General features: G+C 41.2%; 3 protein-coding genes and 3 long non-coding RNA genes across 15 annotated transcripts in view; 1 reads left to right on the forward strand and 5 right to left on the reverse strand.

The window, feature by feature from the left end:
- Window positions 1–79,800: 79,800 nt before the first annotated feature.
- LOC310676074 lies at window positions 79,801–82,557 on the reverse strand. Its single transcript, XR_014510386.1, has 3 exons — window positions 82,458–82,557; window positions 80,527–80,619; window positions 79,801–79,909 (listed from the first exon to the last, which is right to left on the reverse strand). It is a non-coding gene; the product is annotated as an uncharacterized lncRNA (long non-coding RNA).
- An 11,414-nt stretch (window positions 82,558–93,971) lies between these two features.
- Window positions 93,972–100,775, reverse strand: LOC310676081. Its single transcript, XR_014510395.1, has 3 exons — window positions 100,339–100,775; window positions 97,315–97,560; window positions 93,972–96,257 (listed from the first exon to the last, which is right to left on the reverse strand). It is a non-coding gene; the product is annotated as an uncharacterized lncRNA (long non-coding RNA).
- Window positions 100,776–113,776: 13,001 nt separating this feature from the next.
- On the reverse strand, window positions 113,777–210,186 carry LOC310676070 (uncharacterized protein). Of its 6 annotated transcripts, none has more exons than XR_014510379.1 (5): window positions 209,112–209,801; window positions 207,328–207,381; window positions 201,242–201,385; window positions 115,855–115,905; window positions 113,777–115,772 (listed from the first exon to the last, which is right to left on the reverse strand). XR_014510379.1 is itself a non-coding variant. In XM_083437412.1 (5 exons), the coding sequence occupies exons 3-5, from the start codon at window positions 206,444–206,446 to the stop codon at window positions 182,826–182,828; spliced, it is 315 nt and encodes a 104-aa protein (XP_083293538.1). In that variant the 5' UTR covers window positions 206,447–206,544; window positions 209,112–209,231; window positions 210,082–210,186; the 3' UTR covers window positions 181,450–182,825. The 6 variants fall into 6 exon arrangements, 1 of the variants encoding a protein (XP_083293538.1); XR_014510382.1 differs by lacking the exons at window positions 113,777–115,772; window positions 115,855–115,905 and adding exons at window positions 179,459–179,489; window positions 190,901–191,067; XM_083437412.1 differs by lacking the exons at window positions 113,777–115,772; window positions 115,855–115,905; window positions 207,328–207,381 and adding exons at window positions 181,450–182,938; window positions 206,389–206,544; window positions 210,082–210,186 and having other exon boundaries at window positions 209,112–209,231.
- LOC310676894 lies at window positions 165,130–170,066 on the reverse strand. The gene is made up of 2 exons (XR_014510778.1): window positions 169,924–170,066; window positions 165,130–166,409 (listed from the first exon to the last, which is right to left on the reverse strand). It is a non-coding gene; the product is annotated as an uncharacterized lncRNA (long non-coding RNA).
- On the forward strand, window positions 195,129–243,211 carry DIPK2B (divergent protein kinase domain 2B). Of its 2 annotated transcripts, XM_083437375.1 has the most exons (6): window positions 195,129–195,344; window positions 219,466–219,568; window positions 228,410–228,674; window positions 236,805–236,978; window positions 239,829–240,117; window positions 241,774–243,211. In XM_083437375.1, the coding sequence occupies exons 2-6, from the start codon at window positions 219,495–219,497 to the stop codon at window positions 242,112–242,114; spliced, it is 1,143 nt and encodes a 380-aa protein (XP_083293501.1). In that variant the 5' UTR covers window positions 195,129–195,344; window positions 219,466–219,494; the 3' UTR covers window positions 242,115–243,211. The 2 variants fall into 2 exon arrangements, with proteins under 2 accessions (XP_083293501.1, XP_083293500.1); XM_083437374.1 differs by lacking the exons at window positions 195,129–195,344; window positions 219,466–219,568 and adding an exon at window positions 219,647–220,010.
- A 5,079-nt stretch (window positions 243,212–248,290) lies between these two features.
- The window catches only part of KDM6A (lysine demethylase 6A), a 103,520-nt gene continuing 72,695 nt past the window's right edge, over window positions 248,291–279,115 (reverse strand). For 2 of the 4 annotated variants that reach the window (XM_083437277.1, XM_083437276.1), the window contains 12 exons: window positions 272,407–272,536; window positions 270,870–270,975; window positions 269,504–269,709; window positions 267,090–267,154; window positions 266,101–266,175; window positions 264,330–264,478; window positions 260,167–260,281; window positions 258,637–258,824; window positions 257,188–257,329; window positions 252,869–252,995; window positions 250,689–250,859; window positions 248,291–249,175 (listed from right to left, as the gene is read on the reverse strand). In XM_083437277.1, the coding sequence (XP_083293403.1) occupies window positions 249,146–249,175; window positions 250,689–250,859; window positions 252,869–252,995; window positions 257,188–257,329; window positions 258,637–258,824; window positions 260,167–260,281; window positions 264,330–264,478; window positions 266,101–266,175; window positions 267,090–267,154; window positions 269,504–269,709; window positions 270,870–270,975; window positions 272,407–272,536 (1,504 nt within the window). In that variant the 3' untranslated portion in view covers window positions 248,291–249,145. Of the gene's footprint in view, window positions 249,176–250,688; window positions 250,860–252,868; window positions 252,996–257,187; window positions 257,330–258,636; window positions 258,825–260,166; window positions 260,282–264,329; window positions 264,479–266,100; window positions 266,176–267,089; window positions 267,155–267,205; window positions 268,408–269,503; window positions 269,710–270,869; window positions 270,976–272,406; window positions 272,537–279,115 lie in introns of those variants that run through there. The other 2 variants (XM_083437279.1, XM_083437278.1) reach the window with 2 other exon arrangements.

Below are 279,115 nucleotides of genomic sequence, written 5' to 3' on the forward strand. Positions count from 1 at the left end.
GGTGGGGGAGGAAAACTGGTACAATTCACATTTAAAAGTGAACCTACCAAATACAAATTTTCTGAAACAATGCATGAACCAAAATACAGCCATCTTTCAAAATTCACACTTCTCAGAAGACATATATATGAGGCGAAAATGTGCAAATAACACACATGCATTATATTAGGGGGAAATGCTTTGCAATTTTGTGTATAGTAAATACAATTCTGTAGAAAAAAATATATGTACTGGGGGAAATTGGCCCTGAAATGCTGATTGATTTTCATGAGGACTTTTAAAAAAAATTGCAAACTGATGTGGAAACATGGAGAAGTGAATTGAAGACTGGGAAAAGAGAAAGGAAAACCCAGCCCAGCCCACTTGTCCTTTCAAGAAACCTACAAGAGATTTACTCTATTAAGTTCCCCCTTCGTCCCTTTTATTATTGTGCCAACCACTGTAAAGAAGCTGCAGAGATGCATGCTGGGGAAAATAGCTGTAATAGAGTTGGCTTTGCATCTGTACATCTCATGGAGCGTCTTTCTAAAGCTTGAAAAGAATGTGTGCAAAGTTCCTAAATGATTAGATATTGAATCAAACCCATCTCTTTTTATAAATAAGGAAAAGAAGGAGGAAATATTGTCAACAATGAAGATCTCTCTCTCTCTCTCCCTCTGTGTGTGCGTGTGTGCGCACGTGTGTGTTCCTATAGTATGGTTCAGAACGTTTTGAATATTTTCAGGCTTAAGTGCATCGGTGCTAAAGCACTCTAGTGGGAGCAAAGTACTAAAGCACAGCTATGATTCATAATGATCAAGTCCAGTAACTTATGTTCTAGCACAGATAGCTCTGCACAATGTAAGTAATCTGTTTAATGGACGTGTTTTTGGTTTTTGTTTTAATTCTAATTTAGCTGTTGGAAACAATTGTTCTGGCTGTGACTCTTTCATTAGTGCTTTGCACTGTGGGCACAAGTAATTGTGAGTGCAACTTAGATCACTGAGATATGCGTGTAAAATTATTGAGCTAGCCTGATAGCCTCCACTGTAACAGCGGAGATAATTATAGCTGAACAATTACTCCTTGCCCACAGTTTTCATTGGGTGAAAAATAAAAAAGACTCCCTGGAATTGTTCGATCCTCCCCCCCCCCAAAAAAAATACAAAATGGGGGGAAACCCAACAACACCCCAAACTTCTACCCTTGTTTTTAAGCCCAAACAAAATATCGTATCCCTTCCAACGCACAGGAAATATGACATCATGCAGAAAGTAGACCCAGGAAATCTGGGCAGAAGAGCAATCCATTGAGGCATTGCCCATCCTAAGTGCATGGGGAAATGTCTGCAGTGCGGAGGGATTTAATGGGTACCTGCCTCTTAGTAGTCTTGTTACTGAAAAGTAGTTAAATGACGGCAACCCATGTGCAGCACCTGAACGATGGGAAGCCTAAGGGAGAAAGGTATAGGAGTTTATTTGTATCATTTTCTTCAGCAACTTGGGTTGCAAAAGGGGCTCCACAGTTACCCCAAACTCCACCCCATTTACTGAGCTCTGAGCTCTTTCTACAATCCTGCACAGATACACACACATAAACATCAAATTAAGTGGGACACATCCAGTAAGTGGATGAATGTATGGCTAACATGTCCCTCCCCCCCATAAGTGATTGTTTGCAGGGACTAGAGAACATGCCTATCAGGGCAGGGGGCCACACATATTTTTCTAAGTGCCCTCCTTCTCAGAAGCTAATGAATTTAGGGGAAATTAAGTAAAATATTAATTGGGGGAAATAAATTAATTTAAGATGACTTCATATAAAGAAGGGGAGTTGAATTCATTTGGAGCAGGATGCCAGGAAATTCATTGGGAAAATGAATTGAAAGGGAATTGATTTGGAGTGATCCGTGGTAAGGTGCAAATTAATTAAATAATTCATCTGGGGCGATTTGGTAAATATTTTGTAAAATTCTAAATATTCCGAGAAAATTTTCAGATTTGTCCAGTGTATACTATCCTAATATTTTATGCAACTAATTAAATTCTAAGCTATTTGTAGAATTTAGAAATGGATGCAGAAGGAAGTTTGGATGTCAAAGTTCTGCTATGGTAACTGTGAGAAGAGTAGGAGGACCCAAAGGTATTTGCAAATATGGTCATTACAGTTTAGTATATTTTTCGTACTTGACTGCTTGGTTTTTTGTTATTTTGTTTGCTGCAGGATATATTACAGTCCTGCTTTCAAAGGGCAAGACAAAGGTGAAGGTGTTATTGTTTCGATGGCAAGATGATTATCAGAGATGTTTCTGAAGATGTAGTGGTGGAACATAGATCTCGGTATGTCCCTTCAGTAGTTATGTTTAGGTAGCAATAAAAATGACAGATGGTTATTGATTATAAAAACAAGGTGCAGATTGGGGTCTGAACGGCTAGTAATCTGAAGTATGTAGACAATGTGACGCTCATCTTTGGTAAAGAGCATGGGCTGCACATTTTTATAGAGGGAATAATGACAAGTAGCACCCTTCCTGGCTTTTCTCAGACTGACTTGCCACCAGGCAGCACAAGGTTGGGTAATTTGTTTAGCGTGGAGGGTCGGCCTGAATATATATCACCAGACAGGAAAAAGCTGCCTTAGACTGATCGGACCATTGGTCCATCTCGTAGCTCAGTCTTGCCAGGATTTCAGACAGGGAGTCTTTTCCAGGTCTAGCAGGAGATGCCAGGGGCTGAATCTGAGACCTTCAGCACGCAAAGCACATGATCTACTACTGCGCTATGGAGAACTGAAGCTAATTTAAATACTTAAGTTTGTTGTGATCAATATAATCTGCATATGAGTTGTCATAGATATCAGTGTCCAGGTGACCAACCGAAGGCAACAGTGCTGTAGCACTTCTGAAGTAGCGTTAGTGTATTTCCAGTGTAGAGTTAGACGTTACGGCTCTTGAGGGTTTTCTTTTTTAAAGGTGGCTGTAAAGTAAAGGATCTTTCAATTTATGTTTATTAAGGTTTGAATCTCTCCCCTGCCACCCAGCTACAAGGAATACTACCACCAATAAGAGGACTGTTGACTGTTGGATTTAAGGGGCAGATGTTCAAAAATGCAAAGAAAGACTGGTGGATATTGACAATCACTTAAATGCTGCTCTCTGGAAAAGGGAGAAGCGTTTATTTTTGAACATTTACAAGCTGTCTCTGAGGCATAGCTGTCAACGTTTCCCTTTTTTAAAGGGAAATTCCCTTATTCCAAATAGGATTCCTCTCAAGAAAAGGGAAAAGTTGACAGCTATGATCTGAGGTGGTCTAAAAAAATGGAAAATGAATGTTGATTCGTTCCTTTCAGGCATTCTTAACATCGCTGGAGGGGAACTTCTGGTCCCTGGGCCTTTTTAGGCCCACCAGGCATCAGAGCAGCATTTTGGGCAAACCATACCTGCCCATCTCATATGGGCAAATTCAGAAAGTGTCTAATTCAAGCCAGGGATGCAAATTAAGAATCTTTCTTTGCGTCTACATTTAGAATATAAACCATCTGACCTCATGTGATACAATTCCTCACCCCTTCTCTACATGCATATCAAAATTTTTGTTTTGTTTTGCAGCACAACTATTAATCTGAGTTTGTCCAAAGTCTTGACAAATTACAGGTGCAGATATTATTATTTGTTCAGTTGTGTCTTATTCCATCAATTTGCAGTGGAATCCTGCCTAAGGAAAGCAGCTGTGGAGAACAATTGCAGGGGAAACCTGGCAAGAAGTAAGACTTGCTCTAGCTGGAATAACAGGCATATAAGTAATATTTCACAAGCTGTGGGGAATCCATAGTAAAGGCAATAGCATGTCAGGAATCATATGTCAGAATTTATTTTATCTTTTGTTCTGTTTTTATTTGTAATTAAGCATAATGTTTCAAAATAAAAGCGTTTGTTGTTGTTTTTTAAAAAAGTTTAAAATGGCAAGCAGCCTAGTGGCCGAAAAGGATAAACAAGGCTGGACAAAACAGTATACTGTATTTTGATTATTTGTAATATATTTTAATGCTGCTGCTTCATCTTTTTGCTCTGTAAGAGCTTCTGTTACAAGGCACTACAGTGGTACCTCAGGTTACATATGCTTCAGGTTACAGACTCCGCTAACCCAGAAATAGTTCCTTGGGTTAAGAACTTTTTTTCAGGATGAGAACAGAAATCGCACGGTGGTGGCGCGGTGGCAGCGGGAGGCCCCATTAGTTAAAGTGTTAAGATCAGGTTAAGAACAGATCAGGTTAAGAACAGTTTCAGGTTTAGAACGGACCTCCAGAACAAATTAAGTTCTTAACCTGAGGTACCACCTGAGGTATATACAGTATATACCACTGTATATACATGTAGTAATTTTTTTAAAAAAGGTGCTTCTGAAAGAGCATACGATCCCAGTTAATGACACTGGTGTGACTTCAAGTGTAACCACATTGATTCTGTTTCAGCTGGACCACAGGATTATCCAGCTCGGAAAGAAGTTATTGAGGCAGCATTCACAGGTGGTGTTTGTTGCCTTGGTTTCTGCCCCATTTTCTAATGTTCCTTTCACACTGCACATGCTTGTGTCACCACATCTTAACTGATATACTGCCATGTTCTGGAAAATGTTCCGGAAATCCACCCACCATGTATGTGTATGTGCACTGTTGTTCTCTTTCTGGAATCAAATAACATGGAACTAATCACCAATCGTGTGCTATATTGGAAATGGCTTTTATTTCATGTGAAAGCTCTAATATAATGCACAAAATTAACAGTTAGAGAAACAGAATAAAGCACTGTGTGACTGCAGCCTGAGTTGGTCACAGCAGCAGCTTTGAACAGGCTTAGGCTAACTTCACAATATCTGAGTGTGAAGCTGAGGCTCCAGTACTTTGGCCACCTCACAAGAAGAGAAGACCCCCTGGAAAAGACCCTGATGTTGGGGAAAGATGGAGGGCACAAGAAGAAGAGGATGACAGAGGACGAGACGGTTGGACAGTGTTCTTGAAACAACCAGCATGAGTTTGACCAAACTGTGGGAGGCAGTGGAAGACAGGAGTGCCTGGCGTGCTCTGGTCTATGGGGTCATGAAGAGTCGGACACGACTAAACGACTAAACAAGAACAACAACAAGCTTCATAGAATTCAGTAGTGTTTACTTCTGAGCAAATAACGTTAGGATTGTGGTGTTGGGGAAATTCAGTCAGTGTTAGCTTTGATAGTGGGTTGCATGTGATGTTAGAAATCATCAGAGCAGACCCCCCCAAAATGAATATGACTAACTAAAGTCTACTCTGAGTAGACCGAGTTGGATACCACCTATTATCTCTGTGTGCAGAAGCAGAGCCACTGTCTATCTTATTCTGGAGACAAACTACGTGAAATGGATATCTCCAACATGGAGCTTGCCACAGAAACTAGGTTGGCACCAGTGAAGGTTCTGTGTTGGGCTAGATGGATCTGGAGTCTGACTAAGAGTGGCAATTCTTACATTTTAGAATGGCATCTGATACTTTCTCTTTTGTGAAGACCCATAGAAAACAATAAAATACATTTTTTGTGGGTTTCTGTAACTTTTGGGTGAAAGGAAGTAAAAAATTGAATTCCCTCTGTGCCTTTCACACAGTGCGATTTTTTTGAGTGCAAGCTATTCCACAATTGAAAGAAAGTTTCTAAAGTTGCAATATTTTAAATAATAAAACCTTGATCTGAAGTGCAACTAAGCATACTCAAATTATAGCATGCGAGATCTGGCAAATTGCCAATCTTTTTTACCTCTTTCAGAAAGGTACGCTATGAGACTTTTAACTAACTGGCAATAATTGCTGCTTAACATCTTTGACAATGTGAAAAATGTCTTTCGGTTTTTGCCTTGGGGAGGCTTCTGTTTTCCTGTTTCATCAATTACATGTTTTCACAAAAACACAACACTATTGTAACTGCAAATACAATAATAAATGGGAACACCAAAGGGTTGTTGGAACAAGTTCAGATTGATCTCTATTATTTTCAGTTAGAAAGCTTTGGGATATATATGAGGAAGCAGGTGAGACAACAGAGGGGAATTTCCACCTCATTTTCTGTGGAGATTATGTACAGAACAGAGTTTAGACAAGACAAAAAGATCACATAAGTTATGGCAATGTGGCTGTCTTACTCGCAGTACCACCACATCATCTACTCAGAGCAGCTAAATACACTGTTGCACAATACCCCAATCTCTGAGCAGTGCAACAGGGGTTCCAGATGCTTACCCAGGTCCATGTTTCCTTTTGGAAACGAGGAACAGCATAAACTGCTGTGTATTTATTTACACATATATCTGAGCTTATGATGAAGGGGGTCACAGCAGTAGCACCTCAAAAGTGTCCTGTTTCTCCCATAGCCACAACCTTGGATTCAAATAGACATCAAACATCATGTTCTGCCTCTCTGGCTTACCAGCATACTGCTTTACTCCTCTAGCATCTAGCTCACACAGCTCCTAATTCCTCTAACTTCTCTACTCTAAACTCTGGTTTATCTGTTGCACGAGTCCTTTGCTCCTTTGTTCTGTTAGTGGCTCATCACTCCAGGCGATCACCTCAGCACTGGAAGCTAGTCTAGCTTCATTCGCTTTTAACACTTACTCAATCTAGGGATTAGAAGTGTCTGGCCCTTCTTGATTAAGCCTCGATGAAATTATAACACTTACTGGATCTATGAAGTTAGAGAGATCTAGCACTCCCAAACTCATAACAATATGTTTGAGGCTGTATTTTAAATTGCTGAGAGAATGAGCTAATGTGTGTGATTGTATCAGGGAAATATAATGCAAATTCACAAGTAATTAGTGCCTGGTGGGGTTACAGATTCACGCTCCTCTTCTGAGTTTGATTGTGGGGAAGTAAATTTGTTGAAGGGTTCTGTCCAAATGTTGAAGAGACATTGTGGAAAGCACAATTTCCAGTCAGGGCTGGCCTTACCAATAGGCAGAGATGACTGTCTGCCTCAAACTTCACTTTGTAGCATGGGAGCATTGTGGCATGTCTCACCCCATGCTGCTTCAGTAATGCTAGTAAAGAAGCACTATCTGGCTGGGTGGGATGATATACATACAAAATGGTCAAGGGCCTGGAAACGATGCCTTATGAGGAACGGCTAAGGGAGCTGGGCATGTTTAGCCTGGAGAAGAGGAGGTCAAGGGGTGATATGATAGCCATGTTCAAATATATAAAAGGATGTCACATAGAGGTTGTTTTCTGCTGCTCCAGAGAAGCGGACACGGAGCAATGGATCCAAACTACAAGAAAGAAGATTCCACCTAAACATTAGGAAGAACTTCCTGACAGTAAGAGCTGTTTGACAGTGGAATTTGCTGCCAAGGAGTGTGGTGGAGTCTCCTTCTTTGGAGGTCTTTAAGCAGAGGCTTGACAACCATATGTCAGGAGTGCTCTGATGGTGTTTCCTGCTTAGCAGGGGGTTGGACTCGATGGCCCTTGTGGTCTCTTCCAACTCTATGATTCTATGATTCTATGATTCTATGATTCTACATTCTCCCCACACCACCATGGCCATTAGTCTCTGGGACAGGCAGAAGTGTTGCAGACACTAGACAGTAACCATCTTTACAGCTGTTACAGGAACCAGGTCATCACACCACAGCTCCCATGGTACAAAAGTAACCTTTGAATCATCCTTTAATGATTCCTTTACCTTCAATTCCTACTGCTGCTCTATTACTGAAATCAAATCAGCTTTAATGGACTTGGCTTTGGCTGGGTTCTGCTCACCTTTCCCTTTTAAGTAGATGTGGCATAAAGGAGTGGAGGTATTCCTTTGCTGATCAGTTTCTTCTGTTTTATACCAGTGGAGGTGTCTCTTATGAATGTGTGAATAGGCATCTTGCTGCTGTTGGTTTGTTGGGTTAATGAGAGTGCTCCCTAACCTTGCTTATGGCTTTGTAACCTAATTGTGCTATAAGGAACAGACAAAGCTTTCATTTAAACTGGCCATTAAGCATTAGGTTGCCATAGGAGTGCAGAAGAAATAGTTCATTATCATTCAAGGTAGCGTGAGTAATGCAATGAATAATCCTATTGTCTTCACAGCATTGCTTCAGGTCTTCATTAGAAAAACTATATAATGTATCTGCATGATTCTGAGTAACAGCCCTTGTTTTTCTTAACTTATGATTAATACTTTTAAATTAATTAATAAATGAAGGAGCAAAGTTAAATGTGGACTCCACACATACAGTAAATGTGCCATTTCCCCCCAGCTGATAGCCCTTAGATTCCTAGAAATGAGTGAAACAGGCAGCCTAATCAAGAACAGATCAAATTTGTCCAATGTGTTCGGCTTGCGGCACAAACACCTTCAAGGAACTAAAAAAACCCCAGAAAGTGATCGGTTCTACCGTATTGCTCTTGGGGGCTAAATACTCTCCATGAGTAATGCTTTACAAATTGCACGCACATCAGATGTGTGGTTTTCAGATAATTGCCTCTTCAGTGAAGGGTTTTGGTTTCATTTACAAAAACTGTCTGGGGAAGTTTGCGCCATCAACCTCAAATACTGTTCTGTTGGCACAACATTCTTGATTTGTAGAATAGCCGATCAACTGGGGCCACTTACACCATAACCCTCTTTAGCAGCTCAGTGAAGGGAGGGGTGGGATTGCATTCACTCTCAGTGCCACCCACTCTCACCCCAAGTACAGTGAAGAGTGCAAAGAGCCCTATATGTGTGCAGCTGTCTGCATGACTAGGGAAACTAGCAAAAGGCATGGTCCTTCGTAACATGGAAAGAGCCTCTCTACATTTATGGCTTCATGTCCACCCATCTGCACATGTGGAATCTGGGGCCTCTTCAGCACAGCTCATATGGATACAGTGCATGTTATGAGCACAGCTCATATGGATACAGGGGAAAGGTCAATGATGGGCTTACAAGTGCTTAACTTGTGCTGGAACTGGCTGTGAGTGACATTGTTTAAAGGATTAGCCATCGTTGCAGCAAAATGGTTTCCCCTTTGGCTGCTGTGTATGTTTGCCCTATAGGCTATGCTCTACTGCAGCTCTTACAGATAGTGGCAAAAGGTCTGGTGAATCCAGTTCAACCCAGAGCATGAATCATTCTCTTGCTTGCTGTGACAAGTTTGATGTGTTCCTTGATGCTTAGGTTTGTTTGAGGACTCAGTTTGAGGACTGGCATCTTAAATACTGGTTTATTTGGATCAGTTTCTGTTAATAACATTTTGTGAGTCATCTTTGAGAGAGGTGGGTGACCGTATTTGAACTGAACCCCTGAGTATGCTCCTAGCTGAGGAAGGTAAGCTAGAAGAAATGGGATCCTCTGCTGAAGGTGTGGGAGACCTTTGGCCCCCTCTAGATGTTGTTCAGTTGCAAGACCCAGCATCTCTGGCTATTGGCCATGCTGTCTGGGGCTGATTGATGCCACAGTTCAGTAACATCTGGAGACTAAAGGTTCCGCACACCTGCTCTACTGGCTGGGGTACCAGTATATCCTCTAATGAAGGCAAAATGCCAGGCAACCTGAACCTCATGGCCATTGAACACCTGCTCAGATGATTACATTTGGAAGCAGCTTCAGCACACCTGGATTCTATCATTTCTGGATTCTGGCCAGGATGGTTTTTTTTTCTGGGTCAGACATGAAAACTGCATTTTGAACTCTGGTAGATGATCTTCACATAGAGATTTATGAGACGCTTGCATCTTATTGAACCTATTAGATTTTTCTGTGGCTTTGTATACCATTGACTAGACATCATCGATAGTAGCCATTGATAGCCTTATTCTCCATGAATTTGTCTAAACACCTTTTAAAGCTGTTCATGTTGGCAGCCATTACCGTAATCATGTATGAACATTTTACTAGCCATTTGTACACATAGATATGTGGAGGGTTCATGCTTGGTGTGCCCAGACACACCCTAATGTTTCAAACCCCCCCCCCCCACAAAAAACGGGTCAAAGGAAGCAGAGAGAGAGAGAGAGAGATGCAGGCAGAATGAAAAGGCTAGAATGGAGCTGCTGCTTCTGCCTGTGCTTGTTTTTGGAAGCTGCAAATGCTGCAGATCCATTCCAGCCTTTTTCTGCTGCCTGCACCTGTCTTTGTCTCATGGCTCTGTCTCTATCCAAACTCCTCTGCCACCTTCTGTGGAGAGAGATCTGTGGAGTGAGAAGCTCCTTTTGTGGTGCACAAGTAAGGAGGAGGAGGAGCCATCCCACCCTTGATCCTCCTGCCTCTTGTCTGCTTGGCACATGTCTTTTTCTCTGCAGGGGCAAAAATTCCCCGTTTCTGCTTCTTGACCACTCTTGTTGTGGTTGTTTTGTAAGCTTTTTGCCTATTTACCTTTTTCTTGTCCTTATTTGTTTGTCTTGACATTCGCCTCCTCCTTCCTTTCCTGAAATCAACCAACCAACCCCTGGGTGCACACCATAATGGAATGTGCTGGGAAAACATTGCAGTGGCCATGTAGCAAGGATTGCTGGAACTCTGGCACTGATGTGAAGAGCTTCTTTCCAATCAAGCTAGCCCCAATCCAGCAAGTAATTTTGTTCTGATGCTTTCTGCTTTGGTATTTATGCAAAACCCTCCTCTCTTTCTCTGTTTGCATGCACACAAGCACATGCACGCACGCATGCACACACAGAGAACAAGAGAGAGAGAGAGAGAGAGAGAGAGAGAGCTTTTTTCTTTTTACACTGCTCTTAAGGACAAAACTCACATTAGAGATCATGAAAAGCTGGCAGCTTCTGCAACACACTGCTTCATTTCAGAATGTACAACTACAGCTCTCTCTTTCTCCCACCTCCATAGTTTTTGCTTATTTTCTGTTTCAGTAACATTAACAGAAGAGACATGATTTAGTATTTTCTTCTAAATGCTCTTCAGGCCTCGTGCGCCTTCCTTTAAAAGAAATAATCACACTTGATTTTAAAGCAGCATATGTTTTCCAGCACTTGCATTTTCCTGGGATAATAGCTAACACCACTATGCAGTCCATCTTCACTGAAATGTTTTGCTACAGGACATGTGGAGTACATTTTCCAAATGTTCAATACAATCGCTTATTTCTACAGTCTAAAATTTGTTGCCTTTCCTGGGGATAGTACAGTTCACAATTTCTCCAAGAGGCCAACAGCCCAAAGAGAAGGCGGGAGAGCTGGCTGCTATTGACTGGTTCTTGCATGCTTTCCTTTTTACACTGGACATTTAATAAGATTCCCTTAATAAGCATATAGCTTACACAGGTCCCATCTGCACTATACATTTAAAGCAGGAGTATACCACTTTAAAGAGTCACAGCTTCCCTCCCTCAAAGAATCCTGGGACCTGTAGTTTGTTAAGGGTTCATAGGAGACCCCCCTATTCCTCTCTCAGAACTACAATTCCCTGGGAAGATAGATAGATTGTTAAACCACTCTGGGGATTATAACTCTGTGAGGGGTATAGGAGTCTCCTAACAATTCTTAGCACCCATAACAAACAAATGTAAACATGATTTTTTCATACAGGTGCCATCTAGAACTGCTCCCCTCACTCAGTGATTCACTTTAGTTCCTGCTATCTGCCATTATTCCTACACTACTTATCTAGAAAACAAAATTCCACAGTAATAGTGCACTCTACAGTGGAAGGGTTGGGGAAGCAAAAAAAAAAAAAAAAAAGAACCATTCTGTGAAGAATTTGAAATATGCTGAAACAGTCATTTGGTTATCACCTGTCCAGCTCGTAACTTAACTCACACTGACTCCATATGTCACAGCTACACAAGCCCACTCTAGCTGCTTTCTGGTGGCATGGTAACTGTGGCCTGAGTAATGCGTCATGTGGCTGATGAAACAATCACACATAATTGATTCACCGCGTATTGAACTCTGTTGACACCTGTCCAACCCCATTTTCAACATATTATCTGTGGCTACATATCAGCTGGGGCATGTGTGATGGCTTGAAATTGGTGTAATCTTGAAGTGGTAAATTGTTTGAGATAGTTTCACTATATCTGTGGCATAAACAAAAACTTGATTCACAGGGAACAGTGTAGTTAATTATGCACAACTCCTATCAGAATCAACGGAAGCTTTTTTTTTTTATTGACTTCAGTCTGTTGTGACAAAAGCCTTATGTTTAGACAAATGTAATTTAGGTATATGTCAGCTTTTACTGTAATTCACAGGGGAAAGAATTGGGAAGTCCCACTGTTTATATGCACCACAAAACGTATTCAGTTTATAGTAAAACACATCCAGACCTGTGGCTTTTGGAACTACTTACTACAGAAGAATGTGCCACAATCTGTGCTGCATTCTGCGACATATCACTGCAGAATATTCTAATATCTGGGTTTTCTTGCAAGAAAGTGTGTAGTGAATTTAAAATGTAGTCTTCTTCTGCAAATTGGTGAAGTCAGAAGAGTAATATAGCTCCACTCTTCTGCCACTGTTTTGCTCATCTTCCCTTATAAAGGAAAGGCTCTTTGAAAAGTAATGGTGGATTTTTGCCACTTGGATCCACAGAAGAATAAAATCTGTACTTTGTACAGCAGGGGAAGAAAGGCTTTTTAAATAGTATAACTGTGGATGAAATGAGTGTGACACAGTAACATATCTGAAAGTATGTTCAGTTGTCACTGCATTATATTGTTTACTGCTTCCCACTGCCTGAGATACAGAAAGTTCTGAAGCAGTCATTTGCAGTTTTTAAAGTACTGGGTATGATATGTTTGGGTGGATGGTGATGGTGGAGTAAAACTTATTGCAAGTAGACAAGTGCATACATGGAAGACAAACAAATGTGCAGGCAGATTAGTTCCCAATCAACATCTTTTCAGCTCCTTGATATCCTAGATGTTACCTCTGCCAGCTAGAAACTTCTTGGCAACCTTCTCAGACAGCTGTAAACTGTAAATCCTCTCTACCCAATCTTCTGCTCACATCATGCTTTCAGTTCCCACCTGGGCAGGTGAGGTACATCACAAATTCTTGTGTTCTGGACTAGGTACTTCCCATCAAAGGCCAACAATTAGGTCACAATGCTTTGTGTCAAGGGCCTGAACACTCTAGGGCAAGAATAGGCTATTTTGGCAAAGCGAAGGAGCAATCTCTTCTAAGAAACCTTTCACAGATCTTATAAATATACCTGTTCTATCCAACCCAGGTTGTAACCCTGCATGCTCATTGGATGCAAACACTGTGGAGCATGCAAATGAGTGGGTGCAAAGGGTCCCACCTTATTGTTGCAGGTCTCCTGGTGGGCTCACAATCTACATGAAAGCAATCTAGAAATGAACAAAAGATGTGAAGCTGTGGGTCATGTATTAGTCTGTACATGTTGTGCTGTGCCTGATTTAACAAGAGGGTACCACTGTTAAAGAAATAAACATTTCTCATAACTGCTACTATTATACAGTGTTTTCTTCCCTGTAATGTTCTCTTGTTAGATCCAGCACAGTCTGTACAGATTACAACTGTACTGAATCCCATCATTTTCTTGTGTAGACATTTTCCTGCTTCCTTTCAGAAAGTGATATGTATTCCAAAGTCATGCTGTACATTTTGAATGATGAGGCTTGTGGTAAAACTAAGACTGTGATAGAGGTGGTGAAACCCATCTTTTCCCTGTAAAAACTTGCCAAAGCCAAAGCCTTTAGGATGCAGTTAAGTTTTCAGATGCATATTTTAAAGGTTTCTCAGTGTTTGCAAACTCAGAATTCTAATTTTCATAAATCATTTCAGGTTTAGTATTTAACTGTAGGCCCCTAAATGTCGACAGCGCTTCCATTTTTATTTTGTTGTGAATGGAAGGGATTGACCTATAATTAGCTATGTAAGCAGTATTCAGATTTTTATAACTAGATTGTTCTTTTTGCCTGTTCTTAGAATGTAATCAAAACCCTTTCAATATTCTATAGATATCTATGCATCAATAATTATTATAATATTAAAAGTATGTTCCTAATCTTGAGTTTTCTTTCCATATAAAATAATCAGAAAGCTTGTTCACATGACAATAATATGCAACAAGAGCAGCCAATGAATATTCAGATTTATTTATGAAGACCACTTACATCCCAATTTATAGTTCTGAGAGGCTCTCACACCACATTAAGAGAAATACGTATTTATCCACTTTCAGAAAATGTCTCTGTACATGTAAAACTCAGCACCCAATACAGAACCCCAGAGTGCATGAATATGTCTATGTGAGCACCACTTAATTCCTTTAGTAGGTGTGAGCTTTTCTCTTTTTAAGCATCTCTTGTTGCCTCCTAACGTTTCTAGCCCCTAAGTGTGTGAGATGTAGGGTTGGTGAGAGCATGCTTTAGCTTTGGAAGGCCTTCTTTCATTCCTGTTCCTCTACGCTGTGCTTTTACTGCCTTACATTGTTTGATTGAGAATATATTATATTTTATTGTATACTGGCAGCTTTGAACGCCACATTGCTCAGGCATTCCAATAAAGCAAAAAAAAAAAAAAAGCACAATCTTGAAATCAGTGCAGTTTTGAAAGGGTCATTCTGCCATCTTGATTCAAAATGGGATCCAATTGTATCCAAACATAAACAAAAACTCGCCCTTTTTGGAATAAGTCACTCTACAGAACTCCTGTTAAAAGGGTGGTGTCAGATTTTTGCACAGTCCTTGGGCAGAGTGTAGCCTCCAGAAAAGGGTTGTTTAATAATGGTATGGGAGTAATCAAAGTACTGGCGCCTGTTCATATTCATGGTCACCATTTCCAGGATAGGGTAGCAACAAATGCAAGGAAGAGGTTGCAGCTTTTGGATGCCTGACTTGCCAGAATATTGTGTCATGCTGGCATGACTTGAAGGGTGTTGTGGGAGGCTGTAGCCAGGTGTGGTTGCTTCATGCCTCCTGTGGAACTCCCGCTGCAGTGTGAACTTGGTACACTGCCCAGTTTCAAGGCTTAGCTCAGTGTCCTGATTTTGCAATGACATATGGAATTACAGAAGCCATCCCAGTTTCTGATTTGACCCCTATGTCCCACTTGTCCTTTTAGGACACCCCACTTTTCATTGGAGAAATGTTGGCGAGGATGGAATAGGATGCCCCCATTTTAATTGGATAAATGTTGGAGGGTATGTATGCTGTTGCCCTGTATTTGTGACTGTTGATTAACAAGACAGATGTGTGAGACGCTGCTACCAAGTCTTCAAGGCAGATATAGTTTATAGCTTATCAGAGCCCTGAATGGGGCAGCTCCCTTTGGGAAATGCTGGGACAGTAATGGAACCAATAATGGAATAAACAACCTTGTTATTATTTGATTTGATCTTTCTCCCTCATGTGAATACATGTCAATGGAAAACTTAGGGACAGGGGACATTCCCTGGAGATGCCAGGGATTATACCTGGGACCTTTGGCATTACAAGCATGCGCTCTACCACTGAGTCACAACCCTTTCCTATGTTGTAGTGCAGAACAGCTAGATGTCATCAGGTTGGGGAAGGCTGGTCTATGGACTGTGTTCATTGCCCCGCCTCTGGGCGCTCCGCCCCAGGCACCTAAGTAGCTTCCTCCGCTGCTGGCTTCACCACAACTGTTCTGATCAAATTAGCAGCACCTTCCGGCAATATTTTGTCTTTAAACAAAACACTGAGAGATCTAATCATGGGTTTCCTGTGTATCATATAGTTTGGTCTTCTATGAAGGATGCAGTTAGAGACTCTGAAACAGTGGGTTATCTCATTTCCCATCTTAGGTAGGCAATTTGAAGTTCATTTTGCTTGGCTGATGTACAGCAGATGGCAACCTGACCTCCTCTGCCTTGTGAACAAAACCTGTAACATCAGGGCAAGAAACCTATAAGTGAAAAAATAAAGCATAACAGCACTTGGATCTTAGACATTCAGACTATAGGGTAATTGGCTTTTAAATTTTAACTACATTGTTCTGATTCTAGTTTCCCAGGGCAACAGTTTCACTTCAGCTTTAGCAAGTATTTGTTTTAAATTGCCATGTATTTTTGAAAATAATAATCAGATATTCATACTATCTTTTGTCTTGATTCCTAATGGACTGAAGTGCTGGTTCCTAAAGTTAATAGCAATTACGAGATAGCCACCCTAATTCAAGCACGGCAGCCATGTTGGTAGGTGTCTAGGCTAACCTCTGTTGGTGTGAGCAGGTGATGTGGGGCAGTGGGCTTATAGGACCCCAAAATGTGTTTTTCGTTATATGGAATATTCAGATTTGTTATTGCCCTCCACCCCCATGATATTTAAGCATTTTCTAAGCTTCCTGTCTAGGACACATGGGGCAAATGTAGTCACACACCACAATTCTTATCCCACAATTGGCTTGGGCTCCCAAGGGATCAGTATATGATCAACAAAGTCATCTTGTAAAGTTGACAGAGCACCAAAGTCACACACCTTTGCTGGTATGGAGCAATCTTACTGCTTCTGCCTTTTCTCTCTCACCCTATCCATGTCCTTGAGAGAGGGCAAATGGACCACCTCAAACCAAATATAAGACATTGTTGGCTTGAACCACTAGACCAGATACCAGTTCCCTGTTTCTTGTGCCAGCCTGCTGATTGGAGGAGGGAACAATAGGCCTAGCAATATATGCTGCTAGCCACTAACAGTGCACAGCCCAAGGTTTCCTTTATTCTTGGCTCCTCTTTTTTTCAACCCCTTATCACCATCTGTGTTGCATTTTCTTTGGCCTCCTGGCTGTTGATCCGCTTACCCAACATTCACATAGCAAGCAAGTCCCCCTGGCTTTAAGTCCTTTGAGATTTCTTCAGGGCCATAATTCTGATCACCCCCTTCTGACTTTAGTTCCCTGATTCCACTGTCCTTCCCATTAAGCCTGTTTTTCCACCGATCCCTCCTTGTTCCTCTTTCTCATACCATTGCTTGCTCTGTATCATTCTTTCACTGTCCTTGCCTTTGGGCTCTCTGCAGTTCTTGTTCTTCCCCCGTGTGATTTTTTTAATAGCGGCCAAATGAACACAGAAGCTGGAGTGTAAACCACTGAGGTTCCTGAGCAGCTGAACATTTCATGTCACCACCCCAACCAATCAGTATCATAGGCGGCACAATACAATATAGATAATCTAGGCTCACGATACATGGGATGCACTTTTTTATTATGTGTAATCATTCTGACGCCAATAGAAATACAACCATGTTCATGTTCAGCACCCCCCCTCAGAGATAGGTTCTGACTTCACAGTTATCCAATTTCAGATGGATACATTTTTGTGATGAGAGATGATTATATATGTTCACACTCCCCTGCCAACAAAACTGACAGAGCTGCACCAGATTTTCTTCTCTCCCTCACTGTCACTTTACAAGCCAAAATAATAGATAGCATATTGCTTCCTCACACAAACGATTTGTGATTACCACACCTGCAATAATGGCCAATTCAATTTGGATGCAGAATTTCACCAGAAGGAAATCTTGTTGCCCAAAACAAATCCCTGATGGTGCAGTCCTTCACACACTTGCCAGTGAATTCTATGGGGCATATTTCTGAGTAGATGTGTACAGGATTGTGCCAAAGAAGTGTTATAACCTTTGAATAGGCAAGAAACCTGCAGTCAAACTGTTGATGTTCTATTGGTTTATATAAAAACATTTTGACCCCGGGTCATTTCCCCCTGTCATTTTGTTATACAAATTCATGGTGGCACTTCATTATTCAGATTTCTTTTCAGGGTGTTATCGGCAGTGATTCCAAGATGCTGTTTTTGCAGGCTAGTGCATACTTCATAAGATAATAAGTATATCAAGACGTGGCACTATTTAGTTCGCCTTTCATGTGATAACTCACTAGACTTCAGTTAACCATTCTGGTAGTTCAGAGATTTGTTTCTTTGAAAAGGGCACTTGTATGTGACCAAATACACCTCCAGACAACCTTGTATTGAACATTCAACCTGATTTGCCTGCACAAAGCTTACACAGAGGTTAGGCTATAAAAAGGTAAAGGGACCCCTGACCATTAAGTCCAGTCATGGCTGACTCTGGGGTTGCGGCGCTCATCTCGCTTTATTGGCTGAGGGAACCGGCATACAGCTTCTGGGTCATGTGGCCTGCATGACTAAGCCGCTTCTGGCGAACCAGCACACGGAAATGCTGTTTACCTTCCCGCCGGAGTGGTACCTATTTATCTACTTGCACTTTGACATGCTTTCGAACTGCTAGGTTGGCAGGAGCAGGGACCAAGCAACGGGAGCTCACCCCATTGTGGGGATTTCAATCTCTGACCTTCTGCTCGGCAAGTCCTAGGCTCTGTTGTTTAACCCACAGTGCCGGTATTTATTGAGCATTTCTCCTGATTTGTTCACATGGGGGTTATAGGACAATGCACATTCATCCATATTTGCGAATTCAGTGTTCACACATTTCCTGTTAATCATTAGTTCGTGTCCCACTTTTCAGTGGATTTCCCCCATCTCTCTCCTGACCACAAAAGTCTCTAGCTGCATACACACCATACATTTGAAGCACTTCTAAAGCAGATTTAAAGTACATGGCTTCCCCCTCAAAATCCTGGGAATGGTAGTTTGTCCCTCACATAGCTACAATTCAGCACCCTACAGTTCCCAGGATGCTTTTGGGGGAAGTCATGTGGTTTAAATATACTCTAAATGGATAGTGTGTCCAAAACCTGTGACAGAGAGCTTTAATTCACGTTAACTGTGAAAAGTTGATGTTCCAGTATGCACCTGAAACCCTCCTGCAAAATATTGACAGTCTGCAGGGGGCCCAAGACACTGAGTCAAAACAATGCCTTGTAAGTACTCTAGTTTTACTTAAATGTTATGGCATCCAAAGCAGGGCCATTCACCAAGACTTCTTTCTTGCTTGGACCTGTCTGCGTTTCCTAGAGCTTTCCATGCAGAGCTGACTGTTACCATGGCTGCAGCAAGTACCCTGAACTTTCTGCACAGCAGAGTTTGAGGTAGACAATATAATCACGCAATCATTCGAAGTTTCACTTTAGACGGTGCTAATTTTACTTTTTCATCAACTGCCTTGATTCTTACTTTCCTGCTGAAAGGCCATTAAGATGTTGAAAACAACTTCTGGAAGCTGGTTAACAAAAAACAACAACAGCAAAAAGCCTCATGAAGTTCCCAAACATGTACCTCAGAGCTTGGGTTTGGAATTTGGAAAGTGCTGAACTGTTCCAGGCATGATTAAGCAGTGACAGAAATAAACAAGACCCACCACATGCGCTATCAGGCCACAAATCATGCTTGGGTGATCTTGGTGATAGCTTTCCCACAGGCCATTTCAGACTGGCGATCTATCAGTCCTGGGGTTTCATCCAGTGCTCCTACTGCATCAGTTAAATAGATTTCCATTTGTGCAATGGGATCTCCACTTCTTCTCTTTCCCCCTGCATCCCTGCCCCCTCACACAGCTTCAAAATTTGATCCAGAGATTCAGGGGCATGGGATGGGTGCACAACAGGAAATTTGTTTTCTTCATGGAAAAGCAGCCTGGGACACAACTCTGTATGGAGTATGAGGCTGTGTGTGTACCTCTACCTACATGCTGCACATGACTGCTGTGGCTTGATCAACAGGACCCAGAAGGAGTCAAGTCCCATGTGCCTCTTCATGTTTTATACAAGGCTCTTGGAGGGGGGCCTGCCAGATAACCAGAAAGCAAGGGAATTTTTAAAAGAAAAACCAAAACTTGTGGGCATTGTCCAAAGATTATTTACTCAGGATGTCTTTTGTTCCCTCTGGGGCCATCCCTACCATTAGGCAGAATGAAGCAGCCACCTAGACAGCAGGTCTGATGGGTGGGTAGGCAGAGTTGTGTGTGCACCATGTACCTTGCCATGCATTCCCTGTGCTAGCCTGCTGCCTTCAGGTGATGTGGAGGATGCTGTCCCATTGCCAGTCTTGCAGTAACAAGCAACTGCCAATTCTGGTCAGCTTCTGCTTATGGAATTGGGGCAGGGGGCTGCCATATAGTTCTCAGACAACAAGATGTCTTGAACAAGTCCTGGATGACTCTTCCTTTTCCCTTCAAGGGACATCCATCTTCCTCTGCCTGACACAACTTTGTCTTCCCACATCTCCCTAATGTGGCTTCTGGAGATCTTCCCCTGCAGCAGCCCCACCTTTCCCTGTTTACTCTAGAGCAGTGTTGGCCAAACTTGGCTCTCCAGCTGTTTTTTGGACTACAACTCCCACCATCCCTAGCTAACAGGACCAGTGGTCAGGGATGATGGGAATTGTAGCCCCAAAACAACTGGAGACCCAAGTTTGGCCAATACTGCTCTAGAGGGACAGGTTCTGCCCATCAAGGTGCATTCATGGGTTCTAAATCACAGTGGGAACCTACATGACTGAGTAGGTTGAGTGGGGATTTGAATTCAGATCTCCTCAGTCCTAGTTTGAGAATGGTTGGATCCAGAGGTTGGATGGCCATCTGCCATGGGTGCTTTAGTTGAGATTCCTGCATTGCAGAGATTAGGACTAGATGACCCTTGTGGTCCCTTCCAACTCTATGATTCTATGCTTCTAGTCTGTCACTATAACTACTACCCTGTATTGTATCCCATGAATAGCAAATGTGGTATCCTGATGTAGTTGGACTACAGCTCCCACCAGCCCTAGCTAGTACAGCCAATGGTCAGGGGTGATGGGAGCTGTAGTTGTACTCCACCCCATTGGCTACTCTTCTTGTGTCCTATATTAGGGAGGACATGATATAATTCAGTACCCATCCAGGTAAAAAGCGAGACTTTGCACTCCTAATCAAAAGTGCCCATGGTAATATTTGCTGCAGTTAGCAACAGACCTATGGAGGAAAGCTGTTGGAGCAGTGAAAAGCGTGTTTCTAACCACAGCAAGCACAGTACTGCCTTGAATCTAATGGGTGGAATGAAGATTATACAATTCTTCAGCTAAGCGTGGGAGGGAAAACTGTCTTTGTTCTATACAAGCTTTGCATTAGTGCTTCCACATTCATGTGAATAGCTCTCAGGAAGGTGTAGAGACCTTAAAAGGAAGGTGAAATAAAACTTGTAGACAAACTTTAAGAAAGCAGTGCAAGCGGAAAAAGAAGGTTTATCCCTCCCTCACAACAGTTTGTGGAATATTCTAATCATATTTTAGTTAGCAGCTCTGCTGTAATTAGGTTAAAACATGATAAATTAAGGATGCAAATTCAGCTTTGATTTCCTCCTTCTGTTTGGTGGTTTGTTTTCCTTGTCACGAGCGTTTAAATGAGTACAAATCTTTAAAGTGTCCTCTTTAAGTGCATTTGTTTAAGCTTATGAAAATATGTTTAAATAAACATATAAGGCTGTTAAAGTGTAGGTGGATGCCCCCTCCCCCACAAGGAAAGCACTGCTGTAAAGCAGGGCTTTCTCACCAAGAGCTGCAGTGAAGCTTATTCCAAGTCTAGGGCCACAGGTCATTTGCACATATGCACGCACACAAGCATATACACACAACAAATGCACACACTACCAGCACACACAAGCCCATACATGCAGACATCCCCTTACCCACAAACAAACACACAGCCCGTGCTTGTTCATTTTCTGAATCGGGGTCCATTGGTGGGTCAGTTCCGTCACAGTACATACACCATGAGGCAACTCCAAAGGAGTGTTCTCAAAGCAACAGAATGTGCGTCCAAGACCTTTCAGTACACAATGCAAGTGGCTGTGCTTCTTCTGGGTCCCAAAGGCCACATTCCTTGACTAGGTGGTCACTTTGCAATGTCGCCACAGCAAACCTCCAGAAAATATGTATTCCTTCTTTGTCAAGCAATAATTTCTGTACTTCTGGCACCTGTCTATGTATACCATCCTTGTCTCTCCCCTAACATTGAATTGGTTGCTTTCAAGGGGCTAGCTGAATCCTTCCTGACAATAATAGAAAGGTGGCGGAGGGAGGGGTGAAACATAAGGTACAATACCTAAACAAATGAATATTGAGGTTTTGCTTGTTAGGTTTCACCCCCCCCTCTCCTTCTATCATTGCCAGAGAGGATTCAGCCAACCCCCTAGTACTATGTATTTGGAGGGAGCATTGAGGCAGAGTGGTGTAAGATGGTGGGGAAATGTTATGGGGAAAGAGATGGGAGGGCAGATGGGGCTACACAGGAATAACCATGTCATTGTTTTGTGTTTTGTTGGTACATGACTGAACATTTTAATGAACTGTGAATGCAAGACTTAATTCAATGAAGATGCTCTCCATAGGATAGCCTAACTAGTGTGGGGTACCTTCTTTGAGGCAAATGATGAATTGCATCTACCAAATATTAAATAAGTACCGTATTTTTTGCTCTATAAGGCTTACTTTTTCCCTCCTAAAAAGTAAGGGGAAATGTGTGTGCGTCTTATGGAGCGAATGCAGGCTGCACAGCTATCCCAGAAGCCAGAACAGCAAGGTACAACCTCCAAGGTACAATCCTCCAAAACCTAGGTACAATTTATGGTCTGGTGCATCTTATAGAGTGAAAAATATGGTATATGTTTGTTTCCAGGAATGCTTTTTTGTGCATATATATATCTATAAAAATGAATAAGGAATCAATGATGTATGTTCCTTGGAGATAAAAACCCCTAGTAAGGGATTTTCCCCATCATAAAATGATATATTATACACAAACAAGGATTCACTAAGATTGGAAAGAGTAAAATAACTCCCCAGTTGTATAGCAATTATATCAAATTACTTTCTGGGTTCCCATTCAATGAAAGTCGTCATCTCCCCATTCGCCTTTATCCCAAAGTATTCCATGTGCACTGCTCTGAATTTTGTTGGAAATATCTCATAAGGGCTATAGGAAAGAAGTGATTAGCAAAATCAACCTGTAGCTCTCAGCAGGAGGCTTAGAGTGGGATGCTGCTCAATTGCATTCTTAGTAATCAGTTATTTTCAGTCAAATAAGTTATGTAAATAAATGTGAGTTTAAGAGGGTTCTTCATTGAGCTGTTACTACTGTATAACTTACAACTCTGCCTAAGATCAGCATGAGTCTTTACAGGTCTCAAATACACCCTGGACAAATGACTTTTCATTTCCATTCTACGGTCAGAGCTGAAGGGGTGGAGCACAGCACCCCCACATAAAGGGCAACAAGAGGCTGTTTGCACAGAATAATTAGGAATCATGACTCTGCATGCATGAGATTTAAATGATGCCTTAGTGAAAACAGAGACGTGGCTATAAAAGTGCAGCTGGGGTCTTTGGGCACTTCTAGACTACAGCATTTTTGTGCAACTGAATCATCATACTTTGGAGCAAAAGGTGGGATTGCAACAAGGTTGCTACATTGCACCTCATATAGCTATCATAGTTCCAATATAGCAATACTCAATTTCAAAGTTAGCAAAATGATACATATTACTATCTAAATCCACCCCCTCCAATAAGACCATTAAATCCAGAGTCTAAAATTACATAACTGCACCACTGAACATATTGTTGTTGTTTAGTCGTTTAGTCGTGTCCGACTCTTCGTGACCCCATGGACCAGAGCATGCCAGGCACTCCTTGTCTTCCACTGTCTCCCGCAGTTTGGTCAGACTCAAGTTTGTAGCTTCGAGAATACTGTCCAACCATCTCGTCATCTGTTGTCCCCTTCTCCTTGTGCTCTCAATCTTTCCCAACATCAGGGTCTTTTCCAGGGAGTCTTCTCTTCTCATGAGGTGGCCAAAGTATTGGAGCCTCAGCTTCACGATCTGTCCTTCCAGTGAGCACTCAGGGCTGATTTCCTGAAGAATGGATACGTTTGATCTACTTGCAGTCCATGGGACTCTCAAGAGTCTCCTCCAGCACCATAATTCAAAAGCATCAATTTTTCGGCGATCAGCCTACTTTATGGTCCAGCTCTCACTTCCATACATCACTACTGGGAAAACCATGGCTTTAACTATACGAACCTTTGTTGGCAAGGTGATGTCTCTGCTTTTTAAGATACTGTCTAAGTTTGCCATCGCCTTTCTCCCAAGGAGCAGGCATCTTTTAATTTCGTGACTGCTGTCACCATCTGCAGTGATCACGGAGCCCAAGAAAGTAAAATCTCTCACTACCTCCATTTCTTCCCCTTCTATTTGCCAGGAGGTGATGGGACCAGTGGCCATGATCTTCGTTTTTTTGATGTTGAGCTTCAGACAATATTTTGCGCTCTCCTCTTTCACCCTCATTAAAAGGTTCTTTAATTCCTCCTCACTGAACATATTACAAGCACATATATACACAAGGCACAACATCTGATCCAAATGCTGTGTTAGATATAAACAATTGTTTTGTGCATCTGGAGTTTCTGAGGTATGGGAGATTGGTGCTGCTCTGGGCCTGGTCCAGCTTTCATACCTTCTATTGCAGGCATAGGCAAACTTGGCCCTTCAGATATTTTGAGACTACAATTCCCATCATCCTGACCACTGGTCCTGTTAGCTAGGGATGATGGGAGTTGTAGTCCCTAAACATCTGGAGGGCCGAGTTTGTCTATGCCTGTTCTATTGTTTACAAACTGGATTATGCCATGCTTAATCTTGGGCATATCACAATGGGAAATCAATGTATTCTGTCAGGCATTACGAAGAATGAAGCAATTGGTGTTCAAGGGAATAAAATAGTAAGACTGGCTAAAAAATGATAGACACTTTAGAAAGAAAACTAGAAAAACCCCGGAGTAATTCCATTTGTTTCTACAATCGTGGTTGGAAAAATAAATTAATTGAAAATCTGCCTTTCATTAAGAAAGTACTGTACATGTGACACAACTATGTTTTTTCTTCACTTGAATGAAAAAGGAAAGCAACAGTGCTTTGCAGTCCTATGTTCAATGGGGCTTAGTCCCCAAGTGTGTTTAGAATTGTGGTCTTAACATGTTACCAGATCTTTCAATAGTGAAACAGTTCACACATAAGTCGAAGACAAACCATGGTTTAGCAGCATGAACACGTGAGCATGCAGACTCCCAGAAAAGATATCAGGGTCGCGGTCTTCTTTTCTTAGTTAGTCTGTCTGGAAGACACAAACCATGAGCCCAGATTTGGATGACATTCTAAGGCAAACCACGGTTTAGAGTACAGCAGCACAGCAGCAGCAGGACATGGGGAGGAGCCAAGCAACCAGAGTTTCCTGTCTGGGAGCCTGCGCACTTGCATATCCATGCTAAACCATCAGCCCCTTGTCAACATGTGCTGGCTACAGCTCATGGGAGTTGTAGGCCCAAATGTCTGGAAGGCACCTGGATGGTGAAGGCTACTGTAGACACATTTCTTTGATGTCACTGACACCTATGGTCAAACAAGATTTTCAGGTTTTTGCAACAACAGAAAACCTGAAATACTATTTTCTGCTTCAGTTTATGTACTGCTTTCTCAGATTCCATAAAACATTGAACTTTGCCATGGAATATTGACCATTCACATAAACCTATTCAGGAGTGTTTCTGTAAAACATTTTTTAAAAAGGAATCCACGTAAAGCAAAGCAAATTTGGACCTTCAGGCTGTTGGCCTTTGTGACGGGTAATATTGGGAACGAAGCATCTTATTTTCCTGGAACAATAAGCTTAATAATTAAGGAATGTGTAGTCTTGCTTTCCTCCTTGGCTAAGATTCTGATAAGGATGATTCACTTAATTGGGGAGGGGGAAATGTTGATAACTAGGGGCTTATCCACACTTGTCCTGTATAGCGGAAAAGTTTGTTTTACTGCCTAGACCAGGTTAATCTGAACTGATCTCTAAAACAGCTTGGGCATGATACATTAAAAACAATAGAGTTGTGGTCATCATCATTATTAAAAAATCTTGCAAAAATTGTTGAATGAAGTAAGAGTTAAATAAATTGAGCAATAACGTTCTTTCTTCTTTCCATCATCCACTTTTCCACAGGAAAGGAAATCAGTAATATTCCTGATAAAAAGCCGTTTCTTTAGAAACAATGAATGGTAGGTGGAGCATATTTCCTGATGTTTTGTGGTTTGTCTAAGCTCACCACAAAGACCAAATGAAAATGTTGCATAGTGTGTAATTCTAGATTCATAAGCCCATGGGGTATTAGATTCCCTCTAAGCTGCCATTTGAACATTCCTGGAAAGGAATTACACAGAAGCCGTCATTTGCGTAGAACCATGATAAGTGACACTGTGGGGAGATGTTTTAAAAACGTGTTCTTTAATGTGCTACTTCAACAGAAGAAGGTAGTATGAGAATAGTATATCTGAGGTTAAAGCTAATAAAAATATAGTAAGTCCTAGTCAAAGAAGACACATCAAAATTAGTGGGCATGACTGATTTAGGTCTAATAATATCAGTGGCTCTACTCCAAGCAGAATTTATTTGAATATAACCCATAGTATTTAAGGAGTTTGCAGATGAGAATGACTACTTTTGTTCTGAAGCGATGCACATGATGCATCAGTCGCAAGTTAATGTTTAAGCATAGTTGTTTTATCTCTCTCTCAAACAAACATTAGCAGACCACTCATGCCTGTTTTATCCAAAGTAAAATCTACCCTATTCTAAGTCTCAAGCAGAGGTCCTCTTCGGTGTGTTCACCTCCTGGCATGTGAGATGGACAACCACAAGAGAGAGGGTTTTTTCTGTGGTGCCTCCACACTTTTGGAACTCCCTCCCAGTACAGCTGTGGTGGATGGCTATACTTCAGGCTTTTTAGAAGGCCTCTCATGCTGTTACATTCCACCCACAATCTCCAAGCACAGCACCATCGTTGCTTTGTGCCCTGCAGCTTGCCTTGCTTCATAGGTCACATTCCAGTTTATGCCCCTTGCTAACCTAAGCGTTGGCCTCTTTTAACACAGGCAGGTGCCCCACACTATTTGGCCCTCTTGTTGTGTGAATGACCCCTCACCGCAGGCTAACACCTCAAAGGGAAATTAGTCTGACGCAATTGCTTTCTAACACATGTTAATTTCAAGGGATTAGCAAAGTGTCTAATACACAGTTTAGGAACTTAATTAGTCTTTCAAACATGCTAATTAAAGGATTAGAAACATCTAGTATACGGCTCAAATGCACACATGGATCTATCCTAAATACATAGGAATCTAGCTATTTCCTGGTTTTAAAATTCCAAGCCTTAATTAAATTCTAGAACCCACAAACCTATAACAATACTTATTTGTTTGTATTGGCCTTTCCTGTAAAAATTTATTGCTCATATTCACTAGATAGAGGTTGGAATATTATTATGTTGGTGGCGGTCTGTATATGTTTTATCATTGTCAATCTGTATTTTTTCTGTTTTTAGTAATATTTTTTCCTGTTGTTGTTGTTGTAAGATGCTTTGGAAAGGCTTTGCCCAGAAAAATGGCATAGCAATATTTTAAAATAATGAAAGCAAAATAATAATAGTAGGTAGTGTGCTGGAAATGCCCATCCATGGCTTCCAAAGGTGGAAGAACTCCAAGGAGAGCCTCAGAAGAAGACCTCAGGTGTAGGGCCAGCATGTCTCATTTTGCCTGCACCTCCTCCTCCACCGCATTGTGCTGTGAGGCATGCTGATGCCATGCGTGCATGCCACGGGGAGTGCACACACGACATGGTGATGTTGCACAGTCCTGGGGCCCCTCAGTCGTGGGGGCAAGGCAGCCACCCTGTGGGTGGGCCAGGCCTACTCAGGAGATGGGCAGGTTCATGTGGGAGAAGGCAGTCCTTTTGATACCATGGGTCCAAGCTCTTTATACCTTTATAGGTAAAAGCAAAACAAAGCAGCACTTTGAATTGTGCCCAGAAACAAATCAGTACTCGCTGACAACTCAAGAATGCAAATGAAGGGTGTAACATTGCAGCAAACTCTCTTTCTCTCTCACACACAACTCCTGCCAACCCTTTTATTTTCCTTATGAGAGAAACTCTCACCTGGTTTCAAAATGGTTAGCAGCAGGTGAAAATTGTTTTGTATGCTGAATCACCTACAGACCCCTAGTTTTAAGCCATGATTCACAGCTCTATAGCATGCTTTGAGACCAGCTTGATGGGGATAAGCTCCCTATGGGAATTTTTGGAAAGGGGCAATAGTGCAATAATGAAGCGGGGGGGGGGGGGGCCTCTGGAGAGGTGGGGGAGGGGAGGGTCCATCAGCATAGCTCGAGCTCACCTGCCTTTGCAGAGTGGTTGCCTAGCACCATCTATTTCAGCTGCAATGCAAGAGAGCGACAGTGGAGGTTCGTGGGGCTGGGCTACATGGTGGTATAGCCATCCCCAAATACCATCTTCTGCTCTTGGTTTCCTTGCCCCCAGGAATTACTAAACTAACTTTGGCTGGTAAGCCTGTATTGGAAGCTCCATGAAATTAATGAGATGACCTCCAGCCAATCACTGTCTCTCAGCTTAGCCTACCTCATCAGTTGTTGTGGGCGCAGTACGGAGAGGGCAGTTGTCGACTTACAGAGGCATGTGTGTGTTTCAATTTATGTGCTTTCTTTTCATTGATTTGAAGAATGCAACATACATATGCACTGCAGATACAACACACAGCACTGCACTACCAAATAACAGTCTTTCTGCCTGAATAGGGCTCCCTCAGCTTAATACTTAATTACAGAGCTGGTAAACCTGGGAAGACTGAAGGCGGGTGGAACATAAGCCTCAGAACATCAGGGGCTGATAGGCCTTTGTTGAGAGCATTGTGCTGAGGTGTGCGATGTGGGTGGGTTCCTGTGGGAAGCTGACAGTTTGTGGGAAATGCATGTGGGAGGAACTGGGTTAGTAAGACCAGACTTTATAAGCATACGTATGTATAATACTCGTTTTGAACTCACATTTCCCTCTCCATTTTCAAAAAGCAGTTAGTTTAAGGAAAGTATTACAAGGCAAGTCATATTTAGTTTTGCAAGATTACATATTAACTTTGAACAATTATTTTTTAAAGAATGTCATGGGTGGGAGAGGCTTAGCTCTGAAGGTATGTTGAAGTGTCCAAACACTACAAAGAGAATATTACTCTTATTTATTGTACCGAAGAATGGTTTTTGCAACATTTTAGTGCAGAAAGTACTTCAGATTTATCCAATAAGACTCAGCAAAGTACAATAGACCACAGCTGAGTGAAGTGAGCTGGCCAAGGCCGCTCTTTAACGTTTTCTCTGTTGTAAGAAACGTGCTTGTTATGTTAAGAAAATAAGTTCTCACAGGAAATGGAGACTAGAAAAGGAACATGGAGTTGCATATTTGCACACAATCAACAGACACATGGGGCTAGTGCTACTGTTAGGTAAAGTGAGGCAGCTACCTTGGGTGACAGATAACTGGGTGTCCAGTTTCATGGGCCCTTCAGGCTTGAAAGCAAAGCAGGCAGTGCCAAGTTGCAAATTCAAGTTGGGCAGAGTGTACAGAACCTTGGACAGCTCCATGGAGCCCTGTGAAGGCAATAAGAAGAGAGGTTGTCTCTGCAGGGAGTGAGAGCCAACTTATGTTGGCTAACCAAACTTGAAGTGTGGCGCACACACCAGCTGTTTCCATTCTCCTGAGTTGCATACACCAGTTGCCTTTGCCCAATACAGTGGTACCTCTAGTTCCGAAGCCCCGTTCGCCCCTTTCCAAACCTTTCCCCAGCTGTCTTATATCCTTTTTGTTTCACCCCAGTCAAGTTGTACAGCACCCAAGACTGGCTATGTTATTAGGGCACCTGAGGCAATGTCTCCCTGGGATGAAAACACCATATGGATAAATTAAATTGCTTAGCAATTTGCTGCCTTTTCACAAAATCCCAAATGGGCTACCTGAGGCAACTGCCTCATTCTGCCTAATAGCAGAGCTATCCCTGCCTAAGGTCATCCTATGACCTTGAAATTTTAACCCAGTTTTCCAACCAAAGTCCAACATTCAGCCAGCTGCATTGCACACCCTGCAATGTAATATTTTGTGCTCTGAATATACTTTCCTTTAACATCTATAAGTTCCTATTGTTGCAGATTTAAAAAAGCCACCACAATCTCTTCTTTTGTTTTACCCCTCTCTGCTGGTTGCTTGCTGTTTCTTTTGGGTGCTTAATATCAGTATAGACCACTGGTCCATCTAGCCCAGAATTGTTCGTTTGCAAGCTTCTCTCCAAGCTCAGAGGTAGAGATCATTTCCAGCCAGTGCTGCCCAAGATCTCTTTAACTGGAGATATCAGTGACTGAACCTGGGGTATTCAGCATGCAAAGCATGTGCTCTACCTTATGCTGATGCTACTTCTATTTTTAACATTCTTATTACCAACTCCAAGCCAGTTGCAGGTTAGAAATCTAAATAAAAAAGTAGGACCTGCAACAAAATGTTGACATGCATCCTCCCTCTAGCCAGCCACTCCTTCTGAGCATCTTATTCCACACACTCCATTCACGTTCTCTTTCCTAATTTCTGAAGCTACTGCTCGGTTCTTACTGGGTTAAAAAACAACAACTACAAACCTTGATTTTCTCCTAAGCATGTGGGAACCTATCTCTTGTTTCCCTGTGGTCTCATCTTGGCTACAATTCTGGCAGCCCTCACCGCCTGAGTTTGGTATTAGGAGGAGTGGGGCATCCTTCAATATTACACTTTTTAAAACAACAACAACAACAACAACAACAACAACAGGTATGCAATATTCCCATGTACAGTTTGACATTTGAGCAGCATACACAGAATGCCCTCTGCTGTTGCATTAAATTTTTATTGACACATATTCAGAAAGCCCTAACAGGCCATGCATAGCTTCATCTAATAAAAACTGCATATAGTGCAACTTTCTTTGTCCTAATTGCTTGGAAGACATACAGACTGATTAGCAAAATGGAAATATAGAAAAACAGAAGGACTGTTGTGCTGAAGTTCAAAAGTGGCTTAGTGGGTGGGGTGGAGATGCTACATTAGCTTCTTGGCAGGTGGGCTGCTGCTGCTTGCCATGGAGAAAGAGGTGAAGGAACAAGGTGGCATGGAGGTCTGCGCTGTGCAAACACACCAGTTTGCCTCTGCTGATGCGTTTGCACTGTGCCAACTTTCCCTCCACCTCTCCCCACCTCTTCTCTCTCCTGGTAAATGTGTAGCTAGCATAGTAGCTCCATGCCACTCAGGAAGCCATTTCCACCTTCTGTTGCCTCAGGCAGCAGATGATGGAGTAGCTGCAATAGCAGCCCCACAGCTATTTCTCCAAGGACCCCCTACCACCATTCCCCTACATTGGAGGACACAGCTCTGCCCGCTACACTGCATGTCCTGGACCCCCTAATCTGGCCTGGTGCCTCAATGTATTGGAGGATGCTATGCCATCGTCAATGTCAAAATAAGATTCCACTGCTGGTCCAGTCGGCTTTTGTAATGTACAAAATGGGAGGGAGCAGCATATTGTCCTTTACCTCGAGCAGCAAAATGTCTTGGACTAGCCCTAGTGTTAATGACAGGGCACTAAAATAAACAGGTGGGAGGAGTTGTGGAGGAACTCTTGACACCTCATCACCACCACCTCTGATGTCAAAGGTATATTTATACAGCAACATCCAGGGTGGGAGTCAAAGCAAATTTTAGTCAGAGTAGACCCATCAAACTGAATGAAAATGGCTAAGTTAGAGCCATTAATTTCAATAGGTCTACTTTGAGTAACTGACTATCACCCAAAGTGTCTGGGGTGGGGAGTAAATTCTACCCATATATCTGAGACAAAATGCTCCTAGAGTACAGGCTTTCATGTTAGCTATTAGAAAAATTGCAAATGTGTGGATACAGTGAATTGCTGGCTGTTCCTTCAGTATCTAATTTTAATACATATGTGCTTATTGGTTCTTACACAATATTTCCCACCATCTGGGCAGCATCTGGAAAATCCCCAAAGAGGTAACAAATATTTATTTATCCTCATTTGGAAGTTATTTGCTTGGATTGCTACTCATTTAACCTGGGCTGTTCCAAAGATTCTGTAAATTATTTGTGATTTCTAATTAGCAGATTGCTGTAAAAAGACAGCCCTTGAGCCATATAAATAAAATATCAAACACGAACCACTCTAGTGTAAATGAAAGCTGAATTCTGAACTGAACTTCAAGATGTTTGCTACTCAATTGTGTTTTATATGCTTAGCAAGAGGGCGTCCTTGGTTTTTTGTGTCACTGGAGAGCCATAGCTTCCATGGTAATGGCAAGTCTTTGCTCCAGGAGCTGCTTAGATCCTTCCCTAATCTACAAAGCATTTAAAAGCATATCTAATTTTAGATGGATGTCCAGTGCTTAATTTGTAAAGTGAGAAGTGCTATGGTCCAGATAACTGTTTTGACAAACTAACTACGTTTATAGACCAATTTTTGCTCTGAAGTTCAACTTTGTTGGTTCCACCATCCTTGTTCCATAATGAAGTAGGGAGGCCCCCCCCCCCTTATAAAATGCCAGGATGACATTCAGGGCTCCTTTTGGAGAAAGGGTGGTATATAAAATGAAATAAACACAACCGTTCAGTGGCCCAAATATGCAAAATGTCTGTTGGGGTGTGTGGCAGGTTTGGAATGGAGACATGACTGTCTGACTGTATGGAACACTGAACAGAAACATTCCATGCTACAACATTTAACAGATCTCACTTGTACTGGTAAAATTTGGTGACAACACCAGTTCCCTGGCTTTCCCACACATCTAAACTGGAGGCTGGGAAAGTGCATTAGACCATAGCCTGGACTTAATTAACAGCCAAGAGTAGAATTTTTTAAATTCCTTGGATTTCAAGATAAAGGAGGAAGGTGCTCCTAGCAGTGCCAGAACACAGTGCCAAATAAATCACGAGAACTTTTATTTTTCCCATTTGTTAGGATGTAGAGAGAGGTCAAAGGCATCTTTTGGAATTGGAAGTAGGGGGTGATCAATTTCAGAAGCAGAGGTTTAAACACAGCAAATGATAAATCTGTTCCTTTTCGATGAAGCTCATCTTTCTCAGTGCCAGTCTAAAAGGATGACTGAGTAGATAGGACTTCCGGGGCAGGGGAGTCATTCTGACCTGGGAATTATATTATTGCACTTTAAAACAGCCAGCTATTCTCTTGCTTATGATTGGGAAAAGTTCCCTTGCTCAGTGCTTTGAGAGTGGCTAGATGCTCCTTGCCATTTTCCAGCCCAATGCATTTGCTGCCACAACAGGTACTGGATGTGAATCAGTGCTGCTTCTGCTGGTGAACAAAAAGAGTCGGTGGCACAGTCTAATCACAGGGCTCTTCCAGGTTGCCTGTTTATTGAGCATTCATCTTGATTTAATTGCATAGTAGTTATACATCTTGCTGTCAAACAATAGTGCTTTTTTGAAACAACAACACATCACACAAAAATTTTGCTTATCGTGTGATCTCAATGACTCCCACCTTAATGTGGGAACAGCCTCTGTTGAACAGCATTGTGTAGGTATAGTGAAAAGGTAAATGAATGATATAAAATCTCTTGCCTATTCTGTGTCATATGCAATAGCCGCTTGAAACATGCAAGACATCATTTGATGTTGCTTTCCTTGAGTTACATGTGTGTGACTTTCTCTAGAGCCCTATAAGTGTCTGTCACCTTGAAGGAATGGTACTTCTTTTATACTGCCCTTCATCGGAGGATCGCAGGGCGGTTTCATAGGGCCACCTATGAAATTTCTGTGAAAATTCTGTGATTCTTCCTTATTACCACCTTGATAATGACATCTGAAAAGCTTTTTACTTCATAGGACCAAATGGGAAATCTGTCAATAGAATAAAGAATGCAATGTTCTGAATTGAGAGGCCAACCACCTGACTGTTCTTCTTACAAATCAAAGGATAATGTGAGAGAGTGGCAAAATTATGAATACTCCAGATGGCCTTTTTAAAACCCAGATAAGGAGGTTTGCCCTGGAACTTCTCCATGCTCAGAGAAGTCAGGTGAGTGTGTACACATGCACACATTCCTCACAAATTGTTTTTTACAACATGATATGAATTTATTTTTAAATAACACATAGTCATATCAATCAGTCAATGTAAAGGGCAAAAAGAAGAAAGAATCTACTTGGTCCTTTAAAGCAGCAGAATCTTATGGACCATTCCTGCCCTGGAATTATGGCTGCAGGGAGGAATACACTCCCTCAAGTCTGCTCATGTCAGGAGAATTTTGGCACTCTAGCAAAGGAGAGGAAGGTTGGTTCTCAGAAACCAAATGTCCTCCAGCCTTTCTGCAGGTGTGATGACAAAGCCAATGGTCAGGCTACCTTGGAGCAGAGACTGAGAACCAGGTGCACTAGGTATATAACCAAGAGATGCAGGCAGCTGTTCAACCCCGACTGCTAATTAAGATTGGCAACAAATTATGTTTTGCAAGGCCTTTGAGGGTTACTAGCATATTCTGTACTGTATTTATATTTTATATTTGTTGTCAAGCCACTTTTTGGAGAAAGTTCTCCAAACGCAGAATATAAATCCCCAAAGTAAATATGAAAAAAATGATGCTGTATTATTAATAATAATAAAAATCACAAGCAGCATTGTTAATATTTGGAAAAATAAAATATTCTGTGGAAAGCTGGATCCCCCCTTATCACATTTCAGCAACTGGCTGATAACAAGCTGTAAATTAGCTGTTGCTGAATAAATCTCTAGCCCTCCATGTCCTCCCTTGGTTGTTAGCACTATTAGGACCTCAACCCACTTTAGGGGAGATTATATGTCCAACCTAAAATCCAGCATTTATTGTCATAAAATCTTTAGGAGTTTTTGCCTCTTATATTATGGTTCTTCCCCCCATCCCCCTAAAGCAACTGTGTACATTTGAAAACAAAGGAAAGACCTACTTCTGAGAATAATTGGGACACATCTACCTTCCCCTCAGAACTTTCTGACGAGTTTCCAGAGAGTTGGACAAATCTGCGCTTTTCCCTGCCATGAAAAGTTAATCGCACTTGTACAAATTGTTAGGGAAGTTTCTGCTCTCGGATCATGGTGGTCTGGCTTGCATAGCCCAACTAGGGGTGTGGAATAAGGGATGGAGGCTCCTGCCTTTTGGCTCTTGAATCCCAAACATTTTTTTGTTTGGAGTTACAGAAGGACTACTAATGCCCTTAGATGTAGAAACCCAGTCCAGTGACAGCTAAGCAAACATATCTCTTTGAAATCCATGGGCTTTAGACATTAACTGAGTACTTCGTTTCTGTTGATTTCAGTAAGATTTAATGACAGCTAATTTCAACTGGGTTGTACCCTGGATGTGTTAGCATTTTCTTTGATTGTGTTGGACTTACACTGCAAATCTACACATGTATGTTCAGAAGTAAGTCCCGTTGAGTTCACATATACTTCTAGATGAACGTTTATATGACTGCAGGATTAGTTTCTAAAATTTCAAATGATCAGACAAGAAGTCTCACTTGATGAGTGGTTAAAATGTAAATTATTTTAATGCTTTGAATCATTTTGATTTTCCACAAATGAACTTCATTATTCCAGGCAAATTATTCCAAGTTTTAAACTTAATTTGGGGGCACTGTTCTAGTTAATGTAGAACAAAAAGCCAATATCTAAGTCTAACAAATGAATAGCACCAGCTGACAAAATATTTTCTGTGCCCAAATTTCATATCATTTTCAGAATGCTTTCATAGATCAAGCAAAAGGAAGGATGCAGCAGAATATCTCACAGAGTGTTAATTAGGTTCTTATTAGTGAAAAACCCATCCTGCTCTTAAACCACAATTACTCTGAAGTAACCTACATCCACGTAGATATGTTGAGGATTGCATAGCTAGTAAAACCATTCTCCCAATTAGCAAGATTTGTATCTTGAGTGTGGATACTCAGGGCAGCCAAATGTAGCAGAATGAGTAAAATTGTAATTGGCAGGTAGCAACATAGTTGCCAGGGACTCTGTGGGAGCTGCTAGCATTGTTGCTATGTTGGCTCTTTTTCTGCTGCTATTATTTGTGCTTTTGATTTCTGATGCCGAGGAGCACAGAATCCTAACTACATTTCACCAGCATTAGTCCTGGCATGAGGGCGGCCATCTTAGCTGCACCATAGGAACAACCTGTGCATGTGACTTTTATCCTCAGGCATGAAAAGATAGTGGCAAGTTACATAGTTGCAGAACACTGCGTATAATTGCATCACAATAGAGCAAATGTATTATATGGATCCTATTCTCCTGGAATTTGTCATTCCAGAATGTAATCAGCAATGTCCCTCATTCTTAGCAACTATTTGTTTCTTCATTAGCTGCTCTTCCACTGTGCAATAGGTTAGTCATATCCCATATTTTTTATCCCATAGTGTTGACATATCCCATATTTTTTCAAACCATCTGAGACTAGGAGTGCTGCCACCCCCACTCCCATGCTTTAGCTATGTTTGCTTTTACAGTGGAAAGGATCAATCATCTTTTTTTTTTCACGACTTCTTGTTCCAGTTCAAAATTCTGCCCAGATTTAATTTTAATTTTCAACAAGCATTTCTGGAAAAGCACCTATGGGAACTTTCAGGATCTTATTGAGCAGTACCAGGAAACCAAATCAGGCAAACTTTCTCCATTCTATTCCAACAGCCAGAAAAACAGGTGAGTTTTGACTGGAGGGAAAGTCGTGGTCTTTATGAAAATCCGTGTGTGTAGGGAGTTGTGCGATTAGCCATAGATCTGTGTTTCAGGAGACTTTCAGTGAATGAAAGAAGGTTCAGATGCAGCATGAGAAAATGTCACCGCTAGTCCAAAGATCTGTGCTGAGTGAGGCTGTAGGGAAATAAAGGATGCCAGCAGAGCATGCTGGTCACCGGTGGATGACATTCCTCCATACTTTGAGGTCCTAGACAAGCAGCCAAGTCTTTGAAGAATCTGAAGCATTCCTACCACCAGGAAGAATGACAAGAAAATATACCCCACTTTGCCCAAGTCAATGTGGACACACTGGCTCCACCTGCCACTTCCACACTGTTATGTACTGAGTTGAATAGGATCCAAAATGCAGCAGTCTGATTGGTCCTAGAACAATAGGATCTAAAATGCAGCAGTCTGATTGGTCCTAGAACAATAGGATTCAGAATGCAGCAGTCTGATTGGTCCTAGAACAATGCAGCAGTATGATTGGTTCGCAGGAGCCACCCAATCCAGCTCCAGGTGGAAGTGAATCCACAACCTGATTGGCCTACAAGAGAATCCTGGAATTAGCCAATCACGTGCAGCCCATTGTGTAAATAATGTATATAAAGTAGATATTGTGGGGCAACTTCCATTCCTCCTCACCACTATGAGCGGAATAAAGAGCATGAAATCCACTCTCGACTCCGAGTATATTTCACACACTTAACTTAAGCTGTGGAAGAAAGGCTAAGGAAGGAAAGGAAAATCTGTACACTACAAACATGAAACATAAGTGACACTGGACAAACTTAAGATAGAGAAGAAAAAAAACATTGTTACAGAACTCAATACTATATTCATAGCCTCTTGTAGCTCTGCTTTTTTAAATAAAATGCTCATTTTTGAACCGCTTGTTAGTTAATAACAAAAATTATTTGAAAGAAACAGAGAGAACAGAAATTGAAGGTATTTTAATGGTTATTTGGCAGATGGAAGAGAGACGTGTTGAAATGGACAAGCAAAAGGAACATGCGGACCACGATGTGTCTTCCATTTTGACTGCCCATGCTGTATTGCTTCTTAATAGCCCATAGCAGATGGCATGGCAGGGGACAGTGAAGGCTGTGCCACTCACCTGACTTTCCTCCAGCTAAGTTGATGGTGCATAGCACGTTGGAGAACAGGAAGTACAAGATGGTGGCAAAGTCTGTTACAAATGGACCAGCAGGAGTGCTTGGACTGACTCTGCCAGTGCATTTGCACTGCACCGATCTCACTACCTTCTTGCCCCCCGCCTCCCTTCACCAGGGACTCAGTCAGAGGTAGTTCAGGTGACAGGCACAGCCCTGCCGCACCATCTGATTCTGTTCAGAGCAGATAAATTAGTTGTATTTAATGTTGGGTTGTTTACTTCCTCTGATCACTAGTCATGAGGTTCCCACATCTCCTGACTTCTACCAAAAAAAAAGGGGGGGGGAGAGGAGTAATGTCTGTACTCAACACAAGGAAACTAACATCAAATCAACTGAGGGCTTTTTTGCATGCTGTTTATAGTCTGTTTTGTTTAGTTTTCTATGAGCACTTATTTATCCATATATTAATGAGTGTTTGTCTTTAAAGATGATGCTGTAATTGAAGTGCGCCATAAAGCTATGCAGCAGAACTTCATTATGTCTAGTGTGATCTATTATTAAGCAGTAAAATAAAACTAATCAGTAAATGGGTGTTTACACAACTCCTCACTTAAACTCACAATGGAAAATAATGTAAATAAAAATGCTTCTGACAGTGAATGGGTGCCTTGGGGACAAATACTGGTTATGTTTGTTTATGTTTTTAGTGCCTAAGACTGCGAACTATTTATTCTAGTGGACTGAAGTAAGTGTGACTATTCTGGAGACAAAGGGATGAAGATTACTGTTTAATTATAATGTACAATATTTTAGTGATAGCAATGAAGATACAAACTTCTAGAACATTTCCTGGGAATTAATTAATGACCTAAGAGATGTTAATGGCTGAAAGTAAAACTGAGGGGCATTAACTTCAACTAGGCCATTAAGTCCCCAGAAAATACTTTGTGCAATTTGGAATTTCTTGTCACAGTCTTGGTATTAATGGTATACATCACAATTAAAGCAGTGAGAGCAATTTCCATGGGCTTTCTGAGAAGCAAGATTTTAACTGTTTCCCACCTGTGTTAGTATTTCTGGAAATATTGCAGCTTGCAAGTGTCTTGGAGGCCACAATGCACCAGGGTGTTGGTAATAAAAAGAGAAGTAGATAATAAATCTGAACCTCATCTAAGGGGATCAATAACTGAGAAATTATCTGAGAAAATGACATCTGAGAAACTGACATATTAGCTCAGTTTTTACAATCTACAAAGCTAGGACCTACTTTTAATCGAAAGCTTTTTATATGCTAGTTTTTCTGTTTTCTCTTTAGGGTGACCCAAATTAGGGTGAAAATGAAGGCACTGGGTTTGGTTTTTGTTTATGCAGTTGCGGGGGAGAAAAACCACACTTATCAATGGTGTATCTGCAGTACCTTCAACATCATTCTTAAAGGTAAAGGAATTCTGTCCTCATTTCCCTATGATCACTCTTTGATCTGTCTGATTCTCTTCTTTTCTTTGAGCCCCTCCAGATTGGCATTGTATTGTGAGCGTATTCTGCAACATTTTTTGTCACAAAAATAGTGTGTTACTGGTGAATTGGTTCTGCTTTGCTTTGTTCAGCTATGTTTCCCTAATGATACCACATTATTGCTGGGCTTATAGTGCAACAAATTCAAAAGAAAACAAATCACAACATTAATGTTATGAAAAGTTATGGGGTTTCAGCAGGAAGTTACAGGATATGCACTGAATGGAAATAAAGCAGTATAATCACCCCACATGTTCTCGAGGTGCAAGTAGTATTGAAAGCATCATGAGCACAAATTAGCATGAATGTGAAATAACACAACTGGGAGAGCCCATTAATAACAAGCCCAAACATTCAAACAAAAAGTAAAGGCAATGCTGGTGCAATCCACATTAGGCCAGTGCAAGTCCAACTGCCAAGTAGGTGTCAGCCTACCAGCTAAAGACCAATGGCCCTACTAATGAGAGGGCTGTGCAGCCAAGACGGAAAAACATATGAGGAAGAGATGTTCATTTCTATATGGGCTGGATCTTTAAACAAAATTAAGACATTAAGTTCTACACCAGTTTGAGGAAGGTGGAACACTTCTAGGAGTATGAACTATGAAGCCAGTCTAAATAAATATTAGGAAAGAGAGTCCAGCTACATAAGTCTGGTCTTGGACAGTGTGTGGGAAAGGGTTATTCATCAAGATGAGTAAACAGCGCTCCTTGTACCAGACTGATCTCCTTCCTAGATTTCTTGGAAAATCACACATTAATGTGTTGTCTACACTGCAGCTTGCCAGAGCTGACCTGTTTAATGTTAACTTGTAGAGCTCCCCCCAATTTGGCATCTGATGTTCACTTCGGTCAAATGAGAAGTGAACCCCATTTTTGCACAGCTGTAGATTTATCACCTGCTTAAATGGCTGACATGACTTTCTCCATGCTCTTTACAGTGCCTTTGCTGCTCGTACAGCTTTCTCGGATTTAAGAAAATGTAGGGTAATTTTTAATGTCATAGAGGACCGAACTGTCACAAATGCACAGAGGTGTTGTTGCAGGTAATATGCACAATTGTGCCAAGAACATGCACCAAGCAAGGTAACTTCAGAGCTAAACAAGTTAAATGGATACCCGATCAACCATTGTGTCAAGTGGAATGGACAAAGCCAAGAAGGAAGCAAAAGCAGCCTGGGCTGTACAATGGCAACCACAGTTGCTGGATGACAATCTGCCTTCATCCCCACATAATCTTGTATCACATCACATTTTAGTGCAGGAGTGGATAGGGCTGTTTTCCCTTATGGGGCTGCAGGTGTAGCCAGAGGCAAAGTTGTGTGAAGTAATGAGTGTCAGTCTTTTCTTTGTCCAGTACGCTACATACCAGCTTACACAAAACCCAAAGGTTTACACATGCACGTCTCTCCTTCAAGGCAAGCAAGATGCATTTCCTCAGCTCAAGGAAACATTTCCGCCAGGCAGAAGCACTCAAGGATGGCACAGACTGGGGCCAGTGAGGGGCATGGCCTGGAGAAGTGTACTAAGGGCTGAATATGGACTCTCAGGTGTTTTTCCGTTCCACATCAGCTGTGGCATGAATAAACTCCCAAAGTACCTGTTCCTGTGGTGAATCTATAGCATAGATAAGCCTGAGAATGAAAAAGGCTGTTGTTGTTTTTCCAAAAAGCTGAATTATGTGGAAGACCAAACAAGCACTTGAAGAGTCTGCCGATTCATTATCTGGAAATATGAAAGTTCTCAAGGGCAGAGAAACTGAACAGTATCACTACAAGTTCTGATGACACAGATAGAGGCACCAAACATACACAAAGTGTTTGTCTCCTTTTGAGCGTTTCTTACCCACTTTCCCCTAGACTTAATGGGGTTTGGGGACATCTTTCTGAAACTTTGTTATGAATCGCCAACAGGCTTCATTTGTTTAAATATAGTAAAAAGAAATGGCTCATTGTGTGTTCAGAGGTAATTTCTTCCCAGAAATATACAACAGCTTTTGTATTCTGATATTCTTTTATTTTGACAGCCACAATTAAAATGAAATAACCGGAAATTGCTTGGAAAGAAGGTGTAATCTTTGGCACTGGACACAATTCCTCCAAACACAACAATATCTATCTATCTATCTATCTATCTATCTATCTATCTATCTACACATACATCTTTGGTAATATTTGCGAAAATCAAGGTTGCTTCAGACTTCTTGAAAAAAAGGAAGGGTAGCATTTCTAGAACATTAGTAATGTTTTCATACTTTGAGTTTTATTTAAAAAAACAACAGGTTAAAGACCAATATATACTTATGAATGCCGGTAAATTGTCTATATGAATTCATGTCTGAAATATTCTAACAGGAGCTTCTAGTTTTTAATAATTTGCAGCTAAATTCACCCTCAAATAAGTAACATTTTAATATTGGAATCTAAAGCATGTTTACACAATTATTGTCATTGATGTTGGTGATGTATGTTATATATACAAGAATATGGGGGCAACGTACCCAGTGAGCTGCTAGTGAATTGTGTAGCTTATTTTCTAGTGTGAAACCTTGACTGCAAGACTTTCTGGCCACAGAAAGTGATGTGATAAAATTAGCTGAAGGATAACCACAATGCTCACAAGAAACTGAGTTTGCACAGCAGAGTTGGAGTTATTCAGATATGTTGAAAGCCAAGATGCAATGAAAATGAAGTTAGAGGATGCCATTGTGTGCTATTGTTTTACATGTTTTACACAGATGAAATTTAACCTGGAGAAACAAAGACCAGTCCCTTTTATTTCCTATGTTCAGGCTGTGAGGCTGTGTACTTACTGTACTGTAAAGTGCCCTCACCCAAGAATCCTGGGAAATGTATTTTTTTAAGTGTGTTGGGAACTATAGTTCTGTGAAGGGTAAACTGCAATTCTCAGGAGTTTTTCAGGGAAATTATGTACTTGATTGTGCTTTAAATGTATGGTATGTATGCAGCCAAGGGAGGCGGGTGGTGCTGTGGGTTAAACCACAGAGCCTAGGACTTGCTGATCAGAAGGTCGGCAGTTTGAATCCCTGCGACGGGGTGAGCTCCTGTTGCTCAGTCCCTGCTCCTGCCAACCTAGCAGTTCGAAAGCATGTCAAAGTGCAAGTAGATAAATAGGTACCACTCCGGCGGGAAGGTAAACAGTGTTTCCGTGCGCTGCTCTGGTTCGCCAGAAGCGGCTTAGTCATGCTGGCTACATGACCTGGAAGCTGTATGCCGGCTCCTTCGGCCAATAAAGTGAGATGAGAGCTGCAACCCCAGAGTCGGCCACGACTGGACCTAATGGTGAGGGCTCCCCTTTACCCCCTTTTATGTATGCAGCCACAGAGTTACTGCTTAATGTAGCATGAATGATGCCATCTATACAAAGGAGGGATGCATCAGCAAGCTTAAGGAAACTGCAAGGTGCAGAAGTACAGAAACTAGGGGAAATTCTCCAAAGTATGTGTGCAGAGGGGGACTGTCAAAGAAAACCAAGGAGGACTGAGCATGAAGGAAAATGGAATGGAATGGCTGAAATTCTCAACAGCAGCAGGACTTGCTTCGTAAAGAGACATTCTATTGAGGGTCCACTTGTTTGTTTCTTTAAAAAAGGTTATAGACAGAATTTCATTTTGTAAATTGAAATTTACTTTACCAGATATGGATTGCACACTTTAGTGCAAAATACTGGAGGAAAACACCAGAGTCCCAACAATACAGTATTTTTTCTCTATATGTGTGTGTTTATAGTTTTTACTTACTCAAGGCAAGCAGGAATACCTTGCCTATTTTTATGCTGTGAGAAGCTTCATACTTTGAGTTTTTTTTAAAAATCACAAGTTAGCTAGATCTGATTTCCTCTCCTCCTCCACTGTTTAAAAGCTACTGTCCCCAAACTGTGTAGCCTCAGTGAAGTGCTGTAGAATAGTTTGCAGCTTCAACAGAAAACTTTGGTTTCACCAAAATTAATAGCCCAAATGACCAGTTGTTGTTGTTTTTATGCCAGCCTGGATTTAATTCATTTGATGTTCCTTAAATTCAAATATGCATTCTCAGATCAAGCATCCTCTATAAGCACAATTAATTTCACTGTGGACTAAGTTTTGTATATCTCCAAGACTGGAAAGATTAGATGAACAATTAGAGGAACTTGCTTAAAAGAGCCCCTTTGCCTGCTGCACCAGTAACCAGGATGTATAGGACTGTAATGGAGAAAGTATGTACTTTTTTTTAGAGTTAGCCCTATTCATGGCTATATTGCTAACCACACTTGTCAGGACTCAAGGAAGCAATTCTGTGCACACTTACTTTGGGTGTGCGTGTGTGTGTGGAGAAGACCCCACTGGGCACAGCGCAGACATTACTTCTCTCAGTAGATATGCATCAGATTGTGCTGCAAATCCACTGAAATCACTGGAATTCACTCCGGTGTACACATGCTCTGAGCAGAAGGCCGGTCCCAGTGCCTTCAGCGGACTAAAACAGTTAAGACCCCAGTTCCAATCACAAACCCCTCTGACGTGGGCAGGTGCTGTGATTCACTCCCACCAGGTGAGGGGGAGTGATGGTCATTTTATCCGCACCCTGATCCTGTGCTACGGGAGACAAAAGGGACACCTTTCAAGGTAAGTAAGTTTCGATTCTGACGTAGGCAGGCAAAACTATTTAAAATCCAAGCACTTCCGCTCATTGCACTCCTCCTTGTAGACCTAGACGCGCCTGCCTCGGCTGTGCAACGGATTTGTGACCGCAGCAAAGGAGAGCGCGCTCTTATCTCCTAGCGCGCGGCTCGACTTCCCGTCGCCTCCTCTCTCCTTTCTTCCACGGTGGGGGCAAGCTTGAAGTTTACCCGCCGGCGGCCCTTTCGGGGGCAGCGGGAAAGTGTGCAGGCGCGTGTGCGCGTCCGCAGTGGAAGGCGAGGGGGCTCCGCGTGGCCTCCCTCTCTCTCTCTGTGTGTGTCTTTCTCCCCCTCACCCCGGCCCGCCCGCCCGCCTCCCCCGCTTCCTCCCTCCGAGAGGCCGCGTGGGTGGGTGGTTAGCTGGCAGGGAGAGCTGGGTGGGTGGCTGCTTAGGAGGGGGCGCAGACAGGTGGGCTGGCCCAGTGTTTCAGGCGAGCGTGGTCGGCGACGGGAGGAAAAGGAAGGGGGCGGCCGGCAGAGCAGCGGAGTCAGGTGACTTGACTGACGGACTGACTCTCTCCGCGAGTGTGTGTGTGCGCGCGCTGTGCGCCTCAGTCAGGTTGTGGTGCAGGCGGGCGGAGGGGGCGGCCTGGCTGTGTGTAGGCAGCAGGCAGGCTGGCGAGAGAGCTGCGCGCACCGAGCGGCGCCAGAGGCGCCTGGAGACTCGGGCATGTGATAAAAAGCAAAGAGGGGAGGAGGAGGAGGAGGGCGAGGAAAGAGGGGAGGGCGCCGGCTATAGATGCGCCGGGACTTCGCAAGCGAGGGCAGCCGGCGGGAGAAACGTGCCTGGGAGAGAGCACGCGCTCTCTAGCTCGCTCGCGCGCTCCTCCTTCCCTCACGCGCTCCCTCCCGGGGAGGGAGTAGCGGCTCGTGGACCTACGAGGCGAGGCGAGGCGGGGAGCTCGCTCTCTCTCTCCCTCCCTCCCTAGGAATCCCAAGCGGCGAAGGAGCGGCACCCGCAGTGCGAGGCTCCCCCTGGCTGTTTGGAGCGGGCTGAGCGAGCAGGGGCGGGCGAAGGGGGAAGCCCAGGGAGCTGCAAGGAGCCGCCGCCGCCGCCACTTCATCCTGCGGCACCAGGAGGCAGCGAGCGCGAGAGGAGAAGCAGCCCATGTGCGCAGGTGGGCAACACCCGTTTCCACCGCATTGTCAGCCCCGGGTGGCTGCAGCCATGCGGGCGGCGGCGGAGGGGGGCGAGCAGGGCGGCGAGCCAATCGGGAGACCGGCTGCTGCCTCGGTGGGGTCTGTTTGTGTGTCTGAGGGAGAGATGTAGCGCACAACTTGCTGCCTTGCTTTTGCTGGATGGAGGTGCAGGGCTGCAAGAGTGAGTGGTTATTCGCGGTGGTGGGGGTGGTGGCAATCGGTTGTTTTGCTCCTCACCCCCCCCTTCCATTGGCTGTCTAAAAATACATATGCATGTAACCGTACCTATAGCTCTGTGTGCGTGTTGTGTGGCTAATGGCAACGGAGAGGGTTTTTTTTTTCCTTTTAGCGTGGCTTGCTTATGTTTTGTTTTGTTTTTTTACTTGGGGTTTTGGACCGAAGAAATACCGAAGCGAGGGGCAAGAGAGTAAGAGCAGCGTGTGTGCCTCTTGACAAGTGGCTCGGCGTCGTCGAGCGGGCAGGGAGCCTGGCCATGTGCAGAACACAGCAGTTCTAGAGTAGTAATTTCCAGGGAGACGGAGACGAGTCTGCTGCTGCATGTGCTGTGCAAGATATACAGTGAAGCAGTACAGTCTGGTGTTAGATAAAATTGCTGCTGTCCATGCGTGTTCAGATTTTGGGTTAAACGCATCTAACACAACAATTCTGATGATTGGCAGGAAAGTCGTGCATGTGGGAAAAACAAAACCTCTTATAGGAGACAGCTTGTCTCGCTTTTCTGACTAGCAGAGTTTGAGAATAATATTACCCTGGCAGGGGAATCAGGGCTGAGGGTATTTGTTGGAGGACAGTGTGTTAAATTGGTTGCATAAAACACTCTTGATTCTAACACAGAAGTACTCTTTAGAAAATGGACAACGCGGCAACATGTATGTTGCAACATAAATAGAATGGAGAAAACTTCTATCACAGAAGTACGCTAGGCTTCTGCTGCAATCTTGTATGCCCTTGGAATTAACGTGGCTTACTTTTGAGTAGACACCGATAGGGTTGCGGTGGAAACCTCTGTTTACATTTTTAGCATACATGGTTTGTGTACTAGCTTCTGATATGTACATGGGTTGTCTTTATAGAAAAACCATATCATTTAAATAGTTGCTTATTGCACATTTTTGTGTGTATGTGTATTTCATACAAAGCTAATCAGGGACGTTTTAATGTTGCTGTATATGTTATTGCCCCCCCCCCCGAAAGCTGTAAAGTATTAAATATTAAGACAACAAATGCATCTTATTTTTCCTAACCTTTACATGGTCTTGAGTTAATATAGAAGAAATACTTCAAGGATGCAATCCTGTACTTAAATTGCCTGGGATTAAGCCCTACTGAATGCACTGGGACTTTCTTTTGAGTAGACGTGCATAGAATTGTGCTGCAAAAGAAACTGTAGCTATCTTTATGCCTATATTATTACTGGAAATGATTGAGTCTCTTTAACACAATCTAGGCTAGAGTTTGGATGTGACATTAGACTACCAAGAGATTTAATAGATGTCTAATTTCTTCTATTGACTATAGATGGCAGTGTGGAAGCCAAATACAAACATTGGCAGAAGTTATTTTCTCTCTCTCTGAGAAAATGAAGAGAGTGTACACATGACTAGGCTTGGGAACTTGAGAAACCACAGGTATGTAAATTGATTAATCTAACTGCCTATAGTGCTCCCAGTATTTACCAAATTTTGACAGTTGGCCATTTTTAAACAGAATTTAACTTAAAATATCAGAAGCATTTGAGCTCGTTTCAAAAGCCAAAAGGTACAGAAAAAACATAGTAGCTTGAAAGTAGAATACTAGTTTGAAAGAATCAAGGAGGGTTGGTATGCATGGACGAGATCCCTTGAAAGCTATGCTCTAAGGTTTTTCTTCAATATCATGCTCAATAAGTCCAATGTCGTCTTCTTCTACTACTGCTAAAATCATGTTTCAGTTCCGCAAAACAATGATTTCTGGCACAAATAAGCTAATTAAGGCTGGCATTTCCCTTTTAAAACTGCCTAATTTACTTATTTCCTGAGCCTCAATACATTCAAAAGCAAGTTAAATTAAAATCAATGTGATTTTAATTTATATAAAAGTGTTTACAATAGGGGTGGCAGCCAATGGCGGTTTCAGAATTACTGTGGAATCAAATCTCTGTATAGATAAGGGAAGTCAAGATGTTTTACTGAAAATAGATAAGGGAAGTCAAGATGTTTTACTGAAAATATGTGGACAAGAAATATATTTTCTGGGGATCCGCAATGCACTGAACAGTGATGAGCATGTCTTTTAGACTAGCAAGAAACAGGTGGTGTCTCTGATCTCCGGTTTCTGGAGATCGGAGTCATAGGCTTTTGGAAAAATGAGTGCTTATAAAAGCCATAATGGCATCAGGAATGAGCTGCCACCCTTCTGCTGGCTCAGAAGAAAAGAGGATCCTCTGAATCTCAGCATGAGGTATGGTGGAGCCCAAACCCTTATTTGAGGCTGTTGCTGCTTTGAACTGCCTCTGAAGCTCAGCATGGCATCAGAGGAAAGGTCTCAACCTACTCTAAGCTCAGGCGAAGGGTGCGCGCGCGCACACACACACACACACTGATGTTTCGGTGGGATTTGGAAGCAGTACGTTTGAATGCTTCCATTGCTCAGTTTGATGCAATGGCTGAGAACTCACTACTCTCCTGATCCAGGACAGGGGCAGGGTTGGTAGTTCCCATAAATTTTGGCTGGCTGCCAAGGCTAGCAAAAGTTTTCAGCTGCTGATTGTAGTCTGCAGATTACACTGTCATAGGAGAGAGGCTGTGTTTGGTTAAATCTCACATTTGATATTCTTATGTCTGATTTGCTTGTTGTATGGTACCAGTGTGTTTAACCATGGCAACTGCATGCACTGAAATGGATTTTTACAGTGTGAATGTACTGATTATTCTTTATAAAACTCTGGTAATTTACAGTGTTTTTAAATAAATATATAAACAGCAAACACTGTTTAATGTGGTTATATACGCACACAGTATGAGAGAATAGTGAAAATGTGGATGCAGAATTAAAGTAATTAACAATATATTTTCATTAGCTGATAAAATTTCAATTAGCTATATAGAGATGTCTTTAAAAATGAATATAGACATTTCCAAGAGCTTTCAAAGAATATAATTCCGAGGCATTTACAGCAAATAAGTTGCAAAAACCAGGACTTTGAATGTTACTTCAATATAAGTACCTTTACAGTATATCATGCTAATGCCAATATATATCTGTTTTGCTTTATTCCTTTTTCATGTGTCAAAAGGAGTTTTTAAACCAATCTCTCATTAGAGAGAGAACTGAACTAAGTAAAGTAAAAATAAACATTTTTGCCCTGTTTCTTTAAATACCTTGCAGTATTCAAACACATGCATACTTGTACCTCTATCCTTAAAGTACTCATTGGGAGATCAGAGATCGATAGGATTTATAACATGTGGCATAATTGATATATAAAGGTAAACAGAACTTGCCTGCTATGCAGCATTTGGGATTATGAACATATGAATTTGAAAGCTTATTGGATTAATTGTATTACTGGCAGGTGTACATCAGAATGAAAGCATAAATTCATAGCCATACATATAAAAATGTGGTAGTATGTCGTCGTATTACAGTAAGCAGTCATAAAATATTAACAGTAATGTCTAATGTAAGCGAAGCAGTAGGCAGAGTGCTCTACTGAGGGTTCTTATTACAGAGACTTCACTAGTCTACAAGTACCATTACTGTACATTGTGATGAATTGCCATAAATAATTGAAATAAACTGTCATCGCGTTCAGAGTGCCTGATCTGTTTTTTTGGCGTGTTCACAAAGTAATTGGGAGAAAAACTCTTCCATTCAGAGAGATTCCACAGCTGCTTTGTGTAAGTTGATGAGGGTATACTATACGAGCGTCAAATTGCATGTATTCATTATCAAAAATCTCGGGGAAAAGTTTCTGTTGCAGACAGGTTTCTTCTTTTCCCCGGTTCTCTTTGGGGCTCCACTTTCCGCAGTTCAGCCATCTCGGCAGCTTGCATTCCTGCTGTTTTGAGTGCTACACAACATGGATCCTTGCATTCTTTTTTGTGTGAGTCAAACCACGCAGATAATGATCAGACACTGGATTCCAGCCAAAAGGCAGATGCTGATGGTTCTTCTTCCAGACAAACTCCAAGGATGGAGAGCCTGTGAGCACAGATAGCATCCTGAAGCACTTACCTGCGTTGGAAGAATTCATTGTAACAGCAAATGCTTTCAAGCTCCAGCTGGTCTCCTGAGGACAGTATTAACAGAGCATGGGTCAGGCTCAATCGGCTGACTTCGAAAATTAGGAAGCCTCTGTAGCCCAATGCAAGAGCACCTGCTTTGCAGAAGGTCCCAGATTCAGTCCCTGGGCCATTTCCAAGTAGAAATGGAAAAAGGTTTCCTGCTTGAAACCTTGGAGAGAAACTGCCAGTCAGTGGAGGCAGTACTGAACTGTGTGGCCAATGGACTGACTGAATATAAGGCACCTTCCCATGTTTCTAGGAAAGTGGAAAGCATAGGGCAGAGTTTACTCCCCATTTGTAAACCAGAAAAAGTCCTGTTATGAGAGGAAAGGCAATGGATATTTTTGTCTAAATGGATTTGCTATGGTGGGGCTCAAGTCCTGGAACCTTTATGCAGGTGCAAAGAGTTGAGGAATTGTTTGTTTATAGCAGGGTACTAGTTTCAATGCAAAGGTCAGTAAATAATAGGGAGGTAAGCTGAAATATAAATAACATCCCTGATTTACTTGAAATCCTTGTGTCCATTGTAAGAATAGTCGTAGCTAGTATGGGGTAACATTTGCTTCCTTTGCTGTGCAACAAACAGAAATCTTCCTAAAGGCTTAATCAGGTGGTAGAAACTTTGGTGTCTTTTTCATTCTAGGCTAGCTCCAGATCCAAGCTATATTTTATTACTGGGGGAGCAGGGCAAATAGTTGTTCTTCAAAACAACCACATGGGGAATCTGATGTTTGCAGATGGGGCTCTCCTATCCTTGCATAGCTGTCAATGTTTCCCTTTTTTTGCAAGGAATCCTATTCGGAATAAGGGAATTTCCCTTAAAAAAAGGGAAACATTGACAGCTATGTATCCTTGCAGCACAGCTTGTAAGGAAGGGGGTGGTTACAGGGTTGAAGGACAGCTTTGACCTTGTAAAAAGCATGAGTGCAGGGCAAGAAGGTTGGGATGTGGATTGAGAATGTGAAATCTCACAGGAGCTGAGTGGTGAGAAGAGTCCTATATATGACATGTCTTATGTCTTGGGGTATAGGCACATAGTGCAGGGACGACAATAGCAACATTCATGATTGCTCATGGTGGGAACAAGCCCCCAAAGTCTTGCACACGGTTTAACAAACCATGTTTATGTTTTACGACAGTAAAGGGTTTGGGTTTTCTTTAAGAAAAATTATTATTATTGAATTGCTTCCTATGAAACATCTCAAAGTGATTTTACAATTTCAGAAATACATATAAAGCAATTCCATATATAAACACAGTGCTACTTAATGCTACGCTATGGCTAACCTACAGTGAAAGCTTCCCATCTCTTTGCAGCAGTACTAGAGAAGGAGAGTGATAAGGGAGCATGTGCTCTTGGGGGGAAGCAGTCACTGAGGCCTGGTGCATCAGTATCACCAGACATGTGTTTCCAGGAGTCCATTGTGCTTGGGTAGAAATTCTGCCCAGTGGCCATAGAAGAAGCATGGAGAAAAGTCGTTCTGGAGCTTGGTAAGGTTTTCAGTCTGCAGAGGGGAATAGTTGTATATCGGCTAGGCACCTATCAGGTGATGATATGTATATGGAAGATTCCATGCACCTCTCAAATGCTTTTCTTGGCAATTTGAGGAATGGTATTGTGTTTGTGAATAAGTTTGTGGGGCAGTGAAGGGTGTCGACACAGGTGGCTGCTTCTCATGGCAGCAGACCATGGAGAAAGGGTCCCCTAGTCTGAAGAGCATTGGAGCAGGTGAATGCAAAGTTTTATCCCTGCAAAGCAGCTGAGCAGGTCATTTACAGGGTTGAAGGAACTTGCTAGCTGGTGAAGTAGGCAGCTCTCAGCAGCACCTTGCTGCTGATGGCTGTTAAATGATTTTTGTTAAGGAGCTTACAAGGATTCCCTTGTGTTCGTTTTTGTATCTGTTGGGAACTTGGTTGTGCCAGGAGATTGGGTGAGTGGACTTTCAGGGAGTGGACATCATACAGCTTTTTTTCTTCTAGGATGGTCTTGAGTTAAACGTTTCCTGTGTTTAAGAACTCTGGTAAATGTGTGGCCTAGTTAAATCCCAAACTGGTGTCTCCTTAAACAGGTGATCCCTGCTTGCTTTGATCTAAAATCAGTCCCATTTGATTCCAGTATCTTTTTCTTTGGTTTCCTGCATTAGATCAGGCCTGTACATGCCTATGAAAGTTTTCTACTTGGCATCATTCCAGGAAACAGTACTCTGTCTCCGTCTTTGGCATTGTTTGTGGTGAGTTGTGGCATTCACGCAATGTTCCCACAGCTAGTGGCTAGCTAGTAAAATGCTGTTGCTGGAAGTCATGTTGGGCAGAAAAGGAATTTGGCAAGAAAATGTTGCCTTTTAAAATTTAGTGAAAGGGATAGAAGCCAGAAGGAATATTAGATAAGAGAATCATAGACGCTTCTGCTTCATTTTTCTCTGGTCACAGAGCATTGGGAGTAGGTTGTTGATATATAGATATATAGTGTATATACTGAAATTGGCTTTTGGTAGCATATAAGGCACTTAAGTAAGGCACTGGATACAGAAGAAGAGTTTTGATCAAGCCTTTATCTCATTCACATGATGGTTTGTACTTGGTTAACCTAGTTAAGTAGCCATACCCAGTATACTTGGTAGTGTTTTGGCTGGTAACTTATGAATTATGAATGCGGAGTTGAGTGTGTCAAGGAAAATAGAAGCAGCATTAGTGGCATGTCTGGCAACCTGCAAACAAGGGGAAGGGTTCAAGGGAGCAGGACTTTCCAGCACCCCTTCCCCTGCTCTCCCTCATGAAGTTGTAAACATGTGCAGACAGAGAACACCTGACAGTGCTGGATTTAGGGTGGAGTGGGCACTCCCTCCCCCGCAGGGCGCCTAGCTGAGGGGGTGCAAAACTGAGAAGATCCATAATTGACAAGATCCATTTGGGCATGCCAAATTTTGCTCTAGCACAGGGCACCATATTACAAAAGATTACAAAAGTCTGCCTCTGCATCTGAATAGGTTTACTTTCAAAAGAGCAAATTTGGTTCAATACGGCTCAGCAACACGGCTCAGGACTGCAATACCTCAAGGACTGCCTCATTCCATATGAACCTACCCGGACCCTGAGATCATCTTCTGAGGCCTTTCTTCATGTGCCTCTTCCTCGAGAGGTCCGGAGGGTGGCAACACAAGAACGGGCCTTCTCTGCAGTGGCTCCCCATCTGTGGAACGCTCTCCCCAGGGAAGATTGCCTGGCACCTTCATTATACACCTTTAGGCACCAGGCAAAAATGTTCCTTTTTAACCTTAAGGGTGCATCTTTTCATATGTTTTCATGGACAATATTAGCAATATAATAGCATACTTTTATTTTACAATATTGGGGAAATTCCAGTGGGTCACTGGGTATAATATTTTTTAAATACAGGGAACAGTATAATATAACTTGCTTATATATCCAAAATAAAGTATTTTCTGTTCAACAAGACCTTTCTAATAACATGTATTAGTCTGGTCCTCTCAGTTTTAAAATTTGTGTTTTAACCTTGGAGGTTATTATGCGTCTTCTAGCTGCATTTATCTTGCTTTTGATTTTATGTTTATATGTTCTATTTTGCATTTGTGTTGTTTTTGTGTTTATTATTCTAAGCCTTCCAGAGAATTTTAGGTTATTGGACAGCATTGTTGTTGTTGTTTAGTCATTTAGTCGTGTCCGACTCTTCGTGACCCCATGGACCAGAGCACACCAGGCACTTCTGTCCTCCACTGCCTCCCGCAGTTTGATCAAACTCATGCTGGTAGCTTCAAGAACACCATCCATCCATCTCACCCTCTGTCGTCCCCTTCTCCTTGTGCCCTCCATCTTTCCCAACATCAGGGTCTTTTCCAGGGAGTCTTCTCTTCTCATGAGGTGGCCAAAGTTTTGGAGCCTCAGCTTCACGATCTGTCCTTCCAGTGAGCACTCAGGGCTAATTTCCTTAAGAATGGATGCGTTTGATCTTCTTGCAGACCATGGGACTCTCAAGAGTCTCCTCCAGCACCATAATTCAAAAGCATCAATTCTTCGGCAATCAGCCTTCTTTATGGTCCAGCTCTCACTTCCATACATCACTACTGGGAAAACCATAGCTTTTACTATACGGACCTTTGTTGGCAAGGTGATGTCTCTACTTTTTAAGATGCTGTCTAGGTTTGTCATTGCTTTTATCCCAAGAAGCAGGCGTCTTTTAATTTCGTGGCTGCTGTCACCATCTGCAGTGATCATGGAGCCCAAGAAAGTAAAATCTCTTACTGCCTCCATTTCTTCCCCTTCTATTTGCCAGGAGGTGATGGGACCAGTGGCCATGATCTTCGTTTTTTTGATGTTGAGCTTCAGACCATATTTTGCGCTCTCCTCTTTCACCCTCAATAAAAGGTTCTTTAATTCCTCCTCACTTTCTGCCATCAAGGTTGTGTCATCAACCTTGACTGGACAGCATACAACTGTTAATAAATTAGAGAAATACATTGTGGTGTGATTTTCCCCCATACAGAAATAAAGGAAATGCTATGTTCTCTTAAGGATTGGGGGGGGGGGAATACTTGGGGAGCTTACTAATGAACTGTCACAGAGGTTTCTTTTTGTTTTGTTTTTAAAGAGAATTGCCTTTTCAGTTAAGGAGAGGTTGTGAGATTACGCAGGTTGCATAAAATCCATAAATTTCAGCAGAAATCCCAGATCTAGAATATGATCATATAAATACTGTATATACAAACTATAAAAATACATAGGGGGGGGGGATGGCATGTAAGAAAAACAATGGGTAACAAAGACACTAGCTGATTTGTGTGTGTGTGTCCATTTGTCTATCAAACAGTTGATATTTAATTGAATGATTGGCCAAGGTGATTTGATAATCAAATGTCAACCTAGAACTACATGCAGTAATTAATGAGAGTTGCAGAATGTTGTCAAGCAGTGAAGACAAATATGTATGCAGGTGCTTATCCTGCTGTGAGTGAAGGAGTGTCTTTTTATGAAACTTGTAAGTACTTTCTTAAACTGTGGCAATCAAGGTTGTGAGGTGTATTATGGCATATGGAATATTTCTTAAAATGGGACAACTGGCATTCTACGAATGGGATCTGTCCCCTGAGGCAATTTTATCTGCATGTGTTTAAATTTGCAGTTTTTGTTTATGCAAAATGCATGCATCTATAGATGTGAATGAGATCATTCTCTTCCCCTGGTTTCCATTTATCTGCAGTCTTAGATAAAAACGTCAGTTTATATACATATAAGCTGTTTATAGTGTTCTTGTGCACATGGGTTTTGAAAGATGTGATTGCCGAGTATGAAATGGAATGTGTGACACATACATGTATGGCATGTTGCAGCAAAATTAGGCTATTGGATGTGTAACAGTAGATAAACAGCTTGTTACTTTGAAAGTTGTATTTTACCCAATGGATTAAAGAAAACCATGTCTATATCTTTTAAAGACTCTTATTATCTGATCCTTTAATGATTCCTTTCCACTTCCATCTTTGTATTCAGCTTTAATCTTTGTATTTGTTTATACATCAAAAGTCTGAAGTGTAATTAAAATGTGGCAAAAGTCCCACGCTAACCAGGTACTTTTCCTCACTTACTTTGGCAGTATCCAAAATAAAGAGAAGGTGGGCAATATATATGCTTTCACAATCTTCAGTTGCATATCTTGTGAGGTAGTTTGGGAGTAACACCTCAAAATAAACAGCCTTGATGTCTCTTGGCTTGTAAAACTCAATATTTAGTGAAGTGCCAAGCAACTAGAACAGCCCCCCCCCCTTTAGAATAAAATGTTTAGCAATTCAACTCTGAAGGAAACATGTCCAGAATTGCACTGTAAGATGCTTACTCGGGCTAGTATTTCCCCCCCTCTTGCATAAGACTCATTGAAGTGAATGGGGCATACTCATGAATAATTTCAGGTGAATAATATAGGTATCTTTCTAATGTAACATATGAAGGACTCCACTGAGCAGCCTCAGAGCAGTGACGTTCCTTCTGCCAATTATATATGGAACTAAGACAAGTTTATATCTAAAGATTAATGGTAAAGGTAAAGGACCCCTGACTGTTAGGTCCAGTCGCAAACAACTCTGGGGTTGCAGTGCTTATCTCGCTTTACTGGCCGAGAGAGCCGATGTTTGTCCGCAGACAGTTTTTCCGAGTCATGTGGCCAGCATGACTAAGCTGCTTCTCGTGAAACCAGAGCAGTGCATGGAAATGCCATTTACCTTCCTGCTCGAGCAGTACCTATTTATCTACTTGCACTTTGATGTGCTTTCGAACTGCTAGGTTGGCAGGAGCTGGGACTGAGCAATGGGAGCTCACCCAGATTTGAACCACTGACCTTCCGATCAGCAAGCCCTAGGCTCAGTGGTTTAGACCACAGCGCCACCCACGTCCCCATCTAAAGATTAAGCACTCATCAAAAGACACTGCTCTTGTAGTTAAGATGCTGCTTCAGATAAGGGAAAGACCAGTCAAATGACGTACACTTGGTGGGATCTTTTAAAGGGGACAAGTGGAAGGTTAGCCTTGAAAAAGGATTCAGACAAATATTCATAGCATTTTATGAGGGCCCTAGAAGATAAGAGATGCCATTGCCCACAGGTTGGGAATCACTGCTTTATGCTGTTCCATGAAGTGGGACTGAACCTCAACAGGAGGGGAAGAACAAAGTATGTTGAGGTTTTGGCGTTTTCTGTCTCCAAGGTGTAGGGGCAGCTACACAACCTGCCCAGAGACCACTTCACATGATGTTTATGGTAAGAACAGCTGTTCCTTCCCTGAGCTTCCCTCGCATTAAAGTGTTTGCCAGCAAGACTATCTAAGTTGTTGGAGCTCATGGCTGGATTCCTGTTCTTGCACTTCTGGATCCCTGTTTTCTCCCAGTAGCTTCCAAGAATCCTAAATTCTGCTGTGTGTGCTTATGTACCAAGTTTATGCAAATGCTGCAAAGCCAATGGAAACTTCCACTGGCTCCATTGCCATTACACACATCACACATTCACACTTCTTTGACCACATTGTCTTAAATCAAAACAACCATTGAAAGAAAAGGAGGGGACGGAATCAAGCTCCAGAGTGAAACTTTAATGACTTGGATCTCTCAGAAACTTCTCCCTTTGGTTCATTTCTCTTTGTTAATTTAATTAGCATCTTAGCAGATTGTGAGAAAATGTGCCAGGTAAAGAGCCAGGAGGGATGTTAAACATTAGGGAAGCTAGAAATTACAATATGATTATGATACTTTGAACAAATTCTCTAAATTCAAGAGTAAGAAATTCCTTAAACAGAAGCATAAGGTTGTTCATGAGGGGAGTAATCAGATTAACATAAATGCTCAGTAATTGGCAAAGTGTTATTCCTGCGGATTTAAAACTACAGGCTAAACTGTGTACGGGATAAGCAGCAAATATGTTTTGAACTGTAATTTACTTTTTCTTGTGATCATTGCTCTATCATAATAGCCTTTGTTTAAGATTCAAGACTTGGAAGACTGTTTTCTGTCCACACTGCAGAGAAGACATGAAGATAATTAGAGTCAGTGGGAGAGGGGGAAAAAGACAGCAGAACCAAAATTATTCAAAATTATTTTTCTTATGAGACCCTTAGCTTCAAGGGACTAATGGCGCGTTACACTGTGGGAAGCCATGAAAGGGTTTACCAGGGTTCCACCAACATGACCCAAGGCTTAGATAAAACTACATTCTGTGTAGAAGCATAGCAAAGTAAACATCAGATTAAAAACTTGTGTTTACATTCTTCTAAAGTCCCAAATTTCACTCTTGATCACTGGCTCCATTTGACTGAAATGGAAGCTTGCTAATAAAGAACAGTATGTCAGCACATATGTGTTCCCCTCCTTAGTGAATGTTACATTTGGTGTAGCCTCTCCTATTAAAGGCATTCTGGAAAAGAAACTGTCAGAATATAATTTTTCACTCTCATCAGTTATTAAACTTCACTAATTCCTTTGGGTTGTAAAGAACACAGAATGCGTAGCTTACCTTTTTATTCCAAAACTAACTGAATCTGTGTCCCACTCTGTTAGCTGGTACTTCTGATTTTGTATTTATTATTATTATTTATTATTACTGCAGACCCCCATGGACAATGTAACTTGTTTTAGAATACAAAAAAGTACTGAAATCTTACAAATATTGTGCTTCATTTTTGAAGTGCGCAGCTATGTAACTTCTAAACTGCAGAATTGCATCAAAAGCATAATCCACTTTGCTATGGCCCATTGCTCTGCCTGGTTAAGCCCTTCCAGGGCATACTGAACCCCCTTGGAAACCAGCTGACTGCTGAATGAGACACTAGTCAGCTACGTTCATCACAACAGGAATGGAAGGTGGATGAGCTTTGCACCTTGGGAAGCATATACATTGGTAATTCCGTTTGTACAAGGGGAGCGGAAAAAACTAGAAAGACATGCTTTCCTCATTATTTTCACAATGCAGCACTTTATGGTTAAAAACACTGGCAATTGTCTTTGGGAAAAGAACTAGTATCTCTTACTACTTGTCACATTTCTAGATTTTAATATTCCTTATGATAATCTTACTAACATGAGTTTGAACCAAACTGCGGGAGGCAGTGGAAGACAGGAGTGCCTGGCGTGCTCTGGTCCATGGGGTCACGAAGAGTCGGACACGACTAAACAACAACAATGAATCTTACAGCCTTCAAATTTTATTTACATATTAAGTGAGTTCGAGACCCAGCTACACCACACTCTTGTTTCCAGTAATTCATATTTTAACACCTTACAATTGACTAATAGTATCAAAGGGGAGATCCAGTGTGTAGATAAGCAGTAAGGATAGTTAGTGGGAGACTTATCAGTTGAAATGGGGCTCTGTTTGAAAACTGGTAACCTGGAATTTGTAGAATAAAATACAGTAGTTAATAGGTTTTGAAGGCTGTGTATTTGTAAGAAGAAAAAAGTTAGCTCGTGTATCCGTAAAAGGAATCTTGATCTGTGAACAGCTAATTCCCCAGCTAACCATTCTTAGCCTAGATATGTTTTTTTCTGCAAAGGGGCCTGCTGTGAAGCGAGAGAGCAGCACAACTGCTTTAACATCCCCTTTTAAGTTTGGGCAGGAGAGGAATGGAGGAATTCTGGGTTCCGTTATTGCCTCCTTTGTTGCCTCAACAGCCTTGTGACCAATGAGAATTATCAGGGCCAATCATAAGAAAAGAAGCAACAGCACATCTACATGCTTACTTTTTTGAAAAAAGTACAATTATGTACCACATTTTTCTTCATGGAGCTCAATGTGATGCGTGTGGTTCTTTGCTCCTCTTCTAATCCCCACAACAACTCTGTAAGGTAGATTAGCCTTAGAGAGCATGGCTGGCCCAAGGTGGCTCACCGGGTGCAGTGAGCTTCTTGCCTGAGTGGGGATTTGAACTATTGCAACTCCCTAATCATTACTCTCAGTTTCCCTGAAGAAGGACCAGTTGGGTCCAAAACGCATTGCAATAAAAGCATCTCTTTTGGCCATTGTTTTTTTGCTCCTACTTCCAGTGCCCTTTTTTGGGGGGGGGGGGAGTTCCCATTTTTGTTGCAAATATGTAAGTTGACCAGAATGCTCACCCACACCACAAATGCTTCCCCTCCACTTCTTCATCTGTGTGAATCATGATCAGATGCATAAATAGCACAAGAGAGGTTCAAAGGGAATTTTAACCTTGTGTAAAAAAGTCCTAAATGCAAAACAATTTCTGATGTTCTTTAAACAGTTCCACCCACCACCACTCTGTCTGTTCCAGGAATTACATTTTACAGGTTGTGTTTTAACTTGTAACTTTCAAGTTGTAAGTTAATTATTCTCCATAACTGTATCTGCAACATTTTAAAACGTCCACATTACATTTTCATCAGTGGTAAAGGCCCATTTTAATAAAGTGATTTGTTTTCCCCTGCTTCTCCAAAACCAAGTGTTTGGAACCTCTAGACTGGTGTGTGGAATTTCACTAAACTAAAATATGTGTAATAAATTCTATTGTCGCATGTGTGGGGATTTCTGCATCCTCCTGAAATGACTTACTTTCTTTCTTTCTTTCTTTCTTTCTTTCTTTCTTTCTTTTTTAAATTTTTACAGATTTTGGCTCACATAGTAATGATTACATGAAGTAATTTACCATGGGGATTTTACCTACCCAACCACAGGCTACTGGTAATCTTTGCAATCTGAAATGAGAACTTGTTTCTTGATGGGAATGTGAAGGGATTTTTTGTATATATGATCATGTATATATGATCATATTAACATTTTACATAAGATTCTCTAAATATAGAATCAATGCAAATGATTTCATGTAATATGAAGGAGGGGGATATGTTTAGCTTATGATTCTGTGTTTTTCCTTTGCTCAGTTCTAAAAAACACCTTTTAATTTCCCCACTTTTGTTAAGTGAGCAATGAAACTGAAGTTCTCTGCAACCTTTTGACTTGTATAAATGATTTTATGAGCATAAAAAGATGGAAAAATCAGGCTGGTGTGTTGTTTATATTAAAATTTTATATCAAACGTGTATAGTGCAATTGAATGTCTGAATAATTAGAACTATAGTCTTCTTTCTACATTTTAAAATAATAAAATCCTGCAAGCTTTCTACACATTACACATAAGCTAATCAGTTGATGAAGTTTCTCAGCACCATCCCATGCAGCATGGCAAATAATTTTTGAAACCTAGTTGCAATCTTACCAGTTCTGTGATAATAAAATGTATTTTCTGCAACTTTGAATATTTCCCAGAAACTATCTTATGGATGCAAATATATATTATGTGCAAGCCAAAGCATGTTTACTCAGAAGTAAGCCCTACTGAGCCCAATTGAGCTCACTCACTAGTAGGCATACTAAATATTGAGGCATTAGCTGAAAATAAAAAGGACATCTACAAGAAATGGAATGATGGACAGGTTGCCAAGGTCTAATAGCCCAGATTTGTAGGGATAGTGTCAAAGAAAAAGCTTTAGGAGAAAGCTTTAGCCATAGGAAACTTAAAGCCTGAAACAAGTTCAGGTTGATGGAAGTTATGAGCAAGAAAAGGGAATTACTCAGGTATGTTCAAAGGAAGGAAGAGGAAATGATAGCCACACTGCCTAGCAAGGGTGTTAAGGAAGGGTGGTAAGGAATTCACTTCCTATTTTGATTCACCTCACATAAGTGGCATAACTAGTGAAGGATCAGGATTGCAGTTCAAGACTGATATAGAATTGGGTATGCAAAATGGACAACCAACTGTTCTATATTCTAGCTCTGGATATCTTGCATTGAACAAGGAGTTAGACAGGACTTCTTCCAACTCTCTGATTCTAAGGTTCATGGTGGATTTTCCTAATATTAATACTACTTCATACATAAAGGCTAGCATAGAAAAAGAAAAGGGGGAAGAGCTTGGATTAAAATGCTCTTAACCTATGGTTTTCATTTACTGTTTTTTTTTAAAGTCTGGAGTAAATAATACGAAAGAATTAAGAAGTCACTAAGAGAAGTGGCTATATGACAGGACATAATGGCAGAATTTTGGACATTTGGTCCCATATTTCTGTTTTTAAAATCCTGCTTTTTCTGCCTAGTTGTCTTTTGGGGCTAGTTTTTCTCCTCCCACAAGGAAAGTCTGGCTTCGACAGCAGTCCTAGACTTCAGCTGTAAGGTCATGTGCAATACTATCATCACACAAAGCCGATCATGGCTGCTGCAGAGGAAACTGCTGCAGTTCTAACTACAAAGAACTTTCCAGGAACTCGACTGCTGTTTGCGGAAATCTGTTCTGGATATCTACAGGTCAGATGTAAATTACTACAGCCTGTTAAGAACTAGAAGAAAAAGCGATTGCATGAATTCCATCGGTGGAGAAAAGGGAATTTCTCTGCACAGGCCTTTCAGTAAAGAATAAGTGAGCTGCAAAGGGAAAAAAATTAGTCATATTAAAGTCATGTAGGACAAAGTGAAGTAAGCATATGTCAGCCCTTCAGTTGAAATTCCCCAGAGAGGAATGGAAAATCTTGCTTGGTTATGCTCATGAGCAGGACAAAGCATATGGAAATCAGGTTCCTAAGTGGCAGCTGTTGATCAACTCATTCCCCACCTAAGCAATTCCTCAGGATATGCAGGCAGGATGTTGTAAGTATTTTGCACTTGGAAAATTTGGAAAATGATAATCGATAGATCATATCACATTGGTATGGATTCCTGGACTGAAATGTTTATTAAATTAAGCACTATAGAACTGGGAAATTAACAAATTAATGAAAATGGGAAACAGGCAAATGTAATACTGAAACTGGCAATAAAACTCACAAAGTAATCTTGATGTGTAAAAGTAATAGGAAATTGACGATAGCAAAAACATAATATATCAAGTGTATGAGAACAGCCTTATACTGAATCAAACCATTCATAGTTCTGAACACTCAATGTAGTTGCATGTTGGCATCTGTCTGTCTCAGGAGTTAATGGAAAAGAGTGCCTTCTGGGGGGGGGGTTAATGTCAACCATTGGAGAATTACAGCAACTGCTGTGGCTGTAGTGACCGATGTGGGACAGACATGTTTTGTTTCACCTGGGGCAGATGAAGGCATCTAGTTTTGCTGCTACAGGTGCACCATGGTGTTCCTTCTCTCTGTGCTCCTCCCAGCGATCATTCCTCCTCTGGTCACTGCTGTGGGTACACAACCTGTCTGTCTCCAGGCACTGTGATCGTCTGCAAGGGGTTCCCAGACTGCTGGGTTAATGTTGACAGCCTTCATGCCACATTTGCAGACATCTTTGTAACACAGAGGTGGTCTGCCAAATAGACCTAGTGTCTGAAGACAGCTCCCTGTAGAGGATGTCCTTGGGGATCCTGCCATCTTCCATTCTGTGTACGTGACCAAACCAGCATAGATGTTGCTGAGACAGGAGTGCGAACATGCTGGGAATGTGGGCTTTGTTTGAGACTCCAAACAAAGTCTCAAAATGTGATGCCCAAAATCTTCCTGATGCAGCTCATATGGAAGGCATTGAGGCATCGCTCCTGGTGAGTGTAAGTTGCCCACGACTCACTTCTATAAAGCGGCATGTGCTTCTAATGTAAATAGAAAGTATAAAAATCAAAGTGATTTGAACTTGTAGACCCTCCTGTAACAGAGCATGAATGCTGTTTCATTAGCATCCATGCTAAGGTTTTAATTTGCGTTCGTGGGTCCGCTAATTTCTCTTCTCCCCACCCCAGAATAGAGACTTTAGAGGTTCAACTGTAGATAATTATGAGACATTTATAAAGGAAATAAAGAAGTATTTCACTAGCATTCTCAGGCAAATAAAAAGCTCTTACATGTTTGTAAAGTTCAATTTCTGCAAATCTTTAATAAAATGAAAGAAAAAATGTTAAAGCCACATGAGTAGCTTTTGAGGAAAATTCTACATTAGTTAAGAGCATTGGGGGATAGAGTTTGTGAAAAACTTTTCCTGCGTTGCATTCAGCTGAATTTATGAATGCTGTTGCTAGTAGCTGAAGGAAAATGTTCCCTAAACTTGTTTTTGATATTATATGGCATCTAACCTTCCCCTTTCTTTTCTCCTCTCCTCTCCTCTCTAATGCATCTCACCTCTATCCTCACATTATAAACCTGGAGATAGGGCCAGTGTAGTTCCTAAAAATTAATAATGAATGTTGACTTGTGAACAGTCAGAAAGCGTTTGCTGGAGTGGAATGTTTCCTTCTAAAACTGTTTTTAAATAAATTCCTTGCATTTAGTATTAGCATACATAACAAGGGTGCATTTGTTCAATAATGTGTATGATATCTAAGAGACTAAAGTGTATAATATAATACAGTTACTGTTATATATGGATTTTATAGGAAACTATTAAAATGTGTGCACAATCCCAGAAAGCTTGGTTGCAGCTGGATTTATACAGCATATTTAAGTAGAACAAATAGCTTGAACTATCGTATTTTAGACGAGAGGTGAGTGATTCTGATTTTTGACTGAACTCTGTAGAACAGGGAGAGAGATGGGCAACAATCTTTGCCTTTGGGGTGCCCTCCTCCCAGGATTTCTAGAATGCTTTGTGTTATAGCATAGTGGGACTAGCGATCTCCTACTTTCTCCTTTGTATGTTAGATAAAGTGTCCTTCAGTTTCTCAGATCACTTGTCTAAGGGTGAAGTTGTCTGCCTCCCAACTTTTTTTTTTAAACAGAACAACAGCAGTAGAAACTGCAAATCCAGCCAGAAAGGGAAAGAAGGTGCTTAAGCCTTTTCCCCATGGGACATTTCCGCAGTCAATATAGCATTATCCCACCTTCTTCTCCATTTATGGAGGAAAATATATGGAGCTCTTGTCTCTTATCCTTGTGGCTGAAATGCTGCTTGAGAAGAGAAACTTTGCATTACAGACTTGGGGGCCTTTAGATAAATTCAGAGGAGCAGGTGGTTTGTGGAATGTGGGTTGTTTTGCAGCTGAAAACAGTGAACTATCTGGCGGTGAAAAGTGTTGATAGTTCTCAGGGCATGATGGTGCTGGAAAATCTGGGCTACTAAAAATATTTATTCCATTTGTGCTGCTGGGTTAGACTGAACTTGAAATTCTAAGTTCTTGGAATCCTGAACAAGACAAGAGTGAGAGAGGAAATGACATTAAATGTAAACTTTTGGACCCTCTAAAATAAATGTAATGATAATGTATTGATCTACAAATTTCAGTATTTGGAATCCATCACCTTTAACAAAATATGGGATAGAGTCTTGTAGGAAGCCACATGGATATGAAAAAGATAAAAACAGGTGTAACATATTTTTTGAAACATCAAATTTTATAATATAAATGCTGAGATCATTTTCGATATAGGTTGCTTATTACATTTGTTTGAAAGCATAAAGCTGGGAATGCAGTGTTTATAGATAAGAATTATTTTGTTAAAGAGCTTCCATATGTTGGAGATATTAGCAGTTTAGAACAAGGGCTGCTGTGGTTGCTAAGTGCAAAAATCTAGCACAAGCAGTGGGAAATAATATTAGGGTGGGGAAATATTGCTATGGTTACAAAATACTTTCTTTTGAAGGAGAGAGTGATAACACAGCAAGGATCATTGAAAAATACCTAGTGGTGGATTTTGCAGAAAGCAACGATGACTAAGGGCAGTAGTATACATTATGAGTGCTGTAGGAAATGTTGCATGATTGCTGTGGAAATCACTGGTATAAAGTGTGAAAGTTAAATATGCATCTGGGGAACCTGACAGTTAGAGCATAACTCTCGGCAGCAGCACGTTTGCTTTTACTTATTACACAAAAACAATGTCAAAAGGTTTTCTAATTGTAATTGAGAAATAGGAGTGCATTCTGTTTCCAAGAACCACGATCATATCTAAATTTATTTGTTGTTATTATTAAAATTATTGTCATTAAAAACTACAAACATTACTTGTAAGATGAGTTTTGGCTATGGGGGACAGCTCAGTGGCTATCCCTGTCGGGATACGAGAGGAGGGCAGTGGCTTTCAGAGTAACTAATTCTGTGCTTCTCACACCAATGCAGCATCTAGGAGGTTGCCAACTTTTGCCCTTGCCTACATGTTGGGTGCTGGGACGCGGGTGGCGCTGTGGGTTAAAGCCTCAGCGCCTAGGGCTTGCCGATCGAAAGGTCGGCGGTTCGAATCCCCGCGGCGGGGTGCGCTCCCGCTGTTCGGTCCCAGCGCCTGTCAACCTAGCAGTTCGAAAGCACTCTCGGGTGCAAGTAGATAAATAGGGACCGCTTACTAGCGGGAAGGTAAACGGCGTTTCCGTGTGCGGCTCTGGCTTGCCAGAGCAGCGATGTCATGCTGGCCACGTGACCTGGAAGTGTCTTCAGACAGCGCTGGCCCTCGGCCTCTTTGAGTGAGATGGGCGCACAACCCTAGAGTTTGTCAAGACTGGCCCGTACGGGCAGGGGTACCTTTACCTTTACCTTACATGTTGGGTACTTACATTTGTTTTCTGATATCGAGGCAACATTGTCCTTAAGATGTAATGATGTAAGGCTATGAAGGACGTGATCACAAATTTATTGACAGCTGCACGAGTTATTATAGTTAGGAAGTGGGAGGGGCAAGGTGAATATAAAATGGAAGAGTGGTATAAAGAGGTGTGGGATATAGCTATTAATGATAAATTAACACGTACTATTATACTAAGGTGGGGAATATGCAGGAGAAATGATTTTGAGAAGATATGGAAGGTGTTTGTAGAATTTGTACAGTACTGTCAAAACAGAAAGGGGTCAAACCATTGCAAGAGGCATGGAAATTTTGGGAGGTTGGATAGTTACAATGGACTGGTCTCGGGGGTGGGGTGCACATTTTTATTTATATTTATTATTATTACAAAAAAGATGTAGTGATAGCCATTCACTAGGATGGCTTTATAAGGCGGTTAGACAAATTTATGCGGACACTGTTATTTAACAGTGAATGGTTACTATCTAGGATGGCTATATTATCTCCCATACCAGAGGCAGCATGCCTATGAATACCAAATACAGTGGTAACTTGGTTTAAGAACTTAATTTGTTCTGGAGGTCTGTTTTAACCTGAAACTGTTCTTAACCTGAGGTACCACTTTAGCTAATGGGGCCTCCCGCTGCTGCCGTGCCGCCGCTGTGCGATTTCTGTTCTCATCCTGAAGCAAAGTTCTTAACCTGAAGCACTATTTCTGTGTTAGCGGAGTCTGTAACCTGAAGTGTCTGTAACCCGAGGTACCACTGTACTGGGGAGCACAGGTAGGGAGAGTGTTGTTAGGCTCATGTCATACTTTGGGCAGAAGTGACTCGCCTAGAATTTTTGTTTAGATGAAATTCAGAACAGGGAGTTACTGTAATCAATCAAGGTATTCTAAGAAAACAAAAGCAAGTGTTTAAAAAGCCCAGTAACATTTTAGTGGAAGGAGGGTTTCAGTTCATCCGGTGTTACCCTCTGGTGGGCAAAACAAATAGAAATGGTGTCACCTGAACCTGAACAACTTGAAAAATGCAGTTCTAAAAGCTGAAAGGTAGATGGGATATAATAGTGCAAGTCTGATTTACACTGGTGTCACAATCAGATGAAATCCTGACAGGTAGTTAGTTAGTAGTGTGAACGTTCACACTGCTTTTAAATAAAGAACGTGGACAGAACTCAACTGAGCCAATATGGTTTGCTCTTAGAGAAGGTGCTGAAAAATTATCATTCCAAATAAATTATAGGAAGTTGGGAATCTCTCATGTGGAAGTTGTTGACTCCCCACTCCCCAAAAAATGTCTGGAGTTTTTATTATTTATTATATTGCTATTCAGTATTTAGGTCACATTAGACCATGCACACTTTGACAAGAAACATTTGTCTAGGGGAGGCAAATACCCTGCATTTTCTGTATTAAAGAGAAGTAGTAGTACTTTGCTTCTCTGCCATCTGCTCTTAAGAATTTATTTGATCTATAGAGCTTGGGTGGTTTTTACAGTTTACTCTCAATTGTCTCTAGCCCAGCAGCAGATACTTGGAAGCTGAATGGGTTTCACATTCCTGTTCAGGTAGTGTTGGTCAACACAGCTACTAAAGCTCTCAAATTTAAGATTGAAGACTAACCTTAGGCCATAGATCTGGGAAGATAACTGTAGGCATTTATAACATTGAAAGGTGAAGAGATGAATGAGTTGATCCCTGATGTTGTGAATGATATTTTTTAGCTCCTATAATGGTGCTTCCGGAGTAGAAATGGAACACAGTTGGCATCTGAGTCTGTCACAGGATGAGTCCTATGTCTGTATATCTATTATGTAGCATAATAGCTGTTTTAATATTGTGGCATTCCTCCTATTTCAGTTGCAAAGTTTAGATGAGCAAAGCATTGTACTGGTTAGGGATTCCATGTATGGAGCCTTGGCCATGGCAACTGCAGTTCCTGTCTTCTACTTTTACTTCCCATTCTTTCAAATATTGCTCAAGGAATGCTAGTATCATACAAAATGATCCAAAATGTTTTCCCATCGTACTCAGTCTGCATGACTTCAGTGTTCCACTTAAATATTTAGCGGAATTGGGGAGTGAAAGATCCGTTTTATCTATTGCCATTTAATGCTAGGGTACTTCCTTGCTCCATGAATTATTCATCAGGCTGCTTTTATTATAATGCTGACATTATTCAGTACCAGAGCTGCTTCTGCAATAGCTTTCCTTTGCTAAAAAGCTACATAGCAGCAGCTACTACTGGTTTTGGAAGTAAATAAAGATGCTAGTTTTTCCTGATTGCTGGAGAATCACACTATTCTAACCCCCTGTCCTTGATTCTTTGTTAGGAAAATAAATTAGCAAAACAAAGAGTTATTGCTATGATCAGCCAAATGAGTAGCTCTAGACTGCAATCCTATATCCATTTACCTGGCACTAAATCCCATTGAACTTAGTAGGTCTTACTTCAAAGTAGACGTGTACAGGATTTCACCCTGTCATCGCTTTACTTCTCTGGGGTACATTTAAGAAAACCAGTTTCTGTCTTTTGCCAGTTGTGAGTGCTTACATTATCAAGGCACTGGTGTATGAAACTATGTGATATAGAAATGTGGAAAATATTTATATTCATATCTCATTTGCTTTTTTCATTTTTAAAAAATTTGCTTGCAGAAACCTTACCTGTTGTAAGCATGCAGAAATGAGAAAAAAAGTTTCTTTCTTATGCTTGGTATCAGGTTTTCGGTCCTAAAAACCTGTGCTTTCTTAAGAAAAGAAAAGAAAAATCCTAGTGCAAATGGAACTTTCCGCCTCCTCCTCCTCATTTTTAAAAAGCCAGTGACAGTAACTGAGTCCACTAGGGACAGTCCCCGTGCAGAACGGGGATGCCAAGTCTGGGCTGTGTGCAAGTATTTCTCTAACAGACAACTGCATGTGCTTGGTTTTCTCCCCAAGAGTGTGATTTTCAAAGTGGCATTTGATTTCCTTCTGAACTGGTATGCATAGCGCTAACTTGCCTTCAGGCAACAGATAAGGGGAAGCAAGAGGAGGGGGGCAAAGCAGAGAGCAGATGGATGAACGATTAGATCATTTGGATCAGGAATGTTGCATTTTCTTTTCATTTTTCTGCTTTATACTGAAGTCTCTCTTCTGGTCAGAGTTTCTGAAGGGGTGGGGAGAGAACTTGTCTCAGAAATCCCAGAAAACGTCATAAATGTTTTTAGATGTGCGCATATATATATATATATAGTGTTATGGATACAAGTTAACAAGGCAAAGAATAGTACTGAAAATATATGCGGTTTTGGAAAATCTGAACCACGTAGCATTACTTCCACTTTTGTTTCCTCGTCTTCCTAAAGTACGAAACATCGGGGAGATAGGAGTTCTGATTTAGATAATGTCTTGCAGTCTTCGGAACAATACATTCTGCTTGTTGGGGGGGGGGGTGTTTACGTAAAGGACGTGACATCTGAATAGGGCGGCTGAGACGTCTCAACATTAAGCAGATGCGTTTACAGTGGACTCCAGCTGTTGCCTTTTTCTGCTGAATGTCTTTTTCCTAAACAGGGAAATGTAGGTAAAATGACAAGGGCACAGGAAGCTGCTCCCCCCTCTCCCCCCCCCAATAGCTTAGCTCAGACCACTCTCTGAGCGCATGGTAGTGGTACAAAGTGTGTGGTCTTTCAGCTCTGACTAATGCATTTTGTACTGTGTGACTGAAAATGCCTCATAGCTTGCCAGGGCTGACTGAGAGTTGTGGAATGTGGTGCCTTTTCGCCTTTTCTCTGATTTCCTGGTGGCAGTGGTGCTGGTGTGTGTGTGTGTGTGTGTGTGTGTGTGTAGAAACCTGAAGATGCAGAGAAATGCTTGTATGTTGTGGAATTCGGCTGAGAAAGAGAGAGAGACCCCAGCCATGCAAGCTGTGAACGAGTGAAAAGTTGGAAGAATGGATCAGGGAATGAGGATGGGGGCGGGGTAGGAGAAAGAGAGAAGGAGGAGGAAGAGGGTGGGAACAGAGGGGCCCATTTCCCCCCCTTCCCCCCCTCCCAAGCAGTGACAGCTGGTTCTGTCCTGACTCACATGACAAAGTACTATGAAGTATTAAAGCTTAAGACAGCCTGAAAAGATGGTCAGCTGACTTCCTTCCCTCAAACTACAGTCAGGTGATCAACTGATATCATCCAGCTCATGGGAGGAAAATACCTTAGATCACAGGTAAGTGAAATTGCCTTCCTTTACAGTATGTTGCATAAAAGACTTTCATCAGTGATTTAGGAATTATTATTATTATTATTATTATTATTATTATTATTAATCTGTAGTCGGTGCCATGTGACAACTGTATGAAGCATCTTCTTCAAACACTGTTGCATGTTCCACTTGTACCTTGTTTTGGTAGACTAGAAAACACCTTGTATTTTTCTAAATCTGTTTTTGTCTGTCGTGTTTGTAAATGATTTATTGGAAGAGTTCTGTTTATAAATATAGGTTTGAGGTTTTCATGGGTGGTGTTGAATGCTTCTTTCGTTTGTCATAAAATTATTTGTCGTGCTGCAACTGTTTCAAAAATTAATGTTTGAAGGGGAATTCCCAGGAATGAAAGTATGAGTCAAAGAAATAGGACACCTTAAAAAAAAAATCCCAAGCCAGAGCTGTGACTCATTTTAGCAAGATGCTTTTATCAATTGTGTTTTCAGGACCAGTTGCCTGTGCTGAGGGTGAAAATATTCCAAACTGGAAAATTAAAAACTTGTAACAATGCTATTTATTTATTCTAATTTTTCTTACCCCTTTTTCAAAGAGAAGTTGGGTGGTGAAGTAGGTTATCTTGTCACTTATTACTATGTTTATTTTAAGTTTGAGAATAAAGTAATAAATGCAGGTGCCCACTGTACTTTGCTTTTGTCACATCAAAAGATGAACATACAAAGTGACTTTCCTTGCTGCAGCACAGTGCTGAATATTTTTCAGGGAATACTCCCTGATTTTACTCAGCAGAGCTCTTCCTCACCCTTCTGCAACTCCACTGTGTGGAGACACTAAGTGCAAGTTGATGAAGCTTGCCCTATGTTTGTGAACCTCAGAGGACTATTATTTAGGTAGAAAAAAATGAAATAAGCTTTTGCTGTAGAGTCTGCCTCAAAAACAAATGAGGTGCCAGTACCCATATTTTGATAAAAGTGTCATGAGTGTCAGCACAAAATGGTTGCCGTGGGCAGTGTAAGGAGGGGAGAAATAAAGAGGGACATGCACATGGGAATGTGCAGTTAGTTCAGCCATGTGTAATTAAGTTTATATTCGGTAGGGGTTGAGTACTAGAAGATTGCGCCAAAGGCTTAATGTAGAAGATGGGTTTTGAGGAACAATCTGAAGGCAAGATTCCACACAGATGTTCTACAAGAAATTTCTAATCATAAAGAGGCATTTAATCTATTTTCTTAAAAGTGTTATGTATTTTGGCCTGTTTTGAAAGGTGTTCCTAAAAAACAAGGGACAACATTAGGAATTCTCTGATTGCCTGTTTTTTAGTCTGTAAACTAAATTTCCATCCTAGTGGCCACATTCCCTTCTGAGCAATCTTGGAAGGGTCATGTGACAGTGTGTGGAGTGAAATGAAAAAGTGGATGGAGCAACAAAGACAAATTTTGCCTTCATACAGTAGGCTAGTTTGTACATCCCCCCTCTCTATCCTCTCCAGACAAGCAAGCATCATTATTATCAGAGTGGAAATACACATTCCAGCCACACTTAAGGAGGATGCTGAACAAGGGCAGAGGTAGAGGCTTGGAGGGCCACATTTAGTGCCTAGAAACTAGGCTTCCTAGCCTAATCTGTGTAAGGACTGTTGAGGCATTTGGTATAGATTACTGATTCTACTGCACACTGTAGTCAAATGATACTTCATGCCTGTTAAAATTGATTGTTATGGTGGTTGCAGAGATCAGTGCAGGGTCCCATGCCCCCTTCCCGTTTTCCCAAGGTCATGTTCCATGTAGTCACCCTTCATAGGAAGAAAGCTGTTTGAAGGGGAAAGTGAGGTGTGTTTCAGGTAAGTTGCCTGCCTCTATCAAGAAATGGTTGTAGCTGTTTTAATGATGTGGTGGTGATTTCCCAAATGGTAAGTCAACATCCTCTCATGAGTCAATCACCAGACTTCCAGCACTGGATGCTAGAGACAAAGAACACCATCTGAGTCAGAGGGTGGGACCAGGACAGAGGATTGGCCCTCAACAAAGATTACATTCTGCTTGTGGATTTCCACAGTAAAAGCTTGGGGAGCCACTGTCATGTAGTCTAGTGTGGCATAGGAAGTGAAAAAAGGGATTTGCAACTTGAGGTTACAGGTTTTGCTACTGGAGGTTATGTATTTTAGACGTTCATCTGAGCCTGACCTATTCTAAGGTATGTCTACATGATTCTTGTTTTAATAATCAACCTTCAAAGTATGTTGAATTGTAAGGTGTGGATATTCTGCACTGGAAAACTAGATGCAAACTAGTTAGAATACCCAAGTATTTTGTATGGTACATGTCATTTTCAAGTGGTGGTTCAATTTATCAAGTTATCTCCATGGACCCATTGATTATGTTGGGTGTTTTGCCTAAGGAATAGTTCATCAGAGAAATCGGAAAGTGTAGCTCAGCTTTGAGGGACAGGGTTATCATCTCCTTCTGTAGTTGAAGAGAAGGAAGAGGAAACAAGCTGCTGTTTATAGGGCTCTGGGACTGGAAGCATGTTTGATTCCCCCTCCCGCCATATGCAATATATAGAACATGTTGCTACCTTTGGGAATATATTGCCCATACTATATTTTAGGTCACCATCTGCTGGTGGCAATGACAAAGGCTAGCACCCACAAAGATGGACATTGGGTAAGTGCATGCTAAAGGTATAATTTAAAAATAGATTCACAGTTCATTTGGAGCTTCCCAATGTATTGTGCCTTGTTTTATCTATATTAAATACCAAGGAAGGGAATGAAAAGCATGTGTGTGTCTATGTGTGCATCCGTGTAAACCACGATTGCTTCCCTAATTAAGAGGTTCTGCTACCTCAAAGGAGTGATTAAGGCCTTTTGAAAAAGTTTTTGAGGATTTGGGGGGAAATGTTATAAATTTTGAAACCATAACACATGTTTGGGAGCAAGTAAAGTTCAGGTGGTTGATTTTACGTAAGAGAGCAAAAATTGGTCTTCTGTCAAACACAGTAAGTTTCTCTCTGTTTGCCCCCTCCCCACCTCACTTTATGCCTTTTTAGGGAAAATTCCTGGCAGGTTGGTGCATATCAGGGATATCTGCAGGATTCATTCAGTTATAGCACAAGTATAAACAGGAAATTTCATGTTTATGTACTTGAGCTGTGCTAGTAATAGGTGAGAGGGGGACAGAAATCTAACAATGAAAATAGGGGATGATTAAGCCTTTTCTACTTGGCTAACAAACTTGTTGCAGCAACAATGTTTTACCTTCAGAATCTATACAAATGTGTTCACACACTTTAATCTCTGAGGTTCTGTTTCTATAAGAATGATACAATATATAAGGAGGTTTGGGGAGTAATTTATAGTTACACTAAATATATTGCTTATATTCACAGTTTTGTACCAAAGGTTAGAAAGTAATGGTGTAGTGATTAGTAAAATTAAATATATGCTGTTTAGGTTAAGCTGCTTTGCAGTTCCAGCAAAGCCTGGTAGGGGATTTTTTTTTTAAATACTAGTGGTGAATATTCAAGCATGAGAGTGAAAGTTAGACAAATGTCATTTAAAAGGAGATTGCAGTACAGTGGTACCTCGGGTTAAGAACTTAATTCATTCTCGGGTTAAGTACTTAATTCGTAACCTGAAACTGTTCTTAACGTGAGGCACCACTTTAGGTAATGGGGCCTCCCGCTGCCGCTGCGCCGCCAGAGCACGATTTCTGTTCTCATCCTGAAGCAAAGTTCTTAACCCAAGGTGCTATTTCTGGGTTAGCGAAGTCTGTAACCTGAAGCGTATGTAACCCGAGGTACCACTGTAGTTAACTATGTTGTGGTGTTGATAAATTGAGTAAACCCCTGAGTTTGACACCTTCTTATCAAGTTATTTGAAAGCACAGTGTATCTTCAAGCAGGTGGATATAAATAATTGATTTAAATAATTAAATTGTGTTAACCAAAGAACCTGTATAAACTCATGTGAATTCAACATTGGTATATTTATATAAATCCGAATAGTTCTGCCTCTTTCATGCTGCTATGCAATGACCTGTTTTAAACAGATGTCGTAAGAGTTGCTTGATACAAAAGAAAATCAATTTATGCATTTAGTGATAATTTGATGTGGCTGCATTATATGTAGTGCCACCTAGTGGTGTACTTAGTGTACTGTAAGGTTTTGGTATTTAATAAACATTGATTAAGATTTGCCGTTTTACTGTTTATATGGGAAGCTTTTAAAACACTTTAAACATTTTTTTCAACCGAAAGCATAACATAATTCATACATAGCATAATTTATACATGCTAATTGAAAGTGTGAAAGTGTTCATTTTTAAAGCATGAATTGTGTGCTTTTAACTGTGAAAAAAGACAGAATTTAAAACAGGCATTTAAGTCAGCTTTAGTGAGAAGAGGGTAAACAGTAGAAAAGGGGAAGAATATGGGGAGGAAGAGCATAAACAAAACATTTAAGATTCCATTAATGCTGCTGTGGTGCTTGAAAAGTGCCACATAGTTCTATGCAAACGGGAAGGTAGAATATGAAAGAGATTGTTGGAAAGGAACAGCTCAGGGATTCTTACCATATTCTTTTTGGAAAACAAATGAACACACATGTGTATTAAGATGCAGATGTTATAAGTGTAAGGCTCTCGTGCTATCCTGACTTCATGGGATGTTTTAAGGCATTCACTTACAGCAGAGTAAAATTTCATACATTGCTTAGAAGTTTCTACATCTCTCAGAAATGCTAATCTTTCCATGATCTCCTTAGGATTTGATTGTGTGTTTCTGTGCCTTCTGGAGTTAATGTGGGAAGTGCTTATACATTCTTTGGTAGCAAATCATGAGCCAAGGGAACAACTAATGTGTGTCTTTACTTGCTGATGTTGGAGACTTCTTCCTTCTGTTTAAAAAGCTCTCGGGGAATGTACAGGAATAGTATGCATGCATAACATCCTGAATAGTTGCAAGCTGATGTTTATTACCACCTTTTCAGGAATGATTCCAAGCTCCATATGAAGAAAGGAAATATGGTTACCTAAGATGCAAAATGTTTGTGCAATTAATAGCCAAAGAAAAGCCAAACAAACAAAAGAACCCTAAGAAAACCACAGGGCAGAGCCTGCCATATATTATACTAGACTCTCAGACAAGCTAGTGAACTAGTGACGTTTTCTTGCATTAAATCATTGCCTGTGACAACCAGGTATTCAGAATCAAAAGTCTGGTTCCTGCCACAACAGGCATCATATTGTAACACACAATCTGCCCATCAGTTACATAATCTGAATGTATGTGTATAGGAATGTGGAGAGAGGCTTAATTTACTGTTCCTTCCTCTGGATTGTTGCCACTGGATTACTCCAGACAAGAAAGGTTTTCTATATAGTGTCCTTATTTATAACACAAACTGAAGCAGTCTGCTATTTGGCACCGGTTACAGTGGTTAAAATGCTTTAAAACAGTGCTACATAACAGCATTCCTTAAAGTGCAATAAGGCCTAATCGTACATGCATCATATATATACTGTGTGTGTGTGTGTGTGTGTGTGTGATGCATGTAAGATTATATATATAATGTGTTGAGTTGCTGGTAACAGTGTGCTCTGGCTTCTGTCACAAGTGTCTCATTGCGCCAGAAGCGGTTTAGTCATGCTGGCCACATGACCTGGAAAGCAGGTTCTGTGCACCAATTGGGAGCATAAGCACACAGATACTTATTTATTTATTAAATTTCTATAACACCCTCCCTCTGAGGAATAAAGGGCGGTTCACAATATAGAAACACAAAAATACGTAGCAAAGAAACTAGCCAAAGGCCTTGGGAGAAGAGGAATATTTTTGACTGACGCCTAAGCATCTAGTCTCATTGATTTCACTGAGACTATATTTTAGCCCAGGAATTGGGAACCCTCTCCCCTCCAGATGTTGAAGAAGAGTTTAGATTTGATATCCCGCTTTATCGCTACCCGAAGGAGTCTCAAAGCGGCTAACATTCTCATTTCCCTTCCTCCCCTACAACAAACACTCTATTGAGGTGTGTGGGGCTGAGAGACTTCAAAGAAGTGTGACTGGCCCAAGGTCACCCAGTAGCTGCATGTGGAGGAGCAGAGGTGTGAACCCGGTTCACCAGATTACCAGTCTACCGCTCTTAACAACTACACCACACTACACCCATCAACTCTAGCCAGCCAGGCCAATGGTCAGGGATGACAGCAGTTGTTGTCCAACAGGCCACAGGTCCCCTGTTCCCATTTCAATCTCCAATAACAAATATGTCCAAGAATTCATATTGCAAAGAAGAAACGTGCATTTACGATAAAAAAAATAAGTAAATGATAGTGTGTGCTTAGAGTAAAAGCTGGAGTAATTCTTAACGGACCTGATATATGGTCATATTACCTGAATTATAAACAGATGCCTGGTCTACTCAAGCAACTAAATTAGGTGGTAGAATCCTGTGTTTTTAAGCATGGACCATACTGCTTCAGACTTATAGGTAATATATTACTTTTTAAATATGATCCCAAGGATAAACATTCCTTTCAAACAAAAACAAAAAGCCTAGTACATCAGAGAGACACAGGTTCCTGCCCAGTGTGTTCCCTGCTGAGCTAGTTTTCTACCTCCATGAAGTATTTTATTTGAACAAAGCTTTCAATAATGTGCTTTCCCAACCTATAGTGGGAATCTGAAGTGATTCAATGTACTAAGGACTTCACTACCACATTCTGCTGCCTATGCCGACCTGCTCAAAGTGAATTTTAATAGACTCTAGGAAGACAGAATGCTGGGGTTGGTGAGTTTATAGCAGAACTGAAATTTGAACCTGATTGGCCTTGGGTGTGTTGCTAGCTTTCAGCCTCAGTTCCTATTCTTCAAAAGAGATGCCACAATGCTTCGCCTCACTGTGTTAACTTAAGGGGTAAGCATCTCATTCAGCACTTGAAGACCACACAGAAATGCTATTGACATCTTATAGTCAGCTTGGCTTTTTGTAGTTATCAGGGTAAGAAGTTTTCATTCTAACAGATGGATAGATAGATAGATAGATAGATAGATAGATAGATATCTCACTGCCTGGTACATCAACACAAGAGAATGATAAGCCACTGAGTTTACAGAGTAATACAAGTTGTTGGATGGAATATAAATATGAAGAGGGAATATAAATATGAAGGAGGGAAAACTTTACTTCTGAGTTTCATTTTTCATTGTAGTTGGAGTTGTTGCCCAGGCTGTTTTAGGCACTGTAATTTTAATACTGTAATTATAATATAGTGGTGTGTCGTCTACATTGTAGAACTGGTAAACCATAATAGATCAAATGGACTTTGCCACATGACATATTGGTGGCTTTGTTTACTGATTCGTACTCATATCCCTGATCTCTCTTACAAATGGGAAAACTTGAAAACAAAAACCTATAACTTGAAACCTTTGCGAAATGGGTAGCTGTTTACCAGCATGAATGCGGGCAGATCCACACAATACATTTGAAGCACATTAAATACATATTTAAAGCACATTAACTCCCCCAAAGAATCTTGGGAAGTGTTGTTTGTTGAGAGTGCTGGGATATATAGCCCTGTGAGGGGGAAAGTGCAGTTCCAAGGATTCTTTGAGGTGCTCATTTGCGTTGAATGTGCTTTACCTGTATTGTGTCTGCCATTAACATATGAGAAACTAGCTGTTACCTCCTGCTGAAGTGTCATTTGTTTTCTTTCTTATTGGTACTCCTTTGGGAATATCCCAATAGTCATTTGATGCCATGAAACACTGCTGGTATTAGTCTGAAAACAGTAGTGCAGTGAAAGCCTTGCTGATTTTTTTCTCTCTGTATAAATGTTACAAAACCATTATTTTTATTGTTTTACATACAATGTAAACAACACAAGGAATAATACAATAACATGGGGGTTGAAAATGAGGGAAAGAAGAAGCAAGGGGGGTAATGATAAATATAGCAAGGGACTAACAGTAGTCTAATCAGCCACCATTGCACACTTACCTACCGTATTTTTCGCTCTATAAGACGCACCAGACCAGTTTTTGGAGGAGGAAAACAAGAAAAAAAATATTCTGAATCTCAGAAGCCAGAACAGCAAAGAGGGATTGCTGCGCAGTCAAAGCAGCAATCCCTCTTGCTGTTCTGGCTTCTGTGATAGCTGCACAGCCTGCATTCGCTCCATAAGACACACACACATTTCCCCTTACTTTTTAGTGAGTCTTATAGAGCAAAAAATACGGTAATCATTATTACTGATAAGTGTATTAATTCTTTAACAGAGAACTTCAGGGGTATAAGTAAAATATGTTTTCTATAGCTGCAGTTCAGAAGTGAGAAGGTGTAAAGAACTACTCGAGACCCCAGGCATACAGTTTTAAAAGCACTAAATAGCTAAAGAAAGGTGTCAGGAGTTGGGAGCGTGGTATTGAAAGACCCGGTGTTTGGAAGGGAAGGGGAGCAGGAAACATTGTTGGTGTTAGAGAAGAATGGAATGTTTAAAAGACCAGGGCTTGTTATTTCCAGGAGAAGGGCGGCTGCTGCAGTCTGCAAGAGCTGTGGGAAGCACTGACTCAATTAGACAGCCCACTCACAGGATATAAGAGGGAAGCATGATCAAGTGGGCAGAGGTCACAAAAATGCCGTGTGTTAGCCTTTCTAGAGATGACTTAGGAGGTACTGCGGTTGCATATCCTGAATTTCCATCACCTAATGCACTGGGTTTATAAAGGAGGGTGGGTTTCAGGATGCAGGGTGTGTGGTGTGTGTAGGCAGCCGTTCTTATACGACAGTGGGTGGAGATTGTAGCATTTCTTGTGCTTTTCCTGTGACACTTTTCCTTAAAGAAACAGGCTGCATTTTATTAGGGCCGGTTAGCTTCTGTTTCCCACCCCTCCCTTCCCCTGCTCTAGTATAGAGGGTTTGAGGTTATATTTAAAGCCCCAGTATTAAATACCAGTTAGAAAAAGCATTCCTCACACAGTAGTTGTGAAGATGGCAGGTTATAAATTAGCTTGCAGAGAGTTTTAGAGTGATTGTAGTAAGTTTAAACCTATAGCAAGCCAGACTTTGCAACAGTACACACATGTGCATGCACACAACACAGAAATAAATGATTGGTGTTGTGTGTTTTAGGTGTCGTCTCCAGAAATACAAAAGCAATCATCCATTTTGCTCCAAGCTCTTCATATTTGCACATGAATACTTTTTGCAAACCAGTATTTCAAATGCATTCCCCCCCCCCCCTTTGGGTGGTATGACATTAATTTATCTCTTTAAAAAAGGCTTTTCAAAATGTATTTTGTTGTTGTAACTCTTAAGTCTGGTGTAGTTTTGAATGGGTAATCTGTGTCATATATAATTCCCAAATTTTTGGCTCTAAAATAGTGAACAGCTTGTCTGTACTAGTGCTTCTCCCCCTCCTAAGCACATAACATTTCTCCATTTAAAGGCATAATAAGACTGTCAAGAGTTTGATTTTCTTATATGTTTCAGTTTGTAGACGGATCTTTGCCAACTCTCTAAACTTTTCTGTGTTGTATGAACCTTTTCAGGTCTATGGGTGTCCCAACATTCCTTTTAACACAATTTATACAATTAAGTCTTTCTCATACACTTCTTTCCAAGTTCCTTACAATTATATCGTCCCTATTCTTAGAATATGCCCTACCATAATTGTTCACTCTTTTACATTTGGCACTGCTCAGTCACATCCAGTATTTCTTATCAGCTTGCCACTCAATATTAGGATATTAGATCTCACTTTTGAGCTTCATAGGAAAATAATTTCCCTTAAGCTATATGGTTATCAGACAATGAGTTGTGGGTTTTTGTGGGGGGTTTGGGGCTCTAAATTTATATGTCAAAGTTCTTGTTAAAAATTCAAGCAGTTGAATATTCTATTCATACTAACTTGGAAGTAATGGAACCCAAATTTAGGCATTCTTGTGTTAGAAAGAAATATCTAAAAGGTTCAGGAAAGGAGGAGGAAACGGATGGCAAATGTTGATGACCTAGGTACTAATCAGACCATGTGAATGCCTCTCCCCTCACATATTAACTGATCATAACTATCCAGGAATATGCAGTAGTAGATAAAGTCATGCTCTTTCATCTTTGTTCAAAGTATGCATTAGCTTGACTCTTTTAAATTTGTAAGCTTCAGATCATGGTTTAGACGCTAATCTAAATAATGGTTAGAGGAGAGCCTAGTGTGGATCTGGTATCTGAATTTAATGTAAGTATATACATGAAGACTGTTGTGTGGGAAAGGCAGGAAAGCTGTTATATTCTCTAACCTTTCCTTCTATTTTTGCATTTCTCTGCAATGTAACAGTTGTCACAGGACTTAAATACCTGTGTGATTTTGTTGTTGCATACATTATTTTTTCTTGAGTCCTGAATGATACAATCTCATATTCTTGATTATAACAAATGTTAAAATTCTAAGCCAGGTGGGATTCTTTTTCAAGTCTGAAAGAAATGAAAGTATGTCATAATTCACACTGTTACTATTTGTTACTATTGGTTACAGAAAATCTGCACATTCGACATGCCGATATATTGTTTTTGTGAATGTTTTAGATACCAAATGAAAGTTTAGTGCCATGTTACACACATTCTACAACATTTCATAAACATAAGTTCCAATTCTTTTGATCTGGCCATATCTCCACTGTTATCTGTAGTACAGTAGTACTTATATTGCCATATTTTATTTTATTTTATAAATTGCTTGCTGGTCATTGACCGTATTAAAGATATTTGATTTGATTCTACAACATTTCTGTTTTTCTCGCATGTAAAATAAATGTACTATTAAACGGTGTGAGCATACTCGTGTAGCATAAGGCAGCAGTGTACAGTGCACTTAAATTCCTGTAACTGGCATCTCAGACAGTAGTCTTTTTAGCCTCAGTAACTCTTGCAGTGCCATCTTCTTTCTCTTTCTCTATGGCCCATCTGCTACTTCAGCATTGCATGAAATGATAACTTTCCCATCCATCCCCAGTTGCATTATGACACCATCATGTGGTGCGCTTCCCTGCGTCTGAGCAACATCACTGGCAACTGGAGGCAAGGTAACTTACCTGTGCAGAGCATCCTCTGAGGAAAGAAGGGCAGAGGAAGTGAATATTGCCCCATGACTCACTGTGCGGCAGTGCTGGGATCAGTTCCCGCACCTTTCAATAACATTTAAAAGCAGAAATTGAGCAGGTGAAGACTTCTTTGTAATATTATCGTCATGCCATAAAAAAGCATCACCTGATTTCTGTTGTCAGGCCCTGCTTGGGGAAAAGGTGGTGATCTTAGGTATATCTGCTGCACAAAATACATGGAAATGCTAGCCCATCAGCCTGATGTAGTGTAATGAAACATGTGTCTGTCATAGTTCAATGTGGGGGCCCAAACTAGACATGACCACAGTTATGTAAATCTTTATCCTGTGTCCATTAAAAAACAAACAAACAAAGGCAGAATACAAAGTGCTTAAGAAGAGGGATAGAGGGGAATGGTAGAGTAACTTCATCAGTCTTCCTCCTCAAAATTGCCTCCCCCAGCTGCTGTTTTTTCATTGTAGATGAAAATATGTCCTATTTTCATACAGGTGGAAAAGCGTAAGAGGTAGCGTGTGACTTCAGTTTTAAAGGGTGTCAGGAGAACCACCAATTACTGGTGTAGACCAAGCCAGACCATGAGTCCATCAGCTCTGCTCAGTGTTGTCACTGTCAGCACCTCTCCAGGGTTTCAGAAAGGGGTCCTTCCTAGTCCTCCCTGGAAGGATTGAATCTGGGCCCTTTTTGAATGCAGAGTACATGCTCTACCACTGAGTCATGGTTTTTCCCCATAAACAGAAAGATACACATGACTGCATGCCACATATAGTTTAAGTCTGAGTTGCTCTCCAAAATATGCAAGGAAAATAAGTTCCTGCAGTACAATAGAAAGTTGGCAGTCCTTCAGTTTCATCTAGTGGCATCTAGAGCACTGTCATCAATACTGTCGTCTGAATATTTTCACTTCTTTGAAAAAGAATCGTCTCATTGCTGTACAAGACAGTTCTGTACAATTCTTTTTAGAACCCGCTTATAGAGGCTGCACAGATGATTCAGATCCCTGATTACGTATAGCTTTATGTTGAGTGAGAAGCTTTCACAAGTACCCTATTGCAGGCATGAGCCCTGTTAAGATGTCAGAAGCAGCAGAGATGGGACAGGGGCACTGCAGAGGTGGCAGGGCTAGCCAAGGTTGCTGCTCTCCCTCATATGATTTTAATCACATCGAGGAACTGAACACCCAAATAGGGCTTGTGGTGTTCATGTGTGTCCCACAGAGCTTTCCTTGAATGAAGCACACACACACACATGTACATAGGATTAACAGCTGTAAACTGTGTTTATTTTTCTAAGAGATATTCTTTTAAAGTGATAACTGATTAACTAGTTCAAGAAATATAGACTTTTTTTTAGTTTTAGTTTTGATATCCTTGCTAAAAGCTTTGTGATGGTTAGCACACTACATAAACAGAATACAAACATTATCTTTTTTTCCTCTCTACTCACAGTGGTACTGCATACTTGTGGTCTGACTTTTGCCCAATGCCTCCATGCAAAGCCACAGATTCAGACTGGGTGGCATAAACAAAAATAAGGGTTTTCTGTTTCTGTGTTGACTTGTTTTATAAACTGAGGGCATTACTTTTAAGTAGAGCTGTTGTGTGAGGTGTATGCCTTTCTGTAAGTAAATGCCCTCTGTAACCACTCAAGAATATAAAGTGCATCACATCAGCATGCAGAAAAAGTCATGTGAGTATTGAACTCGCCCATATTACTAGAGACGGGAAGACAGGCAAGGAAAAGAGTTCTCTTTCTTTCTTTGTTTCTTTCTTTCTTTCATCCATCACTAACTGGATTAGGCTCTCCACCTATAAACATGTTTTTGAAGGGTGAAAACATATTCTCTACCCTTCCTTAACTTACGTTTGCAAAAGACCACTCAATGTAAGAAGTCATATACTCACTCTGTTCCTTCTCCCCCACCTCAAGAGAGATGAATCTGGAAAATCCTATATATTGTCCCTCACTGGGATACTGAAAGGCTGTCTGATTGCATTCGCTCTCCTTCTCTTTCTAGCTGGAGGTGGGGTGGGGGGCAGGGGAGAGTGGATGGGTTGGGGGTGGAGGACAGAATTTGAGTTCATTAAACCCTACTTCATTCACCCACCTAAGTAAATACAGAAAGGATTGCTGGCTGCCTTTTTTTTTTTGGCCTCTCTGTCTCTTTCTCTCTATCAAGGAGAGCTAGGTGGGGAGGGCGGGGGGAAAGCAAGCCATCACAGACACCATGGCACCACTATGTCCATGACCTGTCTACCAGGTACAATTCCATTATGAAAAGTGTGTCTGCCAGTTCTTAGTTAGGTACCTAATAATTTATTCTATGTTGGGGGGGGGGGGACTTAGCACACATTGTGAATAAGTAGTTTATAGTGCTAAGAGATGCCCCTGCGCTGCAATTCTACATCCAGTGATGGTGGCTGTTGCTGGCATAGCACTGCCAGTCTGTAAGGTCGGTGGTAAAGTATCTACTTCACCTGCAAATCCCTGGCATCTCAAATTGGGCAGGGGAAAAGCTTGTCTGAAATCCTGGAGAGTTTCTGCCAGTCCGTGTAGACAGTACTGAGCTAGATCTTACTCCATATAAGGCAGCCTCAGCTGTTCCTGTGTTTATCTGCTTCTGTGTGAACTCTTTGGGTTTGTTTTTGATGCTTGCAGAGTACCATGTGGTTCATTAAAAAGGTAAAGGTACCCCTGCCTGTACGGTCCAGTCTTGACAGACTCTAGGGTTGTGCGCCCATCTCACTCAAGAGGCTGTGGGCCAGCGCTGTCCGAAGACACTTCCGGGTCACATGGCCAGTGTGACATCGCTGCTCTGGCAAGCCAGAGCCGCACACGGAAACGCCGTTTACCTTCCCGCTAGTAAGCGGTCCCTATTTATCTACTTGCACCCAGGGGTGCTTTCGAACTGCTAGGTTGGCAGGCGCTGGGACCGAACAGCGGGAGCGCACCTCGCCGCGGGGATTCGAACCGCCGACCTTTCGATCGGCAAGCCCTAGGCACTGAGGCTTTAACTCACAGCGCCACCCGCGTCCCTACTGGTGTCTAAATTTCTGTTTTATCGCATGTGTGTTTTTATCCTGCCCTTCCTCATATGGTTTCGCCCTCATAACAAACCTCTGAGGTCAGTTAGATTGACAGATTAGGACCAGCCCAAGTGGAGCTTCGCATTTGGGGGTGGGATGGATTTGGGCATTGCTGCCATTTCTTCTCTCTCTCTCTCTCTCTCTCTCTGTTTGCTATTGCAGTGTCTCATTTGGTCTGAGCACATTCCAACTGGTATTTCAGGACTTTTTCACCCCAGTGGGAGAGATTTTAAGCATGTGCTCAGCCATCCCAGTAAAATCAAGGAGACATCAATATACTGAACTTGGGTTGGATTGTGCCAAGTATGTTTTGGCAAGATTGCTGCATTATTTGTTGTATTGGTTCTATTCAGTGTAATTTACTGTGATTTGGATTCTGGAAGTTTGTCTGTGAGGTACAGATGTGAGGTGACCTTGTGCTTTCGCAGGTCTTTCAGTTCCGGTGAGTTTTATGAGAATGAGTTCCCCACTGCTACTAAAGAAATAATTATTTCTCCTTTTGAAGCATACAATTTTAATTGCATTACAAATGAAAAACAAGTTGTTATCCTTTCAGACTATTAAAGGCTGTTTTAAAACAAACCGCAAAAGTCCCAAGAATCAACTAGAGAGGGGGGAAAACAAGTCAAAGTCAAACTGAACGTTTTATTTTTTGTGTACGTCATTTTAAAAGATCATTGATAGAATGATAATTTTATTCCTCTAAGCATTGCCAAATCTGTACTTGCCGTAGTTTGACTTTAAAATCCATTTCAGAGCTGGACAAATTTCAAACTGCTGTAGGCAGAATGACATTCAGCCCTATAATTTACTCTTCATTACCACAGCGACCAGGCAGAAGGGCATCCCAGTACAGTAAGATATTCTGGAGGCTAAAATGCATTAGTGATAACATTCAATAAGAGGAGGAGAATATAAAAGGAGTGGGAAAACTTCAGTCTTGATAGATCTACCAATGAGAGTCAGGTGCAAAAGGTATACAGTTAGAATTAAAAAACAAGAGTGCCTCTGAGCATGTTCTGTTTTCAGTAGGGGGGCCTAAACTTAGCTCACAGTTCTTCACACAAAAGTCAATTCCTGAAAAGTCAATTCATTTCAGCAGTCTGATTTAGGTGGGAAAAGTCATTTTGTTGTTGTTTTGGTTGAACAGCTGGAAGCTAGAGAACCTTGTCAATCTGCTACAAATCAACCAGAGACCAGTATATTCTACCTTCTGTCCATTCCTGTTATAGGGAATCTTGGAAACTGAAAACTATCATTTCTGTTGATAAGCAAAATTCTGACTTCTTAGGATAGGCAGTTTGAGACGAAAGGCAGCAACTATAATTGAGCTGTCTTTGCCACATATTTGATCATCTTTCTGATTCATAGTATTATATTCTCCTTTCCTTCACCCACAGCAAAACAAACTTAACTTGATTCATACCCTTTAAAAGGGGGGGGGGGTTAACCATCCCCAAACCTGAATTACTCACGTGGTTATGATTAAGTTATTGGCACAGAACCTTGCCCCCTTCAGCTCCTCCTTCTCATACCCTGATGACTCCTCTGTCTCAGTCATTGAATATTTACACAACTTCATTTCAGAACTCTCATTGAGTAGCTTTTTAAAATGGAGGATTAAAAAACAACAGTGTTTCCAATGAGTTATGTTACTTAAGTCTACAGACGTTAAAAAGTGTTAAACACGCAGTATAATGATACAAACAAAAAAATTATTTCAGTGAGATGAAAGAAGGAATCTTTGTATTTCTCAAGTAATGCAGTTTTTCAGTGAATAATCTGCCAATGATTCTTTCATAATGAAAATCCGTGTGTGTGTGTGTGTGTGTGTAAAAACATTTTGTGGAGGAAGAAAAATTTTACATCCCATAATGGAAATTTCAAGGTTCCTAACAACATGCATGAAAATAGAAATCTCAGTAAAATAGCATGAAAAACAATAAACAAGAATCTATTTGTTACAGTAAGTAAATCACATAGATAAAAAGGATGCAAGTCAGCTGTGGACTTGCTTGCGCAAATCAGGGTGGGTGGGGAAGAGAAAACAAATTCAATTCTTACTGCTTTCATTGGTTTTCCTGTGGGTGGTGGTGTTATTGGTTTGGTTTGTTCTTGTTTTTATTATGTATTTTGTGTTTTTCTATTGTATTTTTATGCTGTGAACTGCCCTGAGATCTATGGCTGAAGGGTGGAATACAAATATTAAAAATGAAATAACATAAAATAATATTTGAAGTGTTAAAATTTTGTTTTAAAGTTTTGAAAGTTGTGTTTTGTTTATACTATCCTTTCTGAGCCACTTTGGGGGGGCCTCCTCCGGCTGAAAGGTAGCATAAAAATAAACTTAAATGTATATACAGTCATACCTTCGGTTGCAAACGTGATCCATGCGGGAGGCACGTTTGCAGCCCGCAGCATTCGTAGCCTGAAGCACCGCTTCTGCGCATGCTTGTGATGTTATTTTGTGTTTCTGTGCATGCGCGAGCGCTGAAACCCGGAAGTAACCCATTCTGGCACTTCCAGGTTAGGCACGGTCCACAACCCGAAAACGCATAACCTGCAACGTTCGTAACCCGAGATACGTCTGTAACATAATATAAAAGACTAGCTAACTCTATAACTACAGCTGCCTGACATGTTGTTCAAAAGCTGCCTATTACTATTGGAAATCCTACTTGGCTTTTGGAAAAGTTCACTATGTGTCTGTTGTCAGCATTGTCTTTTTAAGGTGCATTTTCACAGAAACCTGTTTGGTTTTAGGATGAATGTTGAGATTCTTTGCTTGGTGCAGCCCAGCTGGTGCTGCCCTGTGATGGGGGCTTCTTCACAGCAGTGCCCAGCTTATGGAGTCCACTCCTCTCTGGTGAACTGCATCTGTCCCCCTTACTATTAGCATTGAGGCAAAAGGTTAAAACGTTCCTGTTTACCCAAGCATTGTCAAAAGACATTGCTTCTAGCAACTTTGGAATTTTTAGTTGTGGCTTGTCTGAAACATTTTTCAAAATTTTGGATTTTTTTTTATTGCCTTGTTCCCTGCTGCCTATGGCTCATTTGGGAGGAAGGATGATGATGATGATGATGATGATATTCTGTTCCCAATGCTAAATGTGGTGTTCTTGTATTTTTTGTAAACATACAGTAAATAAATATGTGATGATACAGATATGCATAGCTCCTACTATAGTCACCCTAATAATGAATCTTAAATAACTTTTTGCTACATGAAGAATATATCAGTTTATCATTTTAGATTTCTGACCTTTTAAATCCAATTTGGTTCATGTGAGGAGTTATAGGTATATAATACCTATTGATTTGCCAAATGCAGGTTATTAGAATTTGGATCGCCCTTTTTTTTTTTTTTTTTAAAGGAAAGCCACAGTACTCACAGTAAAGCCACAATGGACAAGCCCTCCCAGAGGGGTCCCATCAGCCACACAACTTGAAATTTACTGGATGCAAGGTGCAGAACATAGAGGAGGTAGCTTCCCTTTGCAGCTCCTTTACAAAGATATGAAGGAAGAAGAGACTGCGGGAAGAAGTAAAGAGGGTGCTTGCTTTTTCTTCTCCCACCCTCCTCACCTTGCAGGTGTTGGGTTCTCCAAAGATGAAAGACAGGTACCAGGTTGTTTTTTTTAATGGTTCCTAATTGGGTAGGGCTAAGAATTCACAATCACTACAAGAGACAGGAATGTGATACATATTAAGAAACATCTCTCTTAGTACTTTTAAGAGAACAAGGAAGGAGCCAAACACCTGCAGGGAGTGAGGGAAGCAAAACCCCTTGGGGTTGCATGCAGGCATTTTGTATACAAATTTAGGCAAATATAAACTTCTCTTCTATCTTCCATATATTCGTTGGATGCTGGTCTCTACTTGCAGAGCCCCAGCCCCAGAATGTTATTGAAAATGTAATTCACCTAGGAGGGGACTTAGGTTTTGAATGTTGCTAATATGTTTCCTGGTTACTCTAGTTATACTTCTTTGCTTGCCTAGAGTGTAAGTCTGTTGTGGCATAAGCTTCCATGGGTCACATGCATCAAGTAGCCCGACAAATGCATTTTTACTCCATGAAAGCTAATGTCACAGTAAATATGTTAAGTCTTTCTGACCAAAATTTGGCAAAGCCTTGACATGATAATAGAAATGGAAAGCATTTAGTGCAACATGTTTTAGCAAGACGCCTTCTTCAGAGGCGCCTCAAGATAACAAATTATATTTCAGGATACTTAATCTAAAAGTACCCACTAACTCAATTTGAACAAAGCACCCACAAGCATAACAAGAAAAAATGGAAGTATTTAAAATCAATGTAATTGCATAATATAAGCCTTGAAATGTTTTTGAAAGTTTAAAATATGTTAATAAAAAATTACTGGTGACTAATAACCAGAGCATGAATCATATAAAATATTTACAAGTTATTCAGCAGCAAAAAGGTATATAAAACACAATGTGTGTTTGTAGTGTGTAAATATTTGGTTTATATATTTACATAAAAAGACAGTCTGTAACCCTGTGCTCAATTAGCTGAATTCAGTGGGGCTCAACTTTGAATAGACCAGTTTTTGCCATCCTGGTACTCTCCAAATGTCTTGGGCTGCAAATCCCATCGGCCCAGTCCGGATTTGTGGTCCAAAACATCTGGAGTACTTCATTTATAGGATTGCACTATAGGAGTAAATAAAAGGAGGGGGGAAGAACAAACGAACGAACAAAATTGTCTGCTCTACCTTGTCGCTACTTGATTAGTAATTTAGTCTATAATCTTAATGCCACTTACTGGGAGAAAGCCCTATTGAATTCAGTAAGACTTCTGAGTTAACATGGTTAGGATTACATTGTTAATGTTTTGAGCAATTTCCTTGTTTAATAGGGATGGAGGGGTGGTGATAGGTGCTTCCGCCTGATACTTCTTCCCATTGAGCTCGCTCCTATGCGTGGTACTAATGGATGCTCTGCCACTGTTCCCAACTGTCTGGTGGTTCTATTGCTAATTGCCAGTTCAGTCTGTAATAAAACCATGCTGATGCATGATGTGATTGTTGATGAGCATGCAGATCTGATCTGTATCACCAAGACCTGGGTGGGGGAGCTGGGTGGACCAGATCTGACTCAGCTCTGCCTACCCTGGTACTCCATATGACATCAGCCCAGACGGGAGTGGTGGAGGAAAGTGTGAATGTAGTCCATAGGAGTTCACTTCCCATCCCCAGGAAACCCATCTCTCTTTGAGCAGGGCTGTAGGGCCTGCATCTGGTGTTGAGCCAAAGAGACAGGTTAGGGATGCTGTTGGTGCACAACCCACCCTGCTTCTCATCCCTGAGTAAACTAGCTGAGGTTGTCTCGGGTGTGATGTTGGAGGAGCACATAACTGTGGTTTTGGGTGACTTCAACATTCATTCTGAAAATGTCTAAGGTTCTACTCAATAGTTCATGGCCTCCATGCCAACCATGGACCAGGCATGGGCTAGAGTGTAAGTGGCATAAATCGTGCTCAGAAGCAGACCAGTCATGTGTCTGGGCTCATAATTGGTCTTACCACATGATGGTGAGCTCAGTGCTTGAGGAGCTGTCCAGCAGAGTTGTTCCATATGGTCTGAAGGCTGCTTACTCTTGACCAGGGGTGAATCAGGAGAGGCTGTGAAAGTTCTGGATTGGTGTCTGAGCACAGCGATGGTCTGGATGAAGGTCAATAAACTACATGAATCCTGGGGGAATTGAGCTGCTTCAGGTGGATTCCTGTTTCTAGGAGATAGGTAGATTGCCTGTTCTGGATGGCGTTGCACACCTTCTGAAGGAACAAGTCTGTAGTTTGGGGGTACTCCTTGCTACATTTGCCACTAGAGACCCAAGTGTCCTCTGTGGCTACAAGTGCCTCTTACCAGCTTTGTCTGGTTTGCCAGCTATAGCTATTCTTGGACAGGGATACCCTGATCATTGTAGCCCATGTGTTAGTAACCTTGAGGTTGTGTTACTTTGGAACACTCTGCTGATAGAGATTCAGCAGAAACTTCTGTTTCACCTTTTAAATGCCTGTTGAAAAGTTTTCTATTCGATCATGCTAATGCAGGCAATTATGAATATATCTTCCCACAGTAGTTATCTGATTTCGGATTTTAAATTTTTATATGATTTTTACTGAATGGCTGTATAGATAATATTTTTAATGAATTAGTGGTGTATAAATGTTTTTTTATAAATAGCTAAATGCCCATCCAACCTCTTTCTTCCTGATAACGTGTACCAAAACATTATGTATCATGAGGGAAATGGTTGAGGTTGAGAATGGGCAAGTGTGCAAGTTAAAGAAACCTAGTTTCTCAAAGCACTGGAGATAAAAGATTCTGACAGCTTATCTTGTGCATGTCTATTCAGAGGGAAGACACTTTGCTTACTAGTGTTTTTGTCGAAGTAGATGTACACAGAGTTGGAGCCAGAGTTGCCTAAATATTGTGAAGAAAGGAGCTAGGAAAGGAAAGGACAAATCTTGATTCTGAGAAAGTCAAATGGGATGGGATGGTGTACTGCACAATGTGATCTTGGTCTTCTGCTCCTAACAAGATACAGAGTTTTCTTGGAGCAGGGTGCACACGTAGACATGGGTCTTTCTTGGTTGTAAGATACCAATGTACTTGGATCTGAAATATTGATTTTTATCACAACCAAATCTTCGTTTATAACAGTGTGTTATGTCATGCAGCAAATTGCTGATCCCCCTAGCTTTGCAGCCGGTTCTCTCTGTGACATAGAATCACAGCTGCTGGCTGAGTACCACTGAAGTTGCAGTGAGATACAGTTCCTTGTTATAGCTTGGTGCACGATCCTTATATTTCTGTATTTGGGCCACTAGGGTGTTAATATAGATGGGCTTCAAGATACTCATCTGGAGTATGATTTATAGAATTCTATTAACACATTAGTTAAGAACATCATATAATTTGCATCATTCTTTTGAAGCAAGAGAAGGCTTTAGGTTGCAAAATTCTAATTTGGTTTAGTGTTCCCAAAGAATCTTACTTGGTTGGAAATTCTGTAAAAAGGAGACACGTTTTATAAAAGCAGCACTCCATTAAAAAATCGATGTCCTTTTTCTTTGGGATTGTCCACATTTGAGAATTATTTCACCATTAATCTACTCCCACCCACCCCCATTCAAATTAGACCAGAGTAGTCCACACCTATTTATGTATTTATGCATTTAAATTTATATATGAGGAGAAACTTAGGTCTTTCTTTGCATGTTTAATAAATTCTTCTTGCAAATTCTACTTAGTGTAAAAGGGGGGGGGGCATCCTATTTACTGGATTCTAGCAATCTTGAGACCAAAATTGTGCTGTAATCCCTAAATTTATTGTGTGCCTTGGGCACCTGCCTAATTGTTGTGTTTGTTGCTGTTTACAATTTGCTGGATGAAGTACTCTTTCCTGTGATAGAGGTTATATGGGTGCAAGACAAAGATGGTTGTTTACATCATTATATATTTATTAAAATGTATAAACTAATGTAAAGTCTAGTGGGGTTAATTTAAGGGGGATTTGTTTGTATTTCTTTAATTCTTGTTTTACTGTGTTTTTACCTTTTCATTCTGATGTGTTAAGAATTTACCTGGAGTAGTTATTGTAGATGGATTTGTGTATGTGTGTAGAATCTCAGTAAGAAAGTGAGAGCAATGTGTCTTACAAGACAATAGCTCTTTTATGGTGCATATGTTTTAAATAAATACACAGTCCTCAGAACTTGTAAGCAGATTCTGTTAAAAGTTGTTGTGAGTTCAGTTTCATACAGATTATCCTTAGAATTGTAAGAAAACACTATTCAAATTTAAATTACCTTGAATTTCTTCTTAAGTGTATTGGATAAGATTTAAAAGAAGCTTTAAAATAACTTTCAAAGCTTTTGTTTGATGTAAAGACTTAGCTTGATATTTATTTATATGCTATACTGTGGGTATTACCAAGAACCACCAAGTACTAACATGCCTTAAATCAATTCCATATCATCATTTATGAAAGGCATTTGCTGGTTCTAATATGAAATGTATTTATTATAAGGTGTTTATTATAAGGGTCTTCTGTCATAATAACTTTATGACAAAGGCATTAAATAATGCCTTTATTTCCAGAAATTATTTTCCCCAAAAGCAATAAAATATAAACAAGAAAGGGTAGCCTATAAAAGGGTGATGTGTTAAAATATTTTAACAAACAAACAAACAAACAAACATACATTTTCTTGGCTGTAAAGTATGCCTTGTATATTTCATTCTACTGCAACCATGTGACACAACTAAGTAGTAATGCATCTGTAACATGCAGATGCAGGTTGCAGCAAAGTGAAATCACAGATAATATATTTAGAATTTGACAGTCCAGAGTTGGTTGATTGGAAATATATCCTGAAATATATAAATAGGTGTTTCTCTCGGAGCATTAATTTTTTTTCATGTAATTTGTATAAAGCTGAGTTTTAATAGGATCTACAACTAGGTAATTAGACTGGTTCATATGTATGCATTAATTTATTTGCCTTCTAAGTCTGGCTCCTGCTCTAGTCAGGCAGGTACCAACATGGCTGTCTAGAGTGATCCAAGATTGTAATGCGATGTTTGCACACATTATAGCTTATTCAAACAGAATATTTTTCTCTGTGGCATGTTGTGCTCTGGAGATAATTCTGGTGTAAAAAGAAGTTACTCCAGGACAAGCTGTTCTGATTTAGTCTGGGATATCAAATTCCTGCATTGCTATCCCAGGATATGAAAGCACTCTAGAGTAATTTTAATGCATTTTCTGAATATAGCATAAGGCTTTTTGAGTCATACCTATAAGGGGTTGTTCTTTCCCCTGCTAAAGAGGGCTGTTGTACTGTGGGGGCGAGGCAACTTGAGTCATCTCTTATGGTTTGTCCTGGCATATGGTTCGTGCCCATAAATTGGGATTGGCCAACTATAACAGGAGGACGAAACATTACAAGGTACTCCAGTTTTTACAGCAGCTGCAGTAACCATATGATGTTTTTAACCATATGCAAATCTTCAGGTTCAGAACTAAATTACATATCTTATATATTTTGACTTTATTAGAGCAATACTGAAATAGCTATTTTACAGCATCAATGTTTTGTGAAAATTTGGAGTAGCAGTACTGAAAAAGTGATTTCATTCTATTACTGTTTGAGGCTAGTAAATAATAGAATTAAATGCATGGAATGAAATTCAGAGTAGCATGAATTAAGGGTAACTGTTTTTCTAAACATGAGAATATACTTGACTGTCACCAATCTGCATTTAAAATAATTGTTCAAGTTGATATTCAGGCTAATACACACACACACACACACACATCTAATTACGTTCATGAAGAGTAAATAATGTGGTTTGTGGTGGTGCAAGTTTCTTTCCTTAAGATCATAATGCTGTTAATCGTACCTGATTGCTTGTTTCTATGAAATGGATCAGTTTTAAGTGATCACTAATTAAGTGAAAGCAGGAAAATTGGCAGGGCAGTGGGCAGCATAAATAGGTGTAATGTATTTATAAAACAAGATTTGAGGGGTCCTGACTAATTTTCATGTGTAGTAGACATTGTTCTGAATTTGTGTGTCTGCATGAAGCGAGGGAGTTTCCTGCTTTAAAGCACTTAACAGCAGTCAGCCTGGGCGTTTTCATTTTGTACTCACTGCTTCCCCCTCCCAATGAGTGTCCTTTGTGTAACCCCAACTAATTCAGAAATCTCTCTGCTGTAGTGAGGACTGCCCTGTCATGTGACTGAGGCAACTAGTTGCAGCCTGTGATTGGGCAAGAGCTAATTGGCGGCTGTGTATAAGAACTCCCTGCCTTCGAGTTAGTAGAAGCTTTCCTCGCTCGCATTGCTTAGTTACATGTAGTTTGTAATGATGAGACTAGGCGGTGATTCAGCAACATGTGATAAAGTTTAACACTCATGTGGGCTTGACCAAGCCAAATGGTAGACAATAAAGCCAGCTGCAGCCAATTTGGATTAATGAGCGTCACCTTGGAGTTTGGTAACTGTCACTTTAAGATTGCTTACTATTTTCAGAAGACTGCAGTTAAGAATCTTTGACAGGAACTTGTCTGAGCCTCTCTTCCTTTGTCCTTACCTTGTTTTTATCACAGGAATGGAGTGCTGATGACTCTTTACTCTGGAGCATAACTGTAGGGGGAGAAACTTTCACGCTGCCTTCTGACAAAAGCATTTTGTAATCTGTCTTGCCTAGCTGTAGTGCTGAACGCTTTTTAGTTAACGGAAGCTGTAAAATCTTTTCACCAGGAAGTATTATTTGCTCGGAATGGGTAAGTGAGAAGTGGTGCTACCTTCTGCAACAGATAGTCTGTTATTTTGTGTTTAAAATTACGTCCAGATTTTCAGGTTTCTAACTAATAACTGAATTGAAATGGAGAATAGAAATGATTTGTTTAATCTGTTTTGGTGTAGCATGTTTAAAAAAAACGTTGAAATGTTTCTGTGGTGATGTTTTAGGGAAGAGGCATGCAACTGATTGAAAAGGTAAATGTTTTCAGGATTTTTTGTGGGGAGGCAGGAAATTGTTAATTGGAAATTGAATAGTATGTTCTCCCTCCAATGCAGAACTATTTTGTACCGTCTGTCTAAATTCATAATAAGCTGTCTTTAGAAATGAAAGAGACTCTAGTTAAACTGCTAGTTTTTCTTTCCACTGACTACTTGCAACATACATACTGACAGGAAGACATCCTGAAATATCAGTCTGTCATGTTCTAATACAAAAAAGTTAGCACAAATTGGCACCCCATTTCAATAACTGTTATTTTATTTTATTTTTTATAAAGTGGAACTTGTTGAATATGTTGACACTAATGCTGCAGAGAAAAGCAAGTACATAGTACAGGACATAACAAACCTGAAAGAGTGTTCATAAGTTTTGAATGAAGTTTCCAGTATAATAAAAATGTCATGAGCTAACAGAAAAATATTTTTCTCTGTTAGTCATACTTCCTTCAATTAGCTCATTTTCAGAGTTTTCTTAGAACATGTTGTGTTGAAACAAATAGAGGAAACAATTACCTTTTAGTCAATAACATTAAGTTTACTTAAATTGCGGGGTGGGAGAATCCAGTAGACTTCTGTGTAGTAATGTCTCACCTTTATTTTTCAGTTTATTTTAATGATACTTTTGAAGGAAATGACTTAATTGAGGCTGGTCTAGGTAAAGACTGTGTAAAATGTTCTGTCTCTAGTCTTAAACAGTTCTTTTCTCTCCCCCCCCCCTTGTTTGTATAGCCAGGGTTAATTGTTTTAGTGATGTTTTCAGTACTCCATTGTTTGAGACACATGGCAAAAGGTAGAAAGGACCTGCTTTTGTTCTGTATTTTTCTAACACTTTTCAGAATAGTTCCTTCTTTTTTCCTACTAAATGCTCACAGATAAAGAGTCCTTTCAGTAAAAATATAGATTGCTGTCTAAAAGGTAAAAAATAAGCAGGAAATTCTTAATACGAGGAGCAATAAAAAAAAGGACTTTCAGATAAGCATGCATTTTAACAGCCTTGTTCCCTAGTAAATCAGGAAGAATGAGAACCCCACCTTGGCAATCATTCTTGTTCTAGTTAAGGTGTGTCCAATGAACACCTGGAAAAGGCTTGCTAGTCTTAAGCAAACTGTTTGGAAGGCTTCACAATGTATTTGCCACTCATAAAAGATAGCATAATAAGTGAAAACTTCCTATGTTGGCAATCTAAGAAACAGGTAATTTTATCCACTCTCCTTCCACATTCTTGCACTTAAAGGAAGCAAGATATGTTGTCACTCAAAATTACCTTGTTATCACTGCACTTTGAAAAGTCTCTCCGTGTGATGTACCTGTTTTGAAGTACTAAAAGTGAAGACAGAGTTAAATGCTCTCCAAAAGTGGCCTTCTCTGATCCCTAATTTTTCTTTGAAGCATTGTATTTCTGTAGAGAATTTCAAATCCCACTTTGACCTCTGATGTAGTTGACAATGAGGAAGACTTAAAATGTGATTTTAATTAATGAACAGCAGTGCTTTCATATTCCGCTTGCCAGGAAGACCCTCTGAAAATCTGGATGCTGGAGAGAATGAGTGAAAAGGAACTTATAAAAGAGCCATTCTTTTAAAAATTGACTGGTTGGTGGTTGCTAGAAAAAGTGCCGCTAGAATTACAGTAATTGTAGTCATAAATAGATTGCCCAGTTTATTTGACCCACATATGTGTGTTCTGGGAACAGCTGAGAATCTATTATGTGAACAAAGTCAGATAACATTATTTGAGTACCTCTGTGGAAGTTCTGAACTCAAATGTTGTTTGAATCTGTCCTCATTCACAAGAGCAATTAACTCACCCCTCCCTCCCTAATAATAATATGAATGTTTCAAGCAATATAGATTCTTCTCTTGCATCTTTTCACTGCTGGGGAAACCACTGCAATATAACTTGAAAGGATCTCTTTAGAAAATGAAGATAGTTGGTGTATGGTGCTCATCTTCTACCAATGTCCTTATCATGAGTACCTTCATGTGGATTTGGTGCCACTGGATTGCCAGTTGATTTTGAAAGATTCCTTGTAAATTCAGATTACCTGATCTGCATTTACACCTATATGAATGAAATAGCATAACAATTTTTCATAATATTTGGATCAGGATTTTAGAATATCACTTCAAAATATCGCATTCTTTTTATATCTGCTTTACAACACACAAAATACACTATACTGTGTAGGACTGTATAGTAAGACAAAGTTGGTGGCTCATTTGTAATCACCAAAGGATCATAAGAACCAATTTAGTGTCAATAAATTAACAGGGCAGGCCAAAGTGAGTCATGGCCTTAGCTGTACTAGGATAGGCGATGGTTGTCTTATCAGTAGGCAAAATCTGTCTTATAACAATCAATAAATAGATATAGAGCTCAGAGGTCTACCAGCAATGTGCCTACTTTTCACCCGTTCCTTAATGGGCAATTTTGTATGCAATGAAAAAAATTAAATGTTTCTGGCTGTCATCTTCCATAATTCCACGTGCCATTCCAATTAATATACCATATCTATTTTCTGCCCATAAACGTCCCTCCTCCCAACTGTTGGCCATGACTACTATGAGCAAGTTTCCATTTCTTCCTTCTGCAGGAGAAATGTAGACCCTATTTAATGTAGACCTCACCTCTGCACTATGATGTACAAAATTAATGGAGCACCAAGCACCCTTGGGAATGCATTCATCTAACATGGTATGGCGGGAGCATACAAAGCAGGTGGAGCAAGCTGTTAGAAGTGGCTACAGACTTGCTGATTCTGTAAGCAAGTCATGTATTCCTAAAGTTGTAAAGTTACTGGTTTAGCAATATATTTTTCATTTTCTGTAAGCTGCCTTAAAGATTTTACTTTTATACAACCTAGTGGTGTATAATTTTTTTGAAACAAAGTATTATAGAATGCATATTGCGGTAGGGGAAAATAATAATAATAATAATAATAACAATAATAATAACAACAAATTTTATTTATATTCCGCCCTCCCCAGCCAAAGCCGGGCTCAGGGCGGCTAACAACAATAAAACAAAATGGCTAATGGTTTTGCTCTTCTGAGTTGCGTGACATTTGCAAATTTTGAAACAAGCCACACATTAATTACACATTTATCTTCTTAACTACCTGAGCAGACAGGATCCATCTTCCTTAAGCTTTCTGGGATAATTCTTTGAAAAGTGATAAATATATAAGTATTGTGGTTGTAGTAGTTCAGCAATTGTCCTTCCTGATTAAATTCTAATAGGTAAAGACTTCACAGTAGTTAAGCATTTCTAATATGGTGCTGGTTGTTCCTTTTTAAAGAATGAGTTATTCTCAAGTGCTGACATAGTCCAAGATAGTTCACTTTCATCCTGTTGGTTGATTGAACTGAAATAAAAATAGATGCCATCAGCTGTAAACTAGGCTACAGTCCTATTTACACTTATCTGCCTTGTACTGTACCTTATACAGAATGGGCCTTACTTCTGAGTAAATCCAAGCCTAAGATTAGTCATAAACATGCATCCCTGTAAGTTCTATCAGAATACTCTTATTCTATTTTGGTTTAAAAGCACAGGGTTTTAAGGCTTAGTGTTACAATTTCCCAAGTAATTCAGATAATCTTCAAATATGTTAAGGTGGAGTTCTCCATATGGCAAGACCCTCAGGACTGTGTACAGTCCTGGCACAGCTGCAGGAACCATTGTGCCCACATGCATTTTTTAGAAGTCGGCCGGCAAAATAACGTTCCTTTAAGCACTTTCTGCACTAACTTTGTCCTCTCTCTCTCAAAAGCATTTGCTAAGATTTAGACCCAACAACATGTGCAAGGCTAAATATCTTGTGCCCCAATTAAATCAAGTTACCGTACGTCAACTAGATTAATGTTTCTATTTGCTTCTTAAAATTATTTCATTTATGAATCACTTCCTGTGAAGCATCTCATAGTGACCCCCCCCCAATTCCCTTATAGTCAGAAATGCTTAACCACTTTCCATTATGACATTGCATTTCCCTACGATGAATGGAACACCATATGCATTATCTTGCCTTTTGCTTTTTACAAGTTTAAAGACAGAGGACAGAGGCTAAGTGATGTGAGGAAATGCATCCCTACTACAAGATTCCCCTTCCCTGCTATAGTCTGAGTGGTAGCAAGGGCATTCATGCCCTCGGCCTTTCCAAAGTTAGGTTAGTGACCTGGCATGACAGAAGTGATCATGCCAAAGTTCCACATTAAAAGGAGGGGAATTTTGAGAGAGGCATTGGTGCTGCTGTTTGTCTGTGGGTGTGTGGAAAAACACCAGGGACTACCTATGTGCTTTCTGTTGAAGTTAGGAGTGCCCAAGCTCATTGATTTTACTGGGCTTGCATGTTGATAATTGTGTATTGGTTTTGACCATTAAGTATCCTATATCTTACTTAGGATGAGTTCACATGTTACATATTTAGGTCCTGATCCATAGCTTTGCTGTGCTGCACAAGATGTCTCTGTGCTGCTACACTTGTAGACCCAGCAAATATCAGTTATGTGTGGGTTCTAGGGATCACAGAGTTGTGTAGCAGTAATGCTGCTGTGGCTCCAATAATTCATTTATAGCTCTTGCAGGAAATGCAGATCATAGCACCTTATTTTATCCAGCTAGGAATTGAGAAGCTCTGGTTCTGTGGTGGCAGATTTAGCTCTTAGGTATGCTAGCAGGGGTAAGATGTATGGCAGCATGGAAAAATCGTTTTACTTATATTGGTATGGTTCTCTCTTTTTATGTCCAGTAAAAGTAACTATACTTATCTGCAATAACTTTTTGCATAAGATGTATCTCTATTTAAAGAATTCATGATGCATCTGTAACAAGTATCTGCAAAAAGTGTAGTGTGTGCCCCTTAATTAAGTAGCAATTCTATTAAAAATATTTGGAATAACTGACTAAACAAATAAACTATCCAGTAAATATAATTTATCAAAACTTACCTGAGCTAGACCTTCCCTAACCCAGATGTAGTTTGTGTTGTTTTGATTAGAGATGTATTATATATGAGAAAGTTACTCTAATAGACCATAGGATTCAATCCTAAATATGTTTATTAAGAATTAAGACACACTGGACTTAGTGAGAATTACTTCTGAGTAAGCACACATTCAGTTGGCATGCTAAAATAACTGTATTACTAGTATTTACTGCAAGTGAAATGGATTCCATGCTGATGATCCTTTTTAAATGCCAGTTATTTGCTATACTGTATATTTTATAATCTTTTATCCAGTGGGAATTACAACAATAATTTAGTGTGTTTCTGGGATCTTTTATTGCCAGATTACATTTTGTACAGTGACAATTATTCTGTATTCCTAATGCCAGTCTCAGTAGCCCCAGGCAAGTGCTAGTCACATATTAAGTTTGACAAGCAAGTTGTGTTGCTTTTAATTTCCTCTGGTTTTCGTGTCATTTTTCCTGAACTGTAATAAGGACAAATTCATCTCAGGATATGTAGCTTTTTGATATGGGGCTATCATACTTTGAAGATGCCTACTAAAGAAGGGGTAAAGAACATTCAATGGGCATTGGTTGTCACTGTGTTTTTAAAACAAAAGCAGTTTAAAGCTGTGTTTCCGCTGGTTTCAAACACAGCCAGGATCTCAGTTCTAGCATAGATGTGTGTATAGCTCCACTTTAGAACACTGTTTGAGTTTTAAAGATATTATAGTAGTCTGGCTGTTTATGGCAGTCACCATTGTCTATCACTTATAGCTGAGTTTTTCAGAAGCTCTTGCACTGCCTGGAAAATTTTAAAAAAAAAATTCTTAAGGATGCAGAAAAGACATTATGTTCTAGTGAACATGAAAAAATATTGGTTCAATGGGCTTGACAAACAGCACACTTGCTGTATAGTGGTGATTTTTTTCAGAGGAATTATTCAGTATAGCTAATACCAAACACGACAGTTGTAAATTGATGCTCAATTAAGACATGAGGGGTGAAGTCAAAAGCTTCACATAAGAAATGAGTTTTTAAGGAAGGTTTACAGAGATGGCACAACATGGGTATTCTGGGAGGATAGTGCAGGTGTGAGGTGCATCAAGGATGAATTCATTTTTAATAGTCCTACATTTATCATCTTACTTTCTAATATTGCTGCTTATATTTGGAATCCAAGATGCTTTACCTTGGGAATGGTTACAGTATAGGTGTCTCCAGCAGCTTAGTGCTTTTTCATTTTCTGAATCCTCCAAAAAATGTTGATTCTATCAACATTTCCTCAGATTTGTTCCCATTTTCCTTTCAGGTCTGCCCATCCACTTGTACATAAGCAATGAACTTTCTGCTGTTTTTGAGATTCCCTTTCTGTGTAGCATTCCTGTGAAGACGTCCTTCTTAAGGAACAAGAGATAGGAAGCCTTTGACTCCTCAGATTCTAGTTCTGAATATACCGTACTTGCTGTTCTCTCTTTCTTTGGAATGCTCAGATCTGCTTGCCTGGAGGTTCTTGGTGGTCTCTACCATAGAAAGGTGGAGCAGACTTCTGTCTTCTTTCTCACATGGGCTGTAATGTAGGCTCTATCCTGAATGTAGGATGTGCTCTTTCTCCTCATTTCTCTCTCTCTCTCTCTCTCTCTCTCTCTCTCTCCCCTTCCTTTGAACATGGTGAATGTGAGGATTGGTAGTTTGAAAGCATCCCCACATGATGATTTGTCTATGTGTGCAAAGCTACCACATTGAAGAGGACTACACCACATACCTGTTTTCTGTGTTTTAATTGACTCTTTCCACCTTCCATTTTTTGAGTCTATAGGCCATCTGCTTGTAATTTCTACCACTTGTGCCTTCAAATAGTGACGTGTTTTTCCTTCTACATCCTTTTCTGTTTATTTATTGTTAGGTGATGTAGCATTCAGGAGTGGTTTACCGGTGTTTGTGTGTTGTGTATTAGAAGGTACACGTGCAGTTAACTGTGTAATAATAAATCTGGGGTGGCTTGTGTGCAGTTTGGTTTTGCACCGCTTTCGGCCATCTTTCTTGCACTTAAATTTCAGTGGCATGTGTGCCAGTTTTAAGTGGTAAGTGGGTCTCCTACTTTGACTCCTCACGATTCCTGTCTGTAACTTTGGCCAAAAATCTCTAAACTGATTACATGTTGAACAGGCATTGTAAAATGAGTCAGTTCCTGTTCTTTTGGCTGGAGCTTCGTTGGGAGTTCTCAAAAATGGTATTTCAGAATGTGGATGTGGTCAGCCGAGTCACTTTCAAAGCATCTTAAAGGAAACCAACATCAACTGTGAAAAGTGAACTTTGTAACGGTACTGGTATACTCTAGAACACGGGTGTCAAACACAAGGCCCGCGGGCCAAATCCGGCCCGCCAGACCTCGTCATGTGGCCCGTGTAGCCGCCGCCGGCCGCCAGCCTTCACCTTTTATTTTCACTTCTTTTTTTTTTACACAAGAAAGCCGCCTCTTCAGCACATGCGCGGCCTGAAAAGCAGGCAGGCGGGTGGGCGGAGCCTCTGGAGACGAAGCAACGCCCCCACTCCCGCTTTCCCTCAGCGGGGAAAGAAATGACGAGCCCAGCTTTTTATCTGCTCCAGTAAGGCCCGCAAGCGGAGCTCATGCGCGCGGCGCCCCTGCGACCCCTGCCGCACGTAGGCCGCGTCACGAGCCTCTCGCTGGCCACGAAGTTCTCCGTATTCATGGCGGAGGAAAGTGAGGGAATGATTTTTATTGATTTAGAGACGGGCAGCTACCCCTCTGCCCCCCTTGGCTACACCCATGATGCTAAGGTTTTCCATTCCCTCCCCCCATTTTAATTATTAGTTTTGTGCATCCCCTTCCTGTTTTGCTATATTTTTAACGACTGGACATTAAAATTGTTTTAAAGTTGCCCTAACCTTGTTTTCTTGCATGGGATCAAAGTTTTGTTTTTAGAATTTGAAGATCTGTGGCCATTATAATAATTTGACAATATATCATGTAGAATTAATGTGCTCAGAATTTAGTGATGTAAATATATTTGTTTTCAAACAGGAAATATTTTTGCTTCATGATGCTGTTTATTATTATCAATAATTGAATGCAGTGACAATAATTTATGATAATAAAGAGTGGACACATAGTCCTACAGATACAACCGGCCCTTTGAGGGTGATCAAACTGCTGATGCGGCCCCCGATGAATTTGAGTTTGACACCCCTGCTCTAGAATGCCTTCTCAATCACAAGATGCACTGCAAGTCTGTCTTGCTTGGGCTAAGCCTTCCATAGTATGAAACAGGTTGCTTCTCAGTCCTAATCATTTCAAAGTTGTCGGCAAAAACAGGTAAGAATAAGATAAGAGCCAATGTGGTGTAGTGGTTAAAATGTTGGACTAGGAGCAGGGAGACAAGGGTTCAAATCCCCTAATCAGGGCTGCCAGGCATCCCCATTTGGCTCACCATGCCATTCTTGCCAAACCACAGCCACCTGCCCAGACCCTTTTACAGTAGGGGTTGGATTGTATTTACACCTGCAGAAGGTACATTTCCTGCACATAACTAAGAAGTTTTTTCTAGTTCCCGGAAAGGAGTCTGTCTACTAAGTGAAAGCAAAGAATTAGATGTCAAAGCATACAGCAAATGTACAAGTACATTCCTGTAAGAATGTAAACAGATGTACATTACTCACGAAGAAGTAAAAGTTCCTAAGCAGATGGCAGGAAGTCGTTATGATGGCAAAGTTCTTTCTTGGTAAAGTGAATGCTTAGATCCACCAATGGAAACTACTGCACTCATTCACTGAAGAAAACATGTTCAAATGTAAGTGGAGGTGCCAGCAACAATGACCAAAATGTGATCCCTCAAAACAAGTTCTTATTTGCCCTTTCTGGGCTAGCTCTAGTACATTTGAAGAGCCCATTTAATTGCAGCACAGGAGAAGTAGAAGATTTCCTGCATACTGTGAAGTAGTCTCCCTTAAAAGGGAGCACAAGACACCTGAACAAAAACCACCAGGTTCCATAGAGAGAGAAGTTCCTGTAGCAGGTAAAGCCACTGTACACTGAGCAGAAACAGTTTTGTGCTGCAGCTACCAAAACTTACACTAACTGTGGAGATTGCAGAAGCAGAAGCCATTTGGGTCCTTCTGACCACAGCAGTTCCTTCTCTCCCTTGTCTCTTCCTTTTGTGAGCTATCTTTATAGGGAGGCTGAGATGTAGTGCTGTCTTCTAATGCCAAGGTTAGAGAGGTGTCCCAGATCCTAACACTCACCTGTGCGCTCACCTGCCAAAAGATGGCTACTGGTGGATTTGAAGGCAGAGTAAGTTAAGGAGGCCCAGTTCGAAAAGTTTTGAGTACACTGATAATATCCCTTTAGACAAAGCATGCTAAGTTTTACTACAGTTTTACATAAGAGGAATCCAGAGTGCTTTGATTTCCAATATAATCTATGCTGGTTTCTATAGCCCACTCTCTTGCAGGCTGCTATTAGAGTGTGAACTGCTCTTGTGTTCCTATTGGTCAGTGTGTTTGTTAGTGGAGAGCTCGGGAAAATACTAATTCCACACATTGATTCTAACCTCTTTATTACTGCAACCGTGCTGCTGAGCTTGGCTTGAGGAAAGGTTGAAATTGGGACATCACCATTGGCTATGAATTCATGTTCTCAAGCCTCTTTGATGCTGCAGCCAACTGTCAACTCAATGTTTTTGCTTCCCCCCTTTATCTCCTTCTACCTTTTATTATTCCTATTCTTGGGTTAGTCTTCTTCCTTCTGCTTCATTCACTTCAAATGCCATTTTCCCAGTAATTTCTTTGTAGCTGTTTTTTTAATCACTGTTTTTTCAATCCTTGCAATGCTCCATCTCTAGGCATCTTCTTCCCTCCTCCATCCCCATACTGTGTGGGCTTGCTGAAATTTCTTACACCTACCAGGTCATCTTTCAGCAAATACTGTTTCTACCATCTTTGAAAATTATTCTTAACAGTATTAGGAAAATTTCACTGCTCGTGCCAAAAGCCTCAACATTGTCTTCTAAATTCAACCCACATATGGAACTTATCCCGTGATACATTCTGCCTCTGTCAATATCTCTACACCTTTCCACATGCCCCCCATGTGTTCTGTTTATGTGGTGAATCTATTTGAGCTTTATGTCCTCCATTGTTCCTGTCTTCAGGATTTCTCATTGGCTTGAGCTCCTTTTGTTTTCCATGACTATAGAGAGCAAACATACAGATTGTAATGGCTATTGGAAATGTTATTCTCCTGTTTCTGCATCCCCGTATAATTACATGAATTATTATTTTTTCCTTTCATCAATAATTTCCTAGCCATAGAATAATGAGAAGTTAATGGGAAAAAGTCTAAACTTTTTTACCATCCGCCTGAGAGGGAAATATTCAATAGGCAGCGAGTGTTTTGTATATTTCAATAAAATACAAAATGTGCATGACTTTTCATCATTTGAGTTTGCTTTGCTTAGTGGCTGCTAATTTGGGGGCTTGGCATTAATATTGCCTTGCTACTGTACACTACTTCTTTACTATATCTCTGTAGACTTTATTGATAGTTTCATGGTAGCAGCCACCAAAATTGATACAGACTCAGTGCTGTGCAGGATGCAGTTGCTGGTCATCTTTAGAAATGAAGTTAGCCCTTTTCAGATAACAAATTGAGGATATCCATTCACATAGGCGGAAGGGAGTGGGATCACAAGTTTTGTCCCTGACCCTGTTCATTCAAGATCATCATCATTTATTTATATGCTGTCTTTCCACAGTAAACCATGCTCAAGGTGTCTCACAGTATCAAAATGTTTCGCATAAATCAGTAGCTTTTACAGTACATAAAAATCAAATAGTCATATAAGCAATGAACTAATGAAAACATTTCATATTAACAAATATACAATAAAATCAAACAATTCAAGAGTAACCCAGATTAGCAGCAAAAACAAACCAATCTTTTGGTGACTCTTCTTTCCTGTGGCTATCTCTTACTGCTTTGATTGGTCACTGTTTATGAAAATTAATAAAAAATATTTAGAAAAACCAGAATGAAATCCAAAATGAAAACTTGCCCTAGCAAGAATTCTAGAGCAGTAGCCCACCCCAATGGTCTGTAGATATCATGAGCAACAGAAGCAGACCTTGTAACTGGGGGCAGTCAAAGCCCCACGTGGAGATGGGCCAGAGGAGCAAGGAGCCAGTCTTGCAGGACTCACAGTGAGGTATCTCCTATGCATGTACGAGAATGCATGTATGATCTCCAGATGATTGGGAATGCTGAAAAACAGAATCTAATCAGAACTTGAACAAATGTGCATAGGTCATGGTTGGAGCCTACCACCATTATGCTGCTCTCAGCATTCTCTTTCCACCTGTGTATGATCATATCCCTAGCTTGTTGTTAGAAAAGGGCTCCTGTATCACACTAATGAACAGCTTTTATTGACCCCTCCTGCTGGAAAACCTAAACAGTTAAAAACCCTCAGGTCTCTGGTTCATCCTTGTATTTATTTGACTCTAGTTTTATTAATCATAGCTGGAAACCAGTCTCTAGTAATACACAAAGAAAGTCTCCTAGGCAAGCTTTGAGATAAAACTATCTACCTCAAACCTGCACTTTTCCCACAGTTGCATCAAATCTACAGATTTCCTTTTAGCAGTGAGAGGCATTTAGATATTGATATTGCTGTATACTCTAGTCAGCTTTTAAAATGCCTGCAGCAAATGAGGATTACCTTGTCAATATACGTATTCTGTTGCCATTGGAAAATTGATAGGCTGAGAGCTAAATATTTATTTAGGTAACCTTAACAAGATTAGAATATTTATCAACAATCTTCTTAAAAACTGACAGTCTTTATTTATCTAGCTTACAAAATTTTTGGAACCTGTCGCTTACTGCCTTTATGCATTGGGGTTATTAAGAAATAAACTATTACACAACTTTCCAAAGACATCTGAAGGCTGTCCTGTATCAGGAAGTTTTTTTAATGTATGATCTTTTGCTGTGTTACGTTGGAAACTGCCCAGAGCGGCTGGGGCAACCCAGTCAGATAAGTGGGGTATAAGTAATAAATTATTGTATTACTATTATTCTGAATCCAGGAAGCAGAATGCTAAAGGGAAAAAGGCAGGTGAGGTTTAAGAGGAGGGTAGGGAAGTGGAGTTTTTGATGATACCATGCCTGCTAAATTCTGCAAGGGGGGAAATTTAGCTTACAGTAAACTGAAAGCTAAGGAGCATCGCAAGGAAATTTCTCAAGTTTTTAGATGTGAGAAATGGACTGTACTCACAAGATGCTTTAGGAATTCTCAAAGTACTCCCTGATCTGTTGTAATGATAAATTACTGTGCTTGCTAATGTTATTAAACTGGGTGCATCTTGGAATGATCCTGACTCTGAGATGGCTTCTAGGAGGATTGTGGTTGGTTGCTTAACCTTTTCAAGCTACCCATCAATTGCAAGTATTGGATAAATCTGTGGGAATGTTAGCTCCTCTCCCACAAGGAATCTTGATGTGACTCTAAGATCCTGTGAAGGAAATGTTGCCCAGGTTGGTAAGTTTGGCAGAGATGTTAAAGGTTTGCCTGGGGCTCATAAAGTCATTGGCAATTGTGATTTGGAGTTACTGCTGCTCAACCATGTTCTCACACTGGACCACACCTTTATGTCATCACTCCTGTTTTATTTACTATGTTTTATTTACTGTTGTAATCTTTTCTGGAGTCAGCACCTTTCTCTTGTCTATCAAGAAGCTTTCACCAGTTTAAAAAGCAAGATTTTCTTTTTCTTTTTTTGGCAGAATACTAGATTAAGTTCCTCAGTGACATTCCTATCTATTCAGCTCACAGAGCTTTAAATGAACCCATAGTTTCAGAGGATCAAGCATATAATGCCCTTACTTGGCTTATCTTTGCACGTTAGCAATGTACTCTGGGTGGAGGAGCAGTAGTAAAATGATGAATGACTTGCTTCTCTCTCTCTCTCTCTCTCTCTCTCTCTCTCTCTCTCTCTCTCTCTCTCTGCTTCTTTACGATATAACACACCTACTCCAAGAGAAGATACCTGTGTCCCAGATGTGGGGAGCAGGGGTACCAACTTGGATAGCCCCATCCCGCATAAGCACAAGACACAGCACATGCATACCATTGGAATGGCAATGCCCCTCAACTTGGGGGTGGGGGTGGTGAAGGGACCTTGGTCCCTAGAAGTTGGCACCTATCGTGGGGACATTTCACACAAATGTCCATTCTGATTAAGGTTGGCTGCATACATTACAGCCTGGAGGAGAATGGAGGAACAGGGCATATGAGCACCTTCTGTTTCTTGCATTTTCAGCGGAAATACAATGTGCAGAAGAACTATGGAGAGACATGGGATGTAAGCCATTTTTTTGTAAACAGCTTTGTGCTTTTTTGTTCTACAGCCAAGCAGTATATAAATATTATGAAATTATATCTTACCTGATAGACTGTGGTACTGAAGTCTTGAAAATCTTGTCTGTGGAATGGACTCATAAGATGTAGGGTGATTTTTATGAAATTGGTCATCTCTCAGAAATGCTCAGTGCCTTGAGCTCTTACAGTCTAATGCATACTTTCCAAACTAGGCAAGCAGCTGCTTCTGGTACATGCTTTATATATTTTCAGCCACCCATAGCCAATGAGCTGCAAGGATGAGTTGGAAAAATAAGTATCCAAATTTGGCGCCTTCATCTTTTCTGCAGCTCTCACAGCAACATACCTGGCTCTTAGAGATGTAGTGCTGATATCTAGCATTAAAGCAGCAATGTCACACATATATACCCTAGGAATAAGCCTCACTGAGCACATGCAATAGAAAATGGAAATACATTGAGACAGAAAGGTTTGTCTATCCCTAGACTGTGGCCCATGGATTTTCAGGATATTGGATATATTGGGGGTGGGAAGTGGTGAGCCACAGCATGTGGACCACAGCTATATATTATATATTGTATTTACAGTGTTCAACTGATGTAATAGGTCATATTGGTTAAGGCTGCTGCTGTTTGTCCACTACTGCCAGACAAAATGAGTTTTCATCAACAGAAAAAAGTAGCATGTTGCACGGTCTCGACGTATTTGTGATCTGCTGTGGAGCTGGAAGAAGCCCAGACACCTGATGCCCAGGAATTTGATGCCATGTTGAGTTCTCTGTAAAGTTAATTCCTAAAAATTTTATGTTGGTGCCTAAGGAATCTGAAATATTTTGTCAAGCTTGCTTGTAAGTATCATTTACAAACCTCCAGGGAGCCTCCTATTGATAACCAAGGATAAAGGTAGCTACTTAATTACATTTATCAGCAATTAAAACTAGTTTGAGTCTGTCTTTATGGGCATGCCAGTGGTTTTGCCTTTGGGAACTCGCTCTAGAGCGTTGTGCCAGCCACCCACCTCTTCAGGCCTGCTCATACTAGTATTATCTGGCAGAGTGATTAAAAGTGCCTTGGACAGGAATTTCCCTGGCTACATTTAGTTCAATCTGAAACTTAATTTATGGAGCACTTTATTAATTAGGGTGAGTCAAGTGACCATCAGCTGTTAGGAGTGTGTATGACCAATACAGTCACAGGGTTTCAGCTATTCAAGAGCTGGAATCATTACAAAAATCATAGATCCTTTCTTAAGGTATGCAGGCTCTTAGTTCAGTATGTAACAGTAGCAAATCAAGTTTGAAAGAATGTGCTTTAATTAGGCACCCAGGTTTCAACTGGTAGCTCACTTCTGTGATAACACAAAGTTGTACAAAAATGTCATCTTGTTTTGGAGGGGTGGGGGGAAAGCTACATCTATGATTCATGCAATCGGCACCCTCCTACTGGTCTAGATGAGTGTTGTGTTGTGCATTTTCCACACAGTAATCTGTTTAGCTGAATTCCTGAACTAAGAAGCAAAATTTCCTAAATATTGCATAATGCAAGTATAAAAGGAGTTAATGCTTCATGTGTGCTTCTTCATCTAAGTAGCATACCCTTACTCCTGCCAAGTGCATGGAGAGGAACAAGGTGTGGAGTTTGCACATGTGCCTGGCTGTGCACAATGAAAGCAAAGAGTGGGTGGGTTCATGTCCCCCTCCCTCAGCTGCAGGGTAAGCACGTAGCTGCAATACCTGGCGTGGGAAGGGGGAAACCTCCATGTCCCCAATCGGCAGCAGGACCCCAGGGTTTCCTGGCCACTGTGGATGTTGCAGCCTTCCATTTTACAATTTCCCCCGTCAACATTACCTTCTTCCTTACAACAATAAAATCATTACTGAAGCCAAGATGATGAATAAACAAAGAATAGAGAGGTGGGCAGAATGTTACAGAGATTTGATGCATTTCTTGCCTTTAGAGTATCTCTGGGACACTGTGAATCCAGCTGTCTTTCAGGGAAGAGAAAAAAGCCACAGTTTATTTGTATATATTTCTTTTTAATGTTTGCAAAACCTATTATTACCCTTTGCTTCACACACTTGAGGCTGAATTACAAATAAAATCTGGGTGGCAGCTTGTTTGAAATCTGGCAGGTGGCAACCATATACTTTTGCTTAGCTGACCTACGTAATGAAAGCTCGTGTAACGTAGTGGCTAAGGGCACAGCTGGATATAATGATGGGAGTGCAGTAATAACCAGGGTCATATCTAGTTGGGACTAGAGGGTAATGGGGGTGCTGATCATTTCTTCCTAGGGGAGATTTTATTTGGAAAACCCTTATGTGGCAAAACATACAGGTGCCCTTGGGACAAAGAGCAGCTTGGGAAGCGGTGGGGAATAAATGCCCCCCATCCACCCAGCACTGTAGTTCCCCTGGATGCTGTTCAACTTACTTTCTTAAAAAACAGGTGACTTAATTATCACTTGCTCAATACCACATTTAGCTCCAGATGTGAGCTGAGAGGTTCCCATTTCAAATGTTACTCCAGCCACAAACTCACTAACTGCCCTTGGGCTCACTTTTCTTTTTGCCTCTGGTCCCAGTCTATATAATATGTGGGCAGTAAGTGACCTGCTTCACAGGGTTGTTGTAATGTATGTGAAGTTCTGTAAGACTTCTAAGGTGTTTGCCATTCATAGTGATCGCAAGCTTTGCTAGAGGTCCAAAGTATATAAGTACAGTTCATATACAAGCAGTGGCTTGTCCACTTCATAGTTTGGGGGGGGGGGGGGAGCTTTGCTCATGCAATAGGGTTGCATAGAGAGCTGGCAGTGAGAAGTGGTAGGAATCTGGTGGGTTGGCAGACACTTCAGGTGCAACAGTTTTATTCATTCAAGAAGCCAGTACTGTAAAGTAGTTTTTGGAGCCATCATAATTACAATTAATTGCAGCAGATTGCCCTTCCAAATGAACTTAAAATTTAATTCCAAAGTTTAAGTGTGTCTGTTTGCTGTATTTACTTAAGGCAGTTCAAGCAGGAAACTGTGTTCTCCCTGTTTTTCTTTATGTGTGTGTACATAATTCATACATTTTAATTGTTTCCACCACCACCCCAGATTTATTTAAAAAAAACCACCTGATGTGTGCATCAGTCTAATGTACATGTGATTGATCAGTTTTAAGAACGTTAAATCATACCAGGCAAACTTGTGCTTTGATTCAGGCTAGAACAGGCCTGAGTGTGTTGGGATGTGACTCACAAGCCCTTGAGTCAGCTGCCTTTGTGTTGTTGCACAATAATGATGTTGTATTTTGCTTAATATTTATTTGACCTTCTCTTGGGTGCAGTCTCCTTCTTCTGTTTGTTAATGAGACATCTTATTAGCTTAAAAAGGAGCCTATTAAGGGGTGCTCTGGATTTGATTCCCCCCCTCATTTAAGCTATGCACATGTTTTCTGACTTTGAATAGTGTTTTTCAGCTCTTGTTAGAATAGCAGCAGGAAATATTTGCTTGAATCTCAACTATTTAGCCAGGTTTGAGGATTTTGTGTATCATGATGTAGTGAATCTTAAACACTTGCTCTGTTAGGCCTGACCAGGCACACAGTCATGTTCATTTATTACAGTGGAGACTTATATACAGGAAAACGAGTACTAGTGTGTGTGTGGGAGGAGTGTCTCTTAAAATAATTTTATTTGCTGACCTATTTTTTATTCCATTGGATGCTCTTATTGGTTCAACAAAATGAATTACTCTATGGCTATAGCTTTGCTAAGTAACTACTTAGTGAAACTGACTAGCTTCACTAAGTAACTCCTCAAATCTGACTAGTGCAAATTATAATGTAGACCCAAAGCATCGTAAAGCCATTGTGAGGACAAGCTGCTGGACTAGTTGTTGGTACGTTCTTCTTACACAGAGATTAGACATTAAGGGTTTCAGAACAAACACATTATGGGCACAATCCAGTCAAACTTAAGCACTTGCAAAACTCCCCATCTTAAACCAATGACTGAAACAGAGAATGAGTATCCACTCTTTAGTTGTCTTGTTTTTAATTTAGCTGGTTCATCAGTTGCTAAAAGTTAGAACAGTAGCAACATCCATTATAAAAACAAATACTGCCATATTCAATCTTAGATTTCTGAATCTGAAAATGTGGAAGCGGCAAATGATAGGAAAGAAATCTGTAAGATTAGAATTTGTTAGTTTGTGTAGGGAATCCCCTTGGGTGAATAATTGTAGGTTAGATTATAGGATGTAGATAATAGTTCAAATCTCTTAAAATTATTACTGATTTTGAAAGTTTCTACAACACAAGTAATTGCAAGTGCTAAATTGCATAACTTTATTGAATATCTTTTAAAAACTGAGTACGATCTGCCTTAGCAAGTGCTTGGAAATTACTTCAGGTGATGTGTACACAGTTGATTACTATGTAGTATATTCAATGAGTGGTTTGTTTAAAAAGAAATGTATCTTAATCTTAAAGTAGCTGCCCTCTTTCACCCCTTCCCTTTCCATTGCCTTGTTTATATTGTATTGAGATTTTGGTCTAATATGGTGCCATGTTGAGATTACCCTTGAACAATTGTAAGAACAAGTACTAGGATTTGTATCTTGTGAAACAGGTAACATATATATATATATATATATGCTTTCGTAGATTTTCACGGGTACAGGAATGCAGGTTTTGGTGTCCTCGGGTGTCTTCCCGTGTAAAAGTTGGGGTGTCTAGGCGACGTTTCGACGAGGTCTCACTCGTCATCTTCAGGCTGGTGCTTTCGGCTTCTTGTTACTGGAACAGAGCAGGATCTCAGTGTTTGAGTTCCTATAAATACTGTTGAGGAGGTGTGGTGTATAGCCTCCAATGTTCTGGGCAGAGAGGAGGTTCCCAGGCTAGTGTGCCTTTTCTTCTTTTGTTCCTTAATTACTTGAGGGATATCTTGAGTGATTTCTTGAGTGATTTCCTGAATCCCACTTAGGTGGGTCATTAGGTGTGGATTAGTTGCTAAAGCCTTCGTGTCTTGAACTCTTGAACTTTGTGAAGAGTTTTTCTGAGAAGATGGCTGTACTGCACTTGGTTGTGCTCTGGCTTGGCTTCGTGTATAGGGGCGAGCTGTGGTTTTGTGGCCTGTGCCAGCCAGATCTGTGTAGGGATTGCAGGGGGGTGCAGCATCCGGAGGTGCCACCCTGGTTTGGCTACTGGATGGTGTCTGTAATTTATCTGTGGAGAGGGTCTGGGTTTGGGTCTGGTGTGGTTGATTGGTGATGGCGTTCTGTGTGCCTCTGGATCTGGTGTCAGATTTTGTGGGGAGGGCTAATTTCCAGATGTCTGGCAAGCGGGATGTGTCGTCACGCTTGTTCATGTTGTGAGGGTGTTTCTCTATCTCGATGGCTTCCATGATTATTCTCTTGTGGTGATGTTCCATGTTAAAGAGCAATTTGGAATCTGCAAAATTAATTTCGTGTCCTGTTTCTTTCATGTGTTGGAAAAGAGAGGAAGTTTTTTCTTCTTTTTTGACGGCATTCTTGTGTTCTGCGATCCGTGCATTTATTCGTCTGTTTGTTTGTCCAATGTACGTGGCTGGGCAGACTTTGCAGGGTATTTCATAGACCCCTTGGTTTTCCAACTGAAGAAATCACTCAAGATATCCCTCAAGTAATTAAGGAACAAAAGAAGAAAAGGCACACTAGCCTGGGAACCTCCTCTCTGCCCAGAACATTGGAGGCTATACACCACACCTCCTCAACAGTATTTATAGGAACTCAAACACTGAGATCCTGCTCTGTTCCAGTAACAAGAAGCCGAAAGCACCAGCCTGAAGATGACGAGTGAGACCTCGTCGAAACGTCGCCTAGACACCCCAACTTTTACACGGGAAGACACCCGAGGACACCAAAACCTGCATATATATATATATATATATATCTGGCTGGTAGGTTTCTGATGAGATTTCCTTTCTATACATCACTGAAACATGATAATTTGGTATAAGAACTATTTCTTACTATGATGTGTTACAGATTTCCTTATATGGAGGAGATGTTAAGACTTTCAAATGTGCTTCCTAAAGGATCTAGTCAAAGTTACCTAACTTAGCAAGCCTTATTGCAATGCCTGAGTGTGAGGGAATGTGTAATTCTTTAAAAACGTGTGGAGTGGTGGGTTTGAGGTTTGTGTTTAGTTTTTGTTTCTTTTACCAAGATACAAAATCTAGATAATTACTTCTTATTCTTTTTCCACAGGTTTGGCGTAATGGTGGAGGTGCTGTTTGTCCAGAAATTTTAGTTGCTCCTCATTCGCTCAGTAGTCAGTGTAGATTCTGTTTTCTCAATCAGCAGCTACATCTGGCTACTGGGTCTCTGAAGACATCTTGTGGCATCTCTTCACTGATGACTATTTGGATACCTTGAACTGCTGTTACTTTTCCATGATACAAAATAAAATTATTCAGTAGTGTCCAGAGCTATGTCTAGAAATGGTTTTCAATAAAATGATCCCACTTTCCAGTGAAATGCTTTTATGTTTCTGATTGAATTTAAGGAGGCCTTTCATGTAGAGGCCTATAATTTTATTATAGAAACGATCACGATTTACAATAAACAGTAGCTAATTCTAGGCAAAATGCACAGCAACCAGCTGCTGTCTCTAACAATAATCGCAGTCTGTTGTTCAAATATCAGACAGTCAAGCAGGAATTCTTTGTAACAATATGTTTCCCCAAATGAACTTCGATACGACTTTGCAACTGTGTTGTTTTTATTCAGTTCAGAAGCAAAATGTATATTTGTTTGAGACATGTAATAATGTAATCTGGCTCACACTTATATTGGGCACACTTGCTAAAATGTGGCATTTGAACCTGTGCACAGCAGCTTCTGGGGGTTCCCAGCAGGGCGCTGTTTAATGGAAAGTCGGGGGGCATTGAATGGGAAGCCACAGTAGACTGGATTGTGAGCATAGTGATCTCCACTATTTTTAGTAGTAGTTCACTGATCCCCTCCATATGCTATTTGGATGGGCACCATCAATTTTAGTATTGATTTAGTAACATATCAAAGAAGAGCAGCCAGTCTTGGGGCCTGAACCTGGCATACAATGTAGAATTCTGTGTTTGTTAATCAACAGCTACATTGTCTGCTGGGTTTCAGGCTGCTTGGAAATTGCAGAGCAAATTTGTACCTGACACCTTCATTCTGCATCCTTCTGCCTATTTTTCATTGTGAAATAAAGTTGAGTTGTATATGAAAAATGTCATGTTGCGATTACTTCTCCTGTGAAATGGTTTAAAGCCTTTCATTCATTGGTGTTCTTTTAATCTTAGTAACTTTCTCTTTTGAAGAATAAATTGAACGTTTCAAGCTATGTAGTGTATTTTAAAAGATAATTTTTTTGCGTTAGTGTTGTTACATTTTCTGGATAAAAAGAAGAGCAAACTATAAAGGGGCATTTAACATACTTAGTCCAGTGAGATCAGTTTTTTTATACTGAGAACATATCAAAATGCCCTTTAACTCTACGCATGTAAGACACTGTTATAACACAGTCTTCCATGATTTCTTTTATTGCTTTAGAGTGCAAGTGGAACAGCTTCATAACTCAATGCTTTTCTGCATCAGAACTAATGCATCTGCAAGGAGGCAAAGTTAGAATGCAAGGCTACATTTCTTAAGAAAGGGAGTCTTTGGCATGGAGAAATACTCAGTAAAGTCATTTCCCCCACCTGCATTCTGAAGTGGTGCAGTCTGTCTAGGGCTACATCTCATGATTCTTATGAATGTGTAGGTCTGCTCTTGGAATCAAATTTCAGAATCAATATAAAACTCTTGTGCTCCACTGTGTTCCCAAGACCTATATTCTAACAGTATATCATTGCGTGTAGTGGATTTCTGTTTTGACATTTTGCTTCTTGCCCTTCAGAAAGTGTAAGCTAAAAATCCACAATTATATGACAAGCAATAGCTTGATTCTGTGAGCCACACTGCCATGGAAAATGTGTTCCAAGTGGGTATCTCAAGAAGTGTGGAGGGCAAACAGTCACAGAAACATGAATTGTTGTTATGCTGATGATAGACACAATAGTTTGATGATGCTGTGCAGTTATGCCATATAATCACCCAGATGATCATGGTAGGGGTGGTGAAACTTGGGTAATCTCAGAGAGATTGCAGAGTGGCATCTAACATGCCACAGAATTGACTTACCATCACATAACTTCATATGCCTCATATTCATAGCAGCCTGTTAATAAAAGAATAATGAATATGCAACATGACAGCAAAACATTCTCAATTGGCCAAGCACAAAATGTTGCAGTAGTTACCTGGGTGGAAGCCATACAGCATGCCATCTCAGCAGACCATATTGATAGAACCTAGGTGTAAACATATTTAGGTAGTTATTACTATTTGTGCATTTTGTTGTCATTGGAAAACTGCATTGCAAAATTCAGAGAAGCACAGGGTTTGAAGGAGGGTTGTGTTTCAGTCTGTGTATTGATTAACATATGAACAGAACAAATCTCTCCATCCCTAAATTTTGCATTATACTGTAGCCATGTGTAACATTCCTGCAACCACCCTTCACTGTTGCAAAGTGCCCAAAAGCAGTGAAGAAAGGCTACTACATTTCTTTCTGTAGTAGCTACTTTCCAACAGAAGCTTCCCTAGCTGCAATCCTCCTACCAATGTTCTGGAGATTGGTGTATTTAGCAGATCTAGAACCCTGTTTTGGTTCTGTGGTTTGCCGTATAGTTTGCCATAGAGCAAAGACAATTAGACTAACAGCTGAGAATTAGAGAGGGTTGGTGATCATGGGCCCTTGGGAGCAGCTACTGTCCAGCAACCCTACTTTGCCCCATTCATAGTGATGAACACTACATAAGTTCATGTCAGTGCTACTGTTAGCAATGAGTCACCTCCCTCAGCAGTTTCACTTCCCCACCACATTTCAGTTGCACAAATGGTGTTGAAATATCCATTGTTGGCATGCGGTTCAGGTTCCTGAATTGTCCTTAAATCATGCTGCTTGCATTTGTCAAGAATGATGCCATAAGAGTTGCTACTGCTAATTGTTCTTCAGGTGATAGGTTTTGTCAGCCAGTGGCAAAGAGATTCCTGGGTGATGGGAAGTCACCACTTAATTTATTATACACAACACACTGTCGTGCCCTGCTGGTGGTGTTTCTAGGGCAACCGGCTTGTCACTATTGAATACAGTGCAGGCCAATGGCCCATCTAGTCCAGTATCCTGTTCTCATAGTAGGCAACCAAATGCTAACAAGCAACCTGCACACAGGACCAAAGCGCAAGAGCACTCTCTCTCTCCTGTAGTTTTCAGCAACTGGTATTCAGAAGCATGCTGCCTCCAACTGTAAAGGCAGAGCATAGCCATTGATAGATGAATTCATGGATCCAAAGATTAATTCTTTTAAAGCCACCCAAGTTTGTGGCAATCACTGTGGAGCCAATTCCATAGTTTAATTATGCATTGCATGAAGAAGTCCTTTATTTTGCTCATCCTGAATCCTCTGACGTTCAGCTTCATTGGACGTCAGTGAGTTCTAGTGTTATGCACAATTTTATACACTTCTATCATGTCACCTTTTACTCACCTTTTCTCTGAACCCCAAAAGTTCCAAATGCTGCAACCTTTCCTCACAGAGGAATTGCTCCTTAATTATTCCCTTTGCCCTTTTCTGAACGATTTCCAACTCTACAATATCCCTTTTGAACTGAGGCTACCAAAACTCTAAGAAAGTATTCCAAATGCTGTCACACTGTAGCTTAGTGTAATGGTATGATATTGGCAGTATATTTTCAAATCCTTTCCAAATTATCCCTAGCACAGGGATCATTTGCCTTTCTCACAGCTCCCACACATTGGGTCGGCATATTATTTCAGCTATCCACTATGACATCAAGGTCTTGTTCCTGGTCAGTTATCACCAGTTCAGACCCCATGAGCATATATGTGAAGAAAGTGTATCATCTGGCATTTTACTGCCCATTCACTCAGTTTGGAGAGGTCCTTTTGGAGCTCTTCACAATCTCTTTGTTTTAATGACCCTGAGCAAGCTTGGCCTCGTCACTGCTCACCCCTAGCTCCAGATCATTTATAAACAAGTTAAAAAACACAGCACACCAATACTGATCCTTGGGTGTCTTCACTTTCTACATCTGTCCATTAGGAGAAATGTCCCTTTACTCCCATCCTCTGCTTTCTATTACATAACCAGTTCCTGATCCACAAGAGGACCTCTCTTCTTATCTCATGACTGCTTAGTTTACTCACGACTGGTGAGGTAGTTACAGGTAGGTAGCCATGTTGGTCTGCCATAGTCGAAACAAAATAAAAAATAAAAAAATTCCTTCCAGTAGCACCTTAGAGACCAGCTAAGTTTGTTATTGGTATGAGCTTTCGTGTGCATGCACACTTTTAAAGTTCAAGTATACAATGCCAACCAGATCATATTGTATCTACAGTGGTACCTCCGGTTACAGACGCTTCAGGTTACAGACTCCGCTAACCCAGAAATAGTACTTTGGGTTAAGAACTTTACCTCAGGATGAGAACAGAAATTGTATGGCAGCGACAGTGGGAGGCCCCATTAGCTAAAGTGGTACCTCAGGTTAAGAACAGTTTCAGGTTAAGAACAGATCTCCAGAACGAATTAAGTTCTTAACCTGAGGTACCACTGTATACGCTTGCTGACACTTGTAAATAATTTTAGTGGGTTAGTGAAGCAGAGCTTGCATTTGCTGGTTCTGCTTCAGGAAGACTTGGCCTTTTAAAAAAATCTTGAACAATACTTTCCACCAGCTTTCCTCAGACAGATTTCTGTATTTCATTGATGCATGCCACAAAGGGAAGAGAAGGGCACAGTAAGTGGGCAAAAGGTTCGTGCATATTGCTGCTTATAAAACCATTTGCCAATAGTTGCATGGTCATGATTCAGTTTTAATACAGAAATAAAGATTTTCATTTATATCAAATATGGGTTTCTTCTTAAATCAGATTATTTTTAAAGAAATGCTTATTATGATTGAATTGGGTTTTTTAATTTACATTTTCAAATTAAAATATATGACTGAAAATAAAATGTTAAAAGGGTTAATTTATAATCTCTTTTTTAACCACCCTGGTTAGGTGTCTGATATCATGCTCCATTGAATTAGAGTACTTTAAGACTATAGGATGACTTAAGGTAAAGGTAAATGTACCCCTGAGCATTAGGTCCAGCTGCGGACAACACTGGGGTTGTGCGCTCATCTCACTCTGTAGCCCGAGGGATCCGGCATTTGTCCGCAGACAGCTTCCAGGTCATGTGGCCAGCATGACTAAGCTGCTTCTGGTGAAACCAGAGCAGCGCACGGAAACTCCGTTTACCTTCCCGCCAGAGCGGTACCTATTTATCTACTTGCACTTCATGCTTTTGAACTGCTAGGTGGGCAGGAGCAGGGACTGAACAACGGGAGCTCACCCCGTCTTGAGGATTCAAACTGCCGACCTTCCAGTTGGCAAGCCCTAGGCTCAGTGTTTTAGACCACTGCGCCACCTGCGTCCTATAGGATGACTTACTATTGGTTTTTAAAAAATCACTATGTTTCATAGCCTATTTTATCAAAATCTAGGCAGGGCATCTTGATTTACCAGTTTTAGCTTGTGAATTTACATATAAAGGCATAGTGAAGGCAATTTCTCTCACTTGGGGAAAGAGAAGCACTTGCATGAGTAATACAATTAGAACAAGTATTTTATCTTCACTAAATAGAAAGTTTTATGTAGAATCATGTATCCTTTGTTCTTTCTGTTGCTTAGTAACACTTGCAAATGCCAGGCTCTTCTCAGTCAAGGCAAAAAGGAGTTTGGCTGTTAGCTCCAGTCATCAATTGAAAATACTGTTCTAGAATTAAGGTCTGTCAAGGTAATGTTGCTACTTTTCAGATCAATCACTCTGCATATGACAACTATGCGTTCCCACGTGGAATAACAAATTTTGTTTGTCTGTTTTTGCTGTTCTTCATTTATGGATTCCACATTTAATCATGCACTGGACTTAATGGATCATTTGCTTCATATAGCAGAGATTGCTATAGCTTAAAAAAAAAAAAAGTTCCTTTAAATAGGAAAACTAACCATATGCACATTTTCCTCCTACGTTTCCATAGTCCAGCCTGCTCAGCTATAACTGCTACCAATGCAGCATCAGCAGCTGTAAAGGGTATCGTCTGTGCTGAGACCAGGAAATATGAGCCGCTGTTCCCTTAAGTGCAGCTTCTCTGTTGCCTGAAATTCTCTTAAGCAATCTGTGTTTGAGTCCTTCTTTTGGTTTGGTTTTCTTCTTGAATCATATAGGAAGACAACTCTATTTACAGTATGATCCACACTCACAAATGTGACCCTGTGCACATAGCTTATAGCTGATTTTTAGTCCCATTAGTTTAAATGCAAGAACACCAGCTCAATTGTCTAGTGGATCACAGTCGTCGTTGTGATTTTGCCAAGTGTCCTCTGAATTATGGCTTGTTTACATAGACATAGTGACTCTACTTGCCAATAGTTGTCTGATGCTAAGAAGCCAGTTTCATTTTGTAAGGGCGTGAATACTGAACACAGCTAGGTCAAAAGGCAAATGACACTAAAATGATTTAAACTGCCCACAGCATCACTAGTTTTACCAAAATGACTAGCCAGTGGAAACCCTGTGATCTAACTCTCCAGTTGTAAAATTCTTATTGAACCATAAGCAGCTTTATCTACAACCTATAGGCAAAGATCAAAGTGAAATGATTTCTTGCTGGGGTTGAGCATGGCTAGAAAAAAGGACCAAGTACTTTAAGTAAACTTCTCACTAATAAGCTTACCTAATTGCCCCCCCCCCCCCCCAGGGGAGGGCTAGCAATTACAACCCTGTTTTAAGAAATTGAACACTTTACTTAACTCCTTGCTTGCTTACTTTTCTTCTAAAAAAAATAGCTATTGGATTTTGGTTGTGTTTTTAAAGTCAAGTCATCTTTATATTGGTACGATCATGCTGCTCTTTGGCACAATTAACATTCATGAGATAATTAAGTCCTCGTGCATTTTCACTGAAGGGCCACCTGCCTGGACTCACCAACTTTACGGTTTCCTGCATTGCCAAGGGTTGGGTTAAATGACCTTGAGGTTCCTTCCAACTCAGTGTTTCCGCATGGGCAGATTACTGGTACAGTGGTATCTTGGTTCTTGGACTTAATCTGTTCCAGGAGTCCATTTGACTCCTGAAATGGTTCGAAAACCAAGGCACGGCTTCTGATCAGCTGCAGGAGCTTCCTGCACTCAAGCGGAAGCTGCGTCAGACATTTGGCTTCTGAAAAACTGTTTGTGGCATTCAGGAGCTGATTTGTTTGGCAACTAAGTTACTTGAGGACCAAGGTACCACTCTGTTCTGTTTTGAGTCTTGGTCTACCCCAACACAAAAGAAGCATACACAATACTTTGTTTTATTATCTTCCCAATTCTGCTCACCACCATATAAACATTCAACACTCTCTTGACTATGTGAACAGGTTCAGAAGTGATAAATGGGGGGCGGGGAGAGAAGTAAGAGATGGTTGTTTCCATTAAAAGATGTTTCCTACCTTTGCCAAAAATGCTGAAAGGTGGAAGGGATTGCTTTGGTTGACAGCACAGCTCAACCTGAGGAGCCATTGGGCAGCAACTGAGCCACAGGGACTAACCTCAAGAGCTGTCTCTATGGGTTCATCCAGACTTACTTTTAGGCGCAGATCCATGCTTTAAAGCTCTGTGTCTGAGTGGCAAAAATTTGAATGCCATTTGTTTCATTTCAGTGGTAGAACATGGGTTTTCCCGGGGAAAGCGCTGGGAAAAGAAAAATGCTCTGACACAGAGTTTTAAATCCCAGACCTGTGCCTAGAACACAACACAAAAGGAAGTCTAGATGAGCCCTCTATGTGGCATGTGTTGGAAGTGTTGGGAGGCCACATAGCTTGTATTGAAGTATGGGAGAAGGGAGTAGAGAGAGGAGAAACACTCTTGATTCCTAGTCTTCCTGCTTCCTTCTCTTCTTCATCCCTCATTGGGAGAGGCTATATCTTTCCTTCGTCTCTCTCCTGCAGAGATGAAAGACCAAGCATGGCTCTTTGCATCTCCACCTTAGTTACCTAGATGTAGAATATATTCAATATGTATTTCCTATTATCAACTTAGATTTCTTATTTCCCATACTCAAAAGTCTCAGTGTGATTGCATAAAAAGTAAAGCATGCTCCTCCAAGCAGGTATTCCAGTGCACAGTTCAATTTCTGCTGATGCATTTCAACTAGAGATACCAGCAGCATCGCCAAAATCCCTTTCTACCCCACCTCAAAGTTGAGGAAAATTAATTTCACTTCTCTCTCTTCCATACCTCTTTCCCTCCCCATCTGAAGTCCTCATAGGTCTGCCACTTTCTAATACCCAACACCATTCCTTTCCTTTTCCCTTTCCTCCTTTACAACAGATACAATGCCCATGCAGTTCAAGGACCTCATAGTCAACCTGCTTTATTCTTTTCCATCAACTATTAAGCTGCCTGATTTGCAGATCTGGTGCAAACACAGCTCTGTCACTTCCCTTACCTTCATTCCCTTTTCCTCTGCAGCCTTGCCTCTCAATGTATTTGAAAATGGATGTGCCCTCAAATAAGAGCTGTTGGCCTTGTTAGAGAAGCTGAGGCTAACACATCTAAGTGTATAAGGATATCATGATGGTGATGGTGATTGTTCAGATGCAAAACTGGAATGCATGTCTTCCTTCTACTTTAGCTCATCATCTGTTATTTTGATTTATGGAGATGGATCCACAGAAACTACATGCCCTGTGATGTGAAAACTTAAGAGTTGAGGAGAGCGTATCACAGGACTTCCTTGCAGAGCACCTGCTGCAGCTGAAATGTTTGGATGTTCTTGTTAAGTACACAGAGTTCTCAACTGGATACTCTGTAAACAAGAGCAGGTGGAAGGTTTTCACCAGTTTCTGCATTATTCCTGTTCTAAGCAAATCATTTGGAGGGGGAGGAGATGCATTTTGTGTATACTTGTGAAAGCTGTAATTTTCCAAGATGAATTGGAGGAGGATGCTGGAAACAATAATTTCATTCTGTGCCCCTACATAAAATATGGTGTGCCTACCCAAAAAGAAGGAATGAATTAAGAAGCCTCTTTGCTTTTGTGCATCTCAAAGCAGACTTAAAGCAGGACTGCCTGGGAAACCTTTGTGCCTCCAGAAGTTTTTAGACTTCAACTCCCGTTGGTAGCAATGTGCATGGCTGATGGTCAGGGGTGATTTAGCTGGAGACCCGGGGGGGGGGGAGGTGAAGAATATAAGAGTAGAATTTAAATGTATTTTTTAATAAAACAATATGTACTTTTAACAAGCCAGGAAAATAAAAAAGCTTAAAATAAATACCAGCAGCATTTTAACTTTATGGTGGATTGTGACCAAGAGAGGCAGCTAAAAATGTAAGCAGCTATTTTAACATAAAAGTCTAATTCTGCTTATTAAATAAGATGATCTGGCAACTTCGTGAAGCAGGCTTTATGCTTTAGTACTGGCACCACTTAATTTACAGCCTGTCTCATCCTGCATATCTGTTCTCTTCCATCTGTTAATGTTCTGCAGCTTTCCTTGTGATAAATACTTGCCTATTAACACCCGTTCCCTCCTCCTAGCTTCCTTCAATTCTTTTCTGAATGCCCTTTGCCCTACCTGCAATTTCCCCTCTTCCACAACCAAGCTGCTTCTCTGAAGAAAGCTGTCTAGGTGTGAAGAGAAGGCCATGGGAAGGGACAAAGCTGGCATGAGTAAGAATAAGTGGGCTGTAGCCAGAATCAAACGGCTTCAATAGCGTGGTTGCACAAATGGCAACTACATCACTAACAACAGTTGTGCAAGTTGTTGTGCTACCGTGCACTCATAAACTGCATACAAGTTGCTATATGTGATCTATTTTTACATCTTACTTACTTTTGACATAAAGCTTGCTTCATATGGTAAAAATAGATAAAAAGTAGACAGGGGTGGCTCCAACAGAGTCTGCCTGTACTGCAGTATGTATTGTTTGCACACACGAAGTTAGACTGGCATTACAAAATCAATTATTTAACAAGCTGGAGTTAACATGAAAACAATAGGATGGAGCAATTAGAGCTACATGTTGCCTGTAAGAACTGAAGCAGGAACCATTAGTATCCACTTGCTCATTAAAGACCAGTTGTGTCGTAAATGCTGCTTAATAAGCAAAACAAAGTAGCCAAGAGTTGTATTCATAGCATTTTGAACAAGCCACATATATAAACAATTTCAAGAGGCTCTAAAAGTGAAATCCCTTGAGACCAGCATTCCGTGGCCTGATTTTCACATGTAAGATTCAGGTTCAAATCTCTGCTTATTCACTGAACTCACAGTCTGGGTCAAATTGTGTCGTGTCCCAGGGTTCTTCCAGATAAGTGCTTATTATGGGATTGCTGCTCCTCATGCATGCAAATGTTTTGCTGCAGCCACATGACATGGTTGGCATCAAAATGCCAGCCTCTATTTCTCTTCCCCTTTTATTCCCCATTTATACTTTCAGGGGGGAATCCAGGAAATAATAACTAAAAATGCCATCTGCCTCTTTGCGATATCTCAACTACCCATTTACAAATTAAGGCCCTATCTGGAAGCACCCAAACCCTAACTTTCATGTCTTTAAACCCTGAGATTAGAATGGTATTTCTGTATTGACCAGAAAAGTGTGAAATTGACAGGAAGGATATTCACCACTGTTGTATGACTGCATGGGTGATTCCAGTGTCTGAGCTTTCTCTGCAAGTTAGGAAAATGCACTGGAGCAGAGGAGTACAAGATAAAAACTAGCATCATATATTGGGATGTTGGGTAAAAAACAAACAACTGTTGAAAAATAGCTGATACAGTTTTTGGAAGACTTTCTGTAAAGAGGTATCATCTGTACAACTAATTACATTTTTAAGAAGCCAAAATATAGCAGATTTGATAAGCCAAACACTTCAAGCAGTGATAGACCTTGAGGTTTCAAATTTCAGTACAGTAGTGCACTGTGCAACACCAAAATTTGGTACTTCCCCACCTCTTGCACTCCATTCTAAGTAATAGTTGTGGCACCCTCAATGTTCCACAACCAGTACGACCAAACCAGTCGCGCTCCCCTAAATCTGCCTCTGCTTCAAGCATTTTGCCTTGGGTAATAACAGAAATTAATCCCACAAAAGCAGACCAAAGAGGGGCTCTGGATACATTACAAATAAAACATTAGTTTTATGATACGGAGATCAGAGATGCTGGCAGACATGTATTCTAAATGGAAAGATGGGGAAACTTCACACAACAGGCATTAAACAGAAGATAATTGTCTCCAAGCACAGTATACATGGGCCAGAAATACATAGCCAATCATGGTTGCCTAGAACATGTTCTCTAAAGCTTGGAGATGCATAGATCCCTTTCATGGTCCGTGCATTTAACACAGAAAACAGCATTGTAGTTGCAGCAAAGATGGTTGCTGCTCAATTGGATTAAGGGTTTGTCTCCTTTATCCTAGCTGCATTAGACTGATATTGATGAATTGTTGTGTTTGATTGAGGTTTAGCATTAGAACTTTTAGATCTCACACTGAAACCTGGAAATTATTTTCCTGGTAATGATTTTCCGTATACGGTATATGCCTCTTAAGTTCAGAACATACTGTGTCTCTGTTTAACCTATAAACCTCACTTAAACAGTGTGTGTTTACAGTTATTTATAAACACTGTATCATGTGAGCTGTCATAAAGCACAAATGCGTTCCTGAGCTGGGCCTCTTGCTGAATCAGGTCACTGACTTAATATTGAGTGTCGCCATCTCAAAGAGTAGAATCTGAACTCATTTGACTAGTGTTGATCAGAATACTTTCTCTAAATTCACATGCAACACCTTAAGAGAACAGCTAAACATTGTTAGCCAAGGGCTATCATTGCATGATGAAAGATCTGACTATATCCAAGACTAGTGATGCTCCTGGCTTACTTGATCAAGATGTGTAGTTCTAAATTGTTAGGTTTGTGCACTTTGCTTCAGAGATTAACAAATCAAATAAAGCTGTACATGGTGCAGGCCTCCTTGCTTTAATGATGATCTTTTCAAACCATATTCTGAAAATCAAGCTGGAGGGCCCTGTTGTTAGCCAGGGTGAAGCAATCACCTTGGGCAGCAGAGTTTGGGTATCACGAAATGACAGCAACTTGTGGTGTAGTGGTTAGGAGCGGTGGACTTGTAATCTGGTGAACTAGGTTCGCTTCCCTGCTCCTCCACATGCTGCTGCTGGGTGACCTTGGGCTAGTCACACTTCTCTGAAGTCTCTCAGCCCCACTCACATCACAAAGTGTTGTGGGGGAGGAAGGGAAAGGAGATTGTTAGCCGCTTTGAGACTCCTTCGGGTAGTGATAAAGCGGGATATCAAATCCAAACTCCTCCTACTCCTCCTCTTCTTCTTCCTGATCTGATTCATTACTGTTGTGTTTTTATTGCCAGAAACAGGTGCCTGTGGTGGTTTAGGGAAGAAATGTAGCTCTGTGGCACAGCATCTGTTTTGCATGCAGAAGATTTAGGCTCAGTCCCTGGCATCTCCAGGTAGGATTGAGCATGTCCTCTGTCTGAAACCTTGGTGAACCACTGCCAGTCAGTGGAGATGCTACTGAGCAAAATGGTCTAACTCATTGTAAGGCAGCATCCTGTGTTCCGTCTCAGAAATAAAATAACTTGACCAGCCTTATACGTGTTGCATCACGATCTGCGGACACTGCGGGTGGAATGCATTATTTGCTGCACCACCTCAGGGAACAAAGTGTCTGGTGCTCACCCTATTTAAAGAAAAGGGGAGAAGTGACAAGAAGGAACCATATAATGAACCAAACTGGGACATTTGAGTGCTTAACCTCCACCAGTGAATATGGGTAAGTAGGGAAAAACATTTAATCACACATCGGGGGTGGGGGCGAATCCATCCTAGTAGGGCCATGGGTTTTCATAGCACAAATTGGTTAATATTGTTTGCATTTGGCAGTCAGGAGAGTATGCCAACATGGAATGAGCTGTGTCAGGGTGACTGAATACAATAATCCCATTAGTTGTTTTTTTAAAAAATTCTGATGTTCCTGTTATTTTAAAAAACAACAAATCAAAGTGGCATCTTTTTACAAGAAACTCAACCACCACATTCAATACGTTGACGAAATGCAGCATCTCTGCTTCCAGACTCTCATCTGTATCTTGTGTGAAATGATCAATAGGGAACTTTAGCTTCAGGAAATTATTTCAAAAGGGGGGGGGGAGAGACTGAATGCTTATATTTAACAGCTTGCTTATTACCACAAAACCCCAAATGATTTTATTTATTTGTAGAAGATCCAGAATATGCTAGAGTCCCTATGACTAAGGGATTTTTCCTCCAGTGTAATTAAGACTTCCTTGCTCACTCGTAACCATAACCACAAGGTTAAACTGTCCCCTCTGTTCTTGAGAATTTCATCTTTGAAAAATGCACTGAACTTCAGCCGCTGCCAAAATGCAGGGATGTGTCCTCCACAGGCATTTTCAGTCCAATGCAGAGCCACAGCCCAGGTATGTGACTAAGCCTTAGTCATATAAACAGAAAGTGCTCATGTTATATTAGTAATTGTCATCCCTTCTCAAGCTGGCACTATATAGTTTCCTTTTTTAAATGAGCACCCACAGTGTTTCATAGCTGGTACACAAACCCGCAGACTATGAGTGCTAAAGACTGAAAGTACACAAGCTCTTGGGGCAGAAGCATGTGGTTCTGAAACCCACAAGACCCCAGGAAGCCATTATTAGAGAGGGGATACAAATTTCAGGAGGCAGGGAAATGCTAATGGTCCTTACAGAAATGTATCCTCAAGAAATATATTCTCTCAGCCATTTGAGAGTTTTATCTTAACTTGCACCAAGCAGTAATGAATAATAGCATTGTGTGAAATTTGGAAACAGGTGAAAAACGTGTAGAGGGGACTGTTTTGAGATTTCCATTGAACAATGGAAAAGCCTACTGCTTTTTTAAAAATTGTCATTTCTCACTGTCACTCAGCTGTATCTAATGAAGAAGTTTGCTGCCTACAAAAACAAGCTCACACTAGAGTAAACCCATTTGTATGGCACTTCTGCTACAGGCTTACTATTTTGATTCTTCCAGAATTTGTTTCCAACAGATTCCATATATATATATATATATATATAGAGAGAGAGAGAGAGAGAGAGAGAGAGAGAGAGAGAGAGAGAGCCAACAGGCCGACAAGTATATTTGAAGGGCCATTTGGAAGAGGGAGTGGGAAGCTGGCTAAAACCTAATTCCATCACACACCTGCACATTTTTCACAGTACCCTAATGGAAAAATCCCTCCCTCCTCACCATCCCTGCATATTCCCCTCCTTATTCCATATAGTTTGGGATGCAGTAAGATAATGCGAAAGGCTGTTGCCCAGCAACAGTCCCACATTTCTGGAGTTCTACTTCTGTCCTTGCTTGCCAAAAATGGTAAAAGACGTGCAACATTTTAAGTGTGTTGGAAATGGTTTAAACACACATTCACCTACCTACTCATTTTGGCACTTTCTTCCCTCCTCCACCCTCCTCCCTCACCCAGCCCATGGATATCTCTTAAGCACTTACATTTTCCCAGCTGCTTCTTGAAACAAGAACTGAGATGTGGTGAACATCACTCCTCTTCTTGCCTATTTAAAGAATAATTTATATTAACTTGACTGGTATGAGCCACACAGCCACACAGAACTAGTTCCCACGCTCCTCAGGTAATGTAAGAGAGTTACTTGAATTCAACATTGATAGGGCATATGACACCTGTCAAAGGGTCAAATATACCCAGGAAGTTATCAACTGTGACTTATTGTGCTTACATGTAATGTAGATGGATGCTTGCTGTAAAAGAAAACTAGTTGAGTATTTTGTGTATGTGAAAACTGTAACATTTCAACCCCACCCTGAAGAGAGAAGCCCTGAATTTGAACAAGTGTATATGTGGGACGCGGGTGGCGCTGTGGGTAAAACCTCAGTGCCTAGGACTTGCTGATCGTATGGTCAGCGGTTTGAATCCCCGCGGCGGGGTGAGCTCCCGTCGTTCGGTCCCAGCTCCTGCCCACCAAGCAGTTCGAAAGCACCCCTAAGTGCAAGTAGATAAATAGGTACCGCTGTATAGCGGGAAGGTAAACGGCGTTTCCGTGTGCTGCTCTGGTGCCAGTTCACTGGAGCAGCTTCGTCACGCTGGCCACGTGACCCGGAAGTGTCTTCGGACGGCGCCGGCTCATGGCCTCTAGAGCGAGATGAGCACACAACCCTAGAGTCGGACACGACTGGCCCGTACGGGCAGGGGTACCTTTACCTTTATATTTTGGGTGAAAAGTGAGTATAAAAGAAATGCCTGTTTCAGTTTGAAAGAAACCTAAATCAATAGGAAGCAGAACCCAACATTTTCAGTTTATATTTCCTAGAAATTTATAAGGAGATACTTAGTAAAAGGGCTGTAGTCCTTATGAACTTGGAACATTCCAGTTCCGGCATTGAGAGAAGCTATTAAGTAAGAGCATCACAGAAAAAGCTACTTCCAGTCTGATTTTCATATTAGCTAAGGCACATTTAACAGTAAGAAAGGGTCTCTTAATGCATTTCCTTTGCAGAATAGGCCAAAAGACTCTGGAATTAGACAGGGAGAAGTTATGTTCACTGCAGCAAGCTGCTTCTGTTAAAAGTATTTTATTTTATTTTTTGCCTCAAATGAAAAGAAAACAAACAAGTGTGTGTTTGGGTTTATGAAGCTGAGCTCATCACCAGAAAATACACTCCCTCCACCACATGATGGAGCAGAAGGAACATGTCTAGACATGAAGCCTGTGTAATACCTGGGGCAATAGGTGTCTTTGCCAGAATTAACCAAGGTACTGGAGGAAGATGGCCAAGAAAGAGGAAAGGAAAGGTTTGGAATCCTTGACACTGAATCAAAACTAAATATTTTTGTGGGGAACAGACTGCCTCAGCATTGCACACATGTACTTATAGTTGCCAGAAGCAAAATATTTAAGACTCTTTACATCAGTTACCTACAATATTCTTAAGATCTGTCTAGTTGTGATCTCTGTCTCTCTCTCTCTCCTTCTCTCTCTCTGCATTCACCCATCTACACTTCTCTGAATAGACTGACAGACATAAATCGAAGCCCAAGCAAAATGTCGCAGTCACATAATCTCCCCCACCCCTGGCTAAGATGTGGAGAAATGAACAGTTTCCCAAGCCTCAACATAGTTGGTGCCAGCACATGACAAGATCAGGCAGGTGCTTAGGGACAATAATCACCTCTTCTAACAGTGAACACAGATGGTGAGTGCTGAAACAAAACAAAAAGAAAGAAAGAACACTTTTTTAAAAAATGAAAGAGGCAAAAAAGGGGGAGAATGGGGTGAAAACAGCCCACCAATGCTTATGTATCCACCATGACGATTCATTTATTTCTTAAAATTTATACACCACTTGATTGTAAAACGAAAACCCTCAAAGCAGTTTTAAAAAAGATAAAACAATAAGACTGAGAAAAAATTGCAACCATACTTTAAAAACATACAGAAGTTAAATCTGCTCATAGGATAACGGCCGTCTGGATTCACACAATGGTCATAGATTTTTATATTTCTGTTTTCTATTGCATGCAAATTTTATTTCTCTGGCAAATAAGTTAGAGCTGGTGTATAGCTTTCCTGAATCCTACGAGAGCACAGACTGAAAGATGAGAGTGGTCATTTTGGAGGAAACCTTGAACAGATTCCCTCCCTCCATCATTTTCTATTATGGCTGCTAAGTAGTCAGGCAATACCTGGCCTAACTTACTCTAGAGCTTTTAAAAGCTGGTTGATATGCAGAACTCCAAGGGTGAAGCTTATCAGGCCTAGCAATAATTGCTGCAGGACAAGTGGCTGTTAAAGGCACAGATGGAGGGCCCAATTCAACATTTGTCAACCTTTTTCTCATGTAAATTTATTTGAGGCCTTGAAGTAATTTTTCTTTTCTTTTTTGCCTTGAAGTAATTTTAAGATAAATTTGTCAGCTTGCATTTTCTTCCTAATCAAAAAAGAAAATCTAATTCAGTAATTATTAGTAGCAGATTCTGACAAATAAATTAAAGATGCACTGATCCCTATGTTTCGTTAATACAGTGGTACCTCGGGTTAAGAACTTAATTCGTTCTGGAGGTCTGTTCTTAATCTGAAACTGTTCTTAACCTGAGGCACCACTTTAGCTAATGGGGCCTCCTGCTGCCACTGCACCGCCACTGCATGATTTCTGTTCTCATCCTGAAACAAAGTTCTTAACCCGAGGTATTGTTTCTGGGTTAGCGGAGTGTGTAACCTGAAGCGTCTGTAACCCAAGGTACCACTGTAGTCATTTTATGAACAAGACCTGCGTTGAAAAAAAAAATCTGGTTCATTTTAGCATGTATTTGCTATGGGCTCTTTGGTAAAGGGGGGGGGGGAATCAATATATTGTTGTGTGCTACCTCAGTCTCCCAGCAGTGTAAGGTTCTAGGAATTTCAGGTCCTTACTCAGGGTTCGGTTTTCTTGGAATGAGGGACAGCAGAGACTGTGGCGTCTTTAGGATACCGTATATGGTTTATTTACATGTACAGCCTGAGCTTGCAGTGGAGGTGCTCACAGCATTAACCCCCCCAATAAGTTCTTGCTTCTCTCATGTCCACAGCCTTGGATTCCAGTAGAAATCAAGCATGGCTCTGTCTCTCAACTGCCCAGTCAGCTGCCTGCTTCTATCTCATACACAAAACTCTGACCTTTGTCTTTTGTCCTTCACACTAATAGCCCAGTGAGGAGAGGGACCTACCCATTTGTTTTTTGCCACAAGAGTCACTTCCTTTGTTACCTTAATGACCCATGCTTCAGGGCCATTACCAAGAAACTTGCCTGGCTATACAAGCAACTGAATCCTTGTTGAATCCTGGAATTAGAAGGGACTCAGGCATACAGCCTACCCTCCCAAACTCTAGTGTTTAGCAAGTCCTATGAGCTAGCAGGCCAATAAGGAAAACAAATCCAGCTTCCTATTTAAAAGAAGAGACTAGCAGTATGTCTGTTGCTAAACCTTGTTTCCATAGTGATTGCTAATAGATCCAAATTGTGTAACATGTTGCATTGTGTGAACTGTGTAGATGTTCTGTGTTCATGGTCACAAGCATTCTGATTTGCTAAAAATGGGCATCTGAATCTGGTCCCAAGTTTGCCTTTGTGAAGCTGATACAGGATGAAATGGTTAAAGGTTAAAGAGGAGTAGAATCTGCAGTGCATTAAAGAAATACGCTACCACATCGCCTAAAAAGGATAATGTGAGCAAACCTGAGAAAGTGTTAAGACTGTGCCATTGTTTTTTCTTCTTCTGTCTTGCTCTCTGATAAAGTCTGATTCAGACAGTATAACCTGTCAATTTAGGAAGCAACACTTGCTTCACAACAATACACAGGTCAATGCATTTGTGAAGCATTGCCGGATCTTATGCATGCAACAGAAACACCCAATTATTTTTCTGTTTTCCTGCGGTGGATGAGATCAGTAGTAGTCTGGTAGTCTGAGCTACCAAACTGAGACTTTACATGCCAAATTGCAGTCTTGTAACATCTACTCAGAAGTGGGGCGAGCTGAGCTCAATGGGGCTTACCCCAGGATGGTGGGTATATCAGATAGTATCCTTAGGCTGTTCCTATGGTAGCTGTTTAGCCCAGAATTACCATTCTTTGTTTGTTCACTTCTTATGGAGCAGCCATACGACAGGTGCTTGCAGATGGGTGTTTATTGTGGGGTTGGTGTTCTCCATGCATGCAAGTCCCGTCCCCCCAGTATTACTCTACATAATTGGCATAAAAATGTGAACCCACATTCCCCACCTCAATTTAATCTGGATTTACCCTTTCTAGGGAAAATTGAATAAGTTAAAAAACAACAACACAACACAACCCACTGTCCATGACACATTTGTCATATCTCAAAGACCCATTTACATATTAAACCCCCATCCAGAGATTTATAGGCACCCCACATAAGCAAACTGGTTTGTTTGTTTGGTTCCCCCAACTTTTCCTGTGTTCTTTTTTCCCTTTGGGGAGCTAATTTGATCTGACTCTTTTTTTGTTTTGTTTTACACAGTAGAAGAGCAGTACAATCCCATCAAGGTGTACTTGGAAGCTGACAGCAGCCAATGAAGCCTATTCTGAATCTTGTGGTGATTGTGTCTAATAAAAAGGTTCAATCTCCCATACATGTGTTCTTCAGTTTGCATTTATGACTGCAGCTAAAGGATGATGATATTTCAACACCTATGATTCACAATGATGGCTGATAAAAATTAAAGGAGGAGTCTTTTTCATGGAACTGTTAGCTGCCCTAAATACAAATGAACTTCAGTTCAACACAGGTCTTGGTGCAATACTTTAATTTCAGGTGACAGTGAGATGCCATATTGTTTCTAGAGTAGTCTAATCATGCTGTAGGTTAGCTAACAGTTTACTACGAACTTTGTTTTACCATCCTTTGTCCTTAAAGGAAACCATCTAATTCAGCTTTCCAAGGTACCTAGAAGAATTGACTGAAAGTAACTCCTGTGGCTAATTATTAATCTCAGAGACACCACAACTATAGGACTAAGAGTCCTGCTGTGCCTCTTTGCCTTTTCCTTTTAAAGAAATCCTTCTTATTAGTTGGGTTCCAGGCAGTGACTGTGGTTTGGGTAGTGCTGCCATACATCCTGATTTTCCAGGACATGTCCTGGAACTTGCCTCCTTGGATTATTTTTTGGAAATCGGACAAATGTCCTGGAAAACCCTCAACAACTGTGGGGTCTCAAGAACTTTCAGGGTGTCCTGGTTTTTATTTTTTGAAATATGGCAACCCTAGGTTTGGATACTGCTCAGAAGCTGTTTTGTAGTATTGTGAACAGAAAATAAAAGCACTAAACTTTAAATTACAAAAAGGATGCAGATCCTCATTGAGGGAAACCTGAAAAATAATGTCCAAACTGTGCTTTGCAATTGCATCTTTCTATCCTGCTTCTACTGGTGAGACTTTACTGCTGAACCAGTTCAGATGTTCTAAATCTATCATGACGGTGATGGTTGCCAAGGACAATACAGTTTTTATTTGCATTTTCCTGCCTTTTTATATTTAAATTGCTCGTACTGTATGTCTTACCTTTGTACTTACAGAGTCTCTAGTAGCATATTGATGATAAAAATTATAATAATTTGACAGAGTGTTTGTGAACAATGAAGGTGATGAGGTGAAGTTAGAATGGTTCGTAGGGTCTAGGAGAATAAAGAGTTCCAGACCATAATAGCGACAGAGCAATTTCACATCAGTGATTCAGTAAAAACTTGTTTACATTTATGCTTCCTTCCTTCCAGAAGGATTAAAAGACAAAATCTTCAGAGAAGGGCATTTCATGATTTATGTGTATTTAAATCTCTAGCGTGAAACACATAGAATCTCTCTGTGTATTGGAGAAGTGGGAGTCCATTGCTACAGCAGTGAAAGAGTTAAAAATTTCTGCACACTTACACACACAAAATGCTACTTGAAATTCCCATATGATGTAAATGATTATTTCCCATATGGTTAGATATTTATCCCAAATACCTGATGTTCAGTAAATGGCATGGCAATTAACAAAGGAAAACGTGTCGCAAATAGAAAAATATGTCCATGCATTGCTGGTGTCGCAAATTAGTATGGAACACTTTGTATAATTTTATTTTTTGCACTGCTGTCCCCTAATAAATATAATATTTCTGTAGAAAAATAACAGATGCTGGTCTCTCTCTTTAAAACCATTTCTCATTCTTATAAATAATATACAGTAAGAAACTGACAACTCACCTATGTGTCTTCATTTAAAAAAAAAAAAAGGTATTTGAACCTTCATTGTGTTTGGACCATTTATCTAGAGACAATCTGGTTCCATAAGGGATAAGAAACCTGAAACATTTTTTTCATCGTCTATTTTGTACACTGCAACTGCTTTGGTAATTCAGTGACACAATAGTAATAAGCAAAAGGAATATATGCGCTGAGAACCAGTGCGGTGCAGCGGCTAGAGTGTCAGACTAGGCTTACATACACACATTTACCTGGGAGTTAGTCCTACTGAACTCTGTCGGGCTTCTAATTAGACATATATAAGACTGCACTATCATGTTCAAATTCCACCCTTGCTTGGACTAATCACTATCCCTCAGCCTAATCTACCTCACAAGGGTGTTGTAAAAATAAAATGGTGAACTGTGTGCATTAGCTTGAACTTCCTGGAGGAATAACAACAACAACAACAACAATTATATTATTTATACCTCCCCCACCTGACTGGGTTTCTCCAGTCACTCTGGGCAGCTTCCAGCACATATAAAAACATAATAAAACATCAAATATTTTAAAATTCCCGATACGTCTGCCTTCAGATGTCTTCTAAAAGTTCTTTATCTCCTTGACATCCACAGGAAGGATGCCACTGCTGAGAAGGCCGTCTGTAGGGTTAGTTGTAAATGAAATAACTAAATGGTCACCAATGCCACTATTTTTAGCTCAGAAAATGCTCTCTGGAACAGCTCTCTCTCTCTCTCTCTCTCTCTCTCTCTCTCTCTCCCTCCTCGGAGCTGACCAATGAGGCATTTATCCAATATACACACTTACTTTCCACCTCAAGAGGGCTTTAGGTAATTGTTGTTTGTCATTTAGCTCTGCGCCTGGTACTAATTTTCAGCTTGTCATCCTTTGACTCACAGGAGCTCTTTCCTCTCTGAAAAGGATGTATCTCCCAGCTGACCATGGAAAAAATGTAACATGCAATTCATCCTTTTTCCTGATAGCTACCAAAGATGAGAAGCAAGTTAGAACAACTTGATGAGGAAGTCCTGTCATTTCCAAAAGGAAGTGTGATTCACTGTGCAGGACATTTTTGGGAGCCTGAATCAGAGCTGTCGAGGAAGTGAGTTCTTGGACAGCTTAGCCTGAAACATCACATGGCTTAGGGTTAACTGTGACTTCTCCAGCAAGCATTCATGACTTCCTTCTGTAACCAGCAGAAGATCAGATTACAAGGCAGGGTGAAGAAGGGGAGGATGGGAAAGAAACGCTTCAGACTAAGAAGTGCTAACATTAACTGTTGAAAAACAGTTTATCACTCATTTTTGCAATACAAATAGACCGGGGGGAAACATGTTCCATAAGTCTGAAACATAAAGTCAGGAGGTGAATTAGAAAGGCTATTACTTTTAAAATGATGTGATCCTGAAATAAATGCTAAGTAAATTGCTAAATAGCTCCACAGCACAGACTCCAAAAGGCAATATACTAGACCAGGGGTGGTCAACCTTTTTATACCTACCGCCCACTAATGCATCTTTCTTGATGGTAAGATTTCCTTACCACCCACCAGTGCTCGATGGAAGAATGATTCAGCTTGTGCCGTAGAACCCCCTACCGCCCACCTAGAATCCTGAAACGCCCACTAGTGGGCTGTAGGGACCAGGGTGACAACCCCTGTACCAGACAGTGAAGACCTTCTGAATGGGTATTCAAATGTATGGTGTACTGCATAGCTTTCTTCACTCTGTCCTAACTTATTTTTATTTTTAGCTGCAAAACATCATTTAAGAGCTGTAGATTACTGTGGCAGAGATTGGGCTTTTGACATGAGCACTGGGCCGTCTTCTTTTTGGCCAGCAAATTCTGCCTCCCTGATTACTGTGGTGCTTGTTCCTTCTTTGTGCTGCCAGTCAGCTACCTCTCTCTATTCATTCCTCCTGCTTATGCACAAGAAATGCTAGTAGGCACTATGGAACTCTGAGGCTTACAGGCCTTGAGAGAGAGCGGTCATAAAGGGACGATAGCCTGGGCCAGCAGCTCACTGTTCTGATTGGCTCCAGCAAACGTCACAAGATTTTACAAGAACCGGATTTCCCATATAGGCATAGGAATTTTTCACAAAATACATACCCATGATCTAAATTTCACTGAATTGTTCTCCTCGTGGTAATGGGCTTGATGACTAGACCGTAGTAAAGTAGACTCATTACACACATACACACACATGTCCTTGGGCCCTTCATGAGCAAAATACATAGCCATGTCAATTGGTCCTTATACATTGATGTATATACAGTGGTACCTTGGGTTAAGTACTTAATTCGTTCCGGAGTTCCATTCTTAACCTGAAACTGTTCTTAACCTGAAGCACCACTTTAGCTAATGGGGCCTCCTGCTGCCGCCGCACCGTCGGAGCACAATTTCTGTTCTCATCCTGAAGCAAAGTTCTTAACCCGAGGTACTATTTCTGGGTTAGCGGAGTTTGTAACCTGAAGCATCTGTAACCCGAGGCACCGCTGTATTTTTTTCAAGGATAAACTATCAAGTCTTCTATACAGAGAGGGCACAAATATGCAGGATATTGTCTTATGCAAGCTCCTTTCAAATAGGCTAGCATGGAAGAACTTACTGGTGTGCTATGTCCAGAAAACAACTGTGAATCCCCAAGTATGAACTATATTCTCTGAGTTAAGGGTGTCTACTAAGCTTTTTTTTAGATGTTGATTGGTATATAGCCACTGAGCTACAAACCTTGCATTTGATGAACGTGAACTTTCATGTTACATCGATTTACCTGACATTCAGTAGTAAATCTCCCAAGCTGTAATATGTCAACAACTAGAGGTCTGATACCCACAAAAATAACTAAGGTCTTAAATGCTGGCAATAAGATTAATTTCCTTCAGGTTGTTTTTTTCCTGGGTTTGATGCAGCATTTAACTTCAAGGTAGTCTGGGGGACAGGGGGATGATCATGACAAAATCTTTCTCAGACAATCTTTTTCAAAGTCCACCCATGATGCTGTCTAGCCAAAAGATTGCATCTTAAAACCAACTTACTTAAATTCCTCTTAATATTTATACACCACCTTTTCCCATAAAAAACTGCATATAAGCTATGCCGCCCTCCTGCCCCAGATACCCCTGGTACTGAATTTAGACTAGTGTGACTACCAAGGGGAAAGGAAAGTGGTTTTCATTTATTGTTTGAATAGCCTCAGCTCTCAGAGTTTAGCTGATGTACTATCTAGCCCTGCAGAAGCTCAATTAACACTACATTATTAGTTTGCATATTTTACAGAGGATGGGCTAAATAAGGGTAGTTAAGTTGCTGCCAAGGAAACTAAGGATCATTTCAGACAAGATCTTCTCTCTCATTCATTGCTGCAGCCCAAGGGAGTTGCAGATAAAAAGGGGAATGAGGCAAGTTAAGCTCAGGTTCAGATGCTTCAGACATGGCTGCTTACTCATTAGTAGGGACGAGGAGATATTCAATTCAATTTGCATTTAAATCTAAGAAATTGTCCCCTTCTGAAACAATATATGAACAGAAATACAGATATCGTTTGGAATTCGCATCAACCCAAATATTGTGATGCAGTTCTGCAACCAATATTTTCAAAAATGGAAGTTGGGCGTGCAAATAAATATATTAGTGAAAACAGCATACAAACACGCACTATATTAGTGGAAATTGCTTGCATAAATGTGTACATTAGTAACAAAAATGCATTCACACTAAAATGCTGGTGAATTTTCATGATTTTTTTTTAACTGCAAATTGCTATAGAAATGTGAAGAACTGAATTTAAGATTGGAAAAATTAAACCGGCAAGGCTAAAAGAAAAAGCTTTCTGTGACTACACCCAGATTGTGCCACTTTCCATTAGTTATAGAAAAACATTCCTGTTCTGGCAAGCTTTAGTTGTGTCAGGCAGAAAGATTTTACATGGTGAGCCCAGTATAGGACTGTCTTTTATTTAATATTGTTCAGGTTTTATATTGTTGTTTTATTAGTGGTTGCAGTATTTTGATTGTTTCTAAACCATGCTGATTAATATAAATGCAGTAGAAGGATGGGATATAAAACTTTGAATAAATAAATATCTCTGTGGACATGGGAGTTCAAGCATTAAAAAATCTGCTTTCAGCTCTGGTTCACATTCATTGCTATTATATTTTTTAAACACCAACTTTTTTTAAAAAAAGGTTCTGTAGCTGGTTCAGCAACTTTGATATGTTTCAGATATTGTCAATTAATGTTAATGTCATAAAATGTTACTGATGCAACATAAGTCCTTTAAAATGAAGAGAAAGATGATTATTTAATAGAATCGTAGAATTGGAAGGGACCCCAAGGGTCACCCAACCCCCTGCAATGCAGGAATCTTAGCTAAAGCATCCGTGACACATGGCCATCCAACCTCTGCTTAAAAGCATCCAAGGAGACCTGGGGGAGACCTGTTCCACTGTCAAACAGCTCTTACTGTCAGAAAGTTTTCCCATATGTTTAGTCCGAATCTCCTTTCTTGTAACTTGAAGCCATTGGTTTGAGTCCTGCCCTCCAGAGCAGGAGAAAACAAGCTTGCTCCCTTTTCCATGTGATAGCCCTTGACATATTTGAAGATGGCTATCATTTCTTCTCTCTGTCTCCTCTTTTCCAGGCTAAACATACCCAGCTCCTTCATCATCTTGGTTGCTCTCCTCTGCACACGTTCTACCTTGTCAACATCCTTCTTAAAATGTGGTACCCAGGATTGGACACAGTCTTCTAGTATGATCGGACCAAGGCAGAAAAGTGTGGTACTATTACCGGTATTTCCCTTGATCTGGTCTATATGTCTGTTAATGCAGCCTAGAAAAGCATTAGCTTTTTGTTGTTGCATCACACTGCTGACTCATGTTAAGTTTGTGGTCCACCAAGACCCCTAGATCCTTTTCACATGTAAGCCCGGTATCCCCTATCTTATATTTGTGCATCTGGTTTTTCCTGCCTAAGTGCAGAATCTTATATTTGTCCCTACTGAAATTCATTTTGTTAGCTTGGGCCCAGTTCTCCAATTTGTTAAGGTCATTTTGAATTCTGATTCTGCCTTCTGCAGCATTAGCTACCCTCCCAGTCTGCAAATGTGATGAGCATCCCCTCAACTGTCCTCCAGTACAAGCAATATTGGCCAGGTGAACATACTACTTTTTTGTAGAGGAAAAAAGGTTTTAAAATGAAATAACAGAATGAATGCAAGCATAGGACAGGGCACTGTCTTGGCACTGCTTATTTTTGATAGCTGTGGAGCAGAGCATGTTCTTCTAGTCTTTCCTTTCAATCGACTTCATCAGGAGGGAGCCAAAATCTGTGGCCATTTGTGTGGGAAACTTGGCAGGACTGAAATGCAGAAGCCAAGCTATGGAATGTGTTTTTCCAACAGCAGCATCTGGGCCCCTGGTTAACTTCCTGATTGATCTCTTGCCTGAGACAAGAAGCCAACCACAATAAATGCAGAAAGTAGTGGGAAAGAGGTTTGGACATAGCACATATCTTTAAAAATAGCAATGCAAATCCAAAGCATATTGCGAAATAGCATACAACTTCAAAACTGTTCGGAAATGCATCTTCCTGCAGATTGCCATGTGTAATATTCCCTGGTTCATTTCTGTATCAGCTCCAGCAATAAAGCCATAGACTATAGCTTCATTCAGGGACGCAGGTGGCGCTGTGGGTAAAAGCCTCAGCGCCTAGGACTTGCTGATCGCATGGTCGGCGGTTCGAATCCCCACGGCGGGATGCGCTCCCATCGTTCGGTCCCAGCGCCTGCCAACCTATCAGTTCGAAAGCACCCCCGGGTGCAAGTAGATAAATAGGGACCGCTTACCAGGGTGAAGGTAAACGGCGTTCCGTGTGTGGCTCTGGCTCGCCAGATGCAGCTTGTCACGCTGGCCACGTGACCCGGAACTGTCTGCGGACAGTGCTGGCTCCCGGCCTATAGAGTGAGATGAGCGCACAACCCTAGAATCTGTCAAGACTGGCCCATACGGGCAGGGGTACCTTTACCTTTACCTTTATAGCTTCATTCAAAGAAACAATCCAGCAACTTCAAAATATCGTTTCAGATGCTTGGATTTTATGCAACTCAGTTTTTGTTGTCTAGTAGTAGTTGTTGGTGGCTGGGCATGACTTCCAGGCTAATTTTCTGAAGCACCCATGTCATAAGCCTTAGGATATTGAATAATCCATTTTTTGAGGGGAGTGTGTTTTCCCACCATATTATATTATTTCTTTGGAAGCCTTTTTGTACTGGATATCTACTGAAGCTTTTAAAGTAGAGCATTCTGTATTAAATAGTTCCTGTGGCAACATTACAATGTCTACACTCTCTTTACAAGTAAAAACAAATTTGTTCCTCACTATCCTTTATGTTTCCTAATAAGTTATCTATATCTGTTAGTTCCACAAGGCCTCTAGTGTGCAACTATAGTTTGCTTTTTTGTTCTGTACTGGGGTGAAGATTTAAAGGAATGAGATATATGTGATTCCATGTGTATATATGGTCGTACCTGGCAACAGAAGGGAGTTGGTGTTGGAGTGGTAGATTACTTGATCACTGCACAGAATAGATTTCCAATGGGAAGTGTTTATCACATCACATCCAGAACCAACTTTTAGCAAGGCTGAGAGAGCCTCTTTTTAAGCCCTGTATAATAGCCACTCCACCACTTCTTATTTCACATACTCAGGGAAAACATGGAATTCTGTTGTTGACATTTTGATGGTGGATGTGAAGGAAAATATGGTGATATGGTTTGTTTGCTACTGAATCTGAGAATAGAAAGAGGAAGGGGATTGCCTGGCTACTCAAAATTGTTTTCTCTTCGATGTATGTGGGGGTGGGATAAGGAGGTAGAGAAATGGATCCCTGTACTTTTCCCTCACCCACAAAGAGAAAAAACTGCTGTTTGAGCAGATAATTGACCAGAAGGAAGAGCATTAAGCAACCCCCCTGCCTTTCCTCTTGTCAGATAACCACCTTTGTGAAGGCTGCTTCTGGTGAAATCAACAACAAAAATACGAAAATAAATGGTGGAGGAAATAGTTTGGCCCTTGTGAGAACGAATGTGGCTTGGAGGTTGTCATAGGCAGAGGGAAGCATCTGGTAATTCTTCCTTTCTAGACCCCCTTAGACACCTGCTGTGACAGGTTTGCAGGGCACTTTGAGGGTAAAGTTGCTTGCATTTGAACCACTCTTGATACAGTTCATAGGGAGATGTCCTGTGTACCATCTGGCTAGAAATTGTTTTGCCTAGTTTCAGCTTGGGCAGCCTTGGTTGCAGACACCGTGGTTGAATCATGTTCCTTGCTCTTCACGGCTGATATAGTCTAGCTGGAAAGGGTTAACTGAGTGGGCCCAGCATACGGTAAATGAAGCTTTATTTATTTATTCATTCATTCCATTCCAGTTATGAATCACTTCCCATAAAACATCACAAAGTGATTTAACAATAAAAACATCAACAATACAAAGTTACATCAGGTTCATATGTAAAACAATTAAAACCATTTCATATATGAAATCAATTGCAGATCCAAGGCAGACACAGACTGGGGTAAAAACCTCCACTTTGCTTGAGTGAGTGGAGACTGCCATCCTTAAAGAAGTGGTAGTGCAGACTCGTTCCTTGAGAAGTTGTCTCTGGACCCAGAGGTCTATGACAACTACCACCTGGTTGAAATAGCCCCTTCTTGGGGAAGTGCTTGAGGGGAAAATATCCATTCAAATTCAGATGCTCTTGCAGGATATAAATTATATTGACCCATTTCAGTCTGGGTTCAGTCTGGGTTTCAGACTGAACCTTGGTTGCCCTCATGGATGACCTTTCTTGAGAGAGGAACAGAGGAGTGTGACCCTGTTGCTTCTCCTCGATCTATCAGTGGTATTTGATACTATCAACCATGGTATCCTACTGAACCAACTCTGAGGATTGGGAGTCAGAGGCATGGTGATTCAGTTCTGCTCCTACTGGCAGGGTGATATTAGGGGACCGCTGCTCAGTTCATTTTGTCCTCCATGCTGTAGAACATGGACAAAGAATTAGCTGCACGATCTTATACATGTCTACTGAGCAGGAAATTACTCCCAGGTGTGTGGGTGTAGGTTTGCTGCCTGTCTTGGAGGAACCTGTTTGGAACAAAAGTGGGCTTATTTCGGGGGGGGGGGATGATTTCAGCTTGAACACCTATTAACTTAAGTGAGTCGTGGGAAACCAGAAATTCCATGCTAACACAAATGTCATGCACTGTCCCACATTTTGGAGTCTGATTTCTGAGTTTCCTATATACATATCTTGTATGTTAAGAATTTAAGTATAATTCAATTGAAAAATGTTCATAATGCCCACTGAAATAACAACAACAACAACAACAACAACAACAACAACAACAACAACAACAACAACAACAACTTATTATTTATACCCCACCCATCTGGCTGAGTTCCATGGGAAGACATCAGATGTTCACAAATGGATTACTGAAGCTGTACTGATTATTTTTCACTCTTCCCTGAGAGGAGGACTAAATTTGTTCCTCTCTTCCCTTATACACTTTTCAGCATCAATGTATTCCTAAAAAACCCCAAAAGTATAGGAGAGATTTAGAGCCATTTGCTCCTAGTCTGACAACACAAAGACCAACAGTAAACATGAAGGAAACACCTCCATAAAATCCCTTATTGTAGTGACTGCTGAAATGCAATACCACCAGACAATTAGACATAGGTGTCTGTGATGTAAACAACACGACACAGAAACATTTTCCCATGAAGGGCAGTCTGGGTGAGGGTAAATAATAATAAAAAAAGCTGGAACTGTTGAGGAAAATTTAAGAGGGTATATAATAAGAGCAATCATATCAGGTCATGCCAAACTACACATGATATAACTGAGTTAACAGAACCCTAAAAGGGCACATTGCAAGTCATATGCAAGATCTTAGAAATTGGGTCCACTTCTGGGTGGGGCCGGGTTGCAGTCGGGCCACCTAGCCTCCTCCCTGCTCAGCATGGGGGCAGGATGGTGTCCCGTGTCCCGCTGGGAGAGGCCACGTCAAGCTGCCAGGCGGCCAATCAGGTTGCTTGGGGGGGGGTGGCTGGAGCCAATTTAAGCTGCGGCACGACTCTGAGGCTCTCCTTTCAGCCTCACACACAAGAACTCAAAGAGTTTGGCATAACATGTTTGCAGATTTAGTTCTACTTTTTGCCTAATGTCTGGCATATCTGCGTTTCTGCAGAAAAGACTCATAATTGGCATGATCAGGAGAAAGAGACTGGCAAGCTCAGTGTCTGTATAAGCTGGTATATTACAGAAACATGGTGGTTGTGCAGGCCAGGTGCTGAGATAACAAAAATTCTTTTCTTGACTCTTTGACCATAAAAATGCAAGGGCAATTTCTTCATCTTTCAGAGGATATCAAGATTCTATTTGGTCTCAAATCCTGGTTTTAAAAGGTAACTGAGGTTTGGCACAGAAAACCTCTATAAAAGCTTTATTGGAGGTAAAGAGGGTGTCAAGGACAGAAATATTGTTATAATTTCGCTGTGCAGGAGATGAGGCTTTCCTTAGTCAATTAAGCTTGTACTTAACTGTATGAATAAAAGCATTCTAACCAGAACTGCAAGCTTTATTTAGGTTAATTGCTAGAGTAATAAACCAATTTGTAGTTGATAAATTGGGGCAATTTTAATAGGTGCAGCTGAAACATAAAGGGCTGGCTTGTTTATTTTCTGTGTTGTTGTTTTTAAATTCTGTTGTTACTGGAATAGCAGATGAAAAAATCAATGATGGCTTTTCTTCCTAACACTGAGCCGCAGAATTTGTTTCCTGAATTGTGAATTCTGACTTTTCCTTCAGCATCTGAAAAGGCACCTGTCCTGTGGTAATATGCACCTGTGGTAATATGCAAATATATTTAATAAATCAATCATTTAGGTGAGATGCTTTTTTAAATGCTCTTTTAAAAGTTTGAAAGATGTTTCAGGTGGAAACCTTGAAAGCTAAAGTTTTCAGTGTGCAGAATGATAATTTTATTATTTATACCCTGCCCATTCCCCGAAAGCAGAGTTGGTCAAAGTTAACCAAACTTTTCGAGCTCTGCCCTGTTTCCTATTATTCCAGCTGTTTCACACCTTTTTGAGAACAGTAGCAAGGGAAGACTGTAGTTCTTCAGCATTTAAATCCTGTGAGGATACCGTGTACCAGAAGTATGGCTGGCCTGACCCTTGTGCCTTTGCAGCCATGATGGGCTCCTAAACTCCTCTTCTAGGAACTGTTGTCTCCATGCTGAAAGTGGATTGAGTGCTGGCACAATAAACTGTTCAGACTGCAAGCTGGGCAATCAGTAAAGTATTTCCACAAGACTCTGCCTGCACAGATCCACTCAAACCGTACTCTCAGCTTCCCTGTTTGTTCCTGTAAACTGTTCCAAAGTTAAATTCAGTTGAAAATGATACCTGTTCCCCACAGACACTGTGGGCTATGAGCACAAAGGCCTAAGTGCTGCCTGCAGTGTCATCCTAGAAGTCCCTGATGTCAGCTGTAATGGCTGGGGCCTTGGTGTCCAATTGCATCGGAGGTCTGGAAAAGTTTGGGGCAGCAAAGTAGAACAGCCTCTTGCCACAGAGCATTTCACATATTTTAGTAGGTGAAACAATTGCCTTTAAATCTTTGCAGAGGGAGGTGTGTCTGTGTGTTTGTCTGTCTGTCTGTCTGTCTCTCTCCCTCTGTGTGTGTGTGTGTGTGTTCTGGTATCCGAGTTCAAGACTTTCACAGTTCACGCAAGCCGTCTTTGGACATTCTTCTCTGGAGTTCAGTAAACATTTGAGAGGGTTGGATTCAGGTGGCAGTGGAGATGATAGTGCTTGTTCCACCTGCCTCACTATTCCAGCTGCCCCGATCTGTTGAAGGGGAAACCTCTGAATTGGGAAAGACCTGTACTTGCGGGTGCTTCCTGCATGTTTTTTGGATTCAAGAAAATCAGGCTTAATTTGATTTAACTGCTAGATTAGTCAACTAAATTTGTAGTCTAAAATGCATGGGGAACAATTCAAGAAGGCTCTCAGATTCAGGTGTTCATTCTCCAGCTCATGGAGGGCAAATGGAACTGTGACAGGGCTATCATACTTGTTTCTGTTGCTCCCTTCCCCTGTGTTTACTTAACTTCAAAGAAGAATGCCCTTGTCTTAGATAAAAATCTGTTAGGTTGTTTTTTAAATTTGAATCAAAACCAATCACCTCCTCTCTATGGAAATTTGAACACATTCAATGAGTTTTATAAATAGTAGAACGTGTGAATGGCAAGACAGAAATCCCATATGCATTTAACCCACTTTTCAAAGACTTTTCAGAACATTTCCCTAACATATGAGTCTACTTCCCCCTATGGAAATCCATTTAAAAACTGAGCTTGTTTTGACTAGTTCAGTAATGATGGTTGTGTGAATTATCTCATCACATGCTGGTTGCACTGGCTGCTCAAATATAAGATCAAAACTTAGAAAAAACAAGTCATTGTTTTCATACTGGCTAATAAAGTGTGGCTGGGTTGTTGTCCCCCCCCCCTGTAAGTAGCTTTTTAAAGAAATGTAAATTTAGGGGAAAAGAAACCGTGGTCTTAGTTTAGTCCCACAAAAATATTTGTAGTAACTTCTGTTCCCTTAACTTAAAATAGCTTCTGTCTCTGATTCTAACCACATAAAGGCAGAGTTCCGGGCACTCGTCTTCCTTTGCCTTCATGATAATGACAATAAGAACATTTCTGCCCACTGATGTGGCAACGAAGGGATGTGTGTTTCCTGCTGGCAGTTTTTCCATTAATATGAAATCTTTCTCTTTTTTTAGCTTTTCATTTTGTTTGTCCTAAATCTCTTGCTCTTAGAATCATAGAAACTGTGGAGTTGGAAGGAACCATGAGGGCCATCTAGTCCAACCTCCTGCAATGCAGGAATATTTTTGCCCAATGTGGGACTCAAACCCACGACCCTGAAAGAGTCTCGTGCTCCACAGACTGAGCTATCTGAAATCTTGCTAAGGTCTCTTCAACCATCTCAGTTCAAATGAAGTATCAATCATCTCACCTTGGTTCTAGGTGGAACATAATGTCAAATGTATCAATGGCACTATGGATTATCCATAGCTTTGGTACCCTGTACTCTACTAGGAGCTGTTAGGGCTGGCACAGGGCACCTTCACACCTCTGTGTTGCTGCTGCACACAGGGAGCCCGTTCCCTGGACTGTGAGGTGTTCTTTGGTTCCAGGATGACTCCAACTGTATAGGTGCTGCATTGGCTTACCTAACTGGCTTAGAAGGACTATAAAGATTTTCAGTCAGTTTGGGACTTTGCTTTGACTCCACAGGCCAAATCTAAGTGACAATATTTCACACTTTGATAGTGTCTCCCCCTTAATCAGGTTTTTTCCCCCCCAGCCAGAAGTCGCTGGAACTCTATTCCGGCACCTCTCAGGCGAGGGCCATTGCCGTTATAAGAGAACAAGGGAGGCGTTCGTGGTAAGTTCCAGCATCACTATTTTTTAGAAAGATAGCGCTGCCCTTAATAGTGTGTATGTGTGTGCGCGTGTGTGCGTGTGTGCGTGCGTGTATGTGAGAGTGAGGGGGGGGAGGTAACTAGAGCACCATGCTTTCTGTCATACAGCTGAAAATCTACTCTTCAGTTGTTTGTGTCCTTCTGCCTCCACGTTCCCAATCCTTAAGCATTTCAATGTTTTTTTCTTTTCTTTTATAAGGCATTGTGGTCACACTAGTGTACACCTTTTTGTTTTTTAAAAACTTGTACTTTTTGCTGACAAGATGTGAAATTGACAACAATGCTGACTTTGTATACAACACAATAGCTTTGCACTGCTTGGGGCAGAAAAGCAGGTAATACAGAAAGGCAGACACAATATTTTAAGGGATTGTACCTGAGACTGGTTTGCAGAACACTATCAGGCAGCACCTGGCTCTGAGCAGCACAGTGCCCTCCTACATTATCTGGAGGGGTGTAAGGAATAAGGTCTAAACCAGAAAAAGCATAACTTGTGAATGATTGTAATGTACATTAATAGAAATAAAGAACATTCCCAAGTGATAATTAAAGTGATTTGAAATGTTCATGTGATTTCGGCTTAAATCGAGAAAATCTACCTCCAGCTCATGTTGGCATTCACCTGCTCCTCTTATCTTCTGAAGAATTCTAATGTATTCATATTAGGCCTCACCTGAGCACCTAGGTACATTATGACAGAGCTGCAGCTGAAACAAGTCTCTTAGCAAAGACTTTCCCTTTCGGAGACATAGAATTACTCCATAACCACCTTGTCAGAACAAGATAATTTCAACATTTTTGGTTTATTAAATTCAGTGCCAATGTAGATTTGTAATATCTGTTTAAAATGAACTGTTTTTAAAGCCATTGCTTTGACACTGCTGGCTATTGTAGATGTCAGGTTTCTGAAAGGTCTAGGCTGTAAACCTGTTGAAAATGAGCAGATATGCCATGCTTCTCATTTACATTTTGCCTTGCTTCAGTTATGAGCCAGCGCATGTTGCCACTCAGTGCAGCAGGACAGAAAACATTCCTTCCCTCAGTTTCCCCTGACACAGAGAAGAGGTTGTTTGAACATGATTCCAGATTAGTGGCACTTGTGCTTTTTTTTTAGTTTAGTTTAGTTTAGTTTAGTTTGGTAGAGGCAGAAGCCAAAAGTGGCTTACTAACTGTGTGAGCTCAACAGGGTTTAAGGTTTAAGGCTGTATAAACATCAAGTAGCGAGCACAGTGAAGTGTTATGCAACTTGCCTTCAGGGGTAGTTATGTGTCATGAGAAAAATTCTTGTCAGGAAAGGTAATTAATGCATGGGAGTCAGGATAGATTATAATAATGGAAAGTGAAAACTGTATCTCCCATACATAGGGTGTGTGTGTGCACATGTGTGCTAGTTTGTAGTTGCCTTAGGCAAAGAATGAGGACAGGCCAGCAATCCAGTTGGGAGTAAAGCATGCTGTGATGGATTTGGTCATTGCAATCTGCATTTTGTTCCTTAAAATAATGTTAGGACTTGGATTGTGCTGTCTTGTGAGGTATGGTTACTCACCACTATGTTCCACTGCTCCCTAGAAGCCAAGGGGGGCGGCGGCGAGTTTTGGGGAGACTTGTGCTGCACAAAGAACAGAGACCTGCATCTCCTGAATTAGTTGGTTTCCATATTTGTCCTTCTACTATCTTTAATATATTGTATTGGTGGCCACACGATACAGTTGTGGGTATTATTTGGACCCAGACTTTGTTGGGACAAGAAATTTCCAGAGGCTGTTGGCTGGCTTTGCAGATCCGGGGGGGAGGGTACCCTTCTTCACACTTAAATGGCATACACACACACACACACACACACACACACACACACCAGAGAACTTCCTAAAGAGGTTTTGAAGGCAACATGGTTCCATGGCTTTGACTCTGAACAGAAGGTGGTAGTTGTCCTAGAAGAGGTGGAACTGAGTCCTTCTTTCCCATAAACCCCACATTGGAATAAGACTCAGTCCCTGGTCTCAAGTATGAGACTAATGGTCTGAAACCCATGATACCAAACCACTCCCAGAGACAGTTCTTCGTGAGACTGACCTCTATGAGAAACCAAGTCCCACCACTCTGGACACTTTGCTTTCCAATGCCTGCTGTTCACTGGCACAGAGACTGCACCAGGTAAAGAAAAGAAAAGGTGAAAAGTTCTATGCTTCAGCCCTGAAGACTGTTCCTTTAAGGTTCTCCACATCCCAGACTGGACCATGAAGGATATAAGACATATGGAGTTAGGACCTGTTAGAGAAAGTTCCTTGCACCTAGTGATCTGTCCATGGTCCTGCAAGCCTTGTATCCGAGCCACTTGTTTCTTGTAAACTCTGGACCTGTATCAACTTCCTGCCTCTGGACTGTCCTGCTGGTTGACCCTTATTCTTGTTATCACCCCAGACTACTTGTTAGCTAGCCTGCCTCCTGGACTATCTGTTCCACCTCAGGACAAAACACATGGATCCCAGAATGAATCCTGGACCATTTGGGATGGCATCTCACTCCAAGAGGACTAGAATTAATGCTTTTCATCCAGTGTGATCTTATGTCACCACCTGCCAGTTCAAACTGCTGATGGGATTATAGGACATAACTACAGTACAAAAGGCTCTGCTGTTCTTTGCCCACCCAGATATTTTCTAATGTTTCAGGTAAAAAGGAGATTTGTGTATCTTTATTTTACTGTCCTTCGCTTCTAGTGGCTCATCATGGCTGCAAATATAAAATATATTGACACTACAGGGAAGCAGCAGCAGAGCAAGTTGCCACTGAATTTCATCAGAAATGAAACTTGAAGTGAATGTATAAATTCCTTGGGCATCTGAGGAATTTGAAGGGATTGGTAGAGTTTTGCTTTGGCAATTCTGCATGCCCATTGGGTGTCACAGCACTTGAGTATGTTGTTGGGACACACACACACACCCCAACCAATTGCAGGAAATGCAAAAATGAATTTAAGAGTTGCTTGTGAAAGTGGCTTCAGGTTGGTGCCAAGCTCTGTTCTAAGTGCTTGCTAATGGCTTGATAGCATGCCTGTTCGATATACACTTGGTAGGAAGCAGCCATTAAATATAGCACTAGTGGCAGGTATATCATCATCAAAACATATTCCTAGTGAAGACAAGATCAATATTTATTTAGATCTTCATAACTGGGGATGCCAAATATTAAGTAACCTAATTGCTAAGGTTATTGAAATCTCATTGACATTGCAGGTCGGCTTGCATTCCTTGCAGCAGGTTTGCATCTGCAGTCTATGTTCACACATGCTGAGTTATTCTGTGGCAAACAGGGTGTCCCTAGGCAAACAAGGGTGTGGTTTGGTTTCCATTCTCCTACTAGATCCTTTAAAAACAGTTATGTGAAAGAATGGAATGGTTCCAAAATCTTTATGGAACTTTCGCTTCTTCATGCAGTATGTTACTTTGAAGCGCATTGTACTCTTGTTGTATCTGCTTATTTATTTATTTTTTAATAAGACATCCTTCCTATGACTATCAGCCCTAACAGCAAGCCATATAACTGAAGCCACAGCATCTCTGTGTAGTGTTTTATCACTGGATGCTAACCTGGTCCTGTAGGAATTAATAGGTCAGAAGCAGCACTTGGAATTATGCCTGGAAATTGGCATATCTTGTTAGGGCTGGGAGAGACCACTGCCTAAAACCCTGGAGGGCTACTGCTGAGCTAGATGGACCAATGATTTCATTTGATATAAGGCAGCATCTTAAATTGATGGCTAGCCAGTGAATCTGGAACCTGGAAATCACATGTTGAGGAGGCTCCTTGCCGTAGTCATTGTGAGGCCACAACATAGCAACCCAAACCAGCTACTCTTTCCATTGAGTTACTCTTTGAGGATGACACTGTGTAATGAAGCAGATGGAGCAACTGCTTTATGAGGAAAGGCGAGAGAAGGTGAGTAAGATTAGACATGCTAGAGGTGTTTAAAATTATGGATAGTGTGGAGGAAGTGGATTGGGAGAAAACCTCTCTCATAATACTATAACTGATATACATCCAATGGAATGGAATGCTGGAAAATCCAGGACAGACAAAACAAAGGACATCTTCCCACAGTGCATAGCTAAACTATGGAGTTCAGTCCCACAAGAGGTAGTGATGGCCACCAGCTTTGATGGCTTTAAAAGAGGACTAGCTAGTCAATAGTGGTGCATCTGTGCTTGCCATCAGTGAGCACCGCATCAAATCACCCCTCACTATTACTGCTTTTTGATTATATGACCAGTCAATAGCCTGTTTCCATAAAACATCAACAGCCCCAAGAGAAAGTGCTGACATCATTCCTCCTTCTCTGGTTCTTTTGCTGTTAAGTAAAACAGCTATTGTGAGTTTGTTGTCTGGTAACTGTGAATGGTTCTATCACTGTGCTGTTGCCATGATGATGCTTGACTAGAGTGTGGGATTTGACGAAAGAATGTTTCTTAATGGATCTCCCTGTGAACGGACAATTAACCTGCAGGGATAGGACCTAGTCATGTGTTTGGCAGATTGGGTATGAAAAACAACAGAGGGCCATTTGGAAGGAAGACAGAAAGCCAGAAATGGAGGGAAAGAAAGAAAGAAAGAGCAATGAATGACTTGAAGGTAAAGCTCCTTGGAGGGGATACCCAATTTTGGGGTTCGTAGTTAATGAAGCTGTTCATGCTTGTTGTGGTAAGGAATTCTTGTTCCGGTTATCTAAGGATTACCTTAACTCACCTTCCCAGATGAAATGGAGATTTCTAGAGTCAAATAGCTGAAGCCAAGCCTCTAGGTAACTGCACCTGTGCTTGGAGGGGGGGAAATCCCAGAATTTTATTGAACATTTTCCAGTTATAGCAATCTTGTTCAGAGCAGTATGCTTTTCTGGACTGTTGTTCAATGGACTCATTGAATATTTACTCCCTACCTCATCTTTCCCCAAGGCACCTGTGTATGTTTGTTTTTAATTTGAAGGAATTCTGCAACTAGTTAGAACTGTATATCTTCAAACTTTTTTTTTTTTTTTTTTTGGTTTGGATTAAAGATCCCTTTGCACAGAAATACATGACAGTTTCCTCCTTTTGTTTATGTAAGAGCCATACTTGGTGAAAGATTTCCCTCATTAATTATCTTACTTTATAATCCTTGAATTGCCTTGCTCAAAATCACTTCTGTTTTGGAATGATCTGGCAGCTGTTCCCAATTCTAACAGCAAGTTCAGGCAGTGTTTCCACATAAACCTGCTCCCAGTGAGAAATAAACACAATGAAAAGTGACATAATTGAAACACAGGGCAATTCTACTTTGCACACTGCTGTTGTCAAATTGCAACAATACTAATGACTGAAATACAGTTACGGTACTTGCTCTACTAACAAGCTAGAATCTCAGGATGTGGCCTTAGATCAGACCTTTCATTGGTCCACTGGACCTCAAGAGGCTCGCCAGGGTTTCAAAAAGCAGTCTGAAAAAGAAGAGGGAGCAGTGGTTTGGCTGGAAAATGTGGGTAATTGTTCTATCGTAGTTTTCATTTTGAGTTTCTTCATACCTGCTTTCTAATATGAAATGTCCAAAGTGTAAAGGGTATAAGCAATATTGATGACTTGGATCCTAATTTAAGGAGGTTCATAGAAGGGAAGTTTCTCATCCACCCCTCCCTCTTGCAGCCCCCTGTGGCCACTGAAAAGAATCTCCAGCAAGTCAAGAGATCCTCCTGAGGAATGTGGGGTGGGGCTCGGGGGGCTATTGGGAGGGTGGATAACTGGCTCAAATGAAACAAAATAAAAAAGTTCCTTCCAGTAGCACCTTAGAGACCAACTAAGTTTGTTATTGGTATGAGCTTTCATGTGCATGCATACTTCTTCAGATGCACATGAAAGCTCATACCAATAACAAACTTAGTTGGTCTCTAAGGTGCTACTGGAAGGATTTTTTTTTATTTTGTTTCGACTATGGCAGACCAACACAGTTACCTACCTGTAACTGACCCAAGTGAGAAAGCGATCTGTCCTTGATTTCCATCTTCCTCAGCAGCCTTCCATGCACTATCTATCATACATTGTTCAGAAGGGCCCACAAACTTCCAGAAAGGCTTTGGGAGCAGGGGGACAAAGGGACAGGAACCATTCTAACAATGCTGCATACAGCATCTAGCCTTCTCTGTTTGCTTCCCACTTTCCAAGGGTGCCCTATTCATTTGCCACAACTCCTTCCAGATTCACACAGTGAACATTTTCTAGGCAATAAAGAATCAGCTTTGATATATATAGTAACAAGATGGCCAAGCTATCATGGGCTAAGCAATACAAATGTGATAGTGAACACTGTTCAAGGGACAGGGGGACCTATGGACCACCATACGCCATTATACTTCAATTCCCATCAGCCCCAGCCAGCATAGCCTAAGGCAAGCTGTAGCCCAATCTGGTGTGTGTGTGTGTGTGTGTGTGTGAGAGAGAGAGAGAGAGAGGGGGGGGGGTGTTAGCCAACACTGTCCTAGTCTATTGTTCTCAAAAGTCACTAATAAAAGCTACTATAGAGCTATATGGGAACGTTCTCTATATGAACAGTGCTAATGTATGACCACACACACATCTAAATGGAAGCTGTGAAAGTGGTCTCATTTGAATATCTTCCCTACATTTTAACAAGCTATTTTTAAAAGTAATGTTCCTTAAGTGTGAGATTAGTTTTTCTTCTCCTTGAAAAAAACCTTCAGTTTACATGAAGTTGTTAATGTAGGCATTTAATGAATAGGGACAAGAAAATGCTCCAAGTCATCTGAATCCTGCTCCTTCCAACATATATAATGCAGCTTCCAACATATATAAACATCATACCATCCTTGGTTATTTTTTCCTTGCTGGAACATATCCCTGAACTCTAATAATGACTCTTGGTTGCTTGGATGGATGGATGACAGAGAAGGGTATGTGGATGTGAGTGTGCATAGCTACTGTTGTTGACATCCATCTGTCTCGGGAGACAATAGAGGAGTGAGGCCTTGGAGGTCAAAGTTAAACTGTTGGAAGGTTACAGTGCTTGTTGTGGCTGTAGAGACTGATATGGGAGAGCCATGTTTAGTTGCAGGTGGGGCAGATGAAAATGTCTGATGGTGGTGCTGCAGGTACACCAGGCCATTTCTTCTCTCAGGGCTCCTCTTCTGGTCTCTTCTCTATCCCTCTGTTGCTCCTTTTCACCCTCTCCGAGTAACAGATTTCTCCTCCTCTTGCCATCCTCAGATTTAATTGTTCTTTCCCCCCAATTCCTTCCAGCTTTGAAATAATTGTTTCCCCCTTATTGCCCCGCCATGGAATTAACTGCTCTTTTCCCGCTCCCCATAAATTGCTTTCCCTCCAACCCCAAAAGGAACCCGCTGGCCTTCTTCTCCCTTCGCCTGCCCCCCAATTCAAACGGCACATGTAAATGCATTGTGTCTTAACACAAACAAGTTTTATTAATAAAACAGTAACTCAAGTCGGTTGGACTCCAGACAATCAAAGTGCCACACTGTGATTCAATTAAAAAGAGTTCTGCTCTGCACAGCTACCTGCATGCTGCTGTGATGAGTCACTGAGGGAGGGACTGCCCCTCCCTCAGATGACTCAGAGCTGCAGTATGCAGGAGGTTCATGCAATTCCCTGCTAGAACCACTAACAGCAAAAAATATATATAATGCAGCTTTCCCAATCTGGTGTTCTCCAGATGTTTTGGACTGCAGTTCTTGCCAGTCCCAGCCAGAACAGCCATGTCCAAAATGTTTGGAAGACACCAGAACAGGGAAGGATAGTCAAACGCTCCACCACAGACTGAAGTTACAACAGAGGGAGACATTTTGCCAGGCTGCAACACCACAAATTTATTTCTATTTTTTTGAATAGGGCAATATGAACTCCCAGTTGATGCACATTGCCTGGAATAGAAGGGAAATGCACATGCCCAATTATTTCTAAATGCAAACAGGCAGCAGCTTCTCCTTGGAAAGCCAATTTCTATTTGCACTTGAGCTCTGTTACTAAGGAAGGAATTGTGGCAGTACTTCAGATTCAAAAGGAAGCATAACATATAGGAATTGTATTAATTCAGTGTTATTACAGCATGCAGCATTAATCTGGTTCTGATGCAGAACCAGGTTCTGTGGTTAATGAATAACTTTGCAGTGCTGGAAGGAACCAAGCCTATCTCATTTCCAGAGCTTCAAAGGTGTACCCAACCCTGATGGAGGCAGGTACTGACTAAGGTATGGAGACTCAGAAGAGCCCAGACAGTTAACTAGGTTGTTTCCAAAGAGCTTGTGTTGACTGATGAAGCCTTTCCCTTTTTAAAACATACATACTGGTGGGTTGAGTTCAGACAGTTATTACAGTATTCCCTGCCGCCAGTGTAAAATGTGATCTTATTCATCATTTGGGAGAGAGATTGTAATGAAATGTCAAAAACAAAAAACAAAAAATGTTTTTCTTCACTTGGCACAAAGACTTCATAATCTGTTTGCATACACTCTGCAATGGCATGGAAATTGTCTCGTCCTGAGCAATAATTATGGATTAGGTGATGTCAATATTTCTCAAAGAGATAAAGCAGGAGTGGCCATCTCCCAGTTGGTGGACCACATTCAGGGCCCCAATAATCTGACTAAAGTGTCAGCAATTCATTACTTTTTTGGGGTAACTGATGCTGTTGAACCCCACTAGAGCTTGTTATTCTATACATCTCCCCTTCCCCACATCCTTTAACTCCAACTCCAAAACATTACTTGCCATGGGATACTGTTATTACAAGATCATTGGCTGAAAACTGTGAAAAGTAAAGAAGAACAGAACTTCTTTTATTGTGGAGCAGTGGAATCAGTTCAAAAACAGTCCTATATCTAGCCCTGATGTATCATTGGCTGTGAATTCATCTATATTTCATTTTACTGTTCACTAGTATTACATGTAAAACTGTTATAACTACAGAAACCTGTGTCTCCTCCCTTTCCCCATCAAAAAGACTGCTGTTTACAATACTCTTTGAGATGCCTATTGACTTTATTAGCTGTGCATTACTTCTCATAGTCCAGCATTTGGGGTGTCCCTCTGCCCCTGGGCTAATATGATTCCCCCATTCATTGGGACAACACTGGGTTTCTAAAAGAAAGAAAAAAGACCTGATGTATTGCCGAGAAATTTTTGGAAATTTGTATTACTGTCTTGCTCCAAGGGCTCAGTTTATCATTTTTAGGAACATGCCAAATTGCACATGGTGGTTTGGGACAGTACCTTTTTTTAATTGCAGATAATTACATGGCAGACTCTAATGAGTCAGTGGAAGGTTTTTCCCCTCCCTGCATTCCAATGAATTCATATGGGTGTGGAAGGGAAAGGAAGACTTGAGAAATAGTGTATTGGCAGAAAGACACAGATGTTGATTCTGAAGTATTACTATATAAGGCTTTTACTGACAATGGTACTTTCTTCCATGCTGAATTTGTAAGGGAGCCAATCACATTTCACCCAAAACTAGCCCTCAGCAGAACAATGGGGCATGTGCTTTCAAACTAGCTGACTTGAACATATCCTCTACAAAGAATCCTACACTTGCATCTTTTTATATATATATAAATAATTTTTATTCACTTTCCAATAAACATTTTTTCCAGATTTAACATTTGTTTTGACATAAACATCTTTTTTGACTTCCATCAGCCTATCTGAGAATTCTCCATACTCTCACTACGTCTCACATTTCTTACATTTCTTCACATTTTATATTGCACATTATATCTCTTAATCTTAACCTTTCTTTTTAAACAACATTTCTATCAGTCTTTTTCACAAAGCTTCTTGAAAGCCAACAAGCGTTAATTGCTCCTCACATTCAGTTTTGATATATTCTGTAAATTTACTCCAGTCCTCGGAAAATCTCTGATCACGTTGGTTCCTTATTTTTCCAGTCAATTTGTCCATCTCTGCATACTCCATCAATTTCATTCTCCATTCTTCCTTGGTCGGCATTTCTTCCTGCTTCCATTTCTGGGCCATCAAAATTCTTGCTGCTGTCACTGCATATCTAAACAGTTTCACATCTTTCTTACTAATTTCGTTCCCTACTATCCCAAGTAGAAATGCTTCTGGTTTCTTGATAAATGTATATTTCAACATTTTCTTCATCTCATTATAAATCATTTCCCAAAAGCATTTCACTTTTTTACATTCCCACCACATGTGGTAAAATGTTCCCTCTTTTTCTTTACATTTCCAACATTTGTTACAAATTTTATACATCTTACCAAGTTTCACTGGTGTTACGTACCATCTATACATCATTTTCATTACGTTTTCTTTTATTGTAGTACATGCAGTGAATTTCATTCCCTCCTCCCACAATTTTATCCATTGATCGAACTGAATATTATATCCAAAATCTTTGGCCCACTGGATCATAACCGATTTCATACACTTGCATCTCTTTTTATTCCTTTAAACTTATGGAACAAATATACAGCCAGACTCATTAAAAGGCTAATCCTATAAAATGCCATGGAAAAGTGTGTGTTGCACAGAGGGTGCAACACTTTTAAAATGCACTGTGAGTGCTGTTCTATTTATGTCTGTTGATACTTTTCTCAGCTTGTTTTTCCAATACAAAGCCATGTCCCACCTTGGCAGAGTATTTTGCAAAAGGTAACCAGCTCTCATTCACTGTAAGAAAATCAACCAATAAAAGCAGGTGCCTCCAGGCAAATTTCTTGTCTTCATTATCAGAAATAGAAGCACATATGCTTGTTTCGAAATAAACAGCATGCTCTCTGCATTTTTCAAATAGTAGACCTCGTTTTAGTCTACAACGATACAAGCCATTTTTCACTCTTTGACACAGCATATTCCGCTTACTACATAAACCAGGTGTAAGCAACATGGCAACCTCCAGACCCTAGTTGGACTTCTACTCCCATACTAATTTTAAAAATAAACTTTTTAGAAAGTACAAAATTGAACCGTCACATTGAAAAAAACAAAGATGTTAGATTTTTAGCTTCTTCGTATCGATAGATTTTATATGTGCATAGTTTTAATCAACAAAAGCCATATTTTGTCATATACCAAATGATGGAAGAGCATTACTGTATCAGACATTTGGGAGTACTATCTGAATAGTTCCGTTGGAAATGGCTAGGGGTTATAGTGAACAAAGGATTTTGTTGGGATTTTTCTTTCTAAAGTTGGAGACTGTGGATGATAGTCAATATTAGTCAGACAGTAAACTCATTGAAATCATTGGGTCTCCTATGACACAACTTACTTGGCTATCACTCAAGAAATTGAAATTTATTGAATATTTGATGCTGATTCCTATAAGCTAATGGCATAGTTGTGACTAAAAGCAACCCCTAATTTGCACAGGGGTTGCATTCCTGGGTCACACGCATGTCGGTGGAGTGCGCATAAGCCCACCCCACCCACATTATGCCTTGTTATGCCCCCTGTTCTGCCCTCTTCTGGGTCCAAACAACCCATGCACCGGCTGTCAACCATCAACTGAACATGTGCAAAATGGTTTCTGCCTGTATTTTTTTAAATCTATAAAGATTATGTAAAAGATACAAAAATGTTCTATATATTTGGAGACAGAAGTCTTTTGGTGACATTACAGATTGGTGACACCACAGATTGCAGCCAATCAGGACCATCCAGAGCCAATTGCTGATGTAAACTTGCAAAGCCCTCTTTTCCTGTGGTGTTTACCCCAGAAGATGAATGACATGTTTGCATTGAATGCAATGAGAGAGCTTTCATATTGGCCTTGCTGCTCTGGAAGTGTTACATCTGATTTCACTGCCAGATTTCAGTATCAAGTTATCGCCAGTTTAAAACTTACACAGCTTACCTTGCAGACTTTTTAGGAGCTCAGATTCCTGCTAAGTCATGCAAATGCATACCACAGAAATGTCAGCTAGAGGTTGAAATGCAGAATAGAATGAGAGGAATGGAATCTGTGCCAGGAGATGGTCACAAGAGTATAAGATGGTCACCAGGCGCCCACAAACTGTGGCTGAGTTTAGTAGCCAACCATTCTTTTCTAGTAGCCAGCTGTTTGCTAAATCTAATCTTATTGCAATAATGCCTGCAACAGTAAGATAATTTCTAAACTTATAATCAGAACTAAAGCGGTGAAAGGAATGCCAGATAGATAGATAGATAGATAGATGATAGACAGACAGATAGATGGAGGCTACTAGCGTATGTGCTGCAAGCATTTCCATTTTCAGGGTCCCTTGCCAGCTCCTCCTCCTGTTGCCATGCTGACGCCCAATCCTGAGCAGAGCAGAGGTTTTCAGCCTGACAACACATGGTCATTTGGCTCCTCTATCACTCTGCAGGATGAAAAATGTAAGTACTGTCGATGAGCTGGCAAGTGCATTTGTGGATCACTGATGTAATCTCTCAAATTAATACTAGCAGGGGAGACAGTTAAGAGTATCCCTTGGGAAATCAGGGCCTACCAAATTCAACCCTGTACTGGCCATAACAATAAATGATCTATCTGAATGTCTTGTCTCTGTCAAGACTTTCAGGAGATGTTGCGTTCTTGGGTGGGGGTGTTCCCCTACAGTTGAACTCATAAATTATAGTACATGCAGTCAGTGCTGTAGATAGCCTTGTGATATCTTGTTAAACATTGTGCCTTACGTTCCATACTATGCTGAAACAAGTTACGTGCTGTTTTGTCCCAGCTATGTATAGCAAAGGCACAGAATACTAACCATCTATTACTTGTAACTGTACTATTAGGGTTTTAAGATAATATTATTTTCACAAAGTTTCTTAACATTTACAGGCAAACTAAATATTTACTATCAAAGTCCTTTGTACCAGGACTCCCTTCACACGTCAGCCGCGGACAATAAGCCCAATTCACACACCACAGCCTGAGAGATAAGCATGGGAATAAGAATATTTGCATTGGCGTAGGGCATAGTCACAGGAACCAGGGATGCTGGAGGTGACCATGTGAGGCATTCCACTGAGGCTCTGGTGAGTGATTCCAACTTCAGTTTTGGAATGAGAGTGCAAGATGACATGTTTGCTGAGCAGTCCATAAGACCAGAAATCTTTTCTCTATCATCCCTATCTATCTCTCTTTTTCAGTAGAGATAAAACCCATCCATTCTAAGAATGGCAAAACAGAGGGCTAGAGACTTAAAGATGTTTGTCTATCAGCAAAACACTATTTGAGCGCTGAATAAAACACAATCTGAGGCATGTGGGAATAAGATGGTTAGGCATTCATCTGGCGCACTATTCTATCTCTAACCCAAAAATGAGAGAAAATATTAACAGACTTTTGATGCCCGTTGCAAAATTAGTATTGCAAGATGAAAATGGCTATGAAGGGCAATTAAAAAAACAACCTATTATACTATTTGAACATTCTACAGGCACCATATTTAGGCTTAAGAGAATTGGGGGGGGGGGAGTCATCTAAAGGAGGCACTAAAAATATGCAGCAATGGAATTTAATATGGCAAAGGAAACCCACTCCATTCCGCAATCTTATGTGGCCTTCCTGCCATCCTGCTCTGTGTCTTGACTCCTGAGCACCCAACCAACACAATACTCACCCAACCACTCCCCGTTTACACATTCAGCCACACTATTCAGACCCCACCATGCAACAAATTCCCTACATCCACTCCCTGACAACCCACCCTTACTCCACACACCAGTGGCTCCGAAATACTGTACCACTGACCTCTTATAATACTTTAATCACTCATTAAAACACAGCGTTAACCAACAGGAAGATAATATTCCTCACAAAATGCCAGGCACCAAAAGAATCTCTCCACCCAAACAATCTCAATTCTCTCCTCCCACCCTTTTAATATGTGACAGCCAACTCTCTCTAACCACCCGTCAGAATCTCACCCTAGCCAGCTGCTTTCACCTGATACCAGATACTGTCAGCTCTTCTGCAGAAATATAAACCAAACCAAACCTCTCTGGGTGCTCCTAGTGAGAGGGAACTCACACAAATGTTGCATAGACGGCACTACAGACTGGATGACTGTATAGCAGGAGTGCCAGTGGACTTTTAAGCAAAGCAGAAATATTATCCCTCTTTTCAGAGGCGGGTGTTGTCAGTAAGAGAAATGACTAAAGTAACAGGTAAAAACATATGCAAACATCCTAAATTACTGGTGTATTTTTGTAGGGGACAGTGTTTTAAAAATTATTAACATTTGTGGCATATTTGATGGTGTGTGGAAAACACACACACACACACACACACACGAGTAGTGGCAGAAAAATTAACCCAACAGTTTCTCTTAATCTGTGGAAAAACAAAACAGGACTCCTTTAATGCAACATGGTCAGCTTTTATTTCTTATACAAATATCAGAGGCAATGCAAGACCTCTTCCAGACAACTACTGGAAAATTGGGATCAATAGTTAATGTGTCTAACATTCCATCAGTCAAACCATTAGAGTGAATAGTGAATGCTTTTAGGTGTGTACGGCAGAATAAAAGTTTAATAGAGATACATCCTGCAGCAAGAGCAACCCCACAATTGCTGGTCATTCTTGTAATGCTGTTAATACTATTTTTAAAAACAATAGCTAAAAAGAGAGCTATAAGTCTCAGAACCAACTGCAGTTTCCAGGATCCTTTGGGTGTAAATATGCTTTAAATGTATGGAATGCACACCTAGATTTCTGGAGATTCCTGGTGCGAAATTTTGATATTTTCAACACACAATACATATAATTGCGGCGGAAAGCAACAATTGTTTTAATAAAAAATTCAAAAGATATGTTTTAACTGAAGGTGGAATTCTGAGTCAGCTCCAATGATCTGGAGACACAGATGGACAGAGCATGCTCAAAGTTAATAATTTGCAAATTCTTCTGAAGCTATGTTGGACTGATCATTGATTGCATTGCATTGGTATTTCCTAGAATTTGCCACCTGTCTACTAAGCTTCAATTTCTCTTAATGGCTGCTAATAATGATAGCTAAAATAGAAGCTTCATGGACTAAGGATTTGGGGCCTTGGATCCTATACATACTGATTGAAGATATCTCAGAAAATACGAACTCCAAATTAAAGGTAAAGGTAAAGGTACCCCTGCCCGTACGGGCCTGTCTTGACAGACTCTAGGGTTGTGCGCCCATCTCACTCAAGAGGCCGGGGGCCAGCGCTGTCCGAAGACACTTCCGGGTCACGTGGCCAGCGTGACATCGCTGCTCTGGCGAGCCAGAGCCGCACACGGAAACGCCGTTTACCTTCCCGCTAGTAAGCGGTCCCTATTTATCTACTTGCACCTGGGGGTGCTTTCGAACTGCTAGGTTGGCAGGCGCTGGGACCGAACAGCGGGAGCGCACCCCGCCACGGGGATTCGAACCGCCGACCTTTCGATCGGCAAGCCCTAGGCACTGAGGCTTTAACCCACAGCGCCACCCGCGTCCCCTGAACTCCAAATTAGATATCATCAAAATAATTACCATATACTTAACAACTGTCTTGCAAAGTATATAAAGCGTAAATTTAAAATATTTAAAATTTCTAACATGTATCGTTTCATTGAACAAATAAGTGCTATTTTGAGAGAACAATCCTTTTTGTTGTTGTTATGAATTTCATTTTGGCTATCAAATTCATGATTGTAGATCCTAGAATTGGACGTTGTGCTTGGTAGTGTCTTTTCTTAAGCAAGCAAACTGACTTTCGAGCAAACTGCCTTTTTCATGCTTCAGAGTCAAACCAGCACATAAGTGAGAAAAAAATACATGTAAAGGCGCTGGAAACTCGTTTATCTCCTCCGTGGTCAAATTTTTCCATTGTCAGTGTAAAGCAAGCAGTCCTGAACTCTCCCACTCAGCCCCCAGCCCTGTGGTATTAAAGCTGGAGGTGGAAAAGTTGGCATTTTTGCTCCCATATGCAAAAGTGTTTTGAATTGCACACGGAAATCGTTTGATCAAATGTGTTCAGGAGTATTTCATATGCTGTGTTGACTTGCATTGACATGGCACATTTCCCCACTGGGCTTCTTCTGAGGAAGTGTCATAAACCTATTTACATAGCAAACACTTTGTAGTGCTGAGTAACTCTTACAGCAAGTCCCGACAGACAAAATCTATCTGATGCTTCGATTGAGACCAGTCCATGGGAACATTTTGTAGTGAAAGAGTCATCAGGTTAGTGACTTTTCTCTCCGATATTCATGGGATCAAGGGCCCTTTCAGCTATAAAAAGGGGCAAGTTATCCTAGCCTGGAGAAAGTACCCTAGTAAACAAGATTCAAATGTTACTTGTACAAATATCTGCCATTATCTGATAGCGTGAGTAAAAGCTTGTGCAGCATAGCAATTACTGCTGAAAACAGGACTGGAAACTCCAAGCTAGTGGAATATATACACCTCTGTAAATGCTGTGCAGAAAGGGGATTGGGAGGATAATTTTTGCTCTTGCTAATTATTAAAGAAACATTTACGTGCTCAAACACTAGAGCATAAAAACATAAGAAGAACTTGCTGGATCAGGCCAATGGCCCATTTAGTCCAGCAACCTGTTCTCACAGTTGCCAACCAGATGCCCGTGGGAATCCTGCAAACCATGCCCAGCAACTGGTATTCAAAGGCATACTGGCTCTGATGGTGAAGGTAGAACATAGCCACTGTAGTCTTTAGCTGCTGATAGACTTATTCTGCTTGGCAGTTGTTAGCAGTGGAAATAACATCTGAAGGCAACTGAACCCTGGTTTCACCATCAAAACTATTATACGATACAGAATCATCTTTGGTAGCACTCAGTGTACAGCTTCTTATCGCTCACAGCTTTCACAGATCTATTTTCAGATCTATTATTTGCTGAAGTAGGGAAACTGTAGTCTTCCAGATGTTTCTGGTGATGGGCACCAGAGTCTGGTCAACATTTGGAGGGCATTTTACCAACATATAGCTTAAGTCATAATGCCAGTGAGATTTGCTCCTTTGTATTGCATTGCAGCTGACTGTCATGGACGCAGTTCAGTTTTACATTACAACACATTTTTTTACACCACGTACTGTGTTCACAGCTGGTTTTGGTTTGTTTTCTGTGACATTTGAATTTTTGGTTGCAAATTGTTGTTATTTGGAAGATAACAAAAATACTCACAAAAACGTTATTACCTTTTGTGATCTTATCAAGAACCTTGGATTTTATTTTCTTTGTGGAAAGTGATTTTTTTTCATATTGAGGGAAAATTGACTTTTGTTGGCACCCCAAACCACAGCAGGGACCGTCTAACTTCTTTGGGGCATTTTGGAGGTTTGGACTTTAAATAAAATGTAGGAAGTGCAAAAATTGAAACATTTCTCCACAAGCTTGTCATGTATGAAAAATGCTAAAATGTAGTGAAGCCTTATTTACCTAGGGATCCATTAGCCACGCCATCCCCTGGACCTCGGAGGGAACAAAAGTACCAGGAAAGCAAAATCTTCTTTGGAGAAAAAGAGTTTATTGAGATCTGAGCACAGAGTCAAGGTCTGTACTCAGAGACAGCCTGCTGGTTAGTTCCTAGAAATACACTGGCTGTAAAGCAAGACACTTCAGCAGACTTTCTTATACCCCCAGACTTCCCCAATCGGCTAGCAAATATTGCTTGCTTAACACATTTTATTGCTTGCTAAATATTCCTGTCTTTCTGCTAAGCCAAGCACTCCCTCCCACCTCCTTGTACACGTGTTCGCTAGCTAAGCATTCCCTTCGTATCTCTTCTTATCTAAAGCAGAAGTAAAGCAGGAAACATCTTGCTAGTGGTTTTTAGTTGACAGCAGTTTTTGGCTAGGCAGGAAACGACCTTCTGACCTGTAACTAGCATCAGCAGTTTCAAGTAGCTGGTTAGACAGGAAACGGCCTCCTGACCTGTCTGATTTAGACTTTGCAAATAACTGCAATTTTGGGCTGTTTTGAGCTTGTGTAACCATCCTAGCAGAGTGCAGGAATTTACTATGTGTAGATAATATTTGAGAGCAACAGAATAAAATATTGAGAGAAACCTTTCCCATCTCCCTTTACTCCGTCCTCTTCTTTTGAACAATCTATTACTTAGATTCGTTCTGGGGTAGGGGTCTATATTCTCTCATTACAGCAATCACGCGAGGTCCCATCATGCGAGACATCATCTTTTTCATCATATGTTGCAGGCATTGCATTAAGCAGGGTATACAGAAGCAGAAAAGCAATAGAAGCATTATTGGGCCTATTCTCCCCACAAATACGATACCGTTCATGCCAACAGAAATACGAGAGCATCCATATGACAAGGGCGGTACATATCACTCCTACCCACCAAACCCAATATCTCCATGGTTCCTCCCACCAATATTCAGGGGGTGTGCTCATTGTTGAAGAGCCCACTGATATTTGTGCCCGACTACCTGTTGAGCCTCAAGGATGAGAGCCTACCGGTGAGCTGATGCTCCCACTATGTGGGTCAATTTTTCTATTAGCCCTGTTGGGTGGATTGAACTCTCGTGCTGCCTCCCTAGTGACCAGAGCATATGGAAGCTGAAATCCTGGGGTGGCAATTCTTACTGGCACTTGTTTAGTAATTTCAATGCACACCTGGCTCAGGCTCCCATCTATCACCTGGGTTAAGAGTAGGACCTGGTCTATCAAATGAGGTTGGTACAGTGCTCTACCTTCCAGATAACAGTTGACTACCCTCCCACAACAGCAAGAGCGGTCCAGAACTCGATAGAGTTCGAGCGTCTCTGCAACTTCCCGTATGAGCACTATCCACGCATGCCGGACAGTGGTGTGGGAGAGGAGCCACAACGGGGCAGTGGGGTGTTTTAAGACGGCAATCTCATCAAATCCCAGTTTCCAATAGCCATAGAGCACGCCATCTCTTACCACCGGTAAGACGAACCAGTCGTAGCAGAGGCCAGCAGGCCAATAGGGTTGGTATGGTTCGGTAGGGTCAGGGCAATAAGACATAGAGCAAGTCAATAAAGAAAATAAAAGAGAAAAGAGAAAGTCTTTGTAACTGTCCTTGTGATGATTAGTCGCAGGATCTCGTTGCCCGTGGCCTAACGCTTTTTCCTGGTAGCGTCAGACACAAGGTGATGATCAACTTCAGAGGGTCAGCGGGATTTCTTTTGCAAGTCCAGACACCCTTCTTCAGATGCGTGTGATGTACCCAGGGGATCACCTCGACTACTTTCACTGCAGTTAGGGATGAGGGGGTCGCCAGACGCTGTCACTCAGAGGGACTGGTGAACCGGCTCAGCGAGACTGCCACGGGACTGCAGGTGTACGCTTGAGGGAATACCTGGAAAGAAAGCAAACACACACAACAAACACAGGGATTGCACTTGTTCTTGGGTGATGTGATCTCCCATCTGCCCAAACCGGCGGGGACGCCTCGGACGAGAGGGGTTGGCCTGCCATATAGAAGTTCAAAGGGTGATAGTTCTCAGTCTCTTGGTTGGCGCACAGGGCACATTTTGGGATATAGCAGCAGTTAGTTATAGCAGCAGTTAGTTGAGGTAGAATATTCTCCCAAGGTGCGCCTTAGCAGCTGGGCCTCCCAAATGGGTGGACTCGTGGTAATTCTTTACAATTGTGCTGGCCAGATGTTGGGGCACAAAAACACGGCTGTCCGGTCCTTCCTGGAGCGTTGCTCCTTCTTGGCTGGTCCACTGCTGTTCATCAAGGGTGTAACGTGGTTCCACATCGTCTGGAGTGAGTTCTGGTACCAATATCAAAAGTCCCGGTGGTGCCTCTAAATTGGCTGGAGAACAAATGTCTACGTTGGGGGCGCTGCCTGCGGGCGCCCCTCCCATCCAATTCTTCACCGTGCGTAGAGATATCAGCAAGGCGGTCGTCACTGGAGGGGATCTTCAGGATGCTGAGACACAGTCCAATCTGAAGCAGCTTTCTTATGTGGTGGACCCAAGGGGTGGTGCCAGCGACCTTCACAGCTGTGGGTGTGGAGAGCAGATGGGCCCTTCCAGCACGGCGGCAGTGGTGCCTGGGACCAGTCTCATCCACACCTCGTCACCTGGCTCAAACTGGTCATGCAAGAAGTTCGGGCCTGGGTTGAGAGAGAAAATCTCGAGAGAGAGACTGTACATAATTGTTCAATTCCACATCTTGAGCAGGGATAGGTGAAAGCATGCACACATAAGGAACCGGTCTCCCAAACATCACTTCAAAAGGGTGACAAGTGAATACGTTTCAATGGGAGGCTACAGACTCTAAGCAAAGCCAAGGGCAACATGGACACCCAATTAGACCCTGTTTCTTGGGTCAATGGTTTTTTTCCAAAGTCCTGTTCATCCTTTCCTCTTTTCCAGAACTTTGGGGCCTATATGCGGTACCCACCATCTTCCTTCTTCACTGGCAACAGTGGGGTGTTTCACTGTGATTGGCATTGTTTCAAGATTCCATGTTGAAGCAATCGCTTCAAATGCTCAAATGCACCCACACTCCTTCAGCTGCCTGTCGTGGGATGGGGTATTGGTTTTTATCTTTCGCCCATAGTCCAGGGTCAACATCATGAGGCAGGCTAACAGGGAGGATTCCCTCCTCTTCTTTTACCATCATCAAGCACCAATGGTCTCTCAGGGGCATTTCTAAAGAAAACTCTCCTGCTGGTCCAGTTGTCATCATTACTTCCCCCATTGGTTGGAAGGAAATCTGGGCTTGTAATTTTGTTAACAAGTCTTGGCCCAATAAAGGAATGGGACACTCTGGTATATACAAAAAATTGTGCTGGACTACTTGGCCACCTAGGCAGCAGGTAACAGACTGCAAAAAACGGGGCCTTTTGTGATTTACCTGTGGCCCCAATTATATTAACCACTTGGTTTGTGGGTTTTGTTACAGGCACAGGTAAGACTGAGTGGGCAGCTCCCTTGTTCACCTTCTCCTACCTGTAATAAGGTAGCTAGGTTAAGGGCTGTGGTAACCTGAAACTTCAGGCGTGAATGTAATAACAGCATCTGGCACTTCCTCATTTTCGCTTGTGATAGGAAATAGGTGCCTTTCATGTCAAGTAAGGCTGGGACTGCATGTGGAGTCACACAGGTGGTGTCCTGTCCAAACGTGAATTTTATCTGCCTTCGTGAGTAGGGTGGCCACTGCCACAATCGCTTTCATACAGGGGGGGGGCAATCTCTGTTCTGTTGGGGTTAGCTTCTCTGACAAGTATGCGACGGGTTGCTGCCAATTTTTCAGTTTCTGGCATAAGACTCCCTTGGCTACCCCCTGGTCTTCATCTATGAACAGCGTAAAAGGCTTCTTGGGGTTTGGATGCCAAGCACTGGGGCTTGTTGTCACTTTGAGATCCTGAAAAGCCTGCTGCTGTTCCCTGCCCCATATAAAAGGATCCTTCTCTATTCCCTAGTTGACTCATGCAGGGGCCAAGCAATGCTTCTGTAATTAGTAGTGAGTCCAGGAGATATTGTTCATCATCATAAGTGGGATTATAGGTTTAAAAAAAAATCCCTTCAAACAATTTTACGATCTTTGCTGGATTCTCCTCAAAAGAGGGGTTCTGATTTCTCCAATTACAAACATCTGCACTTGAAAAGGGTATATGCTGGACCGTGTAGGTCTGTGGTGCCTTCGCTTGTTCAGCTTGGGACAGGGGCTGGTGGATCATAAACCCTCTGAAGGGGCATTTCTCCAGTTGCCTGATCCTTCCTGGTTTTCTCATACTATCTGTGAGACATAACTCTCTTCGCCGCCTGTCCCCACTTACGTTGCCATCTCTTCCTCTTTTCAGGGGTGCAGCATTCTGCTGCCTCAACTAACAAGGGGCTTACATCCAACTTCTTCCTCAAATGGCTTTACAAACTCCTTTAGTCTCTTTTTCTGTCTTTCTGTCCACATTTTCTTTCCTTGATTCATATCATCTAGTGTCTTCCTAAACTCTTCGTTATCTTCCTCATCTTCCTCTTCTTCCGTCTCACTATCCTCCTTCGCAGGTCCTCCTCCCCCCTACACCAGCACCTCCCTGTGCTTCTTGATCTTGGCCTGGGGGGGGGGGGGGTTTTGGAGGGGCTGTTGGTGGAGTGTAAGGTGGTGGCTTAATCACTCCCCCTCCTCATCTTCTGGGTCTTCTAACACCAGAGGCTTCACTGTACAAATCCTGTTCTGTGTGTTGCTGTCACAGCAAGACTTTAGCCATGGTAGATTCTTTTCTTTACATTGGTCTTCCATGTAGAGATATAGGGGATCTGGTCTGGGTGGACATTTAATATATTTTGCCACAGGGGGTTGATTTGCCACAGGGGGTTGATTAATTGCAAATCAAAGCCACGCAGTTCTCTGGGTTGGCAAGTCCACCTCACATAAAGCTTTGAGTCTCTGTTTTTTCAATGTGAATCATCACTCTTCGTGGCTGTTTTCCAGTTATTAAAAAAGCATTCCAGAGGAATACATTGGCTTGCTCCAGACCCTATTTTTTTTTTTTTTTTTTTTTCTTCAGATACTCCGCACCTGACTGGGCTGTAAATTCTTTCACAGTTCACACGATACAGATTGTGGTCTGCACGAGGTCGCCCTGGCAGAAAACGCACAACCCTGCAATCGCTCGGCCAAGGGGAGCGCTAGGCCCCGACCCACACTTGACAACAATTCAGTCACTGGAGTATCTGACACACAACATGTCAACAAAACACTCAATTCCCTCTGCCCCATTCCCTTTCCCAAACCTTTACCAATTCCTTTCCTGGTGGCATTCTTACTGCCGGGCACTCTACTGCCAACTACCAGGTGAGGCTGATCAGGCCTCTGGCCCTTTCCCTCGGGCCCCTAGCCCTTTCCCTCGGGCTTACCTTTCTCCGCTGCGGACCTGTCCCCTCGGCGCCGTTCTGTCCTCTTGTTCTCCCTCAACTAGATGTCTCCGCTCCAGGACGGTGTGGCAATCTCCCCCTACAAACTGGCAGGGTGTGCACCGGAAATGCGAACGCCGATTGGAGCTGTTCCACCTTGGTTGAGCCTGGCCCTCCGGTCCGTATTTGGGGAGGGGGCTGATCCCGGGCGAGCCCCCAAAGAAATGAAGCCTTATTTACCTAGGGATCCATTAGCCACGCCATCCCCTGGACCTCGGAGGGAACAAAAGTACCAGGAAAGCAAAATCTTCTTTGGAGAAAAAGAGTTTATTGAGATCTGAGCACAGAGTCAAGGTCTGTACTCAGAGACAGCCTGCTGGTTAGTTCCTAGAAATACACTGGCTGTAAAGCAAGACACTTCAGCAGACTTTCTTATACCCCCAGACTTCCCCAATCGGCTAGCAAATATTGCTTGCTTAACACATTTTATTGCTTGCTAAATATTCCTGTCTTTCTGCTAAGCCAAGCACTCCCTCCCACCTCCTTGTACACGTGTTCGCTAGCTAAGCATTCCCTTCGTATCTCTTCTTATCTAAAGCAGAAGTAAAGCAGGAAACATCTTGCTAGTGGTTTTTAGTTGACAGCAGTTTTTGGCTAGGCAGGAAACGACCTTCTGACCTGTAACTAGCATCAGCAGTTTCAAGTAGCTGGTTAGACAGGAAACGGCCTCCTGACCTGTCTGATTTAGACTTTGCAAATAACTGCAATTTTGGGCTGTTTTGAGCTTGTGTAACCATCCTAGCAGAGTGCAGGAATTTACTATGTGTAGATAATATTTGAGAGCAACAGAATAAAATATTGAGAGAAACCTTTCCCATCTCCCTTTAGTAGAAACAGATACCTTTTTTTGCAGATTAATCTCCTAGGGGCAACTGTATGCTATTTTCATAATAAAATTGTTGCCCAGAAGACCAAAGGTAGAGAGAAAAATGCCCCAAATAAATCTTAAAGGTTGCCTAGCTCCAAAATCCTTGAAGTTATTTTTCTGTAAATTGCCAGATTCATCCAATTAGAAGGTCCCATCGTTGCTGCAGATTACATCCAATTCTAACATTTTTTAAAAAGTTATAGATTGTGTTTTCATTTTTGAGGATTTTTTAAAGGTGCCCAGCACATAGACATAGACACATAGACATACGCAAAACCCCTAAAACTATTTGTAATTTGGCAGGCTTCCACTTTGGAGAGGGTACTATGTCTGCACCTTTCATCAAATTCTGCCAAAAAGAAAAACTACTTTGTATTTTTAAATATCCCAATAATAGTGAATGGGGGAGGAACTGTGATTTGGATTCGGCACTTGAGTCAAGCTTCTGAAGTGCTTTGGAACAAATATTTCACTTTTCAAAAGTGCTAAAGGGAGCTCCAAACATCTTAGTATGTTTGGAACGCTTCCTTCATTATAAATGTAACATATATGGCTTTCTGTTTTCTGAACGATATCTATGTTTTGTAATTGTATTTATTACCTGTTCTTTTGTGCCTTAGGCTCTGCTTGGGATGAAGGGTGGTTTTGAAAGATATGTATAAATGAATAAAACTGTATTTTATTTCCTTCCCTTTTTTTGCATTTATATCTTCTTATCGCTATGCAACTGGATGAGAGTCTGTGTAGCCGCATTCCATATACAAAAACAATTGAAACAACTTTGTGTGACTTTTTGTCAACAGATCCCTCTTCCTAACTCACCATTCAAATGCGCATAAACAAAGCATTAACTCCATTAGCATCTAGTATCCTCTACCAGAGATGGATAGATCATGCTCTTTCTGGTTCATGCAAATTTCACATGTTCTCTCCCCTGTCCACATTAATCTGCTTTTTTATAATAATAAAAATCTGCATAAAAATTTGTATTTAAATGCATCTTTAAAGACTTTTTTAAAAAAATTATGATTATAATATATTTATCTCAAATGTCACGTTTCTAAATGTATTTTAGCCTAAAGCACATATTTTTCATGCATTTTGCTATAAGTCAAGAACTGTATCACAACATGTGGATGACCGCAAAATCCAAAGGATGATTATACTTTGTTCTGCCTATTAGGAAGTTGTGGATCAGGTTAGTTTTTATTCGAATTTACAGAAATCCCTAAATAACACAACAAAATAGCTGAAAAAGAGCAAACATTGGTGAAGACTGCATTAAAAATGTAATTGTTTATTTTCACAAAAACTTATCCTTACTCAACAGGGAAAGACAACTGTTGGGCCAGGGAAAGGCCAGGTGGTTCCTGGACTCTAATAGGCCCAACAGGTTAAAGTAAAATTAATTTAATATTAGATGCAGGGGATATTCCACTTTCAAATTTTCAGTGTTTTTAGTTATGCTAAAGGTGAACCAAATTGTGTGTCTGAAGCTAACTGAATTCACACATCTTGGAGTAATCTATGACGTTTGGTTTGTGTCACTAAGAAGATCCTATACAGAAAAGATGAACATATATCCAGGGTAGTTTATAGAAGACCAAAGAAGTTATCTTGAGTTCACCTTCCATAGCTAGAAAACCATCTTTTTTCTGCAGCCTCCACCGTAGTACTGAAGCATGGCAAATAAAAACATCATGCAGTGATATCAAACTTAATATGATCAGGCAACAGAAACAAATGTTTACAGAGCAAATTTGTTCTGTGCAAATGTAAAAAACAATGCCTCTCATAAGAATTCGAAAAGATATGATACCGCTTTAGACATTTTCATTTTTGGCAAAGTGTGATTGGCATTGCCTTTGATGTTGTTATGTATCCAGGAGGAATTTGGAACCGAGTAGGGTTTATAGGGGGTTGTTTATTTTGAAGATTTCTATTTTTAAATTATCCTAATAAAGCTTCAGGCACAAAAAGGGGGAGGGCTTAAAACTACAGTTCTGCTAATAATAATATTGGGCTGGATCCAGTCTCACCAAGTTAAACTAAGGCCCCATTGAAATCAATCTGAAAAGTAAGACCCATTAATTTGTATTGGGACTAAGTGCACTAGCTCAGTCTTGCCTCAACCCACTGCAGTTTTCTTGGAGTGTTATTCAACTATGCTTTACTCAGCATAGACCCATTGAAATCAATGAACATGATTAAGTTAGATCCACTGAATTCAGGGGGTCAGCTGTGAGTAAAACTTAGTTTAATGCCACCCTTTATAACATTCCACCAGAGGCAATGTGTTTGGATATTAAGATTTCTGGAACCAGCTGTTAAGTGCTTAGACTGGTGGCGCATACCAACATGTACACAAGCTCGGCATCCCAAGTCAAAAATGTTCCCTCAGTACTGAATAGATGCTATCACAATGTCACAGGGTAACACTGAGATAAATGCATGGAACTTGGGTGCCAAATCACATTAATAGAGCACAGCTGAATCCTGAGTACAATTGCTCAAAAGTGGTGCTGAAACTGGGAGCAGTAATTTGAATGAATTAATCAGTGGGACATATTTAAAACAGGGCTGCCCCCCTTGATCAGATTGTTCAGTAGCTTGCTCAGGTAAAGGCTGTGTTGCTGTAATAAGGAATGAAAATAAAATATTGAAGATGGCTCTGTACCTTGCCAAGCACTCCCTTGTGATTAAATAAATCTGTAATAGTGATTATGTGTGATTCTGCTGGTGAGGCTACCAGATAACAGCTTCAGAAAGTGGTGGTTCTTGACACCCAGATAACAACTATTGTTGTATTTAGTGTAGTACCACCGCCACCGCTTGAGGTACTGTAATCAGTTATGCACGGCACCCGCAATATCCACAGCTAACAGCTGCAATCCTAAACACTGCTGCTGGGGAGTATATTGATATAGTGATTTTACCCCTGATAGAACTACGCTAGGAATTGAATTAAAAATACACATTTTATAACAGTTACAAACTACGAAGGTTTAAAATGTTTCCGTGTAACAAGCCAATGAAACACACAGAAAATTGCAGGCTTCTAGCCTATTGCAACTGAACTTTACCAAGGCTTTTTATATTAATCCAGAAGTTATTAATCTCAAACTGTTGCATTTGGCTTCTGTTCCAATTTGACAGATGATCGTTTATTAAGTGTGCTCTCCATTCTCTCTTGAGCATAGGGATGTTGCAAGTATTTTGAATGCTCATGAGCAGGTTCAAAAATGAGCTGGCCTTTATGAAATTGGAATCTTTTTCATTTAAAAAAATTGAATGAATATCTCACTTTAACTTAACAACTTCTATCCTATCTATTCTATACCAGATGTCTACATCTGCTTATATTTCCCAAATTATAACAAATCATGCTTATCTATTGGCCCTTACCACATTCCAAGTGTTCTTCTTTCTTCAAATGCTTTGATATTTGCACAAATAGAAATAAGCATATATGCTACGTTTCATGGAGTGGAGATGTTCTGGAATGGGAGACAATCCTTGGATTGAAAATAATAAGCTATTTGATGGAGTCAGTATCTCTCAAACTGGAAAGTGCACAGTCTCTGGAGGCATCTACAAGCAGAGCATCTTTGCTGAAGCTGGTTGCTGCCTGGATGGCAGAGCTGCAGGAACCACATGGATTTTCCCGAGCTTCCCAGAAAGAAAGCAGAGGATAAATGTAACATACAACCTTTCAGGAAATCTAAGGAAAAAATTATCAGTAAACACCAAATGCATCAAAGGGGCTGGCAGCATGGATCTCCACCTCTCCTTTGCAGTTGAATACAAGCTTGGATTTGCAAACGGCATGTGAGTCATGGAGCTCACTTGTAAAGGAGGAGGACCATCTGCTAGTCATGAGCAGATGACAAATTTGATGCCTCAACACTGCTGCTTTTTCCAGATCTGTAAGTAAACACATTTTGTAACCTTGCTGATAACACTCTTCAAGCCTTCACTAATGGAAAAGTTTGAATTTATGCAAAGCATTGAAAAACATCTTATTTGAAATGCAGTTTTAAAAGCACCATCTCGGTTTTGACGGCAGAGATTGCGAACGTCAGCCTCCTAAGTGGAACCTGTTTTATTCAACCCATGAACAAGTTATTCTGACTGTGACAAAGTAACACACACTCTATGGAGACTTCCGATTTTGGAAGGAGCTAGGTGTGCTGCCTTCAGGGTGCGCCTTCTCTAAAAGTCAATACATTCTCTTTTCCATGGTATGTTCTGCAGTGCAGCTCTGACCTCTGCTGGCCACAGACTTTAAAGACAATCCCAAAGGGAACAAGGCTGACTTCTTTTGCGGTTTAAAGAAAACAAGCTATATTTGTATGAAACCACAGAATTCTAGTACTAGGACATCCAGTCCAATTCTCTGCACTAAGGCAGAGTCCTTTGCACCCAGACTTATTAGCCCACATCCACCAATTACTTTATCCCACATCCTTGGATTATTGCAGATTATTCCACAAGCAGAGTGCACAACCAATCAAGAGGCTCGGTGCCAGTAAAGGGGGGGGGGGGAGAGAGAGGCGAGAACATGTGTACTCAATCAAATCCAGATGGCTCCAGCAAAGGAATGGTGCCATATGGCAACATGCCACAGGGAAAGGCGGACATACGCCCCCATGTCGGGTCACCTGCCAATTTAAAGAGGAAGAAACTAATACTACTTAATATTTACACATGTACATGTGCTTCATGCACACTGTCAGAGTAATCCGTGCAAACAGCTAGCCATTATTATTCTACTATTATGGCAGATGGAAACAGAAATGGCCACCCTGTTGTAGCAGGAGGGAAAGCTGAGTTACTCTGTTGGAGGGAGTTTAATTGGGGCTGGAGCATTGGCAGGTATGCACAAGGGAAGGGGAGAGCAGAAGACGCCAAGGACAGCCATGACAGCATTGACTTTGTTCCTGGACTCTGCCATAATAGGGCTTCTATAAGAACATCATGGCTTCCACCAGCAGAAAGCCTCATCGAAATGCACTGCATAAGAAAAGTGGCCCCACATTCAGAGAAATTCTTCCATTTGCTCAAGCCCTTGTGTAAGATTGTATACAAGTTCTTTTGCAGACCTCTTCAGGACCCACTAGAGTTTATAGGCTACAGCCTTCTTCCTTTGCACATTGTTTCTCACACTATGTTTCAGCACTGCAATGTGAGAAGGCTTCTGCTAGTTTGCAGAACTTCACACAACAGCCTTAATACAGTTTCCCCTCCCACTGAAGGTTCCTTTAAGATTAAGGGATCCAAGCCGTTGGGCTCATCCACACTTCTACTTGTGCCGTACCTAGTGGTTTTCCCCTTGCCCCACTCCTTTCCAAGGGAAGCAATGTCAATCCAGAGAAAACCCGAATTGCTATTTATTCTGATTGAGCACTAAAGAGTGGTTTCCCCCAGGGAAAAGCAGTAGGACAACTACGACTTCATCTGCTTTTCGATCTTATAAAAAGCCATGGGAGGAATTTGAAACCTTCACTTCCAGCCTCACACCCGCTGCTTCAAACAGGGGTCCTGTTTGGCACCATGTGTGCCAGGTCCACCCCCTCAGCACCAATGGAAGGGCAGGTTCTGCAATACCTTGCCCATCATAGGTCCATGGGCAACGCAGCCAAGACCTGAACGGTCCAAGCGGCTGGTATTACTTTATTTTCCAAATGCTTATTCTCCATCGACCCTTGCTTGGGATTCTTAGTTAAGAAGGGAGTGGAAGGATGGCATAGATTGACTCCCCCAGCTCCAGGTAAGCGCAGGCCCATAACCTTCGACATATTAAAGCAAATTTGTAGATTATTGCCATTTATTTGCTGGTCCTGCTTTGTGTATAGGCTCTTCAGAGCAGCGTATTCCGTGGCCTTCTTTGGGGCACTTAGAGTGGGTGAATGTGTGCCTGTGCAGAATAGAACAGGTGGGGCTGGTTGGGGGCGGGGCTTCTCATTAGCGATATCTCTCTTTTCCCATCCTCCGTTTACATCAATATCCGGGCTTCAAAAACGGAGCAACTGGCCAAAGGTGCTTCAATTCAACTTCCCACAATCAGGTGTGTAGGCCCATGTCCAGTGAAGGATGTTAGGTGTTTTCTTCAGTTGTACCCCAGTGTTGATGGCCCCCTCTTCATTCATTCCCCTGGCCAGGAATCAATTCTCTAGGGCCCTGTGTAAGGCAATTACCAGGTGCGGCCTGCAAGCATTCATTCATTCAGAATTGGGGCAGCCACCACAGCTTGAAGCTGTGGTGCTTCTGTCAAGGATATAAAGGCCACGGACAGGTGGTGGTCAGAGATCTACAGGAAGTATATACGCTGCCAGCATCAAAAACTCACAACCTACTTTATCACAATTTCTTTGCAGGTTCTTTTAACAAGTATATCTGGATTAGCGGTCACAGTATTGTGCATTGGGCTCGGATGCACACAATCACCACTGGATTTGGAGCTGCGCTTGGGCTGCCGTCTAACATCTTGGTCCACTAGTTTGGTCACCGGGGCATGAAGTGGCCTGCATTTATGCCCTTAATCCTGTCAAGAATTGAATCACCCCCCCCCCCGGATGCCTTGCTCATCCAGTTGGGGGGAAACAATTTGGGCCAATGAAAGATTGGTTAATGTGGGCCATAATTGAGGACTTGCAGATGTTCCTCAACTTGTACCCCTCCATAAGCCTGGGGTGGTCCAAGATGCTTGAGAGATGGCAATGGCACAACCTGGACCCACTGGGTATTAACCAAGCTCAGAAAAAGGCTAATCACACAGTGAGGCGGAGCATACTCCAGTGGGGAGGTTGGGTAGTTTTCCACCACAAGATCACATTCTCAAATGAGGCATTGTTTTGGCCCGATGGCATGCATCTTTCCTTAGCAGGAAACAATATTTGGTTGAGAGATACGATTGAAGGCAACAGGGCATGGGTGCAGGTGTGAGTGGTTTGGTGGTGAGCATTTGCTCGGTGGGTGGTTGGGCATTGGGGCAATCCTTTGTTTTGGATGGAGGGGAGGTTGTAGTCTCTGCCTGCCCCTCCAAATGCTGGGGTATTTTGTTAAAGGGATCCGGGGGGAGTGGCCTGGGCCAGGGCCAAAGGCACTCCCCCAGACAGTGGTCCCTGTGGGGGTCACCCTAATGGATGTAAGTCTTAGGAACCTCTGCCTGGATTGACCACGCGTCACTTCCGACGGGTGGGCTGGAAGTATTTAGATTGCCCCGTGCCCAATTCAAGCCTCTTTCATCTGTATTCAATAAAGTTGTGGCCTGTTTTGACTCCAAACCAGTCTCTGTGGTCTCTCATTATACAGGTTGGGGTATGTAAGTCCTTCAAGAAGAATTGTGGATAAGCCGCAAGACTTTACATAATACTTGGATATAAGTATGGCAGTGCAAATTATAGTTGCAATTCTTGTTACACAATAGGAGCATCCAACATGTTCTATGGCAACCCGGAAATGGGGGAAAGAAAGGTGTGTAGTATCAGGTTTAATAGAAATCTTAACGTAAGAATTGAACTCAGTCACAAGATTTCCCCAATGTGCCTCAAACTTGGCAAGTAGATTGGAAGATATCCAGACTATCTGAGTGCCCAGATCTTGTGGCACAGCCAAGCAGCCTGGAGGCCCACCTTTTATATCTGTAGCAAAAACCTTCCCTTGTATACACTTGTACTAGCTTACACAACAATCCAGTCATTCCTCAAGCATTTCTTTTATAACACGTTAATGAGTGTGCATCTAATAGCGTGAGATTAAGAGTGTTCTGCTTTGTATACAAGTAGTCAGCACCTGTAATGGCAGGTCAAAGGGAAAAAAAGGAGGAAGTGCTTTTTGAAAGACATGGAAGACTCCAGCCGGCATTCCTGCCCTCTGTCATGTGCCCTGCAGTGCTGTTGGGACCAGGCTCCAACAGAACAGGAAGAAACAGAAGAAAGGGGCAGAGTTGTGGGAACCAGGGTTGAAGGGGGGGGGTGGAAACTCCCATTTCCACCCCAACTTCAGTCACTTTGCAAAGGGGAACAGGAATGCTGACTGTCCCCTCTGGCCTTCCTGTAGAACAGGAAGCCTCAGTGGAGGCTTGGCAGGACTTTAATCAGCTGAAGTGGCAGCGATTGAACAGAGGCATTAGGTTGCAGTGTTGTCACCTAGGAGCAGATACAGTGGTACCTCTGGTTACAAACTTAATTCGTTCTTAACCTGAAACTGTTCTTAACCTGAGGCACGCCTTCACTAAGGGGGCCTCCTGCTGCTGCCGCCGCCACGCCACTGGCCCACAACTTCCACTCGCATCCCAGGGCAAAGTTTGCTACCAGGAGCACCTAGTTCCGGGTTAGCAGAGCTCATTACCGGAAGCGTTTGTAAGGAGGACGTACGTAACCCGAAGTTCCACGGTAATGCCTTTGCAGATGGGAACAGACCTATATGCCTTGACAGAGCCTGTGCTTATATTCCAGGTATTCTCACAAGGCAAGAGAGCCTTACAAGTAGTGCCTCATCTATAAAAGCTTGGTAGAATGGCGGAGAAACCTGTTGGGACATCTTTCTCACTTCTGTTCAGTTCTGAATTTCTTGCCCTCTCCATGTGTCTTCAGGTACGATAGCAGAACTGTTGTTATCTTGGGACCCACCCTGAGACCTGCGGATATAGGGCAGTATACAAATTTAATAAATAAAAATATAAAAATATACAGTTACCGTCTCACACTTGTGTGCATGAAAAAGTTCACCTGAGTCCTGAACTCAAATTACTAGAGTGGGTGTGGCTTGGCAGGTTTGCAGTGGCCTCTCTTTTTCTCTTCCTGCTTCCTGCTTTCCTTGACAAAGGAGCCATGCAGCTTGGCTCCCAACTCAGCACATGCTGCAAGTGAACTGAATCTCTCCAGGAGGGGGGTTTTAAAGCCTGCATCTTTGCTAACCTGAAGATTGTGTGATTGTTTTTGTAAGGAAACCAAGTACTTTTCTTTTTAAGTTGTTTGGGACCTTTTTTCATCTTCACTTTACTGCCAGCATATAGAGACTTGCTTGCTGTAGCTTTTGGAAACTCTCTGAGTAAAGCATACACTTCTTTGCAAAGTTAAGTGTCTGTGATTTATTCTAGCCTAAGTATTTTCACTTGTTTAAAGACAAATGAGGGCAAATGTCCTCAGAGCAATCACCATTGTGCTTAACTCAGCTACTGGAGAGTAAAAATCTCCCTTCCAAACCTCTCTTCCCAACAAGAACATCAAAAATTTATACTCTGTGTGGAAAGAAAACCCAAGCTTTCATTGTTATTCACTGGAAAAGATGGTAAAAATTGGTCCTAAATAACTTTTAAATGGAAAGACAATTAAAATTATGTTTAAGAAATGACAATGAAAGAAGGAATTAGAAGGGGAAATGGTTGGTGGGTAAAAACAGTTGCTAAAAACATTTGAGAGGAAAATACCAATCTCAAGAAACACCAATAACACAAATACTTATGGGGTTTCTGAAAATATAAACAATAAGCAGAGTTGTACATAAAAGGTTAAAAGTCACATTAGCATTGAAGTAAAGGGTAACTCTAGTTTTGAACAGGGCTTTCCAAGTACAGTTCCTCAGAAATTAACAGGTTTTTTTATTGCAGCTATTATACAACTGAAATTTGTTTGCACCAAAATGTTTCCTTTACTTTGTATCAGTCTGATAAGTGATTTGTTCCACGGAGGGAAAGCCTTTTATCACCATAGTCCAGATGTATATTCTTGGCAAAGTCCACCAATTTAGAAGACTTTTTTCAGCTGAGAGTTGTGTGTGTGTGTGTGTGTGTGTTTTAACATAGGCAGCTCAAAAACGTGTTTTCAAAAAATCTGCTTTGTTGCTTCCCCTTCCCATTCTTTCTTCCATCTTCCTCTGCTTCCCCTCCCCCTCCCCCCTCTTATGGTTTCACCTATAAAGAAGGGAAGCATTTAAAATATTTCTGTACCCACTCATCTCCCCTGCTGTGTTGAATAGATTCTTGCAATAACGTTTCATGAACATCCTGAACATCCAAGGGTGTGTATTCTAGGACGTGCAGGGAGTGAGCTGCATCTGGGCCCTAGCACCTAACAGCCCAATCCTTCGCATATCTGCACAAATGTAGACACCAAATGTCCTCAGAAGTCCTATTGAGTTCTTTGGGAATAATTCCCAGGAAACAAGGTGTAAGTTGTATCCTCATCTCTTTGGCTGTCAGCTTCCAGAAAACGAAATCTGAAATTACCTGTGATCTTCTTGAGTATTTTTGGTAAAAATAAAGACAGAATATGGGACTTCATTCAGGGAAAGAGCTCCAAACCAAGGTTCTAGATTGCGGCCCAATCGTCTTCTCAATTAGGCCTGTGAACGGTCTGGGAATCAGTGTTTTTACGTGAGTAGAATATGTCCTTTTATTTAAAATGCATCTCTGGGTTATTTGTGGGGTGTAGGAATTTGTTCATTATTTTTTTCAAAATATAGTCCGGCCCACCACATGGTCTGAGGGACGGTGGACCGGCCCACGGCTGAAAAAGGTTGCTGACCCCTGTACTAGATTTTTTTAAAAAACAAACATTTCATTTCTTTTAACAAGCATTATACAAACCCTTTTCTTCCCCCAGCCCAATATATTGGAGGACCCACTTTCCAGCTATATTTTCCAGTGCTAAAAAGTAAAACTGATGCAAAACTAATTCCAGTGACAAATGGCAAAAATGACCAGAAGAATCAAAAATCAGGAAGACCAAATTTTTAATAAAAAATGGGGGAAATTTATAATTTATTTTAAAAACCATTGTAAACAGTTAAAATTGTTAGTAGGATTGGAATAACACTTGTAGTTTAATGGTGACTTTTGGATATAATGGAGATGTAAAAGAATAGGATTATTATAAAAGATGCAGGAGGAAATGATTAACAATAGGACCCACAAAGGGGGGAGGGAAGTCCAGGAGATTCTATGGAATCTTGTCTTTATGTTGTATGTTGGATATGTGATTGTAATGTAAAACTGTAATTTGAAAAACCAAATAAATAGTTTTTTTAAAAAAATCCAGTGACCAACGTTGTTCTCTAGCATTCTCCACATTGATGATACTGGTTCATATATGAATTTTCCACACAGGTTGATCGCAGCATCAAGGGGTGATGTGTTTGTAAATGGGACATGGTAGATCAGGGCTAGTCAATGCAGTGCTCCCCAGAAGGGCTACAACTCCCAACATTCCAGCTGGGGCTGATGGGTGTTGGAGTGCAACAACATCTGGAGGGCACAATGTTTACTACCCTTGTTGCAGATCAAACAGTACCAACCAGAATTTTCACATCACCTTACATTACTCCAAAAATGTATGTTCCTCAATAAACTCTATCTGTACAACTATCTGTAGTTCGTTAGATGTTGGTTGTACCGTCATGTGTGAATCAGGCTGATAACTTTGTAGATATAATGCCTTTATCTTTGAATCAAAATGTCTGCTTGTTCAGCAACTAGGTGTAGGTATATACAACCTCTAGAAACTAGAGAAGAATACATATCTGTTATCTGAGTGGTGTTGGCCTCTTTGCCTGCTTTCCTATCAGTTTCAATGGGCACTAGCCACCACGGGATGGAAGTGGCTTATTGGTAACACAGGGAGTGAGTCATTCAGTGCTAGACACAGCTAGATTTGGCAGTAAACAGGTAGACTAGGTTTCCTTTCACTTTATCTACGGTAGGAGATTGTGCGCCTGAAGAATGTGCACTTCTACAGGGGTCTCAGTGCTCATTTTATGTACATCTGGGCATAAACAGAGCTATGGAAACACAAAGACACAGGACCCTCCTGCTGCCTGACTGAGATAGCAGTGCAGTGAAACTGATGGAATGGCATTGGCAGGCTCTGGCCACCATAGCATTTCTGCACTGTCCGGCCTCCTGTGTCTTTTTCTTTTCTCACGGTGAGAAGCAAGAATTCCCCACTTCTGTGACTTCAGCTCCTAAGCAACTGCTTCATAGGAAGAAGGGGGCTTGGGCATTCCTCAAGTACACTGTGGTGTTCCCAGGCATTGAGTGTTCCACAGGCCCAATATTCCTGCGCAGCCAGAAAGTGTTCCCACAAATTCCTGGAAAGAATGAGCAGACCAATTCAGGCTGTGTTCTGTTCTGGAAACCAGGCATCGAGGCAATGGTTAATGCAAATCCAAAGATTGCTATTAATTATTATTATCATTAAATCACTTTACTCATAAAACGGACTCAAAGCAACTTACAATAGAAACACTAAAACCAGTTACAATAAACAGGATCAATAAATACTTAAAACAAAGAAGCACTTCTATACAAATAAAAAAGAAGTCCAGCAGATCTTGCCCCACTAAAAGAGGCCACAAATAGTTAGAATTGTAGAGTTAGAAGAGACCATGAGGATCATCTAGTTCAACAACCCCCCACCCAACATAGAAATCCTTTGCCCAACTTGGGGCTCAAACCTACAACCCTGAAATTAAGAGTCTCATGCTCTACCTACTGAGCTATATTAAAAACTATTCAAACTAAGGAACAAAGGTCTGGGTGAAGAGGAAGGGTTTTGCCCAGTGCCTAAAACTAGACAATGGAGGAAAGACAATAAAGTGCACTGAGATTAGGAGCTTCACCTTCTGCTTGCATTCCAGTGGACAACTGCCACAACTAGGGGCAGGTGGTGTTGAAGCCACTCATTGCCAAGTAACCATAAATCAATAGGTACTAGGAGGCAAGAATATTCAGCTAAAGACAGGCAACCCCCCACTGCAACCTTGATTCATAACAGACTTGGACCATCTGAGTTATTCCAAAGAATACTTATTATAAAAAACCCTCAATCTTGTCTCACTAGATCTTAGGGAACTCAGAAGGATCAGCCGAGGGTAGCTCTGCACCCTCTCTTCTGACTTCCCTGCCACCCACTTTCCCCAAATGGAACATTTTAAAACAGAAACAACAGCAGGGGAAGCTGGGGAGGTGATCTTACATTTGTAATATCCTGGTGACAAAACAGACTCCAAGAGCTCTATTACTGTGATACATCCTGGGACCTATAGTTAATTCCTCTTAGATGAATAGGTTGAGGCAGGAGGAATTAGAAAGCATTGATTCCTGTGTTCTGGTTTACTCAACAAAGTTATTTGAGTCAAGTATGCTCAGAACCCTCCATTCTGAGGTGCTGGAAACATGCCAAGTTAAAGGTGGGCCCTATTTTCAGTCTTTCTTGGCACTGGCTTCCCGCCTGCTGCCATAGGAAGGTTTGAGAAGGGGAATAGGAAACCAGAAGGAGAAAAAGCTATGGACAAACCTTAGGTTGGAGTTCAGTGCTCAGCTTGTAACTTTCCAAACTGAGGGTGTTCATTTGTGTGTGTTCAAAAATTCAGTGCTATTGTTGAGCTTAGCCTTGAAGCTGCTCAACGTGGGCAGACTTCATAGCTTCAAGTGCATTGACGTTTAAAGATCTGCAAGTACTTTGCAACCACCTGACCTAGTGGCCTGTGGCTGGTTTGCTTTGTGGAGGGCCAAAGTGAAGTCACAGTGGACTTTTATGCTGAACTCCACACAAGCTATGAAGAACAGCCCTGTTGATCAGGCCAAAAGCCCACCTAGGACAGCATCCTGTTTCGTTTATGCATTTATTTATAGAATTTATATTCTACCCCTCATCACAAGTGATATTGGGGCAGATCACAATGTAAAAGCCAATATGGCAATAAAATATCATTAACACATCCATCTGTCATCTCTCTCCCAAATGCTCAAGAAGTTAATAAAGGCCCAGAAGAAGAGAACAGTCTTCAGTTGGCACCAGAAAACTGACAAGAGTAGATTTGGATGCTTTGTTAGAGTGTTTTGCTTCCAGCTGCTGGTCCTGTTTGTTCTCACAGTAGCCAACCAGATGCCTATCAGAAGCTCTCACAAAGGACATGAGCACAATAACACTTTCACCTTGGTGGATATAAACAAAAAAAGAGTGATCCAATTGCCCAATTGCAGCAGCTACCATTGCTGATAGGGACGCGGGTGGCGCTGTGGGTTAAACCACAGAGCCTAGGACTTGCCGATCAGAAGGTCGGCGGTTCGAATCCCTGCGATGGGGTGAGCTCCCGTTGCTCAGTCCCTGCTCCTGCCAACCTAGCAGTTCGAAAGCACGTCAAAGCGCAAGTAGATAAATAGGTACCGCTCCAGCGGGAAGATAAACAGCATTTCCGTGCGTTGCTCTGGTTCGCCAGAAGCGGCTTGGTCATGCTGGCCACATGACCTGGAAGCTGTACGCCAATAAAGCGAGATGAGTGCCGCAACCCCAGAGTCATCCACGACTGGACCTAATGGTCAGGGGTCACTTTACCTTTACCATTGTTGATATCCCCACCAGTGGTGCCCTGTGGAAACCCTCTGAACAGGTTGTTTTGGAGATGGGGAAGAGATGAAGCTGGGACAGTGCAGGATCTGCCACCACATGACAGCAAAGGGCCCAATCCAGGCCTCTTCACTGAGCCAGGCTGAGAGTTAGAGTAGGTAAGATGTATTTTCCCTCCTTCTCCCTATCTTCCGCTTTGGCCAGCACACACATAAGGGTTGTGGAAGTGGTGGCGGCAGCAATGCTGCTCCATTAAACAGCACCACTGTGTGCCTAAGCCATCTAAATGGAAAATAAATAGATAAAGGGTAGAGATATTGTGTGATGGCAAGACTGAAAGAGAGGAAAGGGTGCAGCAGAGTCTACCACCAGCAGCATAAAGTTCAAGATTTGGTGGTTCACTTGTGACTCACTAAGAAGAGCATCACCTACTGAATCACAAGCCCTCTTCCTTGTCCTTCCACCTATGTTTTCCTTGGCAATCTCCCACCTTGTAATGAATCAGGCTGACCCTACTCTAGGAAGCAACAACCAACAGCTTGAGGTGTTGTGGCCACAAGCTATACTGTCTGGTTCTCAGGAAGCTTCCAGAGTTCCAGGATTCACTATAACCCTCTGTGCAGCCCTCACTGGGTCACAGTGTGACAAGAAGTTCTGCAATGTTTCCAGCCCCACCTATCTGGAATATTTTCCTGCAGAGGCAGTGAGTCACTTCCTTGTTAGAAATCTCACACCAAATTCTTTCTTTTCACTCGTGCTTACAAGATATTATTAATATTCTCTCTCTCTCTCTCTCTCTCTCTCTCTCTCTCCCCGTATACAGACTTTTTAATCATCACATATGTCCACACTATCAACCACTGTGATAGACTTCAGTCCACATTAGATTACAAATCTTTCCACTAGCTGTATTTGATACATCAGATTTTCTCTGGGATGTATCAACTTCTATCAGTAATTTAAAATCCCAGCTGTGCCCAGGTAACATCAACTTGTGTACAAAGGATTGTGTACAAAGGTTATCAATTAACTACATGCTGCCAACACTGTCAAGTGCCTAGAGCTCAGGTGTTCACAAGCTGTACATGCATAAGTGTACCAGATTGCATGGACTGAATATGGACTATGCATGTACAGTTTGTACACACTTAGGTTCTGCACAGGTTTTGGTAAATATGTGAAGGTCAAGGCCAGGGCCAGCAGGCATTATATACATTTTGCTAATGCAGTGATCATAGAATCATAGAATCATAGAACTGTAGAGTTGGAAGGGACCCTGAGGATCATCTAGTCCAACCCCCTGCAATGCAGGAATATGCAGCTGGTCCATACGGGGATCAAACCTGCAACCTTGCCATTATCAGCACCAAGCTCTAACCAACTGAGTACTGCTCTATTCTGATTTGGTCACATCACATCTGAAGTACTGTATCCAGTTCTGGGTGCAACAATTTAAGGAGGGTGTTGACAAGCTGGAATGTGTGTAGAGGAGGGCAACCAAGTTGATCAAGGGTCTGGAAACCAAGCCTTATGAGGAACGGTTCAGTATGTTTAGCCTGAAAAAGAGGAGACTGAGAGAAAATATAATAACTATATAGAAGATGGAGCAAGCTTGTTTTCTCCTGCTCCAGAGGATAGGACCCAAACCAATGGATTCAAGTAACAAGAAAGAAGATTCCAACTCAACATCAGGAAGAACTTTCTGACAGTAAGAGCTGTTCGACAGTAGAATGGACTCCTTCAGAAGGTGGTTGACTCTCCTTCCTTGGTGGTTTCTAAGCAGAGCTTGGTTGGCCATCTCTCACGGATGCTTTAGCTGAGATTCCTGCATTGCAGGGGGTTGGACTAGATGATCCTTGGGGTCCCTTCCCACTCTACAATTCTGTGATTCTATGATTCTATGAACTCCTATGCAGCAACTAGGTGGCTCCACTAGGTGGAGCTAATAGATTAACCCCAATGCAAGGCATAGGTTTACTACAAATCCATGAAAAGTAGGCACTGCATTTTCTCAATTTGTGTTGGTTGAGACTTTATGGGTAGAAAGAGGCAGAGGGAGGGGGAATCAAAAGAGCTTTGCATGCCAGCTCTGGTGGCTTCCCCATCTTTGATAGTGTCAGCTTTACTCCCTCCCCTCCCCACCTGATATCCATGTGAGTCAAGCCTAAAATACTTCACTTAGTTGCACCTACCTAGAGGATGGGCTCAGAAAGAAAGAAGAATTGGTGGGGCAAGAGGAGAGTAGGGAGAACCTGGCAGTTCTTACACATCTTACTGCTGCTAATCTCCTTTCAAAAGAGTCAAATATAAAGTCATGTTCTTTCTTGTGAAAACATTACTAGCCTGTGGGTGTCAACACAACCTTCATTTCCAAGAAATCTGTTGCAGCCCACAGTGAGTCTAGAGAAATTACATTTTGATGACAGCGAAGACAGACTGCGAGCAAAACATTGCACACTTAAGCTGTGTAACAGCAACAATCTTGTTGGCTTTTTTTAAAAAAAGACCATTATCTCCTGTTCTATAAAGAACTACAGCAAAACAAGGACCAAAGGTGCGTGTTTTCAATTTTTGCTTAGACCTTGACAGATACCCTTCTCTTTCTTCAGTTGCTATTCATTGAAAGGAAAAACCTTTCCTTCTCGCTTGGATGAAGAACAGCAAATACCATTGCTCAGCTGCTCAGTATCCTTTTACATGCTATGTATTATGTAATCAACTTACACAATCATCTCAGGTATAGCAAGTTAGGAGATAGCAATTCACCAAAACAACTATACAAATACTTTGAATGGAATGAAGCTTTGCCGCAATAAACTAAACTTGTGGAGAAGTATTGGTGGACACACTCAATTTCATGCATGGAGTTCAACAGTTCACAATTTCAGCTGCCAGGGATTACACACACACCCCAACCCTGCTGAAGTGAAACTGGATTTTTACTCTGATGTGTGCATGTGTGTATCTATCATCTGTCTACTTATTTATCTAGCCAGCCTTCCCTTGTAATATGCAGCTAGCAACCCAGTATCTTGAATAATTGGCTGATTATAGTACACATAACTGAGTATCTAATATGCATGGCTCAACATCTACTCTGGCATAGTGCTACTCATGGTGAACTTTATATTCTTATTTTGGCATACTGCGGCCTAGATTACTTAGAGAACATATGGAGAACTGATAATGGTCAAGGGCAGCTTTCACCAAATTAGTGCCCTCCATAAATTTTGGACTACAACTCCCATCTGTCCCTCCCTCCAACCAGCACTCTGGAAAGCACCTGATTGGGAGAAGACTTCCATCCCCATGATGCTCTTTCTTTTCCCCCCTATAGGAAATAGGATCGTGATAACATAGCAAATTAACTGTAGTAAAAGCAGTATCAATCACTAAACTATACTACATTTTAGTAGGGTTTTATTTATTTATTTTGCCTCTAATGATGTGCCACAGGTGGTACTTTAAAGTCCTATTTGACTCCAACATTTACATGTTTTTCTCCATTTAACCCATGTGTGTGTAACACACACACACACACACACGACAACGGATGATCGTACTTCAATGCTGCTGACAAAGTGAGCTCTACCCAAAAAAGCTTATGCCATTATGAAATTGGTAAGTCTTTAAAGTACCACAAAACTCTTTGATTTGTTTTGGTGCCTGCAACAAACTAACATAGCTAACCCTCTGAAAATTTAACCTAAGACTCATTGCAGCATTCCAGATTCATTGTGAAACACCAACAGTCCCGTGTTTGCGTTGTGTGTGAACTCTGCACATGAAGTGGGAGTGTGAAGATGAAGGCATGAGCTCCTCCTCCTAACTCCTGGACTCCTGGACTCCTCTTTGCAGATAGTCATGCTTCTGGATGGCAACAGGAGCAACGATGGAGGAGTGGAGCTAACACACTCATCCCCACGCACCACGCATGTGGAGCTCAAACACAATACAAATATTAATAGGGCTGATACCACCGACTAACACTTAACCCATTTTAAATGAATCCCAATAGCAGTATTTAGAAAAAGCCCCCAAAAAAGAGTAATAATTGAAAATACCAGTAAATGATTTTAAACCACAGTGCAGTTTACAGGCAGAAATGCATAAAGCACAGTAGCCATGGCCATACAGCATACACTAATACCCAGAGCTTCACCCACCCCATTCTTCTCCTCTCACTCTAGCCGAGGTGGATTCCATCAATGCATATCACAAAGCCTGGGATGCTCAGAACCCATCTTTAACCCAAACATGCATTTGGGGACCATTTCTTCATTGGTTTTACCATATATTGTATGGAGGCAGCACAGTTGTTGTGATTCACCTTAGATCAGGTTGCAACCTAGTAATGGGTCCCAACCCATCAGCTAATAGTCTGCAGTGATGGGCAGTGGCTTTCCAAGGGTTTCAGACCAGAATCTTCCTTAGTTGCACACAGAGATGCCAGAAATTGAACCCAGAGCCTTCTGCATGCCACTGAGTTACGGTCTTGTCCTCCCTTCCTGGCTCTCTCAAGCACAACACAAATGCATGATTTCCAACAAGCAGTGCCTATAGGAATATGCCCACAAAGAGCAATGAGGAAACTCAGGGGCTATGTAGTATTATTCTCCTTTTGATTTTGCAGACACTTCTTGTGAATTTTATCCTGTGGGAAGATACAACAATCTGCTACACTGAAAGTGTCAGCCAAGAATATATATTTATATAAAAGAATAGCGCTTCTTGCAGGACACAAATAATGCTTTAGAAAACAAGATTCCCGACAAAGATTTCTCAGCCAACACCACTAATGTTCACTGTGTCTGACAACAGAATATTGAAGAAAGCAGATAAACACTTTACAGACATTATTTTAAACTGGAAAGCAAATAGTTATCAAGAGGCAAGAAATATAAGGACAATAGGGATGGTTACAAAACATCTTCCACGGGGGAAAAAATTGTTCAGCTTCTGAAGTTCAGATTGACTGAGGGCATCATCAGCACCCTATCATCAGCCTATGTGTGGATCTGCATAGGCACCAATTCATTGTTTTAAAATAATTTTCTTAAAAAGAGAAGGCTCAGAATATTATTTTTGGAAAGAGAGAAAATGGCCCGGAGCTGAAGCAGCATCAGATGTGTCCAGGCCAGCCAATGAAAACTCTGTTTCTCTAAAATGAAGCAGAAGGGGAGGAGCAACCAGAATGTGGAGAGCAAACACCGATAGATCATAAAAGAGAGTGTTGGTTGCATCCTCCACCTAGTACCAATATCAGGAACAGAGGAGAAAAACTGCCAGTCTGGTTATCCCTTTAGAGACGTGGCTTTGGCTCTCTAGATAGTTCAATCAGGTCTATCCATTTGGAGATGCAAAATCAGTTCCAAGATGCTGAGTTTCCACATAGTGCTGCCTTAACCATCTATTTCTGATGGTACCCTCCATGACTTGAGATGCCTGAGATTTGTACATAGCACTGGAACATTTTGGGAGGAGCGCTTCTCTTTTTCTGTTGCCATAGACAAACAGCTGTATCCACTGTGAGTGCTTTCAGATGCATGTTTATTGAGGATGGGCACTTCTCATACATGAATGTTTATTGCAGCATCCACACATTCCCACCAGGATCAAAATGGCAGCCCATGTCCCTGCCTCCTGTTTATTCCAAAGTCACCCTGTCTGTGGAAAGTCAGGAAAGTTGTCAGTGACCTACCTGCATTATCTGAAGGACCTGTTTGTATTCTTAAGCACCATCTGGATCATATGGGTTTCACAAGCAACATTAGTAACTCTTTCTTAGATATGAATCCACCAAGCACTGCCACCAATGCTTTGCATGCAGATGGTCTTGGGTGTAATCACTGGCATTCCTGCCACTTTCTGAAACAAGAGGCAAACCGAAATATAGCCATCCTTCGAAATGTGCACTTCTCTGAATTTTGCAATGCAATGCAGCCATGTAATTATATATATATATATATATATATATATATATATATATATATACACACACACATGCATAAAGTGTGCATATAAATGCATAATAAATGCATATATTTATTAAAATAACATACAAAATGCATTTTATCAGCAAAAATGTCTATATTAGTGAAAAGTGCATGTAAAATATGTTTATTAGAAGAAATTCACAGTAAAATGCTGTATTTTTAATCTATTGGTGGAGGGGAAAAATACAGCTCTATTGTAGTTTTATAAACTCCACGTGTTCTTCAGCTTTAACTCAACTTTTAGAATACAATTTAAAAACAACACTAAGCAACCTAATTGGTCTAAAATTATTTGGATCTCTCTTAGAACCTCTTGTGAATAGGCTCCAGTTGTTCGGTCCCAGCTTCTGCCAACCTAGCAGTTAGCACATCAAAGTGCAAGTAGATCCCGCTCCAGCGGGAAGGTAAATGGTGTTTCCGTGCGCTGCTCTGGTTCGCCAGAAGTGGCTTAGTCATGCTGGCCACATGACCCAGAAGCTGTACGCCAGCTCCCTCGGCCAGTAAAGAGAGATGAGCACCGCAACCCCAGAGTCGTCCGCAACTGGACCTAACAGTCAGGGGTCCCTTTACCCCTTTACCTTTAGGTGTTTTCCCATGGGATGATCCTGGTAGCAGACTGTCTAAGAAGGGAAGGGAAGGGAAGTAAGCATGCCAATGAAATGAAGTGATTTTATTGTCAGTAACATTCTTACACCCTCTTATCCCTGTCATCAAAGCCCAAAATGTAACTGAGCTTTTTCCAGGGCTGCTAAGCCTAACTCCATCCATGACTGCCATGTGTGCTCATCTTTTTTAGGTTGCAATGCATTTTATACTCTCCACACAAATCTATACTGGAGCTGACATTTTCTAAATTATCCTCCTGCCTCAATTTCCTTATTGCTGCTGTTGCTAAAGTGTGCTTCTGAGCAGCACATGCACATCAAACCAAGCTTGTTTAATTGATTTAACTGGGTAGGCACCTTTAGAGATAATCACAAGGTCTTGATTTCATGTGCTTTTGTGCCAAAGATTTCCAGGGGGGTTTGAGTAAGTCAAAAATTGTTCTTACAGAAATAACATCCTAGGAAACATTAAAAATAAGTTAATTGCTTCTTGCACCGCTCCAATTTCAGCACAATCTTTTGTCTCCTTGGACAATCAAATGATCCAAAGGAATTATCACTAGATGCTTTAGACCAATTGATAAAATAGTTAACTGGGTTGACATACGACCACTCTCTGGTCTAATAAGAACTTTCAAGTTCTCAAACTAAGAAGCTGCTGGTTGTGAGAATCATAAATCACTCTTATCCTTCAATCCAATATATGTATATAGATCCATTTCTTGATATTTTCCTGTCCCATTATAAACACGCAGATGAAACTTAAATGAAAGGGCAAGAGGAGACTGGCCTGCTTTATTAAGACCAGTGTTTTTGAAGTTCTGATGAACAAAGAGCTCAACGTTTCTGATGCATGACCCATTTTCTGATTGAACTTGGGATCTTCTCCATGGAGACCAGATGCTTCATTGAGCTCTGGCCCTTTCCATTTCTTCTTAAGTTGCAGAATGCCCACCGGGAGTGGAGAATATCAGACATCTAATGCTCTTTGCACATCCCTGTTTAACAAAATTATGGCCTTTGAATGCTACTGCTACCTGGTGTCTTCATCCAACTCCTAGCCACAAAAATATTTGTCCAATGAGACTTCTAAGCTTTAGCACCACTCTTGAGTTTTAGCAGATGCTATCCATGTGGCTGCTGGAGGAGACTCTTGAGAGTCCCATGGACTGCAAGAAGATCAAACCTCTCCATTCTTAAGGAAATCAGCCCTGAGTGCTCATTGGAAGGACAGATCGTGAAGCTTCTCCACATGAGAAGAGAAGACTCCCTGGAAAAGACCCTGATGTTGGGAAAGATGGAGGGCACAAGGAGAAGAGGATGACAGAGGACGAGATGGTTGGACAGTGTTCTCGAAGCTACAAACATGAGTCTGACCAAACTGCAGGAGGCAGTGGAAGACAGGAGTGCCTGGCGTGCTCTGCTCCATGGGGTCACGAAGAGTCGGACACGACTAAACGACTAAACAACAACAATCCATGTGGCAGCTAAAATCTTACTTTTAAAATGAGATTCCCAAGAAGACAAGGGCCCTATTCAAAAGTTCTCCCCCTCATACAATAAAGGGGAGAGTGGGAACATAATAGCTAGGTCTACCCTCTCTTTCCCATCTCTGCTGCCAGCCTCACCACCTTCCACATACTGGAGGGCAGGTGTCTGCAGCAGAGAGTCCGGTGTACTCATTGAGTCTCCTTGCCTGCTTTATAACCCTGCGTGATCAGACCTTCAGACTTGAACACACAGAAAACAATCAAATTGGATAGCTCAGTTGGTAGAGCATGAGACTCTTACTCTCAGAGTCATGAGTTCAAGCCCCACATTGGGCAAAAGATTCCTCCATTGCAGGGCATTGGACTACAATTCTGTGATTCTATGCAGAGGCTGAAGAGACACCAAGCATGCCTGAACAGGGCTAAGATGTCAGCATAGGACAATTCTATTGCCCAGGATCTAGGTTTTTTTAAAGGGTGTGCACTGATTTTGAGAATACTCATCAGCCTTAACTGAGTTTTGGTGAACCTGCTCTCAAAGCGCCACTGGCTGGTACTGGCAGAAACACCACACATGAATGCACATATAGTTGAAAGACATATCACCTTACTCAAATATCAGCTTTGATACTTATTTTATTATCTTCCAGATGCTCTTTCCAGTAACCTGGTTACTGTAAAGCTGAACCTCCAGAAATTGCTTTCTGAAAATTAAAGGAAGGATCACTGGCCATGGCAGTGGCAACCCAATACTTCTTTCAATCCAGTAAGAAAAATACAGCTCACTATGAAGGTCAAAAGTTAAAAGGAAAGCAACATTAAAGAGAATAGATACAACTTTTCTATTTGCTTTAACCTTGTGTGAAAAGCTCAAGGCAATCTCTGAACAAGTGTATTTCAGATCTTTTTCTTGACTGACATTTATTAGGTGCATTTGTCAGCAAGCACAAAATAGAAGAAACATGATTCTGTGATAGGTGCTAGGAATCTGTTTACCACCATCAGGGAGATGTTGGAATGACTTTAAGAAGAGTTTATCATCACTTATCTTTGTGGTCTCATAATAATTTCACTTATCTTTTTATATCAGTATGTTATAAAGATAATTTAAGGAAAGATAGCATTGCTATCTTAATAACGCCAGTGTTCTGGCATGTTCTATCAAATCGTATGCATGTAACACTATTCCCAAATAAAATAAGCTGTAGCTTATGATTGGCTGCAGCTGCAGGAGAGGGCTTCTCCTCCGCCTTTCTCCGGTGCCTCAGTGGTTTCTTAAAGAGACAGCTCCTCACCCTAATTTGGAATTTCTTTAAACCTTTGAATTCACCCGTCCATCCCACATCTCTTCTAAAATGTGCAAAGATCTTTGCACACAGTTGTATCTTCAAACATTCTGTTGCCGCTTCCTTGCTAGGATATGTAGATTGGGAAAGTATCCCACATTGGCATTAGAGGTCTAGCAACACAAACATAACCATTTCTAATCAGAAGTAAGTCCTATTGATTTCATTGATGCTTACTGCCAGGTAATGGGATTAGGATTGCAGCCTACAACAGGTTATCTGCACCTTCCTAAAGCTTTTGAATCCCTTGCTTTCTACATTTATTATACTTTTTGGGACTCTTCTGCTTAACTCATTTATTCTAAAATGTCCAAAGAGTTTTGGAATGCAGGTGTGTTTTTATAAACTCTATGACTGGATCGGTGGGATACGACACTGACATTAGAAGTCTAGCAGCACAAGCCTGGCTATGGCTACTCAGAAGTAAGTGATATCTTCTTCACCAAAAAAAGTTGCCATAAGGAAACCTTACCCTTGTCAATCTCCTGAGATGAAAAGTTTATGCAATGCTTGATTTAACCAATAGATGTCTCTGTGTACTTCACAGTTCCTGGCAGGATATGCAGCTGTTAAAAGTTGGAATTTGAGCTGTGCGGACATTTTGACCCTTATCCAGAGGTGATTTGTGCGACTAGTGGTTTAAACACTGTGGCTGGGAGAAGTATCCAGGGCCAGATTTGGGTTTGATGGGGCCCTAAGCTTCTGAAGGTAATGGGGCCCTTTATATGTCCACATGTCCTTTGTCAACAACAAATTGTCACTGTTTTTTGTGTTGAATATATGCTATATGCTAATTTTTGGACCTAATAGGTCCATGCACAACACAAAACACTGTTGCTGTATGTAGGTTTTATTTTATTTGTTTTTTATCTTATTTTTGGAAATGTACATCCAGGTTTTTTTTCCTTTAATTTTTAATCTTTTGGGGCCCTAAGCTATAGCTTGTTTAGCTTATATGTAAATCCGGAGTGCCTGGCGTGCTCTGGTCCATGGGGTCACAAAGAGTCGGACACAACTAAACGACTAAACAACAACAAAGATGATAAGCACTTCCTCCTTCACACCATTGCATGGGCATTAGGTGTCTGTCATTCAGATGTGCACTATAATGAAAAAGTCAGTCTTTACTGGATGTACATACCCACCTTATTAGTTCCTGATTTACCAGGAAAATCTGAGCATGAATGGCTGCTTCCGTGTGCTATTATTCCTTGTTGGATAAGAAGCTGCATCTGTTTTATTAACAAGCACTTAGCAGCTATGTGGACTGGAAAACTTCAGGTGACAAATATAGATAAGCAGAAAATGGAATAAAAAGTGGAACTTTTTGTACTACTATTATCTTGAAAAAGCTTGAATAAAATATGCAAGGCCTGCTGAACGTGAAGTTAAAACGTGGAGTGATGTACCTTTTTCTTTCATTTCTATCTTTAAATAAATATATACCGAATTTTTCGCCCTATTGGACGCACCGGCCCATAGGACGCACCTAGTTTTCAGGGGGGGAAATCAGGGAAAAAAATACTATTTCCCCCCCGCAGCTCTGGGAGCAGCGGACAGGCTTCACGCAGCCTGTGCGCTACTCCAAGACCTTCTCCCTGCTTTTGTGGGAGGTGGGGGAATTCCCCCACCTCCCGCAAAAGCCCATAGGAGCCGTGCGCGACTCCTGCGGGCCAGTCAGTCCCTTCTCCCTCCTCGGGGAAAAGCCCCCAAGAGCAGCGCGCTCTTCAAAGGGTTCGTGGCTCCTGCTGCCTTTTCTACGAGGTGGGGGAATTCCCCCACCTCCTAGAAAAAGCAGCAGAAGCCAGGGAGCCCCTTTAAAGAGTGTGCGGCTTTTGCCTCCTTTTGCGGGAGGTGGGGGAATTCCCCCATCTCCCGCAAAAGCCCACAGGAGGGAGAAGGGACGGACTCAGCCAGCCAGTCCCTTCTCCCTCCTCGGGGAAAAGCCCCCAAGAGCGGCGCGCTCTTCAAAGGGTTCGTGGCTCCTGCTGCCTTTTCTACGAGGTGGGGGAATTCCCCCACCTCCTAGAAAAGGCAGCAGAAGCCAGGGAGCCCCTTTAAAGAGTGTGCGGCTTTTGCCTCCTTTTGCGGGAGGTGGGGGAATTCCCCCATCTCCCGCAAAAGCCCACAGGAGGGAGAAGGGACGGACTCAGCCAGCCAGTCCCTTCTCCCTCCTCGGGGAAAAGTCCCCAAGAGCAGCGCGCTCTTCAAAGGGTTCGTGGCTCCTGCTGCCTTTTCTACGAGGTGGGGGAATTCCCCCACCTCCTAGAAAAGGCAGCAGAAGCCAGGGAGCCCCTTTAAAGAGTGTGCGGCTTTTGCCTCCTTTTGCGGGAGGTGGGGGAATTCCCCCATCTCCCGCAAAAGCCCACAGGAGGGAGAAGGGACGGACTCAGCCAGCCAGTCCCTTCTCCCTCCTCGGGGAAAAGTCCCCAAGAGCAGCGCGCTCTTCAAAGGGTTCGTGGCTCCTGCTGCCTTTTCTACGAGGTGGGGGAATTCCCCCACCTCCTAGAAAAGGCAGCAGAAGCCAGGGAGCCCCTTTAAAGAGTGTGCGGCTTTTGCCTCCTTTTGCGGGAGGTGGGGGAATTCCCCCATCTCCCGCAAAAGCCCACAGGAGGGAGAAGGGACGGACTCAGCCAGTCAGTCCCTTCTCCCTCCTCGGGGAAAGCCCCCAAGAGCGGCACGCTCTTCAAAGGGTTCACAGCTCCTGCGGGCTTTTCTACGAGGTGGGGGAATTCCCCCACCTCCTAGAAAAGGCAGCAGAAGCCGCAGAGCCCCTGTAAAGAGCGTGCGGCTTTTGCCTGCTTTTGCGGGAGGTGGGGGAATTCCCCCATCTCCCGCAAAAGCCCACAGGAGGGTTGGAGAGTAGTGGGATGGCGTCGCACGCCTTCCCGCTGCCCCCCATCCTCTGGGGCTGGCCATGGGGGAAGCGCTTCTTCCCCCCCACCCCCGCCAGCCTCAATGCCGGGATGGAGAGTAGCAGGAAGGCGTCGCGCGCCTTCCTGCTGCCCCCCATCCTTTGGGGCTGGTGAGGGGGGAAGCGCTGCTTTCCCCCCCGCCAGCCTCAATGCCGGGATGGAGAGTAGCAGGAAGGCGTCGCGCGCCTTCCTGCTGCCCCCCATCCTCTGGGGCTGGTGAGGGGGGAAGCGCTGCTTTCCCCCCCGCCAGCCTCAATGCCGGGATGGAGAGTAGCAGGAAGGCGTCGCGCGCCTTCCTGCTGCCCCCCATCCTTTGGGGCTGGCGAGGGGGAAGCGCTGCTTTCCCCCCCGCCAGCCTCAATGCCGGGATGGAGAGTAGCAGGAAGGCGTTGCGCGCCTTCCTGCTGCCCCCCATCCTCTGGGGCTGGCAATGGGGGAAGCGCTGCTTTCCCCCACCGCCAGCCTCAAAGAGCAGACTCTCCTGGCTTCAGCGGAAGCAACGCAAAGCCTCCGGAGCGCAGGCTTCGGAGGCTTCGCGTTGCTATCGCTGAAGCCAATGAGCCTGCATTCGCCCCATAAGACGCACACACATTTCCCCTTCATTTTTGGAGGAGAAAAGGTGCGTCTTATAGGGCGAAAAATACGGTAGTTGCAAGCAACAGGGTGTGGGTGTAGCAGCTGGGGCTGCATAAGTGCAGCTTCTTTGAAAAATCTGCAAAACCCTGCAAATCTGCTCCTTGAAGGGGAAGGAGGGGTCTAACCCCTCCCTCTCGGCCTCAAACAGTCAATCAGTGCACTTGATTCCCATAAAAAGTGAGTGAACAAAATTTGGCAATTCCAGTGTGAGGGACTAGTGTGGAAGCCATCATTGCTTAAGTAATGGCTGAGACAGCACTGATGCAATTCAGGATAATTCTGCCTGAGGAAGCCTCATGCTCCATTGACTTGAATGTTGACTGGTTGCACTTTCAAATGCTATACAAAACAAATGGACATGAAGTCAGACCTAAGTTGGAGCAGGCACTCATGTTAACATTCACTTTTCAGCTCCTTCAGGTCATACACACAGACATAACAGAGATATAATGCAACATTATATTGCATGATCTGACCTGTCTATATACTAATGTCAATTCCAAGTTACTCCACGCTCATGTAGACACCATTATTACACAAAAGAGAAGTGCCAGCAGACTCGAGGCAACCTCAAGGTACGCATAAAGTACAAAAACAATTGTAGAGCTCTCACTCCACAGAGTAAGACTGGGGTGTGTGGATCTGACAAGTGAGTAGAAGGGAGACTAGAATAGACTGCCTGGAACATGAGGACAGAGAAATATATATTAGTAGGAAAAAGCATCTCCCTGATTGGATAGTTAACTTCCTGTTTTGTACTGGAGAAACTAATTTAAAATGTCGCTAAGAACAGAAGTGAGATCTTCCCAAAGACATTGATAGAAAAATCAATTCTTCTAATGTAGCTGTGACAGGATATAAGTGCCTCAACCACACACCTTTAAAAAATCCAAACTTGAAGGGGGAAAACCAACCAAAATTGCAGAGATAAGAAACCCCAATAGCCCAATGAGGGCTGAGCAAGCCAAACAGATGAAAGGAATGTAGTGATTTGAACCCTGCGTAGGAGCACTTCCCAGCATTATTATTATTATTATTATTATTATTATTATTATTATTATTTTGCAGGACAACACTTGTTATGATCTAAATTATTTCTGCTTCCTTTTAAAGTACCAGAAGCATTTTCCCTTGGGACAGACTGTTCACTATAGTTTGCATTGCGATAATTAAAGGAAAGCACGTACAAAATTCTATATTTTACCCATAGCTATGCAGTTCAGCGCTAAGGACAGGTCATTTGCACAATATATTTATACCTCCTGCTGAAAAGTTTTGGGAAAGAATAAATCTTCTTAGATAGAGTGAGACATAAGAACAATCAGCAACTCTAGCATAGTGATAATATATATGACCAAGAAGGGTGTCACATAAATCATTTTTTTCCTCCCAAGAAGTATGTACAGTACATGGTAAAAGCCATCCAGATAAATTGCTTTACTTCAGCAGAGAGCTTCACTAAACATGACAACTGAAATGGATATATGCCAATCATCTACCCTGCAGTTGAGCAGGTTCTCTGACTAAGCTGGCAAATTGACACATAGGGCAGACCACACCCTTGATTCAGTTTTTGCTCCAGGTAGAGGAAGGGCTGCGTGGGTGTTACCTTGTTGTCATAGTCAGATCTCTTCCTGGTGAAGTTTGGACTTACGGCTCCAGTCTTCCCCTTGTAAGGGGTGGTGGAGAGAAGATGGTATGTTCCCAGAGACTAAAGGAATCCAATGGATTCCTGAATGCCCTGGACGATAAACCAGGTAGCCCTGTTCAAGCTCTTGCCCCGGTGTGGGGCTTGACAGGGTTGCCCTGAGAGTTTCCAGCATTTTTACCTTGGTTTACCAGTGAATTAAGGGCAATGAAACAGTTGGGACAAAGTATAGTGTAGTGTAGTGTAGTGTAGTGTAGTGTAGTGTAGTGTAGTATAGTGTAGTGTAGTGTAGTGTAGTGTAGTGTAGTGTAGTGTAGTGTAGTGGTATAGTATAGTATAGTATAGTATAGTATAGTATAGTATAGTATAGTATAGTACAGTGGACCCTCGAGTTATGTACCTCTCTGGATATGTAATCTTTGGGTTGCGAAAGCGGCAAACCCAGAAGTATTTTTCCGGGTTTCGCAGCTCGCGCATGTGCAGAAGCAGCACCTCTGGTTACGGATTTTTCAGGGTGCGCACAGACACCCGAAATGAATTAAATCCATATCCAGAGGGTCCATAGTATAGTATAGTATAGTATAGTATAGTATAGTATTTATTACTACTACTACTACAAAATCATGTATAGAAATCCTAAAAGCTCTGCATACATCACATTTATATATACAGTATGAGATGTCCAAAATGTGTTGTTCCCTACTGCCCACCCTCATTTTTCTGAGGTTTCCCATTAAAGATAAAAAGGCAACGTCCCTCTTGTTCTTTCTTTGATAAACAAACAACATCCCAGTAATCAAAGGTTTCAAATGATTTTCTTTCATGAGAAAGTTTCGAAGGAGCAAAAATGATCTTTATTGGAACTGGTTTAATGCCAGTGAGCTGGAAAACCTATTGCATAATGGAGGGTAGCCTTCTGACTCACTAATTAATGCTCTTAAGCAGATCTGTTATAGAACTACTACACAACTTCACTTTTCAGTTTCTGGAATAAAGGTCTTTCCTCCTCTTGTTTCACCCTTGTGACCCAGCGATGCTACCAATTTTCTTTGTGCTGTTATGAGGTCACAGTTTAAGTATAGCCACCACATGATAGCTGACAGCCAATCCCATTGTCATTTCATCTTTTTCTAGCTTGTTTCCTCTCAAGTAAAGAAATATATGTGATGAGAATGAAGGTCCCATGGTTGCAGATCACATAAGATATTATTTACACATTCAGTAATCAAGCAATAACCATGATTTCCACATCTGTAAAAAGGTGTGAGCCTACTATCAGTATTGTTATTTTCACTGAAATCCTTTCAAATCCTTTGGTTTTTCAAATACCTCAACCTGAGCTTAAGAAATACTCATCTCCATAATTAAAGGTAGAAAACAGAGTCAAGGATGTGATGCAAACTCACCAAATGAAGAACAACATTTATTTTCTACAGTTTTATGGTTTCTGGGCCTAGTTTCAGGCACATTCATGGTTTTTGGAAATGGTTCCTCAATAGTTATTCTGACTTTAATGAGATTGTGGCTGAAGTTTTCTTTGGTGGTTTCATCTGGACAAAAAAAAGATAGAGATATATGTAGAGGAGTTCAAACATTTCTAGTACTTTCTTGGAAAGAAGATGAGTGAAATGAAATGTTTATGATTTGCAGCCCTTTATTTTTCTTGGGATGTATTCAGTTTTCAAATTGCTAAATTGAAATCCATTAAAATATTCACATTTTGCTGCAGCAAACTGAGACTTCTGTTCAATAATTGCCACCAGAGTTAAGATACGTTCTAATATTCAGGTACTGAATTGGAGCACTTTACCTGCACGTGCAAAACAAGGTCTGCAAATGCCAAGGTCTTTGCGCTTCGCTTCCTTTCCTTTCAGCCTTTTTATTTCTGTCCTTGGTAAGTTTGTTTACAGCTGTCAGTGAAAAGCAGCAACAAGCAGTCATTAACAGGACATTTCAATGCTGCCCAGGGAAACCACAATTGCTACTACCATTAGCCTTTCTATAAAACAACGCAACATTAGTCCCTGCATAAAACAGCACGAAATCCTTAAAGCTGTGGGTACATGTGAAGCCGAGTCAAGATAAGGTTTCATTTTAGCAACAAGGTTGAAGGTGGCCCTTGTGAAAGCTAAAATGGATATTGTTTCCCTTAATGAGGCCACAAAATCTAATGAACTGCTGACATTCACAGTGACTGTTGCATGGATTTATGTAGCACAGCAATGGAAGACTTTGAAGGATTCAAGTTTAAATCTGTGGTATGGAAACTTATGGGACCCGGCTAGGGCTGAAAAGCTTACTCATCAGCTAAAGCTCATAAAAGTTTTACAAATCATTAGAAAATTGGACACAACCCTCCCGCTGCATATCTTTTCATCTGGAAATCAGGTCAAGTGGCAATGCATACTGCTGCCTCCTTAATACTAATGCTATCACATTTTGCATTTTACAGAGCACGACAGTGAACCTGAGGTCCTCCAGATGTTGTTGGCACTACAACTCCCATCAGCTCCAGGCAGCATGGCCAGTGGTCAGGGTCCAGGGATGGTGGGAGCTGGAGTCCAATGACACCTGGAGGAATTGTAGAAACAATCAATTTATGTCAATGTATAGGTATTAGTGTTGATTAAGTTATAAACCAACTACTAAGAAAGGCATTCTATTTCTTGCAATAGGTATGATAGATTGGTTTTCAATAATATATTTGTGTGTGTGTGTGTGCCTTTGCTTTAAAGCTCAAGGTGCACAATTCTGACTCTGCATTAAATACACTGAGAAGTTTCTCATGGAGCTTCTACCAAATGAGAACAGATGATATCATATATCAAAGGTATCCAACATGGCGCCCATTGGTGCCAATATGCCTTCTAGTATTTCCTATCGTGTCTTTGGAAGGTTTCAGTAAATACCAGCTTGCGCTCTCCTGTCTTGAACATAGGCTGCCTCCCATTTATTCTGAACAGATGAGGGGTGCAAAAAACAACAACAAACCTCTTCTCTCTGGGAGTGAGTAAGTGTGCCAGTGGCTGATGCAGGTGTGCTTTCACAATGACAGGGTGACTGATGGGGAGGGATGTGTTCACAATTTTGTGGTCCATTTCTCCTTTCTGACAGCCATGTTGTGTTATGCCATGCACCCATGGCAGCCATTTTGTGCTATGTCATGCCCCATTGCCATTAATTTATGACCGGTGTCCATGGCACTTTCCCAAAATTCCAAATATGTCCACTGGACAAAATATGTGGTGATCCCTGCTATATATTCTCCCCTCACTCCAAATGCTGGCCCAAGCAAATGGAATATTGAGAGGATGGGAAAATCGCACTTTGAATTCAGAAGCACTGCTTCCCTCTTCCAGGAAATCAGAATGCCACTTCCCTAGACACTGCAATGAAGGGAAAGAATGAAGGATAAAATTTGGAAGAAATAAGAGGGCATTCTCGTGCCATTCCAACTGTTCTCCCCAATTCTATATATGCAATTCAGCAACCTGGTCACAACTAGATGTGTAATTCTAACCCAGATTTATTTATTTATTTTTAAAAAATGCATCAGACTTCTGAAAGAAAATAATAATAAAGACATATTGTAGGCGACTTTCACATCATATAAAAAATTATATCATTAAAATTTGGGGCTACAGAGTTCAGGAGCAAGATGAAAGCATTTCCCTTTTTGCAGTGGTTAGTTAAAACTGCCTTTAGCTTATAACAACAGTAATTTCAATTGTAATGAATAGTTTCAGCTAGCATTTGGAAGAAGTATAATCCTCGGTATATAAATATCAGTAAGTCGTGCTGTCAGCGTCTGATGTGGTTGTTCTGTTTGAACATTGCGGCAGTTGTTCCTGCTTAAGTTGGACCTCCCTAAGATATCCTGTTTTCTGAAAGTTTCCTGCTGTGAGTAATTCTTAATCAGTATATCCCTCAAAAGCTGAGTAGTTCAAGAGTGCCATCTTGAGGTGCAATATGCTGAATGAATGAGCAATGACTGGCAGTCTTTGTAAGGTTGGAGGAATGTTTGCCAGCTCCTTAAATGGCGAATTAAGAATAAACAAACAAATGCACAGGCTTAACTCACTTCACTTCCGAATAGCCAGAAACCCTGGTCTTTGAACATTATTGCTGGGTGTTTGGAAGCACTGTAACGTCAATCAGGGACCCACCCTATTTTCTACATTTGTAGCGCACAAGATGCCCTCGTGTAATCACCACCCCAAGTGCTTGGATTGCAGTGGGGGTGGGAAGAGAGAGAGAAGGGCGCCATTTGGATAAGAGCAACTCAACTATATTCCAAACACCTGGTGGAAATATAATATCCTAATAAACAAATAGTGGAGTAAAGAGAGTCAAAAGAGATGTTAATGAACATTTTGCTGATTAAGGGTTAGCATGGCATCAACAATCAGCATGGTCAAGCATCTACCAAGGGCCCAGGCCTAGGCCCAGGCAGAGTGCTCAGTCACAACAGCCCTGTGCACTTTTCTTTTACCATTTCAACCTTTTTGTCCACTCTTTCTTGGGTCTAACGAACAACTGCAATGGTAACAAGAAGCACTCCATGTATCCCCCCCCCCCAAAAAAAACCCAACCCTGGCAATACATGGAGTCAGCACTGGTTGAGGCTGACTACAGGGAACCAGCACACACATAAATATTCGTGCAGTAAGGCCTAGCCACTAAATGACTATCTGGACCCAGTCTCAGCTCTAGTATAGCCCTGCATAGGATCTACACCTCAGGTTTGTACAGTGGTATCTCGGGTTAAGAACTTAATTCGTTCCAGAGTTCCGTTCTTAACCTGAAACTGTTATTAACCTGAAGCACTACTTTAACTAATGGGGCCTCCTGCTGCCGCTGCACCGCCGCTGCATGATTTCTGTTCTCATCCTGAAGCAAAGTTCTTAACCTGAGGCAATATTTCTGGGTTAGTGGAGTCTGTAACCTGAAGCATATGTAACCTGAAGTGTATGTAACCCGAGGTACCACTGTATGTTGGTGTGAGGCAATTCAGTACAAAATCTTGAGAATCCCAGGTTGTGGAAGGGCTGGCCAGGAACATGGCCTATGATGAATCTGTAGCAGGTGGGGAGGGTTCCCACCTCCCTTACTGGCAGAGTTCCTTTCCAAAAAAAAGGAATAATGGGTTACTCCCTGACAAGATGGCAGGCCTCATGCCTTCCCTGAATCTGTCCAACTGCCTGGAGGGTGTATATGCAGAAGGCTGCAGGGAAGAGGAGGGAAAACTTTCCATCTGTAAACTCCCTTATTGTATCTTAGGAGCCAAGACAGGGAATCTATCTTTACCTGATTCAGGTAGGTATCTGTGTTGGTCTGACACAGTTGGGAAAAAATTAAAAATTGTCCAGTAGCACCTTAGAGACCAACTAAGTTTGTTCTGGGTATAAGCTTTCATATGCATGCACACTTCTTTGGATACAAGAAATTTGCATGCACACGAAATCATATATTTACCTGCTCTTGGATTTTAAAAAAACTGAAGTCTGACTCATTAAGAGACATTTGTGTAAATGCTTCGCTTATTACAGCTTCACTAAAGCCCTGCAGACAGCGATTTGACTGGTACAAGCCAAGGGTCACAGTCTCCCTTGTTCTTCCCACACCTTGCCAATCAGTGGGTCATGGTACAATCCCTCCCCCCACATCCCTGATACATGCTGTCTCTTTCTTATTTGCCTAAGGCTCCATCTCTCATGCAAGCAGCATCATCCTGTCTCAATGGCCACTGTTTGCCCCACCTCTCTTGTACCACCACATTATCCCTGCCCTTGACTGACACTTGTGTCCTGGGGGGCTCTTGCTACACCCCACCCCACCCCACTTTTCCCTGATGCACACCCTGTTTGGGGCAAAGCATCACTGCGCAAGGACAATACAGTACAAACACATTAATAGAGCCAATAGTAATATAAAAAAGAAGTCTTTGTGGGCTCAGGATTTCTTTATTATTTATTTTTTAAAAAGCAGGGTAGAGTACTCCCAACTGCAGAAGGGAACACACAGCCAAATATATATCAAAGGAGAATTTTCCTGCTGTAAACCTAAGAACAATTTGTCTTTCTCTATTTAAACCATCACTATTATAATTTGCTGTAGCAGATAAAAGAACAGTCTCTGAAAATGTTTATGAAGGAAAATAAACAACATCATTAGCATTTGTACAAAATGCTTCTTCAAGAAAGGAACCCAATTATTTTGTTATAATGCTTCTTATTAGCAACAGCTGTTTCCCAAAAGGCTTGTATAGTAGCATCAATCAACCAACATCAGAGAACATGTTATCTACTTAGCAGTAATTTTTTTTTTTTAAAAAAAAGGCAAACACTTAATGCGAAAACAATAATTTGCTTTTGGAGGCTGTGAACATGCACAGCCACATAAGCCACTGATTTAATAAATAAAAACAAGAACCAGTATTTGGAAACAGGTATACAGAAAGGCTGTTCTTGAACTGCTGGAGTGCAAAAAAAAAATTGGGGAAAAACACAACCGCTTATTAACAAGTCAGTGTTTACTACATGTAGCTACTTACCTTTAAGCAAGTGGAAAGGCAGTCCAGGCTCCCTGGGGAAGGCTACTTTCACCAGCATCACTGCTTTTGCGGATTTCCAAGTAGTGTGGTTTCCAGGAGCAGAGCAGCAGTGGGGTTACCTAGTGGTTGGAGGCTGCAGACAACTGCCTTGGTTGGCTCACAGTAAATAAATAAATAAAATTCTGTGGAACATGTTGGGATACAATGTTGATTGGTGTAACATATTTGACAGAGATCTGGGAAATTGTCCTGGAAGGGTTATGATACCACCTGAGAAGAAGGTTACATTTCAGGGGAAGTTTAGATTTTATGTTAGCCTCACAAGAAATTGCTTCTCTTCATTTTCACGAAGGTCAGATATACATTCGCTTTTATCTCCATCGGTATCAGAATTTAGTTGAAACTGTTTTATTTGTACAATTGTTTTAATATACAGTAATTGTTTTTACTGTTTTTGTATAGGCAGCTATTTAAACATATACGGTAATCTTGTATGGGGGTTTATTTTTTTGGTATTGTGTAATCACTTTGAAATGCAGCCCCCAGCCCTGTGCCATGATTGCTGCTGGACTCTGGGGCCTCGCTTCCTTCTGGCCCAAAGCCTTGCACAAGCCTTTATGGCTTCCCTCTTCCTGACAGCTTACTGCTTTGCAGGCCTTGGCTATGAATAGCAATTGCCGCTTAGCTGCTGCATGTTAGGATTTGCTTGTGGATCTTGGTGAAACTGAATAACTATTTTTCTTAATTTCAAGGGGTTTACTAGGAAGACCGTGTATACTCCTTAGGTGGTGTTAAAATGCCGGTTACTGTTTCATTAGCTTTCTTTTAAAGCAGGAACACAAAAGTTCATTTCCTTATTAATATTGATTTATGATAATGAAATTCACATTTTTTTCAGTCCACCAACATTTCAACATTGTAATCCAAGAGATTACTTACTCAACTCCTTGTTGTATTTTCCAATAAATGTTAAATAATGAGCATAACATCTTTCTGCAATAATAATAATTCACTCAAAACAGAATCAATATATCTTGTTAAAAAGCAGAAATATTTCTAACAGCTTGGATAGAGCCAAATGTATAGTCAGAAAAGTGAAGGTAAAAGAGGCAGATCTGAAACAGCAACGAAAACAATTGTGAGGTGGGGGTTGAAAGACTGGTCTTATTTACAATAGCAACTATATTTAAAGTGGTCTGACATGGCTGATCTGAAAGCATCCACCAGATGAATCATAACACAGAAAATGCACAAGAATCTCAGAGCTGCAAAACGAAGCTGGTGTTCAAAGTTTTAACAGAACTAGTTATAAAGCTATTACCTGTTTACTCATCTTCCAGCAGAGTTATTTCCTCCCCTTGTTCAAAGTAGTGCCGAACTACAAAAGTTGCGAGCAGGACTTATGCACTCATCCATAATGGCGAAAAGCCACAGAATTTACAGCTCTCCTCTCCGCTAAACCACATCACACAATTACTGTCTTCATTGTGTGGATGAGTTTGGCCCACTTATGACTGAAACTCGTGTTTATTCATTGCTACCTTTCTGTCACAAAATATCTACCCACCTCTCCAGTGTGATGCCACTGAGGCAAAAAGTAAATAGAAGGCATGGCACTGTGTGTGGCTGACACATTTTCACCCATTAAGTTTTATGGTCGAGTGAGGAGAAGGGATTTGAATTCAGGACACCACAGTTCTTGTCAAGTTAATTTCCCACACTTACGTCCTTTGCATTCAGAGAAAAGGGGCAATGCCCTGGACCCCCAAAGGGTTCTTGGATTAGTCAAAGTTTTAAAGGTTAGTTAATGGAAAGTAATAATATTTTCCCTGCTTGTAACACCTTTAATGTTTGCTTTTGTTACCTTCACAGTGTGATTTTGGGCTTCTGTTACTGATGCCACAAAGGCATAACATAAACATAGAGTATAATGAATCCAGAAACAACAGTAATAGCAAGAACTTCAAATGACTAGCTTGAAGAAGCAAAGCATTGACACTGGTGTTTTTTGCAAACATTATTTAAGTGTGGGTTTGCAATTTATCCACAGGAACTATACCTTGTCGCAAAACATTAACATCCCTCATTGTACTCATAATCCCCTAAGTCATGGTACTATGGTTTGCTTGCAGAAATATTTGACCAGTACATCCATTGAATACTTATCAGAAATGTATTGAAACCATAGTTTAGTGTTACAACAATGAGCCCAGCCTTTCCCTGAACCATTAGGAATTTGGAAGGCTTCCATTTTAAATTCACTCCAGCTCGTTAGTGGAAAGCAGCCAAGCTGGAAACCAAAGTTTATGACTATTATTTTCACAAGCCATAGGCTGCCCAAAACCTCACCCTTGGTTTTGCATTTCATCTGAATGCAGTCAGTGTCTTCTGTAAATTAGAAGAACCAGAAAGAACCGCCACAAGCTTTTACTATTCTGACATGTTGCACAATGGAGAGAGAAGGGTTTAATGGGTGTTTTAATTACTAACATACTTTGCAAAGAGGTTGACCACTTGGTCTATTTTTTTTTGCATTTAATCACTTCCTCAAAATCTCTCTCTCTCTCTCTCTCTCTCTCTCTCTCCACTACTGCTCCAGCAGAGATTAAGCCTCATGTCTAACAAAAAAAATAAGACATCATACAGCTATCCTAGTGACTCCATCAGAAAAGTTAGAATTCCAATTTAAAGCAGGAATACTTCAATTATAGCTAAAAACTCACCATGCAGAAGCAATTAGGATCTCCCCTGGCCAGTTTGGCGCCCAGCTTGCCTTCCGCGTGTTTCACATGCAATCCCATTGATGGGAAATTTACTTTGTAGGTCACAGCCCTCGGTCTCCCCTGTAAATAGTTGGAAAGCATCAGAGTTGGTTGCTAGGTAACTCCCCCTTGCTTTCTGCCTTCTCCTTCTGGAGCTGGCAGAGAAGCCAGCCAAAGCGAGAGTTCAGCCGCTTTCCACTCCCAGGACGGGAGCTTGCTGCCTTCTCTCCTTCAACACAGCTCGGCTTGCCTCTGCCAGATCTTGCAAGAGGCAGCTTCCCACTTAGGAACTGGCCACAAAATGCCCCTCCAAGCGCTTGACCAAGGCAGGGCCTTTAAAATATAAACAATTCTGCCAAGTACAGTCAGGGAATCATAGCACTCAAAGGCACCACCCCTGCAACAAGCCAAGCCCTTCCACTAACCACAGATCTGTGTATACAGTCGAGAGGGTATAATGCACTGCTCTCGTGATACAACTAAGGGAAGTTTGGGGTCTTTCTTCAACAAATTTATACAGACATACACAACATTTTAATGGGATATTTTATATTTTCAAACCAAGGTATAACAATGTAGCATTTGGTTCACAACTTCCCTAATCCAAGGGTGATATCTGAGGTTAGTCATAGTCAGGGCAGACCCAGTAAAATCAATGGTTTTATATCAGTGGCTCGACTCAGTGCATGGTTAATACTGGATTTCACCCCACAACTATAGGAAAGAGAACTAGAGAGTAGAAAACACACACCATAGCAATCACCTTTCAAATCCTGCTCCAAATCATGGGGGTTTTACATTAAACTTCCCTTTACAGAGAAGTGAAAAATTCAAATCCAAACCTGCTAGGTTTCCAGTTGAACCCTGTAAAACAAAGATAGAACAGAGCACACCAAAAAAGCATATAGGATAAAAGCTTCTTTGAACCCACCCTTTCCTTTGTTTACCAAGCTGAGCCGAGCTGTTAGGGGCCTAATTATCCCAAATAAATAGCTGCTGCTGAATTTCAGCAATATAACTACCTCAGTAGGAGGAGGGGGAAGATTCTTCCTCCACCATCTTGGCATCCAAATGCCTCAGAAATTTTTTTTTTACTGAGCATGAGCAGCAAAATCTTCCCGTTCCCCACTTTCCCACTCTATGGAATTCTGCAGCACCCACTATATTGCTATAAAATGCTCATGCTGGGGACTGTCAGCCTGGTGTTCCTGTGTGTCCTTCTAGGCATCTCTCTCTCTGGCCCTTGTGCCTCTCCCTAGGCCATGCCCCACCTCAGGTCATGTCCCTTACGGATAATCCTGTTTAACACTTGCTCAGGTGCTCTTGCCAAGTTGGAATGTGTCCTTGAATTGTAAAAAGTCATCTTACTTCCTAGATGAATAATAGTGAGCAGTGTGTTCCAGGACCGTGTGGAAGGGGGTGTGTGCAGTCAGGTACACTTGCCCTGGACCCTGGAAGGCTATGCTGGCTAGTGCGGGGACAGAGACCTTCTTATTTTTGAATTTACCCTGGTGCACAGGCCTGGTGTGTGAAGAAAACTTTTGACTCAAATGTAGCCTACTGGACAAATGTAAGAGCCACATCCATTGCTCTGTCCACTTTTGCCTCAATATCTGACAGAAATTTTGAAATAATTTGTTAAGTTGTGGGCAAACATAGCAGACGACACAGCGATTTCTCCAAAGCAGCTCTTTATTGGTAAGCTGGACAGAACTGAACAGCAAACAGCTCAGCCGGCCTGCTTTTATAGGCAGCCAGCTGTCGACAATGTAGCAACAACAACCCAGGGTTTCCCGCCTAAAATAACTGACGTGGACCTGAGTGAAAACTACATACACAATACTCCTGGTGGCCAGGGCGAGAACTTCAGTACATAACATAATTACTATAATCAAAGTAGGTGGCACTGTGGTCTAAACCACTGAGCCTAGGGTTTGCCAATCGTAAAGTCGGTGGCTCGAATCCCCGCGACGGGGTGAGCTCCCGTTGTTTAGTCCCAGCTCCTGCCAACCTAGCAGTTCGAAAGCATGTCAAGGTACAAGTAGATAAATAGGTACTGCTCCGGCGGGAAGGTAAATGGCGTTTCCGTGAGCTGCTCTGGTTTTGCCAGAAGCGGCTTAGTCATGCTGGCCACATGACCCGGAAAAACTGTCTGCGGACAAACGTCAGCTCCCTCAGCCAGTAAAGCGAGATGAGCACCGCAACCCCCAGAGTCATTTGCAGCTGGGCTTAACTGTCGGGGTCCTTTACCTTTACCTTTTAAGTAGAAATACAGCACATATTAGTACAATTGTGGGGGAGACAAGGACCATGTGATCTACGGCTGCAGGCAGGCACACCATACGTTTAAAGCACATGACTTCCCCTGACTAATCATGGAAACGGTAGTTTGTTAATGGTGCTGGGAATTGTAGCTTTCTGAGGGGCAAGCTACAGTTCCCAGTTTCTTTGAGGGAAGCCACATGCTTTAAAAATGGATGGTATGTAGGTAGGCTGTCTGTCTGCTCAATCCAGGTACAAAGTGATGGTGGGCAAATTCAAATCCCCTGGTCTCCCTTTTTTTGGCTCTATTTTTAAACCAAACTGGGCCTGGACAATGCTCCAAATAGAGGATTGTCCTCCATAAAGCAGGGCACAGGGCACCCTATAAAAGGCACTTCAGGCAGCAGGGCAGGAAACTAGCTCTGCTTCACATATGGGAGAGCCCCCAGTAGTCAAAGTAGGCAGACACAGAAGCCTTTTTCATAGGTTTATGGAGGGAAAGTGTGCTGGGGAAGGTGGGTATGTTGCAGCAGCTGGACCAACCACTGACCGGCATGCATTGAATCCACTGTGACCAGTCCCCCATGTGCATACCTACTGTAGTGTGGTACGTGCTTGCCCATCTAACTAGCAATCCTTCTTTCCTGATCACATGTATAGAACTGATTGCATGGGCAATATCACATTGTGTTGGTGTGGTTGGATGTGACTGAACAAGTGAGAAGGGCTATGGTCTAATTCAGAATAAGGCAGAGTCATGGATTATTATTATTCACAGAGGTTCCCAAACTGTGGTCTGTGGACCACCAGTGGTCCATGAACTTCATGAAGGTGGTCTGCAGCATTTCTGTAAAAAAAGAAATAAAGCAATTAAAAATCATACTGCATCTAGCACTGTGAATTGCAATTGCTGCAGCAGGCAGAACAATCATTCAGTTGTCCTCCAAGACCTTCAGTAATTTTCAAGTGGTCCAATGTGGGATTGGGGAGCCACTTGTGTACAGGAATGGAGGAAATGGGGTGGAGACGAACTAAGGCTGCAGTCTTACACTTACTCCATGGGGCTTCCGGGTAGAGATGGACATAAATGCCAAGGCCAGTAATTAGGGTTACTAGTCCACCTGGAGGCATAGACAGCTTGCCTTATATAGAATCAAATCACCAATCTACCTTAGCTCAGAATTGCCTATATTGACTGGTAGCACCTCAGGGGTCTTTTCTAGCCCTGCCTGGAGATGCGGGGGGGGGGGGGGTTTGAACCTGGGGTCTTCTGCATACAAATTATGGGCTCTAGCCCCTTCCTCCTTTTTTTTTTAAAAAAAAACTTTTTTAAAAACTGCTCTTTTCAGTTCACTAATGAATGAACAGCATACCTAACAAGGCCCAACCTCTGTCAACCTCAATAAGGATCACTACAGCCTGGGTGCTCAATGAGGCATTCAGCTTGGAAGCGAAAGAAGACGAGAGCAACTTTAACTCTCTATAAAAAGAGAGAGATTTAACTGCTGTGTGTGTGTATTCCAGTCACTTTTAATAGTTAAACCCAGGAGTTGAGTGCTAACAAAACTGTAGCCAAAATGGATCCACTGAGAAACAAGAGGGGAGTATCAGCATGCTTATTTATGGGTACCACAAAGTCTTTAAAAACCACCCCTCTTTTTAAAAAAACAACAACAAACCACCAAAATCTAAAAGGGCAACCCTCCTCCCCAAAGCAGCTGAATGTGGCATGAGCATACAGTGGTACCTTGGGTTAAGAACTTAATTCATTCTGGAGGTCCGTTCTTAACCTGAAACTCTTCTTAACCTGAGGTACCACTTTAGCTAATGGGGCCTCCCACTGCTGCCACCGTGCGATTTCTGTTCTCATCTTGAGGTAAAGTTCTTAACCTGAGGTACTATTTCTGGGTTAGTGGAGTCTGTAGCTTGAAGCATCTGTAACCTGAGACACCACTGTACTCAACAAGCGCAGAATCATAGAATCATAGAGTTGGAAGAGACCACAAGGGCCATCGAGTCCAACCCCCTGCCAAGCAGGAAACACCATCAGAGCACTCCTGACATATGGCTGTCAAGCCTCTGCTTAAAGACCTCCAAAGAAGGAGACTCCACCACACTCCTTGGCAGCAGATTCCACTGTCGAACAGCTCTTACTGTCAGGAAGTTCTTCCTAATGTTTAGGTGGAATCTTCTTTCTTGTAGTTTGGATCCATTGCTCCGTGTCCGCTTCTCTGGAGCAGCAGAAAACAACCTTTCTCCCTCCTCCATGTGACATCCCTTCATATATTTGAACATGGCTATCATATCACCCCTTAACCTCCTCTTCTCCAGGATGTAGAGCAGAGCTGAATGCAGCTCTCCAGACCATTCTGAGTGCTTTAAATACATTTCCATTGTTTCCTCACTTGTCATTTGCCGCCCTGGGCTCCTTTGGGAGGAAGGGGGGGAATATAAGTTTGATAATATAAATAAACAAATTCCATCCTGTCCTCAGTACTCACTCCAAGCCGCAACACTTCCCAGCCCCACCGCCTTCTGCACAAGTCACCGGCTCTGTTTTCCACCTTCCTTGAGTGTTTTTGCCTGACTGGAATATATCCTTGAACTCTGATGACGCTTACTGCTTGTCTGGAAAGAGGGAGCTATGTGAATATGTAGTGGAAAAAGCCAACTGTGCAAAGGCAAAATTCACATTTGTTGCTCTGCCTGCTTTGGCCTCTGGTGCTGCCCATTCCTGGCATGTGGACCCCTGAAGATTGGCATGTAGAGAAAGTGGTCCTGGGTCTGAAAATGGTTCCACACCCAATATAGAGTGAAGGTTGGAAAAGGGAGAAAATAACGGCGGGTGGGCGAGAGGAAGGCTGGAATCCTGAGCAGGAGCCCCCCAGTTTTATGTGGGAGAATACAGTGCCACATTGTGTTGCAAGTCCCTTTGCACAGTGCCAATAATGACATTATCCCAACTATGCTTGATGGAGTTTCCAGCAGACAATCAACACTTGAAATCCACAGCCTTTGCTTGCTAAGTTCCTACCTGCTAATGCTGCCCTAGCAGAAGCTAAAGAAAAACAAGTTCATAAAGCTGAACCAAAAAGTTTTAGATGTGTCTTTTTTTTTTTTTTTTCCAATATAATTTTTATTCCATTTTTTCATAAATATTTACAGTCATACAAATTTCCAAATAACATATTTACAATTTAATGGACTTCCCTCAACTTCTCTGACAATCGTCCGTATTTACAATTTTATCTACGCATTCCTCAATTTTGTATCACCTTTAAGTAAATAAGTAAGTAATAAAGTCAGTAAGTAAATAAATAATAAATATATCTCAACAAATTTGTTTGCATTTTTGCGATATTCCTTATTTTCTTTTCACAAAGCTTCTTTAAACCCCACTAGCGTTGTTTGCTCCTCACATACCCTCTTCAAATACTCCGAAAATTTTTCCCAGTCCTCAATGAATTTGTGATCTTTTTGGTATCTAATTTTCCCTGTTAGCTTGTCCAGTTCTGCGTAATCCGTTAGCTTCATTCTCCATTCCTCCAAAGTCGGTAGATCTTCCTGTTTCCATTTTTGGGCTATTAATAATCTCGCAGCTGTTATCGCGTACTGAAAAAGTTTACAGTCTGTTTTATTAATTTCATTTCTCGTTATTCCTAGAAGGAAAGTTTCTGGTTTTTTTGCAAAACTGTATTTTAACATCTTTTTTAACTCGTTGTATATCAGCTCCCAGAACCCCTTCACTTTTTTGCATTCCCACCACATATGAATGAAAGTCCCCTCTTTCTCTTTACATTTCCAGCACTTATTATTTGTTTTAAACATTTTTGCTAATTTTACTGGTGTGATATACAATCTGTATACCATTTTCATCGTGTTTTCCTTTAGCGTGGTGCATGCTGTAAACGTCATGTTATTATTCCATATTTTCACCCACTCTTCCCAATATATGTTGTACCCAAAATCCCTAGCCCAATGGATCATTACCGACTTCACTTCCTCGTCCATCGTATACCATTCCAATAACATTTTATACATTTTAGATGTGTCTTGTTTTTTCACATTTGGCCTCTATTTCCGTGGAAACTGAAGAACAAACTGGAACCAGCAGATGACACGGATTGTGCTGCTGGTGGCTTGTTCAACTTCCATTTCCATGGAAACGGATGCAAAATGGGGTGGAGAGAGAGGAGAGAAGGTAAAGGTTCATACAGACAACATTTTAGAAGTAGCTGTTTCTTCCTTCCACTTTTCTAGTCCTGTGAAATAGCAAGGCCCTGAAGATGCTCTATATGAGAGCCTGTGGAAATGAAGGGCCCACTGTGCATTCGCATGATTTTTAATTTCCCCAAGAAAATGCAGTATGCAGAACATTGCTTCATAAGCTTTGCTTGCATAGAAACCTTTTAACTGCAAGCAAGCAAACAAACAAACAAACAAACAAACAAACAGAGGCGAGAATAGCATACAATCATAGTGTGAAATCAGAAACTTATCAGGGCCAAGTATGAAGAAATGTTTATATAAGCTTCATCATCACAGGTGATTATTTACACAACCTATTAAAAATATTAATGGTGCAACATTACAAATGCTTACTCAGAAGCCAAGTCACACTGTATGAAGTGGCATGTATTCGGAAAGAAGCGTGCCCAGGATTGCAGCATCAAGCAATAAGAAGCTTCCCCTACCAAGCCCCAAAATCAAAATAATGCTGCTCCAAGCTGTTTTTACTCCTTGCAACTGTTTTAATGCTGTTTTATTCTTTTTAAAACTGTTACTGGATTTTAAATAGCTTTATGTCTTGTTGTGAGCTGTGGCCTTAAATACCACTAATTTTTTATTATTATTATTTCTGGTTTCCATTGCACCTACCTCTCTTACCTTTCCTTTCCCTTCCACTTTTATTTTTTAACTTGACCCCACCACCTTTTTGTAATGGCCTTCATTTTCAATGAATTCCTTCCCTTTCCAGGTTGTAGTGCTATTTGTTCAGAGTTTTTTAAAGCAGCAGCAGCAACAACAACAACACAATAAAACATTAATTAGCGCTGTGAGAGGAACCCATGGAAAAGCAGCTAAATACCTAAAGAACACCTCAGTCTGCCAGTGTTATATGCCCATAGTTAAGCCATGGAGGAAAAGCTGTAAGCATGTGGAAATCTTCTGAACAACTGCTGGCCCACAGCTGAGCCTATAGCGCCAAGAAAAACACTGAGGAAGCATCTTTTCCTCTGGCATCACGTACCTTTCATTTTTAAAAAAACAAAAATGCTTTGTGTTCCTAGAAATATGACCCTCTGCTATTTTGCTTCCTTTTGCTCTTGTTTGTCTGCAGGGTCCTATTTGTTAGCTGCTTTGACGGCACATACCGTATTTTTCGCCCTATAGGACGCACTTTTTCCCCTCCAAAAATGAAGGGGAAATCTGGGTGCGTCCTATGGGGCGAATGCAGGCTTCGCGGACCTCTCCGCAAACAGCAGGAGCGCTCCCGCTGCTGGCGGAGAGGTGCCTGCATGCTGAAGCCTGCGCGCGCTGAGCTCAGCGCGCCCAGGCTTCGCGGACCTCTCCGCTAGCAGCGGGAGCCAGCACTGGGCTCCCACGGCTTGCAGAGAGCTGCCTGTTTGGGGGCTGGGGTCGGGGGAAGCTCGGGCTTCCCCAACCCCGCGCCTGGGGGGGGAAATAATTTTTTTCCTTTATTTCCCCCCCAAAAAACTAGGTGCGCCTTATGGGACGGTGTGTCCTATAGGGCGAAAAATACGGTATTTATTTAAAATATTTATATCCTGCCCTTAAACAAAGTCCACCGGGTGGCTAACAATCAAAGACAACAAACACAGAAAGTAAAATAAAAATCATTAAAAAATATAAAAGCAGCTTCAGATCTAGATATAGAGGTAACACAACATTTTGCAGAATAAATAATAATAATAATAATAATAATAATAATAATAATAATAAATAGTAGTAGTAGTAGCTAAAAGGTCTAAGAAGATTGAAAGGTGCCAAGAAAAACATAAAAGAAAGGTCCAGACAAGCCTTTTAGGGAGGACTTCTTTCTGGGGAGGTGCAACCACCAAAAGACCCTATATCATGCTGCACCTCAGTGTGGCATGGTAAATGGGCCTCTAAAGATCGTAGAGACCAGAAATTTACATGCAATGGCATGCAGTCCTTGATGCTGACAGGACAGAATTCACATGCAACAGAAACCTGCTTGTTGCACTCTGGGCAGAACTTCATGCCTATCTTCACTTATGGGATGTGTGTCTCAATGCTGTCTTTTGCTGCTGCTTGCAAAGGAAAGTGTGAGTTGCCCTCCCACCCCAATAGAACTACCCCACTCCAGTGCACTATTTAATATATGTCTACACAGAAGCCTCACAGATTTCATTGGGACTTACTCCTTGCGTAAGTGGCCTTAGGGTTGCAGCCACAGGGATTTAATAACTATGTGTGGAGCTGTTTTTTCTGTTAGGCTAGTAGGTGGAGTTGCTGTCAGTCACTGAAATATATTTGACAGTGTTGCATGTTCAACCTTTCTTGTAATAAAATCAACGTGATGGACAACAACTAAGACAACAAGAAAGTGGAGCAGAGAAACATAATATGTTTGGACAGCAGCATTTTAATCTTAATTTTATGATGAACCTTGCTATGGACCTTGGTTGGTCGCCTTGGTTGTCCAAGGGGCCTGGTAGGAATTTTTTCCACTTGGCAGATTGGCTCCAGCCACTTGGTTTTTCGCCTGCCTCGTAGCAAATCATCACAACTTTGTAAGATTTGGCAGTTAGGCATTGGAAATGTGTTGTGTATTGGAGGGGAGGTTGTGGCCATCACCTACCCCTCCCCTTGAAGGGTATTCCGTTAAAGGAATCCAGCGGTCATGGTTCCTGTCCGATGCCCTGGTGGTGGCTAGGACCATGGTGCGACCCTCCAGTGACTAGGGGAAAGTTTCCAGTTGATTCACATCAACAAGTTCCCTGTACAGGTTGTTAACCCTTGTGTGACTCCCTGCAGGGCAGGCAGGAGTCAAGTATAGTCTGTTCAGATCCAGTGCCTAAGCCAATACCACTCACATTCTGTAACCAATAAAGTTGTGGCCTTTTTTAGCCCATTAACCTAAAATACTTGTGTCCATGTGTCTTATTTCATCTCAAAGCAGGGAGCAGGGTCTCGACTCACAACAACATTTTAAGCCAGGGAGCTGACAGTCACCAGCTATTACGTCAGATTTGAGATGACTTTGTTGTAAAAGCTGTAAAGTTTCTCCCATCAGCATCCCAAAGCCACAACTGACTGTAATCCATGCAAATTGACTGGGTCCCTGTCCAGGCTGATCGTGCAAGCAATAAAGCCTAAACAAATATGAAAGGAACATAATGCACTTGACTCCCTGAAGCAAATGCATGATGGCAGCAGCAAGCTGGTGGCCCATACATTTTCCCTATCACCCCAAGGAGAGCTCCCATGAACTGACTCTGCGTGGTTATTTCCCCATAACAGATACAATAAAAGACACAATGAACTTCAATCTCTCTCTTTTTAAAGTATATTCCCTTAACATAGACCTTAGGTGCTGAACATGCCCATGTACTTTAGTTGCACAGCTCTTCTTAAATATACCTCCTTACTTTTTATGCCTTCCCATGTATTTGGTAGGAAAATGCATAATTTGTTCCCAAAGTTTTTCTAGAACTTATACCCAGCTTTGGAAAGAAGGAAGAGAAGGAATGACAATATTTTTAGCAATAAAATTGGAAAGCATGTGAGCCAGCAACTGGAAAGTACATGACTGACCAAACCAAACCAGTGTTTTAAAGGAATGTGTTTACCATTGGTAAAAAATAAATAAATTTCGTTGTTAGAGAAAGAAATATGAATGAAACAAACAACTTAGCATTCTGATGGTCTGCATTTTAATATAAATAGTACTAAAGATTAATTTTTCATTCTTCACATGCCCTAACTATAATTGTTGTCTGTTATCATGTTATCAGAAGCAGTTCCTGTTGGATTTCACGATGAATACTTTGTGCTCCTTCAACAGGATATCCTTCGTTTGTCCCCATCAACACTATGATGAGCAAAGCTTTCATTGCATTCTGTGTTTGGCGATGGGTGGGTCAACAGCTGCTCCTAGCAGAGGAAAGGTAACTATAGCAACAAAAGTTATCTGCATCCTCATGTATTTCCTTGTGCCCACCCCAGTCCATGCTCCTTCCCACTGAACCTCTGAAGCCACCAACCAGCTGGCAAGATAAGAGAGCTCAAAGTCTCTTGGGCCAAAACTCTCCAGTAGAATAAAATGTTGTTCAGTCGAAATCGGAGACCATCAGAAGCTAGTTAGGAGTGGCAGATGCTAGCAATGAGGCCTTGGCTGCATCGCCTTTGCTCTAAATGTGTGGTCAAGCTGTTGCCTCTTCTGTGCTTGAGTCTGAACTGCAGCCCTTTCTTAGCAGCAACCGTTTCCCCATCTGCAGGTCCCCGGGTCAAACTCAGCTACAGTTTTGGCCGAACTTTTTTGGGACTCGATAAATGCAATGCCTGCATTGGAACATCCATTTGCAAGAAGTTCTTTAAAGAAGAAATAAGGTCAGACTCTCCGTACCATGTTTGGGGTGGGGACAAAGGGAAGTGGAAGTCTAGTTCTATTAATATTGCTAACTGCTTGGAGTGGTGGGCACTGGGAGGATGAGCTGAAGCATGTAATTTGTCACCAGTTCATATCTGCTGTATGTGTACTTGTCAATAGTGAATATTACCTTTACAGCCATCATAGTAAATCCCCACATCGTCACCCTGCGTAATTTGTAGTGCAATCCTATGCCCACTTACTTGGAAGTAAATCTCACTGAACTCAATGCATGCATTCTCTCTTTTTAAAAAAATTATTTAATCAATTTTTCAATACAAACATCAACTGCAAAAGACACATACAACAAAAACCATAATAACAGTAATAACACAATTTGACAATTCTGATATGGATACACTGATATGTATCCTATGACTACACCTTTTTAAACAATATTTTCCCACCACTCTCTCCTTCCTCTACCTCTCACCACTATCCGCCTTATCGCTTAAATATTCGTTCCAGATTTCTTCATATTTATCCATTCTTATTTTGCATCGATATGCAATTTGTTCATATGTAGCTAATCTGTCCATATTATCAATCCATGTGCTCAATGGAATCTCTTTGCAGCTCTTCCAATTCATCAAAACAAGTTTTTTTGCTTCTAATATAGCACAGTACATCTAATATAGCACAGTACATTTTTTTGACCCCTTGAAATCTCCACTGTTAAGTTGTCAAATGACTAACCTGTCTCAGAATCATTTTGCACCAATACCATTTTCAGGAGCTCTTTGCTTATAGGCAGCTGTTAAAAAGTTGCTTCTGAAATTTAATAATAATAATAATAATAATAATAATAATAATAATAATATTTCTTACCCCCTCCCTTCACCACGACGTCCCAGGGTGGGTTACAACAATTACATATATACATTTTTGAAAACAAATACTGTTTTAAATACAGTTAAAACAGATTACAATCAAGAGAATAAGATCCTAAAATACACATCTCAGGTGCCAAATGTCAGAGTAAAGAGGTAAGCAAAGAATAAATTTTAACAGCTATATTTTAAAATATGAGTGCAACCACCACCTAGAATGTGCATAAATACATGTTGGCTGTGTAGAGTGAATCTGCTGCACTTCATTCACGCCAGGAAAGGTGTTAGAAATGGAATTCATGTGACCGGTTCTAGCAAAGTTAAATTCATTTTGATTCCTATTAGCTCCATATAGGCTCTAGAGGCATCTCACAGCTTTATTCTGGTCTTGTTTTTTGTTTTTGTTTTAAAAAAACAATATAGGCCAAAATATTGGAATTCCAGTATACCATCACCAGAAATCCCAAATAGCAACAGAGCTGCTAAATAAAACCAGCATATTTGCCTAAAGGTAAAGGTAAAGGGACCCCTTACCGTTAGGTCCAGTCGTGGACAACTCTGGGGTTGCAGTGCTCATCTCGCTTTACTGGCAAAGAGAGCCAACATTTGTCCGCAGACAGTTTTTCCAGGTCATGCGGCCAGCATGACTGAGCCGCTTCTGGAAAAACCAGAGCAGCGCACGGAAACACTGTTTACCTTCCCGCTGGAGCGGTACCTATTTATCTACTTGCACTTTGACATGCTTTCGAATTGCTAGGTTGGCAGGAGCGGGGACAAAGCAACAGCAGCTCACCCCATTGCAGGGATTCGAACCGCCAACCTTCTGATCGGCAAGCCCTAGGCTCTGTGGTTTAGACCACAGCGCCACCTGCTTCCTTGTATATTTACCTACCAGATGCAAATGCCTTTCCTGAATAAATAGTTTCTAACCTTCTAAAGGTCAGGAGGGCACCAGCTGCAGAGAAGGCTTGGGTTCTTTCAGCCAACTGCTGACCCTCTGGTGGTGGTGGCATGCAAAACAGGGCCTCACCTCAAGATCACCTAAAGGCACAAGGGGAATATGCAGCAGGAGGAGGAGGAGTAAGCAGGGCTCAGGCTGCATAGCACTTCAAAATGTCAAACCCAGCTCGTAATAAGAGCTCTGCTTTAGGTGGGCTGTGCTGAAGGATTTATTTTTCTTTACATTATCAAAATTGACTGAAGCATGAACGAGGCTCAAGCATTTTCATCTTGCCAGGCTTTTGTTCAGCATGTCAGGACAATTGTCAAACATAAATATTCTTCTAGTGAGAGTAAAACATCTACACAAACCATTATCATAATCATTAGATCTATTTCAGATTCACAAAGCAGAGATAGCCAAGATAAAAGTTATTAAGGTAGATGACAGCAGGTAAAGAGTTTTAAAAGGGACAAGTTCACTCTCTTCTAATATGATTTATATACGGAAAGGTGCTTTTAAAGAATTGGCAGCATGGTGGTGAAAAAATTGCTATATTAATAAATTATAGTTTTAATGCACCACTAGCTATATTATTACTATTACACCAAACAGAGTCAAATTACATTTTTAGGTATCTGCTTCTATATAAAATATACTTCACTAAAGCAATAAAAAGCCTTGGTGGAGTTGCTATAAAAGACTCATTTCACGTTTTACATTTATATTTAAACCACTAAAATGCCTATCATTATGACAGGTGGGTCGTGACTCTAGAGGAAAGACCTATAGATTGCAAGAACCCTGGCAATGTACAGAATATCTACAGCCTGCATATTTTTGCTAATATACATGGGAGAGAAAGCAAAGAGTTCATTAAGAACCACTCAGGAGTCAAGGCTAGGTCTTCGTCCATTCTTGGTCTGGTGTGAATTTGGAGACAAACTGGACTTATTTGTTGATTTAGTGACACATAACCCACCCTTCTAGTACTTTTGCAGAGTAGCTTGCAACAACTAAAATACAACATCCCCCAATACAAAATAATATCTATCTATAAATGAAAGCAGACCCAACAGACATAAATCACAAACAACGTTCATCATATAAAACAATATAAAACAAGGTTTTCACCTGCTGGTGGACAGTTGCCAAGGAGGTGGGCAAACAAACCTTAAAGGGCAAAGTTTTCTATGTTATGGTTTGGCTCTGCATAATATGTATAATGTCTGGAGAATAAGAGCTCCACATTAAGGAAAATATACAGAAGAGCAGATTCAACAAGAACAACAACAACAGCAGAATCAGTGTCTTGGGCACAAGCTAACCTAAATCTGCCCATCGCCACATCACCCACCCCACCCCATCCTGTTTCTCTTTATGGCTGAGGAAGGTGGGCACCTTTCCTGGCATCGTTGACTAGCAGTTAGGCAGACCCAAGGGAGTATTTGGATGAAGAGGAGAAACTTGAGATCTGATATATTATTTGTCACTAAGAGGATACTTATGGGACCCTGCTAATTAAAGTGCAGACCAGTAGTTTTTAAAATAGTCATCATTCACACTGAATTACCTCAGAAACAACTTAGCAGGGATTTATCAATGCTCTCCTGATTAATGATAAATAAGCTTTCCTGAAAGGCAACTTGCCTGCTTGCACTGCCAGTCAACCTAATAAGTGTAGCCAGTACTACACATAAAATGAGTGTGCCCATGGTATGCTGGATTCTAACTCCCTTCAACACAGCCAGCATGCTCAATGGTCAAGGATGCTGGGAGTTGCAGTCTGCAACATCTGAAGGGTGCCACATTGATGGTCCCTGTTATGCAGTTTTTTGCAGCTTGTGGTCTTACTTTGCTCATTCTGATTAGCACTTTGCTACAGCTTCTTCACTGGATGGAAGGGTTTAATAGCAAAACAGCTACCGTGACAGGTGCAGGGGTGGGGAAGGGAGATGCTGAATCCCCCCCCCAAAAAAAAGAGAAATCCACCATGGGTGGACCATAGGTATGCTTTATTTATTTATTTCGCTTCAGGCTGTAGTAGATCCTGCTGATTCTATCAGAACCATTCTGAATGAAACGTATCATTCATTCTAAGAAGTGGTAATTCATACCTGTTCTGTTATCATGCAACTTCACGCTACTCCTCTTTTCTTATCTTTGTCTGGATTAACTCTCATTAGCGAAATGGAATTACTAGCTCCCCACCCTGTTGAGTAATGAGTTCTGGTCTATGTGGTAATATTGCTTTTAAAGCCTGAGATTAAATAACTTGATATAAGAGTGAACTGCTATTCTGGCAACACCCATGATAAGCATTTACATGTCAGGTCATTGGTGAACTGGTTAAATGCAGAGAGAGTCATGTTCCCAGAGCTTTTTACCTTTGCCCTGCAGGTTTCCGGATGAAGACATCCATTTGGGTTAATTTATGTTCTTGTTGGTACTGAGTGTTAATGATAGGATGCAGCAGTTTTAATTGGTTGCAATGAACAATGGCAATTATGAATCACTTGCATACAAACCACTTCACAACCTTCATAAAGTTTGTCCTCAAAGGAACTCTGTTAGGCTTGCCTTGGAAATTCCCATTTCATAGTTGGAGAACTTAGGCCAAGAAGGAGGCTGCATCTTGTTTCATGGCAGAACAGGGGGCTTCACCCCAGCACCACTCTCTCAATACCAAATTACCCTCTTGGCATTTATCCCTGTTGGCATTTATCTGTCTGAGGAGACAATGGAAGGGTGTGCCTTTAGGGGTTAAGTCTAACTGTTGGAGAGTTACAGTGCCAGCTGTTGCTGTAGACCACATTGACTCTTATTTAAGGGCCGCTTAAAAGTCTGCCCCCGCCCCCCAATCTATACCTATAGGCATTTTTACATACGCTTAAAGACACTCTTGCTTCATTAGGTTTAGACATGAAAATGTGAATCCTGTATTAACCATAATGCTAATTGGCATTGCAAATGCCTCTCCTCTGTCTCCCTTGCATGAGCAACAATCAGATATTAAAATAAATAAAGTAAAAACGCCCCTCAGATTTCCTGGGTCCTGAAATGAAACACAACTTTGAATTCTCAAAGCTGACATTAAGACTGATGCCCAGATTGTTTTTACTCCCTCCTGCGCTTGTGCCTGAGGTGCACAAATGTAGCAGGCAAAGCTCATCCCATCTTTGTAACTCCGCACCAAGTTAGGCAAAGCATCACTTTTCAAAAATTCTGCATGTCAGGTTGCTGTCAAAGTGAAAGGAGCAGAGTCAGTAAAAGGGGGGGAAAGTGCTGAATATCTAAGAATTACTCCTCGTTTAACAGGTTGCATTCAGACAGCACTTTATTTTGCTTTCATGAAGTTACCTGTTAACTTCCACATTTAAGTGATCTTTCACATGATATAAAAAAGCCACTGCTGTAAAGCTAGTGGAAGTCTAGCTCTCATTTCTGGATTATTTGGTTCCAGGAAAAAAGTGGCAACCCCATTAATCCAGAAAATTGTGGGAGTTCTGCATTCTAATTTCATGCAACCCCTTTAACGGCGAACCCTGGGATCGCTGCCATGGGGGGGGGCGTGGGTCACCGCTTCACGCCCCCTCCCATTTTAAGGAAGAAAAGACTAAAGGATTCCGCCCAAGGCCTGAAACCACCAAAGTTGTGACGTTTTGCTACGGGGAAGGCAAAACCTGTCAATGCAGGGAAATTCCTTCCCGGTCCGTTAACAGCAACCAATGACGTAGCAGCGTCCGCATACCTGTGGAGAAGAGGTTAACCTGCAAAAGAAGGCATAACTGAGAGAGGGCAGGGTGGGAGAAGCTCTGGAGCCGACTGAGGACTCCCAGGTAAGTTCCACCCTCTATTGTGTGGGCAGGGTGGTCCCATCCCACCCTACCTGGCCAACTCTCCTGGCACCCCCCCCCCCCGCCACTGGGATTGGTTAACTGAGGTTAGGCAGGAACCTCCAGGTATCCAGCGTGGGAAGGGGCAAAGCCAGGTTGTATTTTAGGGAGCTGTGTAGGATTGGGGGGGGGGGTGTGCTGCGTGTGACCATGCAAAAAACGCCCCTCATTTGATGTAGGGAGCAGTCATTATTTCTGTTTAAGGCTGTGGTAGATTCCTTGCAAGTCAGGCCATGTAAGGTGCTGAAGGTGGCATAAATGGTTCCTCCCCATTTTATCCTGTCATCTTGCATGTGGGGTATTCTAGGCTGAGTGATAGCGACTAGCCCAAGGGCACTCAGTCAGTTTCATAGCTAATTTGGGGTGCAAATACAGGTCTTCATAGTTGAAGGTAAGTCCTCTATTTCCTACACCACAATGATTCCCTGTGTTCCGCGAGTAGGGTCCATGGAACACAGTGGGACTTACTTCTGAGCAAACGTGCAGAGGATTACGCTGTCTCTGTGATCATTCACAAATCTAACTTGCCAATTCAACATTCTCCCAAACTCAGAGGAGATCAAGGATTAGATTTCATTCAGTTTTGTAAAGGAGAAATGAAATCAGTTTTAAGATAATCATGCTCAAACCACACACTCCGAAGGGATTCTGTTAGAATTGGTTTTAAAGCAAAGGATTCTGTGCCTAAAATTGTAGACATCTCTCAAGATCCAATTTCTCAAGATCCAAAGGAAGATATGCATGTGCATTTCAAAAATTAAATTTATGCAAGGGGAGGGAGGCAAGTTTTAAAGCATGGACTCTAGTTTTGTTTTGTTGATGGAGCTGCATGAGCTTGCATTCTAACCCAGCTGTAACCCAAACAATCTTGCCAGACTGTCTTCAGCTCTCAATGATTAACATTAAATTCATGATGGAGTTAGATAAGGATATTTTTTCTACATTCACATGGAAAATTGGAACAATTGGGAAATTTTCTTGAATGCCTGCCATTAGACTAAATAAAGAAGAAGTTCATGAGGAGTCAACATTATTTGAATGTTTTATCTATGCATCTGCTGCCCCGGGCTCCTTTGGGAGGCAGGGTGCGATAAAAATTGGATAAATTGTAATAACAAAGAATAATTCTTACATAAAATAGCTTGTAGGAGAGAGAAGAAAGTGTTTGTGTACATGCACACAACTGATTGAGGGGCATAAGGAAACAAGAGAATCCTGAATTGGCTCCATTTACTTCCTCAGGAAAAGCAGGGAAAAAAAGGAGAAGGCTCCCACTCATAAACAATAGCAAATGAGAGAGGAAAGCCTCATAAACAACATGTGTATAAGGCCAAAAAGTATGCTGTCGTGAACTACATCTGAGTGAATGTCACAAATATTAGCTGAGCATTTGACTGTTTCCAGTTGTCTAGGTATTTTGCAGTCAGAAGAATGGAACAGTCTCCCTCAGGAGGTTGTGGACTCTCCTTCCTTGGAGGTATTTAAGCAGAGGTTGGGTGGCCATCTGTCATGGATGCTTTAGCTGAGATTTCTGCATTGCAGGGGCTTAGACTAGATGACCCTTGGGGTCACTCTTCCAACTCAACAATTCTATGATTTATGATTCTATGAAGACATAGGCGGTTCTCCCTTTTCAATTGCACAAAGGAACTTAGTGTTTGTTTCTTGTGCCCAATTATTATCATCATTGCCAGAAACAGCCCTCCTAGTATTGTTTTTGAGGCAAAAATAGTAAAGGTAAAGGGACCCCTGACTGTTAAGTCCAGTCACGGACAACTCTGGGGTTGCGGCGGTCATCTTGCTTTACTGGCCGAGGGAGCCGGCATTTGTTCGTGGACAGCTTCCACGTCATGTGGCCAGCATGACTAAGCCGCTTCTGGCGAACCAGAGCAGCGCACGGAAACGGCGTTTACCTTCCCGCCGGAGCGGTACCTATTTATCTACTTGCACTTTGACGTGCTTTCAAACTGCTAGGTTGGCAGGAGCAGGGACCGAGCAACGGGAGCTCACCCCGTCGTGGGGATTCGAACCACCGACCTTCTGATCGGCAAGCCCTAGGCTCTGTGGTTTAACTCACAGTGCCATGTAGCAAGCTTTAAACACTTCTGGAAGACCCATCAATTTAAGCAGGTTCCTCCCTGGCCTATAAGATTCACCACACTGCTCTGTTTTGTTGTTGATATATAACTGAATGTTTTATTGATGGTGTCTCTGTTTTTACTGATGCATTTCTTTGCATTTTGGTTATATGCAGTATATAGATTTTTTAAAAAATAATTTTGTTCTGTTTTATGTAAACTAGGTATTTTTCATATCAAGGGGTATGTAAATATATTATTATTATTATTACAGCAGCAACAACAACAGACATTTAGATGTTGTAGTGATTTCTTCTGTCTGTTTTATAAGCACCCCTTCTGTGGCTGCTTTCCAATTTAACTTCACTCCTGGATATTATTGTGTGGAATTGGAGTGGAGGGGGAATAAATGATAGCTTTATCCAGTTTCAAAGAATAGAGCCTGCTTGATAAAGGCTTTGTGCCCTAATAAAGAGTGGATACTACTTAGCCACCTTATAGATTTGTTTTGGAATCCTACCTGGAAATGTGAGAATTTGGCAGGCACTGTGGTCTGCTGGTGCTTAGCTGGGCTAAGGTAGATTAACAACATTGCATGTCTTGATTTGATGGCAGGTTTGACAGCTGGCTTTCTTCCAGTTTAAAACTCCCTCCCAACTACCTCTCCTACTACTCTGGGAACTACTCAGATGACACCATAAGTTGGCGGCCAGTGGATCTCTCCAGATTAACCACAAAATACCAGCACGACCAAGCAGACAAGAGGATTTGCACTTTTCTTACCCACACAAAAAGCTGCAGCATCGAGAGAGTCTTGTGGAAAACAGAGAGATTCCAGAAATGGCTAAAAACAAAACGCCTCACCCCTAACCTGGTCCAGGTTGGTATACGGGGCCCTGAGATATGGAATTTGCACAACAGAGTGTTTAACGGGAGTAAAGTGTTTTATTTTTATGGGATCTGGTTCTCTCATATACACCCCACCCCAACACACACACACACACACACCACACATCACAAATAAATCACTTGTAATTTGCTGGATCTGGCTTAGTTTCTACTAGTTTTCTTCATTACTTGGATACAGAAGGAAGCCATATACACACCACAGTCACACCTGAAACTGAAGTTAACATATGGATGGGGTGCATGCCACCACTTAGTAAAAGCCAAACATAATATTGTACAAAGTGGTGAAGAAAATCTTGCCACAACCCTGTACCTGATCAGAAACCAAATCAAGGAAAGATTCTCTTCACGCACACACACTGTCAGAACCGGTTATCTGCACGCAAACTGCAAACACGTCAGAAAATAATTATTCACCTTAGCCTCTTGAATCCGTATGGAAAATCAAGCAAGAGTTTGGCAGTCCTTTAGAGACAAACAAATTTATTATGACATAAGTTGCCATGGACTGCAATATGCCATGGATTTGCTTTTGTTTTTGTTACTTCCTCTTAATGTTCCCACCGACTGCCATCTTTGAAGGCTAGCCATTGTTCAGTGCTTACCTCCTAAACTGCATAAGTTAATGTGGGGTGACAGGGTTATGAATTTGGGCCAGGCATGTTGGAACAAGCTGGTGACTGGTCTCTTCCAATCTGGGAGAAAACGCCTATTGCATAAGAAGCTTCAGCAAAAGTAACAACCTGATCTTTACTCTTTAGACCCATCCCTGCTAGGTGTTGGTGCCAGTGACTTTCTTTAAAGGGCAACCAAAGCATCACCTGCTGCTCAGCTGATGCCAATGTCTGTGGGTGCGTCATGTCAAGGTAGGGCAGTGTCAGGTCGTCGTCCGTCCCCCCCCCCCCCGATTCTTGCAGACACAGCCACCCTATAGAAGAAACTTGCTATCTTCCTAGAGTATCAGACACTCTCTGATGGCCTCATGCCCAGAGGCAGGCACCAGCCCAGCACTCTGAAGTATCTTTCATCTCTCTCACCCAACTATAGTGATGCATGTCATGCGAGAGGAAGTCTGTTGGCCTTTTTACTGAATTCCTTCTGAGTCACGTAGGTTGAGTGAAGAGATAAATCTCATCTTCTGGCCGTAGTTCCTGCTGTTTGGGGACAGTTGCTGGGCAGTTGCTGTCTCCAAGGAACAGGAGCAAAAGGCCAAGAATTGGGGGGAGGCAAACAACAAAACAGCAGCAAAGCATACCAGCAGCATTGAAGAGCAAAAGAAGGAAGGAAGGAAACTGGAAGCAACAGCACTGGGCAATCGGGCATTGGATACCCAGAACTCTTTGTTGGGGGAAATGTACTGTGAATACTTTAAATATATAGTGTATATGTAGCAGTGGCCATCTTACCCTCAAATACAGGATGCTGGTTGTTGTTGTTGTTGTTGAAGAATTGTGAAGAAAGAAAGATGCTGACCACTAGTTGCACCAGAGAGCCTTCTCACATTGGGTCAGCAGATAAATGGTGCTGGTGTTACAGCTTTCGGTTCACCTAATTTTCAAAAGCAGGAATTGTCTATTTAAATAACGGAGATGTTTTGCCAAAGGGGGTTATAGGATGGGCTGTTTAGAGACTTTGTGTCTCTTACTTGATTCTGTCAAACAAATGCTGGCCCGTTTTGTTCTTTCCTTCTTCATCCCGCAGAGCTGCTACAGTTAGGCATGTTCTTGGGCAGGAACAACATTCCAGTCCTTAGGATAGAGGAAACTCCACAGCACCCACCTGCATGCCCAATGGCAGATTCAAAGAAACAGAGGCTGGTTTTCTATCATATGACTGAGATGCTCAGAGTGCAAACAAACAAAGATGTTAAAGAAAGGCACTGGCATGGCTTCCTACCTTACCAATCACAAAATAGAAATGAGACTTTGAAAAGTTACAACCTCCCTCACCCATCAAACATTTTCATGATCTAAAAGAAATATCTGTTGCCAGATCAGAAAAAATAGCTCACTTTCTAATATCTGAGGGATTTTTCAAGGGAAATTCCAAATGATATTTAAATAATAATATAATAATAATAATATTTACATACTACTTATCATTGACAAAGCAAACTGAAAAGGATTTACAAAGATTAAAACCAAAATTAAATGCAGAATCTTCTGTGGCCCTTCTTCGTGTGCCTTCTCCTCGAGAGGTCCAGAGGGTGGCAACATGAGAACGGGCCTTCTCTGCAGTGGCTCCTCATCTGTGGAATGCTCTCCCCCCCAGGAAATTTGCCTGGCACCTTCATTATACACCTTTAGGCGCAAGGCAAAAATGTCCCTTTTTAACCAGGCCTTTGGTTGATCTGATTGACATCCTATGCCCTTTTAAAACGTGGCTTTTTTGGGAAGGGGGTTATTGTGTTGTTGTTTTTATTTTTATTATATATTTTGGTTTTGTTCTGTGAACTGCCCTGAGACCTCTGGGTATAGGGTGGTATAGGGTGGTATATAAGTAGTAGTAGTAGTAGTAGTAGTAGTAGGGAAAGCTTGAGCAAACAGGTGCATTTCCAAGAAAATCTGGAATCACACACAGCTGTTACCTTCCAGATGTCAGGAGGGAGGGCATTCTAGACGTAGGCTTCAGTATGGAGAAGCTTCTCAGGGAGTTATGCCAGACACCCAGCGAATACATGTCACATCCACTGAGAGGGTTTTAAATTTATTTTTACTTTTTGAGCCAGCTTAGTCATTTATTGACCCTTTCTCCTTCTGTGTCTGACCCACATAAAGACACTTAAGTATAAGCAAGCCCATATTTGTGCTACTATTTTCAGAAAAGTAGACAGCTGATATATTGTACAAGCCAAATAACTTTTTAAATGAAAGATAAGCGGCTCTAGCAGAGATATCAATATAACCAAATTTCTCACAAGGGAGGCCTCATCACCTGCAACAAATTAAAATAACACAAGATGAATGAAGAAGAAAACAAAAGCATGAACACTGAGGCTTTGACACTTTACAGATTTACCTGGAAGTAGTCCTCTGCAACTCAATAGAGCTAACTTCTGAGCAGGCAAGCATAGGCTTGCACTGCCAGCTCTATCTTTCCAGCTTGTAAATCATCACTGTGAAGAAAAGGACCCTGCCTGCTTGAGCAGAGAAGGGCTTTAATCTAAAATCTCACATTTCCCTTTCCCCTCAAAATCCCCTGTGCTACTCCAAGATTTAAAACGGTTCGATTTCCAGCCCCCACAGGTCCTCTCCCTTACTCCACAAGATGGCAGCATGAAACATGTCACCAGAGCTTTGTTGGCAAAACAGAACTGCAGCTGTGCAAGAAGTATGGGGAATCCCCTCTAGCAAGCAACCAATATTTCCTATTATGAGCATGTAGGTTCACAACAGTAGAGTTCCATTGCTTTAACGCGAGGGTCACAGCCAGCTTTTTATGCAGAAAATGTAGGAATGTTTAAGTAGAAAAATTGACATGGCATATATTCGCCGCCTCCTTCTACGCTAGGGCAAGCTTCACATTGCTCCGAGTAGCTTCTGACAGAAGTTTACCACAGCGAGGTGCCTCCCCTTCTCTCTACTCCCTTCTCTCCCCTTGTTCACTTTGGATGAAACCCAATCTCTGCTGGCTGCCTTGTGCCACACAAATATCTCCCAGAGTGCAAAATCTTTTATGCATACTGTACTTTCCATTTGAGCACTCCCTAGAGCGTTGGAGTTGAGCCAATTTCTCTCACAGGCTAAAGTTTCCTCTCTGTGTTGAAGGCGCCTGCCGAACTTCTAAGTAGGCTCGACATTTGCTGGGAAGTCAAACTCATGGTGCCAGACGGAAAAATCAGTCAGAACTGGGGACAGCCACACACTAGATAAAGTTTAGGGCTTTTATTTTGGTATAACTTTTTAGTGGGCACAATAGCTTTTTCTCCACTTGCCCCAGTTATTTATATGCACCAGATTTCAACTAAATAATGCTACATACCCAGTTGGAAGAAGACCAGTTTTTTTTACCAACACTCATTTTTCTTTCCTGACTTTGGCTACCATTTTACTTGACTACCGTGAGTACTGAAACACTGGGTATATTAGCAGACCTTTGCGAAATATTGGCAAACTATACAGCTGTGTAGTCAATGTTCTGGGAAAAGGAATTGCACATTTTGACGCTCAGTCTTCCAAATAAAATTATTCCAATGTTTATTTATATTTATAACCCATTCTGTTCCAGAGGCTCAGTGCAGGTATTCTCAGAGGGATTGTTTGTTTGTTTGTTTGTTTCAATTCCATTAATGGATCATTTCCCATGAAATATGCTGAAGCAATTTCACAGTAAACAAAAAACAAGAAACCTATCAACAATAAAAAAACCAAAAACAATTAGTGTGTAAAAATCTTTTTTTTAAAAAAAATCCTTATATTAAAACGAAACACAAAAATTAATATGTAAAAACTATTTCAAATCCAATAAAGATACAGGTGGGAATAAGTATTCAAATTCAATACAGGCTGGGAGAAATACTGCTTGCTTCAGGCTTGACGAAGTCCTGTGGGAACTTCACAAAGTCTCTCAAGACTTGGGCTGGGTGCCAACCATGGAGTATTTGGCTGGGCAGTGACTTCTACTGCCTGTCTCTTCATTGCCACAAGTCCTGGCTAGGTAGTCATTAGACATAGGCTGCATCTAGACACATCAAAGAAGCGTTTCAGTTAAACACGTTTTAAACTTTGTATGACAAATCGCGTCGGCAAAAGCGGAACTCCACACCACTACCTGGTGTCACAGTGTTATAATGCATATACAGTCAAACCTTGGTTGTCAAACGTAATCCATTCCGGAAGCCTGTTCAGCTTCCAAAATGTTCAACAACCGAGGCAAGGCTTCCAATTGGTTGCAGGAGCTTCCTGCACTCAAGCAGAAGCCACATCGGACATTTGGCTTCCGGAAAATGTTCAAAAACCGGAACACTTACTTCTAGGTTTTCAGCATTCAGGAACGGAAATGTTCCAAAAGGGGCACATTTGGGAACTGAGGTTTGACTGTATGACACTTTTTCTTTACAAATCTAGCTGAGTCCTTACCCCCCAACCCCCCCCCCAGTACATTAAAACGGGGGGGGGGGTGTTAATACATACCACCCAGTAAATAGTTAAGAATCAAAGGCCTGGTTAAAAAGGAAGGGTTTTGCCCAGCACCTGAAGATATATAATGATGGCTCCAGGTGCACCTTCGTAGAGAGAGTATTCCAGAATGCACCAGGAAACTGCATCAGAGAATCCAAACACAGTGTTACTCCATTTAGGAATACTGTGTTTCTTTCCCTTTTCTTTCATTCTAAATAAAAAGGATATCTACTGCCATGCAAACAACAATTCCTGCATTGCAGGGGGCTGGACTAGACAACCCCTTGGATCTCTCCCAACTCTACAGAATCTGTGATTCTGATTCAAAGGTCTGGAGTACTCTTAGGATTGCACTGTGAATGGCTGTTCCCATGGGTTGGTTTTTTCTTTTGTTTTTTACCCGCAGCAGAAAATAGGCATTGATACCCTTGCCTAACCCAGTAATCCTCTTTCATTGACAGGCTAAGCAACTGCAAATAGCACATTTCAAAGAAAAGCATCTCTAAAGTACACTTACTCCCACTGCTGCATCAAGGTAGTTGTACTCTCTTGACGGCTGTGTCTTCCCGTATGTAGTTTTGGATACAGAGGAGACTTGACAGAAGTTATTGGGCTCAAGTAATTTTCTTTTATAGTGCAAAGAATTATGACAAGCCTTAACATACTTGAATCAAAATGACAGACCATGAAATAATGTTTTTCACTTTACGCCGCCTGCCCTGTCTGACCCAGCTATCAATTGAGTGGCCTGCCACAATGATTATTTCGTCTGTCACAATGAAAATCTTTATTGCAAACTACAAATGCTCCTTTGCTGAAAAGCCTTCCCTGCCCCAGAGACAACCTCGATTTAACTTTGTGCTCATATGTAGCTCTGAATGGAACACAGCAGCCTATACAGGAGTAAGTTCCAGGTTTTGTTACTTGCATTTCAGTTCCAAATAAATGTGTGTGTTTAATGCCTGGAATTATCAAAAATGTGAGTTGTTTCTTTTGACTCTTTGTTTGGAGGGATGCTTTTCTTTTTTAGCATTTTGAGTTATAGCCAATGGACTCAAGTTAGTCCTGTCCATTAATTGTAGGGAGCCTACTTGGAGTATGACTAACATTTAATTCAATCCTACTATCTTAAGTCTTTTTTCCTAATATTAATGGGGGGGGGGGGGAGAAGTTGTGTTGCAGATGGACAATGGCTACCATTTAAATTTTCTTCTAAAATAGCCTCCCCGCCCCACAATGTTGTGATAGAAATGTTTTTAGAATTAGATCTGCTGTGGGAGTGAATTGCCATTTGATCTGAACTGAAAAGTGTAGCTACCTTTCTTCACACACCCCTCCACTATAAAGCAGGTGTGTGTACCAAGTCAAAACAAATCAATAAATTCAATCAATTAAGTTTATTGTTCTGCTACAGTGAATCAATATATATCAACTATTCAGTCAACTGGCCAATCGTTTTGGTTACACAAACTTTGACATTTGATTTAAGCTGCTAATTACTGAAAAGAAAACCCGATCATCTAATGCTCAGTTGCAGAAGAAAAAGGGGGAAATCAATAATACATTCATACACAGCAAAATTCTCTCTAAAAAATGAGAAGGAGGCCTAGGCCAATAAATGTTACAAAAAGCAACATCAACTTTGAGGTTAACAAATAGGAAAACCTCCCTCTTCAACCTCTAGATCCTTTGAGCCAAAGGGCAACTGTCTTATGTTGCCCTTTGACACTCAGCTCTGGTGCTTGTTTCCAGCTAACTAGTTAGGAGTGGCCCCAGGTGGGCAGTGCCACAGCAATAACAGTCCTATTTGCCACTGCTAGTGCATTTCAGAGACCAGGGGATCAGGAAGCCAGCGGTGCCCTAGCAGCTAAGCAAACAGTTAATTGGTTCAGGCTACAAGTTGTAAAAGCAACTGCAAAACCATGAAAATATATTTAAGTGTTGCCATCAAATTTTAGGAATTACAGATCTAAACAAAAAAAATTACAAATCTATACACACTGAATCGCTATCAGTGACAGTATAAAAAGGTTCTCTGAAACAAACATTTGCACCAGCCATCTAAACAACAAAAGGGTGTGAGTCTGGCAAGTTTTTGTCAAAAGAGAGTAGGCAGGTAGCACCAACAAAAGGCTTACGGGATTTTCATGTTCTAAAAATATGCCAAATGCCACTTTCATGACATTTCCTGATCCCAGTTCAGTCAGGGTTCTAAAGCTAAGAATGACTGTCTTGAATTCTGTCTGGAAACTAACTGGCAACTAGTGCTGTTCTTTTAGTGCTGGTTGAATTTGAGTTTTGCAGTAGGTCTCAGAAAATATCTTGGCTGACACATTTTGAACTAGGGTTGCCCGGTCAGGAGCACCCCAGGTCCAAGTGATACAGGAGACATTTTGACACCTGTGCGTATGAATGTAAACACATATGAAACCGATGGCAGTGCTATTTTGTAGCTATTAGGCTATTTTTGCTTTCCGTTTCCCAAGTGAGGGACGCTGTGGCAGTAGGACAGCACCTTCTCATTTCGCCTCAGGAGGCAAAACGGGGTGTGCTGCCTTTGCAAGTACCCAATCTGCCCCCAATTCCCAGGGCTAAATAATTTCCTCTAGTTATTTCAGAATAAATCTACTATTGTTGGGAGTTTTCACTGTGCAGTGGGATGTGATTTTCATATGGATCCATTATAAATATCATAAGCAATTTATTCATATTTCTGTTATATAAACATGCCTGTGCATATGGGTTCTTTTGTACATCGCTTTTCAGCTATGATTTTAATTAAAAAATAATTAAGCAGGGCCATTGAATTTCATGTGTACCTGCTTCTTCAGATGCTCTGTTTAATTATATACAGCAGTGGTAATTTGTAGGGTCAGGTCCTAACCATACAAAGGGACATACAAAACACAGGCCCATTCAATCAAAGCCCCTGTGCTGTATGCAGAGACAAGACTGACCCTTTCCCCTTCTCTTCTTTTTAGGGTCTGAGTACACCGATGCTTCGCTGCCCTTCACAACGGCTGCTGGACCGAATAGTGCGGCGATACGCTGAAGTGGCAGATGCTGGTAGTGTCTACATGGACCATTTCACCGACCGGGATAAATTGCGCCTCCTCTACACACTCTCAGTTAATGCACATCCCATCATGTTACAGGTACAACTCCATCTGTCTTCCTGTGGGGTAAATTACCACCCCATGACCCAAGTTCAAGTCATTTTGACCAGCTGGAGCTACAGTCAACTTGGTTCGAAAATAGGGATCAGTAGGTTTCATAGCCACTCTGCTGCACAGAGAACAGCAGGAGCCTAAATTTACAAGCCAAGTGGACTGGACACTTGCCTTGATAGAGATCAAGAACCACCTCGTAAAATTGGAATCAATGCACACTATACTGTGACTCCCTCTCTGAGAAGCTGCGCTCAAATGAAAAATGGCATTGGATGGGAGTATTATTTTGTTTAGCAAAATTGTGTGGTACTTAACCACACAGGTTCTGGTGAACTGAACAGCCGTGCAGTGAACAACAGCCATACAGACCCACACCCTCTCAGTGCATACGCACAACATATTGAATATAGGCACAGCAAGCCAGACCCTTTGAATTAACCATTATTAAACTCCCTGAAGTATGCAACATGAACCGAGTGACAAAAATGCACACTAGCCAATTCACAGGCCAATTCACACAGCTGGTTTCCAACGTGCACACTCTAGCCATTCAGAAAGAGAAATTAAAAAGTCAGTACAGACTAAAAAAAGAAGTCCCCAAGTGGTGTTGTCCATCAAACTTGAGCCTACATCTTACAAAACCAGAGGGCTGTATTTTAAGCTGAGAGGGTGTTTTTTGAGCAATCAGAAATCCTGCTAAGACGCTGAATGAGGCCTTAGTGATGTATTACATGCAACATCTTGATAGTCAACATTAGGTGCATAACTTGACAATTTTATATTTGGAAGAATCTAAGAGGGCAACATGTTCCATTTTATTAAGTCTTTGCTTTTGGAAATCATGGGCATATTTGACCAACTTCTAGTGAACGAAACCAATGGTTCATATCCCACAAAACTATGGACCCCAGACTGATATGATATGAAGGTCTTTGGGATGCCAAGTGGAAGAATTTTGCAGATATGAGTCTCCTTGTGTAGGGGTGTCATGTCAAGGACTGAACCTGGGGGCCTTGCACATGCAAAAGATGGACACTACTGCCAAGCTAAAGCACATAGCCGCAACAACTCTAGAGGTGGTGGTTCTTTTCCACCTATATGTGTATCTCTGTTGTTTTCACAAAAGAAGCACATCATGATTATTCACATTTTTCTTCCTTAATGTCTACAAATGTAGAAACAAGCATTTACCTATAATAGAACTCCATTAAATACAATGGGGCATATTACTGACTCATATGATTCCTTAGGGTGTATATCTAAAGCCTTGGAGTAGCTGTTAAACAGTTTAAAGCTGACCCTTGCATTAACTTCAGCTCAGATTGTTGAAGGTGTGCTTAAATTGGTCTTAACTTTTTATTTCAGCGGGTCGGCAAGTTCATATGGGAGAAGAAAGTCCTGTTAGCATAATTCCTTCTTCTTTTCTCCTTTATGATTATTGAAAACTTAACAATACATGTTTTATCTTTATGTTTTACTTTGCATTGTTACCTTCACTAAGTTGGCGTCTGAGAATACCTTTGTCAACGCATAACCATGTTATCAGAAGGGACAACCCTGTTGCACAGTCTTTGGTGGGTAGTGGCTGCCCATCAAAAAGGCCGAGGTGATCAATCAGCATTCATTGTTACTTAACAGGGTAATTGGAACAACTATTTATTTCTTATAAAATCTTCCTTTTACTGGCCACTACCAGTAAACACTGATTTATGGCTGATAACCTCAGCCATTTTGATATCTGGGAGGAGACTGTGACATTGGTTTGCCTGTTCTGAGTAAGGAGAGGAGACCTAGAAAGGGGAGGTTTTTATTCTGGCTAGCTCAAGAGAAGAAATTTTACCATTTTGGAAGTGGCTGGCAGAGTTTGCATGAATGCTGCTGTTGCAGTGGGACGGATACTGCTATTGAAGCTGTGCACTAGGTTGGCTGAGGGCCCAGCCAAATCAGGCATATATGGAGGGTCTCAGATGAGTTGGGCACACATAGCCATTGGTCAGGTTGGATTGGTCCAGAGTGACTGGTGGCTGTAAGGAGGGAGGGCATAAGGCAGAAAGGAGAGCTGGGCAGCACGTGAAATAGGCCAGTGGATGCACCTTCCCAAAAGAAAGTAGGCCCAAGCAGTGGCTCTCCCTCCTTCTTGATGACTTACAGGATCAACAGCTATAGAGCTGAGGCATAGATCCTGCATAGGACTGGATCCTCCTCCTTAACAGCTGTTAAACTGTACTATCCAATCCAGGCATAGGCACACTCGGCCTTCCATATGTTTTGGGACTACAGCTCCCATCATCCCTAGCTAACAAGACCGGGGTGATGGGAGTTGTAGTCCCAAAACATCTGGAAGGCCGAGTTTGCCTATGCCTGATCCAATCTTATGCTGTGCTGGGGCCCTAACAGTTTAAAAGGGACTTAAGGGTTAAACAAAATGGTGATGGGGAGACTTAGTTTCGGGGACAAATCAGGGATGGGTGGCCCCCAGGATAGCATATGGCCCTGATATGGGCGCCTCGGAGCAGGGACACAGGGTGGACTGTTTATGGACAGCCCTAATTGCTGTGAATGCTCTTGCAGTATGTTTGCTTTGACACTTCATAAAATACCTGCTCAGAAGTTATGAATTCGAGTAAACGAAGTATGACAAAACATTGCAATCCTTCAGTGCGCACTTCTTCAAAAGGTGTGGTGGAACTTCTGGTGAGGAGGGCAAAACAATGCACAAGTTAAGCCAAGATTGAAGGGGCTTTTTAAAAGGTGGGGTGTATTCTTACCTTCACATCATCGCATAAATAGTCCCACATTTGCACTAACACATTTTGTGTCCCCTCTGTTGGACAGATTTTCCCCGGAGCAGAAGGGTGGCCATTTCCAAAATACTTGGGGTCCTGCGGCCGGTTGATAGTCACTACCAGCACCAGACCTTTGAAGGAATTCTATGGCTCGTCTTCTGATGTGGCAGCAGACCTCGCTCTTCAGCTCCTTACTATCATCAATTCCATAAGGAACAATGACCTGAACTATTTATTCTACTTTACCCATGTCGATGCTGGCACATTTGGCGTTTTCAACAATGGACATCTGTTTATCCGGGATGCCAGCACACTGGGAGTCATTGACAAGCAGGAAGGTACTCAGCTTCATCTTTGAATAAGCATCTGTCACAAGAGGATATGATGAGGCAGGAGCAGGGGGGGAATAGATCTTTAGCTTCAAGCTTTTTGATGGTAGATCAGTTAATTAAAAGGAACAAAAGGTGACAATCTGTATACCAATAAGATTCTGTGCAACTGGAAATTAGCACATTCAGCATAACTCAAACACACACACACGAACATTCATATTATAGCAGAAAATTGTCAGATTACCAAAATGCACACTCTAAATGTACCCACCTGAAGCAAAGCCAGAGAGCTCCAAAGCAAAGCAAGACAACTAGATGTATAAGTTTGGAAAAAAAGGAAGAGAAATGGCTAGCTTTCAGCTAGAAAAAGAAACCTGAGGAAAGTGCCAAGATGGATGGTAAAACAAAAAAACTATAGTCAAAGCAACTGGGGAAAACATTCTACAGGTAGTCAGAGAGAACAAGCAGCTTAAATATGGGCAGTAAGCAATCAAAGCACATGAGTTTACCAAGAGTAATATGGAGAGATACTCCAGGTTCCAGCATTTTAAAAATGGGCAACCTGCCCTGTCCATCAAGTGATCCTGGGACCAGCTATTCACTTTAATCTATTAAAAGTATGCCCAACTTCTCTGGAGAAATATGGAGAGAAAAAGAGGTTTGTGATTAATACCTGCTCTGTTGTTTGCCGGGCAGCTTGATGGTTTCCCTAAGGACAGATCTCCTGTCCACAAGTTCTTAGAAACAGCTGAGGCAGCCTGAAGCAGTTTTCACAAAAGGTAGACCATTTGACTGATGATGCTTGCATTTGCTGTACATTTTATAACTTTTACCTGAAACCCAGTCCTACGAAGTTTAGATCTAATTTCAAAATGTAAGATCAAAGCCCAAGTTGAGAAACGTTATGTACAGTACAGTCCTTCAGAGGACAGTCTCATTTCAGAGTTCAAGGAGAGTCACATGACTGAATGCTCAATATGTCCCTGTACATGGAAAGATAGCATGTTAGGGAGAGGGCTGGGACACAACTATTCTCTCAGACATAATATGTAATATGGGCAGGGTAAATAATTAATTATTCATCATCATTATCATCATGGAAGATCCTTGTTCTTAGACAGGCATAGGCAAACTCAGCCCTCCAGCTGTTTTGGGACTACAACTCCCATCATCCCTGACCACTGGTCCTGTTAGCTAAGGATGAAGGGAGTTGTAGTCCCAAAACGTCTGGAGGGCCAAGTTTGCCTATGCCTGTTCTTAGAAGATGGGAAGAGATGGAGGTCTCACACCTTGCCAAGGACCTGGCAGGAGAAAACTTCTGTTCTTCTACTAGCTCATACATTTTCCCTGGAGAAAAGTCAAAAGACAAGTTGATCTATTTGTAATGCCATTGACCATCTAATCTAAACACTGCTGAGGTGTATAGAGATAATATTTGCTCACATAAAATTGTGGCACCTGAAAGATTAACAAATTATTACTGCATAAACCTTCATGAAGTACAGCCCACTTCATCAGAGGCTTATGCCATAATAAATGTTAGTCTTTAAGATGCCCTGACATTCTTTTGTTGTTTTTGCTGCAATGCAGACTAACATGGTCCTCTTTCTGGAATTTGTTAATATATGTTTATAATCAAAGCTTCTCATTACTTTCTGTTAGGCAAGCAGTTGATGGACAGACAAGAGGAACATAAGGACATATTCAGCTGCCTGGTTACAGACTGCCAGTCTGAGCTTCCCTCCTGCAATTCCATCAAGGATACACGAAGCCTCATCATGGTTTGTGAGGAACTTTTGCCTAAACTCTTAAAGGAAAAGTTTCTGCCTCCTGTCCAGGAGAAGATTGACAGAGCTCTGAGCAGGTGTGCAGACAGCTTTCTAACTGACCAAGAAGTCATCAGGGCAGCTCAAGTGCTGGAAGAGATTTTGAAACCTCTGCAGACTTGTGATCCTCGTTTTGCTTACCGCTATCCTGATTGCAAATACAGAGATAAACCCTAAAAGGAAAGCTTGCTGCCATCCACCTACTACTACTACCTTTGAAATCAAAAGAATAGAATCACCCAGGAAATCCCTCAGTGGGAGGCAAACACTGATTTTGCCACCATTAGACATTCACTTTGCAAGCATTCCACGATGAAACTCTGTGGTCCTGTTGGGGTTGCTCTTCAAAGGTTCACAGCACCTCTAGGAGCTCCTTGTTCCTGGCCACCACATTTGAACTTCTCACATTTTCCTTGCTTTTACAAATGCCTTCAGCAAGATCAATGCAAATCACACAAGCTTGTTGTTTAAGAGGATGCTAAAGATGAACCGAGCGATTGTTACAATGGTGACTACTTTCTTTCTAGGAAACTGCTCTCTGTGGCTTTGCTGACTACTTGTAGGTTATGGAATCAATTGTCCCTTTCAGGACAACATAGACATGCCTGCCCTGTTGCAGATCACTCTTCCCTCTCCTCCACTTCTGTTGGAAACGCGAAACACACATGGGTAGCTCCATCTTTTCAACTGCAAGCTTTCTGCTCCTCGTTCCTTTTCCTTCTGGGCTGAATCAGGGAAGGCAGGGAGAGTATAAATTGCCAGGGGCACACATGGCCCCACTAGCAAACTGCCTGTGTTTTACCTTCTTCCATCATATGTGCTTGAAATCTTGCCTTTCTTTATTCTATCTTCATACCCAGAGCCATTTTTTATTTATTTTTTGTTCCTATGACAAATGAGCCAGGATTCTGTGGAGAGATACAGAACATTAACTGAAGGGGTTGCCCACTCACAGCAGGAGTGGGAAGGAACTTTTGCTGACACCCCAGCTCTTCTAGATAGAATGATGAAGATCACAACCACTGTAATGGATTACTATTGATTTAATGTGAGATGGGATCATAACAAGAGGTACTTGCCCAGATGGAGAAGATGGAGATAGGGTGAAGGGCTTGAAAAATGAGAGTCACTTGGCAATGGAAGATGGTGAATGCATAAAGAAAGGCGTTATTCAAGATGATGGTTTGATGTGTGAAGGAGTGGTCCAAGTATATGGAGCAGTGCAGAAGAAGTTATAGGGTATGAGGCAGAAATAAAGGGAGTTGGAAAACAAATGCATTATCTGTCCTTTTATAATATGGTCTGGGAGCTGCGCTCGGTACCCCCGTTTAAAAGGGTCATCACTGTCTAATGCTGAAAAGCATCTGGCGGGAAGGGGTGGACTGTGGCATGGTGAGGACAGGCCACTGAGGGCCCTTTCCAAGCCCCTGGGGCCCTCAGCCAGCACCTGATCTGGCCAACTGCTGAAAGCAAGTCTGACATCAGGGATGGGGAACCTGTGATCCTCTGGAAATTGTTGGAGTTTGCCTTGAAAGATATTTTGAAAAGTCAACTAGTGCAGAATATTGTAGTCAGAATGCTGAGGGGTGCCAGTAAATTTGGTTCCATTACAACCAGCTTTATGCAAACTGCACTGGTTGCCAAATCAGTTTAAGGAACCTGGGTACCTTAAGGACTGCCTTCTTTCATGTTTTTCCCCACCTGAGCCAATCATCATCCAAATTTCTGTTCCAGTTCCCTTGACCCTATGAGGTGACACTAGTATGTAACAAAGTTAGGATTTTCTGTGTTGTAGCACCCACCTTATAGAATGCCTTGTCAAGCAAGGTGCATTGGACATTACCATTATGTTGCTTTAGACCAGGCATGGCCCAACTTGGCCCTCCAGCTGTTTTGGGACTACAATTCCCATCACCCCTAACCACTGGTCCTGTTAGCTAGGGATGATGGGAGTTGTAGTCCCAAAACAGTTGGCAGTCTAAAACCTGCTTTAGACTGTTAGTGAAGATGTGGCTCTTTTAAAGGTCTTCAGCTGGCTCATTAATTTATTTGCTGGGGCAGTTTTGTACCATTTGCTGGTTCCTTTAGAATTGTTGTTTGTTTTTAATGTTAATATTTTGATTATAGAATTAAGCTTAATTTGGGGTTTGCTGCCTGTTTTATAGCATTCGTTATTGATTTGATAGCCTGACTTGTATGTTCTTGGAAAATTATGTTAAAAATAAACAAATCAGCCCTAGTGAGCATGGCCAATAGTTAGGGAAATGGAAGTCATAGTCCAACAACATCTGGAAGATCAGATTCCCCGTCCTTGGAATAAAGCACAGCAAAATCACAAGCAGGTTCCTTTGGCTTGAGAAAACTGAATGCCTGTAATTCCTTCATCAACCAATGAATGGGTTTATGACTTTTGAGAATAATCATAGTCTTAAACTCAATTTTGGCTCTAAAAGTAGCATGCATGTTTACTCCTGCTGTTTTTGCTCTGAACAAAAAACCCAACCAGCAACATCAGACAATGAAACCTTTGCCACTACTGAATTTTTTTAAAAACAACAACAACACGTTTTAAAAAATCATCTCCCAAGCCACTGGAAAGTTCATTTATGAATTGCAATTATCTTAAGCCTTTCAAAGGATTCTGTCTTGAGATAGAATTATTACTAACCACAGATTTGTGCTTTTAAATATTTACTGAGTTTGCTTCCACCTTATTCTGCAGGAAAACTAAACTGGGGTGGTGCAAAGAATAAAGTTTATGAGGGCTGGGGTTAAAAATCCAATCTAGCCTGCAGCTGTACAGTCATGCCTCATGTTACGGACGCTTCAGGTTATGTGTTTTCGAGGTGCAGACCGCGGGAAACCTGGAAGTACCAGAACAGGTTACTTCCGGGTTTCGCCGCTCATGCATGCGCAGAAGCACTAAATCGCGCTTTGCGCCTGCGCAGACACAGCGCTTCAGGATGCGAACGCTGCAGGTTGCGGATGCGCCTCTGTCACGGATTACGTCCGCAACCCGAGGTTCCACTGTAGTGAGTTTACCACAAGCTGCCATTTTGAGTTTATCACAAGCAAATATAAGAACTCTGTGTCTATCAAAGAGAGATACCTAGGGTGCCATAGGATAAGGCACTGAAATAACTATTCCTATTTTTGAGCCTTTGCTTCTAAGAGTCAACCAACCAACCAACAACTTCTCTTGCATTTGAAAAGTTATGGCTGAACCCATTAATCCAACTTGATGTGCAAATGTTCCTTACTGTAAGTAACCATACCGTGTGCCTAGAGGCCAGTCTCTATCCTGGTACCTACGGGACCGCCTCTCCTGGTATGCCCCATGGAGAGCCTCAAGGTCCAAAAATAACAACACCCTAGTGGTCCCAGGCCCTAAGGAAGTTATCGATTGGCTTCAACCAGAGCCAGGGCCTTTTCAACTCTGGCTCCGGCCTGCTGGAACGCTCTGCCTCATGAGACCAGGGCCCTGCAGGATCTGATTTCTTTCCGCAGGGCCTGTAAGACAGAGTTGTTCCGCCTGGCCTTTGGCTTGGAGCCAATTTGATTCCCTCCCTCCCTCTCTTTCTTTTTTCTTTTCCTTCTCCTCCTGCGATGAGGCTACATTTTAATATTTTAATGTTCCAATATTTTAATGTTGTATTTTATTTTTGTTTTTAAGTTGTAATCATTCATCTTGTTTTTATTATTGCTTGTAAGCCGCTCTGAGCCCGGCCTTGGCTGGGGAGGGCGGGGTATAAATAAAAAAATATTATTATAATTTGGGAATAGCTCCTCCTCCTGTTCAGAAGATAGGATGAAATTCTTGGCATCTCCTGCATGAAGTACTGAGTCTGTGAGCTAAATTCTAGACCAGAGCTGCAATGATATTGACTTTTATGTAACTTCCAGATCATAGCTACATGACACTGAAACTTTCAGGCATGAACAATGGCTCTCAAAGCTCTACCTCACATAAGGTGATGTTTAAGAGCTATAGATAACATATGAGTGAAAATACCAACCTACTAGAATGAAGAAACTCCATGAAGGCAAAACCAAGAAACAGACGGGCTGATCCAATGCTTTGTGGAACTATCCTGGTGGAAAATGAAGTGGGCCCCTGAACAAAGGATCTTCCCTGTGTTGTCAAGCAATGCTCAACCAGTTTGTGTCCAAAGCAAACAGAGTGAGTGCCAGGTTCTTTTCCAGGCTTTTACAATTTGGGCATTGCTCAACAAAATTTGGTCCTTGTCTTTATGTAAGCTAGTCTAACTCTCTCCAATGAAAGCATCCATGGCAGATGGCCATCCAATCTCTGCTTAAAAACCTTCAAGGAAGGAGAGTCCATAACCTCCCTGAGGGAGTCTGTTCATCTGTCAAACAGCTCTTACCGTCAGAAAGATCTTCCTGAGGTTGTGTCAGAATCTCATTTCTTGTAACTTGAATCCATTGGTTCGGATCCTTCCCTCCAGAGCAGGAAAAAACAAGCTTGCTCCGTCTTCCATGCAACAGCCCTTGAGATATTTGAAGATGACTATCATATCCCCTCTCAGTCTCCTCTTCTCCAGGACAAACATTCCCAACTCCCTCAACTGCTCCTCATAAGGCTCTCCTTCACACACATTCCAGCTTGTCAATAGCCTTCTTAAATTCTGGTGCCTAGAACTGGACACCATATTCAAGGTGTGGTCTGTTCATAGTGGTACTATGACTTCTGTTGATGCAGATTAGAATAGCATTAGCGTTTTTTGGTGCTGCATTTCCCTGTTGACGCACCTTAAGCTTGTGGTTTACTAAGACCCCTAAATCCTTTCTTGTGTACTACAGGCAAATCAGGCATCTCCCATCTTATATTTGTGCAGCTGGTTCTTCCTGCCCAAGTGTAGAACCAGACATTTGTCCCTATTTAAATTTATTTTGTTAGTTTGGGTCAAATGGCAAGAAGACTGAATCATTTGGCACTATACGGCCAAAGGGTTTTTTTCACTCTGAAGGGTACCTCACCTGTGGGGGCTACAATACGGAGGTACACTATCCTGAGAGTTGTGATAAGCAGATAAACTACTGGGGGGCTTTAGTTCATTTCTTCATGGGCTATAAAACAAGGATTCCATCATCTCATCAAATGCAACCTATAGAAAGTACTAGAGTAGGTACAGGTAAAGCAGCCTTATTGGAGTAAGTTGCTCTGCTTCCTCCAGCACAAAGTAAAATTAGACTTTCTGTGAACAATCAGTCTGGTCAGTGAATAGAGCCAACCTACATTCTAATACTTGAGAGGAGATTGGATTGGATTAGCTAGGCTGGTATCCATTTACTTCTGTTCTATTCCCCGAAATGTTCCAAGCTGGTGTTCATATTAAAGTAATTGTATCTGATACATCAACGTATGTAAACTCTGGCTTTCAACAAAATTCTGGTTTGGGAAAATGCTGCTCATCCTTTTAACTAAAGAGAAGCATTTAAAAACTGTTAATGTAAAAAGGAGGGGGTGCTTTGTTTCAGCAACATCAAATACCACAGTTAGGAAGCTGCAATTATCAGTGCACTTGATGCAGAACTTTATGAATCAGTAAACTAATCCACTGGGATGAATAAAGATCTTGGATTTAGATTTAATGTGTTTCCATGTAACAGTTAAGAAAGTATGGAAGCAAATTAATAAAATAAAATGCTATTATTAACTTTAAACTGTAAACAGATAAGATGCCCTAAAGGATTATAATGTCTTTAAAATTTACAATTGAATTTGAATTACAAAATAAGCAGTAATAGAACATGATTTGTACTTAAGACAATATAGCCTTACACTTGCTCAAAAAAGCAACTGGAATGTACAAATCTTTTTTTGGTCATCTTCTCAGATATCAGTCTCATCAAAATTCTATTTTACTTGATCATACCTTGCTAAATTTCAAGGTGTCTAGAGTTAATCTTCAAAATGCTACTATTTTTGAGCTGTTAGCTAGGTAGGCTATTTCTCATTTCTTACTACTACGATTTGGCATCAGCTATATTTGTCTGTAATTGCAAGAAGTGCAATTTAACAATAAACCAGTCTGAAGGACATATCATATCTTGAGGATACATACCATATATATTTTTTAAAAATATTCATACTTTTGTAAGCAATACTTTACAGTAGACACCTCAAATCTACCATAGATGTAAAACTTAAAACGAGAAAAATTTAGGCTCTAATTTTTATACATATATTTATATTCAGTTTTCTATATATATTATATATATACACACACGCACAAGAGTATATATAAAATATATATAACCAGATTCAAAAAAATTAACAAAAACGGGGCAATGTACATAAATTCTTTTTAAAACTCAAACAATACAAAAACTTTAAACATTAAACAATTTTAATAAAAGTTTCTGTACAATGCTAAGCAGTTTTATGTACATATAGAAAATGTAATAGGAGTAGTGTTTGAAATTACAGAACTCCTTAAAATTTCAATGGCAGGTAATCTGGAAAAAATAACAGCATTCCATTCACAAATATTTTCAAGCAATAAATATGTATTTATAAATAGTGTAAATTTACATCAAGATTAGAAACAAAATCACAAATCTGAAGTTTATTCTTTAGTCTATGTGCAACCCATTTATCTTTGTGACTTGGCTGTTAATTTTTTAAAATTTCATTTAGGAAACAAAAAGTAACCATCATGGTTTCAAAACAAGACAGAATAACATAAAAGCAGTAAAAAAAAAAAAAAAAAAAAGAGTATCACCTAACCTTTCACATTAAAAAAAAAAAGTGTAGCCCAAAGAAAGACTTAAAATTCTAACTACCTTACAAAGAAATGACCAGCTATGCTAGTACTTTCCAAGAGAAAACTCTGAAGGGAGGAAAAATAGATGAAACCAATTCATCAGCCCAGAAACAGAGAAATACAAAAGAGGTGGTCTTCAAGTCAGTAGTCTGTATAATGTTGCCAGTTTTGTCAGATATATACAAAACGTGGAATTTTCTTTTTTAAAAAATCAGCTGAATGAGCTTTCTATATTTCAAATTCTGGAATAGGAGCTGTGCTCTCTCCTGTCCAGTTGGTTGACACTCCGCACTTGGAAGGTTGCATAGACACAGCTTTCAGCCAGCAGCCTTATGGGATCGCTACAAAAATCAGTGGTGCAGAACTGGGTCACTTCCTGAATATCAGAAAAGTTTTTATGTAAATGTCCTTGGAAAAATGTCAAGATGAAGATGATGGCAATGGAGGTGCCTGAAAAGAGATAACACAATACATAACCTTTTAAAAAGTTGTATTTACTGAACGTGTCTTTAGAAAGCATTACTGTTCAGTCCAGAGCGGAAGTGAACTGGTTCATTGTTTGCTTCTTTATGTATCTGGATGCTGAAATACTATTTTCTGAACATTTCACACAGAAGATTGCTTAAGACTCCCCTTATTCAAAGGGTTTCCAAGTTTTATTGACAAGCTTCAGTTTACCCTTATTCTTTAGCTCCCTCAAAGGCACGCATTCTGCAAATTCTCACCATCACACAATGGTATGGACCCAAACTTTCAGTGAATGAGAAGAGCATTTGTAGAACATGCCTTCCCCATCTCTCCTTCCCTCTACAGTCCATGAATATCTGCTCTTGGGGTTGGCTAACTTTTTGGATAGGTTGGAATAAGGTACATTGGGCTACAGTGGCCCCTACCCTGACATGAACAGAGGAATGATATATGATCCAAGCCCATCCAACTAGAAGTAGCACTGGAGTCCTTGTTTTTCATTTTAGTGTTCTCTTCCAACCCAATCCATGCCAAGTAAGGTCAGTAAGCAACTTCCAACCTGCTCATATGCTTTCCCTTCCCAACACGACACATTTCAACTTAGGAACTCTAAGTGAGCAGGTTAAAAATTATTCCTTCCCAATAACAAATACACTTCTTCAATCCATGTCACTGAACCAGTGTTGTCAGGGCGAGTGCGGAGGCCTTTTTCAGTTCAAGGTTCTTGTATTAATTTACAAAGCCCTGAACAACTTAGGGCCAGGGTAGCTCAGGGATAACATGAACCTTTGAATCCCAGCTCAGTCAACCAAGATCATCTGCTGGAGCATTGCTGGTTATCCCCTGAGTTGGTGAGGCTCATTTGACAACAAAGAGAAACAGAGACTTTAGTGTCACTGGCCCAGTCCTGTGGCATCCTCAGCCAATGGAGATCCAGCGGGCACCTTTTGTGCCAACTTGAAATCTTATTTATTCCACCAGGCCTATGGAAGCAATTAAGAGTACATCTCCCACAATGGTTTATTGACACTTGCTTTTAAGTGTTTTGCTTTTAAATTGTTTCTAATTTGTTTGTGCTTTTATTGTATGGTTTTTATCTTTTTAATGTTGTAAACTGCTTTGATATTTTTGTGATATAGCAGTACATACATATTTTTATTAATAAATAAATAATACATATTTGCTTATTCTGATACCTCATCAGTTGCAAATGAAGGATTCCACATGCTTTACATCTGATATTCTAGCAAAATTAATGCAATGTAGTTGCTCCCAAGATTTTGCTTAGTAGTAAATCAATGAAATAAATTAACATAACCCAAGATTCTCCTGAAGTTCTAATTATATTATATATAATAAGTGATTGCCTAAATGGCACAAGTTTTTTCCTTGTAGCAAGTAGAACATATAGTTACACAAGAATAGCACAACCAGTATGTTCAAACTGTTGGCATATATTAATAAAGTACTGCCTCACAAATACAGTTTTACTTACTAATGTAAATTGGTCATAGATTTGCATCAGATCCTCCATTTTGTACTGTTCTAGCACCACAAAGTTTTCCAGATTCCCACATATCTTTCGTGCACAGTCTAGGCAATGTACGACATAGGTTTTTCGACAATTACTCTCATTTGTGACAAAAAGCAAATTGAAGACTTCCACCTGTGGATACAAAAAGGAAGCAAAACTAAGCTGTAGCAGAATATGAATGTGACAGCAGAGCTAGACCTGGACTTAATTTGGCATCGCATATATTATATAGGCAACTGAGCTAGAATGGCAAAAACAGTGTTGAGACTTGGCTGGGTAGTGGCAGCAGGAAATTAAGGAGGTAATTCTGAATGAAACAGCATAGCTCTTTTGAAATCTAGTAGCCAAAGTCCACCCAAAGTCGAGCTTATGGGCTGCTCCCAGCAATGAAATGACATGCTATTTTATGTGTGGAGCAAGTTCTAAGTTTTCAAACCCTATATAAATATTTGACCATTGATAATATATTGTACAATGGGAAGTAAGAACATCTTGCTATCAGGACCCAGCATATTTCAGAAGAATAAATTCTACTGATAGCCTTCACATAATAAAACCCATATTACACTTTGTATTGGAGGTGAAGAAACCCTCACAGGTCAGTCTAAAGATCTTTCTTTGATACTGAAGGCACAAAGAGCAATAGTAGAGTATAAGGCAGGTCAGGAAATTAAAAGACTGCCTCTCCTCTTAAAGGGAGATGCCAATAGTCTGGTAACTTGAAATAGACCTATGTAAAAAACAAACAACACTAGTACTACTATGGATAAAGTAAAGCCAGACCAAATAAATCAATAGAGTAGATCAAGACAGGGACTTGGTTTGCACATAATGAGCCTTGGTTTCTTAAAGTATGTTTTATTAAACAGTGGGTTTAAAAAAAATCATTTGAACCCTGCCCAGCAGCTTACCTACCTCTGGTTTGCCTACTGCCAACAAACCGCAATCTGAAGCCATGCTTTGAAAGCCTTTCCTTTAACTATGTCTAGGCATTACGTGTAAACCTAGCACCTTTCCTTAACTATGGTTTGTTTGATTACTTCACCTCATGTGCTCACTAAGCAATATGCAATATGGGATTAGCTGGAAGGAAAGTCAAATTCTGGAGAAATAACCCATGGTTTGTTTGATCATCTGTTGGAAAACTTGTGGTTAAATCATTGGCCTGGTTCACAAGGCAGTGTAAGGTGAACTATGGCCTACTGGGACTGTGCAAATGTGTGGGGTCACAGCTGCTTAGCTCCTCCTTGGTCATTTTTGCTCCTTCACCACAATGAGCTAAACCAAGTGTTGGCTTAACATGTAGCCTGAACCTAGGCTCATGGTTAAGCTTTCTATTCATTAACCACAAGTTGGGATCATGTTTAAGCCATGGCTACAAGTTTGAAAGACAAGCTAAGCTCAGTGTAGAGCAAAAAGAACCAGGGAGGAATGACAGGATCCTGCATGTTTGTCAGAGTTGGGTGAACCAGGCCAGTTTGTTAAGCAAATTAGGATTTAGCATTATATCAAACTAGACCTGTCAGTTGCCTCAATTCCTTCTGAAATCAGTGAGGCAAGTTAGTCATGACTTGACTTGTGTTCCACCAAAATCAAAGTTCAACTAACTTAGTCTGAATAAAACCCAGTTATATACACATGCAGCCACACCTTTGCTTCTGGAGCCAGAAGAAATCCAAGAAGTGTCAATTGCCCAGAAATTCAGAGTGTGATAATTTCGTCCACTACAAGTATACACCTTTCTTACTATCTCTGTGATGAGGGAAACTAGAGACATGTTCTAATCTGGCATTCTCCTCCTTCAAACCAAGAACTTGCACAGTCTAAAACTTTCTGTTAGCCACTATCCATCCCTTAGCTTCCCTTGCTGTGCAAGTGATCCACAACGCACTTGCAGTTCTGGGATTGCATCTCTAAAGGAGAAAGATTTTTAGTGTTTCCCAGTATCAGCTGCATGGCTACTCTGCGGAATGGTTTTGACTGATTCAAATGAGCTAAAGATGCCATTCACAAAAGAAGAGGAGTGGGATACTTTACCACTGAAGTGCAAACAATTGGGAAAGGTCTAAGAGATTAAGACAGAAATCAGATTTTAAAACTGTAGGCAAATATTAACCCACAGCACATACATATTTACTCACCTCACATATGCTACAGTAATGAGCTGGTTCTTCCTTTGTTCTCTCATGCCAAACAATCTCCTTTCCTGCAGCAATTAGAGCTTCCCTCAAAGTTTGACACTGCTTGAGAGTTCTCAACAGGCAATACCTGCAACAGATATTAGAATAATTCAAATGATTATTCATTTTAACACTATTTTATGAATTTGTTGTTTGAATTTTATTGTTTTTAAAACTTTGCTACTATGAAAGGCCAAACGACTGCCTCTCCTGTGGGATATAGGAGTACACCAGTGGCATCACAGAAACATTTTTCCATTTTTATTGTTAAAATACACACATATTTACTGTTCAAAATAATAATCCCAATACATAAAAGGATGTCATTTAGAAAAAAGAATTAATACACATAATTTCCCCTTACAAACCATATCTATTAGTTTGTCTATTCATTCTATTTCCAACACCTTAAATAACTAATGTTAGAAATAGTGGCTATCCAACAATACTGAGTATTGTCCTCACAACTAACAAAAAATGAACTATCAAACATACAATTTTTTAAAGGCACCTTCATTATATTATTTTGCAGCATTCTTAATGCATCAAATCTCACACCATTCTTTGTTATTTGTATAACTATTTGTAGGACTTGAAGCCAGTAAATATGAACTTCAAGGCAACTCATAAATTAAATATACAATCTGACAGTGTGCATTTCTAACAACCAAATATTCATTTATAAATTATGTTGATTTTGGGGGGATGTCCTCTGCAACCAATGGATGATCTTAAAATGGGTGTTTATAATAACTTGCCCTAGGTATCTTTCCCATTTGATGTGGTTATGGTGCAATATAATTAAGTGAAGCGTGTTTACTTGACAGCTAAAGATAGGTAAAGTTCCTTCTGTCTCTTACTGGTTTTAGACTTAGTTTTTGCACTTTCCTCGAAAGTGTTCAAAATACCACAAGTCTTATGAGTACATGCAAGAAGACTGGGGGGGGGGGATCCCTATCAATTCTCCCCCAAAATTCCCCTGCCCCTAACAGTGGGATAGGGGCATCTTCAAGGCCTCTTTCTGTCTCCATCAGTCTTTTAGGGTGCCAATAAGAAAGCACCAGCAGCAGTATATTGGGTGCAAAGAACCTTTGGAAACATAGTTCTCCAGGGCCCCCACGTTCAAAAGTTATTTGACTCAGAAGCCCTGGAAAAGTATGGGAGCCACGGACTCCAGAGCCTAAAGGCACTCTAATGAGAGAAGCAAGAAAGCATGACTGGTTTTCCAATGGTGGGTGTATTAAACTAAGATGGCATAAACAGAATCAGGGCTCCCTTCACATTGGTAAGGCTTTTCAAAGTGTTTGTGTTTTAATCTTCCTTAGGTCAAACTGACCCATTACTAAAAACTTTTTAAAAGTTTAATTGCCAATGGAATATCAGTGATAAATGGTATTATATCCCTGCATTGCAGGGGGCTGTCCAAGATGACCCTCAGGGTCCCTTCCAACACTACAGCTCTATGATTCAAATAATGCTGGGCTCCATCACAACTCAAATTCTCTCCCACCAATCATATTTCAAATCATTGCTGACAAAAAAGAAAAAAAATCAGTCGTGCCTTAGAAAAGAATAGGACTTTAATTGTATGACACAATAGCATCTAATCAACACTATTTTCAATATACTAATCTCAGTTTGATACTTATTAATCCCTTGACAATATTTAATGTGCTACCTTTGAGCTGTTATTCAATATCTAAAAATGTATGCCCTCTTAGTGTTGTGTTTCTGCACATTCTACTTAACAGAAATATCACCCCAAGTTTTCCCCCCTTTTTATAATTTGTCAAAAGTTACTTTCATTCTATAGACTCAATTAAAAAATAAAAATCTTAACAAAAAGCACCTGAAACCCAACCACTCCTGTATGACATTAAAACCATTTATAATACAGGCTGATGGGGCCAGGGAGCAGGCAAATGTGATTGGAAATTACAGCTAAGAAAGGTCAACACCATCAGCTAACATATCTTTCTCTTGAGGCAGAAATGGAGAATTATTGCTCATGTCTTTATTTCAGTGCAATCATTTCCTATTCTTCTCTCTATTGTTCATTCTGTTCTGCCCCCATCTATTTCTCTGATGCCCAAAGTATTACAACAGTGAAGAATTTATGCTCAGCACAGATGAGAGCTACTTAGTTGAGTTCCTCAATGTTTAATGACAGAAGATTCTATGAGATACAATAATTTGTGTTAGGACATTACCAACCCTTGACCTCGAGGTCTGCTTGTCTGTCCTGACAGTTGGGGAACTTGGAAAGTAACAAATCTTTGTTTCAGATTAAAAGAACAGTGTAGTTAATGGCTTACTGGGTTCTGGCAACTGATATGCTCTGGTATTTGCTCTGACTACCAACAGTGTACAGTAGGCTGAATTAATGTTTGTGTGCCCCATCTATTTGGTTAAGTGATACATGCCTGATTATACACACATCTATGAAGAGAAATCCATGCCAGTCACAGAATGTTAGAGAAAGGCCACAACAAAGCAGACTGAGTGGCTGTTTAGGATCCTGGCTGGTAGATACTTCCTGACAGAGGCTTCACCCTCAATCCTATTCTCCCTCCACAAGCCTTCTAAATAACCAACAGGACCCCTGATTTCCTGTTATAATCTTTTTAACATTGGATCCCAATTGCTGCATGAAATATTTACTAGAATGATCTTCCTAGAACCACCTTTTGGTGTTGTGTACTTATAAGAGGCCACTTCACTTTTCCTGACATCCCTGTTGTTAGCTTTTATTTCCAGCTTGCCTTTTTTGTACTGCACTTGGTTTCTTCCAAACTTCAGGTTCCTCCCTCTTTGAACGCTACCCCATTATCTGCCCTGTCTCCTTTTTATTTCTTTTAGAATAATGTTAGGTTGCATTTTAATTATAGGCTCTTTTAGAATGCTTAAGTTGTCTTCCAAATGCAACTTTTTTTTTTACTGCACCAATGTCATTGCTGATAACTACATGAAAACATGTTTTGAGTCATATTTAATTTATTCAATAATATCCTGAAAATGTGAACACAGTATGCTATATTAGGGATAGGCAATTTTATTGAGTTGTACACTGAAATCTCTGTCTGTCCCTCTCATTTTTGGCAAGTTAACTGGTAACTTTCTCCCCCTTTTTATTCCTTTCTTCTAATTCCCAACATAACATTGGGGGGGGGGGGGGAGAGAGACGGAGGGAGAGAAATGCCTTCATGTAAGGAGGGGACGGAGAAGGAGTGAAAAGCATCCGCACCAGTCTGTCACCTGAGGAGGATCAGCAGAAACTTCACAACCTGTCACCAAGCTCTATAGCCAGGACAGTTTGGAAAGAGTGGAGAAAACAGTACCACGCATTCTACAATCCTACTGGGACTGAGAAGAGAGTACCTACTGCTTCTAGTTAGAAGCCAAATAAAACATTAGACACCCTGCCCCTGCGAATGGCCATCCCAACCAGCTGACTTACAGACCCACAGGATTTTTCTTACAGCTATTCACATACAGAACATAAAATCAGAACAGTGAAAGCCAAAGGGGGTGGGGGTGGGGAGACTGCAGTCATTTCTAGTCTTTCAGCTAAAAGGGAAAGCTGGTGTCGGTTCAGTGGGTGTTTCTACACTGCAATGCTGCTCACAGCCACTAGAGTGTAGTATGCTTGCTGTTGGCCAGAACATTTTTGTTTGTTTGTTTTTTTCGGGGGCTTTTGCTACTGGTGTGGATGTGTCACCTTTTTATATAAAAGCAACTGTGTGGTTTGTTTACAACTAAAATGTATGTAAAATGGTGGGAATGAAGGGTGCCATGTTTATTTAACATTTTATTGCAAGTTGTACTTTGGTTGCATTATTCATTCAGAAAGATGCTTAATATTTAAAAAACAAAACATATATTTAATTTAGCAGCAAAGGCAGAGTTATCATTAACATGTTGTCTTATCAAACTAATGCTCAGAAATAGCCTCCAAGTGATCGGGTGAAGACTCAGGGCCTGCAACTTACAGCACATTTTCCACCACTGGGACATGCCATTTTAAAAAAAAATATATCTATCCATTGGATATAGCTAGTTTGCTTCACCAAGAACTCTGTTCTTTGTACCTTTGTATCAATCAGTAAATTAAGGTAATAACTCTGTGTTGAATACAACTAACATTTACTTAGAGTAGACTAATTAAAATTAATGGACCTAAAGTAGTCAAAGTCATTAATTTCAATGGGTGTACTTCAAGTAAAAGTTAGTTGACTACCACACTCCGAATTAACAAGCATAGTGATTTAAAATGTACATACTTGATCATTTCAAAAAGCTTTGGATCTGAGACTTTGATATTCCGTGCTATGTTCCAAGAAAGATGAACCATAGGTACTATTGACTTCACACTCTGCAATTTATTCCACTCGTACCGTTCTACAGCCAATTTATATTGACAGGCTGCAATAAAACAAAGAGAGAAAAATAAGGGTACCAATTAGATACGAAAATACCACTGTAGTTATTCTCAATTAAGAAAAAAAATATATACAGTCACATTCAAAACCTCTGAGCAGTTTCCAAAATAAATGATTTTGGTAGACTTTTTCTTTGTGTATGCAACACCGAAATAGAAAACAGGGGAGAAATATGATAATGGCAGTTCTTTCTTTAGCAACAGATAAAAGAACCAAACTGAAATTTCCTTGTCTCTTAAGTGTAGCCTTTTGTAAAGAAATCATATTCCTGCAGAACAAAAAATGTTTTTAATTGCCTCAGATATTGACAATTTGTGGCTTCATTCAGATATCACATTCTCCAAACTATGACTTGGGAGATTAGAAAAAGCCGTACATCTATCCTCCTCCTCTGGTATCCAAAACAGCAAACCTCACCAACCTAGGCTTTAAATCACCTTTCAGTATTGGTCTGCAAGAAGCGCTTTTGCCAATTCGGACATCACAGCAAGCCATAGTCTGAGGAATCAGGATGGATGATGGATGGCAATGTGTAAAGGGAGAAGGCATGTGTGCACACAGCATATTCACAAAGAGGGAATATGACATCTGACTTTGCTACTTCATACAATCCTACCAGGTCTTAATAAGCGGAAAAATGAATGTCCTTTCTTCACACATGCAGGGTACAGGGTGTGATTAAACCTGGAAGCCTCTAATCAACGATAGTTTCCTGTTTCGTCTGGGGAATATGGTTACCAGTTTTGGAAAAAGAAAGGATACCAAGCCAACTTCAAGCCATGGAGGAATTCCCTAGCTTGTTCCAAAGCTGGTAAGCAGCTTCCTGGTTCAGTCAAAATGAGACACTATAGTTAACCGACAACTTCCTGGACTGTTCCTGCCATGAAGGGGGAGCAAAGGGGTTGCACAGGCAGAAAGCTTATTCTTACTAGTCGTATTAAATTGAAATATTATCTAAATGCGGACAAATCATCTCATGTTATTCCATCCACAGACTCCTACATATATATTTGACTATAAATAAATTAATCAAAATTTGTTTTGTTACAGTTACTTTTGATGTAAAATTATGCTGGAGAGCTGATCTCAGAAAAGTCTGTATTTCCTCTGGATTTTTTTCAGAATGATTGTTAGGATCTGGAATTGTCATATGCATTATTCTAGTTCATGCCCTCTGCAAAATCACACAGTCTAAGGGCTTCTTATTTTGAAAAATGTGGGTGGTCTGTTGAAAGCTGTGTCAGTGCTTTTATGAAGTATTTGTGTAACTGTAAAGACACATCATCATACCTGTAAGAGGGCCAACATTCCAGGCAATATTGTTACACCAGCCAATAGCTTGAACCCAATGTACAGTCCCAGCATTTATCCACACCAAATCTCCAGGTCTCTGAATAAATCTATATACTGGGACATTGGCTTCATACAAATCTTCCAAATTAGGCCACCAAGAGCCCAAAAGAAAATTCATATTGTTTCTGAAACAGGAAAAGATGAATATAAATATTTATCAATAGAAATATTCTATATACATCAAAAACATATCAATCCAAAATGCTGTACACAAAAGGACAAAAGATTTCTTATAAATAATCTTAAGAGGTAAGTTTGCTCAAACAGGAAACTTTCACTTTAGTGAACACCTCCAAGCCAAAGTGAACTGCTACATCCTAATGTTTGCAGAACTTACTAACTAAATCAGGGGATTTATTGCACTAAGTACTATTTTTTTAAAAGCACATTGCTGCTTCCAGGGAATACAGCTTCAGTAATACCCACTTTAGTTGTGACAGAATATCTGCTACAATCACTGGGCTTATTCACAACTGCTAGTTTTAGGGATGTCCAAGGGATAGGACTTTTGTGTCTTTTTCTTTGAACAGCAGACCCTCTTACCAAATCACATATAACCCTTTCTATCTAAAAGTTTGCCATGCAGATTGAAAAAACCCTCTTGAAGAAACACAAGCCCAAAAGCTCTCAGGCTAGCCCAGGGATGGGAAACTTGTCATCCAGATGTTGTTAGATGACAACTCCCATCATCCCCGACTATTGGTCCTGCTGACTGGGGATGATGGGTTGGAACTTGCAGCGGTTCTTTAGATCCTAGCTGCAACAATGCATATCTACATTTCCACATCAATATTGCTGTTACACCATAACATATGGAAGGTGTCAGAAGAGAGAGATGAAAAAGTAATATATTAGGACAAGAGTTGCTAACGTATTTGGGCCAGTGTGCATATTTAGAATTGTTAAAAAGTGCTGTGGGTGCCAGTCACAAAGTGGCTAAAAGGTGTGGGGCGTGGTATAAAGCAAAATGGTCTCCATGAGAACATGCTATAATGGCTACCACATCCAAAAGGGAATAAAAAGAGTTAGGACCACACAAAAGTCCAGGTTTGCCCCTCCCCACAAAAAAGCCATCAATGAGGGGGAACCATTGCATGCTTGTTCACAGAGAGAAGCTTTTGGTACCTCCGCTTCTGTTTAGAATGGAAGGAAGGGTGGGCAGCCAATGAAATGTGTGCATGTTTAAGGGGGCATGTGCAGCGTAGAAGAAGCTGAGCCACTGCAAACAGTCTTTTGTGTGTTGTGGATTTTTGAGAGGATATTTGCTGAGCCTTTTTGCAGGCACCATAGGAAATACTGGCGGGCACACTGATGTCCACAGACACCACAATGACAACCCCTGTACTAGGACAAACCAAAGTAATATATCCTCCCAAATAAGCATCACAAATAGCACTGTTTAGAGACAGAGTGGATTGTGAAGTAATTGGAAGCACAGCATATGGCGATGGAAAATACTGAACGTACTTTTCACAGAAGTCATTCATGACGCCCCAATAATTTTCTGGAACAACAAACCATTCACAGTCACCTGGACCTATATTTATATTGACTGAGCAAAAGTTGTTATTTTCTTGATGACCTGAAATTAATAAGAAAAAAACAAAACAATAATAGTGATGATTGATGTTTGCAGGGCACTATAAAAATATGGAGCATAACATGCAAACAAAAATGATAAGAGTCCTGTGATACCTTAAAGATTAACAAATTCATTGCGGCATATGATTTCATAAGCAATATATTATTTCATGTACCAGAATATGATTTTATCTCTTCTTAAGGTGTTGTAACATTTTTTGGTTGCTGTTCTGCAACAGACTAGGACTGGTACTATTCCATCAGTTTAACTTACTATATTTACAAATTAACACCCCACATTTCATATCTGATATTGAAGACATCTAACATAAATCAATTATAAATTAAAATATCTAATTGAAGACAGTTGCAGTCAAAAACCTAATCAGAAGCTAGATAGATGTAGATAACCAGTCTCATGCAGGAAAACCAGAAGTTGAGCTGCCACAATGCACTTAAGCATCCAGGTGAAAAATGGGATGTTCAAAACTGCCTGAAATCAGAGCTGTCAGATTCTAGTACTTTTAAAACTTTAATTATTTCAGCAAGTCATAGGTTATATAATAATGGATACGAATCATAGAATTTAGAGTTGGAAGGAGGATATTTCAAAAAAATATTGTAGGAACTTGGATGCATAGTTAACTTCTGATGAAAGCTGCAGTAATATGCATCCATTACCAATTCATTTTACAAATGTAAGGAGGATTGAGACAATTACATACTCCTTGCTATTTATCAGATAACGTTCTGAGACACACGTGTTCCAAGCAAGCTTTGGGATTTAAACTGCAGCTCTGAATTTATATTTTATTTACTTACTTTAGAAAATTTATATACCACTTGATTGTAATAAAACCTCTAAGCGTTTTATGCAAGTATTAAAATAATTAACAAAAAAGTTAAAGACACATCAAAACATTTTAAAGTAAGAAGAGATTAAAACATGTCTACACTGACGTGCCTGGATAGGCTTGCCTAAACAAAAATGTTTTAAGAAGGCCCCAAAAGGACTACAGAGAAGCTGCCTGCCTGGTGTCAATAGGTAGAGAGTTCCGAAGTGTAGGTGCTGCCACACTAAAAGACCAATTTCTTACAAGTGCAGAACAATTATTATGTGGCCAGTTCTGCAGAACAAAACAGTCAAGTAGGTACATATGGGGTAAGGTGATTCCGCAAGTAAGTGGATCCCAAGCTCTTAAGCGCTTTATATACCAATAGTAACAACTTGAATTTGGCCCAGTAACAAATCAGCAACCAGTGCACATCTCAGAGCAGATATTTTATATGTTGGCAGGGTCTTAATCCTGTCAGCAACTATGCTGCAGCATTCTGTACTAATTGTAGTTTCCAGGTTAAGCCCTGCATAGTGTACATTGAAGTAATCCAATCTTGCAAGTCACTTGCATCTGAACTACTGTGGTCAAGCTCTCCTGGTCCAGTAATGGCTGTAGCTGCTGTACCAGGCATAGCTGGAAAAACATGCTTCTAGTCACTGTGGCTACTTGGGCATCCGGACACACAACTGAATCCAGGAGCACACCCAGTCTGTGTACCTGCCCCTTCAAAGAGAGTGCAACCCTGTCCAGGGCAGGCAATTGGCAAATTTCTTAAGACACAGAAACTGCTCACATATAGTGCCTCCATTGTACCAAGATTCCAGCTGAGCTTATTTTCCCTCCTACATCCCACCACTATGTCTAGGCGTCAGTGCACTTCCTATATGGCCTCTCCTGATTCTGATGTTATGGGGAAATAGAGCTGAGTATCATCAGCATACAGGCAGTGACCTTTTCGTGTGGGGGTCCCATTCCTGGCCTCTGCGTGCATCGGCACGCATAAGCGCCCCTGACCCATCTTCTTCCAGGTCCAAAAGGACCTACGCATTGGTGATGGCACACTGAATGCTCCTAAAATGGTCACTGCCTGTACTAATGCCCCTTGCCACAAAAATCCTATTAACTGCTCCCAGTGGCTTCATATAGATATTAAACTGCATTGGGGATAAAATAGTTCCATGCAGCACCTCAAAGCATAACTGCCAGAGGACTGAAAAGCCCTCTCTCAATGCTACTGTCTGGACTTGGTCCTGTAACTGGGAAAGGAACCACTGTAACACAGGGCACCCAATTACCACTCCATGGAGTTGGTCCCAAAGGATAACAAGGTCACTAATATTGAAAGCCACAGAGAGATCAGGAAGCAACTACAAGTTCTGCTTGTCCTCCTCTCTGTAAAGGTAATTCATCAGGGTGACCAAGAGTGACTTTGATGTCGTTTAGTGAACAAGTATTATTATTCTTTATATAGTATCATACATGCACGTGACGGTTTATAAAGAACGAAGTGGTAGGTCCCTATCTCAGGGGGGTTAACATCCATAAAACTAAGGAAGTGAGGGGAATGGTGCCTTGGGTAAATAGGGAAAGAATATGCAATTATTCTCAGCTGCAGTTAGATATGGGGACTAATGAGTTGTGTCAAAAGCATCATTTAAAAGGTGAGGTTTGAGGAGGAATTTGAAGAAAGCAATAGAAGTGGCATCACAGACATTCTATTGGAGGCAATTTCATGCATAACAGGCAACATGGAAGGAACAGCAGCCATTCTGAGGGGAACAGGTGGTATTTGAATGGCCGAGGGTGATGGTGCAGAACAAGTGAAGGGATATGTTGGGATGCAAGGGCAGATATAAAGTGACTCAAGGCCATGGAGGCGTTAGAACAGGGGGTGCCAACCTTCTTAGACCAGCAGGCACATTTTTATAGAGTGCTATTGCTGCCAGTCACAAAATGGCTGTCAAGAGGCAGGGGAACATAACACGTCATGGCATAGTGCAATGGAGTGCAGTCACTGCTTCCCCCCACCCCACAACAATCTTGGGTTTACCACAGGAAGTTGACTATGTCCTCCTGGTCCTGACTGTGAAGCAAAAGCTAATAAAGGCAAAATAACCTTATTTACCCCAGTTCCAACACTAAACCACAGCCTAGGTTGCCATGCAATTAAGCAGTATATAAACTGTTGATGAAGAAATAAAGCATAACTATCGGCACCCACTTACCTGAGAGTAAGTCCCATGAAACACAGAGACTTACATCTGAAGTAGACATGTATACCACTGTATGGTAAGTTAACTTTGCAGTGAATTCTTAATGTGTGCCTGGATATCACTTCCTGCACAGCAGGAGACATGCCTAAGCCTCTTTGCAAAGTTTTCACATTCTGCAATTGCCATTTGGGGAGTGGATTATTTAACATCCACCTGAATTTATTGTGTGGTAGTATTTGCAGGGGAAAAAATTATTGGAAGGACCTGATCTCAGATGAACCTGCCACAGGAAAGATGCTTCCTGGTTTCTAGAAGGTTCCACAGACTATTAGAAAATTAAATGCACATGGGGAAATTGCACTAAATGGGAAGAGAAAGCCAGCAGTCAGTCTAACTCATTTTCTAAGGGCATCCAGACATTTTACTTCCTAACAATCTTTCTAAGAGGATTAGACTTAAGGAAAAGGAAGGGAAAGCTCAGAGTCTGGGGCTCCTTCCTGTGGGTGCAAATGAAGGTGCTGTGTTAGTGATCCCCACATTAGAAACTAAGGAAGAAAAGCTAGTGAAGTATCCTGTAGCAGACAGCAAGTCATCATAGGAACTTAAGGAGCTGCATCATGTGGCCAGAGCAGCAAGAGCAAGAAGAATGGATTTTTATCCATTTATTACTACTGATTTCATTTACACTCCACCTTCCCCCGCCCCCAGGAGTCCAAGGCAGCTTTTTAATTGTTGGGTTTTATTAGTGATCTTATGCTACATTTGTTGGAAACTGAAATTGATTTTAATATTATATGGTCATCATTGCAGTCAAAGAGCCACTAAGAAAGTAGCTGCAAGCACTACTAAGAAAATCTTCAGAATCAATAGGATGTATAAATGCATAATTCAGAATTATTAATGAAAAGTAAAGTTGCAAAAAGAAGACAGAACAATTCAGAAATGGTAAAAATGAAGAGGTTTTTTGTGTCAGTATGTAGCACTCCACATTACTCACCTGGTGTTCTGCTGCCTGGCACCTTCATATACAACTGGACTGTATTCATTCCCAGGATTGTATGACCGACATGACTGAGGAGATTTCCTGCTGATACCACCCGCACAAAAGCAGGAAGCTTTGTAAGTTCATGAAGCTGTAGCTTCCACCTGTTGCAAAACAGCAAATTAATCCATGTGGTATTTGGAGATGCAAAAACCAATTACATTACTTACACATTTACCCTAAAAAGCCCTTCATATTTGTACACAAGTAAAATCTATTGACCCTTTTAGGATGCTGGATCAGATAACTAATTTATACTGTCTTGATTAAGCCTTTTTCATGAACAAAAACCCAACGCCCAGCCACAATAGGATGCGTAGGATCACAGAATGATTATGGTGGTTTGCTGGTTATGAGAACTAACAAATCCAACTGCTTTCTTTCACTGAAAGCCTCATGCTCTGCTTCCATCTACATCCATTTGGTACTCCTGTGGGTAGCCAATGCACTGGATGGCCCCCAGCAAAACTTGCACCAGACCTTACAAAAGCTTTGGTTGTAAGTTGCTTTGGCTTGCCTTGGGAAAGATAAAGCGACTATCAAATCAAATCATGTCGAATCCAATCAATCTCTAGGACCATAGCCTTCATAGCTGATGCCACCCTGGACACCACTCAATTCTCCACAGGAGCCATGGCTCCAACACTGAGATGCTGACACACAAGCATGCACAAGGTCTTTCACCTGGACCTTTCATGAGCAGAAAGCTGTTTGGAGATTACACCTTAACGAATATATTGGTAGACCCCAAGGAAGAAAAGAATACAGTATCCACCACATACATGGAAGATGAAAAGTGATAATTTCACAGAACAACCTTCCCATATCAGGCACCTTCACACTCCTTTTGTATATCCATAACCTCAGGACGAAGCACAGCAATCTAGAGTTTTGGAACTAAATCTCACCATGTTTCTCCCCTCTTTACATTAGGCTCAGGTGAGGCAGTGAGCATGTCAGATCAGTGTTCAGAATCAGTAATGGATAGTCTAGTAAACTGAAGCCCAATTCTGCTAAAACAGAAATTATTTTAGAGTATGGCTCATTTGCGCATGAAGGTGCTGTTCAACCTGTTCTGGATAGTCCTGCACTCGTGAAAAGGACCAGATATGCAGTCTGTGGATGCTTGTCACTAGAGGTCCAGTGGTATTGGTCATAGGGTGCCTTTCACTGGATGAGGCTAGTGTGTTAACTGTGTCCCTCTTCTGAGCAGAGATAACCTCACAATGGTTATCCATGTTCTGGTAATCTCTCATGTAGATCACCACAATGCATTTTATGTGGGGCTGCTTCTGAAGCCTGCTCAGAAACTGTAGCTAATTAAAAATACAGCTGCTGGGTTATGAACTGAAAAGGAAGCAGGAAGGGTTCAGTCTCCTTTGCTCTGGATCACATACCCTCAAGACCTTTCCATATCTGTGTCCATCTAGCTTGGTGTACCATATTCATAACACTACCTAAAATAATCAGAACTTGCTAGATTCAGGATGCTGTCGAATCCAGCACTGTTCTATTAATTATCTTACCTAATTTATAAATTTTATAAATTAGGTAAGATAATTTATAAAATAAAGGTACAGCAGTCAACACCCCATATTATTGACCTAGGGGGTGCAGCTCAGTAAAATTTAAATTAGTAATGCAATCCAGGAAAAAATATTCGAAGTTTGGTATCCTGAGAAGATTTAGTCCCCTATGGTGACTATGTACATGTAGATTTACTTACTTTTTGTCATCTGAAAGATCAATGTTGGTCCCAAATTTGATAGTTTTAAAAGGTCCTTTTTTCCTCCTCCCAGAGCTATAAAATAAATAGATTAATAATAGTTATAAATTTTAACTTTTTTTTTTAAACCAGCATCTTAAAATGTGACTTTCATAGCCTGTGTGTATTTTAAACCTAAGTGATCACCATGAGCTAGGAATGCATTTTTGTGTGAAAGGGCTATGAAACAATGTAACTATTTAATTTGAAGTCAATTTGTAAAAATTTAGTAATTCAATTTAAAAAAAAATTCAAGAGAGAAACCATTTTGTTACTGAAATCAGATTACTGGACTGAGCATGTGCTATTAGGTACCCTGTTCCTTAATTCTAAGGGTTTGTCTACTATACCCTGCCACTATTTTGCACCTCACTGATTGGTGAATCTTGGGGTTCTAGTAAAAAAACAACACAGATTCTACAAGGCTACAAGTTTGCTCATGCCTGTGCTGGGGGCAATGTAAAATAGAAAATATATTCATGAGTTATGCATATATAAGATTAGAAATGGAAACATTAAGAATACAAAACACACAATACATATGTATCCAGACATAAAAAAAAAATCAATGTAGTTCTGGAAATATATATGGCTGAGAAAACCCTCTGCACCAGGTTAAGGTCTGAGGCGACTACATTTCTTTCCATTGAAGATGGTGAGCCGATGTATTAATACACTTACTCTATCACTTCTCCTTTCACTGTGACCTAATTCATACATGCTTCCAGTTACTTCTATGTGGTGTAATCCCATTATGCAGGAGGCATGCATGTGAATGCCAGTGGAGCTGATCACATTGGTCTTGACCACATGCTCTCACCTCGCTAAATATGTGGAAAAACCACATGTAATCAACCCCACCCAGTCTGGAGTACAGATTGCTTTAAGAAGCAGCTCCTATGCTGTTGGGAGCACATGTGAAGGGGACCTACTGAATTCTTTCCACTCACTTATCAGAAGATGTTGATTCACTATCTGAATGGTCCTTATGGTGACTTTTTTTCTCATTTTCCTCCTGCAAAAGTCAAACATGACATTTTAAAAAATCAAATTCTACAAATATTTGGTAAACATAAACAGTACAGTATGGAACAGCTATTGATACCTCTATGAAAAGTGATTTTACTGGGAGATGCCTAAAGTCATTGCCTCCTCTTTTGACCACAAGAAAAGCCACTCAGCTCATGAAAGGCGTAGTTTACAGGATACTTTTAATCATCTCAGTGAACAACCATAAAAATATCAGATAGGCAGCAGCAGCCTAACTGACTGGCTTACCCCAACCACTCTGGGCAACATCCAGCAAAATATAAAAACACAATAAATAAAAATACAACGGCATCAGTATATCTATAATTCCAACATTTAAAAAAAATTGAGAGAGAGAATACTAAATGTAGGGCACCCTCTTCAACAGTTGATCTGATTTGCACTATTCTTTCTTGCTTCTAATTCCATAATTCTGTTAGTTAATGGGAGAGTAAACCCAAAGCTGGCTGAAGGACCTGTGGAAGCAGCATTAAGTGCCACTGTATCAATAATATGACCTGCCACAGGCTGGCACTCAGGTTGTTGGATGCCCTCTGGTATACCCACAGAAAGCTCTGCAGTTGTACATGTCCCACCAGCCATGTTCTGGAAGTGATTTGCAGGAGAGAAAGGGAGAGCATTTCAGGGGCATGTCGAGAAGAATGTGGAACCAAAAGATCCTAAGACTTCATTCCCCCAACAAGTCCTTTAAAGGGCCCAGATCCACTCTTGCCCTGGGTTAGTGTAACCCTTTTTTCTCCCAAGTGTGTCAACTGGAGTGGGAAAAGGGAGAAAAGAAAAGAAGGTCTCTGCCTCAGCCACAGTTAGCCAGTGGGGAATTGGATGTGGTGGTTGCTCCACTACAGAATCTCCAGGTTTTACTATCTAACATATAAAAAACCAGAAAGCCTTTGAGACATTCCTTTTCATCTAACAGTAATACATTTGTCCAAAAACTATTCGGACATGTGTTTCATTTCCCTACGTTTTCCACTTGAAAAAGTAGGGCCCCACTCATGAACCACCCAAAGTTCTATTGCGCTCAATGCTTTGACACATTCTCTGATCTTTCTAGCTTACCTTTTTGCCCTCAGAATCAAAGAGGCTTAATGCTTCTGGAAGCCCCCACCCTCCAACAGCGTTGGACTTATCTGGGAGAATACAATGCTGGCTCCCTTCTCCAACCAGCAGCCGAAAATCTTCAGTGGATATCCCATTTCCCCCATCACCATTGGCAATCTAGAAAAATCCCATTTGTGTCCCTGATCAGCCCAACAAAGTACTATCAGAATCTCAGAATGTACCCACCCACCAAACCAGTCCAGCTTCCATTTCTTTTGTCACAATTTTTTGCTCTGCTCACAGCCCCTGTTGCTTCTTTCACATTCTTCTACCATATGTAACCCCAGGCTACATTCTCTTAGTAAGTATTTTAGATTTAATATTACAGTGTCTATCTTTTGTTTCTTTGTTTCTCATTTCCTACTGCAAGCAGTAATCTAACCCCCCCCCCCCTCCAAATAATTTCGCACAAATAATTTCAAATTGTATCTATTTATCAAGCAGAGGTTGTTTTTCACTGTTTCTCTTATACGTGCATCAGCCCACTGATATTACTGGGTTTGTATACCTCTTAAGCTCTCTCAAGGCAGCCCATGTTCCAAGACTGTGCTAGATATTAGTAGTTAGAAACACAGGCACACACCCCGGTATAGTTTTCATAAAGCATGAAACAACTTGGTAAACAGACTTTTCTTCCTCAATATGGTAAATGTTGCGGCAACTGCATAAAAACGAACAGAATGCAACTGCTAACTTATAGCAGATTGCAGGTTGTTCTGTACCAAATATAAAAACAGTGCAAGCAAGCATGATTTCTCCACATTTAAGAATAACATTTTCAATATATAAAAATACTGGGGGAGGTGTTGTTTTTGTTTGTTCATACTATATGCATTTTTGTGGTTTTATATTGTAAACCACCTTGTAAACTTTGGATGAAGGGTGATATAGAAATTTAACAGACAAACAAACAAACAAACAAACAAACGTTTGGTTGTTTTATAAAGGTAAGGAATGTTTATTTAATAAAATGTTAATAATAACTTTTTATCATGCTTAGAATAGTTATATATATTTGTTTTATAACCTCAAAGGAGGACCTAACTGCAAACAACAAGGTATTTTAGCCACCTTGGTTATCCTGCTGTAAATGACTGTACATATTCTACTGTATCTCAAAAACCTATGCTTTTGGAGTAAAGTTAAGTGTGCCTATATGATACAGATCAGGGACAGATCTTAACTGACAAATAAATTATAATGCCCTACTTACCCTTAATGATTCCTGGAATGAAGAGGCCTGGTACTGTGCATATTTAGCAATGGTAGTTTGAGATTTACTGCTTTCACAACGCCATATTTTCTTTGTTCCAGTGGGGTCCCAGTTTTCATCCGATGGTTGTAATAGCTGTGTCCTTACTTCTACTAAGTGTTCATTATTAGCTTCTACCAATGTTTTGGTAGAGAAGAGTCCTAGATCTAGGGAACAAGCATGTACTTAAATTGAGAGCACTGCTGCTGCATGAACAGCAGAGATAAATGAGTAAGCAAGCTAAAGCTTTGGACGGTACTAGCTATGAGCACATTAATACATAATCAATTCAATAAATATTTCTCAGCTAAATCAAAACCTGCTTAATAGTTTCAGGTTTTCAGAAAACTTTCTTCAGCCAAATCTCCTTTAAAAGGATGGTAGATTTCAGAAAGCAAAAAGCTACCAAAACCTGTGGCAGATGTCTAGGACCCTACCCAGCAGAATCAGCAGAACAGCCCCTCAGTGCAGCAGAACTGGCTCACCATATTTTGAAATAAGTGACATAATACACATTACCATCTAAAGGCCAGGGGAGCAGAGCACTGTAAGTCCAGAGTCTAAAATTGTGTACTGCAGTATTGGTTAGAGATCAATAAAAATTACTGAGCAGTTTGAATTTGCAGAGTTAGATAGGCAGTTGAGTTCGTAGAACATACCTTACCAGTTCCAGTTCAGTACATTTTTACTGTTTTATGCATTGGCAACTAAAAGACATGTTACCATAAACTATATGAAAACAAAAATACACAGTGAGCTGTAAGTACTTTAGGAGCACCTCCACTTCTAAATATTTGTATTAAAGAAAAATATCTAAATATAGGGCCATGCACAATTAAATCATACATAAGTAGACGCGGGTGGCGCTGTGGGTAAAAGCCTCAGCGCCTAGAGCTTGCCGATCGAAAGGTCGGCAGTTCGAATCCCTGTGGCGGGGTGCGCTCCCGTTGTTCGGTCCCAGCGCCTGCCAACCTAGCAGTTCGAAAGCACCCCCGGGTGCAAGTAGATAAATAGGGACCGCTTACTAGCGGGAAGGTAAACGGCGTTTCCGTGTGCTGCGCTGGCTCGCCAGATGCAGCTTGTCACGCTGGCCACGTGACCCGGAAGTGTCTTCGGACAGCGCTGGCCCCCGGCCTCTTGAGTGAGATGGGCGCACAACCCTAGAGTCTGTCAAGACTGGCCCGTACGGGCAGGGGTACCTTTACCTTTACCTTAAGTAGACCCTTAAAAATCAATGGACAAGTCAACCGATTTCCATGGCCATACTATGCATTTGACTTAGTTCAATACAGCCCAAACAAAGTAAATCTTTCTAACTCAAACTTACCTAATTTAAGAGCTCCAGCAAGGCCACGTATTACAGTAACAGGATTGTTCGGATTTGTACAAAACTGATGTAAAGGTGGGAAGAAAGCATCACGCTTGTTTTCCAACTACAAAAGTAAAGAGAAAGTTCAGTATTAATGCAAGGAAATAGAATGCAGAGTAGTTTCAGTCCCTTGTCATAATGCTTCCTAACAATTACATGCATCATGGCATGGTATTGCTACTCATTAGAAGTTATTTATAGGTTGCTAAGGATACTTCAAGAAGTATACTTAGATCAGTGCTTTTTTTCTAAAAGAATGTTTAGGGGTACTCTCATTTTGACTCAAGAAAATCAGGAAAAATAAATACAGTAAATGGACAAAAGTACAAAGACTCACAAAATGTTTAGGGATATGCGTACCCCTGCGTACCCCCAGAAAAAAATGCACTGGCTAAGATGATATGCAGAAAGCAGTAGCAGTTCATCATGCAACTGTTCTGCAATGATTCAAGATGTGTGCTCTCTAGTGTGTGGTTGTTTTTTCCTAGATGCTATAGAAAAAGTACTTATTGCAGTATTTAGAAAGTTACAAGGGTATGTATGTTATAGGAATATGTTGGCAACTGAAATATTTGTCAGAGACAGAAACGAAGAGATACATAATCTGAATTCCAGAATGTAAAATGTTAAGCATACAATGACTGCATTTGAACATCCTACTATACTATGGTTCTCTGAGACCAAAATGAGTCCAGCTTCATGAGACCTATTAGGCTCACATAATATTTTGCTTCTATTTTTGGTTTGTAATGACAAACTGTAGTTAGTTAACTGTAGTTAATGTCAAGTGTAAAGCAAGGGTGGAGAACCTGTTCCCTCCAAACGTTGTTGGACAAGTTCCATCATCCCTAAATACAAACAGTGCTTGTTGGATCAGCCAGTTGGAGCCTAAAACCATCTGGAGGACCACAGGTTCCACAACCCTAGTTTAAAGCAAGCCCACTTTGAACCATGGTTTTTGAAACTGAATGGTTTGAACTAACCATTGTAAATGTAAACCAAAGTTCTGGGTCTGGCTGTGTGGAAAGAGAGGCAGATCTGGGAATGCGCAGATGTGGGAGGAAGCTAGGCTTGTTCACAGCCTGCTAAACCATAGTTAATATCACATACAAACATAGACACTGAAAGATTTATTCCATGTTATAAACCTGCATTTCCAGATGGTTTCCAAAATAGGTATTAAAATAGCGGCCAGGCCATGAGCCTGATGAGCTCTTTTTGTTCAGCAGAATTCCTATCCCTTTACAGTATTTGCATTTAATAAGTCATTTTGCTTTATAAACCACTTTGAAAAGCTGTTTAAAATGCAGCACTGGGAGGTGGGTACAAGACAATATGCTTTGTGACAAATGTTTTGATGCGTACTAGGCCCTTTATAAATCTAAAGGGTTTTATGGATTATAACAAGAGTATTTCTAGTAAAACATGATCAGCATATAGTCTTTTATTTTAAAAGGCAACAAAATGTTCTTACAACTGTCTAGACGATACTTACATAAATACTAGGTGTAGGTGGATTAAGCTTGTCCTTTGGCAGGGGAGGATATGGAGGTGGTGGTGGTCTTGGAGGAGGACATTTATCCAATAAAATGCTACTGTTAGATAAGCCATTTTTACCCAGATTCCTAAGGAGAAACAAAAACAGTTATACAAACACCTAATGAATGCAGAAAAATATGAACCTTTAATTACTATAAATACAATTTAAGTTCAAAAGTGAACTGATTATCAAGTGTGAAAAACACACACACTCTCTATACATATATATGAGCTTTTTATATTTGAGTTTAAGATCAATTTCAATAGCAGTTATCTGAAAAATAGATTATTAACTTGAAACATTAAGTAGATTATTGTCTCCATTTTAAAGGAGCATTTGTTCACATGGGGCTGTAGCCAATGTTAGTTCTACTCAGAGTTGATGAACCCAAGTTAAGTCATGTCCATGAATTTCTTTGGTTTTTACTCTGAAGAGAACTAATGTTGGATGCAACTCTTGGAAAGTTGGAAGACATCTAATTAGGTTCAGAGAGCATCAACATAAATATATTCAAAGGTATCAGTACACTCAAAGAAGTAGGAAACAGAGCAAAGGTAGATGCGCGCATCTAGTTGCTAAAAGCAAAGAGCTAACTGGGAACTTCATTCACCTCCCCATTTCATAGCCCAGAAGGGAGGGATAGAGAAGAACAGCAGGAACGAAGGTAGATAGCAAAGAAAACAGCTATGTGACCAGTAAATCCTTCTGACAGAATACGGGAAAGCACATGCACATGAGTACATGGGCACACATACACATTCAAAAGGGTCTGCATTCATACAAATATCAGAGTTATGCCATGGCTGGGGGTGGCGGAAAATTTGAAGTCCAAACCCAAATCTTCTCTTTAAAAACAACACACAGCAAAACTGGTACAGCTTACGAAAGCTGCGGATTGTGCATTTTTGGGTTGCAGACCGCGCCGAACATGGAAGTACCGGAACGGGTTATTTCTGGGTTTCAGCACTCGCGCATGTGCAGAATCACAAAATGTCATGCACATGCGCAGAAGCGCTGAATCACGTCATGTGCGTGCACAGACATAGTGCTTCAGGCTGCAGAATGCGAACGTGCCTCTTGCACAGATCACGTTCGCAACCAGAGGTATGACTGCATTACAATAAATCTATTAAAACTTCAAAAAAGGAGTAATTGCAGCCACTAACTGTGGTCTGATCCACCATAGTAAAACTAAACTGTGGTTTAAAGGTGCTGTGGTTTACAGCTGCTGTGCTGCCAGGAGACAAGCAATGGCTTAGTTTAGTGTAATGTCTGAACCTGGTTCATGGTTTGTTTCTTTCCAAATAAACCTTGATTTTGTTCATGGCTTACCACTCATGGTTTCAAAGTAAGCTAAACCACCAATTTGTTACCAGGAGCGTGACACCAGCAGGAGAGGTGGTAGAGTGAAGTGGTGCATGGAATGAACTCATGAATTTCAGCAGTGTGCTCTGGCTTGATGCACATTTTAAAGGTTGTTTAGTTTGACTATGGTTTAAAGTGATGTGCAAATAAGCCCTACTGTGTTTTGCAGATCTCATGAGATAAGCTTTATTCAATTTCAGAAGTTTCATAACAATATAGGAAATGTCTAGAATGATAAATATGCTGTGGGGTCTTTTTTGACATCTCTAGAAACATTCTATTTTTATAATATTTGATGTGAGGTAGTCAAAAAATTTAATTAAACAGCTGTGACTGCATATAGCAAAGAACAGATGAAAAAGAAGTATTTGGGGAAGGAGTAGTGGCTGGATGAAAACATCAGCATTACATTATTATTATTTACTTATACAAACCAGGATTGAACTTTTAAGCAGATCACGATCAAAACACCCTTTCCCAACCTAGTGCCCTCTAGATATTTTAGAATACAACTATCACCAGCCCCATCCAGAATGGCCAATGGTTGGGGGTGATGAGAGCTGTAGTCCAACAACATCTGGAGGGCACAAAGCCGGAGAAGAATGGTCAAAAGGAAACCTTCCCTGCCCATATTCAATATCAAAATTCAATATGCTGCTTCTCTCCAAAGCAACCCCCAAAGCAGGGGGTCCAATTCTATGCTGACTTTATGCTAACAGGAGATCATCCTGAGAACTGTCATCATCATCACCACCACCACCATATCCCACCTTCCTCTCAAATGAGCCCAGGGAAGCAAACACCTAGTGATAAAACAATAGAAACATTTAAAACAAATCCAATACAGATACAGATTGGGAAAGATCTCAGCTTAAAAGGCAACTGAAAAGAGTACGGTCTTCAGGAGGTGCCAAAAAGAGAACAGAGATGGTGCCTGTCTAGTAGTAGTAGTAGTAGTAGTAGTAGTGGTAGTAATAAGAATAATAAATCAAGGGGAGGGAGTTCCAAAGGCTAGGTGCCACAACACTGAAGGCCCTAGTCTGACATGGTGTGGATCTGATAAGATCTTCATCTGTAGAGTGCAAGGGGTCAATTTGGCATATAAAGGATGAGATGATATTTCAGATATCCTAGCCCCAAGCTGAATAGCAATTTACAGTCATCCCTTGGGTTACAGATGCTTCAGGTTGTGCGATTTTGGGTTGCGCACTGCGCCGAACCAGGAAGTTCCGGAACGGGTTACTTCCTGGTTTCGGCACTCGCACATGCGCAGAACCACTAAATCGCGCTTTGCGCATGCGCTGAATCGCGACCTGCGCACGTGCCTCCCGCACAGATCATGTTCACAACCCGAGCGTCTACTGTATACACCAAAAGCACCACCTTGAACTTAGTCCAGTAGATAATTGTCAGCCAGTGCAATTGTTTCAACAGTGGGGTAACATGCTGGCAATATCCTGCCCCAGCTGCAGCTTCTGGACGAAGCATCAAGAGCAGCCCCACAAAAAGTGAATTTGAGTAATCCAACTCAGAGGTTACCAGCGCATGGATGACAGTGGTCAGGCAACCCTGGTTCATAAACAGCTGTAGCTGTTTTACCACCCAAAGCTGGCAGAAGGCACTAGCCACTGAGGTCACCTGAGCCTCTAGTGACGAAGATGGATCCAGAAGTACCCCAACTACAAACCTGCTTTTCAAGTGAGTACAACCCCATCCAAAGCAGGCAACTGATCAATTGTCCAAAAACAACAATTTCTTTGATTTAAACACTACAATTCAATAGATGTGTTATAAAATTTAATAATATGTATTTAATTCTGGAATCTATTGTTAGAATATATTAATTGTTAGAATATATCAATTTATGGAGGGTTTGATATGCTAAGTGAACCAAAATAAAAATGAAAAGCTACAGAGAAAAATGGTAATTGTAATTATAATTATTCTTCTATTGGTAAGGTGTTAAGAGAACTTTGTTCAGTGCTTCCTGCGTTGTCTGTTAAGAAAAATTAACAAAATAATGTGTTGCCAAAAAAAATAACCTCAAAATAAGTTGTCAGAAATAATATGTCTTGCAGAGAAATGTCAATGAAATCAGAATATAAAAAAGACCAACATTTAGTGTTATGAATACAATTTTCTTTTCTTTTTTTTGCCTAAAATATAAAGCATCTTTTATTCCTGAAAAATCTTTGAGGATTTCCCAATTCACCTGGAGCAAATAACAATTGCTTCCAAGGGAGTAGACAAGTTGCAGCTACACCAACCATTCTTCTGCCACACCGCTCTATCTTTTCTGTCTTTCCTCTTTCAGGCCATTTAAAGCTGCATACCAGACAGCAAGTGATATGGTAGAGCAGTATTGTAATAGTTGCATGCACTCTCCCCAACCCTCTCATCTTAAGAGACAGTAGAATTGTGTGCATAACACTACAGTGACGTGGGCGGGAAGAGGATGAGAAGTTTGGGATGTGTATGTCTGGCTTCTGTTTAGTTATTTTTTAAGGCTGAATTAACCACAGTATTAACCACCTTTCTTCATTCCACTTTGTCAAACAATATGTTATTTTTCTATAACTTCTAGAAATAAATCTGAAATCCTTTTAATCTTCTCGGGCCTTACAAGTATACGCAAAGGGGAAAAAATGGGGAAAACAAATTATATTCAAGGAAGATGAATAGAGATGCTTAAAAAGGTTTTAACTCTATTAACTATAGTGTGAAATCCTATGTTCTGCTCCCACTCGCAAAATGACTGTCCATCCAGAGAAGGCATTGCCTAACTTAAAGGGAGGGGATGGGGAAATATTTTTTCAAACTCTGCTAACCTTTTCTGCTCCCTACACTTGTAAAATATCTGTTCCTAGAAGGTTGGAGAACCCTCCAGAACAGTGTGGAACGTTGCAGGGAAGGTTGCAGGGGGGGAGGAGGAATTGAAGAACACCCATACCCTGCTGGACTTCCAGTATGGAAAGCCTCTGCTAGTTCACAGCTCATTCAGTGAGCAGAATGGCAGCAAAGGATTCATTAATCAACAACATATTAATAAGCTCTGTTAAATATTTACTAATATGCTGCTATTAAATTAATAATGGCCAAGTTATTAATTAGCTGCTGTGGAACCATTTCAAATAGGGAGATAACATTTTAGATGATTGCAAGACTAACATTCAAATGGATTTTAAAGATTTTGGTAATCACAAGAAACAATAATAAAAGAATAAGGATGGGAAGGCTTGGAAAGTAAGGCAATACTGAGCCCAGTAGGGTTGTATCTATGCTAAGGTCCAATGTGTAGATTATATATTTGCTTACAATTCTCTTTCCATTTCCAGAAGTCACACCTTATTTTTAAGCAAAACAAAATATAAGATTTAAGTGAGATATTAACTAAGCCTCAGCAATGACTTCTATTAAGTTGCAATTCACAGTCAAGCTTTGAAAAACAAGTTCTTATGTGTCTAGGCTAAAACATATATGCTACTAATACATAAAACCCTTCACTCACGTGCTACTGAGGTTATAAATATTAAACATAAAGCTACAAAGCTACTAAATATAAAATGGAACACAGAGCTATATACGAATGTTCTACACAGCTTGTCTCGTGTGCAGATGGAGTTCCTGGAAAGCAACAGTATCTTTATTTAATGCACTATTGGGGGCATGGCAGTAAATGAAAAGGGTGTGTAACTAGTCAGAAATGAAATTTCACTGTTGCTAACAAGTTTGCTCAGCAAATTAGGAGTGCTATACTTTTACCGAGCATGATAAAAGAATGCAAGGATATTAACTGAATATTTAAAATCTAATAAAACATTTTACCAATATGTATACCAGGAATTACCTGTAAATATTTTATTCAAGTATTTAATTTTTCTCATTGATTTTAAACTTGTTGTTTGCTGCCCCGGGCTCCTTAATAATCAATGGAGGGTGAAATAATGCAGAACATATCATAAAATGCCTACAAGTGGTAGCTCATGCTTCCAACAATATACAGTTCTCGTTAATCTCATCTTAATAGAGCACAGCGTAGAAAAAATGAACAGAAATTTAATGGCAAGCATCATTCAATGGAACATCTTTCAAATAAGAATAGGTTTAAAAGGACAGATTAAAAAGCAGAATACAGGTAGCAAAGGGATTCCCAGCAATTAAGACAGATGCTGAAATTCAGTAGCTTTACAACAAATCTTTACACATAATATACACGACTATAGAATTCAGTAACATGACATTAGGAGTCTTGTTGCACCTGCTGCTCTATGATCTCTTACATTATCGGTCAGTCCCCAACGCTTTTCTTCCTTCTCCTACCCTACTTTATATTTTCTTGTCCATTCTAATGTAAACAAAGAATACTGTAGCACTTTAAAGGCTAACCAATTTATTATGGCATAAACTTTCATGAATTAAGAGTCCCGTTTATCAGATGCATTGAACATTATCCTTAGTTGACAGGAAAAGAAACTCATGGGTGCAAATTTTTAACCTCTCTCTACATCCATTAGTATTTATACCTGTCACTCAAGGATAACATTCCTTGAATATGATTAAGTAGACGCTAATCCAAGAAAGCTTATGTCATAATAAATGTTAGCCTTTAATCCAACTTCAGGGTTCTGGACCCTCTCATTTCTAAGGCCCAACTGTGCTTCTGTAGTAATCTTCTTCCCTCTGTGTTAGCCTCAGATGGCAGGGAGAATGCAAAAAAGAGTAGGGGGGAAGAGCACATTACATACATAAACACTAGGAAAAATTTGGGGGGGGGGGGGTTGCGTATCTGTTAAGAGTCACAGAAAGTCAACACTACTCCCCTGCATCTTATAGTTGCAATTATTAAGGGACAGAGTAAAAGAGGACCACACTGCACACAAAAGTTCTGAAGCACTGTGACAGCTACTGGGCAGGATCGAAAGAGCTAGTTTAGGGTTGACCAGGAACTTATATTTACCCAAGGGAATTTCCAATTTTCCTTTGAATTGAGGCCAACTACCCTTTACTATACAACTGTTAGAAGACATCTGAAGGCAGCCCTATATTAGCAAGCTTTTAATGTTTAACGTTTTATGACGTTGCCCTGAGTGGCTGGGGCAACCCAGTCAGATGGGTGGGGTACTACTACTACTACTGCTGCTGCTGCTGCTGCTGCTGCTGCTGCTACTACTACTACTACTACTACTAATTCAATACCACCCTTCCTGTGAAGATCACAGGACAGTTTATAATATAAAAAACACAAAAAATGCATACCATAATAACAAACAAAAACAATACCCCCAGGGAATTCAAAATA

This window comes from Podarcis tiliguerta (genome assembly GCF_965153285.1).
Source record: "Podarcis tiliguerta genome assembly, chromosome: 4".
Taxonomy (NCBI): domain Eukaryota; kingdom Metazoa; phylum Chordata; class Lepidosauria; order Squamata; family Lacertidae; genus Podarcis; species Podarcis tiliguerta.

Bases quoted from the DNA above. Each gene is read 5' to 3' on its own strand.
- LOC310676070 (XM_083437412.1), bottom strand. From the start codon at position 206,446: ATGCTGGTGAAAGTAGCCTTCCCCAGGGAGCCTGGACTGCCTTTCCAC. The intron at 201,386-206,388 runs GTAAGTAGCTAC...TTTTTTGTCCAG, and splicing joins GCCTTTCCACTTGCTTAAAG to ATGAAACCACCAAAGAAAAC. The intron at 182,939-201,241 runs GTGAGTTTGCAT...CATTCTTTCCAG, and splicing joins TAAATGTTGTTCTTCATTTG to GAATTTGTGGGAACACTTTC.
- DIPK2B (XM_083437374.1), top strand. From the start codon at position 219,775: ATGCTAGCAATGAGGCCTTGGCTGCATCGCCTTTGCTCTAAATGTGTG. The intron at 220,011-228,409 runs GTCAGACTCTCC...ATTTGATGGCAG, and splicing joins TTCTTTAAAGAAGAAATAAG to GTTTGACAGCTGGCTTTCTT. The intron at 240,118-241,773 runs GTACTCAGCTTC...ACTTTCTGTTAG, and splicing joins AGTCATTGACAAGCAGGAAG to GCAAGCAGTTGATGGACAGA.